This window comes from Balaenoptera physalus (genome assembly GCF_965194825.1).
Source record: "Balaenoptera physalus genome assembly, chromosome: 2".
Classification (NCBI taxonomy): Eukaryota; Metazoa; Chordata; class Mammalia; order Artiodactyla; family Balaenopteridae; genus Balaenoptera; species Balaenoptera physalus.
In genome coordinates, this window is record NC_138883.1 from 13,257,422 (window position 1) to 13,545,779 (window position 288,358).

A 288,358-nucleotide genomic window follows, 5' to 3' on the forward strand; every position below is an offset into this window, starting at 1 on the left:
TTTGTGTGCGTGTGTGTGCAGGTGTGCGTGTGTGCATGTGTGTGTGTGTGTGTGTGTGTGTGTGTGTGTAGAGTAAAACTATAAAGAAAATCATGGGATGATGAACACACAATTCTGTATAGTTTCCATCTGATAGAAGGATACGTGCCTGGGGAGGAGCATTCAGATATTTCTAAGAAACTGGCACTGTTCTATTTCTTAACTTGGGTGGTGGGGATGCAGGTGTTTGTTTTGCTATTCTTAAGCTGAACATATGGTTTATATGTATGTATGACATATTTCACAATTTTTTTAAAAAATTAAAAGAGAGGATACAAAGTCTCTCGGTGATGGCTAAGAATGCAGAAAGAGGGTCAGATCCCCGGAGGGTGAAGGCAAAAACCAGGCAGGCTGCATGCTCTTGACTAACAGGAAAATGCAAATCAAGAGCCTGCTCAGAGGCCTAGCCCCTCAACACTTATTTTTGTCTCCCCAGCATTTTTTTCCTTTCAGAAACTGCCTTTCCCCCAACCCAGAAGGGTTGTCATTCATGTGGCACATCAATGGTGGATATATGACTCAGGCCAGCTAGAGTATTTCTACTTGTCTGGCCTCAGTGGTTAATACAGGGATGAGCAGAGGTCCCAAGCCAGCCCAATCAGAGCCATCCCTGCCCTTCTGTTGGAGCAATCAAGAAAGAGGTGGGATTACTATATGTAAATGAATGCATGGTAAGCCTAGACCTCCATGAAAATCAGCCTGAAAATGAAGCCAGCAGAGAGAAAAGCAGAAAGGAGGACTAGAGAATCACAGAAAGGCAAAGAGAGGGGGTAAGAGAGAGGCAAAGTCCGCATTGAGTATCTGGATCCAGCCGTTCCTGATTCCCATTAAGTAGACAGTTGCAGATCCAGCTGCAATCAAAAGTGTCCTAAGTAGCACAGAATTTTGGACCAGGAGCAGGATTTTGGAAGTTGGCTGTGTTGGGGTGGAGAGCAGGGCAGTGCGAAGCCTCCCCTCCGTGACCGGAAAGTTAGCCATATCTGTTAAGCGGAGCAAAGTTGCTAAACTCTCTCCTGTTGAATCCGGTGAGGTTGGAAATTTAGAGGACTTGTTATTTTTTTATTTTAAAGCCAGGTTACTGGGGTGTGTCAGCCATTTCTTCAGCCCTAAGTGAGGGTCTATAAGAAAAGATACACTTGAGTCTCAGCTGGGCCTTTCTGAAAGCAGGGAAAGGGAAAAACAAAGACTCTTTCTGCTGTGGCCTGTAATTCAACTGAGCTGAGAGCCAGAAAATCATTTTTAGGATTGCAACAGTCAAATTCCTGCCCCAGGCTAAAGTTGGTGCAAGCACAGGCTGGGAGAAGGAAACACAGCGGGAGATAGGAGAGGGACCCTGGCGAGGGCTTCTCCCCCTCCAGCAGCTCCTGCTGGGCACTCCCTGCCTGAGTGAAGTGCCTTTTACCCCACTGTAGGCAGCTGTCCACTGGGAAAGAGCCTGAGCGCAAATGGCCTCCCCCTCCCCCAACCCAGTGTGTCCAGGGCAGAGGCCAAATGGACAAAGTCTAAATGAAAGCTGGGAGAGAGCAGAGCACAGAGACGGTTGTTAGGGGATAGATGTGGTGAGGACAGGGTCCAGATTCCAGAGCATGACTTGTCTGGGTTCTGGCTCTGGTTGCCAGCTCATGGAGTTATCAAAAAACTAACTTCCCAGCAACTATCTAAGAGTTTGAGAGAGTCATACTGCCAGAGACGTCTCAGTCTAGCAAACCGCAGCACGAGATTGCACAACCACTGGGGCCAGACCCAGATCTCTGGACTGACATCCTCAAACTGTGGCCTGCTAGAGTCTATGGTTTCCAGAAGGGACATTCTCTCTGATCCACCCATGGAGGGCCATGGGCAAGGGAGAGTCTTCCAAAGGTAGAGCCCTGGGTACCCCTGGCTGACTGAGGAACTCACATCTTTCAGGGATATGAAGTGGCTCCTTGTCAATCCTCTTCTGCAGGATGTTGGACAAGTGACTGGAGCCTCATGTTTCCCCTTCTCCCCTTTACTAAATGCAAGTGGTTTTTATTCCAAGTATCTTACTTTTCTCCACTATTAAATGCCGGGGGTGTTTGAAATGATCATTTAGCTGTTGGTTAACAGACTATTCAGAGCAACATCCAGACCTGGTCAAGAAGAATGTATATCCGCTAGCTTTGCTTTTATGTGGATAGCCTGTACCATGTTCCAGGGGGTGCATTTCTGAAATTGTATGGGAAAAGGGCACAGATGGATGCTAGGAAGTCCAGGAGCAGAGTGTCGTGGTTATCTATTACTCTTTCTGCCCTGTAATGGGTTGAATTTTGTCTCTACTCCCCGCAGCCCCGGCCAAAGATATGTCCAAGTCCTAACTCCCAGCACCCGTGAATGTGATCTTATATGGAAAAAGCATCTTTACTGACATAATTAAGCACAGGGTCTCGAGATGAGATCATTATGGATTAATCCAGTGGGTCCTGAATCCAATGACGAGTGTCCTTAGAAGAGGAGACACAGAACAGCACAGAAGGGGCAGTCATGTGAAGATGGAGGCAGGGCTTGCAGCGATGCAGCTATAAACCAAGGATTGCCTGGGGCCAAAGAAGCCGGAAGAGGCAAGGAAGGATTATACCCTGGAGTCTTCAGAGGGAGTATGGCCCTGCTGACACCTTGATTTCGAACTTCTGCCCTTCAGAACTGTGAGATAATACACTTCTGTTGTTTCTAGCCACCCATTTTGTGGTGATCTGTTGCAGCAGCCCTAAGAGATTGATACATGCCCAGACGTTTTTAAGACTGTCCCTCCCCTGGCGGCGTTGTCGATCACTATCTCAGACCTAGGTGACCAATCAAAATAGCCCACCCCCATGATCACAGTGTTTGGTTTGGAGACAATCACTACAATGGACTGAATGTTTATGTGTCCCCAAAATTCATATATTGAAATCCTAACCCCCGATGTGATGGTATTAGGAGGTGGGGCCTCTGGGAGGTGATTAGGTCATGAGAGTGGAGCCCTCATGTATGGGATTAGTGCACTTCTAAGACCCTAGAGAACTCTCTTTCCCCTTCCATTATGTGAGGACATAATGATAAGACAGCCATTTATGAACTGGGAACTGGGCCCTCACCAGACACAAAATCGGCCACTGTGCTGATCTTGGACTTCCCAGCCTCCAGAATTGTGAGAAATAAAAGTTTATTGTTTAAGCCACCTAGTCTGTGCTATTTTTGTCTTAGCAGCTCAAACAGACTAAGACAGTCACAGGAGAGAGCTGGCCTGTGAAGGAGCTTGCAGAGAAGTAAGCAGAGATAGGAGTATAAGGGGAGGGACAGGTCTCAATGATGCCACCCCTGGACCTACAAAGAACCATGTCTAAATACAGATCTCCCTGTAGACTTGAGTTAGTAAATTCATCTTTTTTGCATGTGTCAGTTTGAGTCAGCTTTGTCATTTGCAAACCTCCCAGGTCCTGATGTGCACATCCTGTGAGGTATCTGACCCCAGCAGATATCCTCAGTCATGTGAGAGCCCAGGCTTAGAGGAGTAGCAGATGTAGAGGTCCCACTTGGTGATAGGCACAAGGCTCCTGATAGGTCTGGCTCTCAGGGTCTGGGCCATTGGACCTGCCTCGATCCACACAGCTGGACAGAGGGCCTTATTTGACAGGCTCAGTTGATGACCAGAGACTAGGGAGAATCTCATCTATTGCAGAGAGCAGATTCGGCAGCAAGTACATTTCAAGTACAGTACGTAACACTGCATCATAACCAACAAGGAAGGCTTCTGTAAAACATGAAGATTTGCTTCTGTTCCACCAGAGAATCAGAGTGAGTTACAACCAACTCTACTGGGACATGACGGTTTCCCTGGCCAATGCACCATCGCCTTCCAGCAGCACTTTGTCCAAGCCTCAGTGTGCTCCTGCTTGAGGAAGGCCACGTTGTTGACAGAAATTCTAATCCACCTCAAATCAACAAGCAGCTACCCCCACAGAGGCCCCAGTTCCTACCTCAAGCCTTGAGTCCTGCTGCACTGTGAACCCCAGAGCCGAATGCAATCATACACGGAATGCAGAAACCCCACAGTAAAGAGGAAGTGGCAGCGAGGAGAGACACATGGTGCTTCCCTTTGCTTAACTCCTCAAGGAGTGAATTAGTAAGGAATAGCTGTTTCAGTGGGCTGGGTGTGCAGCTGCTAAACTTCTGATTATTGAAGCCAAATGATGTTTCTATTTAAAAATCAGACACACGGGACTTCCCTGGTGGTCCAGAGGGTAAGACTCCATGCTCCCAGTGCAGGGGGCCCGGGTTCGATCCCTGGTCAGGGAACTAGATCCCACATGCATGCTGCAACTAAGAGTCTGCATGCTGCAACTAAAGATCCCACACGCCACAACAAAGATCCCATGTGCCGCAACTAAGACCCAGCGCAGCCTAAATAAATAAATGTTAAAAAAAAAAATCAGACACTCCCTGAAGAGTTGTTACAATGCACCTTAACGTGATGCATCAGGCTCTGTGAGTAAGAGTTCAAAGTTTCTGAAAAAATGGTGGGTCTCCCTTACCTTTTATAGAGCAACTTCTGTGTGTTGGGCAACATGCTTAAGCACTGGAACTGCCAGTGAGGAAAGAGGTGTATGACATTGTGATGACAGTACCAGGCAGGTATGGTCTGGGAGGTGATGTATGAGCTGAGTTTGGACAGACAACTGGAAGTTAGCCCTAGGAAGAAGGGAGAAGAGGGCACTGCAGTGAAGGCATGTCCCGAGGCATGAACCTGCAGCACGCTGAGTGGTTGACACACAGGGAGCAATGTTGGAGAGGGGCTGGAAAGGTAGACAAGAAATGGATCAGAAGCGGGTCCATGGATATGATCAACCGAAGGAGTGTGAACTTTATCCAAGAGCTTTGGGGGTGCTGAAGAGCAGGTGGGTGCTCTGAGCAGACAGCCTTGGACGGGTGACCCAGGCAGGACTCCAGTGGAGGACAGAAGTGGAGAAGAAGGTCCCTCAAGGGCCCTTTGACATAGCTGTGTGAGAAGCAATAAGGGCTTTCACCAGTGGGAGGGGAATGAGAGGAAGGGGGGATTCAAGGAATTGGAAGAGGTAGACTCATCTGGACAGGATACTTGATTGAATGTAAAAGGTGCCATGAGAAGGAGGAATCTGAGATAATTACTAGATTTCTTTTCTCTGGCATGAGCAACTGGGGTAAGGGTGACATTCCTGAAAATAAGAGTTACAAGTAGAGGGTTAAGTCTTGGAAGAGACTGGTGTGGAGCTTGGCTTTAGAACTGTAAGTAGGAAGAGCGTGTGGGACAGCCACCAGCAGAGGTCCATGAGAAGCTGGGCATTCAGATGTCAGAAGAGAGATCCGTAAGGAGGAGGGAGAGCTGGGAGCCGTCAGCTCATGGTGGTTGAGGACACCAAGGAAGAGGGGCAGAGGGCAAGAAGAGCAGGCGGTGGGACACAGACCCAGGGGACGTTCAGGGGGTGAGTGGACAGGAGGTCTCTGTGAAGGAGATGAAAAAAATGTCCAGCAAACTAGGGTGGAAGCCCAGAGAGTAAAGCCAAGGAGCGAGAGGCTCAAGGGGCAGGGGAGTGCAATGGCACCAAGGTTCCAGAAAGAGGGAGTCAGATCAGGGAAGAAAAGCACCTTCTGGATGCAGAGTATGGCTGTCTTTAGTGACTTTAGTCTAGGCATTGATCATGAGAACAGAAACCAGATTGCAATGGGTGATGGAGGACTGAATAGGCAGGTAGGCAGTAGAGATGATTTTTTCAAGAAGGTTGGCCATGAAGAGACAGAGAAAGGGAAACTGAAGAGAGAGGTTAGAAATATGGGATCAAGAACTGGGTATTTATTCCTGTCTTGCCACTAGGTTCTTCATGACCTTTTTTTTTTTTCCTTAGATTCCATATATATGTGTTAGCATACTGTATTTGTTTTTCTCTTTCTGACTTACGTCACTCTGTATGACAGAGAATAAAGACACAGACCTACTAGAGAATGGACTTGAGGATATGGGGAGGGGGAGGGGTGAGATGTGACAGGGTGAGAGAGTGGCATGGACATATATACACTACCAAATGTAAAATAGATAGCTAGTGGGAAGCAGCCGCATAGCACAGGGAGATCAGCTCGGTGCTTTGTGACCACCTAGAGGGGTGGGATAGGGAGGGTGGGAGGGAGACAGAAGAGGGAGGGGATATGGGGATGTATGTATACGTATAGCTGATTCACTGTTATAAAGCAGAAACTAACACACCATTGTAAAGCAATTATACTCCAATAAAGATGTTTAAAAAAAAAAAAAGAACTGGGTATTTTTCAGACTGAAGAGACTGAACACGTTCAGGTACTGATGAGAAGTGTTGGTAGAGAAGAGGGTGAAGATGTGAGTAAGAGAAAATTGACTGGAGGGAGGCTCCAGGGGCACAAGGGGAGGGCAGCTCGGGGCCGGAGCCACTCCTTCCCTGGCATGGGGGGATGGAGAAGAAGAGCAGGAGATGTGTTAGGGGGTTGAGCAGGAGGACCTTGAGAGAGTTTCTTGGGACCTTAATTTTGTTGTTTTATCAAAGGGCAAGTTGGGTTCTCTGTCAATGACGATGACAGACACGGAGGTTAAAAAGAAGGGTTGGTGAAAGAGGGATGGTCAGGAGGAGATGCCAGTGGCAATGGACAGGGAAGGATCTAGGGATATCTGGAAGGGTTTCCAGGCATCCTTGGGAATTCCTCTAGCATCAGTCGGCACCCCAGGAAGGAGCAGGGCAGAAATGTCCTAGAAGTAGGGTTCGGCTGGGTGGGTTCACACAGAAGGATAAGTGGACAACAGTGGTTAGAGAGAATGCAGGTTAGAGAGAGAAACCGACCACCATAGTCAAACAAAGCCGACCGCCGAGTTAACAATAGTCACCGGTTCAGATGTTTAGCACGGTGGTCAAGGTCACTTCTGTGTATAGACTAGATTCCCTCTTCAACAAAGAAAGTGACGGGGGCAGATAGAGTAATGATGGAAAGAGCAGGATTTTTTTTTGGCCGCACCGCAAGGCTCGCGGTATCTTAGTTCCCCGACCAGGGACTGAACCCCGGTCACGGCAGTGAAAGCACCAAGTCCTAACCACTGGACTGCCAGGGAATTCCCAAGAGCAGGACTTTTAGAATCAGCCAGTTGTGGGTTCAAAAGCATCCTTACTATTTCCCTCTCTGAGCTTAGCATTTTTGTCTATAAAATATGAAATCCTTTATATTAATCCTCTGCAGAGTTGCAAGGATTAAACACAATGATTAACGTAGAGTAATCCTGTTAGGTTGTAATCTCCATTAGGTGTCTGTCTCGTTATTTACTGCTCTAACTTCTGCTTCTTGTAGGTGCCTGGCACATAATAGGCCCTCAACAAATACAAATTTCCTTCTTCATCTCTTAGGCAATATTCATCATAGCACCTTCTCTGGTAAGTTCCCCTGAGACAACTGGCATTCCCTTCCTTGACCTGTCCAACCTCAATTACTTGCAGTAATGAGAATGGAACATTGAGCCACACTTCCTTTTACTGAGCCAGGCTGTTACTTAACTTTGATTTCAGGAAAGTATGCATCATTGGAGGTTGAACTCTAAGACCACGGAGATTCAGGACCACGTGGCTGCCCGCCCATCCACCAAACAAGTGGCTCGGCGTCTTTATCACAGCTTCGTGGGCTCACAGATAATTCCTGATGAGGTGGGGATAAGGTTCCCTCCTCAACACACGCGAAGATGGACTCCAAGGGAATGGAAGGAACACAGGTACCCTTCCTTAATCAGCCACCAGAGGCCCGAGATCCAAGGGATAGTGACTCTCGAGAGACAAGGGATCATGGAATTTACTTTGCATGTTGAGAAAGTTGTCCAAAAATTCAGAAGAAAAAAAATTTAAAACAGAGCCCAATGCTACTCTTGCTGGGAGATTTGGGCAGTGAAGGAACAGGCTGCCCAATCCAGCGGACAGTCAGTCTGACCAGCCTGTTGGAGAGAATCACACTGCCACCAGAGGTGTTTATCTGAAACATGGAGCTAAGAGCCATCCTTGGATTTTGCTAAAGAAGAAATCCAAGGGTAAAGCAGACATCCAACAGACAAGACGTAGAGCACCAATGGGCTGAGAAACTGGCAGACCAAGAAGACATTAATGACTTCAAATTCAGATCCAAAACACATGTCTCTGGCAACATGGCACAGAGACTATGAACTATCCCCAATTTCCACTCTCCCTTTCTTCCTTTTAATAAGAGAACTCCTAAGTTTTAGTTGGGCATATTTAGCTGGCCCAGTTAGATCATACATTTCCCAGGCTCACCTGCAGCTTAGTGTGCCCAAGTTCTGGCCAATGGAAGCACATGGACGACCTCTGAATGACATCATTTAGAAGGGGGCTGCTGGCCTTCCCCCTCCTCTCCTCTTCTTCCTCCAGGCAGGAACAGAAGGTGGACGTGATGTTGAGCCAGCTTTGACTATGCAGAAGAGGACACAGTAGGGGATGGGGAGCAACACAGTGGAGGGAACCTGGGTTCCTGAATGACCCTGTGGAGCAGAGTTGTTTACCTGTCCTGGACTGACTAGCATCTTCTTAGCTATGAGGTGAAAGAGAAATACATGTCTCTCCTTTTTTGAGAAAATGTAATTTTGGATCTTTTTGTTACAACTTAGCCTGTACCCTAAGTAATACAGAACATTTCCCAAAGGAACAGATAACAATAATTTTAGTACTGATAGTAATATTTACTGAAAGCTTACTGTGTGCCAGACATTGTTGTAAATACTTCACAGGTATTATCACATTTAATCCACACAACACTCCCTAGATAAGGGCTATTATCATTTTACAGAAAAGAAGGCGCAGGTAGATTGAGCACTTTGTCCAAAGACTCATGGCTATTGAAGTGGCCAAACCAGTAGTCAAACAAGTGATTTGGATGGAGATCATATCCTTAGTCACTATGCTTTTCAAAGCATAACTTTTCACAATTCTATGCAGCCAAAGAACATGGCTTAGTTTTCCAGACAGCTGTGCCCAAATGTTAACTTTTCTTCAAAATTACTGCAGGACCAAGGGAAGTCATTTAGCTTCTCTGCTAGTTGGTTTTCTCCAAGAGAGCAAAGGAAGGAGACGCAAACTACTTGACCTCACGCAACTGCTAGAAGGATAAAATGAATTCATGTACATTCAAGAAATGTTGTGAAGCTATAAAATGTAGCATAAATGAAATATGGCCTTAAGGCAAGCTGGGAAATCCTTAAAACCAAAATAACAAAATGCACTCAAAATTTTTTTTAATGCAAATACCATCTAGCAATTTGGCAGATCGCCTGGAAAGGCTGCGAAATCTGTTAAGGAGAAAGGTACGTTTGGTTTTGTGCATCTGTCACCCTCAACTGAAAAAGGGAGAGATTAATTGAGGTTAATTGAAAGCGAGCATACCTGTGTGCCTGGTGTGTGTGTGCACATGCACACACACGCACACCGGCTCTCAATAGAAGAGAACCATTATTATCAAGAGCAGAAGTAGCAGTAATCTGCGATGCCTATGGGAAGCAGGCACACAAGTTGGGGCATGGGGTGGGGAATGCAAAATGCTTGCAGGGTGAGCGGGTACTCTGGTGAACAGGCAGCTCCAGCTTCAGCTGCCCTGCTGCAACGTGAGCCTGGTGTTTCAGAATTTTCAGGGTCACATATGCAATACTTCCATTTTCTAAAGATGCTCAGATTTATACATCAAACATGACATGGGCCAGCAGTTGGTTTCCTGGGATCTAGCCCTGCAGCTGGAAGTCACATCTGACCCTTTATGATGTTTCATCATAATTAGGTACAAGCCACAGTTTAGCTTTCTCTCAGCTAACCCCACCCTGCCCTGCCCTGCCTCACCCCAGGCCACCTTCCTCTTCCATCTTCCCCACTTTAACTCCACCCCTCTGGGCTTTCTCTTTGCCTTCTGCCCTTGGACCTCTCCTTCCCTTCCTTGTCACTTGTACCCAGTTATCTTGAAGACACAGAGTAGCTTCCCTCCTCTGCATGCCAATCAATGCCAACATAATCGCGCAACCTGCTACCCGCCCCCAACACATGATCATTTTTGCATGCCAAGTAAGGTGGATTACAGCGGGCTCTTGATGGTCCATCACGAAGGAGGGGGGCAGGGGGGCACAGGTAACGCTACAGAGGGGACACCCAAAAGTCACAAGGCTTTGTCTTTAGCGTTTGGTGGCCCACAGGTCAGAAGCCCGCCACGGCAGTCACCTGCGCCATGTTGGTCCTGCCCCCCCAGTGGAGACCGAGACAAGGGGGCTCACGGCTGGGAGAAAGCTCTGTCTCCAGCCAAGGTGGGGGTGACGGCCTTGCCTCCACCTCTCCTTCCCCAGAGGTCCCCGCCTGTGTCCTGTGGGCGCCCAGCTGACTGCCCATGTCTGCGGCACCTGGAGTCCCTGCACCCCCGGCTCCCCCCACCCTCATCTTGGCCATTAGCTTTATCGCCTTTGTCACCAGCAAGACTGTGGCCCAAAGGCCAACGGTTACTTCTGACAGGTTTCAGTTTCTCTTTCTTTGCTTTCACATGACCTTGGGTCCTCAGGGCAATGACCTGAACTGAAAGGCCCAGGAGTGAGGGAGGACAGAGAGGAGGCAGGCTACCCACACCTGGGGTGCGTCCGTCATCAGGTGCTACCTATCATGAGCCCAGCTTTCCAAAGCGAAGAACAGACGGGAACCCCTGGGGAGAAGTTCAGGAAATTCTGTGCCCTGCTAACTGGCTTTGCCCTGCATGGGCTCCGCAGGCCCTTCAGCTCCTGCAGTGGCGGCGGCGGGGTGTGCGGACGTCGCCTGGGACAGAGGGGGGCTGTGCTGTGTTCCGTGCCCTCCTGACTTACTGTTTGCTTGGGACGTCTGGACTAGGGCTACAGTTCCTCTCTTTGTTTCCACCTCCTTGCAAAAATGTATGCTTCCCTCAAAAAGGCACAAAGGTCCCCTTTCTTCAGCTCGCCCGCACCACCCACCACCCGGGTTGTTCTGCAGGGCTCGGGTCTGCAAGCCCAGACCAGCCCCAGCGCAGACTGTCGCAGCCTTGCTCAGCAGCCCGTGCTCACGTGGCCTGTGCGCTGGCCGGTGGCCTCCTAGGCGGGCAGCCGGCCCCAGTTTTTAAAGCCGCAGAGCCCCCGGCGGCTGGGCGGATGCTACCAGCTTGTGCCTAGTTTCTCTGCAGGAGTTAGCCTGCCCTCCCTGGAAACAGGGACACATAATGCAAGAGCTTGACTGACGTCACCCAGGGAACTTTGAAAAATCCTGATGCCCCAGAAATTCTTTCTTTTTAATTGAAATACAACTGATACACAATATTGTGTTAGTTTTAGGTATACAGCAAAGTGATTCAGTAATATATATATATATTTTTTTTTCAGACTATTTTCCATTATAGTTATTATAAGATATTGAATATAGTTCTCTGTGCTATATAGTATATCCTTGTTGCTTATCTATTTTATGTATAGTAGTTTGTATCTGTTAACCTCATACTCCTAATTTATCCTCCCCTACCCCTTCCCCCTTTGGTAACCATAAGTTTGTTTTCTGTTTGTGAGTCTGTTCTGTTTCTGTTTTGTATGTAGATTCCTTTGTATTATTTTTTTGATTCCACATACAAGTGATATCATAATATTTGTCTTTATCTGACTTACTTAGTATGATATTCTCTAGGTTCATCCCCATTGCTGCAAATGGCAATATTTCATTCTTTTTATGGCTAAGTGATATTCCATTGTGTGTGTGTGTGTATATATATATATATATATATATATATATATATATACACCACGTATTATTAAACCAGTTGTGTGTTGATAGCCCCAGAAATTCTGATGTAATTGATCTGGGAGCGCAACCTGGGCACCAAAGATTTTCAAAACTGCCCAGGAGAATCTAATGTTTTGGGAATCACCATCAGTGCTTTTCAAACTTCAGCGTGCTCAAGAATCACATGGGGATCCTGTGAAAATGCAGGCTCTGATCCAGAAGGTCTGGGGTGGGGCTGAGGTTCTGCATTTCTAACAAGCTCCCAGGAGATGCAGTTGCCTCTGGTCCACGGACCACACTGAAGAGCCGAGTTGATGGCTGGGTCTGCATCCTGCCACCCCCACTTGGAGCCCTTGGTGAGCTTCTCTCTAGGCCTCCATTTCCCTTTCGTTCATCTTGGTCAGCTGTTGTGAGGATTAACTGAGATAATAAGCCTGAAGTACTACAGCAGCACCTTGTACTCGGAAAGCACACAGATGTCGGCTCCTGTGATTTTCTGTTAGATGCCTTCTTCAAGGGAAGAACAGGATCTCTTTCTTCTGATCTGTCCCTCTCCTACTTCAAAGCCATCAGGACTTCTCTTCTGCCCCAGGATTAAGCCCAAACACCATCCGAGGTCCCTCACCAAATGATCTCTGCCCGCACCTGTGGCTTCACTTTTCCGGCCTTTCATGAATCTTAGCACCCTCACCTCAAAACACAAGTCATACACCTAAGCCCACTGCAGGCCCTCCCTTTCAGATCCAGGCCCTGGCCCGTCCCTCCATAGGCCTGGCTCACTCTTCCTGACCTCTTCCTCCACCTGGCTAACTTTTTCCCCCTTCTTATGACTTGACACAGGTCTGACTTCCTCCGAAGCCTTTCCTGGCTCCCAGGGACAGGTGAGGGGCCCCCTCTGTGTTCCCACAGCCTGCCATTCTTTTCCTCCCCAAACCCTCACCCTTAGGTGTTGTCAGTAGCGATTTACTTGTCTCTCTGCCTCTAGTGGTTGGAAGCTCGGGGCAGGCTGAGCTCACTACCTCATTCAATAATACTGGAATGAGTGAGTTAATGAATGAACAGATAAATGAATGGGTTTAAATGAAAGGTCTCTTTTCTTATAGAATCAGAAACCCTGTGTCATACAGCCCCACCCACCCAGGGTGCTATCTCTGACCAGCTCTGCAAAGGTCCATACCTAAACAAGCTACCCATGCTTCCCCCTCTCCAGTCCTAGCTTGCCTACCCAGCCCTGGGTCCAAGTCATACTGTTTGATATCCTATTTCCAGAGAATGAAATAAAGTAAATCGAAAGGTAGTTGTTAAATTGGTCCTGATCTCAGAGAGGCAGCGGTGAGTGGTGGTGTGAAGTGAGATCTTAATTCCCTGCCCAGGAATTGAAGCTGGGTAGCCTGGATGAAAACCAGGAATCCTAGCCACCACACCCCCTGCCTCTTGCCCCCAGTGAAAAATGCATTTCTCATGGAGGCAAAAACTGTGAAAACAGGCGCAAAGTTTATTATTAGAGACATGGCACAACAACAAGTGGGAGAGCACACAGAGAAACTGTTTCGTTAAGACAGAAGCAAGGCAGAGATGCACACCCGGGGAGCAAGGGTGTGGGCGTCCTCCCCAACGAGGAGGAGCGCAGTGAAGAGGCGCTTAAGTCATGCATATAGGGCGGTTCTTCCGGGTCTTGTTTACCTTGTCCAATTACCTGGTTTCTTTTTCCACACCCGACCTGCCCTAGGACTCTCCTCAACATGTGTGCACAACTTTTTTCCAAGATGGGTTTCAGCCAAGAGGCCTATGGGACGGCCTTAGCATCACATATTATGGGGTGGTGCCCCCTCCTTTTTGACCCCCAAGGAGCCTTTCTGCGCATGTGTAGTGTTTCCCTTGCCCCAAGGACAGGAAATATGTGACCTCTTGATCTTTTTCTCAGACAGGGTTTAGCCCTCCTCTGTCCCTGCCGTGACTGTTATCTTAAGGCGTCCACAGGAGACAAAGCTTGGCTATTTACCCTGTTTCTGTTGTTACTTCCATTTCGGAGAGGAAACGGGGGGCTGATTTTTTTTTTAATAAATTTATTTATGTATTTATTTATGTATTTATTTATTTATTTATTTTTGGCTGTGTTGGGTCTTCGTTGCTGCGCGTGGGCTTTCTCTAGTTGCGGCGAGCGGGGGCTACTCTTTGTTGCAGTGCGCGGGCTTCTCATTGCGGTGGCTTCTCTTGTTGTGGAGCACAGGCTCTAGGCGCGCGGGCTCAGTAGTTGTGGCTCTCCGGCTCCAGAGCGCAGGCTCAGTAGTTGTGGCACACGGGCTTACTTGCTCCGTGGCATGTGGGATCTTCCCGGACCAGGGCTCGAACCCGTGTGCCCTGCATTGGCAGGCGGATTCTTAACCACTGCACCACCAGGGAAGTCCCAGGAGGCTGATTTTAAATGTCTAACCTGGAGCCCATCTATCTCCTGCTTCAGTCCTAGGTCACAGAGGAGCCAGATCCCACCTATTACGTTAAAGGTTATTAGACAACAGCCAATGGAAACAACCCGAGTCCATCGACAGATGAATGGATACACAACAAGTGGCATAAACGTACAATAGAACTCTATTCAGCCATGAAAAAGTTCTGATTCGGGCTACAATATGGATGAAGCTTGAAGGCATTATGCTAAGTGAAATAAGCCAGTCACAAAAGGACAGATATTGTCTAATTCTACTTATATGAGACACCTAGAATTGGCAAATTCATAGAGACAGAAAGTATCAATAGAATGGTGGGTACCAGGGGCTGGGGGAGAGAATAATGGGGAGTTACTGTTCAATGGGTACAGAGCTTCTATAGGGGATGATGAAAACGTTTTGGAAATGGACAGGGGTGAAGGTTGCACAACATTGTGAATATACTTAATGCCATTGAATTTTACACTTAAAAATGTCTGAAATGGTAAATGTTATGTTACCTATATTTTCTCTCACACACAAAAACTATTAGAAACTTTGTGGCAACACCCTAACCTGCACCCCTCAGGGGATGACTGTTTATAAAGAAGCAGAGCTTCAGGGCCAGAAACATGCCCCAGCCTTTCCATTTTCCTTGAGGCTTAAAGCTGAAATGCAGAGCCCCAGAAGGTTAAACTGTGTGGATGACCAGAGGGGCAAGGAATGTCAAATATTTACAGTTGGTTTTTCAGTGGGTGAGATCCAGGCAAAACTGCTAAGGGAGAGAAATATTACAGTATTCAGATAGCATCAGAGCCTGCTTTGCAAAAGAAGCAATTGCTTGTGTCAAAAGAATTTAGAAGTATAATCAGCTATTGTTTGCAATTGCTTAGCTAAAATGAGGCCTCCTCAAAAAAAAAAAATTTAAACCCAGGTAGCTATCGTATGCCAGGTAATTGTAGCTATTTAAAAGTTGAGGAGAGGGAAGGCAATTGAAGGGATTCAGTGTGTGATAGAAATTGGAATTCAAGATACTTTTCCTAAAGAGACACCTCAACCTGAATTAGATGTGAAGCTTCCAGAAATGGTCATCTCCGACAACGGCAAGGCTGAGGGATTAGGCCTCTGGTTGGAATCAAGATTTCTGCAAACCACTGAAGAGAGATCAAAGTCTATTTTCTGCTTTGGCTCCACTGAGGTGGAGTATCTCGGGCCCGCCCCGAAACCCCCAGGAGAAACCGGCATCCGGCAGCCAGCACCCTCAGTACCTTGTTTTTTAAGTCAGCCCCAGGAAATTTAAGTTAGGGCGGGGAAAAATGCAAGCTCCCGTGTGTGCTGGGTTGGTGCTCCAAGGACAATGGTGCTTCAAGGACAAAGGTCCACCCTGCCTGTAAAATTGTCAGCGTTACACCCCCTACGGGGACTCTTAATCACCCTCCCCACAATGTTGTGATGGTTACGAAATTCCTGGGCCCACCTGGGTGACGCCCACCTGGGCAAGAGGACCCGTTCCAAATAAGGAAAGGCATCTGCCCTGTCCCACTCTCACGCTATAGAAGGAAGGTATATGTGCCTCAACCAATCAGTAAACGAAATTTTCACCTCGGACTATTCCTTTGTTTTCTGGCTATAAAAACTGATCAATAGCACATGTTCGGGCTCAACCCTCCCAGACTACTAGGAAGTCTGCCCGCTGTTCTGGCAGCAACCCTTCCCTCTAATAAATTCTGTCTTCTTTACATTCTGCCTTGTGTCTGGAAATTCTTTTCCAACCCGTTTTCGGACCACGACACTGGGTCCACAAAGGTAGCTGGGAAGGACTTGGCCTCTGGTTTCCTGTTCAGGCTGTCTCCATCTGGGTCTCCACCTTCTCAGGTATTACACACCTTTGCCTTTCTACAAAGGGCTTTTGCACCGCTGATCTCCTCCAAGTAACTGCTCCAGCTCTCCAAGGGAGAGGGACGGAGGCAGATGGCTGAGTACTACAGTCTGAAACTTACACCTGTGGGATGAGGCGCCCAGAGTCTAGGGCAGCCAGGGCATAAAGACAGCCAGGCCTCAGAGGCCCCACAGGTCCAGGGAGGGACAGCGGGACAGGCTTAGTCACTTCCCTCATCTTCAGTGCTTTACTTCCTCTAGAAGTCACCCTGACCCACCAGACCAAGGCAGCACCTCCTGTTATAAACTCTCAAAGCTGCCAAACTTTTCCTTCAAAGCACTCATTACTTTAAGGAATTCTAAACCCATAAAATTATTTGACTGTCTGACTCTTCCACTAGACATTAGGTTGCATGAGAGCAGGAAATATGCCTGTTTTGCTGGCTGCCGTGTCCCCTGTGCCTAGCAAAGTGACTGGCACATAGTAGATGCTCAATAAACACTTGCTGAATGAATGAATCAAGGGAACCAGAGGAGATGGAAAGGGAGTTCTGAAATATTTCACTGAGGTCCTGAGAATTAAACTTGCTCCTGTGTTTATTCCACGTTATCCCACAGTTACATTAATAATAGCTACCATTTCCAACCATACTAGTAATTATAGTAACCATTTACTGAGTTCCTATTATATGCCATGTTCATGGTTTATCTAATTTAGGGGTTAGTCTCATTTGATCCAGACAGCTATGCTCTGAAGTAGACACTATTATTATTCCCATACCAAGGATGAGAAAACTGAAGCTCTGAGGGGTTGGCTAAGTGTCTTGCCCGTGGCCATACAGATAGCAAGTGGTGGAGCAGGGATTTGACTATTGCTGGGTCCTTTATATATGTAATTGCATTTCATCCTCATGGAAATTCCATGAGGGAACTGAGGCTCAGAGAGGTTAAACAACCTGCATGAAGTTACACAGCTAGGAAGCCATGGAGTCAGGCTTCAAACCAGGCTCTGATTCCAAAAGACCACTCTCTAAAAGAATGCCTTCATGGCTTAATGAAATGTGATTTTTAGAAAATGATTAGAGAAGTTCAGATGAGTGAGGCCAGCAGGGTGAATCAAAACGAGAAATCCAGATTCAACCTAACAGAAGACTAGAATTTCCTGCTTAAGGGGCTGGTCCCCCAACTCTAGCTCGGTGTCCGCTGCACATTCTCGTCTGCCTCTGTCTCAGGAAACTACCTTTCCTCTGAGATCCCCCATCCTGCAGCCACTACCTCAAACTGAAATGTTTGTGTAGGACCAAACCCTGGGGCAGGGGAGGGTTTCCTGTGACCTCCTTGTAAATCTCTCTGCTTTCACAGGGCCTGGTGGGCACTCAGCCAGCCTCGCTCTCTGCAGTGCCAGGGCCCCACACCGCTGGAAGTTCCTGAAAGGCTAAGTAAGCAACCTCGTCCCCTGTCCTAGGAACAGAGCAGCTCTTGAGTCCATTCTGCTGGCAGAGCAGAAGGAAATCATGGCGCCTGTTGGAATAGGGCCCAGCCAATGGGAGACTCATCAAGCACAGCTGAGCTTCAGCACAAGGGACCAGTGGTTTTCATAGTTTTCAAAAGAACATTTCTCAGCCACAAATAATGTCATTGTCACGGTAGCCCTTCCTGTTTTGCACAGATCAACCACATTAAAAACAGAAAGAGGCAAGAGGCTGCCACTCATTACGTCTGCAGTTGTTTGGGAAATGTTGGCTTCTGGGGATGGTTTAAGGCAGGCAAAGGCACATGAAAGGTGCGGGGCCACCAGCTTTTCTTTCCATTGCCTTCTGTTCCAACACCCGGGCCCAGACCATCACAATAAATTTCCCGACTGGTCCCGGTGCTCTGGTCTCTTCTTGCCCCCGCCGTTCTCCACATGCTTCCGGACCAACAGTCCCCAGGTGGTATTTTGGTCACATCATCTATTTGCTCCAGACCCTTCAGTGGCCTTTCCAGAGACCACAGAGTAAAGTCTGAAGACTTAGTCAGGCATCTGAGGCCCTCCTCTAGTGACTACGACTCCATTTACACACACTCCGCTTCTGGGGCTGAAACCAGGGTGAAACTAGTACAAAAGGTAAAAGGGCACCAAATAACTCGGTAACCGAGATAAGTACTGATTTAAAAAAAAAAAAAAATTAATGCAAAAAATCCACGATGAGCAAATTACCAAAATTTCACCTGCACTTCCGTGCTCACCTCACTGGCCTGTTGGCTGTCTCTTGCCCCTTCCCCACCCAGCTCCTGACCCCTCTCAGCCTGCTTTGGTTTTTCACAGCAGGTATCGCCATCTGATGTTCCATTCATTTATTTCTCTCCAGTTATTGCACTACAATCTAAGCTTCATGAGAGAAGGGCCTGATGTCTGTTTGTTCATGGCCGAGTTCCAGAGCCTAGAACGGGGCCTGGTATGTGGCACATACTCAACTAGCATTGGTAAAATTGAATCTCTTCAGTCTAGCTCTTATGTACACCCTCAGTATATAAAGCAGATAAATGAAGTTTTTTAGTTAGTATGAAATATACATTATATACAGTCAAATTTATATAATTACTTAGAAAGGCAGCCAAAGGAAATATTTTGGTTTGCTTGAACATAAACATTTGAAAATTGATATTATGGACACCTGTGGGCATCAGGTACCACCTTGCAGTATCTTCATTTCACTTTGTATTTGCATTTTCTATGACTGCACAAACTCAAGAGAATATGGATTCATTAAGATAAGAATTGCAGTTGCAATCTGTAACTGTTAAAAAAAAACAACAACAACAAAACTTTAAATGGGTGAATTATATCTCCAGTAAAGCTGTTAAACAAACCAAAATAAAATATTTCTTCTTGCAACTCTTATTTAGACAAACGGAGATTTTCTTTTATTGAAAAGAAATGGAAAGAGACCCTTCATTATGGCCTGGACAAAATCTATTGACCCAAACTAAAGCTTAATGTATTATTACCGTTTTAAAATTTTTATTACAACTTACAACAATTTAAAATACACTTTAAAATAGAAATTTGACTACTGAATCATTACATTGTATACCGGAAACTAACATAATGTTATACGTCAGTTATGCCTCAATTTTTAAAAAAGGAAATTTGAATTCAAAAGTTTGAGGACCCTGTTGAAACATCTCTAAAGAGTCGGTTTCATGAAATCCTCTTTGAAAACTACTGTCTCTCAATAATTGGGCACCTATCGTATGCTGCCCAACACCTGCATGTATTCTTCTATGTTTCTCTCCAGTGTACTCACTGCAGATAAGTTCTCCAGGGAGCAATCCTGCCTTGCACCATAAATCCCCAGTCTTAGTACTGTGCCTGGCACACGGCTCGTCCTCAGGCAGTTTTCGTTTTTGTTTTTAATTTGATTGAACTTAACACCTGTCTCAGTTTGATCTGGTGAGTCTTCATTATCTGTTCCTGAGCTCTCTGGTGAAAAGTAAAAAATATGCAATTTTTATGTCTTAGAGTCATAAGTAAAAATAACAATAGCTAGCATGCATTAAACTCTCTGCTGTGCATTTATTTGGATTTCCTCCTTCAGTTATTCTGTGCACTACAGTGCTATTATCATCAGCCCCATTTTACTGAAGAAGAAACTGAGGCTGCCAAGTAACAGAGAAGAAACTGTTACTATGGACACATAGTTGGGAAGCTGAGAGCTGGGACTCACAGTCAGGCTCCAGAGTCAGCTTGGAAATGATATGAAGCCACTGGATGGACCAATTAGGAGGACAGAAGAAAGCCCAGGACTGAGTCAGGTAGAAGAGGATTGTGCACATGAATGGCCCAAAGTATAGGTGGAAAACCAAGAGAGAGAGAGGAGTCATGGAACTCAAGAGAGCAGGACTGCGTGTGATAAGCACATAAGAGAGTTTCTCAGACGTGGCGTCATGGAAGCTCTTAGTGACTCTGACAAGAGGAGTCTCTTTATCAGGCTTTCTCAACTGCTGCACTATTGTCATCTGTGGCCACAGAATTCTGTGTTGCGGGGGGCTGGCCTGTGCACTGCAGAATGTTCTGCAGCAGTCCTGGTCCCCACCTGCTGGATGCCAGTAGCACCCCTCCCCGAGTAGTGACAACCAAAACTGTTTCCAGACGTTACCAGAAGTCTCCTGGGGGACAAAAGTGCTCCTGGTTGAGAACTACTGCTTTGAGAGTGGTGGGGGCAGAATCTAACCTGGAATAAGTAGAGGAGAGAAGGGGAGGTGAGGGAGAGGAGAAAGCCAGAAATGAGGTGGGGCTGGAGGTGGCAGGCAGGGCCAAGGGACATGTTTGTTGTTGTTGTTGTTTTTAAATATTCATTATTCATTTGGCTGCGCTGGGTCTTAGCTGCGGCACGCGGGACCTTCATTGCCGCGTGCGGGATCTTTAGTTGCAGCCTGCGGGAACCGTTTTTTTCAGTTGCGCCATGCGGAATCTAGTTCCCTGACCAGGGATTGAACCCGGGTCCCCTGCACTGGGAGCGTGGAGCCTTAGCCACCGGACCACCAGGGAAGTCCCTTTGTGGTTGTTTTTAAAACTCATATGTATATATGAGTTATATATAGGTATGTATATGTATGTAAATATACATTCATATACACATATATATGAAAGTTTTAAAACTCTCATTATGTATCTATGTGTGTATGTATATTTATATATATATATATATATATATATATATATATATATATATATATACACACATATATATGAAACAGCAGAGAAGGCTTATAGGTTGATGACATTGATCCAGGAGAGTGAAAATTTGTTGATGAAGGAGAGACAGAGAGAGAAACAGTAGGTGTGATTTTTGGGGATAGGCAAAAAAACGAATAGGATCCAGATCACATGTTGAAGGACTTGCCTATGAAAGGAGCAGAGACACTTACTCCAGCATAAGAGTAGAAAGAGAGGCCTGCTGTCAGGGTAGACATAGGAAGGTGTGTACTTTCGGTGGTGGCAAGAGGAGGGGCTTCCATCTGTTGGCTTCTGTTTTCCCAGTCAAGCCTGTGGCTGGGCCAGCAGCAGAGCTGGGATGGAGAGCAAGGAGGACGAGGGAGGAAAGGCACAATACTGTGTTGGAGCAAAGCAAGCTAAAAGGAGGAGAGGGTAGGATTCCTAGGCGGTGTCATAGCCCATTTGCAGCCTGAGGCCAGGAATTTGAAATGAAGCCAGCCTACGTGGTGTGAGGATTTACCGCAGCAACTTCATCGGCGCTGGGGACAGCAAGGCCAGGTGGGTGGAGGCTTGGTGACTGGCGGAAGCTCCCCAGGCAGCCGGCAGGAATGGAGCCCCAGCGCTGGGTTGTTCATCCTCCATCCAGAGGGAAACCCAGAGGTATCTGTGCACCTTCGAGATCAAGAACTAGGGGGAGAGCATCAAAAAATCTACAAACAGTAAATGCTGGAGAGGGTGTGGAGAAAAGGGAACCCTCCTGCACTGTTGGTTGGAATGTAAATTGATACAGCCACTATGGAGAACAATATGGAGGTTCCTTAAAAAACTAAAAATAGAGCTACCATATGATCCAGCAATCCCACTACTGTGCATATACCCTGAGAAAACCATAATTCAAAAATAGTCATGTACCACAATGTTCATTGCAGCATTATTTACAATAGCCAGGACATGGAAGCAACCTAAATGTCCATCGACAGATGAATGGATAAAGAAGATGTGCCACATATATACAATAGAATATTACTCAGCCATAAAAAGAAACGAAATTGAGTTATTTGTAGTGAGGTGGAGGGACCTAGAGTCTGTCATACAGAGTGAAGTAAGTCAGAAAGAGAAAAACAAATACCATATGCTAACACATATATATGGAATCTAAAAAAAAAAAAAAAAGGTTCTGAAGAACCTAGGGGCAGGACAAAAGACGCAGATGTAGAGAATGGACTTGAGGACACGGGGAGGGGGAAGGGTAAGCTGGGACAAAGTGAGAGAGTGGCCTGGACATATATACACAACCAAATGTAAAACAGATAGCTAGTGGGAAGCAGCCGCATAGCACAGGGAGATCAGCTCAGTGCTTTGTGACCACCTAGAGGGGTGGGATGGGGAGGGTGGGAGGGATATGCAAGAGGGAGGAGATATGGGGATATATGTATACGTATAGCTGATTCACTTTGTTATACAGCAGAAACTAACACACCATTGTAAAGCAATTATACTCCAATAAACATGTTAAAAAAAAAAAAAAGGGAACTAGGGGCAGGGCACAGCAGCTTCTCATGCCCAAGAGCAGACACACAAGTCTCCCAGACCACGCCCAATCCCCCAAGTCCATGCTCTCTGTGTCGTGCCTGTGAGCCCCTACTCTACCCCACCAAGCTGTAACCAAGGTCCACTAACCCTCCACATTTCACCAGTGGATGCCCTTGCTCCTCTGCAAGTCATGCCTGCCTTCCATTCCCAATAACACCTTCCTTTTGGCTCCTGTCCTCAGTCCAGAGAGAGGGCAGCAAGTATGAGAAATGATTCCAGGTAGGAAGCAACATTCAAAATTCCAGACATTATGATCTGCTCATCTTAAAATGAGGCAAGTCCTCTACTAGATATGAGATGGAAATTTTAATGAGAGGAATTTCAACTCACCCCAACACCTCCTTCTGGAATCCAGAAAACTTCAGTAAGAATAAGGGAAACAGGGGACTTCCCTGGTGGTCCAGTGGCTAAGACTCCGTGCTCCCAATGCAGGGGATCCCTGGTCAGGGAACTAGATCCCACAGGCTGCAACTAAGAGTTTGCATGCCACAGCTAAAGATCCCGCATGCCGCAACTAAGACCCGGAGCAGCCAAATAAATAAATAAATATTAAAAAAAAAAAAAAAAAAAAAAGAATAAGGGAAACACCCAGAAGTCAGGAGTACTGATCAATTTATTGGAGCCAGAAAGTCAAATTAGAAAGACAATTTCTGGTGGTTTATTTTGACTCGACTCAAGAATGCTTCAAGAAGCTAACTTGATGATTTGTGTGGCATTTGGAACCTCCCTAAGGTTTTAGGATGTTACCCCCTTGCCAGGGGGTGGGTGGTCTTCAACATCCCAGTGGAAGTGTCATATCATTGTGAGAACATCAGAAATATTGGCTTTCTGGGGATACCAGTGTGACAGCTGACCACGCTACTGCCAAGGGGCAGCCTACCATCTAAGGGGGTTTTCAGATGTGAGTGTGCATCGGAATCTCCAGGAGGGCTTGTTAAAACGCAGGTTGCTGGGCCCACCTCCAGAGTTCTTGATTCCACAGGCCTAGGGAATCTGCATTTCTAAGCTCCCAGGGGACGCTGCTGCTGCCCCAGGACCCCACTTTTTCCCCACTGGCCTAGTGGAAGGAGACAGGTGTTGGTGTCACATTAGAGTTTGAATCCTGGCTCCATCAGGCTTTGGAAGCCTGGGCAAGTCACCTCACTGCTCACTTACAAAATGGGAATCATCTTGCACACGTTGAGAGCTTGTTTTGAAAATCAGAGAGATTTCATGTCAAGTCCATGGCTCCAAGTAGGCACTCGGGAAAAGAAAAGTGGCAGCTATTTTTCACACCTCCACAACTCATAGCTATTTGGATTAGGCATTCAAGACAAGCATCTACTCGGCCTCAGAAGTCGAGGGGAGGTTACTGAATTGGTAATCTCTCCACCCTCTCTTCCTCTTCTTCTGAACATCCAGGCGCCAAAATAGCCCCCAACGCCCACCAATGCACTGCCAGGGATGACAGTTCCAAGCGGAGGAGATAAGTGATCACTTTCAAATTTTGTAATATTTTAAGTACATTATCTTTAAAATCTAGGTCAGGATGAGAAATGAACTTGGGCTGACAGAATGTTAGAGCTGAGAGGAAACTTCAAAACCATCTCACTTTCTTGTTAAAGGTGAGGAAGTGAAAGGGGAGGAACCTGAGACCCTTTAGCGAGGGGTGGCGATTTGCCAAAGGTGGCAGAGCAAGTCAAATGGCAGGTGCAGATCTGGAGGCCAGGTGTGTTGCCTGCCAGCCCTGGGCTCAGTCTCTCACATCCTGAACCTCTGCCTGGGAGATGAGGGCGGGAGGAGATCACTGTAAAAACAGCTCAACTGACCAAAGACGTTACGCTTTCATAATTAAAACTGCAAGTCCCTTGGGCTGGTGTGGTGACCCCGAACTTCTGCGTATGGATGATTCTCATCCTAAGGCAACGGTTACCTGCCAAGGGGGACAAATCAGAATCTCTACAAAAGAAGGGAGATTCTTACGCTTATCAGTGAAGGACGTGTGCTAAAATGAGTTTGCAAACACTGACCCCGCACCCTGTCACCTCCCTTCTTAATTCGTTTTTTCTCTTTTGTAGGTCAGAAGGTAGATCAGTTTCTTTGCCTTAATTCTTCTAAAACTACTTCCTGCTTCAAGCAGCCTCCCTTCTACTCTCCATTTTCTTTCATTCTCCTCTCACATCACAGCCCACATGCAGAGAACGCTTGTTCTGGGCCCAGGACAGAACAGACAACTTTTACTTTTATTAAACTAATAAAGATGAATAAGCAGAAAAACCTATTTGCATTAAATTTTCTCTTATTCCATTATCCCAAACAGCCAGTATTTTCAGGAGCCTATTATTTGCCAAGCATTCTTACAAAGATGGCCCTTTGTTATGCGAGCACGCACTGAGCACACCTAGTACCTGCTGACCTCTGGGCCACACAGGTGTTTCAATGACCACCCTGGTGGGCACTCTCCCTGCCCTTGTAGAACGTCCAAGCTGCCTTCTAAGAAATTATGTCTTTTCGGCAAGAGGACAGGCATAGACAGGATGAGACAGGCTGGAGCTGGCTCACTCGAGCTTATAGGAGCTGACTGATTGATTTTCAGGGATTTTTGTGAGCCAGTGGTTAAACACAGCCATTATTAAAAATTAAGTTATATAAACTTACAATTAAATAAATTACATCAAAGACAAAGGTGGTACACACTCAAAGCTCATCACTTCCTAATCATTTTATGATGAAAACATCTACAGATTTAAGGCTGTTTTGTTTTTTTTTTAAGTTGACACAGAAACCAGAAATTGTACGAGTTAATCTTGGAGGGTGTTTTCATGGGTAGCATGCTCTGTGCCCGTCCAGCAATTTATCCAATTTTCCCAGGGTAAGCTCAGTAAAATAGTCTCTTGACATATCTTATCCATCCCTTCCCAGTGGGCCAACTGGTTTCCCTGGGAAAAAGCAAGGAGGGAAATTCCATGTGAGTAAGTGGAGTTGTCATGAGAGCTGGCCCCAGGCTGAAGTTGTAAGCTAAGATCCTGGTGGTCGAGGAATTCAGAGAAACAAGCCAGAGGGGGTGTCCACCTCAGCAGTGCCCCGAGTGTGGGTGTGGACCCAGAGCATCCCAAAGGCAGACAAACCTCTTAGGAGAACTGTGCCGTGGTCAGTCCCCAGGCATTTCTGAGAAAGCCCAGAGTCCTGATGGCTGTACAAACTGCTCCGCTGACTTGGTGGCCCCAGGAGGAGTGGAGAGAGGGTCTCACTCCCCAATTTTCAACAATGCATTGTTCCACTGGTTCAGTTGGCCCCTTATGCAATTTAACTTGAAGGCGTGATGAAGACTCCTGCTATCTCAAAATGTGCCCACCAACAGCCCATCAAGCACCTGAAATCTCCATCATTTCTCTGAGTTATGACAGTATCTCCAGACGCCACAGGGGAGACTCTTGTGACGAGGGCCTGAGTGGAGTGGAAGGGCACCAGCACCTATAGATATAGCGGCTCAAGTCAAAGTCTCAGGCCAGCAAGATTTTACCTTGGGAGGCAGGGACTGCATCCTGCTTCCGTGGGACATTGAGATGTGAGGTTTGGATTGGGGCAGTAGTGACAGTTCTAGGTTATTAAGATAAGAGGGTGTGTCTGGGGGAAACGTGGGCCCAGATGAGAAGCTGGGGAGGGCGGGGTGAACCAATGGAGAGTCCCACTGAGATGTAGAAATGAAAGGTCCCCAACATTGGAGGAAAAATCGGGGGCATTTGCTCCTATCTGGTCCCTTCAGCCACCATTCCCCACCCCCGCCCCCGGCATTTGCACAGTCTTCTCTCTCTCCTCTCATCCCACACTACAAATAATTGCAAGTCTTTGTTCTTTGCCTTCCTTCTCCAGCTGTTGCCTTATTTCTGAACTGAATAAAGCCTCTCTTTTGAAATCCACAAAAGAAATTGATTGAACTGCGTGTACTTTTTAAGAGAGGCTTGATTTCATTAGAAAAAAAAAAAAACCACTCCCTTGAAAAAGGAAGAATGTGGAGTGCATCTAATAGTCACTTTCTTTCATGCAGAAAGGGGTAGTGGTGAGCCCCCTCTTAAGGCCACTTGCCTCGTCGTGGCCGGAGGTGAGATTAAGTGCAGGCTGGAGTAGAGCTTTGCCCCGGAGGATCCTGAGAGGCAGCTCTCACCCTCCTCCCTCCTCACGCCCACTCCCCCCCACCCTCCCCCACGAAACAGCATTTCCCGACCATGTCTCTTGGAGGCTCTCTGGGCAGGGGTGGACCAATTGCTTAGCAATAATCACTGAAAGGCAGGACCACAGAGGAATGACATCTGTTCTGTGGTTGCTGAGAAGACTGAGCATGTATCCTCTGTGCTTTCAGGGCCAAGGCAATCGTGGAAGAACTGGAGGGAGATTTCTCATGGTGCCGTCGGGGAGGAGAGAAGATGGCTTGAGCTTTGTGAGCCAAGGAGAGGTGACTGGGGACAGGAGTTCGGCCGGTGCCTTACACCCCTGTGCCTGAGGCTCAGAGTGAGAGGGCTTCATTGACTTTGGGTGGATCCTTTCACGAAATTATATCTTCTTTATACTGATGCCCAGATGACAGCCCAGTCTCGTGAGATCACGGCTTGAACTCTCATTCCAGGCCTGAAGAGATTCCCACCTGTATCTACAGGATTCCAGAGGGCTGTTTTCAAATGGTCACTCCCACCTCTGGGATCCTGCTTCCGCAAGGTCTGTTGTCACTCTTTTTTTTTTTTTAAATTGTGGTAAAGTATTCATAACATAAAATTTACCACTCTTAAAGTTTATAACTTCAGTGGCATTTAAGTATATGAACAATGTTGTACAACCATCAGCACTATCTAGGTCCGGAATTTGTCATCACTCCAAACAAAAACTTCATAGTTATTAGGAAACACTCCCTGTTCCACCCTCCTCACAGCACCTGACACACACTAGTCTGCTTTCTGTCTCTATTGATTTGCCTCTTCTGGCTATTTCATATAAACGGAATCATACAACATGGGGCCTTTTGTGTCTGGCTTCTTTCACTTAGCATCATACTTCAAGGTTCATCTAGGTTGTAGCATGTCTCAGTCCTTCATTCCTTTTTATGCCTGAGTAATATTCCATTGCATGGATAGACCACATTTTGTTTATCTGTAGTTGCTGTTTTGCATCTCATCTACCCAAATACAAAGCTTGGCCTCTTCCTTCATTTCCACACGACCACACTCACAGTCTCCTCATGAGAATAATGATGATTCACAGGATTCTGTGAGTGTTAAATCATGCACAATAGATAAAGTGACCAAAAGCACCTAGCAAGTAGTGCTCAATAATATATTATTAATATTATCATCATGAGTATATGAATTCCTCTAATCCCTTTTCTGTTGTATCCATCCATTTGTTTTACAAAATACCTTAAATGCAATCAGCATCTCATAGCAGCACAGAGAACATGCCTGGATTAGGCAGTTGCAAGGACTGTATTGAACGCATACGCCAGTGGTTCCCAATCTGGGCACCCAGAGCCATGGGGTCTCTGCTATAGAGTTACAGCAAGGAGCTCCTGAGCTGTATCTGCAGCAAGCATTCTCCAGCTCTCAGTGTCTACTCTTACTCTCCCGAACATGCAGGCATGGCTATTTCTCAAATGTGCGTAGTCGCCACTGGAATGAACAAAAGATAAGTCATGCAAAAGTCTTTTATCATCACATGCCTTCTTGATCTAGCAATACTCAGCATACCACTCACTTCATGTGGTCTTTATATTTGAAAAGATTAGAAACTACCAGCACACAGCAAAACCAACAGAAGCCAAAGCATTTCAACTCAGTATGAAAATCAAACCACTAACAAGAGTTTATTGAACATGTACTATGAGTTTGGTACTATCCTAAGCACCACGATGGGAGAGTGGGGATATGAAAACACGGAAGGCAGTTTCTGTCCTGCACACACTGTAACTGAGGAGATCAGATCCACAGGCCAGTGTAATAGTAAAGAATGTGTCCGCATGAGACCGACTGTTGAACTAGTCATATGGTTGATAAATGAAATCAATGTGGGCGGAAATTCTCAGGAGAGGCTTCAAGGAAGAGTCTGGCTTGAAGGATAGCAATGTTAGAAAGGGGCAGGGGGCTCCAGGCAGGCAGAGACAGGAATGAGTAAGGAGAATAGGAGGATGGCTATCAACCTGCCTGGAGTCCAGGGTTTGATCTGGGAGACATGGTCAATTTCCATGGGTAGGAGGTCAGAGGACAGAGCGCCAGAGTTGCAGGGGTGACTGATGGACAGCCAAAAGCCACTCAAGTTTTAGAGCAGAAGAGGGTTGAATGAAAGCCGTGTCTCAGGAAACTCAGCCAGGCCGAGGCAGGAGAGCCTGGAGCCAGGGGACCTGAGGGCATTTATTCCATGCTGCAGTCATTCCCACCAGGGATGGAACAGGGGTCTAAGCTGACAGTGGTCTCTCATGACAGAACCTGGGTGTCTTTATCTTCTGCCCCAGAAATGCAAAACTGAATTGCCCAGGCAGGCTACGGACCTTTGCCAAGTTGCCAGAACTTTTTGCATCGTTTCCAGGTCCAGGAAAAGGCCTATGCCCTCTGGAAATGGACAAGCGGACTGAAACTTACCAAGCTGGTTTAACAGATATCCTCCCACATCAACACTCCTTAAAGCAACAGCCCTTCACATGGTAAAGTCCACACTGGCCCCACCTTCCTCCCAGGCTTGTTGAGGGCAAAGGGTAGAAGAGGCCGGCATGCTTAGAGAAGCCAGAGTAATTGGTAGAATTACACCTGAGGACGCAGCCCCCCGGGGTCACCTTGAATAGTCCCTGACAGCTCACCTTCCATGACCCTGGAGGACGGGGCCATCACCAGCCTCAACATGTACACTTCCTGGGATTCTGGTGAGGACAGCCTGGCTCCACAAGAAGGGGACGGGCATCGCTGCCAGGATCTGCCTCTCCCCAGCTGCCCCGGAGAGCTGACCTGTGTGATTCCTCAAGTGGCACCAAATATGGTCGCAAGGGCTGAGTCGTGCACCCCACGGCCACCAGTGGACTCTCTTTCTGGACATCAACAAGCTCCTCCCAGTGGCTCCTAGTTTCCTAATTAGGACAGGCCTCCTCCAGAACCTAGGCAGGAGCCACTCCCCAACATTCAGGAACTCCTTGTCGCCCTCAGCTCAGACGAGAAGCGATGCTTATGGTCCAAGGAACACGGGAGGGAAGGTTTCAAAACAGTCACAGGGGGTGGCTCAGGGGGCAGCAGCATCTGAAACAGGAGGGCAGAGCATGTGGGGACAACATTGCTGTCATTCAGCAGGCTCCCTCCCCCTCTGCTTTTTTTTTAAAATTTATTTTTGGCTGCGTTGGGTCCTTGTGGCTGCATGCGGGCCCTCTCCAGCTGCGGCAAGTGGAGGCCACTCACCGCCACGGAGCGCAGGCCTCCCATCACGGTGGCCTCTCCTGTTGCGGAGCACGGGCTCCAGGGTGCACCGGCCCCAGCAGTTGGGGCTCGTGGGCTCTAGAGCGCGGGCTCAGTAGTTGTGGTGCACGGGCTTAGTTGCTCCATGGCATGTGGGATCTTCCCGGACCAGGGCTCGATCCAGTGTCCTCTGCATTGGCAGGCAGATTCTTAACCACTGCGCCACCAGGGAAGTCCCCCCTCTGCTTTTCTGATTGAGGAAACCGAGGTCCAGAGAGAGTAAGTGGTCCTTACCAGGATCCATGGCTAGAACGGAACCAATCTAGCTCCCAGTCTGTGAGGAACCCCCCTCTCGCCGACAAGCAATTTTGGAACAAGCTGGGAACAGGGGCTTTCCTCTCTAAGGTGTAGTGAAAGCGTGGTCAGGCAGGGGGTGGGAGGAAAAGCTACCAGGAAAATACTTCCACCATCAGGTATTCCCTCCATCTTCACAGCCCCACCTGCTGCACCTCGATGTTAGGCAGATTGATTTCCATCCTCCTTGTATTCATGGGTTATAAGGAGGGTGAACAGAATCCCCAGGTTACACCTGTTGTCCCAGAGAAGAGTCATATCCCTCTCAATTCCTGCAGTGTGATGTCACTCATCCTGGGGTGGGAGATGGAGCTGGCCTTGGAGCAGGAGAGGGAGGGGTTTCCTTGCTTCGGAGGGCGGGGCTCCTGAGGACAGACGCGGGTTCCCAGAATGCATGTGGCTTTAGATTGGGAGCAACCCCACCTGGGGCGTGCTTGTGTGTGTGCACGTGTTCGTGTCTGTGTTCACGGGGCCTGGAGCGCTGGGCGCTGAGGTCCACTGTGACTGCCGCGTCCCCCACCGACGGTGACCCTGTGGAAGAGAGGCTTCTTCCCTCTCGCTCTTCCTGACACAGCCCACACCTCTGCGCTGGAAGCACTTTCTTCCTCGGACAAGCTCTGCCCCAGGCTCCCACGTGTCAGCAGGGTGCTGCTACAGCTTCGCCGAGAACACAACCCTCCGGGAGCTCCGGTTTTTCTGGTTTTCTTTGCGAGAGGCGGTCACCAGGACTCTCATGGACCCACAAGGGTCCCTGGGGTTGTGGACTTACTATGGAAGGAGATGCCCCCAAAGGGAAGAAATGCGTCCTAAAAGCAGTGGGCTGGGGGCTCAGAAGCAGATTCAAAGTGTCATCTTATTAAGTCCCCCCACCCCCCCCGCAAGGTAAATCAGAACATAATGCTCAAATTGTTGTTTTTTTTCACTTCTCATGTATCTTTTACTGTAAATTCCTTAAGGGCAGGGTCCTTGTTTTCTACTTGGTTGTAACCCCAGAGCTGGGAACAGCACTTGGCACAAATTCTCAGTAATTACTTGCAGTCCCCAGTGGGGCCCTGTTCTCCCTGGCTTCCGGCTCGCCTTCTCTGCCTGGAACATCTTCCTCTGGCCCTTTGCCTACCTAATTCCTCCTCGTCCTTGGAGACCACTCAGCTGTCCTCTCTCCACGACGCCCCCTCTGAGCAGCGGGCTGGGTCGCGGGCTCCTCCCCTGGGCTGTCTGAAGGCACAGACCACACTGCCGTGTTGTGGTTGATGATAGGTCTCTCTCCCCTCACTGCGCACGGGGCTGCTGGAGGCCAACGCAATTCCTGGCACACAGTAGGTGATCAATAAATGCTTTCTGAATGGACGAAGATGATTTCTTTTTCTCAGTATAGTTTAACACGTTTACATGATTTTACAGACGAAGATGATTTTGTAAGCAATGTTCTAGGCACAGATCAGATGAATAAGACATTGACCAAGTCCCTTGAACTTCTTTGGGGCTTGACTTTCTTGATCCCTGACAAGGAGACCAGGTGACAAGATCGGCTTGCATCAACATTGTAGCAAATTGCTGGAGCCCCTCTGGGCCTCTGACTTTCAAAGGTGGGTCCCAGGAACTGCAGCTCCTTTTAGGTACAGCCCTGCTCTGGACCCTGGGATCAACCCTGCCCTTGGTCAAGGGGGGAATTTAAGAAAGCCTAGGTTCTTTACTTGCTTAAAAAATGTTTACTGAGTTTCATGGGCTGAATGTTTGTGTCCCACCCCACCCTCAAATTCATATGCTGGAGATGGGGCTTTGGGGAAATAATTAGGTTTAGAGGAGCTCATGTGGGTAGGGCCCTGGTCTGATGGGATTAGTGTCCTTCCAAGAAGAGAGCTTGCTCTCTCTCTCCACCATGTGGGGACACATCAGAAGGTGGCCACTACAAGTCAGGAGGAGAGCCCTCACCCAAACCCAAACATGCTGACACCCTGATCTCAGACTTCCAGCTTCAGAACTGTGAGAAAATAAATGTGTATTGTTTAAGCCATCTAGTCTATGGTATTTTGTTATGGCAGCCTGGGCTGACTAGGATACTGAGTGCCTTGCCCTCATGGGCCACCCAATCTGATGGGGAATCTGAACAAGTACAAAGTAATGACCCATCAGAGCTGTGGACACACGCTATGGGGCTTAGGGGGTGGGCAGTTAGCTCTATGGGGAAGAGGAAAAAGAGGTGGGCAGGCATCGCAGGAGTGGCCTTTGAACTGGCCCGTAAAGAGGAGCAGGAGATCAAGGGGTGCCCGCATGGGGGAAGGCACAAAGGGGTGAGATTTCATGACCAATTTAAGAGAAGGGGCAACTGACACCTCTCTTAACTTTTAAAAACCACACCTTCACCTCCTTGATAAACACAGAATCTCAGGCCCTCCCTACCCAATATTTGATACAAAAAAATTAAATATTGTGAGTACAGAACAGAGCAAAGCTAGTGGGAAAAGCATTGCTTTGCTTTCAATCTGTATATCCTTATTCTCACCCTCAATTCCAATGTATCCCCAAGGGGTGCCCCCTCTCTGCCACCATACCGGAAATCAGCCAGTTGGTTTGCACGGAGGGGCATGAAGGTAGACTTATAAACGGGGAAGCAGCAGGGTGAGATGCAGGAGGAACACTTGGTGGCAGGGTGGGATGCAGACTGGGGTGGACAGAGCAGTTGTGACTATTGTAATTGTCTTAGGAGCTGAACATTACTGCTGGGGGTTAGGGAGGATGGAGAGGAAGAGATGGGTTATAGACATATGGTGGAGGGGAGGACGGTTCAGGCTTGGCATTGAGTGGATGTGGGGCATGCAGGAGCTCAGGGCACTCACTCATTCAACAATATGTATCACTAGTTCTACCGTGGGCCACAGACGATGCTAAGCACTGGGGATACAGCACAGAACAGCACAGGGAAGCCCCCTACTGCCACGGAACTTGCATTCTAGAAGGGGGAAGATGGGCAGCAAACAAGCAAATAAATAGATGAACATGATCACGTTAGATAGTGGTTCCTGCTAGGAGGACGATAAAGCGAGGTGAGGAGATGGAGAATGACGGGGGTGGGGTGGGTAGAAGAAGACCTGGGGGTCACGGAAGTGACTCTAAGAAGTGACAGCTGAGCTGAACCCTGAACGATGCTTCAGCAGCAAACCACAGGGAGATCTGGAGGCAGAGCACTCACGGCCCCAAGGCAGGAACACATATAAAAAAAACCATTGCTGGCATCCCTACTCTCAAGATGACATAAAAGCAAGGAGACATCTCCACCCCCCCGGAGGAACTTCAAGGAGCATACTGTCTCGCTCCTACTCTTGCTTGCCCACAGTCGGACATCTGGGTTGGGGCCTGGAGGTTCACTCTTTTCCGGGTCTTTCTCTTTGTTCTCTAAGTGTGAAGCAGACCACAAGCCTCACTGTGGTGAAGGGGTAAATGTCTTGGAGCGGGCTCCCAAAGAAGGCTCTCTTCCCCATTCTGTTCCCAACAGGGAGGTTGGGGGTTGAAAGTGCGGGTGAGGCATGCAGTACCTGCAGATCCTTCTGAATGAGCACAACCCGTACCTCTAACCAAGTGAACCGAAGGCCTGTGTTGGGGACGATGAAACCTATGCCAAACGTGAACTTCACTGGGCTCCCCCAGGCATGTTAAAATTAAAAAACATAGAAAAAAATACTAGAAGAAAATATTCCAAAATAGTAGCAGGGGTTGCCCCTGGATGGCTGGATGAAAGGTTATCTTCTCCCATTTCTTTATTACTTCCCTGTACTCTCCAGTTTTCTTCAGAGAACGTGTATTACTTTGAAGACTAAAAACCAAAACCGCAAAATGTCTAAAACCCCAAAACTTCAGCGTGGCATAGTTCTTGCTTATTTGGGGCTGCCACATCCTCCAGGGTATAGGCTATGTCCTTTTCTAACAACTGCTACTTGAATCTTCGTTGTTGAGGTCAATCTAGTGTTTTCAAAAAGAGGTATCTGCTTCTTGGCAGAAAGGCAGACTGACCAATTCAGTGAATGAATGGATGAAAGGATAGACAGAGAAAAGGATTCAAAGGAAGACATCCACGGGGGGGGGGGTGGGGGGGGTGGGAGGGGGGCAGGTACTGTTTCATTCTCCCCACTGTCGCCTCACCATAAAAAAATTGGGTCCTAAAACACTTGTTTTCATGTTCAGGATAAAAGCAGACAACCAAGTCTTTTGAAAGTAAATGTAGGTCAACGTTATTAAATTCAGTTTTCGAGGGGAACTGAATTTAATGGCTCATTAGCATACCCTTCAAAGTAGCTTTTTCGGGCTTCCCTGGTGGTGCAGTGGTTAAGAATCCGCCTGCCAGAGCAGGGGACACGGGTTCGATCCCTGGTCCGGGAAGATCCCACATGCCGCGGAGCAACTAAGCCCGTGCGCCACAACTACTGAGCCTGCGCTCTAGAGCCCGCGAGCCACAGCTACTGAAGCCCGCGTGCCTAGAGCCCGTGCTCCGCAACAAGAGAAGCCACCGCAATGAGAAGCCCGTGCACCACAATAAAGAGCAGCCCCCGCTGGCCGCAACTAGAGAAAGCCCACATGCAGCAACAAAGACACGATGCGGCCAAAAATAAATAAATAAAATAAATAAATTTTTTTTAAAAAGTAGCTTTTTTTTGTTTTGCTTTTTCTTTTTGGCTGCGTTGGGTCTTCATTGCTGTGCACGGGCTTTCTCTAATTGTGGCGAGCGGGGGCTACTCCTTGTTGCAGTGCGTGGGCTTCCCTTGTTGCAGAGCATGGGCTCTAGGCGTGCGGGCTTCAATAGTTGCAGCATGAGGGCTCAGTAGTTGTGGCACACGGGCTTGGTTGCTCCGCGGCATGTGGGATCTTCCCCGACCAGGGATCGAACCCGTGTCCCCTGCATTGGCAGGCAGATTCTTAACCACTGTGCCGCCAGGGAAGTCCCCAAAGTAGCTTTTATTGACACTGTTATTACCTTTAAAACTAATTAAAACAAAATAGCTTAGTTTTTTAAGGCCCGCCAGTGTTTACTGTACCAGAAAGACACTATAAGCAGGGTCTGTTTTACAGGATGTTATGAAAAAGAAATTTATTTTACTCTGCCATCTGTGATTTCCCAGCTCCTGCGGGGTCACCCTGGTCCTGCGGCCTGCCATATGACTTCCTCCCTGTGCGCTACCTTGGGGCTCTGGGCATTTGCAAAACCCCCAGGCTGCTGCCTTGTCTCTTTTTGTTTTTGCCCTCACTGTTGCCTTTCCCTGGAATGCTTCCTCCATTGCTTGCCCACTCATCTTTCAATACTAAACCCAAGAATCGCCATCCCTGTGGAGCTTTTCTCTCCTCTCACTGGGTTTGAACACTCACCCCTTTTCACTTCCACCGGGTTCTAAAGAGGCTCTTATCTAAAAAAAAGAAAAAAAGAAAAAAAGAAACAAAAAGGGACTTCCCTGGCAGTTCAGTGGTTAGGACTCAGCACTTCCACTGCAGGGGTCCTGGGTTGGATCCCTGGATCCCTGGTCAGGAAACTAAGATCCCGCATGCCACGCAGCGGCGCTGCCAAAAAAATTTTAAAAATAAATAAAATAAACAGGCTCCTATCAGAACCCCCAAGACACTACCACACACAATTGTTTTCATGTCTGTCTCCTCTTGCCTAGCCAGGAGCTTCTTAAGTGCAGGCCTGTATGTGATTTGTCTTTATAACCCCTGTAATGCTGGCACACCAAAAGAGCTCAGGAAGACTGCTGAGTAAATGAGAAAACTAACCATCTGGCAATGACTTCTTTGGTGGTAGCAAGAATTGACTTAAAAGAGGATAAGACGCATTGGGACAGGAGTAAAAGGCAAGCCCTCACTCCATTTCCTCTTCTCCATTCCCGCAGTCAGCCAGCTCCAAAGTCAGGCCATCCTATTTCCAAAAATCAACGATTTGCCTCTGAATTCGTCCCTCTGCCACCTGCCTCTGTACCCTGACAAGTCACCCTAATCACACATGGTCTGTCCTGTGCACAAGGGTGATGAGAGGTACCATATGGGCATGTCAAAAGAGAAGTTTAGGATGTTTCACTGTCATCTCCCTGTTTTAAATTCTTATTTTGGGGCATGAATTATAATGTTCATACCAGTATTACTGACTCTTATTTAGCACTTACTCTATTTTAGAGACTGTTCTGAGCACGTTACATATATTTGTCAATTTAATTCTCACAACAATCCAATAAAATAGATACTATTATCCCCACTTTTCAGATGACAAAACTGGGGTAGAGGGGTGAGGAAATTTCTCCAATGTCATATAGCTAGTAAGTAGCAGCTCTGGGATTTGAACTCAGGCAGTCTTACTTCACTGTTCTAACTCTCATCCATAGCCCTACCAATGTTGCTTATGTATATGAGTAGTGTAGTGCACAAAATATATTAAATAATTCGTATAAATAGGACATTCATGCCCAACCTTTTATTGGTGAGAGTATGCGATTAAAAAATGACATACATTCCATGACTTTCTTCAATCACTGACCATGCCAGGGGTTGGCAAAATTTTTCTGTAAAGGGCCAGATAATAAATATTTTAGGCTTTGCAGGCCAAGAGACAAAATCAAGGATATTATATAAATACTCATATACCAAGAGAGAAAATGTATTTTCACTAATATTTATTGATGAAATAAAAATATAATAATAATTGAATATAATATTTTGTCATATCGGGATACTAATGAGAAGAATGGAATCCTTTTCTACGGGCTAATATTTCACTTAAGTGGGGTTCAAATTTAGTGATCCCTATCACTAGATCAACTGTGAGCGTTCATCTGTAAAAACCATTGTTAACTCATGGCCCCCAGAACAGATAGTGAGCAGATTTGATCTGCAGATCACAGTTTGCTGACCCCTGGACTATGCCATTATTGCCCAAATTAGTGCAAACTCCACAATAAAGCCCAAGTATCTTTCTAGCTTTGATCGTTGCCATTCCCTTGATGAATTTTATTTTCCCTCCAACTGTATTACCAGTATTCCTTGGACATCCTTTGGTTTCTCCCGAAAGGCCTCATGAACAATAGAACAAGCAGAAATCCAGAAGATCTGGTTTCAAATCTGAATTCTTTCACTTTACAGCTGTATGCTTTGGGGCAAGTGATTAATCGCTCCGTGCCTCAGTTTTCCCATCTGGATGTAACATGGTTTTCAAGCCTCAACACACTAGGGGCAAAGATGGAGTCACCAGTTTCCCTGGTGTTTGTCTCCACCTTCTCAAATAGGGCTCTTGGTCCCTGTCAAAGCCTCCCTCACTGGCTTCTGTCCACCTCTCCACCCTCCTGTACAAGCCCATTCATGCTGGGCACCACCATCGTCTACCTGGGCACCACCATCGTCTAGCCAGGCCCCATGGAGTCTCACCGATGCCCTGGGTCCACATCCCACCCATGACACCAGAGCAGTTTGGTCAGTCAGCTGGGATGACTTGGGAGGGGGATGACTTGGGAGGGAGACGCCTTGTCCTGTCTACACTTCACTGTTAGAGAAGCACCAAAGCCATACTACTAATTTTAGTATTTTAGAGAGTTTCTGGTAAAATGAATCCTTCCCATGTCAGCCCCACCCCACAGAATTCAGAGAGGAGATCACTAGGGTTCGAACCAGGAAAACCCTTAAAGTCCCAGCCAGGAGACTATCGTCAGAACTGCCTTGCTTCTTGGATGACCATGACATTCTTATCAGGGAAATCTCTTTGTGCCTGATTGGACTGCTTCTTCTCCTGGGATATTCACTACAGAAGGTTCTTGATCCCCCCTGAAAACAGTCCTCTGTTGAGATTATCCAGTTCATTAACTTGGATTTGAGGTAAGACCCTCTTCCCGCCCCATTACAAGTCCCAGGGTCAAGAATAAAAGCAATGACTCAACTGCAACTTTCTTTTGCATGAAATAACAGCTTAAACAAGCTTACAGAGCTCTGCTTCCACTGACACATACAGCTGAGTTCCTCCTAGATCTTTCATTCCACGTCCAGGTGATCTGGTTCTTCTCACTCGGGATGATAATCATTAATGAGGGCAGTGTCCGCATATGCAGCCTTCTCAGAAAATATGCACTGACGGTTTCTGGGGTTTTCCCAAGTATGAGTGTGCGAGGACTTGGCAGTGTCTGTGGCATCCATTTCCCCTCGAAGGTTGCCAGATGTGTCTGCCTGCTATGAACAGCCCCACCTCGGACAGCTGCAGACCTCACCTGTCTGCAGGCCGCAGATGTTCACCAGCCCGGCACAGCTGTGATGCCTTATTTAAAGTCATGCTTCCGTGTGGTTTCAGCTGGCCTGTACTGCGCAGAAGGGGATGTGACTGTTCTGCCTTGGTCCAGTCCAGCACAACTACATCTGTGCTGTTACCATTCCCCAGTGCAAACCACTGTGCAAATACCCTTTTAACGGCTGCATAATCCTACATCATAAAAATATGATTTATTTAATTGATAAGCAGATACGTCATTTTCAAATGCTTTGCTCATATAAAGATTGCTTCTGTGAACATATTTGTACAGCAATCTTTGTGCCATTCAATATGAAATGTACACAATAATGATGAAACTGAATGACAAAGCAGACATTGCCTGGGTAGGAGGTCATAATCTCCCAGCCAAAGGAAATTTAGAGGTTCCTGCTCTTCTGACAGCTGAGTTGAATTAGAACTTGGTGTGGCCTCAACACCACAGTTCTCTATCAGTTTCCCAAAAGACTGTAAGGCCGAAAGGGCATTTTCCGACCAGCATTTAAGTGGAGTTCCTGAAAACTAAGGAGGACCCGTGGTCTTCTGGAATTGCCCTTCCCAAGTCGTCATGTGAACATAGGAGTCAGCACATTCCAAGGACTTCCGAAAACAGGTTCACCTCCTTTCCTATTGTTCCTTGTTATTTTAGGTGTCTTGTTATTTACATAGGTTTAATGAAATGAAATAAACTGCAGTCCATTGCATCAGACGGAATGACATCAACCCTGAAATGACTGGCAATTTCATCACAGAGTAACCTTGGGGTATTTCTAAGGTTTATGTCCTGCCCCACCTTGTACAATTCAAATGCACCCTTAATTTCTCCAATAGAGGCGATGGTTTATTTGCAATCACAATGCCACCCCCTGGCACATTATCTCATTCGATTCCCGGAACAATACTATGAAGTACAAACAGCTATTTTTATCATCTCAGTTTTATAGAGGCAGAAGCTCTGGCTCAATGATGTTAAATGGTTTCTGGTCCACTTCCCAGGCTCCAGACAGGCCTCTGGCTAAAAACTGCCCCTTGTCACCAGTCCTCGGGGTTTCTGATCTCCGACTCCCTCCTCACCCTCGTCAATAGCTGTATTTAGTATTCATGAATCCTTTTGCTGTGCTATGGGCTCTGTCATCCAAAAGGAGGAAGATTTCTCTGAGCAAAATGACTTGAGAGAAGAAAAGGGGAGAGACTAGCTGGCTTAGGAGCTAAGGCAGGCGGTGGGGTTGTGAATGTTGAGAGGAGTATGAAATGATCACCAGACCCACCTCCCGGAGAGTCTGGGGCTCAGAGAAGACACACTGCCTGGGTCTGTCTTAACCGGACTTCTGTGATTGGCCAGGGGTCCTGCCATGGCTTTCACTTTCTGTTCCCCCCACAATCTCGTTTCAGGTTTTCTCTCCCAAGTGCAGTGTCTAGAGGCAGCAAACTAGTCACCACGGCTTGTCTACAGCCACAGTTGAACTTGAATTATTTGCCGACATTTTACATCATTACCCAATCACACCTATTACTTAATAATCTGAATTTTGATGTTTCTTGAAAAATCAGGAGATGAGGCTAAGGTTAGCCGGCATTCCTGTGTGGCAGCAACTGGCCACAGCTGAGGAGTGACTGCCACTTTAAACGAGGTGCGTGTTCCCCGCTCCCGTCTCCCCCTGGCTGCTTCACTTTATCGCACTAGCCGACATTAACTATTTGAGTGGGAAACTTTTGAAGGAAAGAATGTGATCCTAAGGCACTTAAGCACTTAAAAGAGAACAAATCCATCAGGTCTGTTGAAAAATAGGCCCAAGTTTCTCATCCTTTTCGATCAGACCTTAACCATGCAGTTGCTAGGATGCTGTGGTAAGCGCAGGGACCTTGGCTTTGGAATTCGAGACTGGGTTTGAGTTCGGGCTCTGGCATTCATTGGCTCTGTGACATCAGGGAAGAAGAAGTCACGGTCTAGATGGGTGGTTTCCCCAGTGGGGTGCAACAAACCATAGAATGGCAGGAGGTTTGGGGCCCCACTCTCTGGAGTGCGCACAGAGGGATGTAGGTGGGAGGAGGCTGATCTTCCCAGCTGAATCCCAGAGAAGCTCAGGATGGGACACCACCACATGTGGCAGAGGATGTGAGACACAGGGCTGAAAACAGGGGAATTAATTGAAAGTCTGCATATGGAAACACTTAGTCCTTCCCATCTCACCCTTATCTCTAAAGCAAGGTCTCTATCACCCAGGAGAGGTACTGTCAGACTCCACTCTTTATTTTTTTATTTGGCCACGACATGTGGCTTGCGGGATCCGACCGGATATTGAACCCAGGCCCTCGGCAGTGAAAGTGCGGAGTCCTAACCACTGGACTGCCAGGGAACTCCCAGACTGCACTCTTTAAAAAAAAAAAAAAAAAAAAAGGAATATCTACAGAGTGGGGAAATCAGCACAATCTACTATTCAGGACTCCCAGGCACTTGAAGCCTTCCTACCAGTCAATAAGCCCAAGCACACAGAACTCCTAATTAGCTTTTTGGGCTTCACTTTTAATTAAAGATGGACAATGAGGAGTCTCTGGGCACTTCAAGAGAAGACTTCAAGAGGGACTAAAATAAACAGGGAAAAAAAACCCCACCCTGGAGGAAGTAGTTATTTTGAGGAAGAGAACCCAAAACAAAAGCAAACTAAATGAAAAAGCTCTAATTAATATACTCAGAAAGACTCATGAAGCGATTTCATCTATACAAGAAGAATAGGATGCTCTGACAAAGGACACACAAGATGAGCTCTCCTAAATTAAGACTGTGACAGTTAAAGTTATAAAAGAATCAATGGAAAGTTTGGCAGATAAAATTACAGTACTCTCTCTGAAACCAGACCCTTTTTAAAAAGGTAAGAAATAACATGTAGAAAATAAAGAGACGTTCTAACATCCAATTAATAGTAGATATAGAGAGAGAGAGCAAAGAAGATCAAGGGAGAGGACAGTATCAAAGAAATGCCACGAGGGACTTCCCCCGTGGTCCAGTGGCTGGGTTTCTGCGCTCCCAATGCAGGAGGCCCAGGTTTGATCCCTGGCCAGGGAACTAAATCCCACGTGCCACAACTAAGAGTTCGCATGCCGCCAACTAAAAAGATCCCACACACCACAACTAAAGATCCCACGTGCCACAACTAAGACCCGGCACAGCCAAATAAATAAATAAAAGAAATACCACGACAGTTTTCCAGCACTGAAGGTCACACAGCTCTAGAGAGTAAGAGTCCACTGAGGGGTAAATACAGAATTTGGAAAAAAGACCCACCTAGTCACATAATCTGATCTTAAATACCAAAGATAAAGAACAATTTTTAAAACTTACAATTAAAAAGAAAGTCATCTATGGAGGAATGAAAATAATAATGAAAATAAAACAGACTTCTCATCGGCAGCACTGAATGCTAGAAGGCAATAGTGTGGGGAATTCCCTGGCGGTCCAGTGGTTGGGACTCCGAGCTTTCACTGCTCAGGGCCCCAATTCGATCCCTGGTCGGGGAACTAAGATCCTGCAAGCCATGTGGTGAGGAAAAAAAAAAAAAAAAAAGAAGGCAATAGTGTGATGCCTTCAGTAATCTGTAAGAAAATGATTTTCAACCTATAGTGATGTCCTCAGCCAAACTATCATCCAAGTGTGCATGTAAAATATCTTTTGGGACAAACAGGGCCCAGAAAATGACCTCTCACACACCATTTCTTAGGAAGGTACATGAAAATGCACTGCAGGAAAAGAAAGGTATCATCTAAGAAGTGGGGAGATGCGGACCTTGGAAAGCCTGGAATTGACCCAGGAAACCAATGAAGGAAAATCCCATCACATCTGCTATGCCGCAGGAGGATGTTGGGCCTCAGAGGGGAGGCCTTAAAAACTCAACAGAATCCCTGATTGGATGAAGAAGCTGGGGGGAAATGAGCCATGATAAAGAAAAATGTAACAAGATAAAAGAGAGGCAAGTAGAAAATCCAAGGGAAAAAAATTGTACCATAAAAGGAAGAGCAATCTTCATAAACATTTTGCTTCTTCAGAGAACAATATTTACAGTCACAACAATGTAAATGCTATTTAAGTGATTTTCATTTTTTAGGATCAGTCTGTGGGAGAGTTAGTTATGATTAAGAGTAGAATGTAAATGTTCTTATCCTTAAATTGTAAATGGCAGAAGTTGGGAGGTAGATATGGAAGAGAAGTGTAGGGCTGCCGCTACCTTCATCTTAGAAAGTGAACAGTCAACAGATACTGCCCTTATGACATATACACGCTACTATATATAAAATAAATAACTAATAAGGACCTACTGTGTAGCACAGGGAACTCTACTCAATACTCTGTAATGGCCTATATGGGAAAGGAATCTAAAAAAGAGTGGATATATGTATAACTGATTCACTTTGTTGTACACCTGAACCTAACACGACATTGTAAATCAACTATATTCCAATAAAAATTAAAAAGAAAAAGAGAGATACTACCCTTAGCTGATGGAACAAGAAATAAAGGTGTATCAGCGCAACACAGGTAACCTATAGAAAAACAAAGAAGTTTTGTAATTATATAAAGAGAAGGGGTCGGGCTACTGGTGAAATGACCTAAATCCTTATTTATCATGTAAGGAAAAAATAATGTATAAAACAAATCAATCAATAGTGATAGAAGCATAGTATTTACAGATAGATAACCCCAGAAGAAATATCTAAAAAGCTAAAATTATTGTTTCTGAGGAATGGAACTGGGAGAAAAAGATGAGGTGCGACAGAGGTATTTTCACTGCTCTTGTCTACTGGGCCTCCCACCAGGTTGCCTTCCTACCCTGCCCATTCCTAACCTCCTCCCCTTCACCTCCAGCTTCCTGTCCCCAGCTTGTCTATTTATCCATTTAAAACCAATGTTTTGATTGTTGTTTAAAAAGTCAACTGGTGCAAAAGGCATAATCTGAGTCAACACCTCCACAAACATCTAATCCCAAACTGGAGTCTTCCAGTCATTATACAAAGTGGTCCCTTTTCTCACAGATCATCTGGGGCTTCTGGAGATACCCTGAGCTCTGCAAATGCAGAAGAAGGGTGAGGATGGCGTGGGGATGCTGATGTTTATGATGAGGACTCTGATTCTTTATGTCTGGCATGGAGAAAAATGTTGACTGCTTATACTGGTTTTTTATTACTGTGTAACAAATGACCATAAACTTCAGCAGCAGTTACTATCCCACGGTTCTGTAGATCAGAACTTGCCAGATCAAATGGGTTCCCTGCTTAGGGTCTCATAAGGCTGAAATCAGGGTGCAAGTCAGGCTGGGCTTCTATCTGAGGGCTCTGGCAAAGCATCTACTTTCTAGTTCATTCAGGCCATTGGCAGAATTCGGGTCCTTGCAGTTCTAGGGCTGAGGGCCTGGTTTTCTTTTTTTTTTTTAATTAATTAATTTATTTTATTTTATTTTTGGCTGTGTTGGGTCTTCGTTTCTGTGCGAGGGCTTTCTCTACTTGCGGCAAGTGGGGGCCACTCTTCATCACGATGCGCGGGCCTCTCACTATCGCGGCCTCTCTTGTTGCGGAGCACCAGCTCCAGACGCGCAGGCTCAGTAGTTGTGGCTCACGGGCCTAGTTGCTCCGCGGCATGTGGGATCTTCCCAGACCAGAGCTCAAACCCGTGTCCCCTGCATTGGCAGGCAGATTCTCAGCCACTGCGCCACCAGGGAAGCCCCTGGTTTTCTTGTTGGTTGTTGTCAAGGGGTTGCTATCAGCTCCCAGAGGCTGCACTCAGGGCCTTTTCGTGTGGCTCCCCCCCTCCATCTCATAAGCCAGCATCAGTATACCTATTTGCATTGAAGCCTTGTCATGCTTTGAATCTTGTGATTTCTGCTACTAGCTAGAGAACACTCTCGGCATTTAAAGTGCTCATGTGATTAGGTTAGGCCCACCCTGATCACCTCCCAATGTTAAAGTCAACTAATTAGTAACCTTAATTGCATCTGTGAAATCCTTTTTTGCTATGTAACATACCATAATTGTAGGAGTCACACCTGAGGACAAAGGTCATAGGGGTCATTTTACTGTTCTACCACACTACTCAGAAAGTGGCTATTATTTTTATACATGGTATTTTTAAGATAAAAATAACACAAAAGTACAAAGAGGAAGTTTTTTAAAAACATGCCCCAAATCTCACTTCCTAGAAACAGCCATCGACATTTGGAATATATTATCTCAATGGGTCCCTGTGCTCAGAAACAGAGCCGAAAGATCAACAGACAACACTGGGATCTTATTCTGCAAATTAGTTTTAAGTAAAATGATTATATTAATTTTATAGAAAAAGAAACTGAAATGAAATTGAAGGAATTGCTGAACTTCAGCTAAATGTTTCTGTACCACAAACATTCTTGAAGTATCCGTTAAGAAAAACGAATATAAAAATCATCAAGAAGTTGGAATCATGCTTGCTTAAACAGCTGCAGCTCATGCATTCCATCTTTTAGAGTGATTATTTCCGTGTCAGTACAGATGAGTAAATTTATATGCTTACAAGTTCTCCCACTGCCTTTTCCCCATCCCAATTTTTCTTAGGTATATAATTATTTTACAGTGTAAGAGTTTGCAATGTTTACATTTTGCTCTTTAACCGTCAATCCCACAGCTGTTTACTCTTAACTCTGCATTTAAAACCTTTCAAAACTCATCTTCAGCAGTTTTTCTGTCCTCAATTCTTCTCTTGATTTGTTTTGATTCATTTTTTTGGTTGACTGAATTTAAGTATAAAGAACTTTTTTCAAGAACATGCAAACCCTTAGTTTTTTTATGCTCAAGAATAACTGCCAATAGCCTTTATACTTAAAGGACAACTTGGCAGAAAATAAAATTCATGAGTCGTAATTTTATGCTCTTGACTTCTGTAGACTTGTTTCATTGTCATTTAATATTAGGTGTTGCTTTTGATGTTTTATCTGGTATGGTTTTTTTTCACATCTTTATTGGAGTATAATTGCTTTACAATGTTGTGTTAGTTTCTGCTGTACAACAAAGTGAATCAGCTATATGTATACCTATATCCCCATATCCCCTCCCTCTTGAGCCTCCCTCCCACCCTCCCTATCCCACCCCTCTAGGTGGTCACAAAGCACTGAGCTGATCTCCCTGTGCCATGCAGCAGCTTCCCACTAGCCATCCATTTTACATTTGGTAGTGTATATATGTCAGTGCTACTCTCTCACTTCATCCCAGCTTCCCCTTCCCCCCAGCACCCCGTGTCCTCAAGTCCATTCTCTACGTCTGTGTCTTTATTCCTGCCCTGCCACTAGGTTCATCAGTACCGTTTTTTAGATTCCATATACATGCATTCGCATACGGTATTTGTTTTTCTCTTTCTGACTTACTTCACTCTGTATGACAGACTCTAGGTCCATCCACCTCACTATAAATAACTCAATTTTGTTCCTTTTTATGGCTGAGTAATATTCCATTGTATATATGTGCCACATCTTCTTTATCCATTCATCTGTCGATGGACATTTAGGTTGCTTCCATGTCCTGGCTATTGTAAATAGTGCTGCAATGAACATTATGGTACATGACTCTTTTTGAATTATGGTTTTCTCAGAGTATATGCCCTGTAGTGGGATTGCTGGGTCGTATGGTAGTTTTATTTTTAGCTTTTTAAGGAACCTCCATACTGTTCTCCACAGTGGCTGTATCAATTTACATTCCCACAAAGAGTGCGAGAGGGTTCCCTTTTCTCCACACCCTCTCCAGCATTTATTGTTTCTAGATTTTTTGATGATGGCCATTCTGACCAGTGTGAGGTGATACCTCATTGTGGTTTAGATTTGCATTTCCCTAATGATTAGTGATGTTGAGCATCGTTTCTCTCTGGTATGTTTTATCACTGATCACTTGGTACTGATTTTCCCTTGACACAGTGTGTGCTTTCTACTTGCTGACTCAAGTTTTCTTTTCAGTTAAGTTTCTTCTATTGCTCCATTTATTCTGGGCACTTCTTCAGGAATGCCAATTATTCATATATTGGATCTCCACTGTTTATTTTCTGTAACTATAAAATTTTTAAATAATTTAAAACGTTTCTTTGTCCTTTTTCGTATTGTTCCATTGTGATTTTACTTGCGTTCATTTTATTTTTGGTTGATTCTAAAGTGGCTTTCCGCTCTTTCCCTTCTTGAGTTCTGCCGCTCAGTTTTATCCTCTTTTGTTGCTATGTAATTCCTTATTTGTACCCCTGAACCTCCTCTTTGAGATTTCTAAAAAATTTTTTGTAATTTCTCCAGTGAGATGGAGAATTACTTGCTAAAGAATAGCATGGGAAGGGGTGGAAGAAGAGCACAGAGGCACTTGGTAGCTTTACTTTAGTGTGATTCCAAATCTGTTAATTTCCTCTCCATAAAGAATGTCTCTTAGATACTCAGTTTGGGTGCTGAAGAGCTTCCTGAGGGCCTCAGCAGGGCCCTCTCAGTCTAGGCTCTCTGGGCAATAATCTAGCCATTTTCTCTCCATCCCCTTCACTCTCTCATCTCCAGGAGACTTCTTTGGTTTGGAGGCCAGGTCATATACAATAGAAGTAAATAAACATCAGCCTGCTTTCTCCTTAATGTTGACCTTCCTGCCATCATCCTGTTTGTTTTTTGTTGTAAGAACACTACCTGTTTCTCCTCTGGGGTCCTTGGATCTTATTATTCAAATCTAAATTTCAGTCATTTGGGTACCACTTCTCAATTTTTGCCTCATCTGCATGTCCCCTCTGGTATAACCAACATTCCCCTTTGAATCAATTCCCAATTTTTACTTATTTAAAATGGAGGCATATCACTATTATAAATGAAAAGCCAGTATCACTTGCCATAAATAGGAAGTAACTATTAAAATAAATACAATGAAAACACAACAAAGATAGTAAGTTCTAGCTAGATACAGTTATCTGAGGTCTATATTTTTCTGGTTAGAAAGAGAGTTTAGTACAAATTAGAAATAAGTTAAAGGCCATTGGTACCAAACCAAGACTTTCTTCTTGATGTAATCACAAATGAAAGCAAGCTCTAAATGAATCACTTTTTCATTATGCTAGTTGATATAATTAAATGACTGTCCGTGTACCACCTAAATTTATCTCCTGTTCCCCCAGTAATATAAGATCCCCCTTGCCTTTGGGAAACCCCACTCCAATCCAAGGATCAATGGTTCGGTCCCTTGGGAGTATGACACCAACATCTAAGAAAACGTGTTTCCGGCTCAAGCCTGGAGGCAGTGTATGTTGGCTCTCAGCATTTCACCAATTTCAGTACATATTTTTACAGTATTTGGCAGGCATACTTCACGGTTTGTGGTTTGAGGTTTTGAGAGTTTCCTTGTTTCATTAAAAATGGGGCTTTTTCTGTGTTTTTGCTTCGTTTTGCTTTTTGTTGCTTCCGGAAGATTTGGGGGGGTATGAGTGAGAAGGAAGGGAGTAAAAATGTCCTTGCTATCTTTACCTGGATATATTTGTGATGTGCATGCCTCTACAGTCTCCCCCAGCTGTGCACCGGTCGGCACAGGTCCACATAGCCAGATCTCAGACCGGATCCTCAGATTCAGCCAAGTGCTTCATATCGGCCACATTTGGAGGGTTTCTAAGCTTTGTAGGTTCAATATGGGATACCAGAAAGTAGAGCGAGAAAACTGTCTAAATGCTGCTCCCCCCCTCACAGAATTTCCTTCCCAATTGTGAACTCAAGGTGTGTGTGTGTGCCTTCCCCACATCCTTCTTGAGAACAGTGGCAGTACGTCCACTTCAGCCATGGATGGCTGCCTTCTGAGAGTATGAACTTCACACTCCGTGAGTCTGTTGGTCTCTGCAGCTACAGAGAGTCCCTTAAATTTCCTGGATCTATATCACACATGAAGGTTCTGACAGGGTCAAAAACAGAATCAAGATGTTGGTAATGTCATTTTTGACTTTTTTTTTTTTAATCTTTTTTTTTTTTTAAAGTATTTGTTTGTTTATTTATTTATGGCTGTGTTGGGTCTTCCTCTCTGTGCGAGGGCTTTCTCTAGTTGTGGCAAGCGGGGGCCACTCTTCATCGCGGTGCGCGGGCCTCTCACTATCGCGGCCTCTCTTGTTGCAGAGCACAGGCTCCAGACACGCAGGCTCAGTAATTGTGGCTCACGGGCCCAGCTGCTCCGCGGCATGTGGGATCTTCCTAGACCAGGGCTCGAACCCGTGTCCCCTGCATTGGCAGGCAGATTCTCAACCACTGCGCCACCATGGAAGCTCCCATTTTTGACTTTTTGAAAGAAGTTCTTTCTTCTCTGAGTGTACATCTGAGTGTTCTGATAGAGCCCATTAAAGGGGAGTGTGAGGAGCTGAGCCTCTGGAGTTTCCCAATTCTTACAAATCCAAAGGTGAGGAGAGTCCAGCTCACAGTGCGTGAATAATGGGATCATTAAGTCCTGAGGGCTCACACCGAGCAAGGCCCTCCGCCTGCCACTTTGCTCCAGACCCCGACGCTAAGGATAAGAAGACCACGTAGCATGGTGCCATGGACACAGGCCCACAAGATAATGGGGTGAGCAGGGAGCCCCATTCTGGCACCAGGTACCAGCAAGCCTGGTGAAAGGCCGTTCCTAAGGGGAACAAACCTATTTTCAAGCTTTTTCCTCTATTACTCTTCCCAGCCTTAGCAGAAACCTGGCTTCCTCCTGGATACCTTCCCCTTCCCAGCCCTGTCATGGACAGGCCCACCCTCCCTACTTGTCCATCTCTCAGGGCAGGAGGGAGCAGGGATGTTTCCCTCGATTCCAGCAGCTACCCACAGAGCCCTGTCCGCTATCTGGCTCCTCTTCAACACGGCTCCTCCTTTGACTCCAAGCCAGCCACTGATTTATAATTTTCCTTCCTACCCTATCCAGCATCATCACCACCTTTGAAAAGTTGCCGTTGTTTCAAAACTCCAACTTGCTCTTACTTACCATCCTCTACTCTAATGGTTGTACGTTAGAGTTGCACACTGCAAAAGTGGTTCTACATTATAATCACCGGGGGAGTTATAAAAAAAAAAAATCCTGAAGTCGACGCCCTGCCTCAGACCAATTAATTCATACTTTTCAGAGATGGAAATATTTATTTTTTAAGTATTCCAGGTGATTCTAATGTGCAGCCAAGGTTGAGAAGTGCTGTTCTACTCATCTATGTGAGCTCCAGCTCCTGGACTCCACCCTGTTCCCCTAGGCCAGCAGTTTATTGCTGGCTTCACTGCCCTCTCACCCTGCTTGGGCCCCAGGCTCACTGATTTCAACCAGGTTGTTACCCAACTGCTAACCTCCAAACCTGAGGGGGAGTGTAAATTGTTAGAGAAAAGACGTTTAACAATCCTGATTCAGGCTTTCAGACTCTACCTGAGCCCCCAGTGCTAGTCAGCAATCATCCAAGCTGGCTCACAATACACAACATTTATTTTCCACAGTGACTGTTCCAAACTGTTTCCACTATCCTCAGATCCCAAATCCATCTCATCCCAGCTCCTTTGTCCCTCAGCACAGAGCTTGAATCTCTGAAATAAACTCTTTGCTACATGTGTGCACAACTGTGTGGTTTTTAACTATCTACAAGTGGGATCAGCTCATAGGGCCTATTCCTGCTTTACTGAGATATACCCACAATTAGCTAGTCTTTTTATACCTACTCTTTAAGTGTAGGTTTCCTACTTTCTCTCATTCACTTTTCATTCATTCAACAAACATTTACTGAAAGCCCATTCTGGGCTAGAGCCAATGCTAGATGCCAGGGATACTGACATGAGATAACCAACGTACCCTCAAGTCTACAAGCTGGTCCATGCCTGCCACCAGCCCCTCTTCCCACTCTCCTGCCACAGTGAAGGACTTGGGGACTCTTCCCATCAAAGGCAAACCTCACAGAGAGCTCAGGCTCCCAGCCCCGCCCACTTTTTCAGAGATTGTCTTCATTGGTTCTCCAACCTCTCCCCCCATCACCATCCCATCACCACCCAAACAAGTTCCAGTACTTGTCATCTTAAAAAATAACTGAATAGAAAATTACCGTTAGAATACCACAGTCATAACTGCTGTAGGCAAGATCCACAAAATGATGCTAAAACCAGTGGCGGAAGTTTAAAGAGAAACTGAATATTTGCATAGTCTAAAAGTATCTCACACACCCTCCCAATATTTATTAATTACAGTGGGAAAATAATTTTAGAGAAACCTGGCAAACACCACCTTAACCAAGTGTTCAAGGTTGACATCACAAGTAATAAGAATATAAACTTCTTGTACCCCGATACGATGAATTGACAGAGCATGTCACCTCTATGGTACTCTTGCCCCAAAATGTGTAACCTCAATTTAATCATAAACAAAACATCAGACGAACCCAAATCAAAGGGTATTCTACAAAAATACCTGACCAGTACTTTTCAAAAGAGTTAAGGTCATGAAAGGCAAGGAAAGACTAAGGAACTGCTACAGATTGGAGAAGACTGAAGAGCCATGACCACTAAATGTAATGTAGGAAAATGGATTGGATTCTGGCACATAGAAATTGAAATCTCACATAATCTTCATGTGTCACGGTATACTCTTCTTCTAATTCTTTTTCAACCATTTAAAAATACAGAGACCATTTTTATGAAACAAGTGGCGAAATCTGTAGAGTCTGTCGTTTATTTAATAATATTGTACCAATGTTAATTTCTCAGTTTTGATGATTGAACTTGGTATGTAACATATTAACCTCAGGAAAAGCTGGGTGGAGGGTGTGTGAAAACTCTGTACTATTTTTGCAACTTATCTGCAATTTAAAAATTATCTGAAAGTAAAAAGTAGAAAAAAGATAAACCTTCCTTGATCCCTTCAGCTAGGGCATTTCTTTATTTTCATTCAGAGGCTAACTCCTTGAAAAACATGTTCATGCACACTGTTTCTACTCCTTCACCTCTCATTTGCTCTACCAAAATTGCCTAGGAAATTGTCACCAGTGGCACCCAAGTTGGCAAATTTATGGGAACTTTCCCAGATTTCATCTCATGTGACCTCTCAGGGCATGTAACCCAGCTGACCACTCCCTCCTTCTTGAAACACTTTGGCTTCCAAGATACAAAACTCTCTGGGTTTTCCTCCTGCGCTTCCAGCTCCCCCTTCTCATTCCAGCATCTCAATGTTGAAATTCCTAGAGTGCAGTCTTGGGCTCCTCTCCTCTTCCTTCTGCACATTCTCTCCCCCAGTAATCTTATTCATAACTCTGGCCTCAAATACTGTCTATGTGCCAGTGGTTCCTAAATTTATATCTCTACCCTAGACCTCTCTGCAGAGTTCCAGACTCATATAACCACATAGCTACTTAATATTGGCATTGAATGTCTCAAAATTAAACTCGTGATATTCTCTCTATGTGCTCTTCCTTTAATTCAGCCCCTCATTACACAGTACCACCTTCCTCTTTCATCCACACAGTTGCACCTGCTAGGAACTTTAGTGTTGTTCCAGACACCCCTTTTATCCTCGCCCATGAAATCAATCCTTCATGAAGTCCAAAATATATATCTAGACACCATCCTTTTCTTTTCCATATCTACAATGCCTGCTATCATCTTTTGCCCAAACTGCTGTGATAACCTCCTAACTGGTCTCCCTGTATCCCTTCTTGCTCCCTCCAGCCCAGTCTCCAAACACTAACCACAGTACCTTTTGAAAATACTACCCCAATTCTATCATTCTCCCATCTAAATTCCTTCCATTGCTTCTGACTTCACACAGGAAAAACTCCCAAGTTACTAATAGGCTTACCACAAACTGCACGACTGGGTCTCTGTCTGCTTCCCTTACCTCGTCTCTTGCTTACTGTGTTACGGCCCCATTTGCTTTCTCTCAGTCCCTAACATACAATACGCTCTTTGCCTGTCTCAGAACTTTGCATCTGCATCTTCCTAGAATTTTCTCGCCCCCAGCAATTCACTTGTGAAATTGTCAGGGTAGACTGGATTCTGCTTTGGTAGCAAACAACCCCAACATGTCTGTAGCTTATGCCTAAAAAGATTTATTTATTGCTCACATCTCAGTCTGAAGGAGGTCAGGGTGGCTCTTCTTCAAGTGGAGACGCAGGGTTTCAGGGTGCATCTAAAATTGTGGCATGCCCACATTCAACATGTGGCCTTTGTAGGTGCTGTAGAAAGAGAAGAGAGCGTGAGTGATATGCATGCGGCCAGGCCTGGAAATGGCACACATTGCATGTGCCCACACCCTGTTGGCCAGATCACAGTCACATGACCCTGGCCTAACTGCAAAGGAAAAAAAAATGTACTTTTCCTGTGTGTCCAGGAAGAGGAAATGAGATTGGTGAGCATCAGGCCAGTCTCTGCCACATCCTGGTTAAAATCTACTCATCTTTAAAGAATTATCTTAAATAAGACTTCCTTATAAAGGCCTTCAAGCTCCTCCAACCTAAATTAGGCCTCCCTGATATATTCTATTGCAGCACCCTATAATTTTCCTTTACAGCATGATCACAATGGAAAGTTTACATTCCTTTATGTGATTATTTAATACTGATTTCCATTTCAAGACTGTATGCTCTGTAAGAGCAAGGATTGTATCTGTTTTGCTCCCCCTGTGTCTCTAGTATCCATCATAGTACTTGGTTCATAACTGGCATAAAAGTTGTTGAGTGAACAAATGAACATTGCACACAGTCATTTCCTGGCTCCAAACAGCACACTACTTGTGGAGGAGAAAGACAAGTAGGCAGTCATGGCTTAGTGGGATGAATATTCCAGGCAGGTAAGCCCAGGGAGCTGAAGCAGCCTGAAGCAGCTGCTGAGGTTTCTCTGCTTTGTTTTCCATGGCAGTCTAACCCAGGAGTCTGCAAACTATGGCCTGCAGGCCAAATCTGATTTCCTGCCTGTTTTTTTAATGGCCCAAGAGCTAAGAATCGTTTTTATATTTTTAAATGTTTGAAAAGAATTAAAAGAATATATCATCACATGAAACTTGTGTTAAATTTAATTACAATGTCCATAAATAAAGTTTTATTGGAACACAGCCGTATCGGTTAGTTTACTTATTGTTTAGGGCTGCTTTCACACTGCAATAGCAGAGGTGAATAGTTGTGAAAGAGACCATATGGCCTGCAAAGCCTAAAATAACTATTTACTATTTGGCTCTTTGAAAAAAAGTTTGCTGACCTCCTGATCTAATCCCCGCTTGGTTTAAAAGTTCACTTCTATGTGAATTATATCTAAGTGTCCATCTTTAATCCCCTCCTTTTCCCATTCTCATGGGAAACTCCCATAAGTTCTATCCTTGCAAAAGTATTCTTGCTGTGCCATCTTTCCCCTCTTTCCTTCAGTCCATCTTCTCACTATAACCGAAGCTAACTTCCAAGAGAACAGCTTTGATATCGTAGCTACTCTTTGAGGCTCCCCATCCTGTACTAAATAAAATCTGCACTGCTTAGCATTGTGGTCAGGTTCTTCATTATCTTATGGAATCTTACCTTTTTAGCTGTGTCTCTTACGTCATACTTCCATCCAGCCTTATCAATCACTTAACCTACCCTTGCCTTCTCCACTTCCAGGCCTAGCTCACAGTTACTATCCCTGTATCTGTTGCTGGTATTTCTATCTCACCCATCCTTTTAAGCTGGTTATCTCAAATGCCTCCTTGCCCTAAAAGCCTTCCCCAGCTCCTCTACTGAGAATAATTATTGCCATCTGCACAGTTCTCTTAACAGTTTGTACGACTGTATTATTTCGAATTCTGCTTTACAGTTTCCTATGTATTTCACAGATCGTCTGTTTCTCGTGTTCTATTGAAAGTTGCTTAGGGGCAGGGATTGTATTCTATTTTATTAATCTCTGTAGCCTTTTGGTGCCTAGGATGCGTCTTGTACAAAATGGAAATGTTTATCCTTTGCAAAAGTCCTCATGGAGAGCCGGGATTTTTGAAACGTCTAAGAACTACCTGTACTTAAGCACGAACTCCACTTAACTTTGTTTAGGACTCACTAGGGCGAGTAACACCTTTTTAAGACGCGCTGTCGTCCAGCTGGTCACACACCTGTGGATCGCTGCCTGGGACCATCAGGTACGTCTGCAAACACGTGCGTGAGAAGCGCTTTCTTCTAAGCTCCTCCTCTGTCCACAGTGACTGGCGGACCAAACGTTCCAATCAGCCCTCCCCGCCTCTTTCGGCAATAGCCAATCACAGACCCCGAGCGCCTCCTGACTACTAGACACTGTTTACTAACAGATCGAAGCTGGGGAATGAGGGGTGTGACTGTTCTGGGAATGTCAGGGAAAGGAAGATTCTGACTGCGCGTGCGGACCAGCGGAGACGGGCGGGGCAGAACTCCGGTCTCACCAATCGGAGCGGTCGCGCTCCTCCCTCTCCTGCCACCCCGCCAAGCAACAACAACTCGAGGAGCGGGGCGGGGCGGTTCGTGACGCGTCCGAGAGGACTGTCCAATGGGAGCCGGCGCTGACAGATGCGCGCGCCCTGTGCCCAATAAGCGATGGCGGCTCGAATGGCTCCTCTACCTTGCTGGCTGTGGGCGGAGCAGCTTGACGGAGGAGGCGGCGGAGCAGGGGGCGGTTTGGTTGCGCGGTACTAGCGGTGCCCGCCGAAGGGGGAGGAGGCGGAGGAGCTAGCCGTGCGGCCAGAGCGGGAAAGCTACTCGTCTCGGCGTCCGAGTTCTGGAGCCGCCGCACCCCGGCTTCTGGGGCTGCAGCGGGAGCTGTGAGGGCCCGGGCGTCCGCTGTCTCCCGGGTCCCCTCGGAGGACCCCGCGGGATCGGGAAAGGGAGAAGATGGAGGAGGAGGGCGGCAGCGGCGGTGGCGGCGCCACAGGGACCAGCAGGGACGGCGGCGCCGGGGGAGAGCAGCTCCTCACTGTCAAGCACGAGCTGCGGACGGGTGAGCGACCCCGCCCTCTGCCGGCCGGGCTGGGCGCTGGGGCGCGCCCCGAGGGCACGCAGGGGTCTGCTCGGGCTGGGGGCACGGGGTCGGGCCGTGGGCGCGGGGGGCGGGCCCTGGGCGGGGCCTCTCGGACGGGGCGGGAGCCCGGGGGTCCCGGGAGGTGGGGGCGCGCCCGAGGGGAGCTGGCGGAAAGTTTTCCCCAGCCCGGGAATGAGCGGCGGGCGCGGGGCGTTGGGGCCCGCGGAGCAGCCGACAGCTGCCTCTTGGCACTGACTCTGAGGATGTCTTTGCGCCCCCTTCCCGCACAGGTGCCACATCTGTCACTGCATCCTGTCTAGGGTGAAAGGTGCGCCTTCCTCAGTGTAGGGTGAACGACGCTTAGTTTTGGAGCATGACTCACTTCTCCGCTCCTCTGCTTCCCTAGAGGGGTCCCTAAGGTGCTGCGGTCCTGTGCAAGATGAAAGGGTGGCTTTGCCCCGGCCTTTTCAGGAGTCCAGTCTCTAGTGACATAAAGAGGGATCGCGGGCTCCAGGAACTGAGTGCCTTTATTTGCAATCATCATGAGATACTATACTTGGCCTTAAATTTCTTTCAAAGGTCTCTTGAGAAGAAGGCTCAGTAAATTTGAAGCTCTAGGTAAAAGCGGCTAACTAGCCAGCTTAAGCGCTCACGTTCTGATGTTTGCGATCACTAGAGTCGTCCCAGGCTTTATACTTGTTACGTTGTTCGTCATGGGTTGTTCATTTTGGAAAATGCTTATTCGGACTAATCAGTATAGGTTGGGTTTATATTTGTGGAGCCCAGTCTCCTATTAGAGATCCTTTTGCACTTCTGAACAGATAATACATTTTAATGAATTGTTCATTGTTAACTATTAAATGTTCTCGTGTTTATTAAGGCTTTTGATTCAGCTTCTTTGGCATATTGGGATATTCTTTTATTGTGTAGACACAGAGCTTAAATAGCAGGTTTCAAGTGCGTGCCTAGTACACCTTGTTACTGTTTTGAACAGATTGCAAAGTTAGATCTGTCACCCGTTCTTTTATTTTTTTGTTATTACTGGTTAGCGTTACACTGAGCGCCAGTGTGGTGACTTAATTTAAGAGGGATGTCAAATGCATGCTTACTTATTTCAACATTTTTAAACATTGGCTTAAAATCTTTTTTTTTTGGTCATTGTGAATTTGTTATGTATCTTGAACCAGTTACTCCATAATTTTTTGGAGTTCCTAACGTAACCTGTGTATGTTTGGCTCGTTTGATTTTTCTCTCTCAATTTAATAGACAACTGATGTTTTCAAAGGGCTATTCAATAATTTATTCAGTAAACATTTATTCAGTATTAATATCTGATTTGTGCCAGGCTCAGTGTCAGGTGTTTTCTGGTGTGGAAATTTTGAATTTTTCTTTTCTTACGTAACGATTCACTGATTTATGTATGTAGACTCGTTCTGTACAGCAAAAGCTACTTGAAATCATATGCTCCTCAGCCATTGACAGTGGTGCAACAAGCAGCTTTTTGCTAAATGACCAAGGAGCAACCTACTTTATTAGTAGTCATCTAACTGCTCAGTTTCTGGATTTTGCAAACAACGCTAGTTTTTAAAAATTTTTTTACAATGCTAGTTTTGTAGAAAACAATGAGAACTGCTTTATTTCCCCTTCTCTACTGTGTGAATCATCAGCTTCAAGTTTGCATTTTAGAAATTTTTCTGATGGATGGTGAGATTATACTGAATTCATTAGTACTGTTAACTGTCAAAGGAAATGAACAGTCACTTTGATTTATTGCTGAACACTGGAACAACTGACCGGATATAGTGGTCAAAAACACTGTTAAAATATAGCTTGAAAGATTCTCTCATCTGCAGCCAACTGGACCCCTGTCAGCACATGATGCTATAATAGGCACCAAAGTAATTTGATCTGATGTGGTCCCTTGCTTCTCAAAATGTGGACAAGCATATAGTCATATCAAGTCAGCAGCTGGCGATTGCCCGTTTGTGCTCAACATTGTATTGTCTGCTGTAGGATGAGTGAAAAGGCAACAAGTTACATGTAAGGACATGGAAAGTGTTCCAATAGTGTAGACCAAGTAGCATGGCATCCCTGGACATGGAATTGGAAGACTTAGTTCCAAATCCCAGCTCTGCCAGTTACTAGCTATGTAGACTTGGGCAAGTCATTTCAACTCTTTCACACTCACTTCTCTCATCTACCAAATGTGAAAATTGAATGAGACTGTTGGTTTGGTTGGCACAGATTAGGCGCTCAGGAGATGTTGGTTGCATGTAAATCTGAAGATCACAAGAGTAAAGGATTGATTAGATCAGTTAAACATTTCTTGACACTTTCTGTTTTCTAGGCTAAATGGTACTGATGGTACAAAAAATGACTGAGAAAATTTCTTGCCCTCTGATGGTAGGGGAGGAGGCCATGTAAACCAGTAATTAGGATATATTGTCATAATGTAATAATAGAAGGATATACAGAGTATAAAGTTAGCGAAGAAGAGGTTTAGGACTTCTAGGTTTCAAATCTAACTCTGTTGAACCACAGCAACAAAAAAGAGCGGGTACTATTGGAAGGGTTATCTTATTCATTTATTCAATAAATATTTCATTACCTCTTAGGTACTGAGTTCTGTTTTATATGCTGGGGTTACAAGACACATGTGATCTTCCCACTGAAAGGACTGAGTTGCATCAGGAGTCCCTGGAACCAGACACTGATGCTGTCTGTACTCTCTCCATCTTGAATCTTTGCTTGTCTCTATGTGATGGCTTCATTCTTCTCCACTGCTGTTCACCTTTTTCCACATGGGAAGGAACATGGCTGCTGACAGACCCCAAGTTTTATATCTTACAGCTCTTGGTACCAGAGAGACACTGCCTTTTTATCAGCTTCAGTTACAAAAATATTAGCGAAGGACTTTATTAGCCTGGCTTTGGTAAGGTGCCTACTTTTGGATTGTTCAACTAAGGCCAGGGAATGGGATCATGTTCTACTAACATGACAGCTACTACGGTGAACATATGGATGGGGGGGTGGAAACTAAACTCTTAGAAGAGGAAGGGTTGCTGGGAAGACATTTCCTTAGGTGTCCGTCATTAGGAGAGAGAGCCTAACACTGAGGAGAGGGTCAAGGAAGGGGTATTAGTTACCTATTGCTGTGCAACAAATTATGCCAAAACGTAGTGGCCTAAAGCAACATGATTTCTGTGGGTCAGGAATTAAGGAGTTGCTTAGCCTGATGGTTCTGACTCAGGGTCTCTCATGAGGTTTTAGTCACGATGTTGGCCACGACTGCGTTCACCTGAAGACTTGTCTGGGGCAGGAGCTTCCCTTCCAAGACAGCTCACTCACATGTTGTTGGCAAGGTGCTTCAGTTCCTTGCTATGTGGACCTCTCCATAGGGCTGCTTGAATGTCCTCATGACATGACAGCTGGCTCCCCCAGAACAAGTGATTGAATGTGGAAGCTGCAATGTCTTTTTTTGTTAAACAGCTTTTTTGAGATATAATTTACATACCATAAAATCCACTTGTTTTAAGTGTACAGTTCAATAAATTTTATAGTTACACAACCATCACCACAATCTAATTTTAGAACTTTCCATCACCCTAAAATGAAACGTCTTACCCATTTATATCGGTCACTCCACATTCCCACAACCCATCCCCAACCCTAGGCAACTGCTAATTCTGCTTTCTGTGTATTTGCCTAGGGACATTTCTTATTATGGAACTTTATAATATGTGATCTTTTATCACTGGCTTCTTTTACTAAACATAGTATTTTCAAGATTCATCCATTTGTAACGTGTCAGCACTTCATTTTTTAAATTGACAGATAATATTTCATTGTGTGGATGTACTGTATTTTATCCATTCATCATTTGATTGACATTTGGGTTGTTTCAACCTTTTGGCTGTTGTGAATAATGCTGCTATGTACATTTGTGTACAAGTTTCTGCATGGACCTGTGTTTTCATTTTTCTTGGGTACACATTAAGAGTAAAATTATTGGATCACGTGGTAGGTCTATGTTTAACTTAAGTTTTCCAAAGTGACTGCACTGCTTTACAGTCCCACTAGCAAGGGCTCCAGTTTCTCCACATCCTCACCATCACTTGTTATTGTAGGTCTTTTTGCTTATAGCCATCCTAGTGAGTATGAAGTGGTATCTAACTGTAGTTTTGATTTGTTTCCTAATGACTAATGATGTTGGGCATCTTTTCATGTACTCATGGGCCATGTGTATATATTTGGAGAAATGTCTATCCAGATCCTTTGCCCATTTTTTAATTGGTTAATTTGTCTTTTTTATTATTATTATGTATTATAGATACAGATCCCTTATTAGATATATGGTTTACAAATATTTTCTCCCATAAAGTAGATTATCCTTTTTTTTTTTTTCAGTGATAACCTTAGAAGCACTATAGTCTTTAATTTGATGAAGTCCAATTTATTTCTTTTTTCTTTTCTTTCTCTTGCTTTTGGTATTGTATCTAAGAAATCATTGACTAATTCAAAGTCACAAAGATTTTATATCTCTGTTTCCTTCTAAGGGTTGTATGATTTTAGCTGTTACATTTAGGTTTTTGCCTCATTTGTTGAAAGGCTATTCTTTTCCCATTTTATTTTCTCAGCACTCTTGTCAAAAATCAATTGACTATAGATGCATGGATTTAGTTTTGGACTCTCAATTCAATTCCACTGATTTTTGTGTCTGTCCTTATGCCATCACCACACTGTCTTGACTACTGTAACTTTTTACTAAGTTTTGAAATTGGGAATTGTGAGTCTTCCAGCCTTGTTCTTCTTTTTCAAAATTGTTTTGGCTATTTTGGATCCCTTGAATTTCCATATGAATTTTAGAATTAGCTTGTCAATATTTCTGCAAAGAAGCCAACTATGATTCTGGTAGGGATTGCATTAAATCTGTAGATCAATTTTGGGAGTGTTGCCATCTTAGCATATTAAATCTTGTGATTTATGAACATGGAATGTTTTTCCATTAATTTAGATCTTCTTTCATTTCTTTCAACATTTTGTAGTTTTCAGACTATATGTCTACACTTCTTTTGTTAAATTTATTCCTAAATATTTTATTCTTTTTGCTGCTATTGTAAAATAATTATTTTCTTAGTTTAATTTTTGGATCGTTCACTAAAAGTATATAGAGATACAACTTATTTTTGTATATTAATCTTGTATCCTGCAACCTTGCTGAACTAGTATATTAGTTCTAATGTTTTTTTATTGGATGTCTTACAAGATCACATCATCTGCAAATAGAGATAGTTTTACTTCTTCCTTTCCAATGTGTATGACTTTTATTTAGTTTTCTTGCTTAATTGTCTTGGCTAGAACCTTCAGCACAGTATTCAATAGAATTGGTGAAAGCACACATCCTTGTCTTATTCCTGATCTTAGGGGGAAAGCTTTAGTCTTTCACCATTAAGTATGAAGTTAGCTGTGGGTTTTTCATAGATACCCTTTACTAGATTGAGGAAATTCTCTTCTTTTCCTAATTTGTTTGGGTGTTTTTAATCATGAAAAGGCGTCGAATTTTGTTTTTTGCATTTAGGGAGATGATCACATGGTTTTTTTGTTTGTTTTTATTGATAAGGTGTATTACATTAATTAATTTTGGAGTGTTAAGCCAACCTTGTATTCCTGGGATAAATCCCTCTTGGTAATGTGTATAATTCTTTTTATACACCACGCTGGATTCAGTTTGCTAGTGTTTTGTAGAGGATTTTTGTGTCTATATTCATAAGAGGTATTTGTCTCTAGTTTTGTTTTTCTGTGATGTCTCTGTCTGGTTTCCCCAAAATATGCTTGATTGATTTCTGCCTCCAATTAAAGATCGTACATATTTGATTGCTGTCATCCATACTTAGGGTCTTCTAAGTAAAGGCTAACAGAGGTTGAGGGTGGATTATATTTCTAGCTCTGCCCCAAACTTGCTGTGTGACTTGAGATAAATCATTTTGCCTTTCTGAGCCTAAGTTTACTGATCCATAAAGTAAAGGTGTTGGACTGAGTTATATCCAAAGTACTTACCAGCATTAAGTTGGTCTTCAATGGAATTTCTGTGGAAATCTTGGTATAGACAAAAGTCAGAAGTGCTGATTTACTTTAAAAGATAATTCTGTTTTGCCAGAGGATTCATGATTGAATCCCATTGAAAAATAATTCCCTGATGCTCTTTGAATATGATTCCATTTATAATGATTTTACTTATACTTAGCTTTTTAGGAACATAATGATTATCTAGAAAAAGACACTTTGAAAAATTTCAGTGACAATCTTAGTTATCTGTGAGAACAATGCAGCTCTCCTTTTTTATATTATACATGTATAAATATATATTGTGTTTGTGTGTGTACTTTTCCCTTTTTTTCACACTTTCCTCACCTTGAGAAGAGTAGGCAGAACTTGTGCTCTATCTTTAGCTTTATAGGATACCTTGGATGGTCAAAATATAAATAGGTTTTTGATAGTACCCTATCTTAATTCCCTAGAGCCTAGACTTATAAGAAAATCCCTTCTTTCTACCATGAGTTTTAGAGATTAAGAAAATGATATAGGACTTCCCTGGTGACGCAGTGGTTAAGAATCTGCCTGCCCATGCAGGGGACACAGGTTTGAACCCTGGTCTGGGAAGATCCCACATGCCACGGAGCAACTAAGCCCGTGCGCCACAACTACTGAGCCTGCACTCTAGAGCCTGCGAGCCACAACTACTGAGCTCACGTGACACAACTACTGAAGCCCATGTGCCTAGAGCCCGTGCTCCACAACAAGAGAAGTTACTGCAATGAGAAGCCCGCCAATGTAATGAAGAGTAGCCCCCGCTTGCCGCAACTAGAGAAAGCCCACGTGCAGCAAGAAAGACCCAACACAGCCAAAAATAAATAAATAAATAAATTAAAAAAAGAAAAGAAAATTATCTATTTGGGCAAAGTAGGTGGCATCTCAGCCCTTAAATCAAGGGGGATTCAAGAATATTTTGTGTTTGCAGTCTATAACAGGGGCGGGGGGTTGGTGGGGGGAAGCTTCTCAGGTGACAAGTCAACTGTTGTATCAGACCCAACATTAACCTCTACTGCAAAGCAAGAAAAAATCATGAAACCTCAGCTTCCTGGAGACACAAGTGATCTGATGGGCAGGATTGAATTCTTCCCCTGAAAAAGAAGCTAATGCTTGGTGAAAATTCCTCTAGGGAAAATCTAGCATAATAGCATCATGTGTTGACTGAAGCTTCACAGTTAAATACACTGTTGAGAGATGTCAATCTCAAAATGCTGTGGGTGGGAGGGGTTGTCACAGTTTTCTCCTTTGAGCTCCTGTAGTGATTTACAGATCTTGGTGCACCTCAATGGTATGAGCACTCCTACATTCCTCTTGTTTTTCAGGGAAGATGAATAGGGTCTAAAATAGAATCTTGCCCTCATTATGTTTGTCTCTAGCAGTGCCCCCGTGGGTTCAACTATATCTGTTCCTCCAAAAAGTCAAGGAAGTTCTCTGGACTTTATACCTTCCTGAAGTTGTGAGTGAGCTGGCTAGTTCACTTTTTTTTTTTTTTCTTTAGTACTCAGTAGGCACCCTGCCCTGTGACTGCAGGGAGAATAGGGAGTTAAAGTTCCCGATTTTGGGCACAGTACTCGGCATTGCAGTTTTATTTATTTCACACTCAAGTTTTTGTGGCGGTGTGCTTCTTTTTATATAACTAGTGTGTTGCTGACAAAACATTGTGTAAATAATACTTTTGTATATCAAATTATTTGGAATAAAGAAGGTAAACTTGGTACTTAAAAGAATTCTATGATTAACTCTTGAAATAAAAAAACTTTTGATTAAGTTTTCCATTTGTGGCTTTACTGTTATTATGTAAATTTGGCCTTACATTGTTATTTTTCTGACACATCATTACAATTTGTAAATTGCAGGTAGCTGTAAACAGGTAAATAGAGTCTTGTGTGGTAGGCCGAAAAATACACCTCCTCCCCCCAAGATGTCCATGTCCTAACCTGTAAATGTTTCTGTACATGGCAAAGAGACCTTGCAGGTGTGATTAAGGATGGGGAGTTATCCAGGTGGGTCCAATGTAATCACAGGGTCCTTATGAGAGGGAGGTAAGCAGGTCAGAGAGAAGGTGTTTTGAGAATGGAAATAGAGGGAGGGAAGATGCAACAGTGGCATCAGAGATTGGACTGAAGCCATTGCTGGAAGGGGGCCATGAGCCAAGGCATGTGAGCAGGCTCTAGACGGTGAAGAACAGATAGTCCCCTGGAGTGTCCAAAAGGAATGCAGCTCTACTGTCACTTGATTTTAGCTCCTTAAGACCTGGTTTGAGACTTCTGATCTCTAGAACTATAATAAGACAGATTTATGTTGTTCATAAACCATGAAGTTTATGTAATTTTTTACAGCAGCAATAGGGAACTAACACATCTTGCTTAAGATTGGATGAACCAGGAGATAATTTTGCCCCAGGCTTGGGTAACTGAATAAGATAACAATGTGAAGCAATTAGTCATTTAAACAACTATTTAGTAGAAAATGGTAACAAATGTCATTCTTAGTAGAAGTAGAATGATGTCGTCTCTAGGGAATCCCCAAGAAGACATTCCTTTCCGATCTTAGTACCAAGTCTAGCTGAGCTGCTTTGACCAGCTGTTCTGTTTTTCATAGGAATGCTGTGAAGTGGATCTCTGGAGCAGACCTCTTTTATCAAGTTGGTGGCTAGAATGCTTCATATCTCAAGCCTACACCACATAAAATTGTGGTCTGGCATGCATCTTGAGCCTCTTCCTGGTGTCATTTTCTGTCCCTAATCTTTCTTCTTATTTTTCTTTCTTCTTTTCTTATGCTTTAGTTATTTTGCCTTAAGTCTTTTCTGGGCCAAGACAGGAATTCGGTAAATATATAATTAAATGCATTTATATACAAACACATAGATACAAACCATGAGTAAGATGGACAATATGGAAAGATATTTGACTTTGTACCCAGTATTTTGCTTAAATAAAATCTTTGTCATGATGTTCGTGCTATTTTTATATTTCTTCTAAAAAGAAAAAAAAGTGAGGTCTCTGATTAATTAATACCATTTTAGAGTTTTAAAAAAATACATAAGGAGAAATCAATAAAATCAAGGCATACTTTTAAAAAGAAATTTTATTGGCAAGATGGTGGAAGTCATACACAGGGCTGTCTTTGTACCAGGCAGTTTTCTACATTAGTGGAATATCCCGTCATTAATAGGAAAATTCAGTCAACTGAAGTACTCTGTCCTCAAACCACTTCAATACTGGAGTGGAATTACATGTTTTTCCTAAAGGAAAAACTGTTTAAAATACGTAATAAGGATAATGTTGCCCTTCATATCTAAATGAATGGTGTTGCATTAAGAGGCCATGAATACTTAGCAGTAGATTTGCATTAACCCTTTCCCATGAAGTTGCCCATTTTTCCTTTATACCACTGTCCTTTGTTTGTAAGGAAACATCATAATTAGGGCTAGAGTAGGACAAATCTAATGGGCACACACAAATCAAACTTGTAACTTTGACGTAATTTTGTCATATATAAGTTGGGCAAAACAGTCACGGTTTTATTCATCCATTAAGCATTTGTTGACACTGTGTGCCTGGCACCATAGCAGATGCTGGGTTTTAGCAGGGAACAAGTTAGACATGGCTTCTACCTTCATTGAACTATACCTAAGAGAAAGACCTTAAATACATAATCATGCAACTAACCATATGATTGCAATTGTGATAAACGGTGAAGAAGTACAGGTTCTATGAGAAAGTCTAACAGGGTGGCCAGGCCTCAGGGGAGGGGTGAGGGAAGTGGGAATGTTCAAGCTGAGGCCCTGGCTATCATGGGGTGAAGAGTAGGGGGGACAGTTAAGCATTTCTGACAAAGGAAGTAACACAGATGGCCCTGAAGTGGGAAATGGCTTGGCACACTGGGGTTACTGGAAGAAAGGCCTTTGTGGCTTGAGCATCGTGTCCAAGCAGGAAAGTCACAGGAAATGGGGCTGAGAAGGTAGCCAGGGCTGTTTGTGCAGGGTTCTGTAGGTGATAATAAGGCATTCAGGCATTATCCTGAGTGCAGTGTGAAGCTGTTAAAGGATTTTTCAGAGATTAGTTTTGTACTGTAAAAAATGACTCCCTTGCTGTGAGGAGGATGGAAGGAAAGATTGTCTGAAGGGAGACCAGTTAGGAGGCTATTGCTGAAGTTCAGATGGAATATACAAGTTTGGGTAACAATCAGAGATTAAGAATCATGAATATGTTTGAGATATATTTAGGAGATAGAATCAGCAGAACTTGGTGTGGTAGTGATATGGGATTTTCAAGCTGGAACAAACATATGTTTGAAGGTACCATTTGTTCAAATGGTGTATTAATTTTCAATGGCCACATAACAAATCACCACAAACTTAGTGGCTTGTAATAGCACCCATTTATCAGCTCACAATTTGGTAAGTTAAAATTTTCCATGGCATGGCTGAAATTAAGATGGTAGCCAGACAGAGTGCTTGTCTGGAGGCTTTGGGTGAAAGTCCACTTCTAAGCTCATTGCTGTAGTTGCCAGATTTGCGTTCCTGTAGTCATTGGTCTGAGGTCTCAGTTTCCTCGATGGCTGTCGGCCGGGGGCCTCTGTTGGCTGGTAGAGGCCATCTGCATTCCTTCTCATTTGGCCCCTCCATCTTCAGGCATCAAAGGTGTGTCACATGCTTCTCGTGCTTTGACTCTCTGACTTCCAGATCTTCTCTGGGCTTCATGTGATTAGGTCAGACTACCTAGACAATCTTCCCATCATGAGGTCAACTGAGTTGGGACCTTAATTACATCTACAACAAAATCCCTTTATCCTAAGAGTGATATTTCATCTTATTCAGTCACTCAAGGGAAGGAGGTCATGCAAAGGGTCATTGGGGTCATCTTAGAATTCTGCCTTAGAACTCACAGATGGTGAACCAGGGGAGTTGCATTTGGAGTGGGCAGAAAAGATAGGACCCAGTTGTATACACGTCAAGTTTTGAGATACCTTTGACATATTCTAATGGACACATATGGTAATAGTAATCATGGTAATGAAACCTTGCTATGTGCTACAAAGGATCAATAGGTGCTTTTATCAACTCACTTAATCCACACAATAACTTATGAAGTAAGTACTGTTATTATTATTCCAATTTTACAGATGGGGAAACTGTAAAGGTCACCAACTTGCACAGGATTACCCCGGAAGTAAGTAGAAGGACTAGTTTTGAAGCCCAAGTGGTCTGGCCCCCAGGCTCATCTAAACTATTGTGCTTTCATTCATCAGTGGGACATGGGTCTGGAGCTCAGAAAAGATGTCTGGGCTGCAGGTAAAAATTCTAGCATCACTGGCATTTAGATGACTTTTAAAGCCCAGGTGTAGAGAGATCATCTTAGGAGAAATTGTCAAATGGAAAAAGGAAGAGGACTCAGAACTGGGCCCTGAAAACTCCAAAATGTAGAGGACGGATTGGAAAGGAGTTGCTGAGAAAGAATACAGAGGAGGAACAGCCAGGAAAAAAAAAAACAGAAGAAAACCTAGGAAAGTTGTGGTGTTGGGGAAGGCAAGGAGGAAAAAGTGCTTCAAGGGGTATGTGTCAGATCTGACTGAGCAGCTAATGACCTTATCAAGAGCGATTTTAGTGGAGATTTGGTGGGAGAGGCCAGATTGGAATGGGTTGAGGAGTGGATGCAAGTGAAAAGTTTTGAGAGGCTTCGTTCCGGAGGGGATTAAAGAGAGAGACTTAGCCAGAGGGGAATGTGTGGTTCAGGGGGAGGGTTATTTTTTGTTATTTTAAGATGAGTGATGCTAGAACACATTTAGTGTGTGAATCCATTACAGAGAAAGAGAGAGAGGGAGAAACAGAAAGAGAGATACTGAAAATACAAAACAAGGGGGGATAGCTGAGGGCACCAAGGTCCCTGAGAAGGGTGACATGGGGATCGGAGGGGAGCAATTGGCCTCTGCTAGGAGAAGGCCCATTGCTTCTATTATGATAGGGAAGAGAGGGCAGATACAGGTGCATTTGTAGATTTGGTGGCAGGAAGATGCGGGAGTTTTGAGCACATGGATTTTTTGTTTCTTCTCTGAATTGTGAAGAAAGGCAATTCTTTATTCAAGAAGAGAAAAATAGCTTCATTGTTTTAAAAAAGTGTTATTCTGGTCTTTAAAATTTTTTTAGATACAGAAAAACACAAAAAATTGACACAGAATTCAATATTTAATTAATTAATTTATTTTGGCTGCACCAGGTCTTAGTTGCAGCACGTGGGATCTTTGTTGCGGCATACATGCGGGATCTAGTTCCCCGACTGGGGATCCAACCCCGGCCTCCTGCATTGGGAGCACGGAGTCTTACCCACTGGACCACCAGGGAAGTCCCAACACAGAATTCACGTACTATAAGATGAAAGTTTATGGTAGAATGTTGTAGAACAACGTACAGAAAGAGGTTTTCAGGCATAGCCATTGAAATGCTTCCATGCTTTCCACAGAGGTCATTCCCTGAACATGTTCTCTGGATCATGCCAAAATTCTTAGTAAGCATAATGTTCTTTTTCTTCTTTTTGAAGTGTTTTATATTTAGTTCAGTTCTTCTTCCTAGTTAAATTTATTTGGTACATGTATTGGAAAAAAAGGCTGTTTGTTACTGCTTTATAAGCATTTCTTTTCTTATTGACTCAGTTTTCATATTGGCTCAATCATGTAATTGCAGAATCAATTGGATAAGTAAACACTGCTGTTTTATACACTGAAAGTACAGTGAGTCTTAAGGGCAAGTGACCCCAGCAATAAGAGAAAAAGTGGGCAGCATTGTTTTAAAGTACACGGATATTAAATATAACTTTGTTCTGCCTCCAGCAGAATGTTGTCCAGAGACATGGTTTGAGGCCCAACCACAAATCTAAACAGCTTCAGAATAGCTTACCACAGGGCAGTTAAAAGGAACCTAATGTGCTAGCTACTTAGCTTAGTTTCAAGGTCTCACGTAGTCCTCAGGATGGGGCTAACTGGACCCTGCAGACAGGGGTTAAAGATTTTAGATTTCAGAGTTGTGTATGTGCTGTCAGTACAATGCTGGACACCCCCAAATGAGAGTTTATCTGGTAAAGTGTTTTATAAATTATTTCTCCCTGACAAAAAGGGAAAAAAGAACTGAAATAGCAGAGAAAGATTTTTTTCTCACTGCATACAATTGTCACCTTTTGACTGAAACTAAATTAGTCCAAGATGCTTATGTTTTTGCATCGTTGAGTAAGAAAAGGCAAGGTTTTACAAGAAAAGTTATTTTACAACTTCATTGGTTTGGTCCCAGTAAATTAGATGCTAACTACGTATTTCCTAGTTGGTATGTGAAGAACAAATCCAGGCATGTTAAATGAAGATGATTGAGTCATATTGTGCTCTCACACCTCTTTTTGAATCTTCAGAGAACTCACTCTATTTTTTCCCCTCTTTCCCTGATCCTCAGGCTCCTCTTCCCACAAACACAGTTGAACCATCTTGTTAAAAAAAAAAAAATCCTCCGTGGCTCTCTAGTTTTTGCTATCATTCCCTTTCCCACCAGATGTTGAGAGAGCAGTTTATACCAGCTGTTTCTGCTTCTTTATCTTCCGTTCACTCTTTGATGTGCTGTACCATCAGGCTTCCAACTCAATCTCCCCGCCAAAAGTGTTCTCTTTAAAGTTACTAATGTCTCCCGGTTCTCATAATCTGGTAGAAATGTCTCTGCTTAATCTTACTTAACCCCTTTAGAGTGGTTGGCGCTTGAGCCTGGGCTCTGCCCTTCCCTTACCCAGTGATACTGTGCTCCTCCTCCTGGCTCTGCTCTGTCACTGAGTGCCGCATCTCCCTCTTTCACTGGCCTCCATCCCTCTACTTGTCTCTTACATATTGGTAATCTGTTGTCAGCCCTCTTTTCCTCTAACTCTGCATATACTCTTCCTGGGAAATCAAATATCATGGCTTGAACTACCATCCAAGTCTCTATTTTCAGCTTATGTCTCTTTCTTGAGTTCCTTATCAGTTACGCCCAACTGCCTACTGAACGTAAGACATCTGGGTAGCCCTCAGGAACCACATACTCTCATGTTGAAGGGTGCTTTTTCCTCCAACTTTGCAGGTTTTAATCCTGCCAGGACCCTAGCTACCATGACCAGCTTGCGGGATCTTGGTTCCCAGGCCGGAGGTCAGGCCCGAGCTCCTGTGGTGGGAGCTCTGAGTCCAAACCGCTGGACTAAGAGAGAACCTCAGACCCCAGGGACTGTTAATCGGAGTGAGGCCTCCCAGAGGCCCTAATTTCAGCACCAAGACCTGGCTCTATCCAACTGCCTGCAAACTCCAGTGCTGGACGCCTCAGACCAAACAACCAGTAAGACAGGAATACAGCCCCACCCATCAAGAAAAAAAAAAAAGAAATGACAAAAATATATGTTACAGACAAAGGAGCAAGGTAAAAACCTACAAGACCAAATAAATGAAGACGAAATAGGCAACCTACCTGAAAAAGAATTCAGAGTAATGATAGTAAAGATGATCCATAATCTTGGAAACAGAATAGAGAAAATACAAGAAACATTTAACAAGGATCTAGGAGAACTAAAGAGCAAACAAACAGTTATGAACAACAGAATAACTGAAATTAAAAATAATCTGGAAGGAATCAATAGCAGAATCACTGAGGCAGAAAAATGGATAAGTGAGCTGGAAGATAAAATGGTAGAAATAACTGCCAGGGAGCAGGATAAAGAAAAAAGAATGAAAAGAATTGAGGACAGTCTCAGAGACCTCTGGGACAATATTAAAGGCACCAACATTCGAATTATAGGGGTCCCAGAAGAAGAAGAGAAAAAGAAAGGGTCTGAGAAAATATTTGAAGAGATTATAGTTGAAAACTTCCCTAACATGGAAAAGGAAATAGCCAATCAAGTCCAGGAAGCGCAGAGAGTCCCATACAGGATAAACCCAAAGAAAAACATGCCGAGACACATACTAATAAAACTATCAAAAATCAAATACAAAGAAAAAATATTAAAAGCAGCAAGGGAAAAGCAACAAATAACATACAAGGGAATCCCCATAAGGATAACAGCTGATCTTTCAGCAGAAACTCTGCAAGCCAGAAGGGAGTGGCAGGACATATTTAAAGTGATGAAAGGGAAAAACCTACAACCAAGATTACTCTACCCAGCAAGGATCTCATTCAGATTCGACGGAGAGATTAAAACCTTTACAGACAAGCAAAAGTTAAGAGAATTCAGCACCACCAAACGAGCTTTACAACAAATGCTAAAGGAACTTCTCTAGGCGGGAAACACAAGAGAAGGAAAAGACCTACAAAAACAAACCCAAAACAATTAAGAAAATGGTAATAGGAACATACATAATGATAATTACCTTAAATGTAAATGGATTAAATGCTCCAACCAAAAGACAAAGACTAGCTGAATTGGTACAGAAACAAGACCCATATATATGCTGTCTACAAGAGACCCACTTCAGACCTAGGGACACATACAGACTGAAAGTGAGGGGATGGAAAAGGATATTCCATGCCAATGGAAATCAAAAGAAAGCTGGAGTAGCAATTCTCATATCAGACAAAATAGACTTTAAAATAAAGACTATTACAAGAGACAAAGGAGGACACTACATAATGATCAAGGGATCGATCCAGGAAGAAGATATAACAATGGTAAATATTTATGCACCCAACATAGGAGCACCTCAATACATAAGGCAAATGCTAACAGCCATAAAAGGGGAAATTGACAGTAACACAATAATAGTAGGGGACTTTAACACCCCACTTTCACTGATGGACAGATCATCCAAAATGAATATAAATAAGGAAACACAAGCTTTAAATGATACATTAAACAAGATGGACTTAATTGATATTTATAGGACATTCCATCCAAAAACAACAGAACACACTTTCTTCTCAAGTGCTTATGGAACATTCTCCAGGATAGACCATATCTTGGGTCACAAATCAAGCCTTGGTAAATTTAAGAAAATTGAAATCGTATCAAGTATCTTTTCTGACCACAATGCTATGAGACTAGATACCAATTACAGGGAAAAAAAACTGTAAAAAATACAAACACATGGAGGCTAAACAGTACACTACTAAATAACCCAGAGATCAAAGAGGAAATCAAAAAATACCTAGAAACAAAAGACAATGAAAACACAATGACCCAAAAGCTATGGGATGCAGCAAAAGCAGTTCTAAGAGGGAAGTTTATAGCAATACAATCCTACCTCAAGAAACAAGAAACATCTCAAATAAACAACCTAACCTTACACCTAAAGCAATTAGAGAAAGAAGAACAAAAAAACCCCAGAGTTAGCAGAAGGAAAGAAATCATAAAGATAAGATCAGAAATAAATGAAAAAGAAATGAAGGAAACAATAGCAAAGATCAGTAAAACTAAAAGCAGGTTCTTTGAGAAGATAAACAAAATTGATAAACCGTTAGCCAGACTCATCAAGAAAAAAAGGGAGAAGACTCAAATCAACAGAATTAGAAATGAAAAAGGAGAAGTAACAACTGACACTGCAGAAATACAAAGGATCATGAGAGATTACTACAAGCAGCTATATGCCAATAAAATGGACAACCTGGAAGAAATGGACAAATTATTAGAAAAGCACAACCTTCTGCGACTGAACTAGGAAGAAATAGAAAATATAAACAGACCAATCACAAACACTGAAATTGAAACTGTGATTAAAAATCTTCCAACAAACAAAAGCCCAGGACCAGATGGCTTCACAGGCAAATTCTATCAAGCATTTAGAGAAGAGTTAACACCTATCCTTCTCAAACTCTTCCAAAATATAGCAGAGGGAGGAACACTCCCAAACTCATTCCACGAGGCCACCATCACCATGATACCAAAACCAAAGATGTCACACACACACACACACAAAACTACAGGCCAGTATCACTGATAAACATAGATGCAGAAATCCTCGACAAAATACTAGCAAACAGAATCCAACAGCACATTAAATGGATCATACACCATGATCAAGTGGGGTTTATCCCAGGAATGCAAGGATTCTTCAATATACGCAAATCAATCAATGTGATACACCATATTAACAACTTGAAGGATAAAAACCATATGATAATCTCAATAGATGCAGAAAAAGCTTTTGACAAAATTCAACACCCATTTATGGTAAAAACTCTCCAGAAAGTGGGCATAGAGGGAACCTACCTCAACATAATAAAGGCCATATATGACAAACCCACAGCCAACACTGTTCTCAGTGGTGACAAACTGAAACCATTTCCTCTAAGATCAGGAACAAGACAAGGTTACCCACTCTCACCACTGTTATTCAACATAGTTTTGGAAGTTTTAGCCACAGCAATCAGAGAAGAAAAAGAAATAAAAGGAATCCAAATCAGAAAAGGAGAAGTAAAACTGTCACTGTTTGCAGATGACATGATAGTATACATAGAGAATCCTAAAGATGCTACCAGAAAACTACTAGAACTAATCAATGATTTTGGTAGAGTAGCAGGATGCAAAATTAATGTACAGAACTCTCTTGCATTCCTATACACTAATGATGAAAAATCTGAAAGAGAAATTAAGGAAACACTCCCATTCACCATTGCAACAAAAAGAATAAAATACCTAGGAATAAACCTACATATGGAGACAGAAGACCTGTATACAGAAAACTATAAGACACTGATGAAAGAAATTAAAGACGATACAAACAGATGGAGAGATATACCATGTTCTTGGATTGGAAGAATTAACATTGTGAAAATGACTCTACTACCCAAAGCAATCTACAGATTCAATGCAATCCCTATCAAACTACCAATTGCATTTTTCACAGAACTAGAACAAAAAATTTCACAGTTTGTATGGAAACACAAAAGACCCCGAATAGCCAAAGCGATCTTGAGAAAGAAAAATGGAGCTGGAGGAATCAGGCTTCCAGACTTCAGACTATACTACAAAGCTACAGTAATCAAGACAGTATGGTACTGGCACAAAAACAGAAATATAGATCAATGGAACAGGATAGAAAGCCCAGAGATAAACCCACGCACATATGGTCACCTTATCTTTGATAAAGGAGGCAAGAGTATACAATGGACAAAAGACATCCACTTCAATAAGTGGTGCTGGGAAAACTGTACAGCTACATGTAAAAGAATGAAATTAGAACACTTCCTAACACCATACACAAAAATAAACTCAAAGTGGATTAAAGACCTAAATGTAAGGCCAGACACTATAAAACTCTTAGAGGAAAACATAGGAAGAACACTCTTTGACATAAATCACAGCAAGATCCTTGTTGACCCACCTCCTAGAGAAATGGAAATAAAAACAGAAATAAACAAATGGGACCTAATGAAACTTCAAAGCTTTTGCACAGCAAAGGAAACCATAAACAAGATGAAAAGACAGCCCTCAGAATGGGAGAAAATATTTGCAAACGAAGCAACTGACAAAGGATTAATCTCCAAAATATACAAGCAGCTCATGCAGCTGAATATCAAAAAAACAAACAACGCAATCCAAAAATGGGCAGAAGACCTAAATAGACATTTCTCCAAAGAAGATATACAGATTGCCAACAAACACATGAAAGGATGCTCAACATCACTAATCATTAGAGAAATGCAAATCAAAACTACAATGAGGTATCCCCTCACACCGGTCAGAAAGGCCATCATCAAAAAATCTACAAACGATAAATGCTGGAGAGGGTATGGAGAAGAGGGAACCCTCTTGCACTCTTTGTGGGAATGTAAATTGATACAGCCACTATGGAGAACAGTAGGGAGGTTCTTTAAAAAACTAAAAATAGATTTACCATATGACCCAGCAATCCCACCACTGGGCATATACCCTGAGAAAACCATAATTCAAAAAGAGTCATGTACCACAGCATTCATTGCAACACTATTTACAATAGCCAAGACATGGAAGCAACCTAAGTGTCAATTGACAGATGAATGGGTAAAGAAGATGTGGCACATATATACAATGGAATATTATTCAGCCATAAAAAGAAACGAAATTGAGTTATTTGTAGTGAGCTGGATGGAGCTAGAGTCTGTCATACGGAGTGAAGTAAGTCAGAAAGAGAAAAACAAATACCATATGCTAACACATATATATGGAATCAAAAAAAAATGGTTCTGATGAACCTAAGGGCAGGACAGGAATAAAGATGCAGACGTAGAGAACGGGCTTGAGGACACGTGGAGGGGGAAGTATAAGCTGGGACAAAGTGAGAGTAGCATTGACATATACACACTACCAAATGTAAAACAGATAGCTAGTGGGAAGCAGCTGCCTAGCACAGGGAGATCAGCCAGTGCTTTGTGACCACCTAGAGGGGTGGGATAGGGAGGGTGGGAGGGAGATGCAAGAGGGAGGGGATATCGGGATATATGTATGCATGTAGTTGATTCACTTCGTTGTACAGCAGAAACTAACACAACATTGTAAAGCAATTATACTCCAATAAAGATGTTAAAAGAAAAGTATACAGGAGGATTGTGTAGGTTATATGCAAATACTACACCATTTTATGTAAGGGGCTTGAGCATCCTCAGATGATTTTGGTGGAGGAGATGGCTCCTGGGACCAATTCCCCTGTGAACACCAAGGGACGACTCTAAATGCTTCTCTGTATTGATCCTAAAGTGGAGAATTCTGAGAGGCATCCCATAAGTTCCTCAAAAGGTCCACATTAGATTGAGTTGATAATGCATCCTTGTATCGGCTTTTTCTTTTTCTCTCTTTCACTCTCCTGAGTTCTTCCTCACTCCTTCTCACTGGGATTACCTTCCAAATGAACCACTTGCACGTGAGTCCTGGCTAAGGCAGCATCTATAGTGGCTCTAGAAAGCATACCTTGGATGGGACATTGGAGTGGATCACCTACGGGTGAGACTGCAACAAAGACACATTGCTGGCAGTAGTGGGCGGTGAGAACCTCGGCATGTGTGACAGAACAGTTTCTAAGACCCCCACTGCAGGGCATTGGGATTTGGACTAGCACCGTGTAGAAGGTAAGTGTTGGGTTATGCCATGGCTCTGGGACTTGAGTGGTATGGGGACTGGTAATTGGAAAGACTGAAGTTGACTGACCTATTTTACCTTTGGAAACCTTGAAAACAAGAAAACGGCAGCCTTAGGTCAGCTAGTCATCAATGCAGGGCACGCTGGGAGAAGAGGGCCTCTGTGGCAGCATTTGAGAAGCTCCTCATCGCCTGCAGCCATAGGACAGATGATGCTAAAAAAGCAGGCCCAGGCTTTTGTCCTAAGGGCGGTAGAGCTCTATACCTTCTTTGGCTTTGTTTATACTGCGTCAGTTGAGCTACACTGGAATTGCATTTCCCTGAACTCCCTTCTGGGCTCTGGACATTTTGAGGGAGATTTAAATGCGGAAGCGAAGCAGCAGCCGTATTTCTTTTACATATGAAGGTTGGTACTAGACTCGCACACATTGTGTTGATCTGCTGTGTCATATTGTTGGCGTAGCGCTTTAGCCAGGCGTGTAGCTCTAGCCAGGCTTGCAGCTCCTTTAGCTCCTGTTGGATCACCTCCATCAGCTTCTTAGAATCCTGGGCCAGTGTGTGGAGCTTTTCTGCAGTTACCTGCGTCATCAAAGTTGGAGGCACATAGGTAGTGAGAGACAGACATGGGTTCTTATTTGGTTTCATGGGTTCCAGCTTGTCTTTGGGATTCCAGTTTCTCTTTGCTCCATTCCACCTCATATCCATCTCTCCTTTCCAACTGCCTGCCCTGATGTCTTCAGGCTCAGCTCTAGACGCAGAAGCAACAGTCTTACATAGACTGTTTACCTCCCATACCTGTGTGAGGTCAAACCACTATATAAGTTACGCATGGTTCATAGTGGTTCTGCCTCTCCTCTACACTCTTGATAGGTATTCAGGGCCAAAGTCAGTGCCCCAATGAGTAGGACCCTAAGATCTCATGTGGGAACATCTGGGTGGATAAGCCTGAGAATCTTGAACCCCTGAATTTCCCTGAATCATCTGGACAGGCAGAGTCAATGTTAGAAGAGAACAGCCTTCTCTTGTTTGGAGACCATGCAAAGAGCCCACTGAGGTGGATGCCTCTCAAGATCATGCACGTTCTCCTTAGAACATGTCCCATCCCTTATCCCTGTTGCCTCCAGAACAATAACTAGACGCAATCTCAGCATAATCTAATCAGGGAGAAAATACTCAGGCAAGTAATTCCAGGTCCTGGCTAATATGTACTGATGGGAACAGGAGGAGCATGCAGGGGGTTGGAGGGGTGTGGATCTTGAAGGTTTTGGACCAGGAGTGGCAGAATAATAAGACTGGATAGGGGAGAATTTATTAATATAGGACCAGTATTCATAACTCAGGATTTAATACCCTGGTAACACTCCTCCTAATATACTGCTGGGATGGTTTCTTGAAGCTTGGACATGAATATGACCTACAATAAAGTAGATAAATATGCAAGAACTGCTTTGGCAGAGTATTTAGGTCAGAAGTCTCAAGAGGATATTAGAGCGGATTTATCATGTGAGACTGGAGAACACACTTTCAGACCATGTTCCTTAGGAGGGTCCAAAGAAAACGTCTCATTCTCTAAGGTAATACAGAATGCCCTGTTGAAGGGAAACTGGCTGAGGTTGATAGGAAATGCTTTCATGGAACTGGGTTCCCTAGTATCCATAGAAATGATAGGGTTGTGGAATAACAGAGGCCACATCGTGTTACTTACCATCAGGGGCAAGGTGGATGTCATTACCATCATGGGCCAGAGTGGCATTCAGGGTGCCCTGACCCACTGAGCTCTGGGGTGATGGCTAATAGGTCATGGGGCCAGAAAAATGGACCACCAACCAGGATGTTACTTGTCTTGTATGATTTAGACCTTAATGTCTGATGGATCTTAGCCTTCAGTTGCCTTGCCGTTGTTGGACTATCGTTGCTGCAGATGCCTCTTGAGCATTGTTCACTAGGTCGGAAGTAACAAGAAAAATCCTAGTAAAGCCCTTGAGTTCAAGATAAGCTCCTCCCTGTCACTATTAAGTAGTAGCAACATTAGTTCATCCTTTAAGACTCAATGACCAATTGGGAGATCGGGGTTGACATATATACACTAATATGTATAAAATACATAACTAATAAGAACCTGCTGTATAAAAAAGTAAAATAAAATAACAAAGTAAAAAAAAAAACTCAATGACCGATTTATTTATTTTCCAGCTTTATTGAGATATACTGACATATAACATTGTGTAAGTTTAAGGTGTACAGTGATGATTTGATACATGTATATTCAATGACTGATTTACATTTAATGGAAGCAGGAGGGGATTTGAGCTGCACTCTATCAGTTGCCTCTGAAGCGCCACCTCACATCATCTTCATACTCTTCCATGCAGGCCTTGACTCACTTTGCCGCAACAGTGTCTTACCTCAAGTGTACTCACTTTTCCTCAAGTATACATCTTTTCCTTTCTGCTCCAGGGCTTCTCCAAGGTCCACCCAGCAGGAGATACAGGTAGGAGGGCACAGAGGCTTGTTCAGCCTGGAAGTGCCTGGAAGTTAATGCTCCCCCTAGGGCAGCCCTTAACCAGAGGGGGCAGGAGCCAGTGGAGAAATGCTTTTCCCTGTCTTTGCACAGACAGTTCTAAGAGCTTTCCAATCATTCCTCAGAGAGTCTTGGCAAGATTGAGCTCCAGTTGCCCAGAGCAGTGAGCGTCTCAATAAGGTACACTTGTATTGACTCCTGCTCCTTTCCAGTTTCAGCCTCCTTGGTCCTTCTCTTTCCAATGAAATTACCTATTTACAGGTCCTTTTCTGATTCTCTGCTTTTGGGAGGAACTCAGGCTCAGACAGGTACAACTGTTGTTGTTGTTGTGTGTGTATGTGTCTGTCCATCCATCCATCCATCTGCCTACCTACTGTTCATGCACCCACTCACCCACCCACCCACCCAATCACAGATTACAAATAAGGGGCTTACAGTGGTAAAAATAATTGCTCACCACAGCTTTAGTAAATGGTAGAACTTGAGTTCTAAACTGAGTTCATCTGAATCCAAAACAGGTTCTCTTCGTCCTTGATTATACTGCCTCTCCACCTTTGAAGGTGAAATCAATAGGCCTTAGGTAGCTTGTCTGTCAAAGTCCTCAGTGAGCTGGCCCTACCTGCCAGCCCGTAGGGGTTGTTGAGAGTTCTCTAGTCTACAAGTTGTGCCATGAATGTACCCATCCCTTTGCCAATAAGTTCCTCTCCTTTTCCTGGGATTCATTGTTGGGGGATGCACCCCTCACAGTCTATTTGAAAAATGTCTGTGTACTTTCGTTTCTGTTTCTTTTCTGAGTTCAGTCAACTCTTGTTTCCTTTCTTCCTTTTTTGGTTGTTGTTTGTTTGCTCATTTCTGTTCTTAGTTTTTGTATTTCTGCCTCAGGACTGTTTTGTTTTGTTTTGTTTTCCATATTTCAAATGCTTGTGTGAAGATTTTAATTCAGTTCGGAGTGTTGTGTTACTGTTTTCTTCAGCTTTGTGGCTTTTCTTTTGGAAGGGGAAGGGTTTATCAGCTGAAATGCTTTTATTAGCATTTTCTGGGTTTTTTTTAACAGTAGTTTTCTGTGTCTGTGGCCTGCTTTTTGCTTTCTTGCATCTGTTCATTCCCTTCTTAGAGAATTCCATGGCACCCTCCTCTGTGCTTTTTGGATGGTGTTAGGGGAAGGGGTGGGATAGCTCTTGTTTCTCTTTTGTTTCTGTGGCATCCTTAATTTTCCCCCTCTTGTCCCCTTTCCCTTCACTGCCCTGTTTCCAAGGGTGCCTCCCCTTCTCTGTCTGGTTTGCCCTCAGAAGCTGTGCTTCCCTGATTTCTGTCGGATCCCACTGACTCTCAAGCATCTTTCCTAGCCAGCACTTTAAAGTACCAAGTCCTGACCTGCGTGTAGTATTTTGTCTTTTATTGTTGGACCCTCTCTGGGGATGATTTTTGTCTTGCTTTGTCTAAGCCCTGGGTGCCCCCTACTCTTTTTCAGTGGCTCTTATGTGTCCCTCCCTGTCTCTAAACCTGCATACTTGCTGTGGGGTTGGTGGGAACTCTGTCGAATTTGGTCTGTTTTTCAATTACAGGTCTTTTAAAGGTTGTAGTAGTCTTTGTTCCCTGGTGCTGCTGAAGGCATGGGTCATATGTGGTTTTAAATCCTCTTTGTTGGTTTTATGGTGTTGTGTTTTTTGTTTGTTTGTTTGTTTGTTTTTGAGGGTGAATGAGATTTGAAATCCGGCAGCTATCATTATCCCCCCAGCCCAGAAGTTTCTCTGTACTTTTAAAGACTCAGCTCAAACTTTACCATCTTCTCTTCTTTGAAATCTTCCCTGATAGTTTTTCAGTTTCCGTGCTCATATATTTGCTACTTCCTTGTGTTCCTAACTCCTTTTACCTCTCTTTAATTACATGTGTTATATTGCATTGTAGTTGTATACTTGTTTGTCTCCCCATCAAATTGTGACTCTCTCCAGCAAACCACATGTTTCTTTTTTGTGATACATAGTGGTACCCACTAATTGGATTAATTTACTTAGAATAGAAACACAGTCAGTAGATAAATGTCACCTCTATCCACTAGGAATAATGTGCATACTTTTGGATCATATTGATCTTCAGTTTTAAAAGAAGATAAGTAGAAAATTTGAATAATGATCAGGTTTATATTATAATAATACTAAAGTTTAAGGTAATAAGGTTACCACTTTCTCCCACAGAGCTTATAATGTTGATTGATTTTTGAAAATTGAAATGTCTTTCATAAATACTTTTTCTAATATTGCTGAATAGTTAAAAGTCTGGAATCTGAAATGATTCATGGTTTCTTTTTGAAAAAGAGTATCTGTGAAAAGATTCTGCAAAATTTTTTTTAATGGATCATTTTAATGTATAAGTGACTTTCTACCTTTTTGCTATACAAGATATATTTTATGTGCCGTGTGGCTAAAATTCCACATACCTATGGAAAAGACAAATATGATTCTTAAATGTACAGTACTGAATTAATCTGATTGATTTTGGGAACAGGATTGTCAAAATCCATCTTCTGCTCAGTTGTTGCTACTTTTTAGCACCCTGCACATATCTGGCTTGTGCTTTGTTTTGTATCTGGTTTTGAAATAAAGAATTTGACACTATGGTTGTATATCCTTAAGGAAACTGGGTATGTGAAAATGAAGACCCTTTACATGATAATTATTAAGTATTCTATTGATAAAAATTTGTTCTTTTTTCCTGCCTAACTTTTCAGAACATAAACATTTTTAAAGTGAGAGCTGTTTCTTCTCAGACCAAGGGATCCATTTAACCCATTTGTTATTTATAATACTACATTTGGTATTGTGGGCCATGATTATTAGATGTAAAAATCAAATAAGGTTTTAAAGATTAAATAAGAGATCTATAGGACTTCAGTGTAGATTAAAAAAAAGAAAGATTTCATCCAGAATTCCCTGTAGAAAGATACTGTTATAAGCAGCAGGCATTAGTCAACATAGTACCGCATCAGTTCACTAATGTACAGGTCAGAAGGGAAATTTGTCTCTGTAAATGAATTTGTTCAGAAAATAGATTTGTTAGTTTTTTATATTCTGAAACTAAAAAGGAAAAAGACAAAGGGAACAGGATGGATAGTTGTCTGATATTTGTGTGCCATAAGGAATAGGCGTTCTTTTCAATAATGTTTTAATTGAAAGATCGTTTTCTTTAGTTCTACTGTGTGATAATTTTTTACCTGTACTAGTCTATATTTTGACTCTATATTTGCTCTTTTCAAAAGAAATGCTAAGCAAGCCACATGGATCTAGAACTGTGGAGTAATTTCTTTGGAAACATTTTAGTTTCAGGTGGTCATTGCGAGAAGACATTTGACCCTGCTATTTTTAGCAATGTCCCCTGTAAGCCATTCAAAAGATTGTGAACAAACCACTCTAATCTTTTGAGGCAGGGCCTGAGACTTCCTATACTTTTACTCAGTTATGATTACTATTAGTAATAGTATAATTCAGGCGGTACTTTACCTGTGCATTCTCATTAAATCATCAACTACCCTGTACAGTAGTGCTGTTACTGTCTTTGTGTCACAGACGAAGAGGAGACCAAGGTTAAAGGCTTTGCTCTAGTTCACACATCTTGCAAGTGGCAAAACTGGGTGTGAACCTAGGTATTTGCACTGCAGAAACTGTGCCCTGCCTTAATACTTTTTTCACGACTGATTTTTCACCCTGCCTGAGAAGAACATACCTTGATTTATTCATTTATGTATTTCACATCGGGGGTGGTGTAAGGACAAGGGTGGTGAGGAACGAGTGTGGCGAGCCAAGGAATGTTTTTGGGTTTTTTTTAGGAATTGTCAGTTACTTTAGTTTTTTGTTTTTAAAGAGGTCATTTTTAAAAGCATGGATCTTTTCTGATATGTGTAGAGAACAGACACCCATTAACCTACCAACTCCTGCTATCTAATCTTAACATTTTGTGATCTTGGGTTCTTATCTGTTTTCCAAGAAATTGTTACTAATTCAGTTGAAGCCTCATGTATCCTTCTTGATGTCATCTCCCCTTTGTCTTTCTTTCCAAAAGTAACCATTACCCTGAATGTAGTTTTTGCATCGCAATTATGTTTTTATACTTTTACAGCATAAGTATATGTACATAAATTACAGTACGTAATAATATTTTGCATGTGTTTCTCTTTACATAAATGATATCACATGATATACACATCTTTAGTAAACATATACAGATCCTTATTATCCGTATTATATATATTCTTCGTAGCTACCATTACAAGTGAGAGTTGTTTGTATGGACATCTGTAACTTTTATTAATTTATTTTGATTGCTCTATGGTATTCCATTGTATGATTATGTCATACTTTATTTATTCATTGTCCTGTTAATGGGCATTTAGGGTTTTAATTTTTTACTGTCATGTTTACTGTGGCATTGTTTATGTGTCCACATACATATGTGCAAGAGTTTCTCCATAGCAGCGGTCCCCAACCTTTTTGGCACCAGGGACTGGTTTCGTGGAAGACAGTTTTTGCACGGTCGGGGGCGGGGATGGTTCGGGCGGCAATGCGAGCGATGGGGAGCGATGGGGGGCGGCAGATGAAGCTTCGCTCGCTTGCCCGCCGCTCACCTCCTGCTGTGCCTCCCGGTTCCTACCAGGCCGCGGCCCGGCGGGTGGGGACCCCTGCTCTATAGTGTGTACCTAGGAATAGAATCACTGAGTTGTGGGTATGCACAGCTTTAATTTTATTCAGTATTGTCAAGCTGCTTTCCAAATTGATTGTGCCAGTTCATATTCCCACTGACAGGACACGAGGGTTCATTTTACTTTGTCAACTCCTGGTTTTAAATTTTTAAACTGATTTGATGGGGGTAAAGTAATCTCTCTTTTTGGATTATCATTTCCCTGAATGCTGATAGGTTTAATAGAATTCTTGAAAAAAATAAATAAAAATGAGGCAAAACCAAAAAAAATTCGATTTCTTGACCATTTAGTTTCCCTCTTTTGTGAAATTGTCTGTCCTATCATTTGCCCCCTTACTTAAAAATTGTTTTTGTTTTAAAATTGGATTGTTTTTCTCTGTTTAAAAGGAGTGCTTTATGCTGCATTTCTTGTGATTACATGCCCTGTGTCCCTAACTTCTTAAACAGAATATTTTGGTTATAATTTAACCTTTTTTAAAATGACCGTGAACAACATTTATTGTGCTGTGTTTTGACAGCAATGCTGAAGGTATGTGAGACTATTGGTGTTCTCATACTCAATGCCTTACACTGCTGTGCCTTTCATAGTTACTGTTTACTTTTATAGTACTTTCTTTTTCTTCCCATGTTCCTTTTCTTCTCTTGTTTCCCTTCTTGATGCTTTCAATGCATTTCATTGCTTTTCTGCTGTCTGATTTTAGTTAAAATTATCTGGTTGAGGCTCTGAGAATTATGTTGTCTTTCGGGGAGTGAAGGTGCTGTAATGAGCTACTTTCCTCAAATCTAGGAGGGCTCTCTGAGGTCTGTTCCAGCTGGGGACTTGTATTTGAACTCTGGGTGGCTGTATTTCCTGAACAGTGGCCTCTAGATTAGTGTGAGCATTGATGTACCCTATCAGAAGTGCTGATAAGCTTTCGAGACCAGCATGTATTATTGTAAGTCAACATGAAAATTATCTTTTAGAATTCCAAATTAGAACTTTCCAAAGTGAATTTTCTTCTCTTTTGGGTTTCTGAGTGTTGTTAGAACAGAATTGAAATCTTTCTGATGTTTCTGTGTTGGGTTGGGCCTCTACTCTGCTTAACATTGCTTGTTGAGTTTTTATCTTCCCGTTGGCTGATCTGAAACGTTTTTATTCCCCTATTGCTTTGGACTTCTCATTGGCATTAAAGTTCTCTGGGACAGGGATTCTGTCTTTTCTTCACATTTGTATCTAATCACCCAGAGTAGTTTCTGGAACATGACAGATATTCTGATATTTGAGAGCATGTACAATGGAGTGAATTCCACCTTCCTTATCTTTTGTAACAAAACCGGACTTAGTAGACTTAAAAGATTTATATTTGTTTCAATCGCTTTCTTTCTATCTCAAATTATCTGCATCATTTTCTGTCTTTTCTGTTTTTTTACTGTGGTTAAGGATGAGTCTGGTCCAAAGTGTATTCTATGTAGTTAAAATAATGATTTAAACTATGGAATAGACTAAAAATATATATAAAATATGTGTAAAGTACCATGAATAATGCTACAACAATTGTCCAAGAATCTATCACCTAGTTTATGAAAAAGAATATTCCTTTTGAAGTACCTTAGAGACTCTTCCCCAATTCCACCCTTCCTTTTAAGAGGGGTAATCATTATCTTGATTTTTGTGTTAATCATTCTCTTGCTTTCTGTAGTTTTATCATATATGTAGATCTCTAAACAATGTAAACATAAAATCCTGCTATATGCATTCCTCTGCAACTTGAGTGTTTTCACCTGGCCTTTTGTTCTTGAATTGATCTATGTTATTGCATGTAGGTATATTTCATTCATTTTTATGGCTTTAAACTATTGCATGTATAAAGAATACAATTATTCATTCTACTGTCAATGAACACTTGAGTTGATTTCTTTTTCCTATTAAAAGCATTATTGCTATGACCTTTTTTTTGTTACATTTTTCCTGGTACATATGTTTTTTCTTTAACCTATATACCTGGAAGTCAAATACTATAATACTGATTTTTTTTCAAAATTGTTGTATTAATTTATACTCTTATCAGCAATGTATAAGTAATCTGTTTGTTCTTCATTCTGCCCAGCAGTTTTTGTCAGATTTAAAAAAAAAATCTTTGCCAGTATGGGAAGTGTGAATCTTACTGTGGTCTTATTGTGATTTTAAATTTACATTTCCCTCATTACTAATGAGGTTGAACATTTTTCATAAGTTTATTGGATTTTTAGATTTCTTTTTCTATGAAGTGCTTGTTTGTGTCTTTTGCCTGATTTTCTGTTGGGTAGTTTATCTTTCTTTACTTTTATGTAGGAGTTCTTTATGAATTCTGGAGAGTAATCCTTTGCCAGTTATATATATATATTTATATTTACATAAATATATATAATTTATATATACATAAATATATATAACAAATACAATACGGTCTCCAAGGTGACAAACCTGGTAAATTATGTGGTTGAGATTTGAAACTAGGTCTTTGAGCACAGAAGCACTTGCTTTCCTTGAAAATTCTCTGTACCTTCCCTGCACATTTGCTGTGCTATGTCTTTTCTTTTCTTATCTTTTCTTTTTTTTTTAAATTGAAGTATAGTTGATTTACAATACCATGTTAGTTTCAGGTGTACAGCATAGTGATTCAGTAATTTTTGCAGATTATATTCCATTATAGGTTACTACAAGATGGTGGGTATAATTCCCTGTGCTCTAAGGTATATCCTTGTTGCCTATCTATTTTATACATAGTAGTTTTTATCTATTAATCCCATATCCACCCTTAATTTGTCCTTTCTCCCTTCTCTCTCTCCTTAGGTAACCACAAGTTTGTTTTCTATATCTGTGAGTCTGTTTCTGGGTTGTTGTTTTTTTTGTGGTATTTCTTTAATGTGGAATGTACATTTTTGTTAAAACTCCCTCAGTTCTGCGGGCCCATAGAAGTCAGGAGAAGCCTTCCCTCATGTTGCAGCTGGATATGATCTCTCCTTCCTCTGGCTTCTCCACATTTTGGCAGTAGTGCATTTTATTTGGTATTACAGTTGTTTATTGGTAATGTTTACTCTATTAGATAGTAAGCTTTTGGGGAGCTGTTTTCTTCATCTTTGTTCCCCAGTGCCTATCATAATAATAATTGACATGAGAAAACTGGTTCCCAGGGCCTATTATAATAACTGGTAAGAGAAGACTCAACTGCAGTGGTTTAAATAAATAGGATTTAAATTTTAAAAAACCCTACATAACAAGGAGTCTGGAGTCAGGTAGCCCATGCCAAGAATCCAGGCTCTTTCTGTCTTTCTGCTCTGCTGACCTCAGTATGTGAGTTTTGTCCTCAGTGTTGACTACTGATGTTGACTATCCACATTCAGATAGGAATATGGGGCAAGAGGAAAACGCTTTCTGTTTGTGAGGTGTTTTCTTCCTATGTAGGATTTGAAATCCTCTTCTTTCTTGTATGTTTTGGTTTTGGCCATACGGTGGCATGTGGCCATCCTTCTGCAAGGGAGGCTGTGAAATTGAATATTTATTCCCAACCTCTCAAGACAAGGAAAATGGTGGTTGAGAGTGGTGGTATGTGGACCAGCATATAGTATCTGCCACAGAGAGGACTCCACAAATATTCTGTATTTTAAGATTTTTATCAAAAATAATCCATGTAGATACTTAGTCAGATAGCACTATAAAACAAAATCAGCAGCCACTGACCCTTATCTGCCATTCCATTTCTGGTTTCTGCTTTCTTCTAATATTGTCTACCAAGTTAAAATGACATTTTACAGCTCTTGAGTCATCAATTTTAGACCTCCTTTATTTCTTTGCTCATCTATTTTAATGAAGTTGTATTACAATTCTAGTTGAATCCATATTCAATCTTTAATGGCTATATAAACATCCATAGCTGAGCCAAGTATATTATGTTTTTGTTTCCTTCCTTGTATAAATTTTTTGTTTTTCCTGGAGTTAAATTACCCCAATCTCTCCATTTATTTACTTTTCTTTGAGTCTCTAAGTGTTCCCACTTGTTTTAGCAGCTCTGTTAATTACTTTTCTGTATGGTTTTCTGTGGTTGAGATAACCTATGAGCTCTACTTTTTTCCAGAAAACATTCCTTCTGGAGCCCTCTGTCCTCTTCCATCTGGATTGTTTACTCTCAGCTACTCTGTAATTGTCTTCATGGAACTTTCCTTCACTATCGTCTTGAGCATGATGTGCTTAATCCGTTTTTCTAGATCTTGTGGCTTTTTCTTAAAGATTTTTTGGATCTTAAAATGTCTTGATTATGTTCTCATGTGTGTAATAGGTTTCTTGTTTACCTTATTGGTTGGGAGAATTTTTTTTTTTTGGAAGACTAGGATATAGAAAGGTCTTTACCATCTTGAAATTGGAAGTCAATAAATGATTTCTGTTCAGTGAATTACAGCGACAGTAAATGTATATTGTGCACTTACTATCTAGGTGGCATCATTCTAAGTGATGTAGTACATTCATTATCTTATTTAATCTGTACAATATCTGGTTTGGGTCAAACACTGCCTTTCCTAAGAATTTTTAATATTTTAACTCTTTGTATCCCCACAGCAAATCCTATAAGGCCAGTACTATTAATACCCTCACTTTACAGATGAAGGTACAGAGGTACAGAGAGAGGGGTTAGGCAGCTTGTCTGAGAATGCACAGCTAGTAAATGGTGCCTGGATTCTAACCTACACAGTGAAATTCTAGGCCACTGCTGTTCTAGACAGCTCTATACAGTACCTATATGTAGTTAGAACTGGTTAGATATTTGTAGAATAAACATTTTTTTTAAAATTAATTAATTAATTTTTTTTTTTGGCTGTGTTGGGTCTTCATTGCTGCGTGCGGGCTTTCTCTACTTGCGGCGAGCAGGGGCCACTCTTCGTTGTGGTGTGCGGGCTTCTCACTGCCGTGTCCTCTCTTGTTGCGGAGCATGGGCTCTGGGCACGTGGGCTTCAGTAGTTGTGGCGCGTGGGCTCAGTAGTTGTAGCTCACGGGCTCTAGAGCACAGGTTCAGTAGTTGTGGCGCACGGGCCTAACTGCTCCGTGGCATGTGGGATCTTCCCAGATCAGGGCTCGAACCTGTGTCCCCTGCACTGGCAGGCGGATTCCCAACCACTGCGCCACCAGGGAAGCCCTAGAATAAACATTTTAAAGTATACTCTGGGTTTTATTTTTTTAATTAAGATGGCATTTTTATAGATATACTTTTTGGCTTAGCTGTTGACTACTTCTATCCTTTCCTTTGTGAAATCTTAATATTTTTTATTCTCCCATTATTTTCAGAGTCAATTTCAATATCATAAATGAAGCTAGCTTAGTAAAGTAGAAAGCTGCTTTTTAAAAGCTAGTATGTTTTCATCCACATTTTAATAGTTATAGAAAATGGAAGGCAATAATAAAGCAAATAATGGGAAAGCAAAATTGAATTTTTTATGTCATTTCCCATGAGGAAACTATGGGTGTTCAATTTTTTATTCTTGTAATATTCCTTTAAAATTCCCTTTTACAGACATACAACAAAGAGCAAATAAGTCTTTTCTGTGGTTAATCTTTCACTATGGATGTCCTTGAATTTTTTTTTAATGGTTATGCTTATCAATGTACTATTGTTCAGATACTATAGCTACTTTAAAACTTGCCTTTTTACCTTGCAGGTGTATAGCCCAAATTAGAGAACGACAATAAATACAAATTAAATAAATACCTTACTTTGTGTTTACTACCCCTTCAGATATGCTGATGTATTTGTGCTAAGTAAGCAGATAATTAATAACATCTAAATATGTATTTACATAAACATCTGAGTATATAAACATAAGCCTATTTGTGCATATGTTCATTGTTCCCTTTATTAAAATCCATGCAAATTCTGTTCATTAGGGTATTATGGATACAGTCATCTTCCATAATTTAAAGTTGGCAATAGCTTGCTTTGGCTACAGCTAAATTTGTTTTCTGGGAACTCTAATTAAAGCATTTTAGTTTCCGTCACTTGGCCAACTAAAATATTACATATATTTGACAGATCTTATTTGGATTTACTACATGTCATTTAAATTTCATTAGAACATGATTTCTTTGATTTTAATACAATCTAAATAGTTTTCACATGCTAAGAAGTACATTTCCTTATTACAGTTAATGGAAATATTTAGGAATATTTCAGGTTTAAGATGAAGCTTCTATTATACAGATTTCTGGTTCTCCTGTGGCACAGGGTAGGTCCATTTGTGCTTGGTAGAGACATTTGACTAGTTCTGGCCAACGAAATTGATCACAGGTTACGTGTAAGACTTCACGGCTGGTGCGTTTAATTGCCAGTGTGACACCCTTCAAAGATTTTATTCCCACTGCTTCATCATCTCTCAGTACTCTAGATGGTGGCTTCTCTGTGATCGTGGGTAACATAGTAAAAAAGACATGGAACAGAACCCTAGGTAACCCGCGATGGACCTGTAGAATAAGTGAGAAATAAGTGGTTGTTTTAAGCCACTGGGGTAATATGTTGCTGCAATATAATTTAGATGATAATGAGCAATAAAACTTACTATAGGGAAAGCCTTATATGAGGCCTCTCAGAAATTTTTAAGACTATGAAGCTGCAAATAATCCACGATTTTTTAAGAGAAAAGGGATAGTGTCATTTAGCTTTCCACTAAGGATCAGGCAGAGATGAGATTGGAGGGTTTTAAACTTTTGTGACATCCTCTAAGACAGCGGTCCCAAACCTTTTTGGCACCAGGGACCGGTTTCGTGGAAGGCAGTTTTTCCGTGGATGGGCAGGGAGGATGGTTCAGGTGGTCATGTGTGCGATGGGGAGCGGCAGATGAAGCTTCGCTCGCTGGCCCGCCGCTCACCTCCTGCTGTGCGGCCTAGTTCCGAACAGGCCACGGACTGCTACTGGTCCGCGGCCCAGGGGTTGGGGACCCCTGCTGTAAGAGACTCACAGACCTAGCTTGAAACTTTTGTTTGCCTTGAGGATTTTTTGTTGTTTTTTTGAAACTCCAGAAATGATACTTTAACAATGAACAAGGATACATATGCCAGGTCTGGTAATGACAGTTGGCCTGATTCCAAATCTCCATATACACTCCCCCCACCCCTACCCCCCAAAAAACCCCAGATCAATGAGCTCAAATCAAACCACCTGTGACCCATAACTTCAGCTTTGCTGAGAGATGGAGAATACCATAATCTTCAGGTGACGTCTAAGTAGGGAAGGAAAAGAGCAGTGAGTTCCAGTGGAGCTCCTGTTGCAGCAATCCTGTGGGGGCATAGAGTGGGAGCGGGTAGTCTTAAGAGACTCTTGAAAAAAATAAGAGAGAGGCACAGAAAACTTAGGCAAAACACAGGCCAAAGTCAGCCTCAAAAGAGAACGTATCAACAGCACATGCCAAAATACTGATTCCCATCCTGGGACTTGGTAGCTCCCAGCTTTGGCTAAGGAAAAGGGCTTGAAAGGGAGCAGGACCAGAAGTGGCAGCGTTAAAGAAGCATCACTTCTAGAGGAGAATAAATATGGAAGGGGTGGGCACCTTGGGAATGTGGCCAGTGAAGAGAAAAAAAGAAAAGGAGAAAATTACCTTGCAGAAATAAAAGTTACCCACAGTCCCACCCCATCATCCATGAAACAAAGTGAACCTCACTAAACTGATAGGACCCTCTTATACTTGGAAGCTTGTATCCGAAATACCTAGAAATAGAAAAAAAAATGTAATATAAAACTGCTGTAAAAAGAATACAAATCAAACATTCCAGGAGGTACAAAGTCTCCCCTAAATTATGCAGAAGAAAAGCAGGAACGCAATACTTCCAACCAAATAAATATCTTTAGAAAAGCAGTAGGTGATGTTGAAAAAAAACACTTGAATCAGAGATTCAAAAACTAAGAAAGAAATGGACAAAAAACCAAGAAAGAAATGCAGTGAGAGTTGATTGAATTCAGGGGGAAAAAAATGAAGGAAAAGACAATCATATCAGAAATGAAGACTAAATAACAAAGTCCTCTAGGAAGAATAGAGTCAAGTGAAAATTTAATAAGAGGCATTAAAGAAAACCAGGGGAACAAAATTTTTAAAGTTAGATACAGAAAGAAAAAGAGGCCAGAGAGAAAGTAGTTGAAGTGCAAGACGGACAAAGTTGTAACATGTGTAACTGGATTTCTTAAAGAAGGAAAATAAACTATCTAAGGAATGTAATTCCAAAAATAAAAGAAGACTTGAGGGGCTTCCCTGGTGGCACAGTGGTTGAGAATCCATCTGCCAATGCAGGGGACACAGGTTCGAGCCCTGGTCTGGGAAGATCCCACATGCCACGGAGCAACTAAGCCCGTGTGCCACAGCTACTGAGCCTGCTCTCCAGAGCCCGTGAGCCACAACTACTGAGCCCACGTGCCACAACTACTGAAGCCCATGTGCCTAGAGCCCGTGCTCTGCAACAAGAGAAGCCACTGCAATGAGAAGCCCGCGCACCACAACGAAGAGTAGCCCCCGCTCACCACAACTAGAGAAAGTCTGCGTGCAGCAACAAAGACCCAATGCAGCCAAAAATAAATAAATAAATAAATTTATTAAAAAAAAAAAAAAAAAAGAAGACTTGAGTCTGCACATTGAAATGGCCACTGGGTACTGGGAAAAATTGATAATGATATAATGATCAGCTCTGAGACATATCCCAGTGATACTATTAGACTTTAAAGATACATTCTCAGAGCTTCAGGCCAAAAGATGAAATAAATTGCACAATAGTAGGACAATTAGCTGACATCAGACTTCTCAAAAGTGACATCAAGGCAACACTGGAGCAACTTTTTTAAAAAAAAAAGAAGCATAAAGAAAGAAAGGGCACATCAAGAATTATATTCGGCTTCACGATTAAAGCTATAGAAAAGTTTTAAGTATTCAAGAACTCAGAGAATACCTTACACAAGTAGTCTTCCTGAGGAATATGCTGGACAATGAGTTTCATCCAAGCATACTGGGGAAAAGCGCTGATGATGAACACTTAGTATTTAGTTAGAGAGCTGATACTGAAACAAAGATGGGGGCCACAGATAGAGGAACATTTTGTAAGCCTTAAATTATATTGTTGATAAAACTATTTGTAATTTGTATTGCATAAGTAGGCTTAGACCATAAGTATGTGTACATGTTTGTTCCCAGTTTTAGATTTATTTTCAATTTTACTTGAGGTCACAGCAAAAATCTTGTTCTTTGAGATGTAACATGCAGGAGCAGAACTAAGAAACAACACACGCCATGTAAACATTTTCAAATCCAAGCATTTATTTCCAAGCATAAAAGGTGGTGGGAAAGAGGTATGGGACCTGACTCCTCAAATTGCTCAGCCTCTTTTTCTGCTTCAGCTGCTACCAGGTATCCTCTAGTTGCTGACATTCTGATGTTTCTTGGGTAGACACAGGGAGGTGAGCACACAGGTTGTTTGATGAGAGGTGGCTTAGTGATAGCATGGCAGATTATCTAGAGACATGGAGGTTACTGATGTACTTCACATTCCATTGGTTCAACATTGTAATATTTGGGTTTCATCATTCATAGTTAGATCATTACTGTTGTACTTGTCATATTCTTATTTTTCTGGGTGAGTTGACCATGTGCTTTTTGGTTTATTTATGGTGACTTAAACCAGTAAATAAAAATAAGGTCAAATAATTTCACATACAAATAATTCTTTCATTAGGAAATTGTAAGCAAATGGTTATACACCAGCTGAATGAAGAATCCCTTATGATATTTTGAAAGACACATATAACATATGTGTACAACATAAGCCTTGTATACAGTGTTAAGTCCATACACAGCATAAGTATTTGTATAGCAGATTTAATATATATAAAATCATATAAACATGCATTTCCTGGCTCTGTTCATGAAAGAGCCTAGAAGGTAAGATATTCCAGTAGCAATGAACACACCTGGCACCCAGATCTTGGTTTCTAATATCATTTCCCATTAAAAGGAATCAAGGCTACTTAAGAGAAAGCAAGGAAGTGCTTAAAAAAGAAAGAAAAGAAAATGAAGGAGTCATGTCAGAAGGACAGAGAAGCCAGCTTGAAGCTGCTTTCACTGACCAAATATGGGTCAATTTGTGCATCAGAATAATTAAGGGCAAGAATGAATTTTAAGTCATTGGAAAAATAGTAATCTGTGAATAGTCTGGTGATAGATAGGAAGAAGGGAGGATTCTTCTCAGTATAGTGCTGACGGATAAACATGGAAGGAGTGGAAAAGTTGGAAAATTATTATTTTGTAATCATTATAGTAAAGATTGGTTCAAGCAAGACTCATCAATGGATGCTAAATTTAGGTGCAGGAGTTTGATGAGGAATAGGGTAATTTAATGGCCCTGGTTAGTACCTATATAAAGGAGAAACTGGACAGCACCTTGACTAAGTGATCAAAAAAGAACATCACCAATGAGGGACAGACTGACATTGTATGCTTCTGGTTGTGATACCCTGAGAAGCACACATAATTTGAGTAGTATTCTAGCTGGTCATGCATAACTTGAACCATGAGGAAATTTCAGTCAAACTGAAAATTCTATTTAAACAAACACATCTATTCTTCAAAGAAAGTCAGTTATAAAAGACAAAGGTTGAGGATGTCTTCAAGATTGAACAAGATTAAGGAGACATGGTAAAATAAATGCAATATGTGATTCTATACTGGACTTTGTATGCAAGAAAAAAAAATGCTATTAAAGGATGTATTAGTCAGGGTTCTCCAAAAAAACAGAACCAATAGGATGTATATAAATATAGAAGGAGATTTAGCGAAAGGAGTTGGCTCATATGATGTGGAGGCTAGCAAATCTAAAATCTACCAGGTAGGCTGACAGGCTTGAAACCCAGAAGAGCCAATGTTCCGATTCCAGTCGAAGGCAGTGTGCTGGAGAATTCTCTCTTCCTTGTGGGAGGCTGGTCTTTTGTTCTATTCAGGCTTTCAACTGATTGAATAAGGCCCACCCACATTATGGAGGACAATCTGCTTTACTCAAAGTCCATAGATTTAAATGTTAATCAAAAGCGTCATCATAGAAACACCCAGAATAATGTTTGAATGATCAGATATCTGGGCACATATATGCATCTCCTTAAACCTTACTTAATCTCCAAATAAAGGCAATAATAAGGTCATACTTCCAGCTAACATTTTACAACTATCTTGTGTACAATGGAAAACACAATAACCCTCTCCTCAGAAGAGGCTTCAAAGTCCTTGAGTGATGTTTACTCTTCTCCTTGATATCCAGTAACTTAAATACTATGAAATAAATTTAATACATTATATGTTACATGATAAGGGGATAAGAGAGGGAAGAGAATAAAGATACTTGTTTTATACACACACACGCACAAACATATTACTAATAAGATAACAAGGGAGAAATTCTCATGACAATTACAGTCTTCATGGCTATAGCTGGTCACATGGTCTCTTCACCACTGACCTTCAGGAATGTCCCAGGAAAGAGCTATAGTGTTGTAACTATCCATATTGGGCAGAACCATCTGTAAACCAGGCCTGAGTCTTGTCTTTTCTGTCTACTGATCTTAGGGAACTCCCCATGAGGCCACAGATGCAGGCTGGGAGAGAGAAGGCGGTGTAGCAGGAGTGGGGACTGCAAGCATTTGGGCCACTTCTTCAGGGAACATACTTGTGCCCTCAGCGCCTGCTCAGTCCCAGTCTCATGTACGTCACTTCCGTTTGATGATGGAGTGTTGCTGTGCATTCACCTTTATGGAGGGCAAAGTACACCAACTTAAATATTAATCTTACCCCACAACACCATCACAGAAATACTCAGAATAGTGTTTGACCAAATATCTGGGTGCTCTGTGGTCCAGCCAAGTTGACACATAAAATTAGCCATCACAAAGTACATCAAACAAATGACAAATCAGAATAGGGACCATAGATTAAAATATTTTATCAATATTGAACTTTCTGAATTTGATACCTATACTGAGGTTACTTAAGAGAATTTTTAAGAAAAACACACTGAAATACTAAGGTGTAAGGACGCGTGACGTGTGTGAACTACTCTGAATTAGATCAGAAAAAAATAAGTAACGTGTGTGTGTGTATGAGTGTATGAATAAGACAGGAAACAAATGTGGCAGAATGTTAAAAATGAGTGATTATGAATATGAGAGTTGTCTATTGTTTTTGCAGCTTTGGATTTTGAAATCATTTTAAAATAAAATAAAAAATTTAAATGTTCAGGGAGCATTATAAAAACAATTATGTTTAAGAGGCACAAATGATCTGTACCTTTTTACATGGCAACATAATTTTGCTCATACGCTTGTCATGATTGCTCAACTTGGCTTCAGGGGAATGGGTTACACACTTCACCTTTGAAATAAGACAAGGAAGGGTCACAGGGGAGCATGTTGCTATAGAGTTCTAGTGCCTGTAAGTCCCTCCGGAGCACTCCTGGACCTCTTTCCTCTAAATCACAGAATTGGGGTTGGAGCATGGCTGTGTTGAAGAAAACACAGTTGAAACTGAAGTAGAGGAAGGATGGGCCAAGACGGGATGAACTAAGTTTCTTTGGTTTCCAGTGTTCATGGCATTAAATTAGGTAGTTCATCATGAATTAAAATTAACATTTTTTAAAAGTGGGATTTTTCTTGAAAAACGAGTTCTGCAGCAGCCCTGTGAAAGTTTATAGCTGTAAGCACAAGTTATTGCAAACCGATATTTGATTCAAGGCTGCTACATTTAAGTGCTAATAGAAACCAAATTGACACTATGAGCAGCATGTAGCCTGGAAAATAGAAAAAGGAAAGGGTGTTGATAAAGTACTTTCTCACAGTAGAATTAATTGTAGAGGTGACAATAGAACTGCAGTGGAAAAGTGAGGTTATGACTTAGGAGGAACAAAGTGCTGCTGTATTTTCTTACATCAAATTGAAATCTGATCCTTGGGAATATTACTTGTGACTATTAAAAACTATGTTATATCTTGCATGGAAGATATAACTTAAAATATATCAACAAATACCAAAATAATTTTGGTAGCACTTTGGAAGCTGGAATGTTTGCCTTACTGTAATGGTTTAAGTTTTTGTCATTTATAAGATATCTAGTTTTTTGCTTGCCAGAATACTGAAGCATGTCTCCTATGGTAAATGAAGGTAGAGCGAAACTTAAGAATAAGGAAAGCCTGCTGAGTGTAAATAACGAGGTTCTATTTGTCTAATCTAGATTTAGGTTCGAAGCATGATTGTCTTTAAACTGTCAGGCAGTCAATGATTTATAAACTAACACTAAGGGAACTAGCTTTTGAAAACAAGTCTTCTAAAAGTTTCTGTGCAGTCATTTTGATGTGCTATATTGTTCTCTAAATTATCTGTTACTTCACCTTTTTGTGCGTGTTAAGTTCAGTCACATGACATGGCCAGGAGATGAAGTATTGAATTAACTGTTCTTTTAAAGGTGTATCTTTTTAAATGATTGTGAATTTTTTTAATAATCTGACTACAGTAAAATTTTTATTTTCCATTGGCCATCTTCATTTGGAAACTCCACAGACATTTCACATACTTATTTTTTAATTCATAAAATTTATGTTAACCAAACTTATACATACCCACACTCACAAAGCTGCATGTTAAGTAGTGATGTGCGGTTAAATCACATGCTCTTCCAGCAAGGACAGAAAAACTTCTGACACTTAAGAATAATGCATTCGGGCTTCCCTGGTGGCGCCTTGGTTGAGAATCTGCCTGCTAATGCAGGGGACACGGGTTCAAGCCCTGGTCTGGGAAGATCCCACATGCCGCGGAGCAACTAGGCCCGTGAGCCACAACTACTGAGCCTGCGCGTCTGGAGCCTGTGCTTCGCAACAAGAGAGGCCACGATAGTGAGAGGCCCGCGCACCACGATGAAGAGTGGCCACCCGCTTGCCGCAACTAGAGGAAGCCCTCGCACAGAAATGAAGACCCAACACAGTCAAAAATAAATAATAAAATAAAAATAAATTAAAAAAAAAATAATGCATTCATAAACAAATAGTCTATTTCTATAAAATTTAAGAACAAGGTGCTTAGATGATGTAGTATAAGATGTATCAAAAATGTGTGCATTTTGAAAAATGCCTTAAAAGCTTTATATTGCTGTTTAGAAATACGGGACTTTTCTAAAAAGTAAGCATTAACTTTGATAAGTAAATACATTTGTGCAAAACAATAACCAAAAAAGCATTAAGAAAATCCATGTTGAATCTGAAAGTTTCTTCTTTATAATATTCATGTTTAAACATATTTTCATCATTCTTACTTTATGGCCCTAATATTTTAAAATTGAGGTATAATTTACATACAATAAAATTTGCTCTTCTTGGTATACATTTCTGGGTTTTGACAAATGAATATGGTTCATGTGCACCATTTTGAAAATTGATCTTTTTTATTTATTTATTTTATTTATTTATTTTTGGCTGTGTTGGGTCTTAGCTGCTGCCCACGGGCTTTCTCCAGTTGCGGCGAGCAGCGGTTACTCTTCGTTGCGGTGCGTGTGCGCATTTCCCCTTGTGGAGCACGGGCTCCAGGTGCGCGGGCCTCAGCAGTTGTGGCACGAGGGCTCAGTAGTTGTGGCTCATGGGCTCCAGAACACAGGCTCAGTAGTTGTGGCGCACGGGGCTCAGTTGCTCCACGGCATGTGGGATCCTCCCGGGACCAGGGATCGAACCCGTGTCCCCTGCATTGGCAGGCGGATTCCCAACCACTGCGCCTCCAGGAAAGTCCCGAAAATTGATCTTAACTTGTGTTTTACTCCGAGTGCTTTATGATCTCATGGTCACTTAAGGATTACCAATTTGAATTTTAAAGATTGCACAGTAGCTATTTTAGTAATTTCAATGTTTTCACTTTGTGCTTAGTAGTATTGGTGAATAACATATTGAGGAATTTACTTTTTCCCCTCTTCCCCTAGTTCCAGTGCCTTAGTGTAGCCTTTATCGTTTCTGTCCTTGACTACTGCATCAACCTGTGTGTTGGTTTTGCCGCCTTCCATGGGATTCCTTTCTAATTCATCTTACCCACTGCTGCTGCTGCTGGGCTTTCTAAGGTATAGAACTGTATCTTAATCTCCTGCTTAAAATCTTTCATTGGCTCCCCATCGCCTTTATAACAAAATACATGCTTTTTAAAATCAGAGTCTTCCATGAATTGGTTCCTGCCTTGTGTCTTAATGGGCCTTCTTTCTCCTTCCTTTGCCTGCATTTGCCCATCTGTTCTCTTTGCAGATTCCCAGATACGCCACGTTCTCTGTCTTCTTGGTAAGCTTCTGTGTGCTGTCCATCAGTGTCCGACTCCCCCAGACCTTCAGTTGAGGGGAGATGCTCTCGCGTGCTCTTCTGGTACCCTTCCTACCTCGTACCACTCTGCTAGTGCTGGCACCCTGGGCTGCTTCACCTGCCTGAGTGCCTCCTCTGGACCCTGTGCTGCTTGACATCAGAGAGTATGTCTGCTTGCCAGGGCTTTTGCACAGTATTGTCTACAAGTAAGCATTCAGAATGTTTCTTCAGTTAGTGGACTATGTATGTATCAATATATGTAGGGTATGATGACTACATAAAACCTACAAAATAAGTAAGGAGAAGAAAAATGTATTACCACTGCAGTGGGCACCAGAATTCCTTGTATGTCGGTATCTGCCGTGGAGGCATCGCGTAGTTGTCAGGCTGTGTTAGGGTTGTGAGTCCGAATGTTAGCTGGGACTGAGAGGTCCAAAGTGGAGGAAGCTAAACTTCCCTGGTGGCACAGTGGTTAAGAATCCGCCTGCCAATGCAGGGGACATGGGTTCTAGCCCTGGTCCGGGAAGATCCCACGTGCCGTGGAGCAACTAAGCCCGTGCGCCACAACTACTGAGCCTGCGCTCTAGAGCCCGTGAGCCACAACTACTGAGCCCACGTGCCACAACTACTGAAGCCCATGCACCTAGAGCCCGTGCTCTACAACAAGAGAAGCCACTGCAATTAGAAGCCCGCGCACCACAACGAAGAGTAGCCCCTGCTCGCTGCAACTAGAGAAAGCCCACGCGCAGCAAGAAAGACCCAATGCAGCCAAAAATAAATAAATAAATTAAAAACCACCACCAACAACAAAACAAAGTGGAGGAAGTTGCTTGGCAGGAAACAAGGGGACAGATTTGTTGGTTTTGTTCCTAATGAGGAAGGAGAGAGAAAAGAGGAAAAAAGTCAGAAAAAGGATGTGAGGCCGGGTAATAGGTGAGATAAAGACCTCCCCTGATGATGGAGGATGGAGAAAGATTAAAGATGTTCCCACTTCCAGTTTCCTTTATAGTGTTGCCATGCTTGCTGCCCCTCTGCCTTTCTCCAGAAATCTTCACTCAAGTCTCTTGTGCTAAGGAATGCTTTTTGCATGTGTTTGGGTTTTGCCTTTGTCTTTTGTAGAACTCAGAGAAGGACCCAAGTCTTGTTTGGGTGGGTGCAGCACAGAACAGAGATGATCCTGAGTACCTCAGAGGGAGCTGAGGATTACCACTTAGGACTTGATGGAAACCTTGGGAGAGGAGAGACTTTCGACTTGCACAGGCCTTGTCTCTGCAGGATTTGAGTCCATCAGTCTGGATTCTAAGGAGCTGGCAAGACCCAGCTGATAACCAGGATACATCCACAACAGGAAAAGACTGGAAATGAACACAAAATGAGAGTAGCTAGTATCAGGATGGTGGGGTTACAGTTGACCCCATCCCTGAGACTTGCTCTGTTACAGGTCATAATAAAAGTTTTAAAAAGAGGAAAATGTCCACAATGTCATGATGTGATCTTTTTCACACTGGCACTTGGAAATTAGAGGCTAATGTTGATTTCTTTACTATTGAAGGTGCTGGAAAGGGGAAGGTGAAACTAATTATTGAGGAATAGGGAATTTGGGCCAGGACTAAAACTTCCTTTACCAAAAACAGGAACTTTTTCATTAACTCGTTAGGCTTTGTTTCTCTCTCTCTTTTTTTTCAAATTGATGAGTTAATGTCTCAAAGGGGAAAAAAAATCGGTTAAGTACCTGAAAATTGGCAAGGTTTTGTGTAGACATTGTTTAAGTTTTAGCAGTTGATAGTATTCTGTAGATCATAGATTTATAATAAATTATGGCTTCATTTTATCAGTTTCAGCTGCAGCAGGCTATAAGATTCTCTACTTCCTATTGCATTCACAACTAAATCTCACAATATTGCTTTTTACAATTGTTCTTTTCTTCTGAAACGAAAAAAAGTCAGAAAACCATTGACAGGGTCACAGTATACTACTGCTGTGTCTTGCATGTATTGCTGTTAATTAAGTGTTCCTTGTTGGTGGCAAATAGGATTCAATGTTGGATCATTATGCTATTTGTGTTTTCTCTTCATGCTCTGATTTCATGCATATAGTCTACTTATAATCACAAAAGACTGATGTAAACCCCAGTGACACTTTACCAACTTACAATGGGCAATGCAAATCAACAAGTACATGAAACATCTGTGTTTGCTTGATTAGTGCATTTTTCTTTTTGGGTAAGGGTATCAAGTGAAAATTGGGTTGCTTGGTAAGCATGGAGTTAGAAAAAAAAGGGAGTTGGTTGTGTATTCTAATAGCTAAAGACAGAAAGGCTCAGGAGCATGATACAGCCATCTCCAGGATAGGGGTGTTCCTACCTAGGGAACCTGGTGTTTGAAGCTGTTGATTAGGTTATTCCCAGGAAAGTGCTAGGAACACACTGCCCAATTTGGCATTCTATTTTTTAGTTTTCACTTTGTCCAGTCTGTCTTTTGTTGTGCATTCTTTAAATATTTTAGTTCTTTTGATTAGGATATTTCAAATCCTTCTACCCTGCTTACGGTGATTTTTCTTAGACCTCACTTCAGCCTCTGTTGTATATTTTAGCCAGGCTGATTTGTGAGGCATTTTACTCTTGTTTCAGTGCACTGCTTCTCTGGCAGTCTCTTTGGAGACCATTTGTGTCCATTAGAAAGGCTATATATAATCTTTTTTTTAAACCTTAACGCCTTGACATACCCTTATCCTTCTCTCTGTCCTTTAATCCTTTTGTCCAAGATCCTATTATTTATCACTTTCTGAAGGATCTGCTTCCTTAGAAACCATCCCTCCCACCTCCACTCTTTCCAGCCTTTCCCTTATTCCCTTTGTTCATCTCACTCATCTGCCTTCTAAGTTGGAAAAAAGTTTCATATGATTCTTCCCCATTTCCTCTATTTCTTCCCTTTATATGCCCATTTCTTGAACAAAATTATCTGTTCCCATTGCTTTTAAGGATATTATTTTGTTTCTCCATCCCCACCTTCGCACCCTGACGTCACTGTGTAGACTTGAGGCTCGGGTTTTGTGTATTCATACAACTACAATTCAGGAACAGCCAAATGGAAGGGATTCGTAGGGCTGGGTATTTGGCGTGAGGGAGGCGGTGAGAACTGTGGAACTTTCTTAACCTCTTAGGGAGCACCACCATCCCAGCACCTCTATGTGTGCGCCAGCCCAGAACCTCTCTGAACCCCAAGTCCTGTTGTTTAGGGGTTTTTATGGAGGTGTCTTTACGAGGCATGATAGATTGAATAATGACCATTGGTGATTAACTCAATCTCCAACCCCTCTTCCCTCCCCAGAGGTGGGAGGAAGGAGGGCAAGAGGGTGGGGCTGAAGGTCCTTGGTTTGTAGCAACCAGCCCCCATCCTGAAGCTGTCTAGCGGCCCCCAGCCACCAGTCATCTCATTAGCTTACAAGAGACTCTTACCACTCTGGAGATTCCTAAGCTTTTAGGACTGAGACCAAATATATATATTTATCATTGTATGCAGTGTGACTTCATTGATGATCAATTTTTTATTGACATTCTGTCTTTCCTTGGATTCTATACATTGTTAGTTTTCTAACCATTTCTCTGGCTCTTCTTCTTGCATCCTAACTGCTGGTCATCATCAAGACTTGCCCTTCTTTTTGTGGTCCTGAAGGGTTTTCTTCTGAAAGCTTTAGCCATTGCCCCTTCTAATAACCTTGTGCACTGTAGGGGAGGAAAAAAAATACTTTTTTCTCTACCCTTCTAAATTCTCAACTTGTATCCCTATGATAAAAGACAGATTAATGAGAGAAAAGTATATAAATTTATTTCATGTAAGTTTTATGTTACATGGGAGGCTTCATAAGGAAATAAAGACCTGGAGTAATGGTTAAACCCGAGCTTTTTAATATTAGGTTTGATGAAGAATGGAGCGTCATGGGAAAAGGGTATGGGTAGTAAACTGGGGGAAACTTAGCAAGTCCTGTTTGTTCAGATTCCTCTCTGTGTCCCCTGTTTTCAAAAATAAGGATGCTCCTTTCCTCTGAATATAGGGAGGGCCCCTTGCACGTGAGGGTTTTGTGACATGCTTCAGGGGAAGGTCAGAAAGTCCTTCTTGCATGTGCTCTTTCTCAAGTTCCTTCAGCTTAAAATATTCAGTATACCAAGGTACTATATCTTGGGGTAGCATGTCCTGATCCCCATCAGCGTGCTATCTCTGCAGAACTTTAGTTCCTTCTCTAGAACTGCCCACACTACAGCCCTTTGGGGATGTCATGCCATCGCTTCAAAATCAGTGTTGAAACCCCAAAACTTCCCCTTTCAACTTTCCCTTTTAACTTCCCCTTTCAACAAAATTCTGCAGTAACACTACCATTCATCAGACTTTCATTTCTTGTACTTTAGATATGGGGTCAATGGGGGAAAATGGAACAGAAGTTCAGTTAGTTTATCTTTGAAAGTGGGGACCCTCTCCTGTTTGCTTTTGCAGTCTCAGCATCCAAGTCAGGTGTTCAGCGAATGTTCCTTGAACTGAGTATTTCAGTGATTCTTAAGTTCATTATTTTCTCTTCCTTCTAGTTTCTACTTGGACCAGATCCTCATTAGTGCACATCTAGTTTATTGCAACAACCTCACCAGCTTTTAGTATTAGTCTTTCCTTGCTTCTATCTGCATGGCACACTATTGCCAGGGTAATTTTCCTAAAACCTTACCTTCATCTTGTCAAGAGCCATTATTGCTTATGGATTCAATTAAAACTAATTAGTCTGGCAGTCCAGGTTTGGAATCATCTCATTTCATGTACCTATTTTATGTAATATTTTTACTGTTTTCCCCACATTTTTCTTATAGCTAAAGAGAACAGTCCACTTTTTCTCTGCTAGCAAAATACTTATTCCTACTTTGCTTTTGCCCCACCTCTTCTTCTGGTCCAGAATTTCCCAGCCATTCTGTCATCTTTGCCAGTTCCAATCCTGTGCTTGTTAGCAGAAGACCTAACACTTAGTTCAGGTGTTAGTAGGCACTGGTAAATGTTTCTTAAATGAGTGAATGAGGACCAGTATTCTCAATGAGGTTGTCTGATAACTTCACATGATAATGATATTCCCCTTAATGTCCACAGACTCCATAATTTTTTCTATTAAATTACATTTTCACAGCTTATTGCAAATTTAATAAGTAGTTAATTCATTGAATAAAATCTGGTATATGAGTGCCTTAGTCATATACCAAGAAACCTACTTGAAATGGCTTCAGAAGCATTATTCTCTTTATTTCTACTTAAGAGCTTTTAAATTAAGGCTTTTCTTAGCTTTAACATAAGTGAATCACTGGATCTAATGAAATGATTTCAGCACATGCTCTGTGTAATTACATTTGTACAGCTTAGCAGAAACTATGGCAACAGAATAAAAAATGTGTTGTTACTGATTGTTTTCCTCCGTAAGAGTGGGAAGTTCCAAGTTAAATATCTCACAACCTAAAAAAAAAATTATAGATAATGTGTGTTACAAATTATGTTTGGTAATGGAATTACCTAGAAAGTTGGGATAAGAGGCCGTTTAGCAATCATATGTTTATGGCTAAGAGCTTAGAAAAATATGCCAAGGATTAACAAGAGTTATCTTTCAGTGGTGGGACTATGGGAGATTTTCAAGGTCTACTTTAAGCCTATTTATATTGTCTATCTTCTTAAACTGTGAACCTGGATTATTTCATGATAAAAAACAACAGAAAAGCTATTTAAATTTGGGAGAAAAGACAGTTATCTTTTTTGTCTAAATTTATTATTTTAAAAGTTATGTCAGTCATATTTTCCCACAGTGCACATAACCATATTAATATTATAGGAGGAGCTGAAGGAATCCAGTTATAGTGTAAAGAACCAAGTATTTTATATTCGTTGTATAATATAAGATTTTTCCTTTAAGAACTGTTAATCAAACTGTTTTCTAAAGGGAGTCATTTAAATATTGGAATTTATTAGAGTTTTGGTAAACATATTTTTTGAAATCCTTTGACTTCTTGTAAAGGGCTTAGTTAAATTCAGTCTTAAAAGTGATTTCCTAACTAGGGAGTATACATTATAAGAAGATAATAACACTAATCCAGAAGGGAAGGATTTTCAATGGGATAGTTCCTAATTTTTTTTTTTATTTGGGTATAGTTGTTTTACAATGTTGTGTTAATTTCTACTGTACAGCGAAGTGAATCAGCCATATGTATACATATATCCCCTCTTTTTTGGATTCCTTCCCATTTAGGTCACCACAGAGCACTAAGTAGAGTTCCCTGTGCTATACAGCAGGTTCTCATTAGTTATCTATTTTATACATATCAGTGTATATATGTCAGTCCCAATCTCCCAATTCATCTCACCCCACCTTTCCCCCCTTGGTGTCCATACGTTTGTTCTCTACATCTGTGTCTCTTTCTGCCTTGCAAACAGGTTCATCTGTACCATTTTTCTAGATTCCACATATATGTGTTAATATACAATATTTGTTTTTCTCTTTCTGACTTACTTCACTCTGTATTGACAGTTACGAGATCCACCATGTCTCTACAAATGACCCAGTTTTGTTCCTTTTTATGGCTGACTAATATTCCATTGTATATATGTACCACATCTTCTTTATCCATTTGTCTGTCGATGGGCATTTAGGTTGCTTCCATGACCTGGCTATTGTAAATAGTGCTGTAGTGAACATTGGGGTGCATGTGTCTTTTTGAATTATGGTCTTTCTCTGGGTATATATGCCCAGTAGTGGGATTGCTGGGCCATGTGGTAAATCTATTTTTAGTTTTTTAAGGAACCTCCATATTGTTCTCCATAGTGGCTGTATAAATTGACATTCCCACCAACAGTGCAAGAAGGTTCCCTTTTCTCCACACCCTCTCCAGCATTTATTGTTTGTAGATTTTTTGATGATGGCCATTCTGACTGGTGTGAGGTGATACTTCATTGTAGTTTTGATTTGCATTTCTCTAATAGTAATGTTGAGCAGCTTTTCATGTGCCTTTTGGCCATCTGTATGTCTTCTTTGGAGAAATGTCTATTTAGGTCTTCTGCCCATTTTTGGATTGGGTTGTTTGTTTTTTTGATATTGAGCTGCATGGGCTGTTTGTATATTTTAGAGATGAATCCCTTGTGCAAGTATATTCTCCCATTCTGCGGGTTGTCTTTTCGTCTTGTTTATGGTTTCCTTTGCTGTGCAAAAGGTTTTAAGTTTCATTAGGTCCCATTTGTTTATTTTTGTTTTTATTTCCATTTCTCTAGGAGGTGGGTCGAAAAAGATCTTGCTGTGATATATGTCAAAGAGTGTTCTTCCTATGTTTTCCTCTAAGAGTTTTATAACGTCTGGTCCTACATTTAGGTCTTTAATCCATTTGAATTCATTTTTGTGTATGGTGTTAGGAAGTGTTGTAATTTCATTCTGTTACATGTAGCTATCCAGTTTTCCCAGCACCACTTATTGAAGAGACTGTCTTTTCTTCATTGTATATCCTTGCCTCCTTTGTCATAGATTAGTTGACCATAGGTGTATGGGTTTATCTCTGGGCTTTCTATCCTGTTCTCCAGTGATCTATATTTCTATTTTTGTGCCAGTACCATACTGTCTTGATTACTGTAGCTTTGTGGTATAGTCTGAGGTCAGGGAGCCTGATTCCTCCAGCTCCATTTTTATTTCTCAAGATTGCTTTGGCTATTCGGGATCTTTTGTGTCTCCATACAAATTTTAAGATTTTTTGTTCTACTTCTGTGAAAAATGCCATTGGTAATTTGCTAGGGATTGCATTGAATCTGTAGATTGCTTTGGGTAGTATAGTCATTTTCACAATATTGATTCTTCCAGTCCAAGAACATGGTATATCTCTCCATCTGTTTGTCCTAATATTTTAATAAGAAAAAAACTGGTTAAAATTGCTTTGTGAAAGCATCAAAACTGTTCATACCTATCCTTTCTAAGTGATTAAACTTAGTATTATATTAGTGTAAAAAATCTTTAAATGCTTTTGATGAGAGGAGACTGTCTAAGCTGATTAATAATAGAGATAGGCCTAAAGTAGACCTTGAAAAGTTTAAAAATGTTTATTGTTTTAGTCCAACTTTACTAATATTTAATAACTCATATGATGTGGGCATCAAAATAGATGCCAGATATAAACAACTGATATGGTCATACTATGTACCAGCTAAGTAGCTCTAGTCTACATTTTTAAAGTTTGTCGATATTCTTTGTTATTTTATATATTTGTGAAGAGTTTTCATAGGCACTGTTTCTGTGGGAAGAAGTTAATTCTTTAGTTAGGATTTAGGGACTGAGTATGGGGTTTTGGTGCCATTAAGCTATTATAGCCAAAAATCCAGAAATGCCCAAACTCTGTGCAGTCAAAATTACTCTTATCCCTCAGGAGTCACGAGGGAATGGTCTTCAAGGAACAGTAGCTGGTGGGACTCAGTACCATGCTGGTAAAAGCTGAGTAAGCTTCCAACACGACAGTGTGGAATGCTTCTTTTTTTTTTTTTTAAGGTAAAATAAATATTTATTTGTACTATTCTTTTTTTTTTAATTTTAAAAAAATTTAAAAATTTTTTTGTATTATTCTTAATTGATCTAATAGACAACAGTTTGTCCAAATTAATAATAGTAACAAAGTATTGGGTGATTATAGCGTATGGTTAAGTGGCTGACAGTTATGTTATAAGGGACAAGAAGGAGAAGTTGGAAACACTAGGTTAGAAAATACCTGCTTCTTAGTAAGTCAGACAGAGAAAGACAAATATCATATGATATCACTTATATGTGGAATCTAAAAAAAGGGTACAAATGAACTTATTTACAAAACAGAAGTAGAGTCACAGATGTAGAAAACAAACTTACGGTTACCAGCGGATAAGGGTGGGGAGGGATAAATTGGGAGATTGAGATTGACATACACACACTACTATATATAAAATAGATAACTAATAAGGACCTACTGTATAGCACAGGGAACTCTACTCAATACTCTGTAATGACCTATCTGGGAATAGAATGTAAAAAAGAGTAGATATATGTATATGTATAACTGATTCACTTTGCTGTACACCTGAAACTAGCAAAACATTGTAAATCAACTGTACTCCAATAAAAATTTTTTTAAAAACCCAAAAACCTGCTCCTTAAAAGCCACATTGGTGCCTGCAGTTCAGGCTTAAGGCCTAAGTGAGGTCTCCTACTTCACTCCCGACCCTATCTAATCATAATCTTGGGACCAGCATGTTGAGGTGTGTGAGTTAGAAGGTTTAGAGGGGAGAGCAAACTAGTGAGTGAACACCAGGTCCCAAGAGAACCTCCAAACCACTATATATAGTGAAGGGAGGCATGCAAAAGTATGGCCATTTGCTCGCAGGGGATCAGGCCAGGCCAGAAATTTGAGGCAAAACATCAGACCTTGGGTGGAGACTGTTCTTAACACAGAGACTCTACTTACTACTGACTGTCTCCAATCAGAATTTTGGACTCTTGAATAATTAGGTTAGTAACCTCTTTTTAGTTTTGGGGAGAACTAGACAGAGGGTAGGGCAGAAGCATGCCTGACACAGGAAAAAGAGCTTCTACAGCTACAGTAAGTACCATCTCCTTTCGTGTTTGAGGAAAGGCAATGGACAGTTCTCCCTCTCTCATACAGGCCTGTATGAGAACAGTACAGGCCTGTTTCTTTTTCTTTTCTTTTTATTTATTTATTTATTTTTGGCTGCATTGGGTCTTCGTTGCTGCGCGCGGGCTTTCTCTAGTTGCGGCAAGCGGGGACTACTCTTTGTTGCAGTGCGTGGACTTCTCATTGCAGTGGCTTCTTTTGTTGCAGAGCACGGGCTCTAGGCACACAGGCTTCAGTATCGTGGTGCGTGGGCTCAGTAGTTGTGGCGCATGGGCTTAGTTGCTCCGCGGCATGTGGGATCTTCCCGAACCAGGGTTCGAACCCATGTCCCCTGCATTGACAGGCGGATTCTTAACCACTGCGCCACCAGGGAAGCCCCAGGCCTATTTCTGGTACAGTCTGGTCCCAGGCATCCAGGTAGCTCCAAACCATCTGATCAATATCATTTTGGACTTTACCAAGGCAGGTGAATGACTCAGAAATACAGCCTTCTGTAAGTGGCTGATGTTTATTGCACTTCTAGGATGAAATAAAGTGTGTAAATATTTTAAGTCTTGTTCTAATAAATGTTAGTAGTGTTGCTGGGAAGTTTGAGCTCTTGCTCGTAGGTTAACAATTTAATTAAGAGAAATGTAGTTTATTTTTAGACTTTCATGCTCAAAGACTTCTAATTACAATGAAAGATAATAATAGAGAAATGAGAACCATTTCGACTCCTAGACTCACATGCTTGAATATATGTTTGTCATTGCTTGGATTCTGTATAACATCGTATTTACCATGTGCTTAAATGTGTCTTTTCATTAACACAATGAAAAAAATCTTTTAATTAACAAATACTCCCCCATGCCTAAATATGATAGAGCTTCCTAAAGATTTGCTTCGATATGTGTGATCACTTAACTTTGTCTAACAGATATTATGTAAAAGAAAGAATCATATGGCTACTAAGTTCAAGATCCTTGAGATGGGCCTATGTCATATCACCTTTAAAATTTTATTTGCTCTTTGAAGTTAACTTCCTAGGGCAGTAGTTGAAGTGAAAAGCAGAAACTACTATTATAATGTTGACTGTAGGAAGACTTTTGCTTCCTGTAATGTCAGAATAAGACCTCCTACTGGAGAATTACTTTGCAGAAAACAACTATAAAAACTGAACTTAATAGAAAAAGCAATGTTTAAGGCACTTGAGAGTGAACAGAAGCAGATAGACTCTTATGGGGAGTACACAGTTGGAGGAGAGGAGGAAGGAATCATTGCCTTTTCACTAATTTTAGTTTCTGGTTAAGTACAGGCCATATTCTTTGGACTCTGGTAAAAAAACAATAGTCTCTCTGGTCAGAGAAACTGGAAAACTAAAGTCATAGAACCTTGGCTACTGAAGATAGTGAAGGAATTCCAGAAGGAGAAGAGCCTTAGAAGAGGGAGAGTCCTCAAATTTTGTGTACAAAATTTGTACATACACCTCTGACTGACTTCTGAACCATGCATGAGTACAACAGACTCAGAACTCAGCTAAATACAAAAGAAATCTGAACTGGCCTAGAGCTGCCTTCTAAGAAACAGATTTGTAATTCAAGTCAAGCCAGGCCAAGCCAAGATATTTGCCTGCTAAAACAAAAGAAACAACTCTTGTTGGAGAAAGAATAACAATCTAGAATTTTCACAATTAACATTTAAGGGTTAATGTTCAGGGTACAATCCAAAATTACCCTAAGTATGAAGAATCAAGAAAATGTAATATATCCCAGGAGGAAATAAAAACAACTGAATCCCAGCCTGAGATGAATGAGATATTGGCAATAGCAGACAAGAATTTTAAAGCAGCTCTTACAGTATCCTCAATGAAATAAAATGACATGCTTTCAGTGAATGAAAAAATAAGAAATCTTATCAGATAAATAGAAACAGTGAAAAAGAGCCACATGGACGTTCTAGAAATGAAAAATACAATTTGAAATTTAAAAATCCACTGGACGGATTTAACAATTGAATAGAGATGCCAGAAGGAAAAGTAAGTGAACTTGAAGATGGAACAATGGAAATCAACTAATGTGAAGAACAGAGAGAAAACATATTAGAAAAAAACGAATAGGGTATCAGGGACCTCTTAGGTAGTATCAAACAATCCAACATACATGCAATTGGAATCTAAGAAGGTGAGGAGAGAGAATGGGATAGAACAAATATTTGAAAAATTAAGGCAAAAATTCTCCAAATTTGATGAAAAACAGAAATTTACAGATATAAGATACTCAGTGAATGCCAGGCTGAATGAACCCAAAGAAGTCCACATCAAGACACATCATGGCTGGAAGCAACCTAAATGTCCATTGACAGAGGAATGGACAAAGAAGATGTGGTACATATATACAATGGAGTATTATTCTGCCATAAAAAAGAATGAAATAATGCCATTTGCAGTAACATGATGGACCTCTAGATAGCCATACTGAGTGAAGTAAGTGAGACAGAGGGACAAATATCATATGATATCACTTATATGTGGAATCTTAAAAAACGGTACAAATGAACTTATTTACAAAACACAAATAGAGTTACAGATGTAGAAAACAATCTTATGGTTATCAGGGGGGAAGGGGGGAGGGATAAAAATGGAATATTGGGATTGACATACACACACTACTGTATATAAAATAGATAACTAATAAGGACCTACTGTATAGCACAGGGAACTCTACTCAATACTTGGTAATGACCTATATGGGAAAAGAATCTAAAAAAGAGTGGATATGTATATATGTATAACTGATTCACTTTGAGGTACAGCAAAAAGTAACACAACATTGTAAATCAACTGTACTCCAATAAAAATTTTAAAAAGAAAAGAAAAAGAAAAAAAGACACATCATGGCAAAACCGTTGAAAGCCAAAGATAAAGAGCAATGTTGAAAGCAGTAAGAGAAAAATAACACATTTCAGACAGAAGAGCAGTAATCCACGTAATGACTGACCTTATGTCATAAACCAAGAGGGTGGAAGAACATGTTTAAAGTGCTGGAAAAAAGGAGAAAAAAAAGCCTGGATATTTTCCTTTGATTCTATATCAAAGGAAAATATCCTTCAAGAGTGAAGATGATTCTGGAATTAGACAGTGGTGACGATGGCACAACCTTGTGAACATACTAAAAAACATTGAATTATATACTTTAAAAGGATGAATTTATGGTATGTTAATTATATCTCAATAGAAAATTTAGATAAAGGTAAAAGAATGACTCTTTCAGATAAAACTAAGAAAATTCATCACCCGTACTACAGAAATGTCAAAGGATATTCTTCAAGGTTGAAGAAAAGTGATACCAGATAGAATTTTGGATCCTTGGAAAAGAAAGATCATCAGAAATGATAAGTATCTGGAGAAGTGCAAAAGTCTGTCTCTCTCTTTCTTCTTTATTTCTTTATAAAATGTATCATATAGGCAAAACTCATAACATTGTCTGTGAAGTTTATAACATATATAGAAGATATTATAAATCCCATATAATGTATGATGGCTATACCAGGAAGGATGATTGCAAGGTTTCTATATTTTATGTGAAATGGTACTTTTTTAACTGTAAGAGGACTGTGAACAGAGATGTATATTGTACTCCTTAGAGCAACAACTACACAAATAATGCAGAGAAGAAGAGTTAAATTATAAGTGTGAAAATTGAAATTAAATTCTAAAAAACATTCAAGTATTTTTTTCAGAAGTCAGGAAAGTAGGAACGTGGGACCAAACAACAGAAATGGTAGACCCAAATCCAACCATACCAATAATTATATTAGATTGTTAATAGGTTAAACTATTAATCTAGTAGTTTAGATGAAAATAAATGTTTATAATTAAACACTCTAGACAAAAATCCTAGCAGGGTTTCTTGCGTAGAAATTGAAAACCTAATTCTAAAATATATAACAAAACACAAGACAATCTTGAAAAAGAAGATCAAGATGGGAGGATTTATATTACCTGATTTCAAGACTTATGATAACTAAGGCAGAGAGCTACTGGCATAAGGCTACACATAGACCATTGGTACAGAAAAGAGAGTTCTGAAAGAAACCCATACTTATATGGTCAATTGATTTTTGACAAATGAGCTAACATAAATCAATGGTAAAAAAAATAGAGGGTTTCTTTTTTTTTTTTTTTTTCGTTAAATGGTATTGGAACAACTAGATACCTGTATGAGAAAAAAAAGAACCTTGATCCTTACCTCACATTATACAAGAAAGTTAACTCAAATTGGATCATAGACTTAAATGTAAGAACTAAAACTATTAAATTTCTAGAAGAACATTTTAGAAAATATCTTTGGGACTTTGGGTAGCCAATGATTTCTTAGAATCCAAAAAGCATAGACTGTAAAAAAAAAATAATGGACTTCATCAAAATTTTTAAAATTTGCTTTTAAAAAGACAAAATTAAGAAAATAAAAAGCCAAGCTATAGAATGGAGAATACATTTGCAAAACATATGTCTGCCAAAGTACTTTTATTTAAAATATGTGAAGAACTCTTACAACTCAGCAGTTAAGACACAAACAACGCTATAAAAAATGGACAAAAGATTTGAACAGACAATTCCCACACACACAAAAATACGAATGACTAATAGACCCATGAAAAGATGTTCAACATGTCATCAAGAAAATGCAAATTAAAAGCACGTTGAGAATGTAGAAAATTCGAATCAACAACAACAACAACAAAACCCCTCCTGTAACTAATAAGAGATTACAGCTTTATTACAGTTTTAAGACACAAGATTGATAACCAAAAGTCAATCCCTTCCCTACCTACCAGCAATGAACAAGTGGAATTTGAAATTAAAAACACAGTGCCATTTAAATTTGCACACCCCCCCCCAAATGCAATACTTAGGTATAAATCTAACAAAATATGTGCAAGATCTATATGAGGAAACTACAAAACTCTGTTGAAGGATACTAAAGAAGAACTAAATAAACGGAGAGATATTCCATGTTCATGGATAGAAAGACTCAATATTGTTGAGATGTCAGTTCTTCCCAACTTGGTGTACAGATTTGATCTACAGATTCAGTGCAGTCCCAATCCAATCCAAGTACATTATTTTGTGAGGATCAAAAACTGATTCTAAAGTTTACATGGTTAGGCAGAAGACCGAGAATAGCCAACACAATATTAAAGGAGAAGAATCGTCAGGAGACTGACACTACCCACTACTGTAAGACTTACTATCAAGCTATAGTAATTAAGAAAGTGTGTTATTGAGGACAGAATAGACAGGAACAGGCTGGAGAGCCCAGAAATAGACCTACATAAATATAGTCAAGTGATTTTTGACAAAGGAACAAAGAATATAGTGGAACAAAGATAGTCTTTTCAACAAATGATGCTGGAACAACTGGACATCTACATGCAAAATATTGAATCTAGGAACAGACCTTACATCCTTCACAAAAATTAACTCAAAGTATATTACAGACCTAAATGTAAAACATAAAACTATAAGTCCTAGAAGATAACATAGAGAAAGCCTAGATGACCTTGGGTATGGTGATGACTTTTTAGGTACACCACCAGAGGCATGATCCATGAAAGAAAGAATTTATAAGCTGTACTTTATCAAAATTACTAAAATTCAAAAATTCTGCTCTGCAAAAGACAATGTCAAGAGACTGAGAAGACAAGTCACATACTGGAAGAAAATATTTACAAAAGACATTATCTGATAAATGACTTGTCCAGAATATACAAAGACCTCTTAAAACTCAACAATAAGAAAATAAACAACTTGATTGAAAAAAATGGGCCAATAACTTTGGCAGACACCTCACCAACAAAAATACACAGATGGCAAATGAGCATATGAAAAGATATTCCACATCATATGTTGTCAAGGAAATGCCAATTAAAACAACAGTGGGATACCATTACACAACTATTAGAATGGCCAAAATTCAGAACGCTGATAAAACCAAATGTTAGTGAGGATGTAGAGCAACAGGAACTCTCATTTACTGTTGGTGTAAACGCAGAGTTGATACAGCCACTTTGGAAGACGGTTTGGTAGTTACTTATAAAACTAAACATACTCTTACAATATGACCCAGCAGTTGTGCTCTTTGATATTTACCCAAAGGAGTTGAAGACTCGTGTCCACACAAAAACCTGCACAGAGGATTTTTAGGGCAGTAACTACTCTGAATGATATAAATACTACAATGGTGGATTCATTTGTCCAAACCCATAGAATGTACAACACCAAGAGTGAACCCTAATGTAAGCTATGAACTTTGGGTAAAAAACCCTATTGCATCTGCTTGGGCCCCAACTGAGGTTAAGACAAGACAGGGTAAACCAAAAGAGTACATTTTGTCAAGCTTCATCTTTGGTCCCTTAACCCAAAGTGAATCATTGACCTGGGTGAGCTGCACTGGGCCTCAGGGGCCCTTTGCCCTAAGCAGATACTACCCTCTAAGCTTGTTCACTGGAATCTAACCATTCTTAATCAAGGAAAGGCCAGGAAAGATAAATTCTTGGAGAAACTCGAGGTGGATAAAGTGTGTTTTTATAAGCCTAGGGCTAAATTCTTTTCAAGCCTAGAATTCCTAGGACCTGGGGTTTGAGGTATGAGGGAGTGAAGACCCTCTCCCAAGCTCCACCTTAACTCACCAGCCACCTGGTAACAATCTTGATAGAAAAGCAATACAAAGAGTAAATAAACTCGTCCACAGCTAAGGCCAAGAGAGGAGATTCCAAAGAGTACATACCTTGAAGAAAGCAGAGCTAACCTCCTCTTCCTGGGGGAACCTTTACCACTGTGACCACTCCTCCCCCAAATACCGAAGGCATCAGTGCTGTTCTTCTTGAGCTCTGTCAATTCCTTCTCCCCACGATTGGAGGTTGGGGAAGGCTTGAGCTCCCTTTGCAGACGAAGTGTTAATTTATGTCAGAAACCAAATAATAGAGGTAGTAGATTATGAACAAAAGCAGGCCTTCACAGATTATCTGAACAATCTTAGTGAATGATCAGGCTTTCCGGGATGGTATGCTTTGTAGAACCAAGTATAATTAATCTGTGGCCTCTTTTAATTTCCTATGAGAATAATTCTATGGTTAGTGTAGAAAAGCTGAAGTGGCTGTGTATCAAAAGATAGTTTCTTATCTTCCTAGTCCAGCTGCAAATATAGATGTGGGAGAAATAGTATTTGGACAATGCTTTTGGAAAGCTGGGCCTATACACATCTCATAGTAAATAAAAGATGACTCCTAACAGCGAGAAACAGGATTGATAATTTTTAACATGTGACTCTTTAATAATGTCTTAAACTTCAAAAATCTTGCACAGTAAAATAACAGAATTTAACATTTAATTAGAGCCAAATCATTATTTCAAAAGTGATGGTTTCCTGTGAGCTTCACTTTTACTATAACCTGCTTGACATACTACAGGAGGATATGCTATTGTGTGTTTACTTTAAGATACTACCTATGTTTTTGGTATTTGTTTTAGATTTATATTGAAACCAGTGTGAGCTTGAGGCATGGGCCATGTACACTGATTTGTTCCCACTATGAAATTATGCATGAATAGTCAAACTCTTAGGAACTGAAAGTAGAATGGTGGTTCTCAGGAGCTTGGAAGAGAGGGAAAAGAGGAATTGTTCAATGGAGTTTGTTTTGCAAGGTGAAAAAATTCTAGAGATCTGTTGTAAACAAGGTACCTATAGTTAACACTACTGTATTGATGCTTAAAAATGGTTAAGATGGTAAATTTTGTGTTATGTGTTTTTAACCACAATTAAAAATATTTTTTAAAGTTATGTTTAGTTAAACTTCAGAAAGACACTGAAATTACTTATCCCCCTGAAACTTTTAATTCTAGAAGTTCTTAGTTGGGTCTAATTTTCTTAAAATTGTAGTCCCAAAGCATTAATTTATTTACAAACACTAATAATATTATTGGAACACAGCAAACACTGTGTGAATTAAGCTCATATAATCCTCATCACAACCCAATGAGGTAGATATTATTTTATTATGTGCCATTTTATTATGAACATTTTCAAATGTAATACAGAGAATTTGAAAGAGTTGTATGCTGAACATCCTTACACTCACTATCTAGATTCTGCAGTTAACATTTTGTTGTATTTTCTTTATCACGTATCTGTCCATACCTATATGTGTCCATCAATCCATCTTTTTATTCGGTTGGCCAAAAGATGCCTTCGGTTTTTAAGCAAAAATAAAAGACATATTTTTCATTTTCACCAAGAACTTTATTGAACAACATATTCACCCTCTTGTTCCACTACCTTCTGCCATTTTTCAGGCAACTTCATAATTCCATCTTCCCAAAACTTTTTATCTTTTTGAGCAAGGAACTGTTCTAGATGCTTTTTACAGTCTTCCAGGGAATTGAAATTTTTCCCATTAAGATAATTTTGTAAAGACCGAAATAAATGGAAATCCGAAGGTGCAATGTCTGGTGAATACGGCGGATGAATCAGAACTTCCCAGCCAAGCTGTAACAGTTTTTGCCTGGTGATCAAAGAAACACGTGGTCTTGCATTATCCTGATGGAAGATTATGCATTTTCTGTTGACTAATTCTGGACGCTTTTTGTCGAGTGCCACTTTCAGTTGGTCTAATTGGGAGCAGTACTTGTTGGAATTAATCGTTTGGTTTTCCAGAAGGAGCTCATAATAGAGGACTCCCTTCCAATCCCACCATATACACAACATCACCTTCTTTGGATGAAGACCGGCCTTTGGTGTGGTTTGTGGTGGTTCATTTCTCTTGCCCCACGATCTGTTCCGTTCCACATTATTGTACAGTATCCACTTTTCATTGCCCATCACAATTGTTTTAAAAACAGAACGTTTTCATTACATTTAAGTAGAGAATCGCATGCGGAAATACGGGCAAGAAGGTTTTTTTCGCTTAACTTATGTGGAACCCAAAAATCAAAGCGATGAATATAACCAAGCTGGTGCAAATGATTTTCAGTGCTCAGTTTGGATATTTTGAGTATGTTGGCTATCTCCCACATGCTGTAATGTTGACTGCTCTCAGTCAGTGTCTCAATTTGATCGTTACCAACTTCAACTGGTCTACCCAACCGTGGAGCATCGTCCAGCGAGAAATCTCCAGCACGAAACTTCACAAACAATTTTTGACACGTTTGACCAGTCACAGCACCTTTTCCGTACACTGCACAAATCTTTTTTTGTGTGTTTCAGTTGCGTTTTTACCTTTCTTGAAATAATAAAGCATAATATGCTGAAAATGTTGCTTTTTTCTTCCATCTTCAATATTAAAATGGCTACACAAAAATTCACCAATTTTGATGTCTTTTTTTAAATGCATGCTGATATGACAGCTGTCACGTACAATCTAACAAAACTGTTTTGAATGAAGTTAAACAGAACTAAGTGCTACTAGAGCCATCTTACGGGAAAAAACGAACGAACCTTTCGGCCAACCCAATAAAAATACATTTCAAAGTAAATTGTAGACACCAGTACGCTTTGAGGGTAGGAATTTTTATTATCCCCATTTTACACTACAGGGATATGAAACACAGAGAAGTTAAGTAATTTATTCAAGGTCACAGAGCTTTTAAGTGGTAGAGCTAGGATTTGGACCAAGCCTTTCTTAATCATTTCTTTCTTATCACAGAAAGCTGGTTCACACAATATGAATAGGTTATTACCATAAAAAGTAATTCATGGTCCAATAAATTTGTCAAATATAAGTATCGCAATCTTGAAGATCCACATGCATATTTTTATGGTGCAGAATCTGTGAGGTTCAGCGTTAAAGAAAATTGTTAAACCTTGTTTAAGCTAACTATTTCCAAATTTATTCAACCAGAGCACTCTTTCCCCACCTTCCCCCCAAACATAACATCTATTAACATCTCATAGGATAGGATCAGAATTCATTGGAGTATGCTCTGGAAAATGCTCATTTATAAGGTATCCTAATTTTGTTTATTTACTACAGAATATGTCTTTGAAGAGTTTATATTTTTAAACATAGTCCTCGAACTTTAGAGCTGGCAGAGATCTTAGCATTCACTGAGACCAGTGCTTTCACCTCAAAGATGAGGGAACTGAGATGCAGGGTGGTCAGGTAACCAGTGCAGGCTACATCCTGTTCAAGTGCTTAGTGACAGAAATGGGAGTGGAGCCCAGCCTAGAACCTGGGAATGGCATCTATAGTCAGTAAATATTTGTTGAATAAATGAATGCATCTTCTAAATCTGTCCAATTTTCTCTCTACTACATATCTATCTACATGTTAGAATTTGTGTTCATTTTCAGATTATCTGGTCAGTAGAGAGTCTTTATTTTTAAAGACTTTAGACTTTTAGAGAGTCTTTATTTTAATAAAGTAGAGCACTTTATTTTTATGTTAACCTTTGGTACAAATGTTATATAGTTACTAAATTCTAAAAGAAAAGTTTTATTGTGGGACTTCCCTGATGGCCCAGTAGGTAAGACTCTGCGCTGCCAATGCAGGGGGCTCGGGTTCGATCCCTGGTCAGGGAACTAGATCCCGCATGCATGCCGCAACTAAGAGTTCGCATGCCGCAACTAAGACGTCTGCATGCCGCAACTAAGAACTCTGCATGCCACAACTAAGAGTCCACATGCTGCAACGAAGATCCCACGTGCTGCAACTAAGACCCGGTGCAGCCCCCCCCGAAAAATTTTTTAAAAACCCCCACAAAAACAAAAAACAAATCAGTAATTTTAAAAAACATTTAAATAAAAAAAGTTTTATCGTAGTATGTAACATACAGAAAATTACACAAAACATAGCTGTACATTTTAACGAATAATTATAAAGTGAATCCTGGTTTAACCACCCAACTCAAGAAATAAAACACTGCTGGTACCTCAGAAGCCCCTGTGGGCCCCCTCCTATTGCTGATCCCCTTAATTATTTATTTTTTCTCTTTCTTTTTTAGCTAATTTAACAGGACATGCAGAGAAGGTGGGGATTGAAAATTTCGAGCTCCTAAAGGTCCTAGGAACTGGAGGTAAGTCTTAATTCTTTTTTTTCAGGAAAAAAAAGTACTTGATATCCTTATGACAAAGGATTGATAGCCCCAATACAGAAATCAATTAATCTTTAAAAAGCATAAGGAATCCAATAGGAGAACTAAGAATGTGAACAAAGCATTCATAGAAGAAATACAAAAGGCAAAATTTAAAGGAATTGGTAAGGATCAAGAAAAACCAATCTCTCTTACCCTGCTGTTGGGAATGTAAATTAATTCAGTTTTTACACAGGACACAATATTTTAAAAAAACCACTAACATTTATGGAGAGCTTGTTACTTGCCAACTACTCTGTGAAGTGCTTTATACTGATTGATTCAGTCAGTCCTCGCTCAATTTTATTGATAGTCCATGCTCATCATTTTTAATAATGAAAAATTCAAGACTCTTGGAAACCTAATGACATGAATTTGGTTAAATGAACATGCATCTATTATCTGTACACTAGGATTGAAATGATCTGTATTTACTAACATTTTTTATTTTTTTTAATAAGTTTTTTTTTTTTTTTTTTTTTTTTATGGCTGTGTTGGGTCTTCGTTTCTGTGCGAGGGCTTTCTCTAGTTGCGGCAAGCGGGGGCCACTCTTCATCGCGGTGCACGGGCCTCTCACTATCGTGGCCTCTCTTGTTGCAGAGCACAGGCTCCAGACGCACAGGCTCAGTAATTGTGGCTCACGGGCCTAGTCGCTCCGCGGCATGTGGGATCTTCCCAGACCAGGGCTCGAACCCGTGTCCCCCGCATTGGCAGGCAGATTCTCAACCACTGCGCCACCAGGGAAGCCCACTAATATTTTTTTTAAATGTTAGCTGTTACTGTTATTATTAGTTGGCCTTTTTAAAAAAATTTTTTAAAATTTATTTATTTATTTTATTTTTATTTTTGGCTGTGTTGGGTCTTCGTTTCTGTGCGAGGGCTTTCTCTAGTTGTGGCAAGTGGGGGCCACTCTTCATCGCGGTGCGCGGGCCTCTCACTATCACGGCCTCTCTTGTTGCGGAGCACAGGCTCCAGACGCGCAGGCTCAGTAGTTGTGGCTCACGGGCCTAGTTGCTCCGCGGCATGTGGGATCCTCCCAGACCAGGGCTCGAACCCGTGTCCCCTGCATTGGCAGGCAGATTCTCAACCACTGCACCACCAGGGAAGCCCTTGCTAACATTTTTGAAAGATCTCCATAATGTAATATATTTGAGAAAAGACTATAGAAGAGAATGTACAATATACCATTTCCATAGTATAAAAATTGTGTGAATAAATGTCTACATGTAAATATATAGAAAAATCTCTGATCTATGCACCAAAATGATAACAGTGTGGCTGTCCCTGGGTGGTGAGATGTTAGATGATCTTGATATTCTGCTTTATACTTCCTTGTGCCTTCTGAATTTTTGCTATCACTGTTCTCACTGCTCTAAAGTCAGGGACTCATGGGCATATGACTTGTGCAGGTGCAGAGATCCCTGCACTAGAAGAGCCTCACGTTTGGTTTAATGCTCTGCTTTCACTGTTCTGAAATTTTAAATATTTCATGAACAAGGCACCCCACATTTTCATTTCGCACTGAGCCTGCCAATTATGTGGCTGGTCTTGTCAGCGTATAAATTTGTCTAGTCAGAATCCCAGAAAGAGCCAATAGAGTGGGGAGAAGTCCTATCCAAAGAGATAATAGCTGAGAATTTTCTAGGATTGATTAAGCATATAAATTTGCAGATCTAGGAAACAGAAAATCCCAAGCAGACAAGTATAAAGAAATTATTACCTAGATACATCAGAGAAACTGATGAACATCAGAGACAGAGAAATACCCTATAAACAACAAGAGAGAAAAGACATATTTATAGAGGAATAATGAGTAGATTAAGAAATGATTTTTCAACAGCAACCATGAACGCCATAGGAGAGTGGAAGAATATCTACAAAATGCCCAGAGAAAATAACTGTCAATTTAGAATTGCAAACCCAGCAAAACTATTTTCCAAAAGTGAGGGCAAAATAGACATTTTCAGACACACAAAAGCTGAGTGTATTTTCCACCAGTACATCCTCACTAAAAGAATTTCTAAAGGATATAATTTTAGGGAGAAGGAAAGTGATCTCAGGAGAGATTCTGGGATGAAAAAGTGTTGGTGAATAAAGAAGATCTAAACAATATTGACTGTGTAAAACCATAGTCGAAATGTCTAATTTGTGGGGTTAAAAAAAGAAAATTGAAGTATTGGACAAAAATAGCACATAATTTGGGAGTTGATAGGAATTTAGTGGTCTGAGGTAGTGTTCCTCAAATTTTAACATGCACATGAATCTTCAAATGTGTAAAAGACAAAATTGATTGAAAAAAGAATAGAAAACCTGAATAGTCCTGTAATTCTTTTTTTTCTTTTTTTAATTAATTAATTTATTTTTGGCTGCATTGGGTCTTCGTTGCTGCGTGCTGCCTTTTCTCTGGTTGAGGCGAGCAGGGGCTACTCTTCGTTGCGCTGTGTGGGCTTCTCATTGCAGTGGCTTCTCTTGTTGTGGAGCACGGGCTCTAGGCACACGGGCTTCAGTAGTTGCAGCACACGGGCTCAGTACTTGTGGCTCGTGGGCTCAGTAGTTGTGGCTCGCGGGCTCTTGAGCGCAGGCTCAGTAGTTGTGGTGCACGGGCTCAGTTACTCCACGGCATGTGGGATCTTCCCGGACTAGGGCTCAAACCTGTGTCCCCTGCATTGGCAGGCGGATTCTTAACCATTGCACCACCAGGGAAGCCCAGTCCTATAATTCTTAAAGAAATTGGTCAGTAAGTAAAAATCTTCCTGCTAGGAAAACACTTGGTACAGTTTCAAAAATGAGTTTTGCCAAACGTTCAAGGCGTAGATAATTCTAATCTTCCACAAATTCTTTCAGAGGACAGAAAAAGTGGAATTATTTCTTCCAACTCATTGTATAAGGCTAGTATAACCTTGATTCCAAAAACACACAGAGTATGAGGAAGAAAAATTACAGGTCAGTTAAAAATTCTTTTAATTAAAAATTTTTTTAAATTTAATATCAGGTTTATAAGACAAACCTTGTGGGCTTCCCGGGTGGTGCAGTGGTTGAGAATCTGCCTGCTAATGCAGGGGACACGGGTTCGAGCCCTGGTCTGGGAGAATCCCACATGCCGCAGAGCAACTGGGCCCGTGAGCCACAACTACTGAGCCTGCGCGTCTGGAGCCTGTGCTCCACAAGAGAGGCCACGATAGTGAGAGGCCCGCGCACCGCAATGAAGAGGGCCCCCGCTTGCCGCGGCTAGAGGAAGCCCTCGCACGGAAGCGGAAACCCAACACAGCCAAATCAATCAATCAATAAATAATAATTAAAGGTGCTAATAATTTAAAAAAAAAAGGACAAACCTTGTATGTGTTTTCTTTCAACACATATAACACTTTGTCTCATTATTTACCTCAACTTTTTGAGTGGATCTATCATAGGCAGATCTTTAAGATAATTCTGCAAACGTGAGAAAAGAGTTTACCAGTAATGCTTTACTTGCGTTTTCATTTCATGCTTCTTCCTGAAACTGGTTTCTTGTTAGCCATGGATACTGCTTTTCCTTTTCATCAGCTAACAGTATCTTGCTCTTATGAGAAGATGGAATAACTAAGAAGTGTCACTGTAGGTGTTTCTGTGTTTAAAATCACAGTTTTGATGACTAAATGGAGTAGGTGGAAACTTTTATTATGAATATAATAAAATCTCAACTTTTATTCAAAAATTTCACCACTAATCTTTCAGTTTCATTACCTTTTTAAGCTAATTTTTTCCAGAACTACTTAGGATAATAGAAAAGCCTCATCAGATGTCTTTATGTGTCATGTCAGGCTTTCTTTGGAAGTGAAACTGAGAAATCTTCTGATGATTTAAGTTTTATGTATTTTGAACCAGAAAAAAATGTTATGCATCCAATATCTTGAAGACTTTGTGGAATACTGGAAAATGAAAGATTTACTTTTTGATCTCATACTTAAATGCATGTAATATTCATGAAAAAAAAATCTCTCTTTTACTCAGAGTATTGATTTATATCTTTTCAGCTATCTTGTTTCTTTTGATCTATTGCTAATCTTGTTGATCAGTTTCCTGAGCTAGAAACTTGGAAATAATTTTTGATCCTTCTCTATTTTGACTTTTTTATTTCTTGTTTCTCACAAAATCCTATAATTTTTCTTTCAAAATGACCCTTGGATTTACCTTTTCTGTTCTTAGTGCCATGGCTCATATTACCTTATACATGGATTGTTGTTAAGGTTTTTTAAATTGGTCTTTCTGCAAGTTCTCTCTTCCATTTTATGCATTTTATACATATTCTGTTATAAATAATATGCAACCTCATTAAAATTCAACATTATCATGCTATTCTCCTGTTTCAGAACTTATAGTGCTCTTTTCCTAGTTATTATTCAAGTCCAAATTCTTGCCTTGCTTTCAGGCTTAGCTCTGTATTTTTTCTACAGTTACCCCAATATTCCACCTACTTACTAGTCTGGTTGATTTTCTTTTACTCCCCTACAATTACGTGTACTTTCCCATCCTCTGAGGCCCTGCCTTATCTTGTTCCTCTACCTTAGTGCTCCTTCCCTTTTCCACCTGTCCGAATCCTTCCCAATTGCTTCATTCTCTGAACTGTGGCACTGAAAGTCCTTGGTAGAGAAATGGCAGTGAGTGGTTCTCTGAATCTTCCTTCACATCTGCTATATTTTTCCTCTAGATTGTGAACTCTTAAGATCATCCTTATATATGTTTCCAACCCTATTTCCCTCCTCCCTCCCCATAGCCCATAACAGTATGAAGTATAATAATAGTCTAACAAGTATATAATTCATGCTTTCGTCTCTAGCGTTGTTCTCGAGGTTGATACTCCCAAATTCAGGAAGTATCTTTGGTTCATCTTTTAGAATTATTTTGTTTCATGATGAAATTTTGGATTGTTTGTGGGAGTAATGATTCTTTCTAATTTCTCTCCTTTTCTGCTGCCTTCCTTTTAACGATTTTGCTTTCTTTGAGACATCTGTCTAAGTAGAGAAGAAAGTCTTTAAACGTATCCATTGTGTGCATTACTAGTAATTCTGATGCTTAATGAAGTGAAACATGTATTCTCTTTGAATTTTCTTTATTCATCATACTAGATCTGTACTTCAGAGATTTTTTGTCATTATGGCAAAAAAGATAAATTTTGTCCTGTAACTGTAAAGGGTGCAGCTGAGTTGATTTTTCTCTTCTAATTTTGGTGCATTCATAGCTGTGAAGTACTTGGATATCAAGGATGACTTAGAAGACTCAGGTTTGAATCTTGACATTATCATTGCCTACTGGTGTTCCTTGGGTAAATCGCATGAACTCTGTGAGCCTAAGTCTTTATTGGCCTAAGTTAATAGTATCTATCTCACAATGTTGTGATAATATCAGTGAGATAATCAATATGAATTGCCAATTGCTAGATAACCATCAGTTGCGGTTATTTATTCAACAGGGAACTCCACTTTAAAGCTGCACCCTAAATTAGAAAAACAAAATTATTTAGGACTTATTCATAAGGATAGATTATTAGTTCTTTCATGTAGTCACTTTGTTAGCATATCTGGGAGAAATTTCAATTAAAGTTATATTTCTAATAATAAAAATCTAACAAATATTTCATAAGTGATGTTAGTTGAAATTTTATTAGCATTTCTAAAAAGTTGATTTGTATATTACCTTCAAAATAACATGTCAAATGAAGACTGTGTTTCTTTCTTTGTTTTCTTCTCTTAACTACTCAAACATTTTAGGTTCTGAACAACCTTTTGTATGTTAGGTTAACAGTCTTATGCTAAAATATGCATAAAATGAGTAATAAAACATTTAGATTGCCTGACATATAGTAAATGCTATATAAATTTTATCTATTTATATATCTGAAAGGGAAAGAAGCCCAGCTTCTAAAAGAGCTAGTATAATGCATTACCAATGTCTCAGATTAGCTTGATACATAAGTGATAGTCATTTCTTAACAAATATTTTATTGTAAAGCCTAAAATATGTCCAGCAATAAATAGGGACATGCAACTACCAAAAGATCTTCTGGGTTTCAGGCTGTTCCTTCCTAATCTGTTCTCCATACTACAACCAGAGTGACCTTTCTTAAGTATAAGTTTGATCATGTCACTTCTCTATTTAAAACCTTTCATTTCATTCCCATTACTCTTGGGATTCATTCATTCACATGTTTTATTAAGAGGCAAGTACTGTTTGGGTGCTGGGGGAAGAGTAGTGAGCATTTAAAAAAAGGATATATTACATACAAACTTGAAAATTGAATAATATGGCCTTCATTTAATGTTTATTTCTGGGTTTATGAAATCTTCAAATGAGTGCTGGCAGAGTAGAGAGATTCAAAAGGCCTTGCCTCCCATAATGTCTGTTGAGCAGCAACCATTTGTGTTTTCCTCAGTGCCTGGTGCCCTCGTAAGAAGGTTACTTTTTCTTTATCCTGTGGATTTTTATTTTTTTGTTTTTATTTTTGGCTGGGGGTCGGGGGTTGGTCATGTAATCAGCGGGAGATGCTGCAAGCTGTTCTGTGGAAATACTGTCAAGTAGGAGAGATTATTGTTGGGTTGTTTACCCCAGCCTAAGTGCCATCCTTGAAATGTTAACTCTGATAGTTCTTTGCTCCTTGGTCCCAGACTCTGTGAAAATCATCCCCAACAAGACAGCCTTTTAAAATATATACGTATGTATTTTTTTACCGCAGACTTTTCAGAAACCCATCTTATTTGTTAAATAAGACACGTTTCTTTTTCTGGGTAATTTGCCACTAGATGGTGCTAGGAATTGCACTAGGCAACTTAAAGACACAGCTACTTTTTGGCCATATGATCAAAGGGAAAAAAACTTTGGTTGAGGCATATAAAGACTGTTTTAAAAAGTATTATGACTTAGTCATCGTTTGTCATTTAATTCGCTTAGGTGTTCGGAAAGTATCCCTATTAAAATAGTACTTTTAAAAGCCTGTATTCATTAAATTGTCAAAATCGTCATTCAAATAAGTTTATAATTTTGCATCTGTGTGTACCCACTATACCTCGTGCTTCAGTGTAAGCCTACAGTGTCTAAGGAAATCTTAGAGGTCAAATGTTTGTGATGTTTTATACCACAAAAGACGATTCCATTTGAACATGTTGGTTGACATTGTCTCCCTAGTATAAATACAATTTGACTTATTCCTGATGCTGTTGTAGGTCACATTTGTTAGAAGCAGAGCCTGGGACAAGGATTTGGGCACACTTGATTTATTGCAGGAATGCTCTCAGGAGAGAGTGAGGGGAGTAGCAAGGGCAGAGGAAGAGCCTAAGCAGCATGTGGTCTAAGCTGGGGTTTCGGTTCAGCCTGAACCCTGGGAAGTTTTGGAGCAAGAGTGAGGAGGCAAGCCTTTTGAACTCAGATAGCTTGTTTGTTGAGATAGAAACAGAATGATTATGCATGTGCTTCTTGGTCCATATTTCCTTGTTTTCCTGCACTTTCCTTTTAGTAAGGTCCTCTGGTAATCACATTCCATGGGTAGTCAGTTCAAGTCTAGACCTCACAGCGGGACATGGTTTCCTTTGTGGCTTTTTCTTCTTGCCTGATGGACCAGAATCTCTGGTTTTCAAGTCATCTGGGACCAGGGATAAGAAATGCCATGTGGATTACGTGGGTCATCTATGTGGAGATAGTCAGGAGTCGGCCACGGCCGCATACATACATGCAGTTATTAGCTGGACTAATGCATGTACTGTCTTAGTGCTTTCTCCGAAATTAAGAAGTGCTGATCTAGAAGACATTATACAATTAGTCTTTAATCATTCAAGCTAATACAGTATGCATAAATGGACTCCATAGATAATCATTCCTGTAACTATTTTTTATTTTCAACCTTCTCGCATATTAAGTCCTTTTTTTAGATGCTAACACCATCCACGAGAAAATGCACTGGTTTCGTGGTCCTAATTTCAGCTGTGCAACTGTTTTTGACCATTCAAAGTAATTAAGAAAATGAGTCAAATGGCCCTGGTTAGTTTAAAAACTTAAAACTGGATTACGTCTGGAATCCTGGCACTTTTATTAAGTCTCTTCCCGATCCTCGGTGTTCTATATCTTCTAGAGAGGATATAACTTTATACCTAAAACAAATGGCCTACCTCAGTCTCTTTCATAAAAATTACCGCCTATGATTTCATGTGCTTTTACTGTGTCTCTTGTTTGCCTTTAGCATCTGTGTATTTAATCAAGCATGTTTTGGGTTCACAGCTTTTCCGTGTATGTTAGAAGAATAGTCTATTTTAATCAGTCTACCTTTCTTAATCTTAGACATTTTGTTTTTATGATGTGACAAATCCTGGCAACAGGGGCTAATTTTAAAAATGGTTGTATTAAATGGCTCAAATTCTGTTTTTATTTTACTTTATTTATTTATTAAAAAAATTTTTTTAACATCTTTATTGGAGTATAATTGCTTTACAATGTTGTGTTAGTTGCTGCTGTGTAGCAAAGTGAATCAGCTATATGTATACATATATCCCCATATCTCCTCCCTCTTGCGTCTCCCTCCCACCCTACCTATCCCACCCCTCTAGGTGGACACAAAGCACCGAGCTGATCTCCCTGTGCTAATGTGGCTGCTTCCCACTAGCTATCTATTTTACATTTGGTTGTGTATATATGTCCATGCCACTCTCTCACTTTTTATTTTAAAATTATGTTGAAATACTTAGTTTTATAGTTATGTGGGGTTTTTTTTAGTATTTGGAATTTAGTGTGCAATTATCTATTCTATAAAAGAATTTAGGAATCAGTGCTTCTGTTTGATAAATATGTAAAATCAAGTGCATTTTACTTTCAACGTTTAAAATTTGCTGACTTTCGAAAAGAGATTTAAGGGCATTTTCAAAGATAGAAAAAAAGATAAGGAATAAAAAAAAAAAAGAGAAAACAAAAACAGATGAAAACAGAGCAAAAGCCAGATAATAGGGAAGTGAAATAGATGTTATAGACATCTGCGCTGACATAGTCACTGCAATTGAGTCTTAAATTTAACCCTGAGTTTACTAGGAGGTAGGTATAAAGGGAAAGTTCTTTGGCCTACATAATATGTTTTTTTTTTTTTTTAAAGGAAAGGCATATAAATTCATATAGAGCAGTAGCTTTCAAGCTTTTTTGACTATTACCCATAGGACAAAATAGGTACATTTTTGTATTGCTTTTCAGTATGTGTATTTATGTATGTGTATAGACGTGCAGTCACATACACACACTTTTTTTCCACTAACATTTCTGTAGTGTTTGTTATCTGCCAGGCCCTCCTCTGGATCCTTATATTAATATATTTAATCCCCAAACTGTATGATGTTAAGAACTATTACTATCCCTAATGAGGAAATTGAGACACAGTTGTGTTTCCTGTTTTGCCCAGGGTTACACAGTTACTAAATAGCATATCTAGGATTCAAAGCCAGGCAGCCAGGCACCAGAGTCTATGTTCTTAGCCATTGTTCTGTACTGCCCTCTTTTTTTCCTCTCTCATGTGCTTAGACTTGTTTACATTCACATATACCTACACGTGTGTGTGTATAAAGGGGAGACAGAAGTTTCATGAAACACATTTAGTATATTCAGTTCTTTTTTAGTATTTTAGTTTCAAAATGCTGGTTGGACCCACTAAATTGATATTATCATCCACTAATGGGTCACAGCCCACGGTTTGAAAAAAAACTGGTCTAGAGAGACTTTTAACAAGTGCTGAAGTTATCAAATGGCTCCTTTATTGTGGTCAGTAAATAAGATCATGAGACTAGCATCTTTGATAAAGGATATGAAGATATTATTGAAAAAGCATAATTTTATTGTACATAGTCTCTTTAAAAAGTGGCACACAGAAGATTAAACCTCAATTCACTAAAGTGTGTGTCTGAGTAGAACTTATCTACTACTTTGGCCCAAGTGAGGTGATTTCTGTCCATCTATCTTAACACAGGGTAGATTTTAGAGAATTACTGGGATGGACAGTAATGTTTCTTTTCAGCTCTGAGGTCTCATTAATCAGATATTTCAGATGAGTCTTTAGAAGTACCAAATTATGGTCAGCCAGGTTTCACCATTGAACCCCTTGAGTGTTTGCTTTTTGTGTACTGTTTGTGCTGAAATGAAGCTGCTCTTCTGAGAACCCTTTCAGTGATGGTGGTTTTCCTGGGGCTTGACATATACTGCCCTGGCATTACTTACCATGTACGTTTGGCTGGCCTATTAACAAGGGTACCAATTTCCAAGGGCAGGACAAGTGAAATGTAGAGTTCCAAGAGAGTCTTTCTTGTTCGGTTCCATTTCTGACCCTGCTGACTTGGGGTGAATGAAGTTCTACAGGGCAAGGTGGAGGGGAAGGCAGGTGGGTTGGTTGTCAGTGGCCATGTCACACGTGGAAAGGTAGCAGTCTTTCCTCAAGTTAAATTGTCTATGAGAGAGGGATGTGGCCAGGCACTGGCCATCAGTTCTTATGTAGTTGTGGCAGGTCACAAATCAGTGGCCGGTTACAGATGTCACCATGTTAAGACATTTTCCTTTTCTGCAGTGGTGGCAGCTAAGTTTCCTGAGCTCACTTTCACCAGGGAGTGTTGTCAGGAATCATATTTAATACCCAAATTAAAGGTGATTACTTCATGAAAGCCCGTTGTTCCTTCTCCAAAGGGAAAGAGTGGGTGAGCTATATAGCTCTGTACTGCGGATTTGCACTGTTAGTTTCTTTTCCTAAAGACCCACCTTCAACTTTAGATCAGAGTTGTCAGCTGAGAAGAGGGTATTTGGCTATATGCTACAGAACTCTTTCTTTGTTTGCTATCTTGTTTATTTTTTTATGCATTCAACATTATTTGAGTTTCTACAGTGTGCCAGCTCTAGAATTTGCTAATGATACAAAGTGAGTAAAACTGGACATAGTCCTTGGTTTTGTGGAATTTACAGTCCTGTGGAAGCTACACAATGAGGCAATCACACAAATAAATGAAAACTCATGTTTCTGACAATTTCTATGACAGGGTGTTATGAGAGTATAAAATTAGAGAAACTGTGCTAGTCTGGGAAGTCAGGAAAGGCTGTATGTCTGAAGGAGTGAGAAAATGAGATGGTGAGAAGGTGGAGAGAGGTAGGTAGAAGCCAGATAATTTAGGTTATATTAAGGATTCTCTTTATCTTAAGAGTAATGGGAAATCAAGTATTTTGAGCCAGAAGGGTTATATTTTTATCAACAATTTAGATGGCAACACAAAAGTTATGTTTACCAGATTGAGGAGGAAAGCAAGCTGAGAGGCAGAGCTAGTATGGTTGGTGGTCAAGTCACTCTTTAACAAGATTCTGATTTAACAAGTCAGACAGAGAAAGGGAAATATTGTATGATATTGCTTATATGTGGAATCTAAAAAGAAATGATACAGATGAACTTATTTACAAAACAGAAACAGACTCACAGACTTAGAAAACGAACTTATGGTTACCAGGGGAAGGGTTGGGGGAAGGGATAGTTAGGGGGTTTGGGATTAAGATGTACACACTGCTATACTTCAAATGGATAACCGACAAGGACCTACTGTATAGCACAGAGAACTCTGCTCAATATTATGTAACAACCTAAATGGGAAAAGAATTTGAAAAAGAATAAATACATGTATATGTATAACTGAATGACTTTGCTATACACCTGAAACTATTGTTAATCAACTCTACCCCAATATAAAATAAAAAGTTAAAGAAAAAAAATTCCCTTATTCTGGAAGGGTGAGAGAGGGATGAATTCCAGCAGCATTGAATATGATCCTTTAGTTAGTGTCGTCTCCCTCATATGACATGACTGGTACTTGTGGCCAATCAGAAAAAGTTGGTTAAAGTGGAATATCATTTTAAAAGGATATATACATGTACTTTGGGCATACTACTTTTCACTTAAAATATATAAATATATATTCACTTTGCGTGTAGGCACAAGACTCTTTGAGAGTAAGTTCTTAAACAATGGTTTGTTTTGCATAAACCGCACTTGTAATGCATCATCTAAAATTAAGTTTCCAATTCTTTAAAGTGGAGTGAGAACCAGACACACTTGAAGTGATCTGGATACAAAATCCTTTTAGATTTTCACAATTTTTTCCCCTAGCCTTTTATAGTTGTTTCACCCACACCTGATTTTTCAGCAGTTCTTTTTTCTTAAGTGTCTTGCCTTTATGTAGTTCTTTCAAAGCTTTTAACCTCATTTTTCTCTTTTCTTTCACATTTACATTTCAGTGGCTTATGTAATATGTAGTTAAATTATATAAGAATAACGTATACAACAGGCACACACAAGTGAGGCAGCGAGTGTCAGTGACTGGTGTGAAGCAGACAGCTGAACGGCGTGGGCACAGCAGTGCACGTGTGAACTGGTTATAGGCATCAGTGTGCAGTGCACAACCGGACGGGGGGTACCAGTTAGCGTTGGGAGTTGTCTAAGTGGAAGTCGCCAAGAGAGCTTCTGCCATCCTGTTTTTAAAGCCGTAGTTTGAGTACAGCAGTTTATGCTGCAAGGTTGGAATGCACCCAAAGTGTGGCATGGCTGGTTAAGCAGAGTGTACAATGTATAGAGTTGTGAGCAGCATTAATAAAAGTCTGAGTGACAGAAGACAGGGATCTCACGGTGGTGGAGCATTTGGATCCCAATGGGAGCAGCGTGTCCCGGATAAGCGCTCCACTGAAGGAATTAATCCAGAGGCCTTCTAGTTCTTAACCCTTTTCTCCAGAATAATGCATGTAAACCTAGACAGATTTTCCTTGCATTTAATTATATGGCATTGTAAATTGATTGCTTTTATAGACAGACTGTAAAAATACTTTTTTAACAAATTGATCTCATCATTTTCATGCCAAGATAAAGGCTACTTCCTAAAATTTTTTTTAATGAATTCAGACTTTGCAAATAAAGTGAAAAAAATCAGTTTAATTATGCTCAAAATAAGTTTAAGCAAGAAGGCTGCTTTTGTTTAGCTTGAAAAAGTAGTTGATACTGTGCAGTGGCTTATGATGTGACAGCATGAGTGTCATCTTGTTTGAAAACCATCAGTCCGTTTTAATTTTTCTGTTATGACAACACGTGCTTAAAAACCTGATTCATAATGATCATTGTGGCCAATGGAATAGGAGTCACACCTGTGGAAAAGCAAGCTGAGACCTGGTCCAAGGAACTAGACATTTCCCCTTGACACTGCGTTTAGTTCATTTTACATGATTTCCTGTATCATCAAACCACTGAGACCATTGGCAACATTGTGCTGTGTCAGGTAGACTAGGATTCTAAATCCACATTTCAGTTTGAACAGGAATGACCTTTGTAAGGTATCTGTAGTTTGCCCCCCAACCTATGGAATTCTCCCCCAGCTCTGGAAAGGCTTACATGGTTGTCGGGATCCAGTCTTCTCTCTGAAACGGCTGCTATAATAACCTGCGGCTGTAAGAGCACACAGGTTATCGGTAACATCCAGAGCAGTGTCTGTCGGGCCTTGAATTGAAAGATTTACCTCATTCATATGGTCGTAGGTGTCTGTCAAGCTAAGTCAGGAATTAATCCTTCTTGTCATTTATTTTTAGAGTTTACTTTCCCTCAGTCTACTAAGTAGAAATTCTACCTCAAGTCCCATCAAGCGCTGCTAGCCTTGGCCTCTGGGAAACCAGTGAACTCCATGCCCTCTTCTGCTCACATTTCTTGACAGAGTATCTTGGAAAGGCCCTGGCTCTGGAGAAATTGATAAGATCAGAGCAGTACACAAGGCTTCTGTGACGATTGCTGGGAGTGCATCTGAAGCCATTGCACGTTGATGCTGAAATTAGAGTTATGCTGAAGCCTGAAGCTTAGTCTCTTTACCTAAGCAGCAAATCCCAGCTGTATTGCTAAACATCCATTTTAGGGGCTCCATCTGAGCAGGAAGTACTATTGTTTACCTTTTTCGGCCAAAAGAGTTTCCACCATTGGTAGCTTTTGCAGTTTCCAAAAGATGCTTTCAAAATAGGAATTCTTTAACAACATCAGCACACAGTGAACGAAAGCCAGGAGTTGGCTTCACAACAAGGTAGTCATTCATCTCATTACAGACTAAAAGGAAATAATATTGCCACCAAGTTCAGTTGCAGTGGCCCCTCTTAAAATATTGGAAAACATGTAGGCGGTTCTAGACTGGATGGCGCTCTTCAACAGAAGGACTCCTTCACTTTCTCCCTCTGTACTAATCTGCAAGCCAGCTCAGTCAGAGAAGGTGGCTTCTTCAAGGTCTCTCCAGCAGTGAATGTGTTTTCTTCCCCTTTTGCAATGTGATAAGCAGCCTTATGGGTACTTCAAAAAACAACGCTGTTTGTAGGCAAACTCTGTTTCATTAAGCAGTCTACTTGTAAGTAAGATCCTGTTTATCTGAAATATCTGTTGCTTGGAACATTGTGAGGCACTCCTTGAAGTTTATTGTTGTAAGCATCTATTGGCATGTACCATGTGATAGAAGTACCATAGCTTTAGTTAATCATGGAAATTATAAAAGTAAAATCAAAAGATTTGTGAGCTTCATCATACTTTTTCCCCCGGCCTTTTTCTGATAGATAAATATAATGGTAAAGGCAGAATATGTAGTCTTTAGCTCATATTACTGGAAAACTTCTGGATATCATCACATGGCAGGAGGATGACTGTTTATTATTTGACCGTACAGTGTATAACGTGGCATTAAGGATGATTTTATATTATTTGCCCACATACATTAACGTCCTTTGCTACCTCACATTTATTTGGAGTGATATATGACATTTTTAAGGTAATAGGAAAGAAATCAAAGAAAAAGTATTTACAAACTCACGGAACACATATAGGGCACCTCCTAGTGGTACAAAGTCTTAAAGTCATTTACTTTTAGATTGGTTTAGGGAATAAGAACATTTTGCTTGGATGAGATGGCATAATAGTATTTTTAAATATTTTAAAAATTATCTTAGAAAAGAAGAGTAATATTACTTTTTGTAAGTCCAGAAGGTATAGAAGGGCTAACGGATGAATATTGTAGAAAGGCCTGTTTCCACTCAAGGTAAGGCATATTTTTTGAATATTTAGATCGCCCCATCAATAAAATGGGTGACTTTATGAAACCTCCTCTAGTTGGAAGTAGTAGAAATGTATCTATTCCACCATTAGAACACCTACCTAACCTGTATTGTGACTTCTTTTTAATGTCTGGTTCCTAATTTCTTTGCCTATGAGGTCATTCACCTTAGGAAGGCAGCTAGCTGGAGCACTGCTCCGAGTGTGGGCTCAGGAGTCAGGCCACATGGGCAAGTATGACCTTGGGCAAGGGACCCAGCTCCTTTACGCTCTAGTTCCTTCATCTGTAAAGTGGAGGTCATCCTCCTCACCTCCTCGTAGGGATGTGAGAAGAATCAAATGAAGTAATCCAACTCTCAAGTGCCTGACAGGTACTCAGCTGTTAGATGCTAACACCCTGTGGTCCATCTGCCACATGGGTCAGCACCTGGACTGAAAGACACACGTGAGCGCTGGGAAGAAGCTCTTAGCCATCTTTCCGTGATGTTGTAGAAAGATTTTCTTTGTTGGAGAAGATAGATGGATAACATAATTTCTAAGGACCACAGCACTCTGGAGATAGGAATCTCAGAACAGGAATCTAGAGCAGGTGCCGTGTGTGTAGGGAACACAAAAGCCCTGTACTTAGAGAGGACTTGACTTTCTTCTGGGTTTATATAGTGCCTTACTCCATGGAAGGTACAGTACTCTTCTTTAGAATATTCTCTAGCTTCATTTCACTGCTTTTGAATAGATTAACTTTTTTCATTTGTATACTTTAGGTTAATTTGTTAGGTTCTAAAAGTTGTCATTTTCTTTTTTGGTTCACTTCTGCCTTACTAAACTCTCAATCTATAATTGTTTTATTTACAACGAGATAAGATACAAACCTTTTATGAACTTTTTCTGTATCCCAGAATGTGTTCAGCATGTTTATGGTGTTGGTTTTATTAAAATCCAGAACATCCGATTTCTAGTACTGAAGAAGAATCTCTCTTATTTAAAGAAAAAATTCATTTATGGTTAAGCGTGTGGTCCCTGGAATCACACTGCTTTCATCTGAATCAGCTCTGCCACTTTTTACCCAAGTCTTCTGGCCACTTGCTTAAGTATTCTGAATCTGTTTCCTCATCTGCAGAATGGAGTTACTGAAAGTACCAACTTCACTGGCTGTTCTGAGGAGTGAGTGAATCACTGTGTGGATATGTTTAGCACGGAGACTGCATCACCAAGTCCTTGAGGAATGTTGTTTCTCTCCCTCCTCAGGAGTACCACCGCCGTTCTTTGCCCATTGTACATACTGGGTCGGCACTCATTTACTTCCTGAAGTACTAAACTGAATAACAGCCAAGATACAAGAGCCCTTGCCTTAAAGCTCTCTTGGTCTAGTGGCTGGATTAGAATAGGATTTTGTGCTAAACACTGTCGAGGTGTGGGCAGGGTCTATGGAAGCACCAGTCTGGGTCAGAACTGAGACCAACTCCAGAATGGTCTGATGAATGCAGATGGTCTGATTAACTTCAAAAGTGGGACTGGGCTCAGCCATCCCAGGAGGTGTTTGCATTTTGAGAAGAAAAGAGCCTTTGTAACTCGTAGGGATGAATTGGGGGCCTACCCCTTCCCTCTCAGTGTTTTTGCCTGCCTTCCCCTTCCTCCTTCATCCCACCTCTTCGTGCCCTCTCCCCACTTCCCTAGGGAAATAAACGCGGATACCTGCTGTGGGCACAGTATCCATATGGCCCCAATGCCTCACTTAGGGCAGTGGCACTACACACAGGATTTGCCCAACTGAGCCCTCACTTAGGGAGAATGTGGCGAGGTTGACCCACTAACCTGTGAATTACTGCCCAGAGATGTAAAGGGGCTTCTGTTGGTACTGCTTGCAATTTAGAGTCTTTTAATGTCTTTCACATCTGGAGATCTCTTTTGTTTATATAATGTCAGCTTATGTTGCTTTAGACTTTTTTAATAAGTATAGAGGGGTACTTGAGGTACTTGAATTATATGTGTGTATGAGATTTTTTGTTTTTTGAGATTCTTAAGAACTATTTTCATTTGTTTACAACAGCAGCAAAACCTAGAGGTTTTTATCTGATGTCTAAAATGTCCTAGTTGCTCCAGAATTGGATTGTGGTTAATTAACCATAATAACAGCTAGTTTTCTACAGCTAAAAATACTGAGGAGAGAATAACAGTAAAAGAGTGAAAGCATAACTTTGTCAGCAGTGATTAGATATGTAAATATTGAGGGCTAGACCTAGAAATATGTCTGACATAAAATTGAAGAAATATATCAAAGAACTATTGGAAACAGCACTAAGGATACTTTTTCATTCAAAGAGTGTTCTTTTGTGCATTGTAACTTTCGACTTGCACTAAATTACCACTCTGCCTGTGTAGCCTTTTAACTCTTTTTCTTTTCATTTTCAGCTTATGGAAAAGTGTTTCTGGTTCGTAAAATAAGTGGTCATGATGCTGGAAAGCTGTATGCCATGAAAGTTTTGAAAAAGGCAACAATAGTTCAAAAGGCCAAAACCACCGAGCACACGAGGACAGAACGACAGGTCTTGGAGCACATCAGGCAGTCGCCGTTTTTGGTGACCTTGCACTACGCTTTCCAGACAGAAACCAAGCTTCATCTCATTTTAGGTAAGTGCCAGTTGTCATCAGACTTTTGACTTTTGACGAAAACTTGGGTCTTGTGCCATCACGCACTCAAAAGGCAGCATACTTCAGACTTGGAAGAAATGAAATCTTTTGACTTTCATTCCTCTCTCAGCGGTGGCATTTCCTTGAACATCATGAATTGCTCTGGATTTGGGACCTCCCATCCTGAAGGAATTTGCGTACTTCTCTTCCACACTCCTTTATGAATCTTAAAACACTGGAGTCATTTGGGTGGCTGCTTCCCTGGGTGGTGTCTTCCATTCAGATGTGCTGAGCTGAGTGGGAAAGTGGGCCACAATTCTTAGGAACGTACACGTTTGGGCCAACAAGGGGATATTTATGGAAATCAGTAATTAGGAAAAAGAAAAAAGAAAAGATTTCTATTCTTAGAGATGCTTTGCCTTTCTGGTGATAAACCTGCTTTTCATGGAGATACCCACTAATCAGTCAACCCTTTGCTCACTCCCGTTTCTACCCACAGACACTTTCTGAATCTTTTCCTTTCCCAGAGTTGGACCGTTGTATACGGACTTTGGAAATGTCCTCTGTGCATATTGCCAGATTTCTTTGGGAAAAGTTGTACCATTTTCTATTCCTACATGGCAGTATTTCTAGTATTATACTCTTCCATCATAGAATATTTCTTCTGTTATAGTTTTAGTCCCATTCTTTTGAGAATTTGCACTTATGTATTATAATCCCCTGTTATTGATCTCTTCTGTGGATTAGATGAGGTAGAATTTCACATAGTGCTCTGTAAGCATTAGCTATTTCTTGAGTGCCTTCAGTGTGCCAGCACCACACTAGGTGTTACCCACAGTATCACTGACCCCTACAACACTGCCAGAGTCCTCTCATTAGAGATGTTGAAGGTTCTGGAAGCTGCATTTCCTGCAGTCACGTATCTTGTATAAGCTTGAGAATAAAGATTGGAACTCAGATCTGACTCATTTCAAAGTCTGCCCAACAGTGCTCCTGTTTTCTTTGATTACTAGTGGTATTTGGCAACTTTAGTGAATGCTCTCAGTTTGAAATTTATACTTTTATTAGTGATGCCTAAAATTGCATTCACTTTTTGAGTCATGAAGTTACACTTCAGGCCTATCTTGCAGTGCTTACCATCAACTAACCATCCCAAATCTTTCATACACATAGGCCACAGTCTCTCCCGTCCTGTCAGAGTCTCCACTAATGTTATCATCTGCCTGTTGTTTCAGGCCTTCATTCTGCCCCCGTGTGTATCTGCTCAGCTATGTTATTTACTGATTTTTAAATATAATTCCTTCTGTATTTTTACCCAGTAGGTTGTAGGGGACATAAGATCGTAGTAGCCAGAAGCAGTAAGAACCCAAACTCCTGGCCTCTGCATCACCACACCACAGCTTCTCTCTCTTCTCTCTTTTTTCTGTTCTCTGACCATAACTGGATTCAATCTTTTAAAAATTGTTTATTGTAATAGTATAGTTTATAAATGATACTGGGTTGGCCAAAAGGTTCGGTGAATACGTTGTTCAGTAAAGTTCTTGGTGAAAATAAAAAATGTGTCTTTCATTTTTACTTAAAAACTGAAGGAGCCTTTTGGCCAGCCTGATATTTTTAACTTAAAAGTAGATGAGTGAAATATGTTGGATCTGATTAAAAAACAAATAGTCCTTGATAATGTTGCTTTTTTTGTTGTTGGCTCTTCATTACTTTTGCTCTTTGTCAGTGGCCCACAAATAAATAAATACAAACCAAGATAAGAAAACCCATCTCTTGTGCCAGCTCACGAATAGAATGTAGACAGTGAACTCGTTCCATCATATGGCAGTGCATTTTGAAAGCATGCCCTGTACCTCCTCTCCTCGTGGATATGTTTACTGTCATTCTCTTTGTGCATGTTTGTAGTTGTTATTTGACTCTTTTTTTTTTTTTTTTTTTGGGCCATACCGCGTGGCATGTGGAATCTTAGTTCCCCGACCAGGGATTGAACCTGTGCTCTCCGCAGTGGAAGTGCAGAGTCTTAACCACCACTGGACCGCCAGGGAAGTCCCTATTTGACTTGAAAGACAAAACTTTTCAGAAATCTTGAACAGGACATTATTATAAACTGTTTTTATGGTTCCATTATTTGTTTGCAGTGCTTAGAACTCACGCTAGGTCAGTTCTCCAAGTACTGTCTCAGTCTGCTAGGGCCGCCATAACAAAATATCACAGACTGGGTGGCTTAAACAACAGAAGTTTCTTTTTTCTCAGTTCTGGCACCTGGAAGTCCAAAATCAAGGTGCCAGCAGGGTTGGTTTCCTCTGAGGGCCATAAGGAAAAGGTCTGTCCCAGGCCTCTCTCCTCTGCTTGCAGAGGGCCCCCCACTTGCTGCCTTTTCACATGGTCCTCCCTCTGTACATTCACACCCCTGGTGTCCCTTTTTGTGTTCAAATTTTCTCTTGTAAGGACAGGAATCAGACTGGATTAGAGCCTATCCTAATGGCCTGATTTTAATAACTTAATTATCTCTTCAAAGGCCTTGACTCCAAATACAGTCACATTCTGAGGTGTTGGGGGTTAAGATTTCAATATATGAATTTGGGGGAGACAGTTTCAGCCCATAACTGTCTTTAAAGGCTTATTGATTAACTTACTTTATCTAGTTTTTGGGTACTGTTAGAGGTTAATAGCAAGAATTTACAAGTCAAGCTTTTCAGGGGTCCAGCTGACCTTCTGCTCTGATGAATAAGTAAACACTATAGACCTTTTTAAAAACATTATATTTTTAACAACTGCCTTATTACTACAAAAGCATATATATGCATATAGAAGCTATAGGAAAACAAAAATAAGAAGAGAAAACATGTATTTTCACTACCCAGAGTTTACCTCATTATACATGTATTTCTCTGTTATTACCTAGTATATCCTTCTAGATCTTTTTGTCTGTGTGTCTGCATGCATGTATGTTTTATCAAAGTGAAATTGTCCTGTACATAGGATTTGTAACCAGCTTTATTTTTTTGAATTTTATTTTATTTATTTTTTTATACAGTAGGTTCTTATTAGTCATCCATTTTATACACATCAGTGTATACATGTCAATCCCAATCGCCCAATTCATCACACCACCACCCGCACCACCCGCCACTTTCCCCCCTTGGTGTCCATACGTTTGTTCTCTACATCTGTGTCTCTATTTCTGCCCTGCAAACCAGTTCATCTGTACCATTTTTCTAGGTTCCACATATATGTGTTAATATACAATATTTGTTTTTCTCTTTCTGCCTTACTTCACTCTGTATGACAGTCTCTAGATTCATCCACATCTCTACAAATGACCCAATTTCGTTCCTTTTTATGGCTGAGTAATAGTCCATTGTATATATGTACCACATCTTCTTTATCCATTTGTCTGTCAATGCGCATTTAGGTTGCTTCGGTGACCTGGCTATTGTAAATAGCGCAGCAGTGAACATTGGGGTGCATGTGTCTTTCTGAATTATGGTTTTCTCTGGGTAGGGTATATGCCCAGTAGTGGGATTACTGGATCATATGGTAATTCTATTTTTAGTTTTTTAAGGAACCTCCATACTGTTCTCCATAGTGGCTGTATCAATTTACATTCCCACCAACAGTGCTTTTCTCCACACCCTCTCCAGCATTTGTTGTTTGTAGATTTTCCGATGATACCCATTCTAACTGGTGTGAGGTGATACCTCATTGTAGTTTTCATTCGCATTTCTCTAATAATTAGTGATGTTGAGCAGCTTTTCATGTGTTTCTTGGCCATCTGTATGTCCTCTTTGGAGAAATGTCTATTTAGGTCTTCTGCCCATTTTTTGAATGGGTTGTTTGTTTTTTTAATATTGAGCTGCATGAGCTGTTTATATATTTTGGAGATTAATCCTTTGTCCGTTGATTCGTTTGCAAATATTTTTTCCCATTCTGAGAGCTGTCTTAGTCTTGTTTGTAGTTTCCTTTGCTTTGCAAAAGCTTTTAAGTTTCATTAGATCCCATTTGTTTATTTTTGTTTTTATTTCCATTACTCTAGGAGGTGGATCAAAAAAGATCTTTCTGTGATTTATGTCAAAGAGTGTTCTTCCTATGTTTTCCTCTAAGAGTTTTATAGTGTCCGGTCTTACATTTAGGTCTCTAATCCATTTTGAGTTTATTTTTGTGTATGGTGTTAGGGAGTGTTCTAATTTCATTCTTTTACATGTAGCTGTCCAGTTTTCCCAGCACCACTTATTGAAGAGACTGTCTTTTCTCCATTGTATATCCTTGCCTCCTTTGTCATAGATTAGTTGACCATAGGTGTGTGGGTTTATCTCTGGGCTTTCTATCCTGTTCCATTGATCTATATGTCTGTTTTTGTGCCAGTGCCATATTGTCTTGATTACTGTAGCTTTGTAGTATAGTCTGAAGTCAGGGAGTCTGATTCTTCTAGCTCCGTTTTTTCCCCTCAAGTCTGCTTTGGCTATTTGGGGTCTTTTGTGTCTCCATACAAATTTTAAGATTTTTTGTTCTAGTTCTGTAAAAAATGCCATTGGTAATTTGATAGGGATTGCATTGAATCTGTAGATTGCTTTGGGTAGTATAGTCATTTTCACAATATTGATTCTTCCAATCCAAGAACATGGTATATCTCTCCATCTGTTGGTATCATCTTTAATTTCTTTCAACAGTGTCTTATAGTTTTCTGCATACAGGTCTTTTGTCTCCCTAGGTAGGTTTATTCCTAGGTATTTTATTCTTTTTTGTTGCAGTGGTAAATGAGAGTGTTTCCTCAATTTCTCTTTTAGATTTTTCATCATTAGTGTACAGGAATGCAAGAGATTTCTGTGCATTAATTTTGTATCCTACAACTTTACCAAATTCATTGATTAGCTCTAGTAGTTTTCTGGTAGCATCTTTAGGATTCTCTATGTATAGTATCATGTCATCTGCAAACAGTGACAGTTTTACTTCTTCTTTTCCAATCTGTATTCCTTTTATTTCTTTTTCTTCTCTGATTGCCATGGCTAGGACTTCCAAAACTATGTTGAATAATAGTGGCAAGAGTGGACATCCTTGTCTTGTTCCCGATCTTAGAGGAAATGCTTTCAGTTTTTCACCATTGAGAATGATGTTTGCTGTGGGTTTGTCATATATGGCCTTTATTATGTTGAAGTAGTTTCCCTCCATGCCCACTTTCTGGCGAGTTTTTATCATAAATTGGTGTTGAATTTTGTCAAAAGCTTTTTCTGCATCTAAAACCAGATGATCATATGGTTTTTCTTCTTCAATTTGTTAATATGGTGTATCACATTGATTGATTTGCATATATTGAAGAATCTTTGCATCCCTGGGATAAATCCCACTTGATCATAGTGTATCATCCTTTTAATGTGTTGTTAGATTCTGTTTGCTAGTATTTTGTTGAGGATTTTTGCATCTATATTCATCAGTGATATTGGTCTGTAATTTTCTTGTTTTGTAGTATCTTTATCTGGTTTTGGTATCAGGGTCATGGTGACCTCATAGAATGAGTATGGGAGTGTTCCTTCCTCTGCAATTTTTTGGAAGAGTTTGAGAAGGATGGGTGTTAGCTCTTCTCTAAATGTTTAATAGAATTCACCTGTGAAGCCATCTGGTCCTGGACTATTGTTTGTTGGAAGATTTTTAATCACAGTTTCAATTTCATTACTTGTGATTGGTCTGTTCATATTTTCTATTTCTTCCTGGTTCAGTCTTGGAAGGTTATACCTTTCCAAGAATTTGTCCGTTTCTTCCAGGTTGTCCATTTTATTGGCATAGAGTTGCTTGTAGTAGTCTCTCAGGATGCTTTGTATTTCTGCGGTGTCTGTTGTAACTTCTCCTTTTTCATTTCAATTTTATTGATTTGAGTCTTCTCCCTCTTTTTCTTGATGAGTCTGGCTAATGGTTTATCAATTTGTTTATCTTCTCAAAGAACCAGCTTTTAGTTTTATTGATCTTTGCTATTGTTTTCTTTGTTTCTATTTCATTTATTTCTGCTCTGATCTTTATGATTTCTTTCCTTCTGCTAACTTTGGGTTTTGTTTGCTCTTCTTTCTCTAGTTCCTTTAGGTGTAAGGTTAGATTGTTTATTTGAGATTTTTCTTGTTTCTTGAGGTAGACTTGTATAGCTGTAAACTTCCCTCTTAGAACTGCTTTTGCTGCATCCCATAGGTTTTGGATCGTCGTGTTTTCATTGTCATTTGTCTCTAGGTAATTTTTGATTTCCTCTTTGATTTCTTCAGTGATCTCTTGGTTATTTAGTAACGTATTGTTTAGCCTCCATGTGTTTGTGTTTTTTACATTTTTTTCCCCGTAATTGATTTCTAATCTCATAGCATTGTGGTCAGAAAAGATGCTTGATATGATTTCAATTTTCTTAAATTTACTGAGGCTTGATTTGTGACCCAAGATGTGATCTACCCTGGAGAACGTTCTGTGCGCACTTGAGAAGAATGTGTAATCTGCTGTTTTTGGATGGAATGTCCTATAAATATGAATTAAATCTATCTGGTCTATTGTGTCATTTAAAGCTTGTGTTTCCTTGTTAATTTTCTGTTTGAATGATCTGTCCATCGGTGTAAGTGAGGTGTTAAGGTCCCCCACTATTATTGTGTTACTGTCGATTTCCTCTTTTATAGCTGTTAGCAGTTGCCTTATGTATTGAGGTGTTCCTATGTTGGGTGCACATATATTTATAATTGTTATATCTTCTTCTTGGATTGATCCCTTGATCATTATGTAGTGTTCTTCCTTGTCTCTTGTAACATTCTTTATTTTAAAGTCTATTTTATCTGATATGAGTATTACTACTCCAGCTTTCTTTTGATTTCCATTTGCATGGAATATCTTTTTCCATCCCCTCACTTTCAGTCTGAATGTGTCCCTAGGTCTGAAGTGGGTCTCTTGTAGACAGCATACATATGGGTCTTGTTTTTGTATCCATTCAGCAAGCCTGTGTCTTTTGGTTGGAGCATTTAATCCATTCACGTTTAAGGTAATTATCGATATGCATGCTCCTGTTACCATTTTCTTAATTGTCTTGGGTTTGTTTTTGTAGGTCCTTTTCTTCTCTTGTGTTTCCCACTTAGAGAAGTTCCTTTAGCACTTGTTGTAGAGCTGGTTTGGTGGTGCTGAGTTCTCTTAGCTTTTGCTTGTCTGTAAAGCTTTTGATTTCTCCATCGAATCTGAATGAGATCCTTGCCAGGTAGAGTAATCTTGGTTGTAGATTCTTCCCTTTCATCACTTTAAGTATATCATGCCACTCCCTTCTGGCTTGTAGAGTTTCTGCTGAGCAATCAGCTGTTAACCTTATGGGCGTTCCCTTGTATGTTATTTGTTGTTTTTCCCTTGCTGCTTTCAATAATTTTTCTTTGTCTTTAATTTTTGCCCATTTGATTACTATGTGTCTCGGCATGTTTCTCCTCGGGTTTATCCTGTATGGGACTCTCTGCACTTCCTGGACTTGGGTGGCTATTACCTTTCCCATGTTAGGGAAGTTTTCGACTATAGTCTCTTCAAATATTTTCTCGGGTCCTTTCTCTCTCTCTTCTCCTTCTGGGACCCCTATAATGTGAATGTTGTTGCATTTAATGTTGTCCCAGAGGTCTGTTAGGCTGTCTTCATTTCTTTTCATTCTTTTTTCTTTATTCTGTTCCGCAGCAGTGGATTCCACCATTCTGTCTTGCAGGTCACTTATCCATTCTTCTGCCTCAGTTATTCTGCTATTGATTCTTTCTAGTGTATTTTTCATTTCAGTTATTGTGTTGTTCATCTCTGTTTGTTTGTTCTTTAATTCTTCTAGATCTTTGTTAAACATTTCTTGCATCTTCTGAATCTTTGCCTCCATTCTTTTTCCGTGGTCCTGGATCATCTTTGCTCTCATTATTCTGAATTCTTTTTCTGTAAGGTTGCCTATCTCCACTTCATTTAGTTGTTTTTCTGGGGTTTTATCTTGTTCCTTCATGTGGTACATAGCCCTCTGCCTTTTCATCTTGTCTGTCTTTCTGTGAATGTGGTTTTTGTTCCACAGGCTGCAGGATTGTAGTTCTTCTTGCTTCTCTGTAACCAGCTTTTTTTGTTGTTTTCTTTCAGTTAATGATGTCCACCTTTCCTGGTTAATAAATTTTCATTTCATTTAATATTCAGTGATACACATTTACTGCTGCATAATGAACCACTCTAAAATTTCATTGCTTAAGCAATGATTTATTTTCTCATGATTCTCTGGGTTGGCTGGGCAGATCGCTCATGGTTCTATGGGTTGGCTGGCTTGCTCATGTGGCTATAAGCTGGAGAGCTGGCTGGGCTTGAGAGCTAATGTGGTTTCATTCTTGTGTCTGAAAGTTGGTGCTGCTGTTGGTTGGGGCACCTCTTTTCTTCTTCACGTGGCCTCTCATCCTCCCAGTGCAGTAGTAGATCAGCTTCTTCATATCATGGCAGTCTCAGGGCAGCTCATGAAGACAGCCAGGAAGGCAAACATAGAGGCTGCAAGGCCTTACGAGGCCAGGCTCTGGAACTTACATAGCTTCACTTCTTTTTTTTTTTTTTTTTTTTTTTGAGGCATGAATATGACAAATTTTTTATTTCAAAGTCTCAAATTTTGACCAGCATAGCACCACTGACACAGGTGCCCTGATAGAACTTTATGATTTGGTCACCAGAAATGATTATGCCAAGGTATAATTACGGCTAACCGATCAAAATCCGGGTACGCAATACCAGTTAAAGTTCAGGTAGAAACTACCAATTGTAGGAACCCTGGGACTGGTTTTCCAGGGAACCTCTGAATTATTTTTTAAGGCCACAGCATGTATGAGGACACTGGCCCACAGGCTTGCTTCTCACATGTAGAAACTGATTGACTAAGAGATAGATGAGAGATTCCAGATTCCACTTAGCAGTGGAGAGGCAGGGCTCCAGCTTCTGTGTCAGAGGCCCCAAAGCAAGTCCACCTGAGCTGGAGCTCAGGTAAGGGGGCAACTTCCTGGCACCTCCTCCTCAAGGTGGAAGGGGAGGAGGGCTGCCACTCCTCTCTTGGTACCACCGATTCCTCTTCCCCAGCCAGGCAGGGCCTCTCTTGTTCTCCACGCTGACCCACCTGCCTCCCAGGGTTAATCTCACAAGTCACTTGTCCCCACAGAGGGGTGGATGTGGAGCCTCCTCACATCAAGTCAGAACATGACTGCTAACAATTCACCACACACAGCTGAATGTCACGGGTGAGCCCATAGCCTCCAACCATCTCCCCCACATCTGCTGAAAGGAGAGGAATCGGAGGTTTCCCTTTTGGTTTTCCTCCCTGGGAATCAGTTCATAGGAGATGCTAAGCAATGAACATTATGAGTTTATCCACAGACAGATGTGTAACTGCACACACTGGATTAAGAGGAGAAAACACACACTGATTACCTTTCTAACACAAGAACTGAAGGATTTGGGTCAATTATGCACAATGGCTTGTGTCTCTAAAAAAGCTGTATGAAAAATGAACTCATGTTCATGCATGAATTAAACCGACTTCCTGAGCTCTGTAGAGACACATTAACCTGTGCTGTTTCCCTGGAAGCTCGTGAGCCAGGGCTCAGCCTAACAGGTACTGCCAAAAGCCCCTATGAGCCTCACTTCTAACATGAGACCAACCCAGATTTAGTGACTAGGGAAATAGACTTCGCTTCTTTTCACGTTTTTTTTTAAGATTTTTTAAAAATGAATTTATTTATTTAATTTATTTATTTTTGGCTGCATTGGGTCTTCGTTGCTGCACACGGGCTTTCTCTAGTTGCAGTGAGCAGGGGCCCCTCTTCATTGCAGTGCGCAGGCTTCTCATTGCGGTGGCTTCTTTTATTGTGGAGCATGGGCTCTAGGCACGCGGGCTTCAGTAGTTGTGGTACGCAGGCTCAGTAGTCATGCCTTGTGGGCTCTAGAGCACAGGCTCAGTAGTTGTGGTGCACGGGCTTAGTTGCTCCGTGGCATGTGGGATCTTCCCGGACCAGGGCTCGAACCTGTGTCCCCTGCATTGGCAGATGGATTCTTTTTTTTTTTTTTTTTTAATTAATTAATTTATTTATTTATGGTTGTGTTGGATCTTCGTTTCTGTGCGAGGGCTTTCTCTAGTTGTGGCGAGCGGGGGCCACTCTTCATCGCTGTGCGCGGGCCTCTCACTGTTGCGGCCTCTCTTGTTGTGGAGCACAGGCTCCAGACGCACAAGCGCAGTAATTGTAGCTCACAGGCCTAACTGCTCTGTGGTATGTGGGATCTTCCCGGACCAGGGCTCGAACCTGTGTCCCCTGCATTGGCAGACGGATTCTTAACCACTGAGTCACCAGGGAAGCCCCTAAGATTTTCTTAATTGAAGTATAATGGACATACAACATTATATTAGTTTCAGGTGAACAACGTAATGAATTGATACCTGTATATATTGCAGAATGAGCCCCACAGTAAGTCTCATTAACATCTGTCACACACAGTTACAGAACTTTTTTGGTTGTGATGAGAACTTTGAAGGTTTACTCTCTTAGGGCCTCTCACATATGCAGTCGAGTAGTATTAACTGTAGTCGCCATGCTGTACGTTACATCCCCATAACTTATTTATTTTAGAGATAGAAGTTTATACCTTTTCACTCCCTGCACCCATTTTGCCCATCCCCCCAACCCCTCACCTCTGTCAGCCACCAATCTATTCTCTAGCTATGAGCTTAATTTGTTTGTTTCTTTGTTTTAGATTCCATGTAAAGTGAGATCATATGGTATTTGTCTTTCTCTGTCTGACTTATCTCACTTAGCATAATGCCCTCAAGGTTCATCCATAGTGTCATAAATGGCAAGATTTCATTCTACTTTATGGCTGAATGATATTCCATTTTACATATATATAGAAATACACACGTGCACACACACACAGCATTTTCTTTATTCAGTCATTCATTCATTAATGGACACTTAGGTTGTTTCCATATTTTGCCTATTATATGCTGCAGTGAACATGGGGATGCATATAATTTTTCAAGTTAGTATTTTTGTTTTCTTCAGATAAGTACCCAGGAGTGGAATTTCTGGATTATATGGTCGCTCTATTTTTAATTTTTTGAGGAAGCTCCATACTGTTTTCCATAGGGGCTGCACCAGTTTACATTCCCACCAACAGTGCCAAGGGTTCTCTTTTCTCCACACCCTCAATAGACTTCACTTCTTAATGAGGCGACTGCAAAGAATTTGTGGCCATCTACCATACAGGTTCATATTGACATTTCACTCATTGTCACATAATATCCTTTACAGCTGATTTGTCCAAACCAGGAACACTCACTTGGTTGTTATGTCCTTGAAGTCTCTTAATCTGGAACATTCCCTTTTTTATATCCTTGGTTTATCGGTCTGAAAAAATATCTTGTAGTATCTTTAGGTTATTCCTCTGCTAAATTCCAGTATTTGGGAAATTAGAGCTAAAGTCTTGACAGATGGACATTAAATATTTTAGCTAGAACACACCATAGGTGATGTTGCATATTTCATATTATATCACATCAAGAGGAACCTATTAACTGGTTGTTAGTAATGCTAAGGCAATTACAGAGATGACAGTCTGATCCATTTATAATGGAGTTATGTTTTTTTCCTTAGAAGTGAAAATAATCTCTGTGATGTTTTGACACTTTATGGTTTTAACATTTAACACTTCATAATTCTTTGTTTAAATCAACTGTTTCATCATGAGTTGCAAAATGGTGATTTTTCTAAATCTGTCATTTCTTCTATATTTATTAGTTGTCATTCTTCTGAAGAGTATGGTTTTCTCTCATCTACTGTAATGTTTTGGTTTCCCTGAGATGCAGTTTCTGATGGAAAGGCAAGACGCAGTCCCTTTAATTGTCAATATTCAAAGTTAGAAGTTAAAGAGCAAACTCAAATGGTGCTGTATTTCAGGGTCCCTGATAATCAGCTGTCTTCAGTCATAACCAGAGGTAGCCTGCTCTAGGTACTGATACTATTCTGACCTTTCTTTTTTTCACTTAGCAGTGTATCCTAGCGTTTACTCTGTAACAGTTCATAAAGATCTTCCCCATTCTTTTTTATCCCTGCATAAAAAAGAATGGGGAAGATCTTTATCCCTGCATTCCATTCCATTCCATAGCATACTTAACCACTTCTCTAGGACTGGATCCTTGGGTTGTTTCCAGTCTTTTATTTTGATGATTCAGGGTACAACTTGTACATGTCATTTCCCACTTGCATAGGGAAAAACTGTAGGCTTGATTCCTGGAAGGAGATTGCTTGATGTATATTTTTGCCATCTGTAATTTTGCATATACTTTTCCATAGGGGTTGTACCATTTTACACTCCCACCAGCATTGTATTAGAGTATCTATTTCTCCACAGAGCATATTCTCAAGCTTCTGGATATTTGCCTGTCTCGTAGATGAGGTGGTGTCTCAGTGTAGAGTTAATCTGCATTTTTTAAGTGAGGTTGAACATCTTTTCATATGTTTAAGGGGGTCATTTGTCTTTTTCTGAGAATTGTCTGTTTGTACCCTTTGCCCATTTTTTCTTCTCAATTTTCTAGGAGCTCTTTGAGAGATTAAACATTTGTGATATACATAGTAAATATTTCCATTTTCCATTTGTCCTGACTTTATGATGTTTTTACCATGTAAAAATTTTAAATTTATGTATAGTAGAATTTATTTAAAAACTATCTTTATGGCTTATGGATTTTAAGTCATAGTTAGAAAGATCTCCTCAAATCCTGTGGTTATAAAGGAGTTCACTGATGTGTTTTTCAGTACTTGGATGGTTTTATTTTTTGCATGGAGAACATCTGTGTGGATGTTTACTCCTCCCAACACCATGAAGTAAAAAGTCCAAGTTTACACTGACTTGAGGTGCTGCCTTTTTCATATTTTAAATTCTCATATATGTTCACGTCTGCTTACTGACTGACTGACTGACCTGTTTGTTTGGTTGAACCATATGCCATTACCATACTGTTTTAGTTTATCAAAGTTTTACAATAAGTTTTAATACCTGGGCAGGCTACACCCCTTTTATCTTTCATTTCTCTTATTTTTCAGAGCTTTTTGGGGGCCCATCATGTTGGTTTATTTTCAACATGAACTTTAGAATCAAATTGCCTGGTTTTTGGGGGGGAAACTTGTTAGGGTGTTTTTAGTGCAATTGTTTTATATTTTTTAAAAAATGTAGGGAGAATTGACATTTTTATGATTTGGGTTATTCCTGTTCAAGAACATGGTATGTCTTCTCATATGTTGAACTCTTCCTCTGAGACCTTCAGGAGTTTTTTTAATCATTTTCCTCCTACCCACATTTCTTAAGTTAATCTTAGATATTCAATCATCTGTCACTGTTGTTAGTAGGGTCTTCTTTCCAACCATATCTTCTAGTGGAGAGCTGTTAATTTTTGTACCTTCATTTATCTCTTGCTGTCTTACTGCATTTTCCTACCTTCCCGCGAGTGCTTGTGTCCTGCCCTGTTCTTTCTCAGCCTGTTCACCGCATGCTGTTTGGTGGGTATGGGTTTTCTTAGGCTCTAAGTTTTGCTGAAGGAGTAGGTTGTGGAGGTTTACAGTCATTCTTGCTGTTCTTTAAGATGCTTCGGGAGTAGACTTGGAGATGCAGGTCTAGGCTGCCATCACGCTGCTACCAGGATTCGTGGCTCACTGGGGATTTCTTCACCAGGCTGCTCCTTTGGTATAAACTGCTTCCTTAGCACAGGCTTCTCCACATGATAAGATCATTGTAGTGTTGGTATTACTTTGACAGATGCCTACCTTTGACATTTGCCAGATACGGAACATAGCATTTCTCTCAGCACTGAGTACAGATGATTGTTTCCCACAGTATTCTTTGTTTAGATGTAATTGCCTTCCACCCATTTGTATTGTTTCTGCTATCCTCTAAATCAGGGGTCAGCGGCAGTGGACTAGATTTTGTCTCTGGACTGTAATTTGTTGACCCCTGAAGTAAATTCATCTGTTATAAGTCACATCTATGTTTTTTTCTTCTAATTCTACATATTAATATCTTTTTAGGCTTTGTTTTAATTTATATCTAATGGCATCATATAGATTTGATGGGTTTTCTCCTTTATATTGTTTTAGCCTTTCCAAATATTATAACATGGAGACCATACCTCTTTTTATCACTTTTTCTGTACCTCTCTCTGCGTGCTTACAACAAGAAATATAAAAATATTTTCATCTATTCTCTCTCTCGCTCTTAAAACTCGTATTCATTTCAACTGTCAGTGGGAAGGAATGCTATGTAGAAAATAATCCATAAAAAACAATTTTTCTTTTGGTGTCCTCTGATGTCTGTTAGTAGTAATTTTGTCAAAACACCAGCTGATCTCTGACTGTGTAAACTGTTAGATTAATCAGAATTCACAAGACACTAAAGAAGCAAATCACAAAGGTATTTATAAAGGTGATGCCAAGGAGCATTCTCAATAATGAATGCCACCCCTGCCTTGTAGATAGTTCTGTCATCATGAGTCACCCTTTCAACATGAGCTAAAAGGTATTTAAGACATTAAAGTTTCGCTTTCAAGTATTAATTTCATCTCAGAAATTGCACGGGTGAGGATACTTGCTGAGATGGTAACAATTAGAATCGTTCATGATCCATTGCATTCTACAGCATAGAGCAAAACAGACAGTGACTGAAGGAGCTTCCCCACTTTGAAGTAAATATGACTAATTCACAGCACTGATAAATAGATATGTCTTTGTCAGAACTTTGTCATGATTTTGATGCCCTGGAATGCATTCGCAAGAGGTGCCATTCGAATGTTGAGCTAAAACCAGAAAAAAAAGTGAGATGACTCTGGCATGACATTAAAAAGAAATTACCTTCAGGTATGTGTGGTCCATCACATTAAGACTGCACTTGAGACACCAGACAGGGAGGAATCAAGCACGATTTAGGTGGTCTGGAGGAGGAAGAGTAGGTGGAAGTGAGGACCAGAATGTGTGGGATTGATGTACATGAAGTGTCTCCGAAGGAACAGAAAATTTTGTAGGAAAAAAAAAAAAAAGACCAAGGAACAGGGCATGGTTGGGGATGGGTGGGTACTGAAAGATGGGGGAAATATGGGATAATGGCAGTTAGCTCTTTGGAAGCTGCCACTGTAAGAAGAAATATGAAACAGAGACGTTCTAAAGAGAATTTGAGATAAAAAGACTAGAGGACGAGAGGTCAGTCAGAACATTACTAGAAAGAAGTAGGTGTTTGGAGAGTGAAAGCGGAACAGAGACTCTTTCTTTGAAAGTAGGAGATGTAGGTTTTAGCCCTTCTTTCTGTCAGTTAACTCAGCTACTTCCTCTCATACCAGCAGATTTCCGTGAGATTGCATGAACAAGACATAGCCTAAAAAGTTGGCCAGATCCTTACATGGTTATCCTTTTGCATCCTCAATGGAAAATAGAGCTATCAGGAAGTTTCTGTAGTTCTCAGTAATACTCTAAGGCTTATGCAACTCAGTATCTCCAGTGGATTTCAGTTTCTCCGTCTGTAAATAGAAGCACGTAAACTACAAACAGTAGAGTGGTTTCTGGGTTCAACATTAAGTCAAGTCAAATGTGTAGAGGTCTTGAGCAGCTGAAACTGTCCTCTACCAACTAACAATGTATGTTTCTTCTCGACAAAGTGAATTCTTTCCGTGTTCTTAATGCTCTAATAGCGTGGCTTCTTAACAGTGATGTTAATAGTGTGAATAGAAAAAATTGTTGCAAATACTTACAGGTGACTTTGAACACCTAATTTTTTTTTTGTTTTGAAATGTAAATTAAATAATATGTACTTTAAAAGTAATAATTTTGATTGAAAGCGGATGCTGTTTGCCCTAATGTTAATCTCATGAGATACATTTTTTCTAGTCTTATTGAGATATAATTGACATGTAACATTATATTTGTTTAAGGTACCCAACATAATGATTTGATATATGTATATATTGTGAAATGATCACTGCAATAAGTTAACATCCTTCACCTCACATAGTTACATTTTTTTTCTTGTGATGAGAACTTTTAAGATCTACTCTCTTAGCAGCTTTCATAATACAGTATCATTAATGATAGCCCCATGAGATATTGTCACAACTATATTAAAAGTTTTGTCTTAGGGAGTTGTTAGAATCCTGGAAATTTTGTGGAGATCTTCAGTTCAAGTTCTTAAAGTTAATTCATTGTTTAAAAAAATAAATTTACTAGTTCAAAGGCTCCTTCTCTCTCCTCCAGTTTCCACCCATCTTCCTATACACACAGAGAGACAGACAGACAGACAGACACACACACACATACACACACATACATATGCTATCCTATATCCAAGAAGAAATGTTATTGAGGGTGGGGTAACCTTACAACAACAAAACAAAATCTACTTGCTGTTGTTAAGTATCTGTGTCAATTAAGTGTCATTGAAATGAGACATAAATTACGTCCCTAATATGAAAAAAGTTTGACCTAAATTAATGTCATTCTAGTAAAATAGAGAAAAAGAACTTTTTTCAAAAGGGAACAATAAAGAATCTGGCATTTTAACAGTGTAATTTTAAATTATTTTCTAAAGGACATATTAATGTGTCAAAGTACTAGAATTATTGCACATTGGTAGAAGTCTTGAGCATTCTAACTTGTTACTTCTCTAGACATAAACTTCAGCCAAACTTTTGGTGAAGCCTTTTTCCCACAGTCCATGGGCCTAATACTGAGCCACTTAGAAGCATAGGAGTCTTGCAGAACTTGAAAGAAGAGGAATAAATGATGGCTCACCTAAGAGATAATATATGGCTTCAGATTCTTCAAGTTCATTGTGTAGGTTTCTTGGAGGACTCTTGGGATATTGACCCTTTGATACAACAAGTGAACTGCATCAAGATATTGTCAGTTGTAGAACTCTTTATTCATGCTACAAATTCTTGCCTGTTTACTATGTGCCAGGTGCTTGGATAAGAGTAACAAACAACCTAGACAAGATTCTTGTCCTCCGGGCCTTATAATCTAAAAGGGGAACAGACATTAAACAAATTAGTACACAATTAAGTAATAACCCTTGAAATAAGTAGTTGGAAGGAAATGCAGAGGTTACTAGTGAAAAGACCTAAGTCTATTCTGGGTTATTAGGGAAGACCGTCCAGAGAAGTGACATTTAAAGTGTAACTTAAGAGGAAAAATAGAAATTAGAGGAGCAACAGGAGAGGATAGGAATGAACATTGCAGACACAAGGCTTCACCCAGCATCTGTGATAGCCTAAAGACAGGAAGGTAAATGGGAATATAGTGTAGTAAAGGCGGGCCATGCAGGGCCTTTAGATTTGAGAGTCAAATGAACTTGGATTTAAATTCCAGCTTCATCACTTAATAACTGTGTGATCTTGAGCAAATTATTTGGTTACAAGCATGATCTACAAGTTATTAGTGTATCCATTAGCCTTTTCTGCATAATAAACTACCCCAAATTAAGTGGCTTTAACACAACCACTGGGGGAGACTCACTTTGGCCTGGACCCACAGGGATGATTCTTGTGCTATGCTCTTCCTGAAATAGTCTTTCTCTTGGTTTGCAAAGTGCAGCTGAAAAGTCAAGAAACATGAGGACTGCAAAGTATCCATTTACTTTAGTAACATGAGGTTGTTTTAAACCTTAGACTATACTGCTGTTATGGGGGTGGAAGTGGAACAGCCCTGTGTTTAGGAGTGAATAGAGGCTGTGGTAGGCAGAATAACAGCCACCCAAGGATGCTGACATTCTCATCCTCAGAACTTGTGAGCATATTGGGTTACATGACAAACAAATTAAGGGAATTAAGGTTGCAGATGGAATTAAAGTTGTTAGTCAGCTGACCTTAAAATAGGGAGATTATCCTGGATTCCCTGGGGGGGGGCCCATAAAAGTGGAAGAGGAAGGCAGAAGAGGAGAGTCAGATGGAGATATGCCTACAGAAGAGGTTAGAGTGATACAGTGTGGGAAGTGACTCAGCTGCCACTGCTGGCTTAGAAGATGGAGGAAGAGGCCATGAGCCAAGGAATGTGGGCAGCCTCTTGAAGCTGGAAAAGGCAGGAAACAGACTTTCCCTTAAAACTTCCAGAGTAAGTGCAGCTCTGCTGACACCTTGATTTTAGCCCAGTGACACCCACACCAGACTTCTAATCTACAACATAAAATAATAAACTTGTCTTGTTTTAAGCCACCAAATCTGTAGTAATTTGTTACAGCAGCAATAGGAAGTGAATGGAGAGTAAGTAAGGAGAGTCAGATCAGACATGTAGAGCACTCTTATTCTTTTTTTTTTTTTAAATTTATTTATTTTTATTTTTGTCTGTGTTGGGTCTTCATTTCTGTGCGAGGGCTTTCTCTAGTTGTGGCAAGTGGGGGCCACTCTTCATTGCGGTGCGCAGGCCTCTCACTGTCGCGGCCTCTTGTTGCGGAGCACAGGCTCCAGATGCGCAGGCTCAGTAGTTGTGGCTCACGGGCCTAGCCGCTCTGCGGCATGTGGGATCTTCCCAGACCAGGGCTCGAACCCGCGTCTCCTGCATCGGCAGGCAGATTCTCAACCACTGCGCCACCAGGGAAGCCCTGTAGAGCACTCTTTAAAGAACTTTTGCCATGAAAGGAAGAAGAGAAGAGAAGATGGGACATACGGGATTTAGGGAGGATGGTCGTGTTTTAAAGTGGGAGAGATTTTGTGACTTTGAATTTTCACATTATTTGTGTGATTTCTGTGTTATTTTTATGCTTCTTAGAAACACAACATCAGAGTGCTTCATCTGGCACTCCAACTACTGTCACATAAAAATCTTTAAAAGCAATTTATTTGCATTTGAATAAAAACCAGATATCTCTGCAATTTTAAAACATGAGGATTGCACTAAAATATCAGTTATTTAAGAAAATTTCTCTTTTGCTTAAAACCAACTAAAACTAATTAGACCCTGTAGTACTTTGTAGAAGTATATATTAAACATTTATAAGCTTTGAAATTATGCTTACATTGAGAGAATAGGTAAGTCAGGACACCATAAATTTGAATTTTATTTTAAAATCATTATAATTAAACATGTCATGATTTTTCAGTTCTATAAATTGTAACTGATGTCTGTAAATAATAACAGTAGTCAATAGTCATTTTTAAATAAATGCTTACTGCATGTTTGGCCCAAGTTTAACTCTCAATAGCTCATTTAATCACCATGACAATCTTATGTGCGAGTTGGAATTATTTATATTCCTATTTTATGGATATAGAGTATAAGCCATTCTACATATAAAGAAGATCATCTAGCAACTACAAATGAATTGAGATATAATCTTTTTCATATAGGAAGTTCCTTTTAGGCTTAATCAAGGAACCAGTAGTCTATACAAGCATCATATGAGGTATTCCATTTTATGGACTGTAAGTAAATCTCAGTATAATTTTAAGTTGATCAATGTTTTTTCGTAAGAGTCACATTGATGAAATATGCCTCACAGCTCCTGAGAACATATCATATTTATTCACTTGTTTATTTATAGTTATTGTCACAAAGGTGTACTATTGATGGTCTCCTTCTCTTCTTCAGTTATGAACAGAATGAATCTTAAGACTTATTCCGAACCTTTCTAGGAGGGGAAGAGATCAGAATTTAAGAGATATGTTCATCAGGAAATGTGTTCTTGCTATGTTATTACCCGTTTCCTTCTACTTTTCCCCTTCTTTTTTGCTGCCCATTGGTCTATTTGAATAGCAGTTTTTAGCTATTATAATATTTAACTATTTCTTTCTACTTTTACTGTTAATAAACTTGAGATGAAAAATCTGCCCTAGTTCTCCTATATGGCTACAGCAGCCAGTAAGCAGAGTATTGCATGTTTATTCAATTCATGCAACTGATATTAGTGGATGCTTTATATTTGCTAGTGTCAGACCCTGTGCCTGGCAGAGAGAAAATTGCCCTGGGACTTTCATCTGCCTCACTGGTGTCACATTTCAACTTTGCTTTCTGGCAGCATACATTTAAATAAGCTTTTAGACTAAAACGTACAACATGTCATTAGAAAAGCATGAATCTATTTATGGACTATACTCTCTATAAAGCTTATCTTTGTGTCTACTATTTTAGACGCTTTGGAGGTTTTTTAAAAAAATGTCTTCAGGAATTTTAAAATTATTCTTCCCCTGCTTAAACCTCATTCTTTCCCTTATCTTCCTCTTCTAACCCCTTCCATTGTGCTTGGTGGATAACCCCATGTGCACAAGCACCCTAAATCTTAACCGAGTGTGCCTAATTTATCTTAAGTAAAACCTCCTGTCCTTGGAGGATGGTACCTATCCAGCAGCCCCTTTTACAGAGGGGCCCCTTATGCTCAACAAAGTAATGGTAGTTAAACGTCATTTAAAAGTCATTTCCCACCAGAGCTTCATTTGTGAAGGTGCTTTTTTCCAACTCCCTAACCTCAGTCCTGTACTTAACTGACTCCTGGGACACGTGCTCGCCTTTTCCAGTGACTTATTCAGGCCTAGCTTCCCTTCCCTCCAGTTTCCTTCCATCCCCTTCCACAATTTTAGCAGCCGTATTGATAACCAGTTCAACACCATGCCAAGCCACCTTGACTTGTGATGTTTTAACCTTTACTTCACTGTAGCCATTCATAAGCCTAGTCACACATTGGGCCTTGTCACTAAAACCAGTCGCACATCTAAGACTTCTAATCAGGTTTCTTCTTTGACCATAATCTTCTCTTTTCCTCCTTTCTCACACTCCCTGGGCCTGTTCTTCAATCCTCATTGACCCTGCCTTCCCTCGAGTCTTTCCTGCCCCTTTCCCTGCAACATCTTTGGGTTCCACGTGCCTCTTTACTGGCCTGGCATCTGCCTGGTCTGGCACACGAGAACCACTTGCCCTGTTAACCTTCCTCCTCGCCTGACATGCCAGTTGCTTTGATTACTCTCTAAACTCTTTTTCCAGTACCAGCTTTCTAAGCTTTCCTCATATGTCTCCAAAATGTGTCAGCTGGGTCTGGCCTGAAATTCATGCTGATAGTCTCAACAGAATTTCACAGAGGTTAGCAGACATTTTACTCCTCTCTCCTGAGCGGCATGTGACTTTTGCTAACCTCTTACTACTTCTCAGCCCTGCAGCCTTATCAACGTCGTCTTCCGTGTCTGAGGTGCCCACTTGTCCTACTGCCACTGAAAATCTATCAAGTCCGGCTGCTGCAAACTCTCAGATTTTCTTCCCCTCTTCTTCCTTCTGCACCTTCAAAATTTCTGTGTCCAATTTGAAATGCCTATCAAATTGGTAGAAATTAAAGATAATGATAATATCAAGAGTTGGTGAGAACTTTGTTTTCTAAGACATCCATTCACTGTTAGTGGGGAATATAAATGACCTTTTGGAGGAAGGTACCTGTAAACATTGGCAGCAATTAATAAAATTAATATGTACGTATGTTGTGACTTAGGGTCAGAGTCTGAAGAGCCATGATATCTGATGCATATGTGATCATAAACCAGATCCTTGGCTGGGGAAGAGTAGCTACAAAGAGCATTAGTGGGGCAAATGACAAACTTTGAATAGAGAGTATAGATTAGATAATAGTATTTTTATCATAAAGTTTCTGATATTGATAATTGTACTGTGGTTATATGAAAGGGCATTCTTTTTTTAGTATTTGCACACTGAAGGACATAGGAGCTTGATGTCTCCAACTTATTCTCAATTGGCTCAGGGGAATTACACAGAGAATACTAAAGCCAATGAAGCAAAATATAAACAGTTGGTGAATTTGCATGCTGGTTATATGGGGATTACTTGTGCTGTTCTTGCAAATACTTTTTGTAAGTTTGAAATTGTATCAAGATATTAAAAAAAAAAAAAAAACCCTAGGTAAGGCATTATGGTCTAGGAAAAGCTTTTTAAATAGGGCCCAGATATAATGGACAATTTTCACCAGCCTTCCTTGACTAAGGATATAATTCCAAGTTTTATGCCACTGTCCCTTACAATGTAAGCCTATGGAACAAGGTTAGAGTATAATTTTTCCAAAACAGTGTTGTCCAAGTTTGTAGCTTTGTCTGAAGTCATTATAGTAAATAATGAGAAAGATGTAAAGATTACATTTATTGTCCTGTATGTATTATTTCTCACAACTGAACATATGATGAGATTTGGACTGCAGGCAATTTGAGGTTCTACTCTCTGACAAGAACCTAGAATGTAGCTCTTTGTGGTCAAATTCAGAGCCATCTGCTTTAACAGGCAGGTGGGTTAAGATGAGAACTGCAGGGCAAGGCCAAGCACTTTTTTGGAGAAAACAGCCCTAGGCCCTCTCCTACAAGATATAAATTGACTTTCTTAAGTTCTATGTCAGAAATATGTCAGCAATAATCTTAGGTTGGCACATTCTCAAAAAAGATGGAGACTGTTTACTGTGGACATTAAAAAGAAATCTTAGTACAGCCCCCTAGGAATGTCTCCTTCTGAGTACTGTGACATTCTTATGAGCCCTCCAAAACCTGATTAAGAAAAGCATGTAAAATAGAGAAACTTTATGACCAAATATATAGAATTATTGGCTCTAAGCCTTTCAGATATTTGAAGGACAGGATAGTTGATTTTAAGACAGTTTTTCTGACAGTAATTAGCAATACCAGTTGCCCAGTGGGGCTGCTCCTGATAAATGATAGTAAAAACTATATCAGTAGGGGAAAAAGGGCAACCTATATAGCATTTAAAAAAATCACTGTTTTAGAGTCAGACTGCCCATGTTCATAATCCTTATTCTCTCACTTAACAGATATGCAACTCTGGATAATTTTTTTAACCTCTCTGGGTTTCAGTATTTTCTAGAGATTACCTATTTTCTCTGGGGACTATACTATTATTTTAATAGCACCAACTTCGTAGCATTGTTTATCAGGATCAAATTTGTTATCATATCCAAATAGAACAGGCACATAGAAAGTGCCCAATATCTCTAGTTGTTATTATTTCTTTGTCTAGTCTCAAAAGCAGTGAGCTGTGATGAGATACAGATTTTAAAGGAAGGCGGCCAAAACCCTGTTTTACATCTCTTAGTTCTTATCTGCCAGGAGCCCTTTCCCACTTACCGTGACTAACCGGGGTTACTAAGATGCTGCTTCTACACAAACGGCAGTAGCCAGGAGCGTAAACTGAGCCAACACCACTTAGTCCATTTTCGTTGTATGTCCACAGGGGCAAAAAGCCTCAGGAATATCAATAAAAACTGGACACTCTCATGCTATTTCTTATCATGAAGAGAATAAAAACCGTTGGCATTGGCTTAAAAAAAAACCCTCATGCTTGCAGTTTGTTGAGAAAGAAATTGGCAGAGACTTGAGAAATCTAATCTCTAGAATTCTAATGAATCCATAATTTTGACAGGAAAGTATTCAGGGTAGATGAGTTGGCATGGACCAAGGCCCACCAGGCAGAGTAGATCTTAAATAATTCTAGTAGTAGACAGTTTCCACTCACGTGCTTTATTCCATCTGAGCTTTTAAATAAGTCTTTTTTATGGAGAAATGTAATTTATGCCCAGTGGGAAAGGGTTGGGATCGGGGTTAGGGGAAAGTGGATGTTCCATGAGTTACAAAGCTGAGAAGACTCTTCCTCTCAGATGTTAGTAATGATCTGGGTTTTCATTGATGTCTTTGACCATATTCATGCCACTGCTAACTCTATCCCAGAATCTGCCTGCATTCTTGATTCCAGTGTTCTCTTTCAAGGGAGTAAACATTTTATATCAATAATTCAACTCAAATTGAATAATATCCCTGTAGTCTTTTCTAAATTTTGTTTTATTTGTTGTGTCACTGCCTGGCTAAGTTGTTTTTAGTTTCAAGGCCAAGCCCTAACCTTTCCCTAATAGAGTTGCTAGCTCTCTGGATAAATACAGAGGTGTAAAGAGACCAGAAATGCAGTTCCAGCACATCCTCAGTAGGCAGAGATCTTGTTGACAATGAAAACCTCATGCTCCATTTCACTTTTTAAAGCTCTGAACCTCAGTAATCCAGTTCTAAATACAGTAAGCTCCAGGACAGCTATGCCAAGCAAGGCCAGAAGTCAGGGAGAAGCGATCCTAATGCTCAGGAGAAATGGCGCTGGGTGCTTGCGCCGTGATGATGAAGTTTATGGTGCTGGCGAGCTGTAAGACGCTACTCTCAGATGTTTCCCATGTGCTGGCAGTCCGCATTCATTGGTTTGTTTGTAAATAAACTTCATAGGCACTTTTCCATTCAAATTTTTAATGCTGTCTTTTGAGTGATGTTCTGGAAACTTTTTTGGCTTGTAACTCCTTGGAAAATCTGATAAAAGCTGTGGACCCTCTCTTCTCAGTAGAATGCACACATGCTTACATATACTTGAAAAAATTGTGCATAATTTCAAGGTATTTACATGCACCTTCCTCTTAATGATCTAACTGGCCATAAGAAATTTATCTTCCTTTTCCTAAAAGGATTCCAGAAGGGCTCTTTTGTACCTTTTAACAGTCTTAGAATAAATAATTCAAGATGGTGATGGTGATGACGATAACTACCATTTATTGAGCTTTTACTATTTGTTAGACCCTGTGCATTCCTCATTTCCAAAGGTGAACTCTGGGTCATCCCTTCCAAATCTGTCCTTCCTGCAGCCTTCCCCATCTCAGGTAACACCAATTCCATCTCTTCATGTGCTCAAGTAGGGCTGGATCCTTACCACCACCAAGCTGTCACCTTTCTCCTAGGCTCCATCATCTCTTCTTGTTTACTGCAAGTGATCTCCCTACTTTCCCTCTTGAAAGTTCTCAACACAGCAGTCAGAGTCATTGATCCTGTTAAAATGGAAGTCTTATCATACCACTGTTGTACTCAATCTTCCAGAGGCTTCTTATTTCATTCAGAGTAAAATATGAAATCCTTACAATGGCCAGAAACCTCTGTGCTGTCCAGCTCCAGGGGCCACAAGAAAAAATAAAGAGAACCAAAAATGGTAAATAGGAAGGCTAATATGACAAACTCTAAATATGTACTTGCTCTCTTTTCTTTCAGCCTCTTTGAAAGACATAAAACTATATAAGGTAATAATTATAATGTATTGTTGGGTTTGTAACATATATAGTTATACTATGTATAACAATCATAGCTCAAAAGGGAGGAAGAAAGTATAGAGCTATGTAGGAGAAATGTTTCTATATATCACTGGAATTAAGTTGGTATAAATCTGAAACTGTTTGTGATAATGTGTGTATGGTAAGCCATAGAGCAACCACTAAGAAAATAACTTAAAAAAGTGAAATTCATTAAAGAAACTAAAATGTTACACTAGAAAATATTTACTTAATGAAAAAGAAAGAAGTAAGGAGGAATAGAGGAACAAATAAAGATATGAAATATGTAGAAAACAAAAAAGTAAAATAGCAAGACATAAGTCCAACTATATCAATAATAACATTAAATGTGAATGGATTAATCAGTACAATCAAAAGACAGAGATTGTCAGACGAGGGGAAAGATTCAACTATATACTGTTTACAGGAGATACACTGTATACTCAAAGGTACAAATAGGTTAAAAAGAAAAAGGATAGGAAAAGATAAATCATGCAAACAGCAACCACAAGAAAGCAGGAGTGGCTATACTAATATCAGACAAAATATACTTAACAAAAAAGTATACTAGAGATAAAAAGGGATACTTCATGATGGTAAAAGATTCTATGTTTACGGATTGAAAGCCTTTATAAAGATGGCAATACTCCCCAAATTGATCTATAGATTTAACAGACCTCTCTCAAAATCCCAGCTTATTTTTTTATGGAAATTGACAAAGTCATCCTAAAATTGTATGGAAAAATCAAGGAACCTTAGAATAGCTAAAACAATTTTGAAAAGGAAGAATTAAGTTGGAAGACTCACACTTTTAAAACTTACTACAAAGCTACAATAATCAAGAAAGTGTGGCACTGGAATAAAGATAGACATATAGATAATAGATTAGAATTGAGAGTCCAGAAATAAACCCTCACATTTACTGTCAATTGATTTTTTGACAAGGGTGCCAATGAGGAAAGAACAGTCTTTTTAACTAATGGTGCTGGAACAGCTGGATAACCATATGCAAAAGTATGAAATTGGGCCCATAACTCACAACATATACAAAACTTAACTCAATGGATCAAAGATGAAAAGTAAGAACTAAACCTATAAATCTCTTAGAAGAAAACATAGGGGTAAATTTTTGTGACCTTGGTTTTGGCAGTGATTTCTTAAATGTGACATCAAAAGCACAAGCAACTGGGCTTCCCTGGTGGCACAGTGGTTAAGAATCCGCCTGCCAATGCAGGGGACATTGGATCGAGCCCTGGTCCGGAAAGATCCCACATGCCACGGAGCAACTAAGCTTGTGCACCACAACTACTGAGCCTGCGCTCTAGAGCCCACGAGCCACAACTACTGAAGCCTGCACGCTTAGAGCCTGTGCTCCACAACAAGAGAAGCCACCGCAGTGAGAAGCCCATGCACCGCAACGAAGAGTAGCCCCTGCTCACCACAACTAGAGAAAGCCTGTGGGCAGCAACAAAGACCCAACTCAGCCAAAATATAAATAAATGAATAAATAAATAAATTTTTTAAAAAAAGCACAAGCAACTAAAGGAGAAACAGATGAATTGGGATTTCTGGGGAGGGAGTATGTGAAAATATTTTAAAATTGAATGTGGTGATGGCTGCTCAACTCTGAATACACTAAAAACCATTGAATTTTACACTTTAAATTGGTGAATTTCATGGTATGTGAATTATATTTCAAATAAAAAAGAAAAAACCAAGAGGGGCAAAAAAAACCACCAAAAACCCTTAATCGACGTTTCACAAAAGAAGGTATAGAAATGTCCGATAAGGCATGGAAAGATACTAAATATCATTATTATTCAGGAAAATGCAAATTAAAACCATAACGAGATACCACTACATACCAAACAAAACAACTAGAATTATAACAACTGAGGGTACTAGGTACTTATCTTACAGAGATTCCCACTAACCTCATATCCCTGCTATTGATAGCACTTACCCTGTAACTCCACTCCAGGTATCGCAGCTCCTGCTGTTACAGTCCTTTGGCAGCCTATGTATCTGCCTTACCAATGTTGACAGCTTGGACCACTGGATAGAGTTGGCTGTTAAGCTTATAAAGTGTGCAACTCTGTACCTACAAATAAAGCATATTTATTTTATGAATGTCAAGTCTTCACCTTGCGCTGTTGGTCTATTCTACAAGTAGGAAGTAGGTGACTTGATGTTGTTTTAGGTTTGTCTTCTTAGATTTATAGTTAATTTTTCTTAGTCTCCCCAGTAAATGAAATAAAACACTTTCTATGTTCCAAGAAACAATAATCTATAGTAGTTCTGATTCCCATTTTATAGATAAAGAACTGACACTGAGAGAGACTTTATTTGCTCAAGACAGGACACAGTAGAGCCATTGTCTAGTTGAGGTTTATTGATTATAAAGCCCAGGTTCTTTGGATTATATCAAGTTGCCTCAAAGACAGGAGTGCATTGGGTTTTTTTTTTTACAACTCATTTGCCCTTGAGTTTCAGAGTGTTTTTGTTTTTTAAAGATGAATACATTGATCGTGACTTTAAAAAGCTCAGAGTTTAGCAGAGAAAGGAAGTATGCAAATAAACATTTTCAGTGCAGCAAGATAATTGCAGTGGTATAAGTCTTTAATAAACACAGGGGGTAACATAAAAGGGAGTGATCAACTCTGCTGGAGTGGCTATTGAAGATGAGATAATTAAGTAGGACATTCAAGGGTGTGTAGGAGTTTGTCAGTTGGTCAACTGACCTATGAATGCCTATATCTGTACCATGACTAACTATGGAAACCATATGCATAAACATCAGTATTAGATTTAAATAAGTAACTACTTAAAGGTAGAAAAAATTCACTGTTAGTTTGCAGGAATGCTATGTTCCTTTACACCTTTTTAATAATTAGCTTTTTGTTAAGATATAATTAAAACCTCTTGGCAAAATACAAAAGTCTTAAAAGGGCAGTGCTTTTTGCTGGCATGTGCTTTGTTAAATACATTGCAAAACAACCAGCTTTTAGAGTTCTTTCATTCTGTTGCATCAGCTGTTTGGAATTTGAAGTTAAACGGGCAAGATAAAAATTTGTGAGTTAATGAAGATTCTGCTTTGGTCTTTTATCAAATTGTGGTAAACTTGACAAATGAATATACTTGGGATACATGCTTTTCAGATTTTTTTTTAGGAGAAAAGCTTTAATCTATATCTGTGACTGTTTTCTAGGTGTACATTGTTTCTCACACACAAATGTTGTGTAAGATAGTAATGGTTAGTTTCTGATGAAACTATTATCAGTTTATCAATAAATGTCTTCTTAGAGCCTATGATGAACACAGTTGTGGCTTATTGCTATTCAGCTCCTAATTTATGTCTCACTGTAGCTTTTTTCTCTCTTATTTCATTATTCCTCTTGGAATAAAATGGGCAAATTGAAAGGGAAATGGGAATCGTTTAGTTTCAGGTGTTTTGATTCACCCATGTTGTGCTACTTTTACTTTTGAGTTATGTGGAACCATAAGAAGGCTACCTGCTACCTAATATACATTTTTGGAAGGGCTCTCCATAGACAATTCTGGAAAATAGGGAATCTGCTTAAAAATAGTGACCGGCCATTACTACAAAGGAAAGGCTGGGAGTTTTGTTTTGTTTTTTTCATTTTTTATTTTAGTTATTGGAGTGGTTGATGTTTTGGTACTCTACAGCAAGTTAAGAATTGTATGGTGATGGCAGAGGTTTCTGATATGCTGGATTTGGGAAAATTATTTAAATATATGCAGATTTCATGTAATAGTTTTAATAGCAATACTCTATGCAAATTCATTTGTGGTTTAGGGTAGTCATTAACTTATGAAACTGTATTTATATGAATTTAGTAATATATTCTATATGAAACTATATACTAAGAATTGTACAAAAATAATGTATTAAAATCAATGCCTTATGGTTAATCCAAAGTGGTTAAAAGGAAATATTTCCTTTAGTTTATGAATACAAGTCAAAGACAGAAAAAATATATTTCATTTTTAGATTATATAAATGGTGGAGAACTTTTTACTCATCTTTCTCAAAGAGAGCGTTTCACAGAGCACGAGGTGCAGATCTATGTTGGAGAGATCGTGCTTGCCCTCGAACATCTCCACAAGGTAAGAGATGCTTAACCTTTGGGATTTCCTTTTTTAGAAAATCTAGTAACTAAAGTAATGATGGAGCTAAAAGAGCTAATGCGTTTACATGTCATTGTCTTCGTGGAGATTGTGGAAGCACACTCGTAGACCACTACCAATTTTTTTCAATTTCATCATTCCCTTTGTAAAAGTCTACTTTCCTTTTATAGTTCCTGGGATGCAGATTAAAAAGGTAGAACCTGAGCATTTTTTTGGATTTGTTCATGAAAAATTCTGATGCTTATTACAAAGTATCATTAGAATAAAAGATTTTCATTCTTTAAAAAACCTTTAAGGTGAACCCACAAGTCATAATATATATTTCCTTAATTGTGACTTACTCCATTGCAGACTCTGCCTGTGCATCTTCAGAGTATGTTTCCCAATTAGCTTGGAATATCTGTAAGAAGCACTTACCTATGCTACCCAGCTATCCCCCTCTCCCACTCTCGCTTTCTTTTCCATTTGGTTCACCCCTAAGGTCCTCTCTTGCTCCCCCACTCCCTCCTGCTCCATTGCCTTCATGTGGCATGAACTCAGTTACTCAAATTTTTCAGTGGAATTCATATATGTATGTGATGCTGTTTGAACTCTATAAAATCAGTTTAAACTTTTAAAAAATATTATTTCAGATACTATTAATCTTGATCCAAGAAATTTTGACTAAAAATATTTTTTTAATGAGGAAGCATTATTGTAGAAGCAAACAGTCATTATGTAGCCTAGGCTTGTGTGTATTTCCAAGAAATAGAAAGTACTAGAATAATTTTTATCAAAGTTATGTGAGACCATAGGAGGATGACGCGAGTCGCTAAATTCGGATGATACGGGTACATCATAAAGCCGCTGTTTTTCTTTGTTATATATTCAGATGCTACACTAGATTACAGATAAAAAAGAAAAGATTGAAGTGCTGATTATGGAGCATAAAAAGAATGGAGAGAAATGAAGGAAAAAGGCAAGGAAGAAGGATGAAATTTTTAAAGGGGCAGGAAGATTAGAATTGCAGGATGGAGGTAACGGTTGGGAGAGGCTGTGAGAAAAGATGATGAGAAGATATAAGAAGGAAGGGATCAAGAAATGGGTAGATCTAGCCCAGAACAGGAACACAACTGGGCAGGTAGAGGGAGACAGGGTTCAGAATAGGAATTCTAAGGAGAATGAATGAAAAAATGTCTAAGAACAGGAGAGAAGTAGAGAAGGCTCTGGGGCTCAGGGCTGCAGTGCCATGGAGTGAAAGGAAGGGGAGTGTAAGGTGGGAGCTGAACTGAAGTGATAGGAACAGGCATCTGTATTCCTTCTGATAGAATTGGTGGTGTGGGGATGAGCTTTATGCCTATGGTTACTTTTGTGGGGTATAAAGTAGTTAGGACATTTTTATACATGAGCCAAATTGGGCCAGGGAATAGGCTGAAAAGCTTTGTTTTATGCTTAGGGGAATCAGATGTAATTTTTATAATATAAAAATGACGGTGGAAATCACCATAAATACCAGAGTAAACACAAACAAAATACAAAGCTCTGACAGGTAAGCTAGTAAGTTCAGTTTTTAGTTAGTATGAAAACTGTTAATTCTGTTTCTTAAAGGGAAAATCCATGAACATTCATTATTATTAAAACAGGGTAATCAGAAACACAGAGGTAGAGAACATAATGAGTACAAGATATAAATGTAATTGATATAGAGGGAAAGTATATAGCAGATTAGGTCTTAGCTAAATTTCTCTTAATCTGACTACCTAACAAGATAAATACAAAGAGATATAACACAAAGCTAATAATGATAATCTTGATATAGCTACTAACACTGAGTTTCTCAGGAAGAGACAAAAACGGGGAGTTTACTTGGAAGTGATGAGGTAAAGCAGGTAGTAAATGACTTATTCCTAAAATCTTTTCCAAAGAGGTTGTTAAAAAAAAAGTCATACTGGTTGTTAGGTGCTTGTAAGGCTTCAAGTCAAATGTCTGTTTAACAGACTGTGCATTTACAATATATAATAATGTTTTAAAATATGAAAAAAAAACCCCACTGAGGTTCTTGGAAGAAAATTGCCTAGTGTTTTTCCTTGTGTAATTTTTTGTTTCAATTTTAAGAAAGTATCAAGAGTCTTATTTTTCATATACTTAGTGTTGAGGAAAGCAGTGTTTCTAAGTTTAAAAACATTTAATTCGGGCTGACATAACATGAAACGTGGAATTCATGCATATCAAGTACTTCTTATATAACTTGGGTAGATTCATTTATGTTATATAGCTGAAGTGTTTTACTATAAAACTTACATACAAAACAAAATAGAAGGACATTTAAATATCTAATTGATTTACGTTGCTTATTTAGAACTAAAGATCAACTAAAATTAACTTGTGATCTTCAACCTTCGTGTTTAGGAGCGTATTATTCAACAAGCCTTTATTAATTACCTATTTGACATATGACACTGTGCTAGATACTAGGTAAATGCATAAAAAGTGAAAAAACAGAGTTTGGATATGGGTATATCAAGAAAAGCAGGAAGTACCTAGAAAATATCAATTACTTTTAGGTAAGTACAATGTAAATATAGATGCTATAGGAATAAAAACAAAGAAATGACCAGTGTGGGAAGTGGTTAGTCAGGAAAGCCTTCTGAAGCCATTAGAAGTGATGGACATGAATTGGCTAAGGAAGCATCTGAAGATCATCTGGAGTGAGGATGAACTCCATCAAGAACAGTAACCCAGGAAGAAGCAGTAGTCAAAGTAGACCCAACAGAAGCTAGTCCGACAGGAATGTACCCTATGGAGCATGAAGACATGGTTGCAGAGGGAACCCAGCAGATAAACCCTGAGATGGAGGCATTTAGATTTGCCCTGACCTGTGACTAAGAGCCGTCATAGCACCCTGAGCAGGAGAATGCCTTTTTTTTTGGTTTGTTTTTAAGGTAGATAAGAAAGACTTTCCTAATTTATTTTTTGGAAATTGTTATTTTAATATGCATATTTGTTTGTTTTTACAGTTGGGGATTATATACCGTGACATTAAGCTTGAGAATATTCTACTTGATTCTAATGGCCATGTGGTGCTGACAGATTTTGGTCTGAGTAAGGAGTTTGTGGCTGATGAAGTGAGTATTATATTTTAATTTGAAGTTAGTAAAACAGAATGTAAACAATGATGAAAAATTAGCTATAGAATGAGCATTTAATGGGATAGTACTAAACAGATTATGGATTTTTGTACAAGTTTGCCCAGAGGAATATTTTGACATGGATAGCTGTAAAGTTTTTAGTTTAAAATTACCATGGAACCATCCTGCTAGAATTCCAGGAATCCTTTTACGGATATATCAGAATTCCCCAGTTAAAAACAAAGCAAAATTATGCATTTAACTTTCTCCATAAAATATAACTGAAATTTTAAAATAATGCTTTGGGCCTTTTAGGAAAATCGTGGCTTAGATAATAGCCAATAAAGAATTACAAAACAAAGCACATACAGTTTACATTATAATTACAAAGTAGGACATGTCATGATGGCTCTTTGAACTCACTTGAAAAGAATAGCAAGGATCTACTAGACCTAATTTTTTAATAAACTTGCTGGTTTTTTGCCCATACAAACTAAAATGTAGTAGCTAATGTACAGATTTTAAATATGAAGGACTGCGTTTTCAGCATTGATTAAAATTTATTATTAAAGATTTATTTAATAATATTTAAAATTGTACATTTATTAGTTGTAATTAAATACTATTTATGTAGCAGTTGTAATTAAAAAGTACATTTTTACACTACTAGTTTTTCAAGACAACTAAGTAATTTGAATGCCAGTTCCTTTCTATCCAAGAAATTATTGTTATAGTATACAGAATCATAGTTAAATTTTTGTAATAAAGGACTTTGTTATTGTAATTTGGGTTCCAAATTAGGTGTATGTATTTCTGATTGTTTGCTTTTTTGAATATTGCCAAAGCAGTCCTAGGTGAATTAGATAAGTACTAAAATTATGAAAACAAAGGATCCCAATTTTTTGTCATATTTATATTCCTTCACACTTATCAATATTTATTGACCACCTCTACTATGCTAGGTATTGGATAATACAATAACAAAAGGGAAATGGTCTCTGCCTTCATGAACCTGAGGGTATAACAATATGTTGATTATCTTTGATAGAAAAATCATAGTTATGAAAAAGATGAGGTGAATTTTTAAGGATTTTTCTTCAAAGTTTGATTTTTCAAACTTTGTTAAAAATTTTAGTGGCAACTTGAAAAATGTGACAGATGAAATATGTTCATGGTTGTTTCCTCACTAAACCCTACTACAAGTAAAAGTAAAGGCGTAAAATAGGCATATACTCAAAAGGGAGAGAGGAAAACAGCAACCAGATTCTGGAAGATGGACAGCAGAAATACTAGTTGTAACCGATTTAGCATGCCTGAAACAGCTGAATCCTAAGCCAGTAATATGAGAATCCCCAAAGCAGGCTAATTTGCACCTCTGACCCCCAGAAAGGCTCAGGAATTGGGGGCACCAGGCGTCACTCAAAGCAAGAGTGCAGGACATAAGAGGATTAGTTGGAAGTCTATATAAGAAACAGGTACCCCCCCAGATCTCAGATCTACACTATCCCCGTAGGAAACCTTGCCTTTCTGACCCTCATGGAAGACTGACAAGGTTAAATAGACAAAACTGTGGATTCAGGGGCAAGGAGCACGGTTGAGGGAGAGGGCACCGTCAAAGCTAGGGGGTGGCGTGAAGGTTGCCCCACTGCACTGTGGAACTGCCATGGCCTCTTGCTGCCCCTTCCTTCTGAGAACCGTGGCTTCCTAGACAAGAGCTGGGAGGATTCCTCTCTGAGAACTGAGAACAGAAATCTACAGATGCTGTCGGCTAGTGGTTTTGCCAGTGAACTGGCCCAGCCAGATCTCCCTACAGTGAGGCCTGCGGCTTAGCAAGCCCAGCCCACGCCGCAGAAGCACATTTGTGATGATGTCACAATTTCTCTTTATATTTTGATTTCATTGTATTTCAATATCATTAGTCTGCTCTGTCCTACAATATATGTAAAAGCTTTATGCTGAGAAGGGGTCTGTCGGCTTCAACAGACTGTCAAAGGACCCTTGGCATGTAAAGATGGAGGACTCCCCCCGCATAGAGAGAGTTGGTGATCACTTTTTCCTCTCCCCGTGGAACCGCACGTACATTTACTCATTCACTTCATCAGTATTTGTTGAGAGACTTCTATCTGCTAGACATTAGGCTAGATTCTGGTGATACTACAATGAAAGAATCATTTCGTGAATCCTGTATTTCTGGACATGTGTGGCTGATCATTTGGCAATAGGCAGAAACAGACTTTGGCACTGAGGAAGAGCAAAATGTTTGAAACCAAAGCAAGAGGTAAACAAAAATCAAACATGATCAGAATTGTTGGGTTTTAATACAGTAATACAAATTAGTCAGAACTGCTGGGTGACTGAATCAGCTGCGTCACTTCTCACAAGAGAGACTTGTGTTTTCTGCTGGTCAATTCAACAGCTAGCTATTCCTCAAGGGAATGAAGGGAATTCTTGTCGGATGCCACAGTTTTTGAGCACTTGGCTATTTAGGTGCAAAAATGAAACAATGGGATTCAATCTGAAGTGGAGAAGTAATTTATAGATTCCCTTATTCACAATGCAACCTAGCTGCATTTCATGTAGTTATGTGTTATAGTCATGTGTTATTAAGCCTTACAGTTTCATCTGTCTTCTGCCCTCAGACTACCAGCTCATTCTTCCTCTTAGCTGAAGAGGACATACTGTCTTGCTAGGCTTCAGGTTTAACTCTTAGGGCTCAAGTAGGGACTCTCCTTTTCTGAGTCCCCTAAAACTTGATCTAATGGTCCTTTGCTCTCCCCTTATTCCACCTGGCATCCGCTTAGCAAGTGTCCCTGCCTAGACCTATTGCACCTCAAAAGTATTCCCATCCAACAATTTCTATTTTGATTACCTAGCATTCCTTTTTGGTTTCCCATGTCAGCCTGACTTATATCAAAATATCATTTCTTGGAATGAGCTTCTTTTTTGTCTATTCCTACGCTACCTCCTTGGTTTTCAGCTTAAACTTCACTTTGAGGAGTTTCCTCCCTGGTTTCCAGTTTTATATAGAGAGATTATACATCTCTACCTCTATCTGTAACGGACCCCTCTTCTTTTCTACCTCTTCTTCTTCTGCTTGGACCCTTTCTGTCACCATTTAAGCAAGCCTAGTCTCTCCCATCTTAAATGTTTAAAAATGGAGAGATGAATGGATGAATGGACTGACTGATGAACAGCAAACAATCTCAGAATCCCCTATTCCCTTCCAGTTGTTGCCCTATGTTCTCCTTTGTCAATATTTGTTTGTGCAGTCTATTACCCACAGGTCACTCACCCCTCAATCTACTCCAGTTTGGCTTGCACCTCCTACCAATTGACTGAACCTGTTCTTGCCAAGGCCACTATTGACCTCCATTTTAAGTTTTTTTTTTTTAATTAATGCTTTTATTTATTTATTATTATTATTATTTTTTGGCTGTGTTGGGTCTTCGTTTCTGTGCGAGGGCTTTCTCTAGTTGCGGCGAGCGGGGGCCACTCTTCATCACGGTGCGCGGGCCTCTCACTATCGCGGCCTCTCTTGTTGCGGAGCACAGGCTCCAGACGCGCAGGCTCAGTAGTTGTGGCTCACGGGCCCAGTTGCTCCGCGGCATGTGGGATCTTCCCAGACCAGGGCTCGAACCCGTGTCCCCTGCATTGGCAGGCAGATTCTCAACCACTGCGCCACCAGGGAAGCCCACATTTTAAGTATTTTTGAGTCCTCACCTTACTTGACTACCTAGTAGTGTTGAACTGGAAATTGCGTCTCACCCTGGCTTCTGTGACACCGTGCTCCCCTGCCTTTCCTTCTCTCTCTCAGTGTCTTTTGTAGGCTCTTTCTCTTCTACCTGAGGGCTCCTCACAGTTCAGTCCTAGGTACTCTTCTCTTTTTATGCTTGCACTCTCTCCCTGTATGCTGGTGATTCCCAAATATACATGGCCAACCCTGACCGCTCTACTGGGCTCCAGACCCAAACATGCCCCTAGTGTGTCTCCCCTTGACTCTCTCATAGATCACACAAGCCCAGCATTTCCAAACCTGAATTAATATTCCCCCACCCAAATCTGCTTCTTTTTCAGTTTATCACAGTTTTGTGTATTACAAATTCTGCTGTCATTTGATCTGGGAAATATTTCTATTTAATTTTCAGGAATTACTTTTTAGACAGGTTTGAAGTTTCTACTCATGGTGTACTACTCATCTCTCTGTATATTTGTTAATTTAATAATTCAACAGATATTTATTGAGTACCTGCTATGTGCCAGGTATTGTACTAGACCCTAGAAATATAGTGGTGAAAGAAACAAATTCCTTGCCCTCATGAGCCTAGATTTTAGAAGTATTCATCATTACCTCATATAATTATTTCTAGATTGTAATTTGCTAAACTAAATTGTATACTGGATAAAATTGATTTATTTTAGAAGCCTTAACAATCTTTTATATGATAATGAACACTATACAAATTTGATACTTTTACTGATATGTTCTTTTCTCAACCACATAATTTCACAAATCCCTTGTAATTCTGAGAATAAAAGAAGACATTTCTAAATATCTGCACACTGATATATGTTTTTCATAAGATTTTTTGAGAATACAGTTCAGCAAACATTTGTTGAGTTCTTAATGTGAGTCTGCTAGGTATTGGATATATGATTTTAACATTGAAGACTTTAAAGGCACTTTTCTAAAAAGGGCATCTGTTCTTATTTATAAGAAAATAATGTCAAAGTGATACATTCATGTGTTATTAATTCCCCTATACTTAACTATGGTATATGCATTCTATGTTTTCATAATTTAACATGGAGCATTTGAAAAAATTCACAACAGGTTATTAACATGAATTCTCAGGTAGATAAATAAAACTAGAAGAAAAATAACATCCCAACATTTAAAACAGAGGTAGCTAAGTTAATTATAACTCACTGCCATGGTAGCTGTACTTAAAAGGAAAAGGCCTGTGGATTTTTCTTTCCAGAAAATAGAAAAATGCAATCTTTGCTCCATTCAGATAATGTTATTCATTAATTAATTCTTTGAACATAGAAGAGGCATTTTAGTGTAGTGGAAAGAACGCATATTGAAGTTAGAGGATCTTTTTCGGTTCTCCACTTCCTGGCTGTGTGACACTGGGCAAGTCACTTAGTCATTAACTCCTCTCAGTCTTGGTTTCTTCATCTGTAAAATAATATTTGTCATATCTAATTTATACAATTTTCATATGGATGCAATGAGTTAATGCTCATGAAAGTACTTTTTTAAAGTGTAAAACACAATGTAAATACCAGTTTCCACTTAAAGAGGTACTATTCAGATTTCAGATTACTATGAGTAAAATTAAAACATACAAATGAGAATCTTAAATTATTCTCCCATAATTTTCTTGTTTGTAGGAAAGTTTTAGATTACATCTTTGTCTAATAAATGCCTAGTTTATAATGTCATTCGCAGGATTCTGCTGTTACAATGTGCGTGTCTCAGGATGCCTAGGTGAGGTTCAGGATCCATAAAGAGCCTGTTTGCATGAGGAATCAGACAAGCCAACTCTCTAAGGCAGCTTTTTAGTTTCGTCCATCTCCCTTCCTGATGGATCCGTAGTGACTGACATCTATTCACGATTCTGTTCATTTGCATGTGCTCCTGAAGAGCCTGTTAAGTCTCTGTCAATAATTCCTATCAGTCATTTGCCAAAAGCATGACTCTGGGTTAATTCTAGTTATTTTAAGGTAAATATTGAGATGGAAGTGCTGGGAAAGTAGGAGACCTAGAAACCAGTCAGAGGGTTCTTCTGTGGCCCCTGTTTTTCCTCTACTCAAACAATATTACACAATATTCAGATACTAATACATAACGCTTTAGCCATTTGTAAAGGTTTTTTCCACCAGATATCAGAGCAGATCCCCTGCCCTTGGACAGGAGGAGGGGGAGGGCGGCAGAGATGGCTTTGTCCTCAGGTGTCTGCCTCACAGATCCCTTTATAACTTTTCTTATGGGAGAAATTATTGGCTCAGGTAAGATTTATTCATATACTATTTCTTATCTTAAGGCAGGCTCAGTGCACAAGTTCAATGGGCAGGTTTTATGTAAATTACATCACAGGGCTAGCAGGGACAACTTTTGAATTGAGATTCTTTTCAGAGAAACTTCTACTGTAGATTCCATTTGTTCAAATTATGTTAAATATACTTTTAATTTACTTGAAAACTATATTTAGCAGTCATATTCTATATTAATATAGGATATATTAATCTATAAACAGAATATATAAACCTATAAATAGATTATTTTAATCTATTTTCTAAGTGTCAGGGACTTTCAAACCCATAAGGGGAATTTATCAAGAGACACCCTGGAATACTAACATTGCATAAATGTGATTAATAAATGTTTATATTTTCCAAATTTCTTCTTAAATGTTTTATATTATAAAATATTTCAAATGTAATAAAAATACAGCAAATGGTATAGCAGAATCTGTGCACCCACTAGTCACATACACAGTTATGGACAATTTGTGGTTTTTTCCCATTCATTCAGCAAATATTGAGAGAACATCTACTGTGATCCAAGCACTGTTCTATCTAGGTGTTGGAATCCAGCAATTAACAAAATAGACAAAAATTTCCCCCCCAAGGCAGATAATAACAAATAAACAAGTAAAATATGTATGGAATATGTTAGATAATGGTAATTGACACAAAGACAAGTACAGTAGGAAAGAGAGATAGGAAGTAGCAGGGTGAGAGCAGCTTGGACTTTTAAATCAGGTGATCAGGAAAGGCTTCACTAAGAAGGTGACAGTTGAGTCAAGACTTGAAGGAAGTGAGAGAGCATGAGCCGTATCAATATCCAGGAAAGAGATTTCTAGGTCGAGGGATCAGCCAGTGTTGATGCCCTCGGGTGGGAGTATGCCTGGGCTGTTTGTGAACAAAAAGGAGGTAAGTGTGGGTGTGTAGAGTGAGTGAGGATAGAGTAGTGGGAAAGAAGGACGTGGAGGTGGTCATCTGGAGGAAGGACTGTGCAGATCGTGCAGGGCATGGGAGACCATTGTAAGGACTGTGGGTCCTCCGCGTGAAACGGGAGCCACTGGAGAGCTTTGCGTAGAAGGTGACAAGGCCTGAGCTATCTAAGAAGATACTGTTTGCCAAGCACGATGGTCCTGTAGTGGGACAAATCTGGAAACTTGGAGACCAGTTAGGAAGCTGTTGCATTAACCCCAGAAAGAGATGGCATTGATTTAGACCATGGGGTAGCAGAGTAGGTTGGAAGGCATAGTCAGATTTTAGATATATTTTGACATTAGCGCTAATGAAATTTCCTGATGGCTTGAATATGGGGTGTGAGAGAACAAGAGGAATCAACGGTAGCTCCAAGGTTTGGGGCCAGAGCAGCTGGAAGGAGGAAGTTGCTGTCAACTAATATGCCGATGGGGAGGTTTTGGGTGGGTGGAGGAGTGCAGTTGAACCAGTTGAGTCTGAGATGTCTGTTAGACGTACAGAGATGTTTAATAGGCAGTAGGGTATATGAATCTGGAATTTGGGAGAGAAGTCTCATCTAGAGATAGGAATTTGGAATTTGCCAATATATAAGTAGTATTTAAAATCACGGAAATGAATGAGAATACCAACAAAGTAAGTATAGATAGAAAAGAAAAAACGACAAAGGTATAAACTCTAGTTATTCCAACATTAAGAGAGTCAAGAGAGGAAGATAAACCAGCAAAGGAGACTGAGAAAAAGGGATGAGGAGGTTGGGAAGAAAACAGGCAAGTGTGTTGTCCCCGGAAGCTAAGTGAAGAAGTGTTTCAGGGATGATAAATGATCAACTATATCAAATACTGTTGTTAGGTCAAGTAAGACACGGACTGAAAATTGAGCATTGGCTCAATTTAAACCTAAGAAGAGAGAGACTGGGGATAGATATATTGTCAGCCACAAATATAGAAAAAATGGTTTTCTTAAAACTACATTTAGCAGCACAGGTGCAGGCAAAGAGTGGATGGTGGATTGAATTTAATCTTGTTTTAGTATCCTTACTTTATATATTATATCCATAAACAATATATACTGTTAGCTTATGTTTCTAAAATGTTCATAAATGGCATATTATATTGCAGATTGTTTTTTATTTGACTTATTTTTGAAATTTATTCAAGCTGATAAATAGGAATCTGTTTCATTCATTTTAGCTGCTCTATAATATTCTTTTATATGAATTATCTAGTTTATTTATCCATTCTGCTTCTGAGGTACATTTATGTTTCTGTGTTTTCTCTATCACAGTGTTGCAATTTTTTTCTGATGTTATTGGTTTGTTGGAGTTCTTTAAATATTCCAGCTACCCATCCTTGATAATTATGCATTTTGTGAATTTGTTTTTCAGATCTTTTACTTGTCTTTAACTGTGACTAATGGTGTTTTTGCCATTATCAGATTTGACATTTTAATGTAATCAAATTTACCAATCTCTTAAGATTTATATTCTTTGAATCTTTAAAAAAATTTTAAATTGTTGCAAAATACACATAATGTAAAAATTATCATCTTAATCGTTTTTAAGTGTACAGTTCAGTAGTGTTAACTGTATTCACATTTTTTATGCAACAGATCTCTAGAACTTTTTCATCTTGCAAAACTAAACTCTGTACCCATTGAACAACAACTCCCCATTTTCCCCTCCTCCTAGCCCCTGGCAACCACCATTCCTCTTTCTGTTTCTATGAGTTTGACTATTTTAGATACCTAATATAAGTGGAATCATGCAGGATTTATCTTTCTGTGACTAGCTTACTTCAGTTAGGATAATGTCCTCAGTGTTTATCCATGTTGTGGCATGTGACAGGATTTCCATCTTTTTTTAAGACTGAATAATATTTCATTGTATGTATATACCACATTTTGTTTATCCATTCATCCACTGATGGACACTTGAGTTGCTTTCACTTATTGGCTGTTGTAAATAATGCTTCAATGAACATGAGTGTACAAATATCTCTTTGAGATCATTCTTTCAATTCTTTTGCATATATGCCCAGAAGTGGAATTGCTGGACCATGTGACAATTCTATTTTTAATTTTTTGAGGAACCTTCATACTGTTTTCCATAGAAGTTGCACCATTTTACATTCCCATTAACAGAGCACAAGTGTTCCAATTTCCCCACATCCTCACCTATACTTGTTATTTCTGCTTTTTTGATTGTGGTGGCCCTCCTAATGAGCATGAAGTGATATCTCATAGTTTTAATTTGCATTTCTGTAATGATTAGTGATGTTGAGTCATCTTTTTATATGCTTATTAGCCATTTGTATACCATCTTTGGACGAATGTTTATTGAAGTCCTTTGCCTATTTTTTAATCAAATTTATTTGCTCTTTTGTTGTTGAGTTGTAGGAGTTCTTTATATATTCTGGTTATTAACCCCCTATCAGATATATGGTTTGCAAACTTTTTCTCCCATTCTGTAGGTTGTCTTTTTACTTTGCTTGTTTCCTTTGATGCAAGGAAGTTTTAAATTTTAATGTCGACCCATTAGTCTATTTTTGCTTTTGGTGCTGTGCTTTTGGCGTCAGACCCAAGAAATCACTGCCAAATCCAACGTCATGAAGCTTTCCCCCTATGTTTTCTTCTAGTAGTTTTATAGTTTTAGGTTTTACATTTAGATCTTCAGTTCATTTTGAGTTAATTTTTGTATTTGGGGTAAGGTAAGATCCAACTTTATTTTTTTGTGTGTATGAATATTCAGTTTTCCCAGGATCATTTGTTGAAGAGCCTATCCTTTCCCCATTGGCACCCTTGTCAAAGACCATTTGACCATGTGCATAAAGATTTATTTCTGGGCTCTTTATTCTGTTCCATTGGTCTGTATGTTTGTCTTTATTTAAGTCAAAAATGTTTTGATTGCTGTAGTTTTGTAATATGTTTTGAAATCAGGAAGTGTGAGACCTCCAACTTTGTTCTTCTTTTTCAAGATTGTTTTGGCTATTAATCTCAAATCCTTTGAGATTCCATATGAATTTTAAGATCTTTTTTTCTATTTCTGCAAAAAGTTATTGGGATTTTGATAGGGATTATGTTGACTCTCTAGATCACTTTGGATAGTGTGGACGTTTTAACAATACTGTCTTCCAGTCCATGAGCATGAGGTGTCTTTCCATTTATTTGTGTCTTTTTAAATTTCTTTCACAGTATTTTATAATTTTAATTGTCCAAGTCTTTTGACACCTGAGTCAAGTTAACTTATAAGTATTTTATTATTTTTGATGCTTATTTTAAATGGGATTTTCCCCCTTAATTTCCTTTTGGTATTGTTCATTGTTAGTGTATAGAAACATAACTAATTTTTTTTAATTAATTTATTTTATTTATTTATTTTTGGCTGTGTTGGGTCTTCATTGCTGCACACGGGCTTTCTCTAGTTGCGGTGAACGGGGGCTACTCTTCATCGCGGTGCACGTGCTTCTCATTGTGGTGGCTTCTCTTGTTGCAGAGCATGGGCTCTAGGCGTGCAGGCTTCAGTAGTTATGGCACGTGGACTCAGCAACTGTGGCTTGAGGGCTCTAGAGTGCAGGCTCAGTAGTTGTGGCGCACGGGCTTAGTTGCTCTGTGGCATGTGGGATCTTCCCGGACCAGGGCTTGAACCCACGTCCCCTGCATTGGCAGGCAGATTCTTAACCACCGCGCCACCAGGGAAGTCCCATAACTAATTTTTGTATGTTGATTTTGTATCCTGTAATATTGCTGGTTCTCTTATTAGTTCTAACGGGGTTTTTTTGTGTGAAATCTTTAGGGTTTTTTACATATACGATCATATTATCTGCAAGCAGACATAATTTTACTTCTTCCTTTCCAATTTGGATGTCTTTTCTTTCTTTTTCTTGCCTAACTGCTCTGGGTAAGACATTCAGCGCTATGTTGAATAGCAATGGTGAGAGGGAGCATCCTTACCTTGTTACTCATCTGAGAGGAAAGCTTTCAGTTTTTCACCACTGAGTATGATGTTTGCTGTGGGCTTTTCATACATGGTTTTGTTATGTTGAGGTAGTTTAATTCTATTCCTAGCTTGTTGTTAAGTGTTTTTTTTCTGTCATGAAAAGGTATTGAATTTTGTCAAATGCTTTTTCTGTATCAGTTGAGATGATCATGTGGTTTTTGTCCTTCGTTCTGTTAATGTGGTGTATTACATTGATTGATTTTTTGAATCTTGAACCATTCTTTCATTCCAAGATCTCACTTGGTCATGGTGTATAATCCTTTTTATGTGCTGTTGAATTCAGTTTGCTAGCACTTTTTTATTTTGCAAGAAAAATTAAGTCTTATTTATGTTTAAAACCAAACCACTAGGAAAATATATCACAGTCCTGAAATAGCAAACAGACAGGTTATATTATCATTTCAAGTAATAAGTTGGTAAAAACACAACGAGGTCCTTGATAAAACGATAAGGTGCCAGAACTGGGGCAAGAACAACGCGTGTCGCAAAAGTGGTATTTGGTAACGAAGGGCTGTCCTGTTTTTTGCTCTAAAGGAGTCACAGCTTGCCTGAGTTGCTTTCTTTTTCTCCTCTGACCTTCGTGTTGCCAAGGGATCGTTTCAACAGAGCTCTGTTATTACAGGGGGCAAAGTAAGCAATACTGGGTTTAGGCTTTCGTTCTATTTTGTTTTATGAAAACCAGATTTTTCCAAAGCCAGTATTTCATAACTCTCTTAATTAAGCAGCTAACATTCCCTTTCGCTGTTCATTCCTGAATACTAGCATATAGCACAGTCAAAATCCCCTTTCCCTTCAAGGGTGAGTGTTACTGCAAGATTGTCTTGTCACTCGGCTGACTCTGCTGCAGACAGCCTCAGGGCCCATCATGGCTGCCAGTTAGAGGGAAGGTTTGGTTCCCCTACCAGTGTGATAGCGCTTCTTATATTTTTGCAGGGTCTCCAGGCTGAAAGATGTAATGTGTGAGAATTTTAAGAAATGTGCTTCCACATCTTGATGGCCAGAAAGGACCCTTTCAAAGTTTTTATCCAAACTACCTCTCCCAACTCTACATCTTTAAAGTAGCTTCATGCCCTTGTATATAAAACAAAACCAAGCAAAACAAATCCCCAGAAGCCCCCTTTCCCCTTCTAAATTAGTGACCTCATGGATTTTGTTTTATTTCCAGTTTATGGAAAATGTTGTAGTGATCCTTCTGGCAAACAGGAGGTTGGCAACAAATAGAAACACCTCTCCTCACACTCCACCAGATCATAAGCAGGTCAGATGAACCTGCCAGCCTGTTGGTATCTGTGTACTAAGAGAATCTGGTACCTTGGAGGGCTCTGGTTTGGTACAAGGGAGGCTCCCTGTTGCCAGGATAAGCCCTGGCCACATGAAATTCAGGCTCACAAAAACTCTCCTGTGCTATCTCTGACCCAAATTTTAGCACCAGGTTTTTTCATTTTCTAGGATTCAAACACAAAGGAACCAGTGTCCAGAGGCAAGTGACATAGGCCTTAAACTTGCTGCCATCCTTAATTTCCTCATTCATAAACTTTCCTTAGAAAACCCAAATCCCCATTCCTCTTTTTAAATACATTCCTGCCTTCAGCCCCGGTGGCCAATAGCAGACATCTATTTCCCAGTGGACGAGAGACTCCTTCATCTTCTTGGTCATGGTTGGGGTGAGGTTCATGTGGTCATCCACACACTTGGTCACGCAACTCTCCAGTTGCCGCTTCACCTGAAGCTCTTTACTCCCCGCATCTATTGAATCTTTGGCTTTGTCGTTGCCATGCATAGTGCACCCGGCCAGGCGGTCCTGGAACTTCTCCAACTCGCTGGTCACCGGGGCCTGGGCTTGAGCCAGAGGTGCATGGCAGTGCTCAATGCAGTGGTGCACTTGCTGCATGGACGCCTGGCTGTCGTTACAGCAGCCAGTGCTGCACCGGAACATGAGGCCCTGAATCTTCCGGATGTTCTCTCTCCAGACTCTTCACCAGAGTCCACCACCTCCTACATCCGGAGCTGCTGCAGCTCTGCCATGGCGCCCCCCCCGCCCCGTGCTGCTCCCCACGGCGCTGGCACCCACATGGACTCCCGCGCTGGAGCCCACCCCCCGTTTGCTAGCATTTTGCTGAGGACTTTTACATCAGTTTTCATCAAGGATACTGGGCTGTAATTTTCTTTTCTTGTAGTATCATTCCCTGGCTTTGGTATCAGGGTAATGTTGGTCTCATAAAATTAGTTTGGAAGTGTTCTCTTCAGTTTTTTAGGGAAAGTTTGAGGAGGAATGGTCCTACTACTTCTTTAAATGTTTTTTAAGAATGTCCAGTAAACCATCTGGTCCTGGCCTTTTCTTTGTTGGGAGATTTTTGATTACTAATTCAGTGTCCTTACTGATTATGGGTCTGTTCAAATTTTCTATTCATGATTCAGTCCTGGTAGATTGTATGTTTCTAGAAATTTATCCATTCTAAATCATTCAATTTGTTGGGGTATAATTCAGTTTCTTGTAAGGTCTTCTCTTTAATTTCTGATTTTAGTTGAATCTTCTCTCTCTTTTTCTTAATCTAGCCAAGAGTTTGTCAGTTTTATCTTTTCAAAAATCTAAGTTTTGCTGATTTTTTTCTGTTGTTCTTCTGTTTTCTGTTTCATTTATTTCTGCTTCAATCTTTATCATTTCTTTCCTTCTGCTAACTTTTGGTTTAGTTTATTCTTCTTTTTCTAGTTCCTTGAGGTGTAAAGTTAAGTTGTTGATTTCTTTGAATCTTTTAAAATGAAATCCATTCCTGTCTCAATGAACTAAGATATTCTCTTTTGTTTTCTTTTTGAAATTAGCATATTGAAATCTTTAATTTATTAGGAATTAATTTATATATATGTGTGAGGTGGGGATCTTATTTTTTCCTCTTTTTATATAGATAACCCAGTTGACTGAACTATTCATTGAATAGTCAGTTAATCCCTTCCCTACTGATTTGAAAAGCAGCTTTGTCATATGCCAAATTCCTATGCATGCTTGTGAGTCTATTTCTAGGCTCTTCATTCAGTTCTGTTTGTCTGCTTGCCTCTCCCTGAGTCAAAACTGAAAAATCTGAAGGGCCATAGCTTTTACGGTATGTCTTTAATCTGGAAAGGTGAGATCTTTCCCCTCTTCACTCGTATCCTGTCATTCTCTCCTTATTTCCCCTGACCTTCCTCCTGCCTCTTCACTGTCTTTACTATTCTTGGTCTTTTGTTCCTCAGTGTGTATTGAATTTATAAATTAATTTGGAGAAAACTGTGATCTTTGGGTATTGAATCTAACAACACAAATTTGCATAAATATTCATATTTTCCCATTTATTTCCTTGTCTTTTATGTCTTTCAATAATATTTTCTAATTTTTGTAATGATTTATACATATATTATTAGATTTATTTCTATTAACTTATTTTGTTCCTATTGACAAAAATTAGAATATCTGTTTTTCTTGGCAAAGCATAGGAATGTTGTTGATCTTGTACATAGCAATATTGGTGAATTCATATTAGTTCCACTAATTTGCAGATTCACTTGGATTTTCTATGTAGATTACTATATTAAAAGAAAAATCAGAACTACTATTTGTAAGTAATGATGGCTTTGTATCTTTTTGATTCTCATACTTTTTATTTTGTGTGTGTTTGGGGATGTGTGGTTTGGTTTGGTTTTGTTGCTCTGTCTACTAAGTTTTATATGTATATATCCTTGCTTTTTACTTTAAGGCCATGTGTTTTAGGTTTTAACCATTTAGTATGGTATCTGCTCTAGGTTTTTGATAGATAAATTATATTCTTAGTATATTGATATAAGGAAATTCTTATGGTTTTTTCTTTAATCACCTAGTGGTGTGAGTTACATTAATAGGTTATTTTCTTTTTCAATGTTAAACCATCTTTCAATTCTTGGAATAAACTTTACTTTCTGTGACATATATTTTTAATATATTGCTGGATTTTGTTTGCTAATATTTTATTTAAGATTTTATTGTCTAAGTTGACCTGTAATTTTCCTTTCTAATATTGTATTTGTCTGATTTTGACATCATGATTATACTAACATCATGAAAGTAATTTGGAATAGTTTATATAAGATAGACAGTTCCTCTGAAGGTTTCCTCTGAATGCACTTCTAGCTATGAGGGTGTATTTTTTTCTTTTTTTTTTCCCTTCTAGGTGCATATGAGTGGCTTTTCAAATACTGATTTAATTTTTTAAAAATATTTAGTTATATTCAGGTTTTCAATTTTTTCTTGAGTCAATGTTGGTAAGTTATGTTTTTATAGAAAATGTTATATTTTTGTTTTTAAATTCTTTGGCATCATATTATTCATAGAAGTGCTTTAGTTTTTAATCTGTATTGTAACTGTAGTAATGTTTCCTTTTAAATGACTAATATTACTGATGTGTAACTTTCCTCCTCTTTTCTTGCTCAGTTTGCTAGAGAGTTGTCCATTTTATTAGTCTTTTTCCAGAAACAGGTTTTATCAAGCCTCTCAATTTTTCTATTTCTTTGATGATCTTCCTTTATTACTTCATTCCTTTTACTTTCTGTTAGTTTCTTTTGTATTCTTTTATTAAACTTTTGAGTTGGACATCCAGCTCACTAATATTTAATCACTCTTTTTTTAATAAAACTGAATTTCTAAGAACAGCTTTAGATGTATCTCGCAAGTTATAATATATAGCATTTTTACTGTTGTTTATTGTGGTTTTTTACCTTGGGCCATGAATTATTTAGAAATGGGTTCTTAAGTTTTCATGTATATAGGATTTTTGAGCTATCTTTTTGTAAATGAGTTTTAGTTTTACTGTTTGGACAAGAAAACATATATGGTTTTATTTCTGTGGTTTTTGAGATTTGCTTTGTGACCTATTATTTGGTTAATTTTTGTAAATGTGCCATGAATACTTGAAAAGACTGTATAGTCATTCTCTAACTGTTAGATATCAAATTTTATATATTTTCGTGAACATCATGCATATCTTCCATAGCTTCACCAATTATGTTCCTGCTTGATCAGTCAGTTGTAAAAGAGATATGTTAAAGTGCCCACTATGATTGCGGATTTGTCCGTTTCTTCTTGGAAATCTCACCATTTTTGCTTTATGTGGTTTAAGGCTCTTCAAAAATTTTTGATTGTGTTAGTCTTGGAATAGTGTTATTTTCTAGTGAAATGTTCCTTTCATTATTATGTAGTGACCCTGCCTAATTTTAATAATTTTTTTTTGCCTTAAAGTTCATTTTCCTGCTATTAATAAAGATATTCCAGCTTTCTGTTGGTTAATGCTGGTCTGATATATCTTTTTCCATCTCTTTACTTTCAATATTTCTTTGTCATTATGTTTTAGGTGTGCCTTTTGTAAATAACATATAACTGGATTTTGTTTTTGATCCAGAGAGTGTCTATCTTTTAACTGGTGAGTTAAATCTGTATATTATGACTGCTGATATAGTTTTATTTATTTCTCTTATCTTGCTGTGTGTTTCTCTTTATCATCATTTCTCTTTGCTTTTTTCCCCTTCTTTCCTCTCTTCTATTTAAATGATTAAGATTTCTTTATTTCATTTTCCCAGTTGTCTAGAAGTTATATATATTCTATATCTGTTCTTTGAGTGGTTATTACCCTGAAATTTTTAACTTATGCAGGCATACCTTGGAGTTATTGTGGGTTCAGTTTCAGACCACCACAATAAAGCAAGTCACATGAACTTTTTGGTTTCCCAGTGCATGTAAAGGTTATGTCTATGCTAAACTGCAGTCTATTAAGTATGCTATAAATAGCATTATGTCTTTTAAAAAGTACACACCTTAATTTAAAAATACTTTATTGCTAAAAATGCTAACCACCACCTGAGCCTTCAGTGACTCATAATCCTTTAGCTGGTGGAGGATCTTGCCTCGATGTTGGTGGCTGCTGACTGATCAGTGTGGTGGCTGCTGAACGCTGACCTCACTGTGGCCATTTCTTAAAATAGGACAACAGTGAAGTTTGTCTCATCAGTTGACTCTTCCTTTTACAGATGATTTCTCTGTAGCATGCAATGCTGTCTGGTAGCATTTTACCCAGAATAGAACTTTCAAAACTGGAAACCTCTTAAATCCTGACACTGCTTGATAAACTAAATTTATGTAACATTCTAAATCCTTTATTGTCATTTCAACAATATTCACAGCATCTTCACCAAGAGTAGATTTCATCTCAAGAAACCACTTCTTTGCTCATCCCTAAGAAGCAGCTCACCATCTGTTAAAATATTATCATAAAATTGCAGCAATTCAGTCACATCTTCAGGCTCCACTTCTAATTCCAATTCTTTTACTTTTTCTACCATATCTGCAGATACTTCCTCCACTGAAGTCTTGAACCCCTCAAAGTCCCCCAGGAGAGTTGGAATCAACTTTTTTCAAACTCCTGTTAATGTTGGTATTTTAACTGCTTCCCATGAATCACAGATGTTCTCAATGGCATCTAGAATGGTGGATCCTTTCCAGAAAATTTTCAGTTTACTTTGCCCAGATCCATCAAAGGAATCACTTGTCTATGGCACCTATAGCCTTAAATGTATTTCTTAAATAATAAGACTTCAAAGTTGAAATTACTCCTTGATCCATGGGCTGCAGAATGTATGCTGTGTTAGCAGGCATGAAAATAACATTAATCTCATTGTACATCTCCATCAGAGCTGTTGGGTGACAAGGTGCATGGTCAATGAGCAGTAATATTTTGAAAGGAATCTTATTTTCTGAGCAGTAGATCTTAAAACAGTAGGCTTAAAATACTCTATAAACCATGTTATAAGCAGATGTGCTGTCATCTAGGCTTTGTTGTTTCATTTAAAGAGCACAGGCAGAGTATATTTAGCATAATACTTAATGGTCCTAGGATTTTCAGAATGGTAAATGAGCACTGGCTTCAACTTAAAGTCATCAAATGCATTAGCCCGTAACAAGAGAGTCAGCCTATCCTTTGAAGCTTTGATGCCAGGCACTGACTTCTCCTCTCCAGCTAGGAAAGTCCTAGGTGGCATCTTCTTCCAATAGAAGGCTGTTTTGTCTACACTGAAAATCTGTTGTTTAGTGTAGCCACCTTCATTAATTATCTTAGCTAGATCTTCTGGATACCTTGCTGCAACTTTTATGTCAGCACTTGCTGCTTCACCTTGCACTTTTATGTTACGGAGACAGCTTTCCTTAAACCTCCTGAGCCAACCTTTGCTAGCTTCACTTTTGCAGCTTCCTCGTCTCTTTCAGGACTTCATAGAATTGAAGAGAGTTAGGGCCTTGCTCTGGATTAGGCTTTGACTTGAGAGAACGTTGTAGCTGATTTGATCTATCCAGACTACTAAAACTTTCTCCATATCAGCAATAAGGCTATCTCGCTTTCTTATCATTCATGTGTTCACTGGAGCAGCACTTTTAATTTCCTTCAAGAACTTTTCCTTTGCATTCACAATTTGGCTAACTGTTTGGTGCAAGAGACCTACCTTTTGGCCTCCTTGGCTTTTGACATGCCTTCCTCTCTAAGCTTAGTCATTTTTAGTTTTTGATTTAAAGTGAGAGCTGTGTGACTCTTCCTTTCACTTGAACACTTAAGGGTCATTGTAGGGTTATTAATTGGCCTAATTTCAATATTGTTGTGTCTCAGGGAATAGGAGAGCCCGAGGAAAGGGAGAGAGATGGGGGAACAGCCAGTTGGTGTCAGATCACATACAACATTTATCGATTTAAGTTTGCTGTCTTATATGGGCCCAGTTCATGGCACCCCAAAACAATAACAATAGTAACATCAAAGATTACTGATCACAGGTTAGCACAACAAATATAATAATAATGAAAAAGTTGGAAATACTGCGAGAATTACCAAACTATAACACAGAGACAAGAAGTGAGCAAATGCTGTTGGAAAAAATGGTGCCAATAGACTTGCTTGTCACAGGGTTGCCACAATCTTCAATTTGTGAAAAGCACAATATCTGCGAAACACAGATAAACACACAATAAAGCAAAGCACAGGGCTTCCCTGGTGGCACGGTGGTTGAGAATCTGCCTGCCAATGCAGGGGACACGGGTTTGAGCCCTGGTCTGGGAAGATCCCACATGCCGCGGAGCAGCTGGGCCCGTGAGCCACAATTACCGAGCCTGCGCATCTGGAGCCTGTGCTCCGCAACAAGAGAGGCCGCGATAGTGAGAGGCCCGCGCACTGCGATGAAGAGTGGCCCCCGCTTGCCACAACTAGAGAAAGCCCTCCCACAGAAATGAAGACCCAACACAGCCATAAATAAATAAATTTTAAAAAAAAAAGCAAAGCACAATAAAACGAGGTGTGCCTGTATACCGACTTAACAGAGTCTAAAATTAACAATTATGTCTGTGATTGTCATGACCACTACAAGAACATTAGAATGTTTTAGCTTCAGTTATCCATCTCATTTTATATGTTACTGTTACTTATTATTTTAGTCCCATCTTGTGTTATATTTCCCAGATTGATTATTGTGTAATTATTATTTTCATTTTATAAATTCAAACCTTGTTTAGATTTTCTCACGTTTACCTGTTTTCTCTGCTCACTACTGCTTTTTACATCTTACTCTTTTCTTGTGAGTTCAGTTTATTTCTGAAGTGCATCCTTTATATGTCTTTTTTTTTTTAACAATGAATTTTTCTTTTTTTAATTTATTTTATTTATTTATTTATGGCTGTGTTGGGTCTTCATTTCTGTGCGAGGGCTTTCCCTAGTTGTGGCAAGTGGGGGCCACTCTTCCTCGCGGTGCGCGGGCCTCTCACTATCGCGGCCTCTCTTGTTGCGGAGCACAGGCTCCAGACGCGCAGGCTCAGTAATTGTGGCTCACGGGCCCAGCTGCTCCGCGGCATGTGGGATCTTCCCAGACCAGGGCTCTAACCCGTGTCCCCTGCATTGGCAGGCAGATTCTCAACCACTGCGCCACCAGGGAAGCCCCTAGATGTCTTTTTAAACAAGGATCAATGAATAGTAAACTCTTTGTGTTAAAATGCCTTTATTTTGCCTTGCATATTCAGTGATAATTTAGCTGGATATGAACATACCTAGGAATGGACTAGGTTTTTGTCTTTGGTATCTTTTTATTGTAAAATAAAACACAAAAACAAAATGAAAATATGGCTTAGTGAGTTATTACTATAAAGCAAACACTCTTATAACCACCACTCAAGTTAAAAAATAGAAATTTGCTACCCATGGAACTATTTTTATTTAGTCTGCTTGGGACTCTCGCAACATTCAGGATAATTTTCTCAAATATGTCGTATACTTCACAGATTCTCTTTAGTTGTGTCTAGTCTGTTTAGTCTGCCTATTTTTATTGTATTTTTTCATTTATACAGTTCTATTATATTCTCTTTCATATCATTCTAGTCTTTTCTATGCTGCTATATTGTTTTATGGATATTTTCCTTTATGTCTTTCATCTTTTACAACATACTAGGCCTTTTCTAGATTGCTTTTCTAGTATTTCAAGTAATTCTTCTGTTTTGTTTGCACAGTATAGTTCACTAATTTGTAATTTTGAGACTTCAGTGCTTTATCTGTGTGAATCCTGAGGCAGCTAAGTAGTGGGAATTCCTCTAGTTCTGTCATATGTTCCAGAGTGTCACCATGTTGGACCAGATTTTCTCACTTTCCCATACTATGGAGGAAAGAGTAAATTTAGGTCCCAAATCTACAAGAGCCACAAGCCTAGGGATTTGATTCCACAAGAGGAACATTTATTTGTTTGTTTTTAAATCTAGGGCTCAGACAGAAACAAACCTGGGCTACTGGGTGAATTTATTTTTTCTAGACTTTGCTTTCACTGAGAGTTCAGCTTTCTTAGATTCCAAGGTTTACACAAGAGTAGTAATTCCAGTCCGCCTCTTTAGAGCCGAGGGCCTCATCTTTTGTCCTTATAAAAGTATTGAAATTCAAGCTTCTGGATTGCTAGGATCTGAAACTTCCCTTCCTTTCCTTTGTGCTGCCGCGGCCCAGGTCCTATGGGTACCTCTGGTTTTCAGCATCCTCTTTGTGGCTGGCACCTAGGGATTCCCCTTTCTGTCTTGTGAGCATAGACTTGGATGATTAGCAATGCAATATTTCTTCTTAAAAATCCAACATTTGGATATTTGTTGTGAGATTTGTCAAAATTGAGATGGGAAAAAATACAGAATGGGGGAATAAAAATTTCTTTGGTAATTTTACATTTCACTCACAAATTAATCTATATATCATAAGCAGATAAGATCAAGATAAAACATTGGCAAATAAAAGCTAGGCATGATTTAATCTCGTGTTTATTGAGTAATGCCTGAGGGTTTGGCAGTTGAGTTCCTATTTGGATTCTTCCTTAGAAGGAAACCAGTTTTTTGTCCAGTGTTACCTGATCTTTCTCTCTAAGGCACAGTGAAGCCTCCTTGATCAGCTGATACTTAAACACAAGAATACTCCGTATTATGTGCCAGGATGGTGCACACACTGCTTTTACTATTTTCACATTCAATTAAATTCTCCTTCACAATCTTTTAACACTGTAGTGTTTAATAAGTAATGTTGCTTATAAAATAGTATGGACTTAACTGCAAAATTGGCTGATTGCCTGTCTCCTTGAGAAAAATATTAATTTTTAATAAATAATAATCATAATAGAGTTTAGCTATGCTATCCTAGCCTTTTTATATCATAGTTCATAACATATTACCTTGAAATCTTTTTTGTCCCCACCAGAGACCTTCCCCTATCATACTTCATCCGTTTGTCTTCTGGGTACAATTATCTGAAAGGCATTCTGCATACATTCTACATCAGTGGTCCCCAACCCCCGGGCCGCTGACGGGTACCTGTCCGCTGCCTGTTAGGAATTGGGCCACACGGCAGCAGGTGAGTGGCGAGTGAGCAAAACTTCATCTGCCGCTCCCCATCGCTCCCCATTGCTTGCATTGCTGCCTAAACCATCCCCCCATTCCCCCCCTTCCCCTGGTCCATGGAAAAATTGTCTTCCATGAAATCGGTCCCTGGTGCTGAAAAGGTTGGGGACCACTGCTCTAGATAACATGCATCTTCCTAGGCAGATAAACACAAATTCAAAAGTTAAAATTGGGGCTATTTTTTACAATAGAAGATAAACTCTTAGAAAATTGAGACTGACACACTAAAAGTTAGAATTCGGAGGGAGTAACACTTCCATTTGGGGCAGAGGAAGAAGAAGCATATACAGAATTGCAAGAGGCTAAAATGGCAATGTTTTAAAATAACAGAGAGACTTAAGAAATACTTTGTCTTTGTTTACTATTATTCCTCAGGGATTGGAACTTCCCAACACTTAAGCTTAATTTTGCTGTCTCTTGGAATTTTTATAAAATAAATAATTATCTCTTAATTATTTATTAACGTAGACACTACCTACGTCCCTCCCTCCTCCCCCCCAAAAAACAGAGAAGCTAAAGTGAATTTTAAAAAAGCTCAGAAATCACACGGAGAAGGTAGAAGAAATATCTTTGAGGACTTAATGTGGTTCTGAGCTTCCTGTAAGTCAAGACAATGGAGAACTGAACTGCATCGTTGCATAGTTCTCATTGTCAGATAAAGAAAAAAAAGAGACATGGAAAGTGGTGGTGACTATCAGATCTTTCCCACAGTAATCAATAAGATCCATATGTTTCTTACCGGTTTTACACTAAACTTATGAATATCTAGTATTTTGAAGAAGAGAGTGTGGATTTTCATGACTTTCAAGTTGTAAAATTTAATCATTATCGCATACTTAAAAGAAAATGTGCATTATTCCAAAGTGGCTTGTAACACAGATATGCCTATAAATAGAAATGAAAATTTATATGTACTAAAAAGTCTCGTTTTCTAAATAAATAAAAATCTAGAAAAGCATTAAATCAAAATTTGCAATCTTTTTACTCATAAACCATTTTGGAGAATTATTTTTATTTTCTTTCAATATATCTAAACTTGATTTAGGATATGTTTTAAAGATATCTTTTAAGATGAGATCAAATGACACAGACATAGAAAAGAAACTTATGGTTACCAAAGGGGAAAGGGGGAGGAGGGATAAATTTGGAAGTTGGGGTTAACAGATACATACTACTGTACGTAAAATAGATAAACTACAAGGACCTACTATATAGCACAGGGATCTATATTCAATATCTTGTAATAACCATTATAATGGAAAAGAACCTAAAAAAGAATATACATATGTATATATGTATAACCAAGTCACTTTGCTGTATACCTGAAACATTGTGAATCAACTATACTTCAATAAATTAATTAATTTTAACTAAAGCAGTTGACTGGAATTCACAAAGAAAGATGAGATCAAATGATAAATACTATGACTTAGCAATTTTTATGTATTTCTTTATGTCAGCTATATAATGATTTTTGCTTAATATCCTATAAAGGGCTATTGCATAATAAATAGTGTATTAACTAAAAACACTACATATTTAGTTTTATGAAGCTTGGGAATTTTTTTTTTTTAGATTTTCAAACTATGACCAGGCTTTACTTCATACACATTCTTTTTTGTTTGTTTTGTTTTGTTTTTGCTATATATACTTTTTTTTATTGGAGTATAATTGCTTTACAATTTGTGTTAGTTTCTGCTGTAGAACAAAGTGAAGCAGCTATATGTATACATATATCCCCTCCCTCTGGAGCCTCCCTCCCACTCCCCCCATCCCACTAAAAAGTAATTTTGGAGTATTTCTTTTTTAATAATTCATTGAAGAAATGAATGCTTCCTAAGCATTCACATATTTTTTTCAATCTAAACATGTCTAACAAAATGTTTAAAATTATTCATTACTTTTTATATGCAAATTTATATGAAATCAATTTTATTTAGCCTTAATCGTTCCAGTAGTTTGATACAAAATTAGCATTTGGTACTGAAGTGATGAAGCAGAGAGATAATGACATTTGATATATGGTTTATCATAGCTGTTCAATGAGATTATTCTGCCAGGTAACAAGAAAGAAAATTTTCTGCAGATCTAAGCATAACTGGATTATTTCTTTTAGTTTCTAGGGGAATAGTAATCTTTCAATATATATAGTACATAAAAAGAAAGAAGTAAGTCATAAACCATATTAATTTTATTTTTCTTTATATAAAATTATATATTTATTTATGTAAAATTATTGAGCTGTATATATCATAATTAAGTAGTTTTAATACATTTGTTATCACAGGGTTTAAATAAATTCATTACATTCATTATCTCTGGGCTGAACTTTCAGCCAATAAAACTAGGGCCTTCTACCACTTCTATAACATTGCTAGGGTAGTGTTCTTTATGTTTAAAGTTGGTGAATAAAAAGAATGCTTATTTTTCTTGAAACCTTGCTGGTAGAAGAAGAATAAAGTGTAAATTGAAAAGCTTCCTCTAAAATAGTTTTGTAAAATATTTTAATGGCACCAAAGTGCCTTTAAAATTTTAGATATAGCCATATGAATGTACATTGTTAAAGAAGAATTATTTTTCCCCTATTTAATATATCTGCATAACAATTCATATATTTTTTTCTCCTTATTACATTGAGATATGACACAGTTGGTCATTTTTTTAATTACTTAATTTCTTAAGATTAATTTTTAGGCTGATATATTAAATTAGCCCTTTTTAAAGTTCTACAAAAGAGAAACAACTGTCTTTAAGAGGCAGTATTTTTTTTAAAAGACAGTTCTGCTCATCATCACTTAAACCCACCATCGGCAGTGCCAAACTTAAACATGATGGTAAGATTGGAAAAATTCTTTTCATCCTTTTTCATCTTTGGGTTCCCTGTTTCCCTTCTTAGTATTTGATCTTCCTTTCTCCTTCAGGTTTCCCAATGTTTTCCCAATCTTGCCGATCTGGAAATAAAGTCATTCACACTACTAGGAATATTTGCACTTACAAGAACAGTTAAAGAAGTCAGTGATTGAAATATATACACACACAGAAAAAAAGAAGAGCGAATGAGTGGATTCATTAATGGATGGATGGATGGCTGGATGGATGGTTGGACGGACGGACGGATGGATGATAGTAGAGTTTCAGGGCTTAAAAAGTTCACCCATTTACCTCATACTGTATAGATGTGTATATATAGGTCTGTCCTGGTGAGAAGAAGGTCTGTCAAGTAGCTTCTACCACTACTTTGCTACTGTGGTGTATCTCAACACTGCCGTGTAGTATTAACTCTCTCTTCTTGTCACTTGTCATACGAGCTTAAAATCAAATCCCTTTTTCTTTGTTTGATTGTTTGTTTAAGGCTGAAAGAGCATATTCCTTTTGTGGAACTATTGAATACATGGCACCAGATATTGTCAGAGGGGGAGATTCAGGACATGACAAGGTATGTTCTATTTTTGACACTTCCTGATATATCTCTATAAAATGTATATTAAGAATCCTGGTTAATAACTTAGGCCCTCTTTTTGGTGTTATCTTCATTTTTTTACCTTTCCTTTGCTTTGTATACACGAACATATTATGATATCTAGTCTTTTGGAGGAAAAAAGATAATGGAAAGGTTAGGACATTCTAGATTTCCCTTTTTTCAGGTTTTGTTGATGAGGATAATATTTTGTTTTATAGAATAATACTCTTGTTAAAGGAAATCTCAAAATCGACTAATTCTTCAAATAATAATTTTTATTTTATTTCCGTTAAAAGTATCATGTCTTGAGCAAAGCATCCACTGTAACCCTGTTTAAAACAGAAATCACCCTTTGTCTGTTGCGTGTGACCTGGCCTTTTAGAACACACCTGGGCCACAGTACAATGCAGAGGTGTCATGAATACATAAACAATGCACATTGTCCCCATTGGAGTCATGCTGAATGACTATGGAAGTGCTTATTGGCATTATTGATTTTTGCTAGAAAAACATATGGAAACTATTTCACCTTCAGTCGATAATTTGCTTTGTAAGAGATCCTTAAAAAGGGACTCTCTCATATTTTCTTATTCTCAATTTCTGCTTTTAACTTTGTAGTGATATTGGAAACGTTGTTGATTACCTCTTCAACAGAAAAAACCATTGTGACAATCCTTGGAGAAAGAAAACAATTCTGCATTCAGGATAGTCTAAGTTTGTTTTCCTAAGCCTTCTAAAAAACTCAGTTTTTTCCCTCCTCACTTCCCTTTGTATGTGCAAAATGAAGATTGTAGATGAGGCTTTCTAAGTAGTTATAAAATCTAGGTCACATATTTTTTCTTCCTGTATTAAAGGGTACAGATTTGTTCAGTTCTTTCTTAACACTTATGCTTTATTAATAACGTTCTCCAAATAAGGAATTCTGACTATTATTTTGCTCCTCATCTCCCCATCTTCCTCATCCCCTTTCAAAATCTCACATATACAGTAGGAATATCTTTTTTTTTTTTTGGCTGCGTCGGGTCTTAGTTTGTGGCATGCGGGATCTTCGCTGAGGCATGTGGGATCGTTTGTTGTGGCGCGGGCTCTTCATTGTGGCGCACGGGCTTCTCTCTAGTTGTGGCGTGTGGGGTTTTTTTTTCTCTCTCTAGTTGTGGCACAGGCTCCAGAGCGCATGGGCTCTGTAGTTTGCAGCATGTGAGCTCAGTAGTTGTGGCACATGGGCTTAGTTGCCCTGTGGCATGTGGGATCTTAGTTCCCCGACCAGGGATTGAACCCACGTCCCCTGCATTGGAAGGCGGATTCTTCACCACTGGACCACCAGGGAAGTCCCCAGTAGGAATATCTTAACAGTGGAGAATCGGTGGTCTCCTTGCTAATGACTAATCGTGCATTTACGAGCCCTTAGGAGTTCTTCAAGTTTGTGTGGTATTGGTTTCAGTCCGTGACTAGGAATCTGATTATAGATCTGTATTAATTTACGAGCATGGTTCAGATCCAACGTTGTAAGGGTCCTGACTCAGATGGCAGTAAAGCTGCTTGTATAAATAAAAGAATTGAATTACTGATTTAGTTTATATGTTATTGTTATGTATTTTCTTTAAAATAACTCTAGGCTCACAAACTTTACATCATCTCTCTGAAATCTTGGCTCTGAAATTTGGAAGCAGAGAGTTTAAAATTTTAGCACCAGTTAATTTCTCATTGGTGTAAGCTCATATATCCAAAAATTATTGAAATCTTGATTTGCCTAATTGTAAAGGAACTAATTTTCAATATATCAAGATTCTTTAAATTCTGTATAATTTGCTATGCTCTCAGTTCAGGTAACTGCTTTTATAAATTGTTTTCCAGTGTAGATCACATTTTATTTTATATTATTTTCAGTCTTTCCATACCTCCCAGAAAGTGAAGACTGCTAGATTTATGTGATTGGTTCCATAAGAGGAATTGATATAGGTGGTTATGAAAAAATAACATCTTTTGATGGGATTTTTTTCATTTTCGTTCTTTGGCTTTAAGAAATTTCATATTTATTGGAGCTGAATAGTTAATAAAAATGCTGATGGGTACGTTTTTCCCCCTATCATAAGTCCAAAGATTTTCCTTACTTAAAATTTTAAAAATTTATTTAAAATTTAAAAAATTTTTTGGGGCATAGGGAAGGATGGATTGGGAGTTTGGGGTTAGCAGATGCAAATTGTTATATATAGAATGGATAAACAACAAGGTCCTACTGTATAGCACAGGGAACTATATTTAATATCCTGTGATAAACCAAATAGAGAAGAATATAAAAAAATTATATATATATATATATATCTGAATCACTTTGCTGTATAGCAGAAATTAACATAACATTGTAAGTCAACCATACTTTAATTTAAAAAAAAATTTTTTTTAATTAACCTAAGTAAAATCATTACTAGTTTAGGAAATAATTGAAATACTTTTAGCAATAGAAACACTTGATTGACTTCTCTGTGTTTAAATTCTGTTCTGAGGATACCTGAATATTTGTCCTCTCAATGTCTTTTTTGCATGTGTTAATTTAATACTCCTTGCACAGGAAGCTGTGTACAAAATCTTTTTGTCAAAATATTGTCAAATATATAGATTTATTTTGTTCATTTTTCTTTTTTATAAAATAAAATTAGTTAATATTCTAGAAAATGAAATTACTGTTGTTTTATAGGCAGTTGACTGGTGGAGTTTAGGTGTTCTAATGTATGAATTACTAACTGGAGCATCTCCTTTCACTGTTGATGGAGAGAAGAATTCCCAAGCTGAGATATCTAGGTAAGACCTAACAAAATAAAATAAGTGTATTGTTTTCTCAAAGGAACTGATCAAACTTCTGCAATTGGGCTGATAGAAAAAATACCTTTTTTAATGGGGTAGACAAAAACGATGTGTAAGTGGTAAATTTCCAATTATATTCCTGTAGGATATAGATATATAACCTTTATATTTCTTTATATTTTATATGCCCAATTAGATCTTAATTTTCGTAGATAGTGTCGTAATTTTTGTGTGCTCCAAAGTACTTAGCATATCATCTTAACCTAATGTTTATTTGATGGATACTTTTTTCCCACTGTATACATAATGGAATTTCTTTGTGACTTTAACTTAAAGAAACAGTAGTGATATTTTTCAAATCATGGATATAGGCTCAATAGAAACAAATACCATAAAATCACCCTCTTGTAGGTTATCATAGCATTGTTTTCCTTTCCTTCATAGCAGTTATCACAATTGCAGTGTTAGATTTTTGTTTGTAATTATTTGATTAATGTCTGTCTGTCCCACTAGACTGTAAGCTCTGTGAGAGCCAGGGGCCTGTCTGGCTTTGACCCTCAGCATTGTATGCTTAGATGCCAGCACAGTGCTTACCATGCAGAATTCAATGAATGTTCTTGGAATGAAATGAGTTAATGAACAAATAAACGAAGTGTGATAAAACATTGTACTAATTACTAGTTATGTTTTTGTCCTGTTTTTACTTGAATTTTATAACTTTGAGAACAGATTTGACATTAAAAATTAAAAATTGAGACTTCCACTTCTTACCAAGATGGAATAACAGGGACCGGATTTACTTTCCTGCCTGAAACAGTTTTTTAAGTGGGCAAAATATATGAAACCACAGTATGGAAGACATTGAACATCTAGCAATGAAGCACAGTGAACCCTGAGAGACGGGAAATAAACGAGGTGAGCCCTATGATTGCCCAGCTTACTGCCTTGAGAGAGTATCCAGGCTGCAGTGCAGGGAGGGGTAACACAAGTGGAGCTGAGATGGAAATGACAGTCCAGGAAAGCCAGGGAAGCTGGAGTTTGCAGGGTAGAGTGTTGGAGAGGAGAAAGCTGCAGAGAGAGAGTGAAGTTCAGATCTTTGCCGAAGGTACCCCTCAAATACTATTCAGTTAAGTAGTGATAAGCGTTAAGCGCCATATGTGAGGGAACTACTCAGTATAGTTAAGATGTTATTCCTCTCCAAATTGATCTATAGATTCAGCACAATTAGAATCCCAGCAGGCTTTTTTTTTTTTTTTTTTTAGTAGAAATTGACTCCCTGGGTCTAAATGCATAGGACCTGGGTCTAAATGCATAGAATAGCCAAATCACCTTTGAAAAAGTAGACCAAAGTTGATTTGAAGACTTACAAGCTGCAACAATTAAGACACTGTGGTGTTTGTATCAAAATAGACAAATCATCAGTGAAATAGAATAGAGAGCCCAGAAATAGAACCACACAGATATAGGTAACTGATTTTATTTTTTTTTTACACAAAGGTGCAGAGTCAGTTTAGTGGAGGAAAGATAGTTTTTCAACAAATCATTCTGCAACAATTGGCTATCATATGGAAAAAAGTGAACTTCAATAAATACTTCACTCTATAGAAAAATTTTAAATGGATCATAGAGCTAAATGTAAAACCTAAAATTATAAAATTTCTGGAAGAAAACATAAAGGAAAATCTTTGTGACCTTGGGTTAGGCAAAAATTTCTTAGATAAGACACAAAAAGTGCAATCTGTAAAAGCAAACATTGATAAATTGAACTTCATCCAAATTAAATACTTCTGCTCTTCGAAAGAAACTGTTAAGAGAATGGAAAGACAAGGCACAGACTGGGGTAAAATTACAAATTATGTCTGATAAAGGACTGGTATGCAGAATATATAAAGAACTCTCAAAACTCAAGGAAAAAAAAAAACTCTCCATTTTTTAAAAGGGGCAAAAGATTTGAACAGACAGTTCACCAAAGAAGATCTGTGGGTGGCGAATGAGCACATAAAAAGATGATCAACATCATTAGTCTTCAGGGAAATGCAAATCAAACAACAATGAGATAGCACTATATACTCCCTGGAATGGCTAAAAATAAAGTGACTGACTATATTAGGGTTCTCCAGGGAAACAGAACCAATAGGATATATACACACATATATATAAAAGGAGATTTATTATAAGGAATCAGCTTACACAATTATGACAGCTAAGAAGTCCCACGATCTGCCGTCAGCAAGCTGGAGACCCAGGGAAGCCGTGGTGCAATTCCAGTCCAAGTCCGAAGGCCTTCGAACCAGAGGAGCCCATGGTGCAAATCCCAGCCCAAGGGGAGAAGACCAGTGTTGCAGGTTGAGCAGGCAGGCAGTTAAGGGACTGAACCCTCCCTTCCTCCGCTTCTCTTTCTATTCAGGCCCCCAAGGGATTGGCTGGTGCCCACCCACATTGGGGAGGGGATTCAAATGCTAATCTCATCCAGAAACACCCTCACAGACACACCCAGAAATAATGTTTAATCTCAGCCTGTGGCCCAGTCACATGACACTTGAAGTTAACCATTACAAGTCCAGCCCCTGTCACCTTGGCAGCCATTTGCATCTCCTTAAACTGTACTTGATCTCCAAATAAAGACAATAAGGTGGTCATTCCACCTAACATGATACAGCTGTCCCAACAACCCACTAACCCCTTCCCCAGAAGAGGACCTAAAGTCCTTGAGTGGTGTAGTGATATCCGCTCTTCTCCTTGAAATCCCATAACTTAAAGACTATGGTATACATTTAAAATATTTAAATACCATGGTATAAAGTCAACACATCTTATCTGATATGATGAAGGAATAAGGGAGGAAAGGAAACAAATACATAATTTATACACACACTTATTCATAGCAAAATAAGGAGGAAATACACATGGCAGTTACCGTCCTCATTTCTATAACTGGTTACGGGGTCATAGCTGGTCTTTGTAACTACCTTCTTCCACTACCCACTTTGTATTCCCTTTGCCCTCAACAAGTACCTCAGCTCGTGGGGTGATCCAAACGTTCATTCCCAAAGAATGTGGGCCATTAATAGTCCTGACTAGATTGAGTTGTAGTTTTCAATTGACCTTCGTCACAGGTTCTAGTAATGTTCATAGACCCTCTAAGGCATCTCCTGTACTCCAGACATAGTCTTCCTTACTTCCATTGTGGAATAGTAGTCCAACTTCCCTTGATAGTAAGGATCATTCACCCCAGCCAGTGTCGCAACTCCTTTTGCCTGTTGATTCAGAGGCCTGAGCAACCCAAAGTGGCTGGGTGGCAATCTTAATTTCCAGTTCAATGGAATCACTGTTTCGTGTCTTGGAGGAAGCATTATTCCCCCTGGAACTAAGACCTTTAGGCTAGCAGACCATAAAGTCATGCAAAGAGAAAGCAAAAATTTTGCTAGTGGGTCACTACGGATAGTAGTAAGTGGTGCCACTCCCATGTCTACCCCTTGATTTCTGGACCCGTGAATCCTGGCTATGGGAGAAACAGCACCATATATTGGATATTGATTCAGAGCGTTTCAGCCTTCTGGAGAACCTTGCCGCCCTAGCTTGCACTGTAACTGAGTCTTCGAAAGACCATTCCACCATGATATCAAGCCAGCTTCAGAATGGTGGGGAATATGGTAAGACCAGTGAATTCCATGAGCATGGTCCATTGCTGCACTTCTTTTGCTGTGAAGTGAGTCCCTTGATCAGAAACAGTGCTGTGTGGAATACCATGACAGTGCGTAAGGAACTTTGGCAGTTTGGGCAGAAATATTGCATGCAGGAAAAGCAATCCATATCCGTAGTAAGTGTCTTTTCCAATTAGAGTGAAACTCTGTCCCTTCTCTAATGTAAACAATCCACTGTAATCAACCTGCCACCAGTAGCTGGCTGATCACCCTGGGAATTGGTGCCATATTGGGCACTCAGTATTGGTCTCCACTGCTGGCAGATTGGGCACTCAGTGGTGGCTGAAGCCAGGTCAGCCTTGGTGAGTAGAAATCCATGTTGCTGAGTCCATGCGTAAGCTCCATCCCTGCCTCCATGGCCACCTTGCTCATGAGCCCACTGGGTGATGACAGGGGTGAATGGAGAGAGGCGGATTGGTATCCACGAAACAGATCAGCCTATCCATTGGACTATTAAAATCCTCCTCTGCTCAGGTCACCCTTTGGTGAGCATTCACATAGGACACAAATGTCTTCACATTTTTGCCCATTCAGAGAGGTCTGTCCACATCTCCTCATTCCCAAATATCTTTGTCAACCAGACTTCCTTGTCAGCAGCTTTCCAATCATGTTCCTTCCAAATCCCTGACCATCCAGCCAAACCATTGGCCACAGCCCATTAATTAGTATAAAATTGCGTGTTCCAAGCAAAATGAACAACTAGGTGCACTGCTCAAAGTTCTGCCCACCGGGAAGATTTGCTTGCACCTTTGCATATCATGCAAAACCGTCCGTAACCCAAGCCTGAGCCTCCTCTTCCTCTATCAGCTAAGGTAGGGGACTCCCCATGAGGCCACAGATGCCGGCTGGGAGACAGAAGGCGGTGTGGCAGGAGCGGGGACGTGGGCATTTGGGCCACTTCTTCACGTACATATTTGTGCCTTCAGCGCCTGCTCAGCCCAGTCTTGGGCATGTCACTTGCATTTGATGATGGAGCGTTGCTGTGCACTCCCAACTCTACGGCTTGATGGATCAGATAAATGGGCATCTCAGGTTGCGTGTAACTTGGGGGCCCATCGTTAAATGTTCAGTCTTTGCTAAGGCCACGTAGCAGACGAAGAGCTGTTTCTCACAAGGGGAGTCATTATCCTCAGAAGATGGCAGGGTTTCGCTCCAAAATCCTAAGGGCCTGTGCTTCAGTTCACCTCTAGGAGCTGCCAGAGTCTCCAGACAGCATCCCTGTCTGCCACTTCCAGCACCGCTGATCTGCTGGATCAGAGGAACCAAGTGGCAGAGCAGCTTGCACAGCAGTCTGGACCTGGTGCAGAACCTTCTCTTGTTCTGGACCCCACTCAACAGCAGCTTTTCGGGTCACTTGGTAAATGGGTCGGAGTAACACACCCAAATCAGGAATATGTTGCCTCTCAAATCCCAAGGCCCGCTGGGCACTGTGCCTCGGTAGGAGGCGCCAGCTGCAACAGCTTATCCGTCACCTTGGAAGAGATACCTTGATATGCCCTATACCACTGGACTCCTAGAAATCCACTAGAGGCCCCTGAATTTTAGATTTATTTCCCACCCTCTGACACACAAATGTCTTACCAATAAGTCTAGAGTAGTTGCTACTTCTTGCTCACCAGGTCCAATCAGCACAAAGTCATCAATGTAATGGACCAGCGTGATTATCTATGAAGAAGAAAGGCGACCAAGAGCATTGTGAACTGAACAATGACACAGGGCTGGAGAACGGATAACCCCTGAGGTAGGACAGTGAGGGTACATTGCTGGCCTTGCTAGCTGAAAGGAACTCTTTTTGGTGGGCCTTATGGACAGGGCTGGAGAAAAAAGGCATTTGCCAGCTCAATGGCTGCATTCCAGGTACCAGAGCTTGTATTAATTTGCTTAAGCAATGAAACCACAACTGGTACGGCAGCTGTAATTGGAGTCACCACCTGGTTAAATTTACAATAATGCACTGTCATTCTTCAAGAGCCGTCCATCTTCTGCACAGGCCAGGTAGGCGAGTTCAATGGGGATGTGGTGGGAATCACCAATCCTGCATCTTTCAAGTCCTTGCTGGTGGCACTAATCTCGGCAATCCCCCAGGAATGCGGTCTTGCTTTTTGATTTACTATTTTCCTAGGTAGAGGCAGTTCTAATGGCTTCCACTTGGCCTTTCCCACCAGAATTGCCCACACTCCACAGGTCAGGGAACCAATGTGGGGATTCTGCCAGCTGCCAGGTATCTCTGTTCCAATTATGCATTCTTGACCTGGGACGCTGACCACAGGATGGGGTCAGGGACCCACCGAATCCACTGTGAGATGGACCTGAGCTAAAACTCCATTAATTACTGGACCTCCATAAGCCCCTACTCTGGCTGATGGGCCACAGTAATGTTTTGGGTCTCCTGGAATTAGTGTCAATTCAGAACCAGTGACCAGTAGTCCCCGAAAGGTCTGATGATTTCCTTTCCCCAGTGTACAGTTACTCTGGTAAAAGGCCATGAGTCCCTTTGGGGAAGGCTGGGGGGAAGATTAACAGTACAAATTCTCAGGGTCCTTCCTCAAGGTGACCCACCATCCCCTTTATTCAAGAGGTTGTGGGTATATAAACTGGCTCAAGTGTGGGAATTGATTGAGGGACAGTTGATTGGGGGGAGGCAGGAAAGATGACAAAGGGACACAGTGGAACTTTGGAGGGCATTGGGTATGTCCATTATCTTGATTGTGGGGATGGTTTCACAGGTGTGTATATATATATATGTCAGAATTTATCAAGTTGTACACTTTATATGGTGAGTTTATTGTATAATACATCAATTTTACTTCAATAAAACTGCTAAATTTTTTTAGAATGTACCTTTTACAGGACATATTAGGAAGTAAATAATTTCCCACTATTACAGCATATTTAATTTTGAAGCTAAGTGATCAGAAATATTTCTTGTTAAAATCAAATTTAAATCATGCCTATTATTAAAATTCTAAACATGACTTTGCTTATTTTAAATGTGCTTTTTGACAGTTTGAAAATGCCTCAGAATTGTAGGAAAGCTTGCCCATAGTCTTGAGAATTCGGGTCCCCTTGCAGGGTCACACCTGTCATGGTGACAAATGAAAGGGCAGACTTAACCTGACAACATTAAATAGTGGCTCCCCTAATTCCCTCTTTCTGATTCCACATACACAAGCAATCTTCTTTTTACAGTTTTCCATTCCACCACAGGTCTGCCTGTAGAGAGACAGTATATTGCTGATCATAATGGCAGGAAAATTCTGAACCAAAAGATGTTCAAATTTAAATTGCTTTTATTGCCTTTAGATCAATTAGTTGGCATTCTGGTTTTAGCAAGAGAAAGAGAGCCTGAATCAGATTGTCTAAAATCTTAAAACTAGAGCAGATTTCTCAAGAATTTAAATAGGATTCTTTCCCTTTAATCAATTAATTATTCACGTTGTCATGTTGTTAATAATTTTGTTTAAAGCTTGGTGTTAACCTATGATTCCATGGTTTTTTTGTTTTGTTTTGTTTTCTTGAAATTTACTAACAGTGTAATAGCTGAATTATCCCACATTACTTTTGCCTTTCAAGATAATCATTCTGATTGTCTTTCCTGGTGTAAAATCTTTTATAGTCTGTTCTTTATAAAATATGCACCATTCAGATAAATGTATCATTACCTTGTCCCCAAATGTCTTAAATAGCCAGGACTTTTTCTGATCATTGAATTCTTCCATTCCTTAATTATTGTGATCTCCCCTGAACTCTGCATACTTTCTATAGAGTTTATTTGAGATGCATCAGAATAATATATTATCCAAGTAATCTGTTTGCCTTTTGTTTAGGTAGCCTAAAATCAGGACAAATATGTTTTCTCTGGTTATCAAATTTTAAAATATGATAAGAATTTAGGATGAGACGAGAACTTTCTCCATGGTGTAAGAATCCCTTTATCAGTGTCCCTGACGGTCCTCTCCTTTCTGTCTGAGTGCCATCAGTGAACAGATAACACTGTTGTGTAAGGTATTTTCAAGGAAGCCCCTTCCATCAGAATTTCTCCTCCCGTAAAACAAGCTGAAATTAGTTTCCTCTAACCTCTGCAAGTCAGTTCTGGTCCTGGTCCTGGTCCTGTCCTCTAAAGAACAGAGTAGTTCTGTGGTTTCTTCCAGACATTGCTTTAGGTGTCTGAAGATAGTTTTATCTAGGGTGAACCTTTCTAGTTCTCTTAACTGTTCATGTGAAATGATTTCTAGATTCGTCATTCCTCGGTACCATTCTGAACAAACATCACATTGTCAACATTATAGATTTGAGTGATAGCTCTTTAGCTTGTCTGTGAATCTGTTTCTTATTTTTATTTCATGTGTGTAGCATGTGCTTTTCGTACACGTATGTTGCCCACTAGCTTTTACTGCCTCTGTGTAGAGCCTCCTCTTTCAGGGTATGTGTTACTGCCACACAGGAAGGTGTCCCCTCCGCCACGGGTATTGCTAGCAGTTTTTCTGCCTCCCCTTCAAGAAGGAAGCTTTTTCTTGCCTGGGGCTGTGTAAACCAGGATAATTAGATTTACCCTCACCTGGGCATCAGGACGCAGAGGTTCTGATTGCAGCTCCTCCATCATCTCCGGCAGGGTTGTTTCTGTCTCACTTTCTCTGCCTTGGAAATTTACAAAATACTTGCCAAGAGATGTTTATTTGGTATTTCATTATCCATCAATAAAGTATACTTTACTAATGTGTTTCATAGTGCTATCCTAAGCATAATGTTGTATAAATTCAGGTCTAAGTGTTATAAGAATAATGGTTTAAACAGAGCTGTAGGTGTTGTTTAGGTAGGGGGTTGGCAAACTATGGCCTGCAGGCCAAATCCATTCTGCTGCCTGTTTGTGTGTAGCCTGTGAGCTAAGAATGGTTTTTACATTCTTAAGTGGTTGAAAAACTCAAAAGGTGAACAATATTTTGTGACGTGAAAATCAGATGAAATTTAAATTTCGGTGTCCATCAGTTAAGTTTTATTAGAACACAGAGTACTCATCCATTTACGTATCGTGTCTGGCTGCTTTCATGCTGCAGCAGCAGCATTGAATAGTTGCCCCAGAGACCATATAGCTTCCAAAGCCTGAAGAATGTATTGTCTGGCCTTGTATTAGTTACCCATTATCCATTGCTCAGTAACAAATGAGCTCAAAACTTAGTGGCCTAAGACAACATACATTTATTATCTCAGCATTTCTGTAGATCAGGAATCTGGGCACAGCTTAGCTAAGTCCTCCACTTCAAGGTCACTCACAGGCTGCAATCAAGGTGTTGGCTGGGCTTTCAGTATCTCAAGGATCAACTGGGAAAGGATCTGCTTCCAAGTGCATGTGGTTGTTGGCAGGATTCAGTTCCTCTGGGTTGTTGGACTGAGAGCCTCAGTTCCTTGCTGGCTGTTGGCTGAAGACCACCCTCACTTCCTTGCTGTGTGGGCCTTTCCAACATGGCAGCTTCTTCATCGAAGCATGCAAGCTGGGAAGGCAATAGAGAGAGTCTGCTAGGAAGATGGAATGTTTTGTAACCTAATCATGAAAGTGGCATTCTCTCATCTTTGCTGAATAATATTGGTTATAAGAAAGTCACTAGGTCCAGGCAACACGAGGCTGTGAATACAAGGAGACAGTGATCATGGGCATCTTAGAAATCTGCCTACCATGGGCCTTTTACAAAAAAGTTTGCCGACCCCTGGTTTAGGTAAGAATTTATTTGTCCTCACAACGAGTGTTTCTCTTTAAGTAATTATTTTAAAACATTGATTTTGTGTGATGTGCTAATTTAGTCTTCTAAATGCAAAATCAAAAAACAGTAATTCTGTTGTATTTTTCTGTTTTATCCATGTTAATTATTCAGTAACATATTGAATTAGCCCATTTGTATCATTTTACATTTTCTGTTTATTGATGTTTTGCTTTCAGAGTTACGTATAGAATAACAACAAGTATCATTATTTCTTAACGCTAAGAAGAGATCAAATTTATTTTTTTCCTTGGCTTTCTTATTCTTATGTCTTTATGATGAATTTTTTTTGTCAGCATATTTTATAAAGCCTTCTTAATTCCCCATATGCAATTTGTTTTTTTCTTTTCTTCTCTCTAGGTATTTTTGTATCCAATAGCAGTATCTATATTTCCCAGGTGTTTTTTGACTCGTTACCCCAAATCTATTAATGTTTGTCACAAGAGCTATTCCTCTACCTGTTATTTAACAGGATGCAATTACAGCAGCTTCAGACCGGAGTCCAGTGATGGGAGAGGAGCAGGGTGAAAATGACCCTTCGCTTGGCACCATAATCCTCAGCTTTCCATCTTCCCTCTTATCATCCTTCCGATCTTTTCACTCCTGCTTCCCTTGCATAACACGTGGGGGGGAGGGCCAAATGGTACTGAATTACTAATTTGCCGCTGAAGCACTCCCTGGGTGGGGAGAGGGTTTGGAGCCCTTCATAAAACATAGGGCTGATCCTTCCTGCCGTGGAGAGGGCCCCTCAGAGACGCCGTCAGAGTGGTTGCCATTTCCTGAGCTTCCCCGCCACCTCCTGCTTCGCTGCCACCTCTGATTTCCACCCCAGCCGGTTCTCCACTGCTCCCATCCACCTGGAGCCTCAAAGGTCAGCCTCACAGCTACTGGAAAAGGCCGTGGGAAGAAGAGTTAGCCCCTGCATTCACAAATCCGCCACTTATTTTGTTCTGTGGTGTGATCTGCTGTTCCTTACGTGCCGTGGTTCTGCAGGCCTCCCGGGAGGGCCCCATCCTTTTGGATGAGCATCTTGGCTCCGTACTCTGGCTCTTGCTTTCTGCCTGGGCTCCTTTCCATTTCAATCTCTTTGAAATTCCGTGTGTTCCACTCAGCTCTTGACCCCCAACACGGCCTTAGTTTGTCGTCACATGCAGCCACTTGGTCCGCAGGAACCCCCAAGGCTCTCTCCTAACCCTGTCATCTTGCCCTGTTAGGAAGGGCACTCTAACACAGATAATGGAGTGGGTGGAGAAGTACCGACTTGGAGAGCATCGTCTGGGGCACAGAAAAGAGTGTAGTAAGGAGGAGGGCCTGGGAAGAGGTCTGCCGCTAAAGCCCTGGTGAGTGAAATGGGATCCCAGCTTTAGCCTAAGCCGGGCCCACCTCTGAGATTAAGACGCGTTCAGGCACATCTGATAAGCCGGTCTAGTAGACCCATCAGTAATCTAACTGTGCGAGAGTCGAAGGGAGTGGAGCCCAGGCAGACCAGCTGGGTTCACAAAGGCCTTAGCCATTTAGCGAGGAAGGACAATTCTAGGTTTCATCTGTCACTTTTAGGGAGAAGATGCTATAAGTTGAAAAGAAAAGGAATTTAGCCCAAATCTTTACAGGATCACGCACACATCTTTGGTTCCTCTAACCTCATGAGAAACAGGTATTTTCTCCCTTCGGCTCCAGAAGCAGCAGCAGGAATGGGAGCCGTCGGGTGGCTTCTCAGGCAGTGGGGGTCGGAGGCCTTGTTGGGGAACTGGGTGAAAGACAAAACGAGATGCTTTAGGAGAGAGTGAAGAGGAGTACTCATAGCTCACAGAAGACATGCGCTGGGGACTCCCGGGAATTACTGGATGAGACTTTGAGTGGAGTCGCACGTTCCGCAAAAGCCAGCAAGGGTACCAGCCATAGAATCTCATCTCATTATTCTTAATCACCCAGTGGATGTGGCCTCAGGAAGCACAGGTTAGGTGGATCTGGATCGAGAAAGAGCTCAGTGGCATGCAGAGGGAAGTGACCGCATGGGACCGTCCTCTGTGGGCAGCCAGTCTCATGGCTCAGAGAAGGGGCGCTCCTGTGGAGTAGCCAGGCTGAGGGCCCCCCTGTGTGCCAGCCTCTGTGCCCAGAGTCACCCACGTCATGGCCTTGAATCCTTACAATGCTGAAAATGAGGTAGCAGCATGTGCTGTCCTACAGACAAGGAAGCTAAGCTTCAGTTACCTGAAGACTCAGAGCTCCAGGGAGGTGGGGCTGGGGTCAAGTGCAGAGTGACTGAAAAGTTGCTTCATGCTCTTTCCTGGGTAACACTTGGTTCCGTGTGGCTGTTTGCTGGTGAGGCAGATGCTCATTTCAGGTAAAGGATTGGGAAGGACTGGTCCAGAGACAACAGAGGGATTGATTTCATTAATCACTTGAGTATTTGTTGAGTGATTTTTAACTCCTAGGAGGAAGACAAATAGAAGCACACAGTTCTTGCCCTAAGAAAACTTACATACTGTTTGGGAAGATATGGAATAAATAGATGACAATTCATCATAAGAGGGAGAGTTGACAAATGTTTGAGTGGTAAGATGAATGCTGTGGAAGTACGGAGGCGGAACAGTCCCTTGGGTGTCGGAGGTGGCACAGTCCCTTGGGGCTTGAGAGCATCAGGGACGCCCTCCTGATGGAGAGACAGCATGGGCTGGGCTGAGAGCGCCGATGAGGTTTGCAAAGGCGGAGGGCAGAAGGAAATGCCTTTCAGACGGTGGGGAAACACGCACAGGGGCCTGCAGACTCCCTGCAGTCCTCTCCGGTCTGGGCAGTGCTCTCAGCAGGTCCGTGATCTTGTAAATGAAGTTCATTTTAGCATTCCTATTCTTAAAAGTAATGTTCACTATAGTTTAAAGCGTGCGTAGGAGGAAAACAGCAGTAATAACACCCAGAGATGAACACTGCTACTATTTCCCGTTAGTCTTCTTCACCTGAATAATGTTGTGCTCATACTAGAAGTTAACTTCATATTTTGCAGTTTTTATGTAAATTTATAAGCATTCTCTAATTACAAACTCTTCATAAACATACTTTTGTAATGGCTGTGTAGTATACCACTGAGTACATAACACCATGATATGCTTTACTATCCCCCTTGTGTTGCACAAAAATCAAGAGTCAGTAGTTCAGTGAAAAATCGTTCTAACTCAGGCAGGCACGTATGTGATTCTGTGATTTGGGGACCACTGGGGAACCAGGAAGTGAGAGTCCACAATGAAATGGGGAAGATTGTGAACTTATAAATGGAGGACAAATAGAAATAATCAACTCATCTTTTGCTATCTGCAAAAAAGTGAAAAAGTTATCTGCAGGCATCTATGGAAACTGAGGAGGAAAGCTCCTCATATAGTAAATGGAGAACAATTAGACATGTATTGATTTTGTAAATATTTGTTGAGGACTTGCTCTAGGCTGAAGCAGTGTTCTAGGCCCCAGGGAATAAAGCAGTGAACAAGACTGCTTTTTTTTTAAAAAAAAAAATAAAGAATCCCTACTCCCACTGAGCTTATATTTTAGTTGGGAGAGATAAATAATAGACAAATAAATACATAATAGTCTATAAATTCCGTGAAGAAAAATGAAGGAAAAGGTTAAAGAGTGGGGGAAACGGCAATTTTGTAGGATGTAGGTGATGTGGGTGGGTGATGTGGAGGGATGAGGTGAGCATAAACCACTGTCCTAAAGGTCACTGATAACTTTTTATTGGGACAGTTCTTTGTTGTTATGTTTTAGTGAACATACCAAACACATGTGCCAAGTTTCATAGGTTCACTCTTTCCGCCACATTTTATTATGAAAAGTTGCAAATATTTGTTACGGTGGACACCTACATACTCACTGCCGTGATTCTACCGTGAATATTTTACCATCCTTGCTTATTTTGTATCTACCTACCTCTCTCTCCGTCATAGGTTTAATTTTAATCTTGATGTCCTCACCCTTTACTCCATAAATTCTTAAGCTAATCAGTTGTGCATTTCTTTTACCACAGGGGTTTTCAGAAACTTCCATCCATGAATAGGAAGACATTTTATATTCATTTATATATTATTATAGATTTTAATTTTATTTCATTTTGCATTTTACATGTAATTCCTCAATCCATTCAGAGTTTATTTGGGCTTACGGTATAAGGCAAGGGTCTTGCCTTGTTTGTTTCTTTCCCACATAGCTGGTTTACCCAACACATTTGTCAAACAATGCGGTCTTTCCTATGTTGGCTGGTCACTTTTTAAAAACAACTTTTTAAAAAGTTTTTGTATATGCCTGGTTATTTTTCAAGTTGTCTCTTCTATTCACTTGATATGGCTGTTAATTTATTTTACTACCACTTCACTTTCACAGTTTTGTTTTATAATACATTTTACTATGTAGTTAGGCAAATTCTCCCCAGTTATTTTCTTTTTCAAAATTTTCTAAGCTGTGTTATCACTAATTCTTGCAAATAAATATTAATATTATCCAGGTTCTAAAATATCTGGTTGAAATTTTAATTCATATGTATATTTCTTGCTTTTTTTTTGAAAGGAATCTTTCCTCATCTGTAAGACAGGGATAATAATAGCTTTTTGATAGGATTTTTGTATGGATTGAATGATAATATACACGTGAAGTGTTCAACGTGATATGTTAATTCAGAGCTTGTTCTGATTTTACAGAGGGCTCTAAGATTCATTTGGAAGCAAGAAAAAATAGCTCTGGGTTATTACCAGTTCAGAAATCAAGCACATTGGAAGAGGTAAAGTGGCAGCAACACCCAAGAAATGTCTCCCAGCCCTTGTTGCAAGATGCCCTGGTATTGTTACAAGTGGGCATCCCACAGAAACCCTCCACCTGCACCCGCATTTCTCAGCGCCCACCCTGCACAGCCACGGTGGGCTGGCCCTCAGACTGACATTCATACTCACAGGGCACAATAGGCTGGAATCTGGCACCAGTTTTACTTAGCTTTCTGGAAGGATACAGGTCAGGAAGCATAGTGTATCGGCATGACAACATCAAACACATCTCATCAGAGGTCCTTCCAACCACCTAGGCCTGACTTCCCAGACCAGAAGGGACACGCTCAGCCATTAGTGATGGGACCTAGTGGGCGGGCATGGACCACCCAGCAGAGGAAACTCAGAGCAGGAACTCTGTCTTCTAACTCCCACGAACACAGCTTCCAAGCCCCCACAAGGACACCCTTGGGAATAAGAGAGAACACACAGAGGCTCGTGAATATGTTTTAAATAGTCCTGGACAAGACGACCTCCAGGACCTACGTGCCTGTTCACACCTGTCTGGCCAGGCGCGGTTCACTTCTCAGGGGTAACTTCAGAATGACCGCACACCTGACGCTTCACATCCATCTTGCCCCGGTGCGTTTCAAGGAAACAGTATAAGAAGAAGGTAAATCCGGGATCATCTTCCCGTGGAGGAAAGGGTTGAGCCTACTGTCTCCTTACCACCCCATCCCCAGTTTCTGGTCCTCTTCCTGGGCTTCAGAGCCTCTCCACATCGCTAAGGAAACCCTGTCTCACTCTGCTTATATGACAACAGCAGTGGCCCTTCCGTGAGTCTCCAGCGAGGCTCCTGCTGTCACTCCTCTACGTCGGGTGGGTGTTGAGCATGCTCTGTGCGGGTCTGCTCCTGCTGCTCTGGCCCTATTATTCTCACTCAGGAAAGGGGAGGGTTTGGGGCCATCGCTGTTTGTTCTGCGTGTTCCCTCATCAGCACTGTTTTCAGCAGGAATTCCTGTAGATTTCTACTCAGTTTCTTCCCGATCTGATCCCTGCCTCACCCGAATCTGAACCTCTCGTTCCCTTGTATGTGGACCTGACGCACACCTCGGTGGCACACCGAAGCTGTTGTTTGTGTGCCCAGACTACTGCCCTGACATGTGCACGGGGTCTCCTGTGCCTGCTTCCAGTCTGGGCATTTCGGTGGGGCCGTGCCCCTCTTCAGGTGCTCATGGCTCTCTCGCTGGCTCTCCTTCTCCACGAACCCACCGCAGTCAATAAGACTGACCATTTCTTCCCCCAGTGCTTGGTACGGAGCAGACTGCCAGTAAACGTCGCTGACTTAGGTGTTAAGAGTAACAGTACAGAGTCGGTACCCTCAGATGAAGTCAGCCAAAGTGCTTCTTTCTACACATGGTTCAGCAGCAGTGAATCTAGAGCCTGGTCCTTTTACACAAGAAACCCTTGCCTGCAGAAAGGACATTAAAGATGGAGAAATGGAACAGGCTATGCTTGCTTTTCCCTGAGAAACAGGGCGCCCGCACCTTATGTCAGGAGAGGATTCTCTCTAATGCTGCAACCCTGACGGGCAGTGAGCCATGGGAAAACACTAAAGAATCAGAAAGAAAAGAGGGTTCTGCTGCTTTTTTTTTTTTTTTTTTTTTTTTTTTTGCTTGTTCTTTCAGCATTTTCTTAGGTTCCCAGGATGGAGTGCTAGAAGTAGAATTCGCTTTGAAATGAACAACACTGCTGGAATGTTCAGTCAGAAGTTACCATCCCACCTTCATTTCCCTGATGCTCAGTGCTCCTTGCTCCAGGCTGTCTGTTTTCTTTGTGGTTGCCTTAAATGAGGGAGCAGGACAGCGAGTAGCTCATATTGATCAAGCGTTTGCTGCGTTTCAGGGGCGGTGCCAAGCACTGTACATCACGTCTTCGCTCATTTAAGAGGCATAATACCCATTTTAGGCAGGTACTGCGGTTGAGAAAGCGGTTGAGGAAACTGTGGTACAGAGGCATTAATTAACTATTTTAAGGTCACACAGCCAATAAGCAGCAGAGCCAGTGCTTGAACTTGATCCCAAAAGGCTCCAATTCCTGTTCTTAACTGCACTGTACTATCTCTTATTAATTTGTTATCTATTTTTTGTCCCACAACAGTTATTACTATTTTCATGCACAACAGGGGACTTTTTGCAAACCAAATAATTGAGAAACTGTTTATCTCCATGTGTACTATGTTAAGCTTCTTAATTTCCATCAGCCCCTTCCATTATTTCTTTCTCATTAAACTATTGCTCTGGCTTTTAAGAGGGGCAAAGGTACATTTGGATTGGATCAATTTCATCTGTGACCTTAGAATAATTTAAAATATTTCATCAAGAAACCTGATCATCTTAATTTTTTTACTTTCTGTAATAAATAGTAGCGTTTACTCCATCTTTGGGCACCACTTGCCTTCTAAGGCTTGCCAGTCTGTTTTAGCGTCACAGATAAATAAGCAGATGCTTTCATCCCATGAAGAGCCCCCAGCTCTGGTGTCAAGAGTTGAGCCACATCCAACGGGTTCTGACTCTCCCTTTCTGGGGCTTCCTTCCCTCTCCATTCCCGCTGGCGCCTTATGTTCACTGGCACACAGGGCAAGAGAAGCTAGGCAGGTAGAGTTGGGATTTCTTTTGTCCTTCCAAATCTGAGTGCTGAATTCTCTTCCCTGAGTTTATTAAAGTTGTTTCCATTGTAAAAGTTTTACTCATAGAGTCTAGTCCATAGATAGGAGATCTAATCCAACCCCAAGCCTTTTTTTTTTCTAATTAAATATTTGGGATGTTAGTTTCCCATGAGGATTGACTTATACTGGAAAATGATCAATGCTTTTTGTTTCTGCTTAAGTTTGAGAAATTTGATTTCATGGTATCTCATATTTTTATCTCCGTTTTTCACATATAGTTCGATTTCAGAGTGTGTTGCGCCATACTTGTTTTCTGTGAAGAATACGGTCACTATAACTTCATCCTATGGTTGTTTTAACAGCAAGTTTTGTCTGCCTACAGGAGAATATTAAAAAGCGAGCCTCCGTATCCCCAAGAAATGAGTGCTGTAGCCAAAGACCTAATTCAGCGTCTCTTAATGAAAGAGCCCAAGAAAAGACTGGGATGTGGTCCACGTGATGCAGATGAAATCAAAGAACATCTCTTTTTTCAGGTGAAACGTATTGAACAGATGGTCTTATATGCCCTGCTGTTTTCCGGGTACTTGGCATTCTTGGTGAAATGAGTGAACTTGGGCTGTTTCGGAGTCATTTTCTCCCAATTTTTAAATGACAGGGATCCTTTAAGAAGAATCAGAATTCTACTTGTAGGGACCTAAATGGTCTTTTTCTCCCTATATGAAGGGAGAGAGGGGAGGATTATAATAACATTTGATTTTCTACATACTTATTGGTTAGAGTTTCTGAGTATTGATTTCCATTTGTGATCTCAAGAATTAGGCATATAGACTAAGGAGACTTTTATTATATTTTTTACTTCTCAGTTCACGAGCTATTACTGCCACTGTGTTATACTTTTTAGATAGTGATTTCATCTCTTCTTTTCCCAGAAGAAATCTTAGAAAATTCAAAATCAGCCTCTTTCTCAGTTACGTATTATAATATATAGAGAATTATTCATTTATTTTCTTTGTACTTGAAACAGTGCTTTTCTTATTCTGCAAAAGCCTAATAAGACCATTCTGCAGAGCACCAACACGTCTGCTCAACCTAGTACGCTAAGTGTTCTCCAAAAAATTACCAAAATTTTAGATAACTTGAAAAAAAAGTTAAATAGACTGAGTTGGCTAGTTATTTCATTCTAAATGGTCAACCTGGGATACCATGACCTCGATTTCTAAAACTCTGAGCTTATGACTTTTAAATAATTTCATCGTATCAACAAGCATGACCTAAATATTTATGCTCAAAAGGGACCATCAAGGTTTTATTTTTACTTTGCAGGCTGAGCTTTTACATTATTATCACCAAAATTAATGAAAATATCACACCAAAACAAAGAAAAAAACTCTACTGTAGAGTAAGCTTTCATGTTGTTATTTATTGTGTTTTTAATATAGAAAAACAAATAGTGATTGAGAATAAGAATTCTCTCTCTGTACTTACATACTCAAAAAAGGGCACATTGGGCTTCCCTGGTGGCGCAGTGGTTGAGAATCTGCCTGCCAATGCAGGGGACACGGGTTCGAGCCCTGGTCTGGGAAGATCCCACATGCCGCGGAGCGACTAGGCCCGTGAGCCACAATTGCTGAGCCTGTGCGTCTGGAGCCTGTGCTCCGCAACAAGAGAGGCCGCGATAGTGAGAGGCCCGCGCACCACGATGAAGAGTGGCCCCCGCTTGCCACAACTAGAGAAAGCCCTCGCACAGAAACGAAGACCCAACACAGCCATAAATAAATAAATAAATAAAATTTAAAAAAAATAAAAGGGGCACATTTATTTCAGTCTGTTGGTGTGACCATTTAGAAAATCATTACTGTACATCTTACAGAAGTTCAGTAACATAGTGAGAAGTATCTTTAGAATAAAATTAATTTCTCAGCATGTGCATTTCATAGATTAATATGGCTTGGAAAGGTTAACATTTGAACAAACTATTTCATATACCTTGTTCAGAAGTTCGGCTAAAAATTAACAATAAGGTAAAATTCAAGAAGGTACTCAAGCAAAATACCCCAAATCATATTTTCGTAGGATCTTTTTCTCCACGGTTCCCTGTACTTGTGAATATTGCAAAATAGCTTTCATATTAGAGAAGTTTCTCCTTTCTATAGCTTAGAATAGTAATTTTAGGTTATTTAATTGCCTTGACTTTTTAAATGACAGGGACACTTCAGGAAAGACCAAAATTCTACTTGTAAAGACCCAAATGGGGTGGAGGTGGAGAGGATTGTAAGAGCATTCAATTTTCTCCATACTAAACGTTCTCCTGCTAACAGTATATTTCTTTAAATTACCCCTTTACTCTAGAAGTTTCTCTTAATGTATGTACAAGAGCCAAGCACAAATCATACGCTTGTAATCATATGCTTGTAATGTAATCATACGCTAGGAAAGAACACGAACTAGAAAGTCAAGAGACTGACCCTCCCAAATGTTTAAGTGAAAAGGTTAGTTCTAATTTCCGGGCTTCGATTTCCATCTGGATCAAATAAAGAGGATGAACTAAATGATCTCTAAAACCCATTTTAACTGAAAACTTTGAAGGTTTGTAATTTAATGATTTTACCTCCATTGCCTCCACAAGAGGGCATAATAAAAACATTTTATGTTAGTTGATTATACTTACTGAACGTCACCAACCAAGAAGTGCAAGTTTCACATTTTACCATCTCTGAAATCAGTATGCAGCTTACAGTGGACAACATTTTACTATTCTAATTGGTAATGCTTTTTCTTTCTTAATGGTACATAAAATAAGTGTGTATCTTACTATCAAGGATGACATCTTAGATTATAAGAGAAATATATTAATAGGGTATCTGTGGGATTCAATTCAGTAAGTATTATCTGAGGTTGTTTTTTGTGGCAGAAGGAGAATAAAGAAAACGGAACAGAGGGTTGAATTTGAATAATATAAGACATGGCAGTTTATCAGACAGTGACTGACATGGGTAGAAAGGGGGCCTGGATTATCCCATGGGGGAGAGAAGAGTCAGTGTTGAATAGCTTGAATACAGTTGAATGAGAAAAGAATGGTTGCATCAGTTCATACTATCACAGTATCATTTAGATTTATAGACATAAACCAATGCATGAATTAGAGTGAGTTTGTTTATTTTCTAATTTGTCCAGATGGCCAGGAGGAAAAGCAAGTACAGAAGGAAAGCTAGTTAACATTGCCTCTAAAAAATAGGGATGTTCCTTTAGAGTTAATATTCACATCCATTTTAAAGCCCTTTATTATAGTTTAGTTTAGGTTTGGTTTGGTTTTGGTTTGGCTTAATGCCTGTCTCACGGGACTCATGACAAAATAATTTTTGTTATCCTTAAGGGTGAACTAGGGTGTCCTGGTGCCCCCCAGTGGCCAGCACGAGATTCCACAGTGGTGGAGAAAGTCTCATCTCAGTCACAGCTTTAGTGAGCTGTAAGCTGTGGTCAAAAAATGTGCTCCTGCTTGTAAAAAATATTTTTTAAAATCATTGGTTTGAAATATGTGCTTCTCGCGCTTCCCTGGTGGCGCAGTGATTAAGAATCCGCCTGCCAGTGCAGGGGACACGGGTTCGAGCCCTCGTCCGGGAAGATGCCACATGCCGCAGAGTAACTAAGCCCGTGAGCCGCAACTACTGAGCCTGCGCTCTAGAGCCCGTGAGCTACAACTACTGAAGCCCACGAGCCACAACTACTGAGCCTGCGTGTCACAACTACTGAAGCCCGCACGCCTAGAGCCTGTGCTCCGCAACAAGAGAAGCCACCACAATGAGAAGCCCGTGCACCACAACAAAGAGTAGTCCCCACTCGCTGCAACTAGAGAAAGCCCACACACAGCAACGAAGACCCAATGCAGCCAAAAATAAATAAATAAAATAAATATTAAAAAAAAAATAAATATGTGCTTCTCTCTGTTGTTCAATTAAAATCATTATCTTTGTTATTTTTCAAAAATATATTTCAACTTTGTTGATTTCTACTTTGTACCAATTTTCTTCCTCTGTTTTAGAAAATAAATTGGGATGATTTAGCTGCCAAAAAAGTGCCCGCGCCCTTTAAGCCAGTCATCCGAGATGAATTAGATGTGAGTAACTTTGCAGAAGAGTTCACAGAAATGGACCCCACCTACTCTCCCGCAGCACTGCCCCAGAGCTCCGAGAGGCTGTTTCAGGTAATCTCCAAGAGCCCACACGTGTTTGTTGGCCATGTATGCTTTGAAAGAAAAGATTAATTTTCCCATGTGAAAGCTTTTTGGCATCTTGAAAAACAGGACTGTCTAATCTCTTCAAAATTATTAAATACAGAGATATTGCAAATAAATATGTGTTGAATTTACACCTGAAATTTTACTTCTGTTCAAGCTCTTTCATAGAAAATATGATACTACTTTACTTTTAATCATACAAAATATTCCGTAATTCATAAACAGTGTTATCTGATTCTTTATCTTCAGTGACTAATCAGAACTGTTTCTCAACTCGTAAAAAAGATTTAGAAAGGATTTTACACTTAGGAAAGGATCTTTTCTCAGACTTAAGATAAAATATTCTATTAAATGGCATCATAGCTTCACTTCTTTGACTCCCATTAGCATCCCAGTAGTTTGGTTTAATCTGGCTGTCCAGACACTGTCTCTGGACATAGGTGACACTAGTGGCTAGCACTTGGCTGGGACAAAGCAGACGTTGAAAAACATGTTCCTCGAATTAGTGAATGTTCTAGCTTAAGCAGATTAATCATCCATCATTATACAGATGGTCCCCAATTTACGATGGTTCAACTTAGGATTTTTTGACTTTATGGTGGTGCAAAAGTGATACGCATTCCACGGAAACCATACTTAGAGCTTTGATCTTTCCCGGGATGGTGATGTGCAGTATGATCCTCTCACGATGCTGGGCAGCAGCAGTGAGCCCCGGCTCCCAGTCAGCCACTCGATCACGAGGGTAAATAGCTGATGTACTTACAACCAATCGGAACCCAAACAACCATTGTTTTTCACTTTCAGTACAGTAGTCAGTAAATGACATGAGATAGCCAACACTTTATTATTAAATAGGCTTTGTGTTAGATGATCTTACTCATCTGTAGGCTAATGTAAGTGTTCTGAGCACGTTTAAGGTAGGCCAGGCTAAGCTGTGACGTCTGGTAGGTTAGGTGTGTTAAATGCATTTTCAACTTAGGATATTTTCAATTTATGGTGGGTCTATCAGGATGTAACTCCATTGTAAGTCAAGGAAGATCTGTACCACTTTTGGTTCAGCACATCATTCTGCCGTTTGATTTGACTCCTTTTCTAAAACTCAATTTTAAATTTAACCTAAGGAAATATAATGAGTCAAGTAATTGCTGAATTAGAAACTGACTGGAATGAAACTTGCTATTTATCTAGTTTGAAAACCAGTAGCATTTGGACCACTTTTTAGTTCCTTAACTGTACCTTTTTTGAGAAGTTAGTTGTGTTTGTTTATAAGCAAACTTTTATCAGCAATGCAAAAGAATTATATCTGTGAGTCAGATACTGGGGGTGGGATAGGAAGGAAGTATTTTTCTGCCTTTAATTTTGAATCGGTTTAGTTCTACCAGAAGATGGCATGATCTCCTTCTGAAAAGCATTATTCTATTGATTTGAAATAACCTTGCATTTTAGATTCATCTTAACAAATATTTGAGCTTTTTATTTTATTTTATTTTATTTTATTTTATTTTATTTTTTTGGCCTCGCCATGTGGCTTGTGGGATCTTAGTTCCCCGATGAGGGATCGAACCCACGCCCTCAGCGGTGAAAGCACGGAGTCAAAGAAGAAAAAAATGATTACAATCTAGTCTGTGCTAAACTGGAAAATTGCAAATCCTTATTTTTTTACCTTTCTTTTTTTTTTAGGGCTATTCCTTTGTTGCTCCTTCTATTCTCTTCAAGCGTAATGCAGCCGTCATAGACCCTCTTCAGTTTCACATGGGAGTCGATCGTCCCAGAGTGACGAATGTGGCAAGGAGTGCAATGATGAAGGTGTAGCCATGTGGTTAATTAAATGATATATTCATGGTTTAAATACCAACACTAATTGACTTTCTCAAGTCAAGTAAATTTAATAGACTTTCCATTTGACTAAAACGTAGTTTTAAAAAATGAATAAATGGAAATAGTAAGATTTGCCCTAGAGAATTATTAACATCCATTTGAATGAGCTCCTTTCTTACGATAGAAAGTAACATATTTTAAATAAGTGATATACATGATAGAAATGAGCTAATGATGAATTTTTAGAGATTATAAATGTATTCCACTCCTATTTATTAACATTAATAATGTTCTGTTACTCAACAATTTTATCATCCCTGTGTATTACTAATATTTTCTTAAGTGAAATGATGTTGGTTTCTTGTCAGGACTCTCCATTCTATCAACACTATGACCTAGATCTGAAGGACAAACCACTGGGAGAAGGAAGTTTTTCAATCTGTCGAAAGTGCATACACAAAAAAAGTAACCAAGCATTTGCAGTCAAAATAATCAGCAAAAGGTATCACATTTCCAGCAGTCTCTCTTATGTATTCGTCCTAGTCAATGGATTCTATAAATTAAGATTTTTATTTAAAAGGAAAATAATGGTATATTATAAGGTTTTTAACCAAGGTTTTAGCCATTCAGCTCATTGGTTGATCCATTATACTTCTAGCTCTGAGAAAGTAATCCATTTTAGACATAAATCATAGTATGATATGCTTTTGAGGTTATTATGAGAAGACTTTCTTGTGGCGGTGTTATTTAATCAGACTTGCTTAGTGAGTTCAGCAGCTTTTGCCATTCCTATTAGTTGTATATTTGAAATATTTTGTTCTGCAATTATTTAGTGACCTATAGGTAGTTTGAGAGCCAGCTAGTTGTTTTGGTAACTGATTATTACCTCCATGATTGTATATTCTTATTACCAAATTGTCAGGCAAGTAGAGCATCCATTTCTTCATGTGATTAGCTCTTTCCTGACTCAGAAATGATCATTTTTCTCAAGAATAATGCTTTACTTGTTCTGGTGGGTGTATGACTCACTACTTTCAGGGAAGCATCATTCTGATATTTTGACACTTACATTCTGAATACACTGTAAATAAAAACAAAATTAGGATTGGGGCAATGCTTCCAAAAACTTGGTGAAGAGGGATGAAGAGACTAACTGTTGCATCTTGCAGGTTGGAAGCCAATACTCAGAAAGAAATAACAGCTCTGAAACTCTGTGAAGGACACCCCAATATCGTGAAATTACATGAAGTTTTTCATGATCAGGTAGTCCACTTTTTTTTCTGTGGATACTAATTCATATACAAGGTTCTACTTTTCATCAGTTGTGTTGGTGCTGGGTCAAAGTCAGGGATATGGGACATGACCGAGCCACGTGAGAGGGTGAGAAGCCACTCCACACACACTGTCACCCACCCCCAAATCAATGCTTCCTCTCACTTCTGCTTCTCTCACTCAGTAGTGGTCATGTAGGACCTGGAAGGAGGACGGGGGGCTAAAGCCCAGCTCATTGTGCTTATTTGCAGTTCAGCTACCACCACGCAAAGCTTCATCTCCGCGTACCTCTCAGTACTCAGTCATTTTCGGCCTTCAACTTAATCCTTTGACTTCAAGAGTAGAACTTAGCCTAAAGCCTCATTAGTGCAAACTAAAGAGCAAATCGGAAGCAGAGGGCAAAGATACTCTCTTTCCATCTTTTTTTTTTTAAGAGTATTAGTCATTTTTAAATTTTTATTTATTTCTTTCTTTATTTTTGGCTGTGTTGGGTCTTCGTTTCTGTGCAAGGGCTTTCTCCAGTTGCGGCAAGCGGGGGCCACTCTTCATTGCGGCGTGCGGGCCTCTCACTGTCGTGGCCTCTCTTGTTGCGGAGCACAGGCTCCAGACGCGCAGGCTCAGTAACTGTGGCTCACGGACCCAGTTGCTCCGCGGCGTGTGGGATCTTCCCAGACCAGGGCTCGAACCCGTGTCCCCTGCATTGGCAGGCAGATTCTCAACCACTGCGCCACCAGGGAAGCCCTCTTTGCATCTTCTTATTCCAGGTGACAGATTCTGCTCAGGCCACAGGCCAGGTCACGCTACCCGCCTTCTACCCCAGGTCCCACTTTCCAGCAGTACCCTCACACAGGGTTATATAACTTTGGAGACAGGAGGAACACTGTTTTGTCAAGTCCATGTCTCCTTCCCTGCAGAAATCTCTCCATTACAGTCATCTTTCCTCCTGGGACTGGGCGGGATGGCACAGTCTTACGCAAGACAGCATGCTACGCACAAGAGCTAAAACCAGTCCTGGATGTGGTTGGCCCTAACTTTACCAAAGAAGAAACTGAGGTTCAGAGGGGTCATGAGTGTTTTCCCACAGGAAAAAAAAAGGGGGGAGGGCATCATGAGACTCGTCCAACCAAGGTCACACAGCAGGTCAGTGAAAATCTAGTAGGAAAACTTGGTTTCCGGTTCTGGGCTCTCTCCAGTGTGGTACCGTGACATCCACGTCCTAGGAGAGCTGTGGCCCAGTTCTCTACCACATTGAACTTTCCCAGAGTGCCGTGGCCAAGAATGACACATGGTGGTGAAACCAGGCGGCAGCAGCAGGAGCTTCATAACTAGAATAACTGCTGCTATTTATTTTCACACACGTTACGTGGTACAGGTACCGTAGCGCTCATTCTACATGTATCATCAAGCTCCCAGAAATTAAGTAACCGGGTCTCCCAGTTTGTAAGTGGTACTGCTGGCATCTGAACCCGTGCAGTCCAACCTCAGAACAAGCACTTAATTACTTTGTTCTAGTGCCTTAGAGGAGGCAGACGCAAAGCCTGGTTTTCACATCAGGTGAGTGAGCACCCAAAAAGGACATCATCTGCTTGCATCCTTGGTGCTTATAGTCAGGAAAGGAAGCTCTTTGAAGCAAGGGCTCGGGGGAACTGTTCTCCCTGCTCCTCTGCGGCCTCCACCTCACCGGGCCACTCAACTACAGCGCAGGTAGAGTCCCCTGCCCACTGGGGGTGCTTACGAGGAGCCTAGGCAGTCTCCTGTTGAAGGCGAGCCACACGTGCATCAAGGGCTTGGTGGATGACCTTCGACACACCCCTCGGTTTTGCAGCTGTGCCCCTAGCTACTTCCCCCGAAAGACTTTCCATCTCTGACCGTCAGGCCACTGTCAGATCTCAGGAACTACATCCCTAATATTTTATTTATGTGACAAATTAACTTTATTATTTGCTATTTTTATATTCAAGAGTTACTAGAATAGAAACCATCTCATGATGTAATCCTATGTATACCAGTATAAATATATTATCATTCTAATATACAGTTGTTGATAGTTTGGGTTGTTTTTTCCATGATGGTGACACAGTTGCCTAGATCATGCCCGAATCCACCATAGTCCTCTTTTCAACTGATGGGTGAAATTGATTGAGGGTGTGTCTCCAGCCTTTGACTGTACAGCAGTGTAGTTTGTGTAGCATGATTTGTGCTTTACTACTCTATTAGTTTCCTATTGCTGCTGTTACAAATTACCATAAACCTAAAACAATAGAGGTATTATCTTACAGTCTGGAGGTCAGATATTCAAAATCAGCCACACTGCTGTAAAGTCAAGGTGTCAGCAGGACTGGTTCCTTCTGGAGGTTCTAAGGGACATTTTATTTACTTGTCTTTTTTAGCTCTGGAGACTGCCCACATTCTTGACTTGTGACCCTTCCATGTTTCATTCCAGTCTTTTGTTTCCATAGTCCCATCTCATACTGTTGACTCTGGTGGATAATTAAGATACCCTTCCCATCTCAAGATCCTTAATCACTTCTGAAAAACCCCTTTACCGTATAAGGTAACATCCATAGGTTCTGGGGATTAGGATATGGACATCTTCGGAAGGCCGTTATTCAAGCTACTCTATATACATTTTTTCACTGTTACCTACATTTTATTGGTAAGGGTGCTAAATTTCATAGAGGTAAAGTAACATCCCCAAGGTCATAAGTAAGTAGCAGAACTGGCATTCAGATGCAGGTTTGACTCTAAAACCTATCTCTTAAACCACTATAGGTCTTGCCCCTCATTTTTTTAAAGCTTGCTGGCATATACTTGTAGCAGACCTTTAGATCTGATCTTAATTTGTCTGATGTAGAAACTCAAATTAGCATGGTCTCTAATAGCCTGGGAGCAATTCTCTTAATAAAAGGGTTATTCACCTTCTAGAATTTGCCCATTATGTGCAGGATAATGTATTTATAATCATCTTTTTAATGAAGCAATTTTCCTGGACTTTGCTAATTCAAAGGAAAGCATACTTTGTTTTGTTTGTTGAGTAACATTGGTGCTATAAGGCATAGCACTTGAATCTGAATATTGATTTGTATCTTTTTTAAACCATTTGTGTTCATTGGAGAGCTGATGTAATTCCCTTGCTTTCCAGTAGCTCCTACATTATTTTCTTTATGGGAATGTATGCAAAACATAGTAAATACATGACTTTTAATACTATTTAATTAAGATAATGCCTTGGGATCAAAAGCAATTATTTAAAAAAAAAAAGCCCGAAGTGAGTTATGGGTATTTGGCATGGGAATTAACAGGAACACTGAAACTAATCTGTTGAGCCCTAACAGAAGATTTAAAGTGACATCATCCAACCGTGCCTTTTTTAAAAGGTAAATTTGCCATTAAATGTGTGTGTCAGGCCTCCTGGGGGTAGTTGCCCATATTCTATCAGTAATCTATATTATTTAAAGCAGCCAATTTCACATTATTATCTGTACTAGGTTACACTTTAAGAAGAAAGATATGTACACTTGATAGAGAGGGTTGGAATGGAATTCAAATGAAGAATTAGTCAAGGAAAGGATATACAAAGATTTCACTGCAGTACTTGAAATTTTCCATTACTGAAATAGAACTCTAAAAAAGCCACATTATCCTTCAACTCTTTCCTCTAAAATACAAGGATCACCGTTGACTATTTTAACAAGGGACTATTTAAATTTATCGGTTATAGTTCATAGTCAGGAAATGTTTTATACGTTGATAAGCTTCTCCTCCTCTTCATTAAGGCCCTCCACATTATTATTCTTTCTTTTCTAGCTTCACACATTTCTAGTGATGGAACTTCTGAACGGGGGAGAGCTATTTGAACGCATTAAGAGAAAGAAACACTTCAGTGAGACAGAAGCCAGCTACATCATGCGGAAGCTTGTTTCAGCTGTAAGCCATATGCATGATGTTGGAGTGGTACATAGAGATTTGAAACCTGAGGTATAAAATTACATGCTTTCTCATATAATGCAATATAGCATCATTATTAAATATCCCCCAGATACGTGTGGGCTTTTTTGGGGGGGGGTTGTTTTGGTTTTTTATTTTCAGGGCTGTCTGCTAAATAGATACTTGCAAATATCACGTTTCTTGCATTTTTTTTTCTTTTCTATTTCAGTCTAAAATAAATTTGTCTTTTCGTTCTTTCTTTTTTTTTTTTTTTTTTGCCAGCTGATCATCTTGAGGTTATATTTGTAAGTGTGAGAGCCTTTTATGGAAGAAATACTTTATGCAACAATTGTGGACTAAAAATAGCAATGGAAATTTTTGTCGCAGAAAATAATGCCCCTCCTATATGTATACCATTTTAGAGGGGTTTTAACCGTGTATTTTGAAAGCTTATCTTTCACTTTTGTAATCAAATTGATTAGCTCATGAATAGCAACGTATGTTGTTCTGTTCTAAATTTTTAAATATAAAGCATTGTCTTTGTTTAATGAGTTATGCCATCCTTACATGTGCTTTTCTTTGCTCATGTACTATAATATTTATAGAACTGTGTAGCAATGTAGAAGTAGCAGCTTTTTATATATTTCTTCTTTCAAAAGGTTAAGAAAGAAGGTTCTAACTCTAGAATGATCCCTTTTTAGTATCAAAAATATGAAAATTCCTCCCTTTTAGAAAATCATCAAAAGAATAATGAAAATTGAAAAACAAAACCCAATAATTTATAAAAGAATAACAATGAATCATCCTCTACCCTATACAAAATTATATATATTTACTATCTAAAATAGAATTTCAATTTTAACTACCATATGATTATAATGCATTTTTAAGTATATTTAAAATAATAATTTGGTGTTTATTTTTGTATTAGATTACAAAAGAATATTTCTCAAAAAGCACCATTTTTGCCTTTAAGTACCTTGGATTATTGGTAGGAAGAGGATGTTTTTAAAATGGAATTCTGTGCCTTCGGATATAATTGACTGAGTCCCAAAGTATTTAAGCCTCTATGTACTTTCTATTACTGTTATTCATATTACTCATAATTAATCAAAAGTGAATTGTGTTTTATGAACTTGCAACTATGATAGCTACCCCTCTGCTTCCTTCATCACAATTCTCACTCTCCCACACAACGCCCACTAAAAATATGGTGCTCTGTACATTGGAGATTAGCTGTCTATTTTTAAATGTGAAAGCATACCACTTAAATGTTTTTTTTGATAGACAAGGAACAAGCATGTAATTTTTTTAATTGAAAAGATCTGTTCCATGACTGTCTAGAATTCATTTTCACATGTTTTATTCTTTGATAACTGGCCATCTGTCACCTCATGAGTCTCAAATGATGCAACTGTCCTCTCCAGCGGAATTGAAATTTGCCTTCCTATTTTACTGAGTAAAAAGATACTCACATAGCTTAATTCTTATCTGTCATAAAGCTTTTCTTTCAAATAGTCACTTGAAAAGAAGAATTGTCTGATTATTAAGGACATTCTACTACCATTATAGTCCTAAATCAACATATATTTTGGAGACATGAAAATGTGCCTTTGTACTAACATTTTCATAATAAAATAGCTTTCACTTTGACTTTTAAGTGGCAGAGTATATTATTTTCAAGCTAAAAGTTTAATCCCTTTCGCATTGATGTAGCATTTTAAGATCTGACTATATATCTTTTGGTAGATATTTATGTGGTATTCATATTCTGCAAAGGCAAGATAATTTCTAGGTGAGAATCAAACAAATTTAGAAGCTGGCTGACATTCTTAGTAAGCTGCTTTGTATTTTTCAAACTGGTCCCCATATTCTTGAAAGATGAGAAATTTTATCAAATTAGTTTCTGGCAGAACTTGAGACAAGGATAAATGTGGTTTGAATGACTAATTCCTGCCACTTCTGACCATGCACACCCAACTACACTTTGAGAATTGGGAGAGGAGTGAAGAGGGGTGTGCCACGTCTCCTCCATTTCAAGATCTAAGAACAAGGAAGTCCTTAGCCGGTCTTAGTATAGAAGACACTGAAGTCATTTCCAAAGTCTTGTAGGCTCTGGGAGGATAGGCCAGGTGTGCTTCATCCACTGCTCTGTATGTAGCACAGTGCCTTGTGCTGTGGAAGAGTTCAGGGGTCATTTGCTGAGACTTCTCCCAAGTACCCGGTCCATGAACCCCAGCTATGACTTCAGTTGTGGTGAAGGCTTACATTGAATTATATTCACATTTTAATTCCATCACAAATTCAGGATTAGGCATTTTGTATAATAGGAAATTTAAGAAAACTTTCAGTTAATTTTTTTGCTTCTTTCCTACCACTTCATTCATTTTTAACTTTTGAATGGGGGCCTAGAAGATTTTTCTTCTTTGTATCAGTGAAGCATTCTATGATTTATATTATTTCACTTCAAATAATATTAAAAAGCAAATGGTGTTCCAGAACTGGGGAATAATTTAATGATCAAAAAGGCATAACAGATTTTGTTAGGATGTCTAAAGACAATATAATCAGATTCAATTACTGTGGGTACTAGCTTGATGTACTAATAAAAATGGTGATTTGCCCATCAGTACAGTTAGATTTTTTTAAACAAGTGATAAATACAAAAGTAATCAGTAAAACCTTAGTGATTGACACGGCTTGGCAAATGATTCAAAATAACAATGTTTTCTGAATAATAGAGGGTAATATCCATAAGCATCAAAAATGTTCAAGTATTAACTGTTTTGGAAAAAAATATTTCTGAAACGTATGTCTCCACCATGTATTCTTTAATAGGCTTTACTAGATATTATGTATAACTATTTTATTTATGACTTCATTCAATGGACGAATATTTACCAAAGCATCTACTACATGAGAGAGTCATGAATAAGGTAGACGCAGAGTTGCTGGCCTCATGGGATTATGGTCTAATGTGGGTGAAGACATTGAACTAATATTGCAGAGCTGATAAGTGCCAGGAAAGAAAAGTAAATGCTAGAAGAAAATATAATAATTTCCATCTTCTGTTTGGTGGCATCTCTAAATGAGGATTAGATGCCTGAGAGCCAGGTTGGAAGGGAGGTTGGTGGAGGAGGTCAAAGACAGACACAAGCAGAAGGGAAAGCATAGAAAAGAAGAGGCATGGTCCCATTGAAAATGTTCCACATGACCTTGTACAAATTGATGTGATACAGAAAAGTATAAAGCAGAGAGCAACAGTACGCTGACATCCAGGTCCCAGACCCACCCCGTCAGACCTTTCTGTATCTGAATCCAATGTAAATAGATAGAAAGGTAATATTGCATAAATGCATCACCAAGTCCCATGACATTTTAACGAGAAACTAATGAAGTGTTTGTATCTTGCAGAATTTATTGTTCACTGATGAAAATGACAATTTGGAAATTAAAGTAATTGATTTCGGGTTTGCACGCTTAAAGCCACCCGATAATCAGCCTCTGAAGACGCCGTGCTTCACTCTTCACTACGCCGCCCCAGAGCTCTTGAATCACAATGGCTACGATGAGTCCTGTGACCTCTGGAGCTTGGGTGTCATTTTGGTGAGTTCATATGTCAGGCCGTTAAACACAGTCAGTTCTCTGATGTCCTCTGTATATCTCTGTCTTTGTTGTTTTTCTTAAATTTGTGAGAAAATTGGCAAATTGGTTTTTCTTTTCAGTAAAAGGCCTGACTGAAGACTATTTCCCTTTCTTAAAATTTACATTGGAGAAAATGTAGGAATTTTTATTTTGGTTTATTTTGGAATATTTAAGGCAACTGTGTTTAATGTGAACTACAGTTATGTATATATTTATTTTTAAAGAAGCAGTAGTATATTTTCATAAGATATGCATGTTAGATATAATGTGAAAATAGCTAAGTGACTCATTAATAGACTAATATTTTAAAATATATTCTCTGAGGTTTTCAGGCTAAAAGGTAATTAAGGAATATCACTTAGGATAAATTAACAAATTAATAGAAAAAATTAAAAATATTTATAGTAACTTATAGTAATCGTGGTGAGCATGCTTTTCACAAAATCTCCTTGGATGCCGGGATCAGAAACAGAACATTAAGCTAGAAAAATCTCGGCATGTTTTTTTCTCAAAATTGCTTTACTTTTTCTGCATATAATCTGTAATGCATAATCATAGGGAGAAGTTTTCAGACAACAGAGAAAGATATAAGGAACAAAGTGAGATCACTCGTAATCTCATCATACAGAGATAATATTGTGTAAGCTCTTACTCTCCTCCCATCCCTACCCCCTATTATGTATGCTTTATATCTTTCTACAGATTTCTCTATATATTTATATATATATTCAGGTTTTTTTAACAAATGAGATTATGTTATATATGTAGTTTGATGTCTCATTATTTCCTTAGAATAGATTCCTAGGAGAAGGATATATAGATCTTTATTTTGACATATATTTCCTTCTAGAAGGTTTATCAGATCATGTTCTCATCAACTGTATGTGAATACATAGGATACTATCAATTTCAATTTTAAATTATTTCCTACTGTTGTTATAATTTGCATGCATTTCCTTGATGAGTATTCAGTTTGAGCATCTTCTCATGTATTTGAACATTTTTATTTTCTCTATTATGAATTGCTGTTTATGAGCTTTGCCCACTTTCCTATGGGGAAATTTTTCTTATGGAAACTTAAAGGTCTATTAAGGATTTTAATCCTTTGTCTGCCATTAATATTGGAAATGTTTTTTCTGGTTTTTCATGTCTTTGAAAACTTTGTTTGTAGTAATATGGGGTTTTAATTTTGTTTTTTGAGAGGCTTAAATAGAGAAGTTTTTTTATTTTTATGTTGTAATATATGTTAGTCTTTTCCTTTATGGTATCTGGCTTTGATGTCAGATTGTCACTCCACCCCAACCCAAGATTATAAAAATATTCTCTTAAATTTCCCTTTAGAATTATGTTTTATTTTTATACTTATGCACTCCATCTGGGATTTATTTTGGTGTCAGTTTGTTTTCCCCCAATGGCAGCCAGTTGTCCTTGCAGGATGGTTCTTTTATTTTTAAGCTTTATATGGTTTTTATTTCAGCAGTTTTAAGTCATTATTTATAATTTTCAAATGAAATTACATATTTATGAATATGATTTTTAAATTAAAATAAAAAACGAATTTCTGTAGATTTGAGAGTTTTGTTTGACTTAAACTGATTACAGTAGCACTCTCCTAAAAAATTCATCTAAATAAAAAAGAGCCTTTCTTTTTTAGCAATAATATGTTTACCCCTTGTAAAAGAGCCCTTACTTAAATACAGGCCAAATATAATTACCATGCTTTTTAAGGTTTTAAAAGACAGTCTTAGACATGCAGACAGGTATTTTAGAGCCTCCAAATGCCCTGTCTATGGAAATAACTTTGTATAATGGCATGGAGAGAAGCCAGGCTTCTCTCTAGATCTAATTGTCAAGTTTTAAACGGGAACAGGGGACAAAGAACAGATTAAATGATACCACAAGAGTACAATCACAACGTCCAGACTGCGGGAAGTTCTACAGGACAAACAACCGAGTTTCTCCAGCAAATAAATTATGAGAAAAAAATAGCCTGGGAACCTATAGATTAAAAGACACTTAAGAAACAATGTTTGCATCTTACTTGAATTCTGATTCAAACAAATTCTAATTTCAAATCTATTTATTAAATTCAAACTCTAAATCTAAGTCATACAGTTATATTTATATAATGTATATAACACAATTGGAGAAATTTGAATATTGACTGGATATTGGATGATACAAAGGAATTACTGCTAATTGTTTTAGGTGTGATAATAGGTTGTGGTTGTGGTTTTTAAAAATCCTTGCTTTTAGAGACACGAAATACAGATGAAAAGCGTAGTTAGCACCTGCATTAAACTGTCCAAAAAAAAAAAAATAGGAATGCTTTGCAAACTTTTCCATATAAATGAGTGCATATCTCCAGAGGATCTAGATACAAAGCCTGAGCTATCCCATAGTAAGCACAAAATTTTTTTGGGGGGGTCATCTGGTTTGCCTTAGAAATCTATGGCCCTTTTACATGTTGCATCTAATACACATGAATATGGATACTTTAATATGAAAATAATTTATGTTACCCCCATTGGGTAAAACAAATACTTCACGAAGATGAATCACGTCATATCATGCAGCTTTGATTACAACTCAGTCTACCTCATGCATGTGCAGTTCACTGGAAATTCACAGGACTTTAATTAAAATAGAGTTTACACAGTGTCTTAAGTCTGCTTGGGGCCACCATAATGAAATACTGCAGACTGGGTGACTTAAACAACATAAATTTATTTCACAGTCTGGAGGCTGGGAGGTCCAATATCAAGGTGCCAGAAGGTTGGTATCTGGTGAGGGCTTTCCCCTTTGGTTGCAAACAGCCATCTGTTCACTGCGTCCTCACATGGCCTTTCTTCAGTGCATGCACTTAGAGAGAGAGAGAGAGAGAGCCAGCTCCCTGGTGTCTCTTTTTGTAAGGACACTAATCCTATTGGATGAGGACCCCACCCTCATGACCTCATTACCTTTACCTCCATAAAGGTCCTACCTGCAAATACACTCACATTGGGGGTTGGCTCTTCGGCATATGAATTTTAAGGCACACAGTGATTCAGAGCTTAAAAGACAGTATTTAGAAAATCCACAAGATGGAATATAATAACATTTAAAACATATTTCTTTCAAGTGTTTTATTCAGGATTTCTTATTTTTTCACTTTCTTCCCAAAATTTTATTGTGAAAACTTCAGACCTAGAGAAAATTTGGGAGAATAACACTGTGAACATTTAAACATGTTGCCACATTTACTTTTCCTTTCTCCCTAATTCCCTCTTGTGTGTGTATACATACATATATATACACGTATATAGAGAGAGATGTATGTCTTTATGTATATAGATACTTTCTTATCACACCATTTGCAAACAGTTTGCAGACACAGAATTATTCTTAACAGAAGTTGATTCCTGGATAATCAACTAAATTGTAAGATCTTGGAGTTGAGAGGAGCCCTAAGGTTTGTTTAATTCTAACTCTTCCAGAAAAGGGATCTTTTCTACAAAGTCCCCGTCACCAGTCTCCTTTAAAGATTTCCAAAGACGGAGAATTAATTTTTCCACGCAACAGCCTGTTGAATTATTACACATGAGAGCAAAAAAACTGTAATATGAAGGATATTTTCTTGTACTTAGCCACAAATGTATCTGTTAGGAAGTGGGGTAAGATAAGAAGCCGAGCAGATTTCGGAAAACTACTTGGCAGTATCTACCAAACGTACACAGACCAAATGACCCAGCAGTTCCAATCTCAGGGATATAGCCAACAGAAATGTGTATTTTTATGTACCAAAAGACACGTAGAAGAAGATATATAGCAGCATGTTTCAAAATGCCCCAAACTGGAAACAGGTCAAAATCTTCGTCAACAATAGAAAGATATTTTAGTCTGGGTTCCCCAGAAAGCAGAACCTGAAGTTAAAGCTTATGTTTTATCATGTACCTAAGGACCATAATCCCAGGGAGGCAGGGAAAGAGGGAGAGCAGAGGGTGCCCCACTGAGTTGCCACCTACTGTTACCAAGTAGAGCTGATCACTTGAGTTCATGGAACCAAGACCTCTAACTGAGCAGACCCTAAGGCTGCAGGAACAGGAAACGTGAATTCTATAAGTGGGTCGTGCACCCACAGAATCTACATATGGGGGACCCAGCAACAATGGATCAGCCATTGGTTCAGCACGGTCCTAAAGGACAGCACCCCAACCCCACAGGGTATTGTCCTGAGCTGGTGTCTTCACTGAGCTTTTCATGTTCTAACAGGCCAGCTGCACCCAAGTGAAAGAATGCCAACCCACCTGACAAGTAGGCCCAATTTCCTTTCTTCCTTCATCAGTTGATCATCAGGAGCCCCCCTCAGTGAGGCCATAGGTGTGAGTTAAGGAAGAAGCATTGGTGCAACAGAGAGAGGTGATGTGCACCTATGCATGTAATTTGCTGTGCCTTCTGGACCTCCTCGGGTTGATTCTGAGTGTGCCGTGTCCATAGTACAGCGACTGCTGCTGCAGCTTTACGAATCAGTGCATCTGTTGATCCCAGTACACAGTTTTGTTCGAGCTTCAAGGAGCCATTTCAGCTGACTACTCGTACTGGCTCCAGGTGTCCCTGCCAGGATGTTGAATCCTGAGTCTCAGACAAGTGTTTCCATGGCAATAATTTCTTCTCCGTCAGTCAGGTCTTATGTTCCACACACCCACTCCAGCTCAGCATCTTCAAGATCCATTCGCATTTGTGTCCCCTGATCCCTGCTGGGCCATTTTAGCTAGGGCCTGCAATTCCTTTGGCATGTACACATCCCCCTGTCAACATTAATACCATCTTTTGAGATGGTTAGAGTATCCCTTTTTTATTCTTCTTGTCTGAATACAGTTATCAAAATGGTTTTAAATCTTGATATCATACTAAGCCATTCCTCTTTATATACAAGTCTGAAATGTGTTGGTTGTTTCAGTGATTGAAGTCATGTAATCTTTTTTTTAATTTTATTTTATTATTATTTATTTATTATTTATTTTTGGCTGTGTTGGGTCTTCGTTTCTGTGCGAGGGCTTTCTCTAGTTGCGGCGAGCGGGGGCCACTCTTCATCGCGGTGCGCGGACCTCTCACTATCGCAGCCTGTCTTGTGGAGTACAGGCTCCAGACGCGCAGGCTCAGTAGCTGTGGCTCACGGGCCTAGTTGCTCCGCGGCATGTGGGATCTTCCCAGACCAGGGCTCGAACCCGTGTCCCCTGCATTGGCAGGCAGATTCTCAACCACTGCGCCACCAGGGAAGCCCCGTCATGTAATCTTTTAAACGCAGTAATGCTAAGTGTAATATCTAGGAAATTACGCTAAGTTGGTAATGAAATTACCAGAGTGGCTTTGATGGTGATTTTGGCAGACATTCTGTTTTGCTCCTTTTTTTTCTTGATAGTATACAATGTTGTCAGGGCAAGTTCCATTCCAATCTCATGACAAAAGTTTGACGTGCACCAGTGCGGTAGAAATCATGAAGAAAATTAAAAAGGGAGATTTCTCCTTTGAAGGAGAAGCCTGGAAGAATGTATCCCAAGAGGCTAAAGATTTGATCCAAGGTAAGAATCTAATGAAAAATTTCGTATTTTATATGATGTGTAGTGACTGAAGTGGAATCATACCCACGACATATATTCGTTTGTGAATTACTCAGGGAATCCCTGTGTGTTCTGAAAGGTTTCAGGCTACTCTGTTCAGCCTTATTTTCTTCTCAGAACACTCTCCCTCAGTAATCTTATCCACGTTCACTACGTGAACTAGCACTTGGATCCACCAGCATCTCAGTCTCACGCCTCCAAAATGAACCTCTTCCTTTTTACTCTCCTTTCCCCCAAGCATGTGCCTCCTCCTTTCCCCCTCTTTTTACATGGCCACGAAGCCAGATCACCAGGACAGGGCCCAGCATCACCCTAGATCCCCGCAACCCCCCTCACCTTCCGCAGCCAGGCACCCAGTACTGCGGGCGCAGCATCCCTCCCAGCCACCTCTCCTCCCCACTCACATGGCTGTCACCTTAGTTCTTGTCATCGTCTCTCTCCTAAAATCCACAACATGCTTTCAACTTGTCTCACTTCCTCTCACTTTACGTGGTTGTCATCCGTCGGCACAGTGACCTTCCTAATAGCCAAATGCGATCATGCCTCTTTTCTGTTAAAAATCCTTCAGAGAACCCCTGTGAGCCTCAGGTCAAACTCCAGAGTGCAGCCTTCACAATTCAAAGCCCTTCACAGCCTGGCCCTGCCTGCCTCGGCTTCCTGTCACCTTCGCTCCACCATTCTCAAACACTTGAATTCCTCAAATGTGCTGAGCGCTCGGATTCTGCTCGCCTTTACATGTGCTATTCCTAATCCCTGAAGAAGGGCACCCTTCTTCATCAAACCCACTACCGCTCATCCCCCAGGACTCATCCCCTGGGAGCCTTCCAGGGTGCCCGCACTCCCCAGGCTGAGCCTTTCCCCTGGGCCTGCCGTGCGCGTGGCTCGTGCTACAGCACTTGTCGTGTAATGTGATGAGACCTGGGTTTTGTCTGTGTGCCTCCCCACAGCTCTTCTCTGAGTGTCCATCTGCATACCTCCACACTCCCTAACTTGTAGAAGATGTTGGTACATGAATGAAGTAAATCTCGGTACTCTTTGTTTTGGGGGAGTTTGCCTGGTCACCAGTGGGAGTCCTTGTTTTAGGTGGTTATTTTCTCCTGATTGGAAAGCCAGCTAGCCTACAGCCTCCAGATATAGGCTACTGTGGGCTTTATTATTAGCATCCGGTATTCACTAGGGGATTTAAATGTACATGAAAATGTACGTAATTACCTTTGTAGGAGGTTGACGCCTTACAGAAACCATCATGTCTTGTGAACATAATTGAGATCTATGTCTGAGGTTGATTTTAAACTATGTTTGAAATGACAAATCCTAAAATAAAAATATCTTATTTATTCCCACAGGACTTCTCACAGTCGATCCAAATAAAAGGCTTAAAATGTCTGGCTTGAGATACAATGAATGGCTTCAAGATGGCAGTCAGCTATCCTCAAATCCTCTGATGACTCCAGACATTCTAGGGTCTTCAGGAGCTGCTGTGCACACCTGTGTGAAAGCAACCTTCCATGTAAGGCTCTGGGCTCTGCACTTGTAAGGCGGTTTGGAAAGGGATCAGATAGATGTTCTTACTCTATAATCTATGGCTAAGAGACACCCTCTTAGCAATACAGTTTTTAAAATGGGTTCTTTTAATTTTAGATATGCTTTTATAAATCCCTTCATGATATAAACACATTCATAAACAGAAAGTGCATGGGGACCAGAGTCACCGCTAACCCACAAAATATTTATTTGACATTTAGAATGAGTTTGTGAGATAAGGCAGTAGTCTGATATTTGAATAGTTGAAATTTTTGACTCGGTAAGGAAAACAATATGCATACTATTAGAACTTTAAAAAAATTTTTGTTTTATTGAAGTATAGTTGATTGACAATGTTGTGTTAATTTCTTCTGTACAGCAAAGCTATTCAGTTATACATATATATACACATTCGTTTTCATATTCTTTTCAATTATGGTTTATCACAGGATATTGAATCTAGTTCCCTGTGCTATACAGTAGGACCTTATTGTTTATCCATTCTATATATAATAGTTTGCATCTGTTAATCCCAAACTCCCCATACATCCCTCCCCCACCCCTTTTCCCCCTTGGCAACCACAAGTCTGTATTAGAACACTTTTTCTCTCAAATAAGCTAAATGACTGTCTGTAAAAACTGTAAATGGACATTAGGAACTAAGGCACATGTGAAGGTCCATTCATTCAAAAATCATTTTGTGCATAATATGTTCTAGAGACTGTGAGGGATAAGAAGTAAATTAATTGGTATTAAGTAAAGACTGTATACTTGAAAGGCTGAGACTGCATAGCAATAACTGTAGATTCTGCACATTCGTGCCAAGCAGATGCAAATACATTAAGGATAAGGAGCCAATGAGTTAGAGAGAAATAAAATTACTTCTGAAGGGATTATCTTGAGAAAGGAGACAGGATAGCATTTCCTCTTCAGCTGCAGAAATGGATTAAAATATTAATGAACTGGGATCTGGTGAGGTGTGAAGAGATGAACTGCAAGCATTTGAGGCAGGTGATCCAAACCTTCTCAGTGACATATGATGTAAGGTTGTCACTGCAGCAATGCCTAAGCTTGAAGCTAAGAAAAGTAAAGACAGGCTGCTGTGAGGAGGAAGCCAGGCTGAGGTTTATAGAGCTAATCTTCTCTGCATATATTGTGTCCAAGATGTGCCCAAATTGCATTGACGTGGGAGTGGAGATCAGGGGCTCTGTGTTGGGACTTTGTGGTTGGAATTTTAAATCTCAGACACAGAACTAGTCAAAGTAATGGAGAGAGGTGAGTTAGATTGCTGATATTCTTCAAGAATTTCCAGTCCGTCAGTGGTTTTTTTAACTGAGAGGTAGCCCTGCCCTCTTCAAAAGATTTATTAGAATTGTGACTCCTGGACGCCCTAACATGTGGATTTAAACAGAGCCCTCAGAAACCCTTTCCCATGAGCTTCTGTACCCTGCCCGGAGTTTTGGATACAGTGGTTTTAAGGACCATGTTCCCAGAACAACTTGAAGCTGTGGTTGCCAAGCTTGCCAAACGCAAGTTCTCTGTTAAGTCATGACTGCCAGGAAGACTTCAGTCCTTTTACCTTCACGGGGGTTCCCCTTGTTTTCTCCCCTAGGCCTTTAACAAATACAAGAGAGAGGGGTTTTGCCTTCAGAATGTTGATAAGGCCCCTTTGGCGAAGAGAAGGAAAATGAAGAAGACCAGCACCAGTACCGAGACGCGCAGCAGCTCCAGTGAAAGCTCTCACTCTTCTTCCTCCCATTCTCATGGCAAAAGGACACCCACAAAGACATTGCAGCCCAGCAATCCTGCCGACAGCAATAACCCAGAGACCCTCTTCCAGTTCTCAGACTGAGTAGCATAGGAACGGTAGCAGCGTAACGGATGCTGCATTGTCCCTTCAGCTCCCTCATCGTGCGCCTGCGGCCAGGCTCTGTGCTTTGAAAAACGTGTCCCGTCGGTCTCCTTGGAATCTGCCTCGCAGGGAATTTTTTCAGGAAAACCCGATTGGTTATCCTCATCCAAAAGCACTGGACAGAGAATGTTACTGTGAATAGACCACATGTCATACTGTTTAGTGACCTAGCATGGTGCCAACAGGACTGTTTCTGAAAGAGCAAAGATGTCTGTCAATTTAATTAGGGACTGGTGAGATTTGAGCTGCTGACAAAGTAAGTCACAGGTTCTTCAGATGTCTGCCAGCAAGAGTTCCTCGTACTGTGATGATACCTTTTGCTTCGCCTTGTGGGCATCGTGGGCTTTTAAGAGACTTGCACCCTTTGAACAGTGATGTATCAGCAAAAAAGGTCTGTTTTGAAAAAGAGTCTGTAATGAATTTTATGTGTGGCATAAACTTATTTCTTCAGAGAGGATTTTAACTTATTGTTTTTATTTTATGGTTACCTATGACGATAACCTGCTATTATTAATCTTTTTCTAAAAAGTAAAAAAAAAAGATATAAGAACTTCAGGTCCCACGCTCTATATCGGGGACCCATCTGAGATGCATGCTAAGCTACGTATGTTTTTAATTTTGCACTGCTCTTTCCTGGCAATTTGTTTTAATGGTTATTGCAAAATATTAAGGTACATGTCTCTGTTTTAAGTAATGTTGCACTTTATAAAAGAATATGAATAAAGCAAGCTATTTCATAAAGTGCACTCTTTAAAGCATATGTACTGTATTTTTGCCTTTTTTTCCCCCCCATTATCTACTTTAAATTTGCCCTCACATCCCCCTTCCACTTTGGATGCAACAAGTAGAAGGGGCCTTGTATAACGTAATCATTAGCCCCAGAGGCACTGATGTGAGGAACACCTAAAGGGAAATTCTATTAAACACTGTGCTTATTTGTACACTGTGCTGTGCTGCAGTGAGGCTTTTCCTCCTGTAGTCAGATATTATGTACATAATACTTTAGAATTATAACTATGACTTGTTTTGAAATTTTTCTGTTAAATTTAAATCCAGAAAGCATATTTTATAAACTTATGCAGAGCACTTTTATTGCTCAAAAGTTCTGAATTCATACCGAAAACAAGTGCTGTGTGCTGAAGACATTTCACTGAATGATTGCTGCATTTTAAAATATGATTAATTCATCCCCTATGCAAAAAAAGAAGTGATAGGATTTGTATGTTGTATTTTCTTTTAAAGCCATCACACGAAATGTCAGGACTGAGAAAAGCGATTTTTTGCGATGTTTACAGGAATCATGCTTAAAAAGGCCCAACATGTTTATTTTGTAGTTTTTGTTAATGATAACCTCTTGAGCATTAGTTTGGAATTGGGCATGATATTTATTTATTCCTTTCTTGAGATAATAGCAGCATTAATTTCAACCAGTTATGAATACTAAAAATATTGCACTCTATGTAATAGTATATTTATTACTGAACCAATGTATATATTAATAGCACAGGCAACAAAAATGGCAAATATTAAACTATTTTCAAAATGTATTATCCTGTTCACATTTTTGTCCACAATGATTATCGGAAATAACTTTTTATACTTTTCAGTGGCCCAAATGGCTACCTAATTCTCACTTGAGTCAATGAAAATTTTGTACTGCTAGCTTATGGTCGTTCTTAGTAATGACGGGAAATCTTAGGTGCATTATTACCAAACTCTGTAGCTAATTCACAGAATGTGACCCCATCAGGCACAGGGTTACAATAATCAAGAAAATGTCCATTTATATCTATAGTAAGGTTGACTATATCTAGAAATGCGTTAGTTAGCTCTTCAAGACATTTTTAAAACTGTGCATTCTAGTAGAAGATACTAGTAAAGTATAAACCAAAGGGACTTTGTTGCTAAGGGGAAATGATCCAGAAGAATGGTTGGTATACCCTAATGACTGATGGTGTAATTGATGCATTGTGAATATTGGAAATCAGTGGGTTTCACTTTCATTTATTTTCATTGCCTCTTCTTCTGGAGGACTTGACAGAAAATGAAATGGTAAAATGGCAGGCAGAGTAAAAGGAAGGAAAGAGAAGGCTAATTTATCAACTGGTGAGCCTCCTTGAATAATCTAGAATGGGCTTTTGAGAAGAGGTCAGAAAACACTCAGAGTAGTGCCCACTTATAGAATATCTTCATCCTCACTCTACTTATAAATACCAGAAAGATGCTGAGTTAGCAGCAGTTATGGTACATGCAGGCTGTCAGTGTCAGTGAATTGCACTTTAAAATTCACAAAGCTTTTGTTTAGTCACATCGAAAATAAACTAAAAAATAATTCATATGAAAATGTTAAATGAAAGGACTCTTTTTGGTATTAGGAGAAAAACAGAAGTAGGTTTAAGACAAACAAATACATACACTAAATTCTCTTTGTAACAGTTTTGGAGATAGAGCCAAATCATCCCTTCTCTTCTTCCTTTATTGATTATAGTGTATGTAATTTTCATATCATCATAAATCCTGACTCATATATTTTATAACTATATATGGCTAATCGAGAGGCAAGAATAAGAAAAGGAGAGTAATAGAGGAAAGACATTTTAAAAGACCAGTTTCTTCTAATTACTGTGCCAGATCCTATGGTTGAATGAATTAAATTAGCTGTTTTGAAATTCATTAATTCTTCCAAACCTCTATAAAACAATAAATCACTGAACCACTGGAACAGAAAATCAAGTCTTCTGAGTTAATTTCAATATTCTGGTCCATCTTGGAATTACGGATTCATTTACCCTTGAAAAACTGCCTTTTATTTATTTTTTTATATTACTGCTGATTTCTTAAATAACTATGATATGCTGATAAATAACTATTACTGATACATAAATAACTAAAATGGCTTTGTATAAGGTAAGTTATTTGAAAGAAACCTACTAGGATAGCTGTGACTATTTTTTTTAATACGGGAATTCCTTTTGTATCTCAGTTTTTGGAGTATGTTCTCAAATACTTTATAAAAGTATACAATTTAAAGTCTACTTATTCACCTTGCCCACATTTCAAGCACCTGTTATTGTCATATTTATTAAGAACAGGTTACCTCAGAATGGTGAAAATTTCTAAGTTATTGGCCCTATATGTGTGTTAGACCACATTATTACTTTGGGTTTTCTCCCAATGATAAATAACATGATCTGGGTGATTGTATGATCACATTTCTGATATTCTTAAGATCTAAGTAAATAAGTTAAATACTGATATGCTACTTACACCATAGCAATATAATTATAGATGAATTATTGTAATATAATGAAATATCTTTCAGTTGTATGACTTTTGGACCCTCAAATGTCTTACACTATAACACCCCAATTTCTGGCCTTTAATTAATTTATTTACCCCACACAAGAGTCCCCCTTTATTTGATACCTTTATCTGGCACTAAAATGAATGTAGCAGGCTCTAATAAAATTCAGAATTTAAATTCAAGTTATTATAAAACTCAAGGAATGGAAAAGTAATCATAAGATAACAGATGCATCAAATAAATAGTTTAAGTATAAACCGTCCAAAGAAAATAGCTGCTACAGCTGCATAAAGGTTTTATTTGCTGTCTTGTTAAGTAACTCCAAATTGTGATATTCCTTAGAGAGAATGTTTCCCTTAAGGGTAATTATTTAAATTGTGTTTATATGGGGCAAAAGTATATTTTCAAGGAGGCAACATTTTTCATCTTAGAAACATTTGGTTAGTCTCATTTCAGTCCTCATCTTCAGCATTTCTTACCTTTGAGATTTCAAGATATTTCTTCTGAGCCCTTTTCTTTGTATGCCCAGCTCCCTGTTATGTAATTAGGTAATTGATGCTTCCCTTCCCCAAGGCAGTTGTCCACTTTTCAGTTCATGAATTTGTGAACTAAGCAGGTGCCAGTATTTTATATTTACCTACTATTACACCAAAAAGGAGTAAGACATTAAAGTGGCTCCCAAATACATCTGTCTTGGCTTCTTCATATTAGTGCAAAATAGGTACTGCTTATCGCCAGCCATCTCCTTCAAATTATTCCTTTGAGCGCATGGTGAAAAGCTTGATACTTTGTATTTAGAAGGAGACTGGAATTAACAGACAGGATTCTTGGTAGTTATTCTTCAGGCTTAATTTTCCTGGTGTATTTCTGCTGGAATAGGTGGAAGGACATTTTGTAATATTTTTCTACTTAGAATACTGCTTAGGTTGTCATAAAGAGTTGAATACTTCAGATCAGTCAAGTAGTATTCAATACAGCAACGTTTCTCCAGAGCACAGGAAACTGGGATAATACTTAACATGATGTGGTTTCCATTTAATCTTCTCCATTGCATAACACTTTTAATTTGTACAGTTATGTAAAATTTGTCTCTTCGCTAAAAAAAAAAAAAAAAAAAAAATCCATTTTAATTCTTGTTCCTTCCCATAGGGAGCAGTTTTGATCTTTTAATTTATGTTTTGAAGTCCTCCTATGTTGAAAAAGAAGAATAAAACAGAAAGAACAACCCCCCAAAATGTCATGACTTAGAAAAGGACATTTAAGTTGTATGAGCAGAATACTACAGGTTTATTTCCTGGCATTTCTGCTTGTAGATAGATTGGAAAATCACTGTTTCTCTTGTTTTATTTGTTCTAAAATTCAGTAACGTTGAGGAACTTGACATTCTTAACTGCAGTTTTATTTTTAACTTTGTGAGAGGCTGGTCGAGTAAATGTGCACTGTTGTGTTGGAATGGATGTGCGATGATAATCCTCCTAAAAGACCTGTTGCTGTGGTAGACATTTGATTCTTCATAACAGTTTATTTTAGGTACTGTAGTGCTCTCCTATTCGCTCAAGTCATAAATACTGGTAAAAGGAGAGATTAAATGTACAATAATTCTCTTTCTTTTGATGGATAAGAAGGGGAATGTAAAGGTGCTACATCACATATAAAGTTAATACTTTAGTACTAAAATTTTGAAAAATACCCCTAAAACTTTACTGGACGAATTTTAAACAGGAAGAGGAAACCACATATACACATACTTGGAAGAATTTTGAAAAGACTGGCATTTTAATTTATAGCTTGTATACTTCTGTCTAAAATGGTAATGTATCCTTGGGTGTAGAACTGAAAACTTGTTGAAAATCATCTAAGCTGCAGTAATCTATGTAACTATGTAAATTCTTCCACTGCTTTGCATAAAGATAAGGCTTTGTCTTTCTAGAAAGTAAATGGAAGATAAAAAGATGAAAAACATAGTTTTTCCTCTGTTCTATGTGGACAATTAAAAGTATTGTCAAGCCACAACTCAAAGGAAAGCCATTCCTGTCCACTGACGTCTGTGTTGTCTTCATTCACTGCAGCACGTGTACTTTTCTTGTTTCTTTGTTTTCCAGTTGTATGACCACACACATTAATGTATCCCTACACTGGTGTTTCACTCACTACTTCTTAATACGTATTGACTAACATTTATAGGTTGTAATTAAGATCAGAGAAATAAAGACTCGATTGGGACAGAGAAAGATAAATTTGGGGATGAAAGTTATTTAGGAATAAGAAAATAATGATCCTATGTGAGAAAGTGAGCAACCTTACCACTCTGAGATACAAACATTTGGTATGAACATGGAGAGGGCTACTTTACAAAAATGGTATTTCAATGGCCTATAGATAAATATCTTTTAATTTGTCTATTGTGTGGATAAATGAACTTATTCAACATGTTATACACAAGCTTTGTAATGTAAGGTGGTGATTTTCTTCTGGGAGGCCCATTTGATAACATTTTCCTCTCTGTTTCTCTGCCTCCTCCCAAACTTTTCCTACTGCCTTCCACCCAGACCCCTGACATTCTATGGCCAAAGAGACCAGTCAAAACAGAGGACTAACACTACATAAGTAGTGATCATATTTTTAACATTTTTAATGCAGTATGACGTATAAAGTGCACAGATCTTAAGTGACAGCTCAATGAATTTTTACATATATATGCACCCATATAACCATCACCCGGATCAAGATGAGGCTCCCTGTCCATACTCAAACGTAGCCACTGTTCTGACTTCTGTCACCATAGAATAGTTTTGCCTGTTCTTGACCTTCCTGTAAATGGAATTATACAGTCTGTAGTCTTCGTGTCTGGTTTTATTTGATCATATCATAATGTCTGTGAAATTCACGTATGTTGTTGCATGTAGCAATAACAATAGTTTGCTCTTTTTTATTACTCTGTGGTATTCCATCAAATAAGTATATTGTAATTGATCCATTCTACCGTTGGTGGACATGTGGGTTGCGTATAATTTTTGGCTTTTATGTCTAAAGATGCCACGAACATTCCTATACATATCTTTTAGTGCACGCATGCACTCATTTCTCTTGGGTTTATACATAAGAATAAAACTACTAAATCATAGGATGGATGTATATTTAGCTGTAAAAGATATTGCCAAATAGTTTTCAATAGTGGTTGTACTAATTTAAACTCCCACCAACAATGTATGAGAGTTCCCGTTGCTCTATGTCCTCAGCAGTACTTGGTACCATCAGCCTTATTAGTTTTAGCCATTCTGGCAAGTGTGTATTTCTTTGTGGTTTTATCCATTATGGTAAGTGTGTATTTTGTTGTGGTTTTAATATGCATCTCTCTGAGAAGTAATGATATGTGGAATACCTTTTTATATCTTTATTAGCCATTTGGAAATTTTCACTTGTTAAGTGCCTGTTCAAGTCACTTGTTCATATTTATTGGGTTATCTGTCTTTTTCCTATTGATTTGCTGGGGTTCTTTATATTTTAATGATATGAGTTTTTGGTCTGATGTATTATTATAAACATCTTCTCTTTGGTTTGCTTTTCCACTTTCCAAATGGTGACCTTTGATGACCAGAAAGCACTAATTTTTATGAAGTCCAATATACCCATCTTTTCTTTTATTGTTAATGATTTTTGTGTCCGGTTTAATAAATCTTTGCCCCAATATTATGAAGATATTCTTAAATTCTTCTAAAAGCCTTGTTTTACCATTCACATTAGGCATACAGTCCATCTAGTGCTGATATTTGTATATGGTGTGAGACAGTAGCCAAAGTTCATTTATTTCTGTAAGAGTATCCACCTGACCCAGGCCAATGTATTGAAAAGCTCAGTGCATTGCAGTTGGAACTTTTACAAAGTCTTCATACCTGATAATGAAAGACTTCTAACTTTGATCGTCTTCCAGATAGTCTTGGCTCTTCTTGACGCTTTGCATTTTCATACACATTTTAGAAACAGCTTGTCAGTTTCCTTGGGGGTGGGTGCAGATATCCATTAGGGTTTAACTGGTATTGCGTTGAAAATATACATCAATTTCAGGAGAATTTATATCTCCTCAATTTTGGGTTTTGCAATCCATAGATGTGGTATATCCCTCTACTTACTTAGTCCTCTTGAATTTGTCTCAGCAATGTTTTAAGATTTACATGTAGTGGTTAAATTTATTTCTGGATTTTTGATGTTTGTATTTTATTAGCTAATTCTTTTTTGTTAGTAGATAGAAATATAATTGATTTTTAATATTGCCTTTGCATCTAGCAACCTTACTAAATTCACTTCAATTATTATAATTCTGTAGATTCTTTTGTGTCTCTTCATTTATATATACAACCGTATCTTCTGTAAATAATGATACTTTCATTTCTCCCTTCCCAGTTTTTCTTTTCTTACCTTATTGAGTTCACTAGAACTTCTAGCAAAATGTTGAATAGAAGTGGTAACAATGGACCTCTTTGACTTGTTCCTGAGCTCAGAATAAGAATTCAGTATTTCACCATTCAATATGATGTTTGATATAAATTTTAAAATAGATACCATTTACCCACAATTTTTTACTCCTAGCTTTCTGAGAGTTTTTATTAAATAGTATTTCTATTAAGATGACCATGTGACTTTTCTCCTTTATCCTCTTATAGTGATAAGTTACACTAATTGATTTTCAAATGTTGCATTCCTGGAATAAACCACATTTGGTCATGGTGTATTATTCATTTCATATATCATTGGATTCAGTGTGCTAATATTTTGCCTAAGATTTTTGAGTTGTCTTTTATTTGAGGTATCTAGTCCATTTACAGTTAATGTGATTACTGATTCCTGGTTTTAAATCTACCACCTCAGTTTGGTTTTTATTTGTGCCATTTCCTCTTTGTTCCTCTATTTCTCTTGTTCTGCTTTCTTTTGAATAAACCAAGTATTCTCTGTTACCCTTTTTTTCTCTAGTATTTTAGTTTGTTGGAGATTTTTAAAAAATTCATTTAGCAGTCGCCTTAGACTTACTTCTATCTGGGATTATTTTCCTTCTGCCTGGAGAACTCTCTTTAGGATTTACTTTAGTGCCAAGTCTGCTATCAATGAATTATCTTAGTTTTTGTTTTTTGAAACTTTCTTTTGCCTTTATTTCCTTTTGTATCACATATATTGAGATAAAATTCATATAACATACTATTCACCCATTAAAAGTGTACAGCTCAATGTTGCCTTTATTTTTGAAGGATATTTTTGTAGAATCTGTTGATGTTCTTCCCAATGTTGGAAATTCTTAACCAATCATTCTTAGAATAATTATTTCCAATCCATTCTCTGTTTCCTCTTTTCTAGGAATCTTCCAAACCTTTCCACCATGTTCCATATATATCTTACAGTCTTTTCTGTGTTTTCCATCTTTGTTTCTCCCTCTACTTCAATCTGTGTAATATTCACTGACCTGTCTTCCAATTCAGTTATCTTTTGTTCTGTTGGATCTAATGAATATTAATTTTAATGTCACATATTGTATTTTGGGATCTAAAATATGCATTGACTCTCTTATAGACTCTAGGTCTCTGCTGAAATTCTTAATCTTTTCCTCTATATTCTTGAACTTCTTAATCAAAGTAATTTTAAAGTTCTTGTCTGATAAATCCAGTGTCTGAATTACTAGCTCTTGGTTGTTTCTACTGTCCATGTATATTTCCTCTTGTTTTTCAGTCATTTGGTTCTGTTTTTTAGGATGCCTAGTAAGTTTAGCTGAATACCATACATTGCATATTAAAAATTGTAGAGGCCCTGAATGATATCTTCCTCCTAAAATGGTTCTGTTTTCTTCCAGCAAGTAGGTAGAGTATAGGCAGATCACCATAACCCCACTGAGGGTTGATTTTAGATTTTGTTAGGACTGGTTTCAGTTTTTCCCTTATTCCTGGCACATGGACTCTCTGGGTTCTCAGTTGAAAAGCTGGGGGGTTTATTGGGGCCACTTCACCTTGGTGGCCTTGAACTCCAGCCTCTCTCTCCTCAGCACCAAGAGTTTTGCTCGCCTCCTTAGCCTCCCAGTTGCTGCTGTTTGCTGGGTTTCTGAAGGTCTCACCTTGTGCACATGGTTTAGGATTGGCAAACACTTCAAGAGGAAGCATTTCAGGCTCACTTTCCTGAGCTTTTCTACTCTCTGGGACTTTGTCCCTCATGTCCTAGCTACTTTGGTAGCCCAAACTCCAACCTTTGTTTCTTTTCTTTTAAATTATTTTTATTTATTTATTTTTGGCTGCATTGGGTCTTTTTTGCTGCATGCAGGCTTTCTCTAGTTGTGGCGAGCAGGGGCTACTCTTCGTTGCGGTGCGCGGGCTTCTCGTTGTGGTGGCTTCTCTTGTTGTGGAGCACAGGCTCTAGGCATGCAGGCTTCAGTAGTTGTGGCACGTGGGCTCAGTGGTTGTGGCTTGTGGGCTCTAGAGCACAGGCTCAGTAGTTGTGGCGCACAGGCTTAGTTGCTCTGCGGCATGTGGAATCTTCCCAGACCAGGGCTCGAACCCGTGTCCCCTGCATTGGCAGGCGGATTCTTAACCACTGCACCACCAGGGAAGCCCCAACTTTTGTTTCTTCAACCAACTGGGATTGCTGCTTTATGCTAGGCTTTATTTCCTTGTGTAAATTTTCAGTGCCTCCAGAGAAGGCAGAATGAATGTGGAGCTCACCCCAGTGTGCTTTCCTTCTTTCAGGGACTACAGCTCCTTAGGTTCTGCCTACATCGGTTTGCTCCCTGATGTCCATAAGCAGATGTTATGTATTTTATTTAGCTTTCATTGTTGTTTTCACTGGGAGAGTTAGTTCCAATCACAAGCTACTCTACTATGGCCAAAGCAGAAATCTGGTAGTCATCATTTTTAATCACCATTGTTATTTCCCCACAGTACCTTCTGTCAGTGAGAACTTGGTTGTCACAGGTTCACATTTATAAATTTGTTCCTTCATGCACTGAACATTTTTTGAGCTCCTGCTTCAAGCCAGGTATTATTCTAGACACAGGTAATATAACAGTAAGTTAGATAAGATCTCTGCCTCTTGTTTTAAAGAAAGGCTACTAAATGGTTTCTGTCGTGCTTGTACTAATTAAAGACTTTTCTTATGTGTGGGTGAGAGAAAGACAGACTGAGACTAAGATTTTGGGGATGACAACACCTTCCTATTTTATACAAATATTTTTAGCCTTTTATAAAGTTCTGCAGAGATTAACCCAGTTCACAGTTCACACACAATACACCAATATTTTTTCCACCTTTGGAAAGCTAAGACATTATGCTTAATTCCTTATCTATGAGTTTCTACATCATACAGACAAGATAAACATATGAAAAACTCACTTTGAAGCACAATTATATGACAATTTGAGTTGAAGCTCCAGGAACTAACTTATGGAGAACAAATTTAACTCTGAGATTAAATCTCTCCATGAGTGTCAACAAGAGTCTGATAAAGAATCAGCCTACTGTGGCTTCTCACTTTAACTTCAGTTTTCACATGCTACAGAGCACTTATTAAATGCTCTGAGATACTAAAAAATGGCTTGGTGTTCTCAGTCTTCCAGAACAGCTTAAATGTCACTGAGAAAAATATAACCTGGGTACATGTCACTGTTAAGATATTATGGTCAAATCAAAAAGTTTACTCCTCTGTTCTTTGCTGTTCTTTCCCACTTCAGAAACTCCATCCAATTGGTTATTTTCTATTCCAAAGACATATTCCAGAGACAATAATTTGTATTTCCCATTACAGTCCATTTTCATGTGATCAAAAGGCAGTCAAAGAACTAGAACATCATCATACATAGAAGGTCTGTAGAAACTAAAATGCACTCAGAGGACAGATCAAGAATCTTCAGCACCTGCGGTTTAGTGTACTTGGAATTACGGCCCTTTCGGAGTGGTCTAAGAACAGGCAGTTAAATGTGGAAGAAGCCAGGCACAAAAGGCCACATATTGTATAATTCCATTTACATGAAATGTTCAAAATAGGCATATCCATACAAACAGAAAGTAGATCAGTGGTTTCCAGGGGATGGTGGGAGGGGGAAATGGGGGAGTGACTACTTAATGTGTATGGGTGATGAGGTTTGGGGATGATGAAATGTACTGGAATTAGATAGTGGTAATGGTTGCACACCATTGTGAATATACTAAAAACCACTGAACTGTACACTTAAAATGGTGAATTTTTTCTTATGTGAATGTTATCCTAAATTTTTAAAATTATTGTGGCCGCACCATGCAGCATGCGAATCTTAGTTCCCTGACCAGGGATTGAACTCGTGTCACCTGCAGTGGAAGCGAGGAGTCTTAACCACTAGACTGCCAGGGAAGTCCCAAAGTTACCTTAATTTTTTAAAAAATCACACATATAAAAGAACTACCAACTAGAGAGCAAATAGTTATTTTGAGGAAGTCAGTCCTAACACCTTGCTATTCAGAGAATACTGTTCCCAGTTACTTCAGCAGCAACTCTGAAGCACAGTTGATATTATGTTTGGAAAATCTTCTCTTACGCACAGAAATTGAGTTCTTGGGGACAAAGTGAATGTGTTTCTTGCAGATAGCATCAAAGAAAGACCCAGCCTAACAGAGAGAGGGCACCTCCTTTGAACCATATTTTTTCCAGCGTAGGGTAATGTTTGGATAGCTATTAAATGTGCTCTATGTTTTAATGGTGATTACATCCAGCTTCTCATTACTGTACTTTTATCTCTGCTCTGAGGGTTAATCCCTCGCTTTTGGCCTTGTTGTCATAATGGGACCACAAGCCTCTTGTTTTACATATATTTTTCTTTGGTGAATGCTTTTCTCAAATCTCTCTAATCCTGCCTATGTTAACTTTCTCTCAGAAGCAGATTCATTTGTGCAGTGAAGTATTTTATTTAATCATGAAGTCATTTGGAGCAGTTATCTTTTTCTCAAACACCATACCATTGAAATACCAGAAAATTATGCTACTCATGACTTTGCCATTTTACTAAAAGTACAGTTGACCCTTGAACAACACTGGTTTGAACTGCTCAGGTCCACTTATACATGGATTTTTTTCAATAGTAAATGCTACAGTACTACACGATTCCCACTTGCTTAAATCAGCAGATACGGAGGACCCTCATATAAGGAGGGCCAACCACAAGTTATATACAGATTTTTGACCACATGGAGGGTCGTCACCCCTAACCCCCATGTTGTTCAAAGGGTCTACTGTGATCAGAGGTTATATTGTCTCTCTTAACTCCACTGTATATTTTTAAAATAATTTTATCCTCAATAATTTATTTCTACTCAGCGAATGCAAAGGTTTTATCAACATAAGAGTGAAGTTATAAACCTTTTTTATTCACCGATTGAGACATCACATGAAACTTTTCTTTTGTCCTAGCAAAGATGAACTATTTTGAAGAAAATTAATTAGACTTTAGAAGTGTCAAAATGCTTTTATGGAAAATGCAAATAAAGTTGTTTCAAACCACAAGTTGTTTTACATAAAATCTTTATGAGAAGAATATATATTTCAGCACAATAAAATCAGTACTTTTTATAAATTTTGAATGGTAAATGTTTTGAAGGTACTTTTTAATAGTAACTATTAAAATTTTTTTTCTTAAAATATTTAGAATAAATCACACCTAAAATGTATGAAGTAGTATAAGTATTTTGTTGTATCATTAGTCTCATTGTATATATGTTTTAAAACAAGAATGGGCTGGGAAGATAAAGATTAATTTGTAATAAGTACACTATTATTTTACTGAGTGATTCTTTTAGATATTTGAGTAAAGCCTACTGACAAAGTAATCCAGATTTTTTTTTTTAATTTCAGTGTCCTTGCTTTTGAGCCTAGTGTTGGCTTTCTAATGTCAGAATAAATCCTACTAACTGAAAAATTCAGAAATTTTTTCTAATGATAAATACATTCAGTGAAAAACTTGAGTCTTTTAAAATTCTAATTAGAGTTTGAATTGATTCATTTGAGCCATATGTATGTTATGAAAGCTAAAAAGATAACTATTTGTTACTATTGTCCTTAATGTATAATCTTCATTATTCAGACTTTTTATTTTTAAGTTAGTTTCTACAGTGGTTTCATGTTCAGTTTTTCAAACGTTAGCAGATTATGGTGGTTATAGTAAAGGGTTTTGTTTTAAATCTGGTAGCATATTTAGGAATCATTAAATTATAAATTACAATTTCAAATCTTCATACTTGCATGATAATTACTTAAAATTAGTCTGCATTAATAGCCTAAATAGATACCTTAGTTTGGAGGAAAAAATACTATTCTATTTTCTAGTTATTTAACAATTCACTTAATTGTTACTAGTTACTTAATAGTTCAGTGAAATGTACCTCTGTGTGTGTGTGTGTGTGTGTATCTGTGTATAAATGGTTAATAAGATCCATTCCTTAAATTCACTATCTACCCTGCTGTGATCCCCACCTACACTGAAGTACTCTCTGGTATGAATGATCAGTCAACCACAGGGTATGAGATATCTGTATTTGTTTCTTTCTAAATGAAATATATGGATACAAACAGTTCAAACTAGTAATACCAGATTGGTTTCCTAAGAACTAATATAGCTATAAGAGGTGGTAACATTCCAGAGTTCCATGATTATTTTAAGGTAGCTTTAAAGATGGTTAGATTTTGATTTTATTCAAGACTTCAGAGTCCTAAACTTGGTTATTTAAAACATCCAGAGATAGTAGGTATTTGTTTTTTGAAGATTAAGTAAGGAATGCATTTTGTTTATTTGGTTGATTTTATCTAGACTTTATAAATGTGATTTTTTTTTTTTTCCAAGCTACTTCATAGTTGGTGCCTTCATAGGAAATTTTAGTTTGATTAGTCAACTCTCTCTGCTGGGTTTTGGGTATTTGAATTTTTTTGTTTGGTTGGTTTTGGGATTTTTTTTTGTGGGAGAGGTGATAACCTAAGAAGTTTCTGCAGCAGAAATATCATGAAACCATATATGTCCCTTACAAAGTTGTGGCATTTAGAGGAGTTTTTCAAAGCCTGTGTTGGGATGTAGGCAAATTAAGCAAAGCATCATAGTGAATTCAGCTTATGTATAGAATGACAAGCATATTTAGCAGTTTTTGCTAATATTCTGGGCTTCTTTTCATTGTGACTGTTTTGCAGACTTAATAATGTTCCTTCCTGATAAGAGGCTGACTGGAATTTATTTTTGTCTAAAGAAATATTTTTAATATGGAAAAAATAAAAGCTGCACATATGCCTCTCATATGGCAAACTCTAAATTAGCATTACTCCATCACAGCATGAGATACCAACCATACTAACAGCATGCAGATATACTGTTTTTCATTAAACTTAGCGCTTTACATTGAAAGTTTTCAAATCAGATCTTATTTGGGCAGATTTCACATGACTGGACTAATACATAAATATTTACTCCTTTGAAGGTATTTAGACATTGGAAATTAATGGCTTGCTTATGAGCCATAGATTTGAGGAGCCATTTGAAATGAAATTTCCATTTCTTAACCTTTTTGTAGATGGATTGGTTGGGCATAATGCTATGTTTCTATATTCTAGGGCTGTTAACAAATAATACTATTTATTTCTTAATATCGACCAACATATTATTAAATTAGCTCTTTTTGCTCAAAAGAGCTCTGAGATGATTGGGAACACTGTGTGCTGAAGTTGGATGCAAAGCTGACTATTGTACAGTGAACCTCTTGGGAGAACCGAAGGCTCAGGAAGCTATGAGTAATGAAGCATAAAGCCCGTCATTCATATGTAGCTTAGTCAGTGCCCCAGCTTTGTTTCTCAGTGTTCAGTTTTTAATAATTATAAAAAGCTCACTTTATTCCTTCTCTCTTCCCTGAACCCTTGGCTTTAATTGAAGAGTAAAATGGATTATGTATGCCTCTCCATGAGTATTGCTGATGATTTTGCAAAAAGGAGGTGGGAAGGCAGTTTAGTACTGGATTTCCAGACTGGCCAGACACTCAGCATCTCTGTGCCTCTGTTTCTTCATCTGTAAAATGAAAATAATTATACCTGTCCTCCCCCCACCTCAGCAGCATACTGAAAGATCAATTAAAGTAGAGGAAAAAAATCTCTAAGATGCACTGATCCAAAAGATGGACAGAACATAGATGTAGCTGTTATTTAATCATGACAGCTTTGCTATATAGCAATTTCCTTGTATCTTTGCCTGGTACTGTATAGTGAATATCAACTAGCATTTTGAAGTAGAAGCTGATAATAGGGAGTTTTTTAATTGTATAGATTTTTAATACTTAAGGTCATCAAATAATATTGGTAAAAATTTATAGTGTATGTTATAGATCTGAGTGTGGGTTAAAAACATATCACTACACTCAGCTAATTTGTAGAATGTCTTTGCTATTTGAGTTGACTTGGTTATTTCAGAGGGCGGCAGAGTTAATCAGATCAAACTGTAGTCATAGCAGTATTTTTAGCATATCCCAGAATCTTAGAGTTTAGGAGCCTTGGAGCTCACCAGGGCAATTTCCTGCAGGAAACCAGGTTCCTTCCTGGTGACGTCACTGACAGGCGCTTATGCAGCCTCTTCCTGAACACTTTTTGGGGAAGGAGTGTGCTGCTACCTCACTGCTTTGATGTGTACCTTTTGTTCAAGAATTTCCTAAAACTTGGGACTAGTCATGTGTTACACAAGAAGATGCAAGCATTGAAAATTTTGTATTGAACACCATCCTTACGTAAAGGGCCTAGGTTTGTATTATTTTCTGGGGTTTGTTTTATGTTTTTGACATGGTTTTTCCCCATTGATTGTGTTGTTTTCTCCATTTTCTTAATAATTTGACAATATTTTCTTCCCTTTTTATTTGTATCTTCTTCCACTTAGCATTTATGGTAGCAAGGAGGGGAGTGATGTCTATTTTTTCAATGGGCTGAAATCATAGCTTCTGTTTTGTCTTACTATGGCAACTGGATTGATGACCATCTCTTATTTAAAGGTCCTTCAAAACTAGAAGCCATTCCTTTCAGGGCAATGCCTGAGAAGTGATGTCAGGAACTCTGGGGAAGGGGAAGCTGAGAGGACCCCAGAGTAGAGAAGAGGGTCCAAATGTCCCGAAACTGTATTTCCTTCTAAGGAGCATGCTTCCGAGAGCCAGGAGAGACACGGCAGAGACATGGCATTCTAGTGTAGCGCCAGCTGCCAGGTAAGACAGTCCTGAAACAATGTGTCCATTTTGCTTTATCAGGTCAGGTTTAGGGACGTATGTAGCTTTGATATTTAAATCCACCCTTTGTTCCATCTTTGGGAAATGAGAGTACCTTGGTTTTGCTAACTGGCCCAGATGTGCATCAACAAAGTAAACCACTTTAATTGCATCTTTTCATTTGGTTTTCACCTCTCTGTTTCTCTCTCTCTCACTCAGTCTCTCTCCCCCATGGCATTCCTTCTGCTTTCTCCCACCTTTTTATTTATTTATTTATTTTTAATTTATGGCTATGTTGGGTCTTCGTTTCTGTGCGAGGGCTTTCACTAGTTGTGGCAAGTGGGGGCCACTCTTCATCGCTGTGCGCGGGCCTCTCACTATCGCGGCCTCTCTTGTTGCGGAGCACAGGCTCCAGACACGCAGGCTCAGTAATTGTGGCTCACGGGCCCAGCCGCTCCGCGGCATGTGGGATCTTCCCAGACCAGGGCTCGAACCCGTGTCCCCTGCATTGGCAGGCAGATTCTCAACCACTGCGCCACCAGGGAAGCCCTCTCCCACCTTTTTAAAGGAAGCTGTGCTTGTTCTTGCTGGAATCCAGGTCACCATGTCACCATATTAAATGAACCAGCCTTAGACTCTAAACCCTGTAGCAGGGATTATCTGTGGGTAGCCACCAAATTAACTATTTTAGACAGTTTTTTGCTATTTGCTGTCCAGTCACATCAGCTGTCTAGCAGTCCAAGGTGGCCTTTCAGGCAGAAGAATCACCAACCAGAGTGGATACGTTTCTAAAATAAAAGACCTGTAGTTAGTGATCCCCTTTGAAAAGCTTCTCTTTTCAGACATATGGGTGCGTGTTCCTCTCTGGCCAAAACTTTGTTTCCAGTCTCAAAAGGGCTGTTTCTGAAGGTGTCTTTGCAACCCTTTTGTTGCTGGCTCTGTTAGTTGCCTGATAGGCAGTAGCTAATTCATCATTCCCTAAATACCAGAGGAGCAGCTGTTATATTCAGACTCCCAGGCAGCCTATGCAGGTCCCCCCAGGTAGGATCAGGTACTCATTTGTCATCAAAGGAGGGAACTATTCTATTTGCAGACATTTGATTGTATTTTTCTTCTGTTGATCTTTGTCATGTTCTGCCTGCCTTAATGAGGTTCTTTACCTGCATATCTGTCTCTCTCTCTCACCTTACTCCCAATTTTCCAATATGGAGAATTCCTTTTTATTTGAGAAAGAAGCAAAAAATCCTTTTAAGTGAAGTCTATAGATAGGATTTGCTTTGGGAATAGATGATTTCTTCTTCTTTCGGTTGTAAACCTCAATTTGGATGGCGATTAGAATGGGTTTTTAAACTCTTTGAAAAAGCCCTTCTGGGGCAATCCTCTGACAGAGTCACTGAACTGGCATGCAATTACAATTTTATTTGTGTGACTTTTTTTCTAAGTCACTCTAGAAGAATGTTAAGACATTTTGACAATGCAAGAAATAAAATTATTCTCACATCAAGGATCAGTTTTACTTTATATCTGCCTTTATGCCATCTTCCATTGTTTTTATTAGTATTAATTCTCCCCAAAGGGAGTGGCTTGACGCCTCCCACATTAAGTAGGTATAAGCTTTTCTTTAGCTGCTTTCCTGAATCCCATATTTATAATACTTTAGGGTAGGATTTTTTTTTTTTTTTTTGAAATTGATTAAGTCCAGTTGTGCTAGAATCTTCAACTATTAATTTATAATGAACTTTTCCTCTTCTGGGATTATTAGAAGAGCTAAACGTTACATGTTTCTTTTGTTGCTATAAATATACATAGTCATTTGAAAGTTATTTGAATGCTTTATTACAGTGATAATTGGTATTGCCATTGATTAAAGGTAAAATATATGGAGTTAAAAATTTGTATACGATATACTATTTATTGAGAATTTTCAGAATCCCATAGCTGCTTGTCTTTAAAACTTATAAGAGGAATGTGTTTTTTTCCCTTCCTGGTCTCAAATTTAGTGTTCCCTTTGTTCAGGCAGGTTTGAATGAGTTGTATCACTGGAAAACACACATGTACCAAAAGGTAGATATATTGTAGAAACATGATGTTTTCTTGCCTTGGAAGTCTGACCAGACAGTTTTTATGTATGGGTTTTATTTTGAACAAAGCAGTAAGGGCTTACTTTCTACCAACTTCTGTGTGTGTAAAGATGTATTTGTTCAAGCTTTAAGAAAAAAATTAACCTGTCAGTGTACAAACACCTGATACCTGATTTGGATCTGGGGGGAGGTGGTTTGGGGCAGAGAGAGCTGTTTATAGTATGTTGTTTTTTGGAATTAAGTAAGATTATTAAAGTAACACAACAGTAGATATCAGTAATTTTATGTCTTAGAGGAATGACTCAAATTAACTTGCTTGTGCTAAAATTGCATGTAGGTAACTGAATGCAGTTTTCTGTTGTTCTCTTAGCTGCACTTGTCTGCTCTGCTTTGCACTGCCTTGAAAGTAGAGGAAGCTTCCCTTGCACCAAGTTCTCTAAAGGTCTGGTGCTCTAGTTGCCCATTCATTGCTCTTCTCAAAAGAACCCCTGTCAGAACCCGAAGGCTCTAGAAGAAACTGGCCCCTGATAGATCATAAGGGAGGGAGTGCCTGGGGCTTCGTTACCACAGCTCTTGGCAGCTGGTTCCCCGTCTCCTTGGCCGCCTCCCACCCAATCTTCTGTGACTCTCTCCCCTGCTCCCTTGGGCACTGATCCCTCGCTTTTATCCGCTGAAATTCACCCACCTTCTACCCCTCAAGGCCAGCTTCTCTCAGTCTTCCAAAGAAATAGTTCCTTAACTGGATTATTTTTGGAGACAGCAGCAGTTGATGGAATGAGCAGAGGCTCAGCTGCTGTGTCAGCTAGCATAACAAACAACCCCAAAACCCAGTGGCATCAAACAACCACCATTTATTATTATTTCCCAGTTCCTGTGGGTCAGGAATTCAGGAGCAGCTTAGCTGGATGGTTCTGACTCAGACCAGAGTTTCTCAGGCAGGCAGGATGAAGATGGTGGCTGGGTTGCCATCATTTGAACGCTTGACTGGGGCCGGCTGATCTCTCCCAGGATGGTTCACCCAGGCTCTCAAAAGGGCTGCTTGAGTGTCCTTACAATATGACAACTGGCTTCCCCTAAGCTAAGTACCTATGAGAAAGCAAGGAGGGAGCGACAGTTCCTTTGCTGTCCTAGTCTCAGGTGTCACAGACATTACATTCTCTAGAAGCCAGCAACCAAGTACAACCACTCTTAAGGGGATGAGAGTTAAGCTCCCCTTTTGAAGGGAGGAGTATTAAAGAATCTGTGGACATATTTTAAAATCGCCACATATGTAAATCCTTACTCCCGCATTTTACTATGTGGTATTGGATGAGTTACACTCCCAAGCCTTAGTTTCTTCATCTCTAAAATGAGTATAACGCTATCTCCTCAAAGGGAAGTCATATGGATTCAGACCAAGCCTGAGGCCCAGTAGGTGTTCAATGAATGGTAGTTATTATTATCTGGGCTTGGGAAGAAGACCAAGGTTGGACTCTGCTGACTGCCCAGGTGAAGATGGACCCCCAGCATGATGGTGTTTGGGAAAGACACTCCCCAGACAGTCCCACAGTACGGGGGGCTTCTCCCAGCTAGGTCAGTGAAGGAGCCAAGCTGGCTTAGTGTAAAAGTGCCAGCTTCTGAGCTGGAAGCCACCACTTTGTCTTTCTCCTACTTCTCACCCTGCAACAGACAGAACAATGGCTGTGTCCTAATCTCAGAATATGGTGCCTTATGCAACAAAAGGAAACTTCCTGGTCTTTTTTTTCTTTTCGAATTTTATTTTATTTTTTAATACAGCAGGTTCTTATTAGTTATCTATTTTATACATGTTAGTGTATACATGTCAATCCCAATCTCCCAATTCATCTCACCACCACCCCCGCCCACCCCCCTGCCACTTTCCCCCCTTGGTGTCCATACATTTGTCCTCTACATCTGTGTCTCTATTTCTGCCTTGCAAACCAGTTCATCTGTACCATTTTTCTAGGTTCCACATATATGCGTTAATATACGATATTTGTTTTTCTCTTTCTGACTTACTTCACTCTGTATGACAGACTCTGGATCCATCCACGTCTCTACAAATGACCCAATTTCGTTCTTTTTTATGGCTGAGTAATATTCCATTGTATATATTTACCACATCTTCTTTATCCATTCACCTGTCGATGGGCATTTAGGTTGCTTCCATGACCTGGCTATTGTAAATAGTGCTGCAGGAACATTGGGGTGCATGTGTCTTTTTGAATTATGGTTTTCTCTGGGTATATGCCCAGTGGTGGGATTGCTGGGTCATATGGTAATTCGATTTTTAGTTTTCTAAGGAAACTCCATACTGTTCTCCATAGTGGCTGTATCAATTTACATTCCCACCAACAGTGCAAGAGGTTTCCCTTTTCTCCACACCCTCTCCACCATTTGTTGTTTGTAGATTTTCTGATAATGCGCATTCTGACCAGTGTGAGGTGATAACCTCATCGTAGTTTTGAGTTGCATTTGTCTAATAATTAGTGATGTCGAGCAGCTTTTTATGTGCCTATTGGCCATCTGTATGTCTTCTTTGGAGAAATGTCCATTTAGGTCTTCTGCCCATTTTTGGATTGGGTTGTTTGTTTTTTTAATATTGAGCTGCATGAGCTGTTTATATATTTTGGAGATTAATCCTTTGTCCGTTGATTCGTTTGCAAATATTTTCTCCCATTCTGAGGGTTGTCTTTTCATCTTGTTTATAGTTTCCTTTGACGTGCAAAAGCTTTTAAGTTTCATTAGGTCCCATTTGTTTATTTTTTGTTTTTATCTCCATTACTCTACGAGGTGGGTCAAAAAAGATCTTGCTGTGATTTATGTCAAAGAGTGTTCTTCCTATGTTTTCCTCTAAGAGTTTTATAGCGTCCGGTCTTACATTTAGGTCTTTAATCTATTTGGAGTTTATTTTTGTGTATGATGTTAGGGAGTGTTCTAATTTCATTGTTTTACATGTAGCTGTCCAGTTTTCCCAGCACCACTTATTGAAGAGACTATCTTTTCTCCATTGTATATCCTTGCCTCCTTTGTCATAGATTAGTTGACCATAGGTGTGTGGGTTTATCTCTGGGCTTTCTATCCTGTTCCATTGATCTATATTTCTGCTTTTGTGCCAGTACCATACTGTCTTGATTACTGTAGCTTTGTAGTATAGTCTGAAGTCCAGGAGCCTGATTCCTCCAGCTCCGTTTTTCTTTCTCAATATTGCTTTGGCTATTCAGGGTCTTTTGTGTCTCCATACAAATTTTAAGATTTTTTGTTCTAGTTCTGTAAAAAATGCCATTGGTAATTTGATAAGGATTGCACCAAATCTGTAGATTGCTTTGAGTAGTATAGTCATTTTCACAATGTTGATTCTTCCAATCCAAGAACATGGTATATCTCTCCATCTGTTTGTGTCATCTTTGATTTCTTCCATCAGTGTCTTAGAGTTTTCTGAGTACAGCAGGTCTTTTACCTACTTAGGTAGGTTTATTCCTAGGTATTTTATTCTTTTTGTTGCAGTGGTGAATGGGATTGTTTCCTTAATTTCTCTTTCTGATCTTTCATTGTTAGTGTATAGGAATGCAAGAGATTTCTGTGCATTAATTTTGTACCCTGCAACTTTACCAAATTCATTGATTAGCTCTAGTAGTTTTCTGGTGGCATCTTTAATATTCTCTATGTATAGTATCATGTCATCTGCATACAGTGACAGTTTTACTTCTTCTTTTCCAATTTGTGTTCCTTTTATTTATTTTTCTTCTCTGATTGCATGGCTAGGACTTCCAACACTATGTTGAGTAATAGTGGCAAGAGTGGACATCCTTGTCTTGTTCCTGATCTTAGAGGAAATGCTTTCAGTTTTTCACCATTGAGAATGATGTTTGCTGTGGGTTTGTCGTATATGGCCTTTATTATGTTGAGGTAGGTTCCCTCTATGCCCACTTTCTGAAGAGATTTTATCATAAATGGGTGTTGAATTCAAAAGCTTTTTCTGCATCTATTGAGTTGATCATATGGTTTTTATTATTCAATTTGTTAATATGGTGTATCACACTGATTGATTTGCATATATTGAAGAATCCTTGCATCCCTGGGATAAGTCCCACTTGATCATGGTATATGATCCTTTTAATGTGTTGTTGGATTCTGTTTGCTACTTTTTGTTGAGGATTTCTGCATCTATATTCATCAGTGATATTAGTCTGTAATTTTCTTTTTTAGTAGTATCTTTGTCTGGTTTTGGTATCAGGGTGATGGTGGCCTCATAGAATGAGTTTGGGAGTGCTCCTTCCTTGCAATTTTTTGGAAGAGTTTAAGGTTGGGTGTTAGCTCTTCTCTAAATGTTTGATAGCATTCACCTGTGAAGCCATCTGGTCCTGGACTTTTGTTTGTTGGGAGATTATTAGTCACAGTTTCAATTTCATTACTTGTGATTGGTCTGTTCATAGTTTCTGTTTCTTCCTGGTTCAATCTTGGAAGGTTATACCTTTCTAAGAATTTGTCCATTTCTTCCAGGTTGTGCATTTTATTGGCATAGAGTTGCTTATAGTAGTCTCTTACGATGCTTTGTATTTCTGCGGTGTCTGTTGTAACTTCTCCTTTTTCATTTCTAATTTTATTGATTTGAGTCTTCTCCCTCTTTTTCTTGATGAGTCTGGCTAATGGTTTATCAATTTTGTTTATCTTCTCAAAGAACCAGCTTTTAGTTTTATTGATCTTTGCTACTGTTTTTTTTGTTTCTATTTCATTTATTTCTGCTCTGATCTTTATGATTTCTTTCCTTCTGCTAACTTTGGGTTTTGTTTGTTCTTCTTTCTCTAGTTCTTCTAGGTGTAAGGATAGATTGTTTATTTGAGATTTCTCTTGTTTCTTGAGGTAGGATTGTATTGCTCTAAACTTCCCTCTTAGAACTGCTTTTGCTGCATCCCGTAGGTTTTGGATCATAGTGTATTTGTTGTCATTTGTCTCTAAGTATTTTTTTATTTCCTCTTTGATTTCTTCAGTGATCTCTTGGTTATTTAGTAACATATTGTTTAGCCTCCATGTGTTTGTGTTTTTTATGTTTTTTTCCCTGTAATTTACTTCTAATCTCATAGCGTTGTGGTCAGAAAAGATGCTTGTTATGATTTCAATATTCTTAAATTTACTGAGGCTTGATGTGTGACCCAAGATGTGATCTATTCTGGAGAATGTTCTGTGTGCACTTGAGAAAAAAGTGTAAATCTGCTGTTTTCGGATGGAATGTCCTATAAATATCAATTAAATCTATCTCGTCTATTGTGTCATATAAAGCTTGTGTTTTCTTATTTTCTGTCTGGACGATCTGTCCATTGGTGTAAGTGAGGTGTTAAAGTCCCCCACTACTATTGTGTTACTGTTGATTTCCTCTTTTATAGCTGTTAGCATTTGCCTTATGTATTGAGGTGCTCCTATGTTGGCTGCATATATATTTATAATTGTTATATCTTCTTCTTGGATTTATCCCTTGATCATTATGTAGTATCCTTCCTTGTCCCTTGTAACATTCTTTATTTTAAAGTCTATTTTATCTGATATGAGTATTGCTACTCCAGCTTTCTTTTGATTTCCATTTGCATGGAATATCTTTTTCCATCCCCTCACTTTCAGTCTGTATGTGTCCCTAGGTCTGAAGTGGGTGTCTTGTAGACAGCATATATATGGGTCTTGTTTTTGTATCCATTCAGCGAGCCTGTGTCTTTTGGTTGGAACATTTAATCCATTCACATTTAAGGTAATTATCAATATGTATCTTCCTATGACCATTTTCTTAATTGTTTTGGGTTTGTTTTTGTAGGTCCTTTTCTTCTCTTGTGTTTCCTGCTTAGAGAAGTTCCTTTAGCATTTGTTGTAGAGCTGGTTGGGTGGTGCTGAATTCTCTTAGCTTTTGCTTGTCTGTAAAGCTTTTGATTTCTCTGTCGAATCTGAATGAGATCCTTGCCAGGTAGAGTAATCTTGGTTGTAGGTTCTTCGTTTTCATCACTTTAAATATATCATGCCACTCCCTTCTGGCTTGTGGAGTTTCTGCTGAGAAATCAGCTGTTAACCTTATGGACGTTCCCTTGTATGTTATTTGTTGTTTTTCCCTTACTGCTTTCAATAATTTTTCTTTGTCTTTAATTTTTGTCAATTTGATTATTATGTGTCTTGGCATGTTTCTCCTTGGGTTTATCCTGCCTGGGACTCTGCGCTTCCTGGACTTGGGTGGCTATTTCCTTTCCCATGTTAGGGAAGTTTTTGACTATAATCTCTTCAAATATTTTCTCAGGTCCTTTCTCTCTCTCTTCTCCTTCTGGGACCCCTATAATGTGAATGTTGTTGAGTTTAATGCTATCCCAGAGGTCTCTTAGGCTGTCTTCATTTCTTTTCATTCTCTTTTCTTTATTCTGTTCCACAGCAGTGAATTCCACCATTCTGTCTTCCAGGTCACTTATCTGTTCTTCTGCTTCAGTTATTCTGCTATTGATTCTTTCTAGTGTATTTCTCATTTCAGTTACTGTATTGTTCATCTCTATTTGTTTGTTCTTTAATTCTTCTAGGTCTTTGTTAAACATTTCTTGCATCTTCTCGATCTTTGCCTCCATTCTTTTTCCGAGGTCCTGGATCATCTTCACTATCATTATTCTGAATTCTTTTTCTGGAAGGCTGCCTATCTCCATTTCATTTAGTTGTTTTTCTGGCGTTTTATCTTGTTCCTTCATCTGGTACATAGTTCTATGCCTTTTCATTTTGTCTATCTTTCTGTGAATGTGGTTTTTGTTCCACAGGCTGCAGGATTTTAGTTCTTCTTGCTTCTGCTGTCTGCCCTCTGTTGGATGAGGCTATCTAAGAGGCTTGTGCAAGCTTCCTGATGGAAGGGACTGGTGGTGGGTAGAGCTGGGTGTTGCTCTGGTGAGCAGAGCTCAGTAAAACTTTAATCTGCTTGTCTGCTGTTGGGTGGGGCTGACTTCCCCACTGTTGGTTGTTTGGCCTGAGGGGACCCAGCACTGGAGGCTACAGGCTCTTTGGTGGGGCTAATGGCAGACTCTGGGAGGGCTCATGCCAAGGAGTACTTCCCAGAACTTCTGCTGCCAGTGTCCTTGTCCCCACGGTGAGCCACAGCCACCCCCGCCTCTGCAGGAGACCCTCCAACACTAGCAGGTAGGTCTGGTTCAGTCTCCTATGGGGGTCACTGCTCCTTCCCTGTGTCCTGATGCGCACACAACTTTGTGTGTGCCCTCCAAGAGTTCAGTCTCTGTTTCCCCCAGTCCTGTCAAAGTCCTGCAATCAAATCCCGCTAGCCTTCAAAGTCTGATTCTCTGGGAATTCCCCCTCCCGTTGCCAGACCCCTAGGTTGGGAAGCCTGACGTGGGACTCAGAACCTTCACTACAGTGTGTGGACTTCTGTGGTATAATTGTTCTCCAGTTTGTGAGTCACCCACCCAGCGGTTATGAGATTTGATTTTATTGTGATTGCACCCCTCCTACCATCTCATTGAGGCTTCTCCTTTGTCTTTGGATGTGGTGTATCATTTTTGGTGAGTTCCAGTGTCTTCCTGTCGATGATTGTTCAGCAGTTAGTTGTGATTCCAGTGCTCTCGCATGAAGGAGTGAGCACATATCCTTCTACTCCTCCATCTTGAACCAATCTCAACTTCCTGGTCTTGAGATGGAGATTAACCTGGATTATCAGGTGGACCTGATGTAACACAAGGTTCCTTATAAGAGAGGCAGGAGGTCAGAGAGCAGAGAAGACGCTACGCTGCAGGCTCTGAAGATGGAGAAAGGGCCCACAAGCCTAAGGATATAGGCGGTATCTAGAATGGCAAGGAAATGGATTCTCCCAAGAGCCTGCAAGAAGTGCTGACCCTGCTGACACTTTGACTTAGACCAGTGAGACTGATTTTGGACCTCGGACCTCCAGCTCAGCATGATGGAAACTCCACTCCAGAATGGTGAAGTCAAGAACACAGGGCTCCCTCTCCCCCAGCTCCTGGACGGAGGGCTGTCTTCCCAGGAGAGGCAAGATGTCAGCATTTCTAAACCTGCCCCAGCTTCCTGTTGCCAAGGCCAAGTTCTGGAGGGACATGCAGATGGGAGCTGGGGCCTCGTTCCTCTGCCTGGCCCACACTTGTGGGATGGGGGCTCCACCCCTGGCATGGTGCATCGAGAGCATCGGGGCCTGATTGCCTTGCCGGACTCCTGCAGCAGAGTTCCATGCTGAGAGAGGCAAGCCTAGGAGACCTGAGGCTACTGCCCACCCACAGCCCCACCAAACGCTCAGCTCTAAAGCAGGGGCATCACTTAGAGGGAAGCACGCCATTGTCCCCAGCCCCAGACAGAAACTAGATTCGTGGTTGCCTAGGACCAGGGGGTTTAGGGGTATAAGGGAGTGAAAGCTAAAGGGTACTGGGTTTCTTTTTGAGGCGATGACAGTGTTCTATAACTGGCTATGGTGATGGTTGTCCATATCTGTGAATATACTGAAAACATCTGAATTGTATGCCTTCAAGGGGTGAATTGTATAGTGTGTGAATTATATCTCGATAAATCTGTTTTTGAAAAGAACCAATAAAAATCAAACTTGTGTTGTTTTAAGCCACTACGCCCATGATAGCTATTACAGCAGCAACAGGAAACATACACCCCATGCCCACCTCTAGCCACCATGCGTTTGGCCATGACCCCACTGCTTGGTCTCCCTACTGTGCACATGCTCTCCCAGCACTTGCTTTCTTCCTCCTTGGTGGTGCATAGCATCTGGGGTGGGGGGGAATGTATTTTTTACTTACCTTGGGTGAGGCAAGCTTTACTTTACACCAATGAACACAACACATAGGAGACTCCTTTTAAAAACCAGGGACAAAAGAGTGCAGAGCTCCCAGAAACAAGCAAAGCTCTCCCCCTTCCCACCAACCTCCAGGAGTGGCCCTGCTTGGGATCAATGCCCCTGAGGGCTTTTCTCAAGACATTTTGCTCTTGAGCTCAACAAGCTAAAACCAAAATTTGTGAGTGAAATAAATGTGTCAACTTAGAAGCTTGGGTCCTTATTAGGCCCAAGAGTAAAGCTTCATTTGTTGGTGTTGCCTTTTGGATTCCCTGCAGCTGGGCTGTGTCCAGTACAGTGTTTGTTTGTTTATATTTTGCATCAAGTTGAAAACTGCAGGACATTTTTTTCTAAGCCTTTGTTTTAAACTGGATGCATAAAAAATAAAAAAGAGCAATAGAAATTTAATTTGCTGAGAAGGAAGGCTGTTCGTCATTGTCCCCGACTCTGTGGCACAGCTCTTTCTGTACTCTTAATCCTTTTTTATTTCTTGGAAATAAATTACAGCCCATCCTCCTGCCCTGGATCCCTTGTTCTCTATTCCTATCCCCTTCTCCTCCCTTTCTGTGGGCCCTGAAACCTCCTGACCAAATGGAAGAAGTTTCCTTTCGCCACAAAGAATTACTAGAGAGCAGAGAGCGGTGGAGTCTTCCACGGCAGGAGGGGTAATATAAACAGGTTTCTATTATACAGGATAATGTAAACAGGATTGCGTGGTGAGGGCTGTTCTTAGCACACTTCCCTCTTTGATCAATTCTCAAATCCAGCCACACTCTCAAAACTGGACTTGTGCTTGGCATTCTGTGGGGTTTTTTTTTTTTCTCCTTTAACTCTGGTCAGCTCTGCTTTGTGTGCTGTGCGCTCAGTCTGAGGAAGATATGATTCTGAAATCTCAGAGCAAGCTCCCGGGATTAATAGCTAACCTAGGCATGTGTTTGACTATTTATAAGACAAAGAAGAAGTAATCCCCAGGTGACGCCAAAGGCTGGGGACTAAGCCTCCAGGCAGAGGTGTGGGGTGAAGGGGATAACCTTGGGCCACCTGATGACCCAGATGGTGGCTCTTGCTGCTGCCCCTGTCTGCATGCTTACTTTCCAGAAGGTTCAGCTGCAAATGATGCTGAGCCACATGCATGGACTGAGTCAAGAATCTCATGTTTGTAAGATAATAATATATGCAAAGCATCCATGGATGTTTCTAGTAAATATTATGTGTTTATTCTACCAGACTTTCATAGTCGCAGGTGATACAGCTCAGCAAAAGCAGTAGCCAGTTCTTCCAGACTGCACCTTGTGGTAGTTTGAGGCTGCAGCTGGTGCTGAAGTGGAACTCACAGGAAACCCAGATGAAGGCCATGCTGGGTCCCTCCACTGAACAATGTGGTGTGACCACGAGTGGCTAAAAGACAACCAAATAAATGGATAGACCAGCCTGGCAAGAAAACAGAGTCAGCCTGTGGTGGAAGGTCTGGGGAAGACCTATGCCTCAAAATCCTACCTTCTCAGCAAGTTTGGTACAACCCTTCGGTACTGCCTGTGTTTCAACCACTGGAGGATCCAACCCATCTGGGCCTCAGTTTCCTCACCTGCAAAATAGGTATAACGTTATTGTTACCCTTTCACCACAGAAGACTGCGGTAATTCTTCACGCTGTAATACCTGTATAAAATGTCTGATACCTTTGGGGTGCTCAAAGATTTTAGTAGTTATTGATTAATCACAAATACTGAGGGAGGGTCTAAGGTCGATAATATACCACGCAGCTTGAAGAGGGCACCTACAGTAGGAAGAGCCAGCATGACCTGAAGAAGTTGGGCACGGTGGCCCTGCAGGAGGTCTGGGCACAGGGGAAGGTCGTGGGCCTGGGCATTACTTCATAATTTGGGCCTGACAACACCCCTCACCTTGACAGTGTGGTTATCATTAGGATGAGAAGGGGGCTCAGTGGGCTGAAGTCAAAATTCCAACTCCACACACTGGCCTGCCCACGTTGATCTTGCAACTGGGGACCCATTTTGGATGCAGAAAGATGCAATGATAGGGATAATAATTGTTAGCAATCTCCTAGGCCCGTAGCAACTCTGCAGTGTCTTACCAGATCAGACACAGAAGCTATGTTTCACTGTGGCCCAATGAATTGCTGTTGATCCCAAGCATATGAGCAAGTTGCCAAGCTCTACTTTAGTGTTTGGGGCTCTTTAAGCAGGAGGCTGCGGTTGTATTTCTGTTTTCTTTCTTGAGCTTAGTGGCAGCACACAGGTGTTAACTATAGCATTTCCTATGCCTTTCTGCATATCAGAAATACTTCCTCATGACTTTTTAAAGGAAAATGTAGGCCTCGTCCCACCAGCAAAGAGCAGTCCATTTTTTTTTTGGCTCTAATGATAGGCTGTAAATTTTATTGAGTGGCCTTTGCTTTCCCAAAGATACATCTGTACTGCAGAGTTGCCTGCATCTTATTTGCTTCTTGTTTGTTTGTTTTTCATTTTCACTGGAGTATAATTGATTTAAAGTGTTGTGTTAGTTTCTGCTGTGCAGCAAAGTGGATCAGTTATATGTATACATATACCCACTCTTTTTTAGGTTATTTTCCCATGTAGGTCATTACAGAGTACTGAGAAGAGTTCCTTGTGCTATACAGTAGGTCCTTATTAGTTATCTATTTGATATACAGTAGTGTGTATATGTCAATCCCAATCTCCCAATTTATCCCTCCCAGCAGTCCGTTCTTGATGACAAAACCCGGCAGAGAGGAACAGAGCTGCAGTAAGAGGGAGCGCCACGCGCAGCAGACTTGCACGCCGGTACCTTGTTAGAACTGGTTTCAAAACACTCCCTGAACAGCTGGTAAGGGAGACAGTCCGCCCTGAGCACAATGGATGGTGAGAGGAGGCCACCCAGGGATTAAAATTTTAAGCCAGATGATCCCGAGGGTGAGTGAGTATACGGTACAAAGTTCAGTTCAAGGAGCTGTGTGCGCTCACTCATGCAAGCCATCAGGCCTTTGGGTTTCGTGGACCTGCAGAACGAGTGACCTGTGGAACTGAATCCATCAGTGAGTCCCACCGTGCGGGGCATCCTATACTAATGTGTAGGGGGCGGGGTGAAAAGCAGGGCGGAGGGAGCGAAGGGATTCAGCAGCATCCTGAATACTCAGCAGCTGCTTAATAACAACTCATGGACTTGAAGTCAATAAAATCAAGAAGAAAAATGGAAAGGCAGATCCTTGCAAAGTGCCTTCTGGCAGTTCAAAACATTTTTGTACTCTCAGGGAAAGTGGCAAGGATTAAGCATATCAAACTGGCTTTGTGCTTCTAAGGCCACTTGATCCCAGAAGCTCCTTTTCACTCCCCACACCTTCACCTCCTGCCCCGGGTGGAGCGATTATCTATGGCGGTGCAGAATAATGGAATAATTTTGCCATTTACTGTCAAGACACTGCATCCAACAATGAGGGTTTTATTCTGAGATAAAGTTTGAAAAAAAGGCTCAACAGATGCCAGATATTAATTTCCATCCTTGAGAAAGAAAGGAATGCAAACTGCAGCAAAGTTGTGTTGATTCATCAGTCTATTGACGCTCGAGCCCACGGTCTTTCCCTTCCCAGCTTGAAAGAATATGACTCACTGTCTCAGGCAAAGGTTGCATCCGTTCTCCCGACCGTTAGCGCACCTTCCTTTTGGAGAAGTGATTGTGTAGCCACTGTAATTAGGGGCCATACATTCTCCCTGAGGAATCTTCATCGGGGCGACCCAGCCCTCACGGGAGCAAGCTGATCTGCGCATCACGGGCCACGTGTGAAATAACAAGCTTTCCTCCTTTCTCTCAAGACCACTGTTTGGACTTACAAACACTGTCTGCTTCTTACGTGTTAAATAGCTAAAGATCAGACTCAGACTACTGCCAGGAGCATGAACAAATAACTGGCAAACTCCTGAGTCGTCACGCAGTTTTATAGTTTTCTTTCCAAAGGCACTTTGAAAAAAAAGACTTCAAACAAGTGAACAATACCCTATTCCCTGATGACTGTCCTTTGATACATGAATGTTTCCTGAGGTTTTAGGCTGGGCTCTGAGCTGCTCTGTGATGTCACGGAGACGGACAGCCCCCTCTGAAGCTCAGGGCCCATTCCTCTGCATGCACGTGAAACCCTCCCGGTGAAACCTACTGGATGAGCTGGGAGGCCCAGGGCCTCAATGCAGTTGAGTTTCTGGACTCTGTACAATTGGCTGCTGACCAGGATGGGGTATCCAGACACTCCTACTCTGAGATACTTTGGGGTCAAGAAATATTTACAAGAAAAGTGAGGGTCAGAAAGATTAATTGACTTACCCATAGTCTGGTAGAAAGACCCTCAGAGATAGCTCCACTCTGGAAATCATGTTTGGTTGTTTTGTTTGTTTGTTTAGAAATTTTCCTAAGAGAGAGAGAGAAAAAGACAGACAGACATCATTCCCAGCCTTGGATACAGATACCCCAAATGAATAGGCCACAGAGGAGGAGTGTGGGTGATTCAGAACCCAGCTTCTTGACAAAGGGACGGGTCCCAGCGCTGATTTTGTCTGTTAAACAGCATCCTTCCGCCCTTGCGGCTGGATCACGCTGGCTGGAGTGCTCCGCCCTTGTCAGAAGGTGGCTCTGTAGCTTTCCTGAGACTTCGGAGAGGTGGAAAGAAGGCCTGAGAGAAAATGGTACTTCTGCCTCCCAGGCACAAGTGAGGGGCCAGCCAGCCCAGAAATGCCCCCGTGTGCTCTGGTGTCTTGGGTCTCCAGCCAGACCAGGGTGTCTCTGGGAGCTGAGGAAACTCCCTGAAGCTCAGGGTGAAGAGTAGGCTTAAATGTTACCCCTCTTAAGCGAATGAGAGAAGCCTGAGCTTTGGTTTCTACACCAGGGACACTGATCTGCTTGTGGAGGGGGTGGCCGGCCGGCCTCCCCAGAGGTCCTCCCGGGTGGTGTCAGCTCCTGGGTGAGGGCCTGGGCTCCAGTGGGGCCCACGCTCAGAGATTTTAGAGGAGGACGTCCCCTCAACGACCAATCTGATCAGGTCACGTTCCCAGTGAAACTCCTCTGTGTCTCCCAACTGCTCCCTGGAAGACGCCCCGGGGCTCCGTGGGACGCTGCCCCCCTCTCCACCACACAGCAGACCAGGCCCTGGCCCGCTGTGCTCCCTGCCTTCCTGCTCTCCCCCTAGCACTCCCCAAGCCCTTCCTGACAGACTCTCACTGCCCTTCACCTGCCCGGCTGCTTCTCCCCGCCCTCAGCCCAGGGCCTTCAGATCACTGGCGGCCTTCACGGAGCCTCTCGGACGCCTCGCTAGGTTGAAGAGCCCAGTTCAGCATCCCACACACCTTCCTAATATAACTAGCGGTTATGAGTAAATGACCACATACCCATCGAATGAATGCGTCTCTTCCCCATTAAGCTGTCAGCTCCCCACTGCATGTCACCAGCATCCAGCTTTGTCCCAGGGGCCACACTCAGGAATCTGGAAGGAACTGTCTGTCTGCAGCAGCGAGGCAGGCGCAGCGTAGAGGGACAGAGGTAGGAGCCCTGGGCTCAAGTCTTACCTCCGGCATTTCCTTCCAGACTGCAGACGTGTCCTTTTGATGCCCTGACCTGGTCTCCTTCTCTGTGCTGTCTGACCCTCTGCTCTCTGAGGACTTCCCTCCAGCCCTGACATTCTCAATGGCCATGAATTCATTCAGGCCTGGTCTCAGAAAATCATGATGTCAAGAAGTTTCTCCTGGGCGCCCTCCCACCCCTCCCTGGGCTGGCAGGGCCTCTGCTCTGCTCTCCATCCCTTGCTTCTCTCACAGCCCTCCTGAGGCACCTCACTTTGCTGGGAACAGTTCCCTGCCAGCTGCAAGGGAAAGCAAGATAAGAAACTAATTTGAACTAGGAGATTGGAGCTTCATATATTATCTTCAGACACACAGGCATGTTAAAAGGCACCTGCCCAAGGCGAGAATCTCTAAGGACGGTTGGGGAGGAAGGGTAAGCCCTTTGGGTAGAAGCCTTTTTTGATACCCTTCAAAGAGCAGCTGGGGTTATTGTTTGCCTGAATGACTTGCAAAAACATTTGTGACCTCACATGTAGAAGCCAGCCTATAATTGGTTTGTTAATGTGGTGATGGTTCCTGAGGCTTGGCTGGGAGTATCTGCTGATCAGGCCTGGGGTGGAAAGAAGTCCTGAGAAACTGCATCCAGATTGGGGCCCAGGAATTACAGCGATCATGCAGAAGATGATCCTGCCAGGAGCTGAGCCTTGATCCCCAAGGGTTTCTAGAGAAAAAGCAAAGCTCTTCTCTGATTTCAGGAGCTCAGTAAATCCAGCTCTCTGGCCTCTTTCAAACAATAGCAACTCTGCAGAGACAAGGGACGAGGTGAAGTAGACAGGATGAGACTTCACATTCTTAAGATGTCTATACTCACCAAACTGATGTACAGATTCAACACAATCCCTATCAAAATCCCAGCTGCCAGTTTTTGCAGAAATGGACAGACTGATCCAAATTTTAATGTGAAAATGCAAAAGACCCTCAATGATTGAAACAATCTTGTAAAAGAAGAACAATGTTAAGAACTCACATTTCCCAACTTCAAAAGTTACTATAAAGCTACAGTAGTAACCAAGAGGGTGTGATACTGACGTAGGAATAGGCATAGAGATCTATAGAATAAATATCAGAGTTCAGAAATAAACACTTTTTTTGATAAGGGTGCTAATATCATTCAAAGAAGGAAAGAATAGTCTTTTTAATAAATGGTGCTGTAACAACTGGATATCACATGCAAAAGAATGAATTTGGACCCCTACGTCACACCATATACAAAAATTAATTCAAAATGGATCACAGACCTAATCATAAGGGCTAAAACTACAAAATTCTTAGAAGAAAACATGGATGCAAATCTTTATGACCTTTGATTAGGCAATGGTGTCTTAAGTACAATACCAAAAGCAGAGGTAACAGAAGGAAAAATTAGATAAATTCAATTTCATTGAAATTAAAAACATTTGCACTTCAAAGGACACTACAAAGAAGGTGAAAAGACAACCCACAGGATAGGAGAAAATATTTGCAAATCATATATCTGCTAAGAGAATTGTATTTAGAATATATAAAGAATAATGACAACTCAATTATTAAAAGGAAAAATAACCCAATTTTAAAATGGGCAAAGGATCTGAATTCTTTGAAGAAGATAAACAAATGGTCAATAAGCACATGAAAAGTTGCTCAACATCCTTAGCCACTTCACATACACTAGGATGGCTAAAATTAAAAAGACAAATAATAACAAGTGTTGGCAAGGATGCAGAGAAATTAGAACCCTCATACATTGTTGGTGAGAATGTAAAATGGTTCGGCTGTTTTGGAAAAGAGTTTGACAATTCCTCAAAAGGTTAAATATAGAGTCACCATATGAGCCAGCAATTCCACTCCTACGTATATACCTAAGCAAAACGAAAATTATGTCCACGCAAAAATGTGCACACAAACGAACATAGCAACATCGTTCACAATAGCTAAGAAGTGGGAACACAACTGACGAGTGGATGAATAAAATGTGGTCTCCACACAATGGAACATTATTCAACCATAAAACTGAATGAAGTACTGATACGTGCTACACTGTGGAGGAACCCTGACAACATTATGCTAAGTCAAAGAAGCTGGTTATAAAAGACCATATATTGTATGTTTCCATTTATATGAAATGGCCAGAATAAAATCTATAGAGACAGAAAATGGATTAGTATTTTCCAGGGCTGGCAGGGGGAGGGGCTGGGAGTGACTGCTAATGGGTCCAAGGTTTGTTTTTGGGGTGACATGTTCTAAAATTGATTGCTGTGGTGGTGGCATAACTCTATCAATATATTAACTATTGAATTGTATACTTTAAACTGAGACTCTGTGCTATGTGATTTATATCTTAAACTTTTTAAAAAAGATCATACATTCCAACACACTACACAGACTTTATAGGGGAGTAGGTGCCCTCAGCATGACAATTCCATTCAATGACTGTTCCTTTATTCAAAAACTACAGCATGCCAGCCATGTGCCAGATGATGGGGGGGGTGGATGTTGAAGTGACCAAGACACAGTCCTGGCCTTTCTGGGACTCATAGCCTGTTCAGAGGAGCAAATACATACCCAAATGCCTCTAACAGGAGAGGGATTGTGGATACCTGTTATAGTAAAAACACAAAGTGTAAGAAAAACTGACAAAGGAGTGAGTTGGAAATCCCAACTGCTCCTTCCTCTTGGGGAAGGAGATGAGCCTGGTGAAGAGGGAGGTGTAGTTCATCAGGGGTTTCCCTTCTCCTTCCTTTGGGGGCTCTCCAAAGACACCCACATTGCATGGGTGGGAGGACTGATGAGTACCTGTGGAGCTGTGGGCAGCTGGGTGTCCGGGGGATGTGTGGAGGACTAAGGCATGGCCTGTAGTGCCAGGGACTCCACAGCCCACCAGGCAGGGACGCAGTGAGAAGTGGGCACACTGAGCAGACGATCTGCAGAAGGGAGCAGGTGACAGATGCTGGTTTGAGTGCTCAGGATGGTAAGTGCTGCAGGGGTAACTTGTCCTGCTTCCACTCTTTCCAGATTGTTCTCCGTAAGCCCCCTGTGTGGGCAGATGCCTCCTGGGCTCGTTCACATGGACCTGCACACAAGGCTGTGTGGAAGTTGATGGTTTAAACTGGGGTTAGGGATACGATGACAGACCCACAGCCCAGTCCCTGAGAGCAGGGGAGAGAGGCCTGTCTGTGCGGTGCCAGATTCTGCCCCTGCCTTCTGGAGGCCTTTCCCTCCTCTTCCTCCTCTATGTACTTAAGCCATTCCCATTGCTTGCTCAAACTCTGCTCCCAAGAAAGGACCTGATCTCTGGGCCCCCAGTATGCATCAGCGCCTCCCCATGTTGGATGAAGTCTCACTAGAGGGGCGCCTCAGCTGCTCAGGGGTGGCATCCCCCAGAGGCTTGGGCTCAGGAGCCCATTCTAATGCACTCAGAGCTGCAAGGGCCCATTCCACTGGAATTTGTTGCTCCCATCAAAGGCATAAATATTAACAGCTGTGCTGGGGCAGGGGGGTGTTATTTTAATCTATATCTTTCCTTGTAAAAAGAAAACCCACCCCTGAAGCAAAAGCAGTTCAAAGAGGGAAGTTCATAGCAATGCAGGCCTTCCTCAAGAAACAATAAAAATCTCAAATTAACAACCTAACCTATCACCTAAAAGAATTAGAAAAAGAAGAACAAACAAAACTTAAAGTCAGCAAAAGGAAAGAAATAATAAAGGTCAGAGAAGAAATAAATAAAATAGCGATAAAAAAATAGAAAAGATCAATAAAACCAAGAGCTGTTTTTTTTTAAATATAAACAAAATCAACAAACCTCTAGCCAGGCTCATCAAGAAGAAAAGAGGGAGGATCCAAATAAACAAAATAAGAAATGAAAGAGGGGGAATAACAACTGATACCAGAGAAATACAAAAAATCATAAGAGAATACTACGAACTGTTATATGCCAACAAATTGGACAACCTAGAAGAAATGGACAAGTTTCCAGAAACATAAAGTCTGCCACGACTGAGTCAAGAAGAAATAGATAATTTGGACAGACTGATCACTAGAAGTGAAGTAGAATCTGTAATTTTACAAAACTCCCTGCAAACAAGAGTCCAGGACCAGATGGCTTCACTGGGGAATTCTACAAAACATACTACAAAGAACTTATACCTATCCTTGTCAAACTATTCCAAATTTATTCTATGAGGCCACCATCACCTGATACCAAAACCAGACAAAGACACTACACAAAAAGAAAATTACAGGCCAATATATTTGATGAATATAGGAGCAAAAATCCTTGACAAAATATTAGCAACCCGAATCCAACGATACATAAAAAGGATCATACACCATGATCAAGGTGGATTCATTCCAGGGTCCCAAGGATGGTTCAACATACACAAATCAATCAATGTGATACACCCCATTAACAAAACGAAAGAGAAAACCCACAATGATCAATCATCTCAATAGATGCATAAAAAACATTTGACAAAATCCAACATCCATTCATGATAAAAATTCTCACCAAAGTGAGTACAGAGGGAACACATCTCAACATTTACAACAAACCCACAGCCAGCATAACATTCAACAGTGAAAAGCTGAAAGCCTGTCCACTAAATTCAGGAACAAGACAAGGATGCCCACTCTTACCGCTTCTATTCAACATAGTATTGGAAGTCTTAGCCACAGCAATCGGACAAGAAAAAGAAATAAAAGGTATCCAAACTGAAAGGGAAGAGGTAAAATTGTCACTGTTTGCAGATGACATGATACTCTATATAGAAAACCCTAAAGTCTACACACAAAAACTATTAGAACTAATAAATGAATTCAGCAAGGTAGCAGGGTGCAAGATTAATATACAGAAATCTGTTGTGTTTCTTTACACTAATAATGAAATATCAGAAAGAGAAAGTAAAAAAGAAAAAGGAAAAACCATTTAAAATTACATCAAAAAAATAAACACCTAGGAATAAACTTAACCAAGAAGGTAAAAGACCTATATGCTGAAAACTAGAAAACATGGATACAGGAAAATGAAGATGATTCAAAGAAATGGAAAGATATCCTGTGCTTTTGGATTGGAAGAATTAATATTATTAAAATGGCCATACTACGCAGAGCAATCTATAGATTTAATGCAATCCCTATCAAATTACCGTGGCATTTTTTACAGAACTAGAACAAAAAAGTCTTAAAATTTGTATGGAGACACAAAAGACCCCAAATAGCCAAAGCAGGGCTGAGGGAAAAAAATGGAGCTGGAGGAATCAGACTCCCTGACTTCAGACTACACTACAAAGCTACAGTAATCAAGACAATATGGTACTGGCACAAAATCAGAAATATAAATCAGTGGAACAGGATAGAAAGCCCAGAAATAAATCCATGCACCTATGGTCAATTAACAACAAAGAAGGCAAGAATATACAATGGAGAAAAGACAATCCCTTCTAGTGGTGTTGAAAAAGCTGGACAGCTACATGTAAATTAATGAAATTAGAACATTCCCTCACAACATATACAAAAATGAACACAAAATGGTTTAAAGACCTAAATGTAAGACATGACACCATAAAACTCCTAGAAGAGAACATGGGTGAACACTCTGAGACATAAATTGTAGAAATATTTTCTTAGATCAGTCTCTCAAAGCAAAAGAAATAAGATCAAAAATAAACAAATGGGACCTAATCAAACTTACAAGCTTTTGCACAGCAGAGGAAACCATCAACAAAACAAAAAGACAACCTACAGAATGGGAGAAAATATTTGCAAACGATGAAACCGACAAGGAATTAATTTCCAAAATATACAAACAGCTCATACAGCTCAATATTGAAAAAAACCAAACAACCCAATCAAAAAATGGGCAGAAACCTGAATAGACATTTCTCCAAAGAAGCCATACAAATGGCCAGTAAGCACATGAAAATATGCTCAACATCACTAAGTATTAGAGAAATGCAAATCAAAACCACAATGAGGTATCACATCACTGGTCAGAATGGCTATCATCAAAAAGTCTACAAATAATAAATGCTGGAAGGGGTATGGAGAAAAGGGAACCCTCCTACACTGTTGGTGGGAATGTAATGTGCTGCCAGTTGGAAAATAGTATGGAAGTTCCTTAAAAAACTAAAAAGAGAGCTACCATATGATCCGGCAATCCCACTCCTGGGTGTATATCTGAAAAAACTAAAAACTCTAATTCAGAAAGATACATGCACCCCAGTATTCATAGCAACACTATTTACAATAGCCAAGACATGGAAGTAACCTCTGTCCATCAACAGATGAATGGATAAAGAATATGTGGTATATATATACAATGGAATACTACTCAGCCATAAAGAAGAACAAAATAATGCCATTTTCAGCAACATGGATGCAACTAGAGATTATCATACTAAGTGAAGTAAGTCTGAAAGAGAAAGACAAATACCATATGATATCACTTATATGTGGAATCTAAAATATGACACAAATGAACCTATCTGTGAAACAGAAACAGAATCAGGGACATAGATAATAGACTGATGGTTGCCAAGGAGGAGAGGGGTGGGAGAGGGTTGCATTGGCAGTTTGGGATTCGCAGATGCAAACTGGTATATGTAGAAGGGATAAACAACAAGGCCCTACTGTATAGCACTGGGAACTATATTCAATATCCATGAAAAAGAATGTATGTATATGTATAACTGAGTCACTTTGCTGTATAGCAGTAATTAACACAACATTGTAATTCAACTATACTTCAATAAAAAATAAATTTAAAAAAGAATAAGATAGCATAATCAAAAAAAAAAAGAGATGAGGTAAGTATATACAATGCAATATTACTCAGCCATAAAAAAGAATGAAATCTTGCCATTTGCAGCAACACGGATGGACCCATAGAATATTATGCTGACTGAAATAAGTCAAACAAAGAAAGAGAAATACTATATGGTATCACTTATATGTGGAATCTAAAAAATAATACAAATGAATCTACATACAAAACAGAGAGAGAGACTCACAGACACAGAAAACAAACTTATGGTTACCAAAGGGGAGCAGGGGGGAGAGACAAATTAGGAGTATGGGGTTAACAGATACAAACGGCTATACATAATAGATAAGCAACAAGGATTTACTGTATAGCACAGGGAATTATATCTAATATCTTGTAATAACCCATAATAGAATATAATCTGCAAAAAAGCAAACACCAGAATCACTATGCTGTACACCTGAAACTAACACAATATTGTAAATCAGCTATACAGAAAGAAAGGAAGGAGGGAAGGAGGGAAGGAAGGAAGGAAGGAAGGGGGGAAGGAAGGAAAGAAGGAAGAAGGGGAGAGAGAGAGGGAGGGAGGGACGGAGGGAGGGAGGAAGGAAGGAAATCCACCCCTAGTTAAATAACACTTTATGTGAAGGATTTAACTTTTGGCGTTGGAAGCGGGGGTGCACCCTCAGGCTCCCCAGTCAAACCCGAGAAGCTGCCTGTGCAGAGGCTCAGGAAGTCTAACCTTTCCCTCCTAACCCAACCTCCTCTTCCACAAAGGAAAAGCCCAGCATTCTTGAATGAAAGTTCAGAAAGCATCAAAGGGAAAGAAGCCAGACTTGCAGGAAAACCCTCCAGCCCGTTCATGATTCCTGTGACCCTTTGTAACCCCCGTGAGGAGCTGGAGGATGCTGTGACCTGCAATGTGACTCGCTTCCCTCCGCACAATGTGTGACTCGGTCTGAAGGACAGTGTGCCGCAGCACCTCTCCCTGCTCGAATGCCATTTTCTTCTACCTGGGCACCTGCCCCCTGTCTAGCCCCGCCAGTGTCTGGCCCTCCTTTGGAAAGCCTCATCCATCAGTCCTGTTCACCGTTAAAAGCCACAGAAACCAACTCTGGCTGATTTAGGCAGAAATGGAATTAATCTCAGGTGGTTCACAATCTCTGGGAGCCGCTGCTGGGTGTGGGCACCCAGGTGCACCTGGACCAACTCCACCCGCAGCTGCCAGAGCAACCTCAACTGAATCCGGAAGCAGGCGCCCCTGGACTCTGAGTGGTGTCTGCCTGGCAGAGCTGTTACCCACCTTCATCGTAGCCACCAGGGAGTCTGGCACAGTGAGCGCCTGGCATCTTCAGCCTCTCCAGTGGGAGAAGGGTTCTGCCTCATCAGGCGGGGAATTCCCCCAATACAGGACAGGACATAAAGATCCCAGGTGGCCATAAGACATGAAAAATGGTTGTTCTGCCTCTCAGGAGTAAGGGCAGCTAGTAATTCTATTCTTTTTTCCCCCTGCCTTCCCTGACCAGCACGATCTCTGCGTTTGGTAAAAGTCACTCAGGCAAAGTACTGATGAGAACTTTTTTTGTATGATGAGAACTTTTAAGATTTACTCTCTTAGTGAAGTAAGTCAGAAAGAGAAAAACAAATACTGTATGCTAACACATATATATGGAATCAAAAAAAAAAAATGGTTCTGAAGAACCTAGGTACAGGACAGGAATAAAGACGCAGACGTAGAGAGTGGACTTGAGGACACGGGGAGGGGGAAGGGGAAGCTGGGACGAAGTGACAGAGTGGCACGGACATATACACACTACCAAATGTAAAACAGATAGCTAGTGGAAAGCAGCCGCATAGCACAGGGAGATCAGCTCGGTGCTTTGTGACCACCTGGCGGGGGTGGGGTGGTGGGATGGGGAGGGTGGGAGGGAGAGGCAAGAGGGAGGAGATATTGGGACATATGTATACGTATAGCTGATTCACTTTGTTATACAGCAGAAACTAACACACCATTGTAAAGCAATTATACTCCAATAAAGATGTTTAAAAAAAGATTTACTGTCTTAGCTACTTTCAAATATACAAACAATATTAACTACAGTCACCATGCCATACATTACATCCCATAGCTGATTTATTTTATAACTGGGAATTTATACCTTTTGACCCCCTTTCCCATTTCTCCCAACCCCACCCCTGGCCTCTGGCAACCACCGATCTGTTCTCTGTATCTATGAGTTTGTTTTGTTTTGTTTTAGATTCCACATATGAGATCATACGGTATTTGTCTTTCTCTGTCTGACTTATCTCACTTAGCACAATGCCCTCAAGGTGCAGTCATGTTGTTGCAAATGGCAGGATTTCTTTCTTTTTTATGGCTGAGTAATATTTATATATATATAATATATAACACACACATATATCTTGCATTTTCTTATTTTCTTTATTCATCTGTGTGTGGACACAGGTTGTTTCCATGTCTTGGTTATTATTGTAAATAATGCTGCAATGAACAAGGGGTGCACCTATCTTTTTGAATTAGTGTTTTCATTTTCTTCAGATAAATACCCAGAAGTGGAATTACTAGATCATATCATTTTACATCTTAAAAAAGAAATCTGGGTGGGGTGAGGACCAGTGTAACATCTGTCATGCTCCTTCAGCAACAGACATTCAAACCGTCCATTGCCACTGTAGTTCATCAGAAAATAAAATAACTTCCTAGAATAGACAGTGCTGTCAGCATCTTTCTGCCGACCATAGACTATTCTGGGCAGTATTTTGAAAATGAAACTGATTTATTAAAAGCTTGCAAGAGGAGGCGAAAAGGCCTGAGGTTGACCTGACTGCTTTCCTGTGAGAGCCCTGGGCTGTGACCCAAGGTCATGAGGGTGAGTCCCCTGGGGATGCAGCAGTGGCCTGCAAGCTTAGTGCTCACATAACCGTGGGCAGATCACTTGGGTCTCAGTTTCCTTGTCTGTAAAACAAAGCTGAATCCCTCAAGAGTCCCTGGGTGGCAAATCTCAGGAATCCACATGGGTCAGTCAGGAGGGGTGTTTGTTATCAGAGAATACAGGCTGAGGAATCACCTGCTACCTAAAGGCTGGAAGGCAGCAGGGCCTCAGGAAGGTTGGGAAAGTGATCTTTTCTTCAGCTAACGGAGTCCCGTGAGCCAGAGCCAGCGGCCTAAGTCTGAGAAGTAGGCAGAGGCTGGTAGTGCAGGGCCTGGAGGGCATCTAGGAATGGATTCTCTTTCCACCCCCCATCTCTGGACCTATGTGTCTGCTTCACTCCTCTTCTTCCTTCTGCAGACCAGTTTCCTCTGCTCCCCAGGCCATATGGCAGAACAAGGCTGCCCTTGGGTACCATGCTCACCCTTAGGGTCTAGTCACTCACAGAATCCATCTCAATCAATTCTAGGAAAGCACTGTCACAGGTGCATCTCTGGTCCAATTACTTGTAGGCAAAACCATGGCAGCTGCTAGGAGCCCTGGTGAGGAGCCTGGAGTTCCATGGTGAGAACAGGGCAGGCATCCAAAATTACCTACCCCAGAGGGACTGGACTACAGGCCCCCAGATAGGCCTAAGAGTCTGGGAGTGCAGGAGTGAATAGACTGCAGGGTAACTCTTCAGATTGTTCTGAAGCAGTCTCAAGGGTCATGAGGAGTTGATTTAAAGCCATTCTCAAACTTGAAGGTGCATCAGAACCACCTGGAGGACTTGTTAAAACACAGAGGGCTAGACCTCAGAGTTTCTGATTCAGTAGGTCTGGAGGGGCACAGTCTGAGAATTTGCATTTGTAACAAGCTCTGATGACGCTCAAATGCTTGGTTCCCAAAGTGGGGTCCACATTCCTGGCCCTCCCAGTTTCTTCAATCTGCAGGTTCCAGAGTCAGAAGGACTAGAAACAGGGGGTGGGGCTCGGTGTGTGCAACCTACATTCTGGATCCCTCTGTACACCACGGTTTGAGAATCACGGTTTTTAAATGTTTCAAAACGTCAGAAATGTCTTTGTTCCCAACCTTGAGTGTCACCATGGGGAAATAAAAGGTGACCAGCCAAGGGATGTTTGTTCAGTATCACTAAACTGTTAAAGTGGTTAATTAATCAGTGTGTTTGGATTAAAACAAAACAAACTTTCCACTTTCACCAAAGAAATGCGCGTTACCTCAGGATGAGTAAATCCAGCCTTTGGGGTGGGTAAGAGGTCTTTTTTCCGGGTATTTTCATTTCTCCCTTCAAGAAAAGACGCTCTCATCGCGTGATTCTCCCCTTAGGGTAAATAAAAGCTGGGCAGAAGTTTGCAGACTCGCCCTGCCATTCCTTCATCTCGGGCGCCCAGCTGCCACTGGCCAACCCGCCTTGCAGTCTGCGCCGGCGCGTCGGGGATCCGCCAATGAAGCGCTGAGGAACTCCATGACTTCATCGGGTTACTCTCTCATTGGCTGCTGCCGCCGCGCCGGACCCTCCCCTTCCATTAGAGCTCGGGAAAATTGCGCGGGCCCCGCCCCTAGATGGAAGGCGGGTTGAGTTCTTAACCTCGTCTTCGAGTCTTGAGGGCTTCTCTTCAAACAACAGATACCTCAGAAGGAAAATTCTGCTTTCTGACAAAGACTTGAGTGTGCCTCTCAGCCAGCCAAAGTACTGGTTTTCTGCGCTGACCTTTGCTGCATCGCTGAGGTTTAGCTGGTGTCTTCAGCCTTTCCTAGGTACCTGGCAGATCGCACTCATTTCCCACTTACTTTAATCGTGTATTTGAACGAGTTTTGTCCTGCATCTCAGTGGATGAGTTTCTCAAGCCCGAATTTACTGTGGAATGCTAGTGATCATCTGTCCCACATTTTCCCTGGGAAGTAATTAGGTGGCGCCCACAAGGTCACACAGCTGGTTGGTGAACAGAGATGAAAATCAGATCCAGGGCTCCAACTGCAACTTCAGTGTTGCACAACACCCCCCCCCCCCGCCCCCGAGAGCTCAGAGCAGCATTGCAGTCCAGGAACCTCTGCCTGTAGGAGAACCCACATACTAATACGGGATACTCCAGGTTTCCTCACATTCTAGCAACTGCCTAACTCCCACTTTGACAGGATAGAATCATGGACTACAATCTCCCAGAGCAGTGCTCTCATTTTACAAAAGAAGAAATTGATGGGTACTTGATCACAAACCAGTTGTTGGTGGGTAGAGGCCGGACTTGACCCAGGCCTCCTGCTCTTCTTATCCAGCGATGAGCCCCAAATGCTGGAAAGACTGGAAAGCCCACGAGTCCCTAGGGAAAGTTTTGTGCAGTGAGCATGGTTTCAGTACTGCAAGCATCTAATTTGGGAGTAAGGAAGCAATCCGAAGTGTTTGTATGCTTCTCTGGCTGGCCAGCAGTTCGGGTGAGCCTTCATTCCCAACCTTTCTGACCAACAGGTTCTTTGCTACAGGAAAGGAGACCAGGCTGTGGATTTTTTCTCCTCTGACATAGGGGGTGGTCTGGTGCTTGAAGTGTCTGAATGCCATGACCCTCTTTTGAGTCAAGGATTTTTGAAAACTCAGGACCACTCTGTTAGATGGGGAGACTTGGCAAGCAGACTAGACCTGAAATCCTTTTGCAAGGCTTGGCTCAGAGTTTACCTCCTCCAAGACTTCCTGGAATCCCCACCAACAAAGGTGGACCAAGGGCTCCTGCAGCCCCCAATGCTCATCTGAGTCCAACTGCAGTGCTACTGTTCACTTCTTTGTCCCCTTTCCAGCTAGACCATGAGTTCCTGAGGGATGGCATCATACTTTATACAATTTTGTATTCTCAAGGCCTAACATGGTCTGACACATAGTAGATGCTCAATAAATGTTTGTTGAATTGAACTGTGGAAACCTTGCACGTTAGTTGCCTTGTGCAGGGGAAGATCACTCGCAGTTCCTAACAGATGCAGATTTTGTGTTTATGAGGCTCCTTCACACAAAATGAGACTTCTCACTGTTTTTATTAGTAAAGTGTTTGAAATGAAAACTTCACAACTGTTTGCTAATATTGGGTTGGCCAAAAAGTGCCTTCAGTTTTTAAGTAAAAATAAAAGACACATTTTTCATTTTCACCAAGAACTTTATTGAACAACATATTCACCCTTTTGTTCCACTACCTTCTGCCATTTTTCAGGCAACTTTATAATTCCATCTTCCCAAAACTTTTTATCGTTTTGAGCAAAGAACTGTTCCAGATGCCTTTTACAGTCTTCCAGGGAATTGAAATTTTTTCCATTAAGAGAATTTTGTAAAGACTGAAATAAATGGAAATCCGAACATGCAATGTCTGGTGAATACTGTGGATGAATCAGAACTTCCCAGCCAAGCTGTAACAGTTTCTGCCTGGTCATCAAAGAAACATGCGGTCTTGCGTTATCCTGATGGAAGATTATGAGTTTTCTGTTGACTAATTCTGGACGCTTTTTGTCGAGTACTGCTTTCAGTTGGTCTAATTGGGAGCAGTACTTGCTGGAATTAATCGTTTGGTTTTCCGAAAGGCGCTCATAATAGAGGACTCCCTTCCAATCCCACCATATACTCAACATCACCTTCTTTGGATGAAGACCAGCCTTTGATGTGGTTGTTGGTGGTTCACTTTGCTTGCCCCACGATCTCTTCTGTTCCACATTATTGTACAGTATCCACTTTTCATCGCCTGTCACAATTTGTTTTATAAACAGAACGTTTTCATTACATTTAAGTAGAGAATTGCATGCAGAAGTACGGTCAAGAAGGTTTTTTCGCTTAACTTACATGGAACCCAAACATCAAAGCAATTCACATAACCAAGCTGGTGCAAATGATTTTCAACACTTGATTTGGGTATTTTTTGAGTATGTCGGCTATCTCCTGCATGGTATAACGTTGATTGTTCTCAATTAATGTCTGGATTGGATCGCTATCAACTTCAACTGGTCTACCCGACCACGTAGCAGCGTCCAGCGAGAAATCTCCAGCACGAAACTTCACGAACCACTTTTGACGTTTGATCAGTCACTGAACCTTTTCCATACACTGCACAAATCATTTTTTGTGTTTCAGTTGCATTTTTACCTTTCTTGAAATAATAAAGCATAATATACCGAAAATGTTGCTTTTTTCATCCATCTTCAACATTAAAATGGCTATACAAAAATTCACCAATTTTGATAAGTCTCTTTTTAAATGCACGCTGATATGACAGCTGTCACATACAATCTAACAAAATTGTTTCAAATGAAGTTAAAGACAGCTAAGTGCTACTAGAGCCATCTTATGGAAAAAACCGAACGAACCTTTTGGCCAACCCAATACAACTCCATAAAAACAAACAGATCCCTTGTGCTTACCTAATTCCCGATTGCCCTTTAAAACTCCAGAAGTGTGAATCAATTGCATTATTCAAATCAGAACCCTCCATGTGTTTTCTTCGGTGCCTGGTCTGCTAGGAAGCTCAGAAAGCATCCTATTCACACTCTTAGAAACAGTTTCCTCCCTGGTGACAGGTATAATGTTCTCCCCTATATCTGTGTAGTTTCTGATCTTTACTTTGCTGTTCATTTAGACATATAAGCCCACTCTTTGCCTTTCTGGAAGAAGGTAGGACAGGTGATATATAGGGTAACAGGAAAGTATCCCCAGAACTCTAAGTGTGAAAAAAAAACACTCACAAAGATAAGTGATTTCTATCATACAGACTAAACCGAAAACTAACTTGATTTTTGTTATGGTGTCCAAAGCCTAGGCAAGGTTATCATGAATGGAGATGAAAAGTGAAAAGTCTCAGAGCTATTCCAGGTTCATCCTGGGCAGGGGGACACAGATCTGAGACACATGGATATTCTCAGCCCCAGAGAGGTGGTTCAGGAATGGGACCAAGAAGGCTCACAGAGCTTTTCCAGGGCTTGGGTAATGACCTTCTTGAGACTTTCCTCTCTCTGGTTCCAAGTCCACACTCACCAAGCAACCTCCAAGCAAGCATTTCAGCTTTGCAAGCAGCCTGACACTGGGAACTAGGTCTCTGGGTATGGGGCACTGGGGGACGGCTTCCATCATAAATGGAACTTGGCGTGGAGCATAAGCGAGGGCCGCTGGAGAACCCTGGAGCGCCCACGTGTTTCCGGACTTGCAGAGCTGAAGGCCACGCAGGAACGTGGTTTCCGCACTCAGGTCATGCCGTGCTGGTTCCCTCCTTGAGCAGCCAGCCAGCCAGCCTCCTACATCTGGCTGTCCCTCTCAAATGGCAACAGATGGTTAATTGGAAACACCAGCTCGGTGCCTGCAGTGGGGTTGCTCAGCAAGGATCTCACTGGTTTGTTCCTACAGTGGGAACCATGGCTCCGGGCAGCAGCAGGTGGCCCTTGGGAAGAAAGTCAGGGGACCCCAGGGTATTTTAAGGGGGGAGGGGCACAGAGCCATCTTGAGTCTTCCTCAGAAACCCTGCTCAAAACAGTGGCAGCGATGCAGCTTTCTAAACAGCAGCCTCATTCGTAAAAGCAAACCTGGGCACCGAAGTATGATAAACCTGGAGGATGGATAATATACTCCATGCCATGGAGTACTACACACTATAGAAAAGGAAGGAACCACAGCTACGCATAACAAGGACAAATCGTGGCGCGTAATGAACAACAAAGGAAATTACAGAACAGGACGCCATTTTAGAACGCATGAAACTAAACAGCATCGTAAGGTTACATATCACACTCATATTACTAGGGGTGGCAGGAAATGTTTGGTGATAAAACTACGTAAAAAACAAAATAAGGATGTCATCAACACAAAAATCAAACTTGTGGTTAACTCTGAGATGGTCAGTTGGGTCCCTGGTGTTCACTTTATTATTTTATTATATAGGCACCTCTTGATTATATGTTTTTGTAGGTGTCAAAAACTTCATAATTAAAGACATCCAAAGGCACTGCAGCTATCATGACTCAAGCATGAGCACTGTGGCTGGTTTCCCAGTTCGTCACAAGCACTGCTGTAGTGCCCGCCCACGGGGCTCACCGAGCACGCGTGGCGCACACCCCCTGGGCTCTGGGGAGTCTCCCCGCTCAGGCAGCCAGATGACAGGGCTGCTGCCTGGCATGGTGAGGTCAAAGGTTAGCAGCAATTATTCTGTTAGCACACTGAGGCCCCTTGTCATCTCGCCTTTCCGGATTTCCATCTCCCCCTCAAACCTGGCCCATATGCTTCAGCAAGCTGATTTGCACTTGACTGCGGGCCTGTCTGCCTGGAGTACAGCTCCAGCCCCAGCACCTTCCTTCTACTCATTCAGCCGTTCAACAAATATTTACTGTGCACCTACTACGTGCCAGGCACCATTCTCAGTGCTGGGGATGCAGCAGTGAACAAGACCACACAAAAATCCCTGCCCTCATGGAGCTGACATTCTAGTGAGGGAGGCAGACAAACACTAAATTAATAAATATGAATCAGGTGGTGACAAGCAGAAGCCTATAGCTGAGTAAGGGGACAGAGAGTGGAGGGAAGGGCAGGGAGTGGGTTTGGAAAGGGTGGTCGGGAAGGTCTCTCTAAGGAGGTGCCCTTGGGTCAGGGACCTAAATGAAGGGAGGGGACCACATGGATATGTGGGAAGGGTCTTCCAGGCCGAGGGAGGCACAAGGGCAAAGGCCAGGCCCCTGCTCACTCGAGGCTCTTTCTTTCCCCGGGGCTCCCCCACCCCTCCCCAGCCTGCCTTCTTTCTCAAGCCCTCTCCCCTCTGCTTACCTCTTGCCCTATTCTAGTTGTGGGTGTTTGTTTGTTTTTTTTAATTGAAGTATAGTTTGCCTTATTCTAGTTGCCCAGGGGGCCCAGGCTTTTGGGGTAAGAGGACTGGGACGTTTCCAGACCACCGAGGCATCCCCATTTGCATTGACCTCTGCTCTGAACCTTTAGCCCATCTCCATGGCTCCTGGCAAGCCAGCTCTCCTGCAGGAATTATCCTGGAGTCAGACTTCCTGAGCCATCTTCCACTTAGCTCCTTTCCTGCCAGACATTGCCAGGCCTTAAGGCTGGATTCGGCCTACAGCCTGTGATTTTTCACATCCTTGTCAAACCTGGAACAGCAATGCCTGGAAAAAAGATGTCGGTTTAATTACTATTATTAGCACGAACGACATCCTACTACTGAGGTTCCCTGAGTGCCGCCTGCAGGTAAACTCACCTGGAAAACCATTTGGGAACGTTCTCCCCCTGTGATCATCTGTATATCTCCAGGGTTGCTGTGGCAGCTGCCAGAGCAGCCCGGGCAATGGGTGAGGATCAAAAATCATCGCAGATGTGGGAATGAGCCCAGAGACCAAGGAGCCCAACTGTCAGGCTGACAATGTTTATCAGCTTCTGCTCCCAACCCCCATATCCCAGCAATCTCAGCGCTCAGGCAGATGGTCAGAAGGGTACGCTGGTGGGTGTCCGTCACTTCCAGGATGGCCTGCTGTGAAGGTGGAAGCCTCAAATGTAGTCACTTATTATTGTTGTGTTAAATCCTGAAGGAAAACATTTGCAGGCTGATTCTCGACCTTGGAGATCTCCAGCCTCGTCCATTCATTCATTCATTCATTCATTCACTCTTTCATTCAAGCTCCTACACTGTGCCAGACCCTACACTGGGTGCAAGGGGTACAGAGACACGGAATGTCAGGGCACATTTATTGCACTCTTATGGTCTATCAACACCCTTCTAAGTGCTTTACCTGT

The 288,358-nt window shown here is 40.3% G+C and overlaps 2 protein-coding genes and 1 pseudogene across 5 annotated transcripts in view; 1 reads left to right on the forward strand and 2 right to left on the reverse strand.

Annotated features, from left to right (window-relative positions):
• DGLUCY (D-glutamate cyclase) overlaps positions 1 to 26,068 on the reverse strand; it is a 99,097-nt gene extending 73,029 nt beyond the window's left edge. Inside the window, 1 exon segment of the mRNA XM_082450893.1 lies at positions 10,910 to 26,068. The gene's annotated coding sequence lies outside the window, so the exon portion shown is untranslated.
• A 28,983-nt stretch (positions 26,069 to 55,051) lies between these two features.
• Positions 55,052 to 238,665, forward strand: RPS6KA5 (ribosomal protein S6 kinase A5). 3 transcript variants are annotated; one of them, XM_082451268.1, is made up of 17 exons: positions 55,052 to 55,360; positions 118,690 to 118,761; positions 136,313 to 136,531; positions 165,666 to 165,781; positions 168,799 to 168,906; positions 194,197 to 194,280; positions 197,000 to 197,103; positions 214,356 to 214,506; positions 218,013 to 218,174; positions 219,888 to 220,013; positions 220,394 to 220,527; positions 221,195 to 221,288; positions 225,105 to 225,275; positions 228,639 to 228,830; positions 234,271 to 234,430; positions 235,816 to 235,979; positions 237,606 to 238,665. In XM_082451268.1, exons 1-17 carry the CDS (start codon positions 55,255 to 55,257, stop codon positions 237,843 to 237,845), a joined length of 2,403 nt encoding a protein of 800 aa, XP_082307394.1. In that variant the 5' UTR covers positions 55,052 to 55,254; the 3' UTR covers positions 237,846 to 238,665. The 3 variants fall into 3 exon arrangements, with proteins under 3 accessions (XP_082307394.1, XP_082307395.1, XP_082307396.1); XM_082451269.1 differs by lacking the exons at positions 55,052 to 55,360; positions 118,690 to 118,761; positions 165,666 to 165,781; positions 168,799 to 168,906 and having other exon boundaries at positions 136,441 to 136,531; XM_082451270.1 differs by lacking the exons at positions 55,052 to 55,360; positions 118,690 to 118,761; positions 136,313 to 136,531; ... (2 more) ...; positions 194,197 to 194,280; positions 197,000 to 197,103 and adding an exon at positions 197,110 to 198,021.
• LOC309655761 (protein FAM136A pseudogene) lies at positions 179,791 to 194,190 on the reverse strand (annotated as a pseudogene). Its single transcript has one exon. The product of its transcript is annotated as a protein FAM136A pseudogene (transcript).
• Positions 238,666 to 288,358: the final 49,693 nt, after the last annotated feature.

Excerpts from the sequence above, each read along its gene's own strand:
- RPS6KA5 (XM_082451268.1), top strand. The coding sequence starts at position 55,255 with ATGGAGGAGGAGGGCGGCAGCGGCGGTGGCGGCGCCACAGGGACCAGC. Across the intron at positions 136,532-165,665 it reads CAAGCTTCATCTCATTTTAG|ATTATATAAATGGTGGAGAA; the intron begins GTAAGTGCCAGT and ends TTTCATTTTTAG. Across the intron at positions 225,276-228,638 it reads ATAGAGATTTGAAACCTGAG|AATTTATTGTTCACTGATGA; the intron begins GTATAAAATTAC and ends TGTATCTTGCAG.